We start from the raw sequence: 288,358 nt of genomic DNA, 5'->3' as shown, positions 1-288,358 counted from the left end.
TGCTTAGAAGTGCTTTATATATATATATATATATATACATACATACATATATATATAAATATATATATAGGTTCTAGCTTCCCTCTATAAATATATATATAGGTTCTATATATATATATATATAAATATAATATTATACAATATTATTATATTATTTTTATAATATATAATTATATAATATAATAATATATAGTACATATTATATATATTATATAATATGTATATTATGATATATATATAATATATATATATTGGTTCCAGCTTACCTCTATAAACTTCTAGGAAATAAGAAAGTAAAGAAAAGAAAAAATAAGAAAAAGGTGGAAAAAAAAAATAGCAAGACAGATTATCAACGCATTATCATAGGGTAAACACGTGAAAAAAGTAACTGTGCTTCAACAGTGCCTAAATATCACCATATTCCAACATACTAAATTGTGTCAAAAGACTGAGGACTTCAAAAGAACTTTCAAAAGAACAAAGTATTCCAGCATTTATTAAGTTCTTCTGTAGCCAAAACATTTTACATAGAACAAGTGAAAGAAACAACTGTAAGAGAACAGAAACAAAAGAGAAAAAGGCCTATGGCTTTCCACACTACTTTCTCAGCCACTCACTACAGAGGTAACAGAAAAAGCGTCTTGAATTTCACTTTGGGTTTTCCTTTATCAGGTTTTCCATATTTTTTATTAGAATATTTGGTTGAACTTTTTGCTCCTTGTACTTCTCATCTCATTCCAGCACTTGAGAAAACAAAAACAGAAAAAACAACACCACTGCACCAAACAACAAACAGCCAAGACAACAAGATGCCTCTTTCCTGCAGCAAGAGTATTTAGCTCTCCTAATTTCCTCCTACACCTCCTACACTACCACACACTTCTTCACTCTTGCTTAAAATTCTCTGAACAGAATCTTTAGTTTTGTTACAGTGTCTTCCATTTCTGAAGCTGCCAGTGGCAGTCATTGTCAACATAAGTCATGCAGCTTAGCTTTTGAGAGCATGTCTTTTAAACAGCTGGCTGTATCCTGCTGTTACCACTTTTGTGTTGGCCACATTGGTTTCCTCATCTGGAATTTCTTGCTGCTAGTCTTTCTCTGTCCAGTGTTACCATAATATTGTTTAACAACAAGAAACACTGAAATTTTTGCTACTCACATGGATTTATAAATTCAGCTTCTACCTATGGATACTAACTTTTTTTTTCATTATTATAAGGAGTACAATTGACAATCTTCATCAGCAACAAAAGCATCTATGTGTCTTGACATAAGCAGCACTCTGTAGTATGAGCTGTAGTATGAGCTTTTTAGTGTACACTGATAGATTTCAGTGGGCAATGTGGCATCTTCTCTCTGCATTGTTTCTGGTGAAATAGTTTTATCTGATTGTGTTGCTATGTCAAACCGCACATTCGAAAGTGCAATATCTAAATACTGCAATATCATGACACTTCTTCAATATCATGACACCTGTTCCTTTGGTTGCTATAAATATTCCTAAATAATTTTTACTTGAAAAATTGTGCTTCCTGGCATCCTTTTCAACATGCTATTTTTTAATTTTGTTTACTTTGCCATTTATGAATCAGCCTGCAGCTTTTAAGGACTTTTACACACTGTATATGTATAAATTATATGCATGAACACTTTAGATAGTTCCTGTGCTGTTTTACTTACAGATCCATCAGATGAAGACTTCGTAATTAAGCCATAGGCAGAATAACTTCTGATATATATTAACCACTAACCTACCAAAGAAGCATTACAAAATTCAAACTATATGCATTTGCTGTAAGACATAATTTAAAGGGAATTTAAGGTTATTTTTCATTTAAGAATTCAAACAGTAAGACACACATCTGCCCACAGGTTTTACATCATTAATGAACAACTGGACCTAGTGAGAAACTATTGGCTAAAATTTCCTACTCTTTAAACAACATTTGAAAGTCATCATAGACATATTACTACATATGAAAATGTAAACACTTCAGTGCAAACATGTATAAATATATTCTGACTGTATTGCCAGGTCACCAGACAGCCCCAGATATTCAGATTTTATAGGCAGACTGCATCCTACTAATAGATGGTCTTTCTGGCTGAGATATAAGACTTTTGAATATATTCTTTAACAGATAGCAAAGAAGTTTATCATTTAAAGATGATGCACACTTCCAAGCAAACCTGCGCCTGAAGTGACACCTGGTCTCATACCCATCTGTGAGAAAATGCATCTTCATGTTTAGAATTAAAAGAACAAAACACAATGCAGATCTCTGACTTCAAAATGCAACTATCAGCCAGTGGCTTTGTTGGCAGTAAGGTGGGGAAAAAAAGAAAAAAGAAAAAGAAATGAAGGTAGTGCTGTTATACGCATTATGCAAAATAATAAAATAATATGCATAAAAGAACTTGATGTGCATAATAGATTATATTACCTATATCAAATTACACATGTAGCTAAATTTTTCAGAAGGGTGACGTATAATTTTTTATGCGTTCTAGAGCTGTGTTAATAATACATTTAGCATTTGAAATTCAGATGGCTATAGTTACAAAGCTGCTGACTCATAATGCTTGAAAATGCAAAAGCAAGTAGGATGTTAACTTGATATACAACTTACTGAAGCTTTATAATTTCTATAAATTATTAACTCTGTGCTACTTACATGTGTTTGTACAGAAATTCCCATATATTTAAACAAGTAATATTACTTGCATTTAACCCACTTTCATATTTTTTAATTTAATTTTTGATGCTTCATCAAAACATCATCTTCTCTTATATTACTCCCAAATTATTTGCAGGAAAAAACAAAACAAACAAACAAAAAAAAACACCATCAAAACCAAAAACCAACTATCATTGTGTTTGCACTGCAGGTAGACAAGAGTATAATCCAGGACCCAGTTTAATGAGGCTCAGCTATCCCTAATGTAAGGCCCAATTCCACAAAGCACAGACGTATTACTTTGCCTCATCTTCAAAGTAAAAAAGACTGCTGAATTAACAGAAAAAATATGCAAGCTAAAGACTCACAGGATTTTTTTTTAATTTTTTTTTTTTTTTAGTAAGTTGAAATAAAGAACAGAAACTTCTGAGTTGGTAGCAGTTTATAATTCAAATCTAGAAAGAAAACGGACAAAAGGCATAAAACTTCTTGAGGGAAAATAAAATGAATTCCAACATAATAGCTTAGAAATGTCAAGACACATTCCAACAAAAACCACAGGCTGACACCTTTCTTTTTCACTGATAGAGCAATTCCTAAGAGATTCCATCAGGTAAGGTTAAATATTATATTTACCAACCAGAACATTAGTGTCAACTATTTGCTTATTGTGCTAAACAACAAACTGCATTTTCCTATGCAGTCAAAATCATCTATAAATTATGACCACTTCTTAACCATTTCCTGATGTTTCCCCTCCTAACAAAATCAGACAGAAAATTCTGAGTCCCAAATGGAACACTATCAACACCTGGTGCTCCAATATTCCAGAGGATTTTGATTGCCTACTCGATTTCTCGTTCTTGATAAGCAACTCTATTTTATAGAAAATAACTGCCTTTATCTTTAGTCATTTCACCATTATTACTCTTACTGCACCACCCCTTCAACCTTCCTGTAATCACACCCTGGCTAACTATTTTGGATTCTCGGTTTATTTACTGTTTCACACATTCATACCTCTACCTCTCTAGTTCCTCGGGGACTATGACTCCAGTTAGCATCCTAGTGTTTTATTCTCTTCTCAAAAAAATAGAAACTGAATGCATAAAATCTGTTTAATTTTGTATCACATTATTAGTTATTAGGTATTGCATAGAAACTAAACAGAAATATCAGTGTAGGAAAGAGACTCAGATTTGTGCAATATATTACCTATTGAGAAAGACAGGTTTTTATGCATCTGAACCTCATTCCCCATAGACTAACCACAGCAGTATTTTCACCTAAAGAGCAACCTTGCCACCTTGATGGGGAAAAAATAATAATAAAAATGTGGCAGAGCAGGAGAGGGTTGCTGTTTTACACGGTACAGATTCCGCCCAGCCCTTTGGTTGGTTTTTGTTTTTGAAAAAGCAGATCCAGAAATCTCTAGAGTAGCACATAAAATTCCACTCTAAAAAAAGACCCACAGAAACAAAAAATAAAATAAAATAAAATAAATAAATAAATAAAACACACCACAATAGTGTTTTTAGACAGGAAGAATTTGGAAATGGAGAATACAGGAACTGACCACAGAGTAAAATACTATTATCTACTTTACAGGTCAAGCACCTGAGTGGTACAAGTCACAGTCAGCCTCAAATCTCCAATAAACTGGATGGTAGGGCTCAGAAACTGATCTTGAACTAGCAAGCTAATTCATTTCTTATTACTACTATTAATAGAATTTGCTGGTAAATGATTTCCAAACATTTTCTTCTCCTATGAACTCCAACACAGATGAAAACAATAAGAAACAATGTGCCAGAAGACATGACTACATTCAAAGCTAAAGAGAGAGACTTGTATGATTTTGTGAGCTTGAACACACCGGTCCTACCATACTGGCCCAATTCCATATCCTTCAGGCCTTTCAGAAATTGGTTTGGGAGACAGCCTGACTCATCAGCATCTGGCAGCTTGCAGCTCCCACCCAAAATCTGAATGTTTACCAGCCCAGGCTCTTACTTCCCACAACAAACTGGATCTAAGCTATAACTTTGAGGGTTCTACCATGTCTGTTTCTGTCAAGCAGCTGTTAGCTTCCTGTACACAGTGGACATTCTAATTACACATGATATAGGTATGTCTGGCTATGTGGTCAAGGTTAGTTAATCTATTTAATGCAGTGGTAATATTATCTAAACAGAGAATTACTTATTCCATAAATTTGTACAGTCATTTGCACGGCATTTTCTTGTGAACAATTCTTAAAACCATTCAGTTGAACATAATGCATTGTTTGATAATGCATTGTCATCACGTGCTGCGGCATATTCATTTTAGCAGCATTCCTCGATATACAAAGGGAACATTAGAACAGAACACCTGGAGCTAAACCTCTATCCTTTCAGCTGTCCACAAGACAACTTTTTACAGTTAGCCTGCTCCTGGAAGAAAGGAGACTTTTCTCTAACAACTAAAAGGTGGCCAGGAGCACAGGTTTACCTCGGTTCAAATTCATGTTCCAACAAAACATAAATACATAGCAAAAGTAACTTCAATTTCTCTAGTCCCTGATACTTGGGCTTCACTTACAAGATGTTTCCTTTACTAGAGGGTGGACAAAATGCATTCTTTCCTATGTCTGCCTGTTGATAAATCTTATTACTCGCTATAAATCTGATATTAATTCTATAAATAATTTTAAAATGTTAACAAAGAAGGTACCCTGAAACAAAAATATAATGAAAGCAAACAAGCAAGGAAAGGATAATTGGATTTATCTCAGGCTACGCTAATCTCTAAACTATAAACACTGTCTGGTTACACATGAATACTGCTAATTTGCATGTAGGTAGGAGCACTGGCAGGAAGCACTACCACATTACATCACAACACCTAACACTAAATGCTCTTTTGGTCTTCCAGGATTTCAGTTGACTTGCATATTTAGATACGTAAAACTATACTTCTAGAACTATAAATCAGAGGAGATTGCTTCCAATACAGTTTTAAAAAAAATCAAATGTGAGTATTTGATCAAGTGTTTCTAGTAAGCAGATGCTATCTAGAAGTGATATATGCAATAGCTGTTTATGCCTTGCTTGGCGAAAACAATCATTGAGATATTGGTATTCAGACAGTAAAGTGCTTGTCAAGATCAAAATGCTAATCATTGCTTGCTGAGAAATTGAGTTCTTCCCAGCTGTACTGAAAGCAACACGCAGCTAGAAGCAGCTGCAGTATGTTATTAGTATCTAGTGTCCCAGCTGAAGTAGGATTCCTACACAAGGTTGTCAAGGAATGGTTGCTTGTGTACCCCAGAAAATTCACAGAGCATGTGACTACAATGTGTGTACTAAACATTTAAAAGAAAAGTGAAATTTGTATCAGAAGGTTCATACTATATAAACAAGAACACACTTTCTAGCAGTGAAACAAAATGAGGGCTCATCTACAGTTCTCAATAATGCTGCTTCTTTTGTACAAAGGATTTGGACACAGAGTCCAGAGTAAGTAAAAAAATGTCATTCAATCACATTGGTATACTATAATATTAATTATTATCTTATTAATATACTGTAAGTTATATGTCCCCGCATACACCATGTTTATTTTTCCTATTAATGCAAACGCCATTAAAAAAACACTGAAGAAATCTTTTTTATCTTGTTTATGTATTCTGAAAAAGAGAAAAGTTTAAGGATTAAATGAACTAGGATACAAAAAAAAAAAAAAGAAAAGTCAAACATGGAAACAGCCAGTCTTTCAGGTTTGTCAGCCTACAGCCAAATTCATGTGCAAGAAACCTTTCATCAACTCCACTGTTCTTAATGGGGTTTCACAGGAGCACCAGAATCTACTCATATGGACTGGATTTCAGAATCAGACTAGATCATCAGTACATACTGCAAACAAAAACAATTATGAGCACTCATTCATCTACCATGCACACTGCAATTAGAGCTGTGGGTTTACTTTTTTTTTTTAACTGTTATATAATTATAGACTGGCCTCTAATTACATTGCATTATTCTGTCCTAATCCTGGCAACCCATCAGCAACTAACTGCATGTTACTAAACCATAATAAAAATATTTTTATTAAAAAAAAAAAAAAAAGTCCAAGCCTTTATAAGATATGACTTTGCAGTGAATACAAAAATAATCAAATACACAATCTCATTTTACAACTGGACAGACAAACCAATTATATTACCTCCACAATCCCTTACTTCTCTCACAAGCTCAGCAGCTGGCTGTGAGAAGTGCAGGGATTACGTCTACTCATTAGCTAACCAGAGGAAACATCTAACCATAAATGCAATCTTCACAAAATGCATAATCCTGTTTCGAGAAGCAGTTTAAAAAAAGACAGAAAGAGTTGTAATGTTGCAAGTGTCGACTATTACTATTAATAGCAAAAATATCAACCTCTACCTGACTTATGATAAAATTAATGAATACGAAGAGAATTGTTATCATGTATTTGTCAAAAACAAGTTATTGTGTTTTTAGACAGGCATTACAAACACATAATTAGGGTAAACAGGAATACGCATGATGGCTGGTACTACTGCTACAGTATTCCTGTCTGTTTTTTCTCACTTTCTCATTTAAAACATTAAGTGTCATGGCTTTTGTAGTATTTCCAGGAACACAACATTCACCTCCTTGATTGTTAAATACCAGTTTTAATATACCAGACTGCAGTTTTAAATAGTGGAAAAGACTGATTTAAGCTGCTGTGTTATGTGAGCTGACAGACTTTATAAGAAGCTTACTAATTCCTGACAAAACAAATAACTTCCAAGGCTGCATTTTATTAAAAGATTTTAGAAGGATTGAAAACACATTGAAAATACATAGATCAATACTAGATCCAGTTTCACATTTTTTTTGTGTCTTAAACAGTAACTGTAAACAACATAATTCAGAAATTACAAGAATATGTATTAAGTGCACAAAAATTAAAAAACTGATTTTAATCAGAAACAGAACTCAATAACTTTTAGGTTGGGAACTGTTGTATTTCGTGTAAGTTTGTCCACTACTTATCTCCTTTAACTTGTTAAAAGAAAGAGGAAATTGAAATATGGGAACACTGTAGGATGTAGGTTGGTGATAACTTATTACCTCATTGATAGGATAGGTCTCTAAATTAGGACTCTTAAGAACTCAGTTTTGGAATGAATTGGAAGCAGGACCTGAAACATAAGTTCCAGTGAACCTAGTTCTTGTAGCATTTCTCTGTCGCCATGATTTACTGTCTTTTTACATCATGTCCCATTGATCTAAATACTTCACACTTGCACTGAAATTAAAGGCAAACCTGCATATAAAAGCCTATGTATTAGGATCTTAAAGTCATTAAAACTTAATCAGAATTATAACGTGAATTCCGTTCATTAAAGCTGTATGCATATGAATGCTTTAATACAAAACATCCAATCATGGATTTTGGAAAAAAGTTTCAAAGTTCCTATTGCAGTGGAGAATCTTTTCCTGCACTTCTCACATGAAATTCCACTAGATGAAGTCACTACATGAATTCTAGCAATACATACAAATTAGATGCTTTACATTTACTCTACTGAATTTATCTGACTGAACTATTTCTATAGAATTTGATTTTTCAAGTGGTTCTCAAAATGAAACAATAAATCATACTGTCCTCAGTAGACTCCAGATATCACAGAATCATATGCATTCACAGAATCATAGGGGTTAGATGTTTATAAGAATTGATAACATCCCTCAGTCTTCTCTCTCCAGACTAAACAGTCCTGAGTCTCTCAGCGTTACCTCATACAAGAGATGCTCCAGGTCCCTGATCATCTTTGTAGTCCTCCATTGGACTCTATCCAGTACTACTTTATCTTTCTTGAACCAGAAAACCCAGAACTCCAGATGCCCTCACTGGGGCAAAGTAGAGAGGGAGGACAACCTCCCTTGACCTGCTGGCCATGTTCTTTTTAATGCACCCTGCAATACCACTGGCCTTCCTGGCCACAAAGGCAAACTGCTGCCTCATGGTCACCTGCTGTCCAACAGGATATCTAGGTCCTGCAGACAGCTCCTTTCCAGCAGGTCAGGCCCCCTACTACACACAAAATGCATGTCTACTTATTCTGATTTAAATCAAGACAATTCTAATTTAAATTCTGATGAGAATATTAAATACATTTTCAGAATCAGTGTCATATTTTCTTGAGTGCTTCCCTTAAAATTCAAAGACAAAAAATGATGTGCTGTTCTGTTAACAAGCAGTTTTTCAAATAATCACATCCCAAGCACCTTTCTGAGATAGCAGCAGCAGCAGCAGAAGTGCTCTCAGCTACTACAAAATTTATAACTCATTCTATGAAGGTGAAATCAATTGTTTTTCATCTCCTGTTTATATAAAAAGATTCATTTGTTTTTCCATTAATTTTAAGTTAGCACAGTCATTTTACTGTTTTAGAGCAGTGAAACACTTAGGACAAAACTAATCAGCAATGCTAACAAAGGGGTATTAAATTAAATGAATAACTTTTCACACTGCATACTATTGAAAGCCACTTAGGGTGTCAAAGATACATTAACTTCTTGCAACTTTAAGTGAACATCAGAGCTGTAGACTTCATAAGGTCTCTTATTGAGTATCACAGTCATCCTCTGTTCAGTAAGGCAATTGAGATGTGCAACACTGGATTTATTGCTAGGTAATAGAATGTGTTTGCAACTATCATCTTGAAATTAAAGACAAAATCCATCCCAGTACCCTAACCACTTGTGTTTAGGATAGGCAAATATAGTGCTCAAAAGGTTAAATATAACCCTTAGACAGCTGACAAAATTAATGCTGAAACACCAGCAAAAACAAGTTGAGTCTTTTCAGCAACCCTTCCCCACCCCTCTTTTATGTTTTAAAAAAAAACATCATTTATGTATGATTGACTCAGATTATGTGAATAATTTCCAAAAAAACAAAAGGAAATAAGATTTCATTAAGTAAAACTGGAAAAGGATCAGCAGAGACAGATGAACCACAAGCAACCTTTTCTTTAGTAATAGAAGAAATTCTTGGACGCATCTATTTCCCAGATTTAAACCCCCATGTTCTGAAAGTTTCAAGTGTATATAAAATATCTTTAGGCATATTGAAAAAGTGAGTGTAAGGCTATCATCAGCCAGTGACCCCCAAAGACTGAAAAACAACCTCTATCAAAGAATAGGCATTCTATACACACACTTCCCACTTCACAAATATGCCTTTACAGCTCACTCACAGAAAATTACTTTCAAAAACAGAGTTGTAGCTATACAAAAATGTGGCAATGTTAGTAATTTTCTGAATTCAGAAATCTGCAATTTAAACAGATCTGTAATAAGACATTATTTGCCTTTGTAGCAGGGTTAGAAATTCAAGAAAACCTAAACAACTTTCTGAAATTATAATATATGAAGACTTCTCCAGAAGTAATGTCTCATTTATTTCCATGAAGAAGTACAACAGGAACAAAGATCACAATACCACTTGTTCATAGAGCAAAACTATTTTTCAACACAATCACCACCATCAGCTCTGCATTTTCACCAGCAAAGAACAAGAGCCTGCATGCCATAGTCAAAAGTCTGCCAGCAGAAGAACCTACCACCACCACTGCTGAAACTCAGCACCCACTCTTTGCTGTGCTCACATCTACTGTTTGCTCTCTGTAAAGGTTCAGCATGTGTCAGTGAATGTCAGTGGGTGTCATTTTTTTCCATGACGAGGAATTCAATGCCACAGTTATGCTTTATATACACTTCCCTGACAGGTGCCATTTTGTCAGACTGCCCTCTGCAGCCTTCTGTCACACAGCAACAAAACGTAGTGAAAAATCAGCGTTAATATTCATCCTCTACTGCCATATTACCAACATCTGCCTCTGATGTTGGGCTGATGCAGTTAAATTGGAGGCATTACTTCCATAACAGCCCTTGCATTATTTTTACCCATAAAAAAGGTGTTTTTCCTATTTGCTGCTCTCTTAATTTATAGCAATTTCACATGGGAAATCAATTTCATAGGCCCATTTCAATCTCTTTTTTACTGTTTTTAAATCAAGAGAAGGCATTTTAAAGTGAATAGCCATCATGAAATGCCACCAGATAAGTTTATTATTCAAATGTTTTGTGTGTTTAAAGAACAGATGTAAAAAAAACAAAAAAAAAAGATGCAGCTAGCTTCCAAAAAATCAACTGAGAAGTATGCAAATCTCATTACATACAGTGCTGTTTTGTTACACTGGAACTTTGCAAGAAAATTAAAAAAAAAATAACCTGTGAAACAGTTACTGAAAAATATATTTCTCAGAAACCCATCTTTTCTATTCCAAGATAACATAAGAAGCAGAGTAGCCACATAAACATCATGCTTTAAACTAGTAAATTATAATTGATTTTATGCACACAAACATTCCTATTACAGAAAAAGTAACTTAAAAGTCATATTTTGTGCAACGTGCCCTGAGTCTCATAATTCTTTATTTTTCTCCCTTTCCTCCCCCCCCCCCCCCCCCCCCTTTCCCTCATATTGTTGTTATATCTTCTTCTGTTTGTTATGCGATATAAGGAAGAAGTACTATTAGAGATATATTCATAGTTGCATTATATGTGTGCAAGCATATCACTCATTTGCCTAAGATGAGGTTTTTTCCAAGTGACACAGCAAGCTACAGTACCTCTGTTGGATGTGTTGCATTTAACTTGCATAATCACATAAATACATGAATATTCAAATAATGAGACTAGTAACACTTCTGAAGTTTTAAACATCCAGCAGTGTTTCAAGACAATTCAGTAGTGACACAGACCAACAGTATCAGTGTTATGAACATACTGCTAATAGAACAAAACAGGATTATTTTGCTCGTTCTCTTCCCATCAGACAAATACATACACAAGCATACACGTAATCCTTGCAACATTGTCTAGCTTCACTATCAGCTTATATAGCTCTCTCTGAATCTCAGTCATTATCTAGTATCAAAGCAACTGACAGATCCATCTAACAATGTTGTGTTCATTGCTACACTCCTGAAGTATTTTTTCATATTCCTAAACTAAAAGATAAATGAAAGCGTTATTTCCCCAAATTCAGATCCATTAGTGTTTTATTTTAAAGATAAATACTGGATCCCCTAACAGTACAACTGTGCTTCAATCAATTCAATTCTGAAGAAGGTCTTTATAATGTATGTAGTAGCATTTTAGCAATAATATTGATCTCACACTATTAAGATATGCAACATTTCTATAACCCATTATCTTCCTGCATATTAACTCTCGCTAGCAAAAAGGGCACTTTCTCTGTTAACTTTTGATAGATATCAATGCAAAAAAGTAACACTACCTGCTATGGTGCCTGCCTGACTGCATGATAATGTCAATCAATAAAGAAAACCACTTTCTTACACAAAGCAAGATGATTGCAAATTCAAATATTGAATATATATAGAAAGTATTCTAATGCTCATTAGTATTTTCCTGAGAGAAATTCATTTTCTAACACCCATTTCATGGATATAAGTAGCAACATCAAACCACTACCTCTGACGTTTTATAAAGGAACTGTGACTGGATGACACCAGAATGCATTTATAACATTAAGAGACAGCCAACATGTACAGCGGGTCATCACAAACACTACTGAATCATAAAAGAAAGACCTGTCAAGTTTCAGATAAGGCTGGCACTTGATGATTATAATTTATTTATTAAGTGTTCGTGTTGAACCATTATGGAAATCCTTTCTTCTTCCTTCATCATCCATTCAACTCAAGAGAACATTACCCGCTTGTTCTAAACCATCTAGCAAAGGAAAATACATTTTCAGAACAGTAAACAATAATGGATGTCAATATGAGAATACCAGATAAGGAGAATTCAGAGCTAGAACTGAAAGTAACGCTATTTTCACCAGTAATTTCAAGATTATTAGGGATAATATAACTTGTGAATAATCATATTTAGGTGAACAAGAAAAATATGTCAGTGCAAAGTACTGACAATGCACGACCATTAGAAATATCAGTGTCACAGACTTAGTTCATCTTGTATACACGATTTTCCACTGAAATTCTAAGATCTCTTGTGAAGATTCAGAAGCACATCTACTTCATTTCCCAGACAAAATCAGAAGAGATAGGCTGGAAATCATTTGAGAATAGCCAACATGGTTTTCTTATATCATGGAATTCTGCCTTGCCAACCCAAATGCATTCTTCAAGAACAGTCTTTCTTGTTCACGCCTGCTGCTGAAACTGGGGCCTGTGTGTGCATTTATCTAACCATTTCAAAAGCCCCAGTAAATTCATCTCCACTCATATCAGCTTATCTGGGTATTTAACTGATGCTCAAATAATCCAACTGTGAAACAAAAAACTCTGTGAGCCTAGAAGCATTTCTAGCAGTACATTTTCAATAAAAACAGTCTGGGAAGTCTGGAGCTTTACTACATGGAACTTCATAAAGTTCAAGAGTGAAACTATTTCCTACATGAGAATAGCTATCAAACAAAATTAGTACAGTCTTAGAAATAAGGCATCAACCTCCACAATAAGGATTTTTTGAGAACTGCATCAAATTCTCTTAAGTGAAGAAACAGTACATATAACCTCAACAGAAACAAACAGGGCCATCAAAACCCCACACTGCTGGATACTTTGCCCACAGTCTCTACATCTTTACCTTCCAGACAGAAAATCCAGTTCTTCTCAAGTATGTTGGAAGTTTGGCTACCACTAAAAACAATAACATGCATCTGAAGCCAAATATTACACAACAGAGGCAGGGTACATAAATTCAAACACCTGAGTCTCAAGTCCACCACAGAACACAGATCTTATTTAACTTCACCCTGGATATGAATTTTTTTTCTATAAAACCAAGGCAAATTGAGCAATAACTCTGCACTTGCATTAAGCTTAGAGATCTGCTATTTATATTTCAGCCTACAGGAAAAGCTTATGTGCTTTAAAACTCATCTAAAGTTTTCCAACCCTAACATTTGCCCCTTTAAGTTATTATAAGCCCTGGTCTTGTCTACTTCCTTAAGACCATCATGCCAATAGCAAAGCTCCATCCTATAAACCTATGTAGGTCTTGAAAAATTATTTTAAAATTCATTCACTGAAAGAACTCACTTGAAACTCAGTTATCAGATCACTAACAGGAACTATAAGGAATATCACATTGTTCCCTTTTTTATCCGTTACAAAGATAAGGAAATTTCCTATGCAGTATTTTAGAAATTTGTAATAGTTTAGCTGTCTTTCCACTATCAAAAGTGAAATACTCATATGAAATAAGATAACTGGTGTGTGAATACTGCACACTCATTCAGCAGTCATAGCAGAGGGAATATTAACTTTCTGTGCATTTTACCACACATTTCTTTTTTCTTTTTTTTTTATACTAGTATCTGAACTATGGATATAAACAGGTATACTTTGTTTTTATTCCCAAGAAAGCATTGTCATATATAAGAAACTTTCAGCACTTCTTTTAATGAGAAAAATAATGTCAAATCTTTATTCCCAGGCTCTAATTAGACTCTACTGTAATAAGTATGCTCTATAACACAGATTACTAAGGTACCTGGAGAGAATGCTCTGCACTGAATATATTTGGGCAGCACTTTACAATATACTCTTTATACATGAAACATTTGAAACAAATGTTTTTCTCACTGTTCATCTGAAGAGGTCCCTATTCAATTTCCTTTTTTGCCAGTACAGTAGCACTTTGTGTAAATGTTAAGCTAATGAGGCTTAAAATCTGAGATTAACTAATCACAAAACCAAATGCTTATATGTCAGTAAGTGAGCCTAACAAAGAACTCTAAATATGGCCATAACTTGATAAAGTTTTAATCTGTATTCTACTTTTATTTTAATGAAAAAGTTACATGATACACAAGTTACAGAGAGTTGACAGAACGCAAACCTCCAAACAAATACTGAAAATCAAACATACTACAAAACACTGGCATGGCAATTTAGCAGTTGGACTCCCATTAACTTTGTGGAAGCATAAGGGAAAAATTCTGCATGCTGCTTTTGAAATGTAGGAGTGGGTGTACCCATATTTACAACAGAGCTGGAAATGTTTTAGATGTCAAGGCATACCCCCCACCCCTTTCCCTCTCCATTCTCTTTCATGTTCTTCGAGCCTCAAGAAATAGTTGAAACAGTATTTAAAAAAAAAACCAAAAAAAAAAAAAAAACCAAAAAAAAAAAACACTACAAATGTATTTAGAACTCAGCCTCTTTCTCTGCCCTATATAATAAATACTATGGAAGTTTTAAGGTATTCTGTTGTTTTTTCTTTCCCCCTCCTGTTCTCAGTAACAAGCAGAATCCAAATCACAGAGGATGACTGGAAATTCTTAAAGGACTGTTGCTATGAGACACCCAGGCAAACTCTGCCAGTACTGGAGGTATGGATTGTTTGGATAAACACAAAGAACTGATGTTATAATTTGGCTTCAAATACATGAAAAACACAAGTTTTCCATGTTGTCTATCAGTGTTCTACCGCACAAAATAGCACAAAAGGATAGGATGATCCTCATCTTTAAAACACCTTAAAGTAAAATTTGAACTCTGTATCCAAGATGGTAATTATGATGTTATCAAAACTACCACCTTCTCCTTTGATTTTCTACCAGCAAGTATTCAATTTACATTTCCCAGGATACTTGCCATAGCTGGAGCTGTCTCATACACTGTTTTGAAAAATGAGCAGGTTTATTTAAATTCTAGAGCTTGTTTAAAAATTCCTAAAAATAATCATTTAAATTGCCAATGCCTTAATAGATAATAATCGATTTTTTGCTCTTCAAGAAAAAGACAGCTGCCTTAGTAATAAAAAAAAAAAAAAACAAAAAAAAAACTACAAATTACACTAATTTGGTCAAACAAAATATAACCACTAAATGCAAACTTCCTCTTGTTTACAAGTGTGGAAGAATTTTCCTGTTATCCCTATCCATTGTTTGCAAGTATAAGTACCTTAATTACAAAAACACAGTAATGGAAGTGCTGATTAAAGAACTGAAAGAGATGGGTAGATGTACTTTGCAACATGACACAAGGTTATTAAAAAAATATATTTTGTGTTAAGACTGGTCTGCAAAAAAGTACTAATATTTCCACTAACACCGTGAAGATTGGGATTTTTATCTTTTTATTATCCTACTCTGAAAATGAAAAGTGTTTTAACACTTTAGGATCAGTAGTACCAATCAGTTACTGGGAACACCTAAAGTTGATCAACTGACTTCATCACTGAAGGTCCAGGGCCTACCTGCAACCTATTATTTCTTCACTGGTAGCCTTAGGGAGACACTGAGCAGCCATGTTCTTTTCTGAATGTCACACAGTCTGTCTACACAAAAATGCAACTCTAAGTGACTCTCCCGTTTACCTTAGCTCCTATGCCATTCATCAGCAAGTCAAGCTGTAATTAGACGTGGCAATTAAACTGCTCAATGACCACATCAATTGATCACAATGCACTTTTAGATGACAATTTTGTTTTGCAAACGAAAGTGTTATACGTATTGTAGACACTCAATGTATCGATCACTTCTTATATATTGAACGCAAAGGTGGATGTGCTCGAAAAAAAATTCTGAATAAAAATAACGTGGAAAAAAAGAATTAAAGTTAAACAGAATAGCTGTTCCATTCCAACTACCAAATAAATAAATACAATCCAGTGATTCCTTTACAGAGATTTCTATAATCATTATGCTGCAGCGCAATCATCTGTAAGAACAAACTTGTCAGAAATCTATTGAACAAAGTTGAAAGGAAGAACCTGCCTCCATAATCCAAGCTGCATTAGGTCTGTGCTGAGTCCCAAAGGGGATAATTAGGTTTGGAAGTCTAATCATTCACTATAATAGAGCAGCCTTTGTTCTCATCAAGCGGGACTTGTTTCAGCTCATCATCTGAGAAATGGAAATATTTGATGTCAATAGTCAATTGACCTAAAGAAAATATTTTCCACTTCAGAAACTTTAGTTCTTGAAAACAAATAGCTTCCCTCCTCTTCCCATGCACCAAATACAGATATTTGCAAGGAACATTTAAAAATGACTCCAAATCTCAGTGATTTCAGTGCATTGCATAACCAATTAGAAAACACAGGTATAGATCACACTGCTCCTGATTATGTAATATGTAAACATAATATGACTGGATTTGCTGTAAAACTTCATTTGAAATCTGTGCAAATCGCAAACCGTGTGCTGTTCTCAGGAATAAAAAACTAACAACAGTAAAAACATTCCTGCCACCTCCCTGACTACATTAGCCTGATCAGGCTTAGTTGGAAAGCCAATTTAAAGCAGGAGAACTTTAATTAAATGCAAGATTTTCCTCTAGGTGCAGACTTTCATACTTCTGTAGCGGAATATCTACTGAGCAGAAACATAAGCATACACACTGTGTAAGACATTTGTAACAAACTTGAAGCAAGTAACTTTCTACACAAATTATCTGTACCCTAGCATTAAGGCTACTATGTCCCAAGGACTTCACTTTGCAACATGTTCAAAACAGTTATGGTAAGTTTAGAAGCCAGTTGAGTATTTGTTCTTCAAGGACAGACTAAAGACATGAACTGGACTGCAGTAGCCAGAAATACTACTCAAGCTATACTAAAAACTGAAGTTTCTATATACTCCATGAACAACAGACATGTAAGGAAAAAGAAGAAATCAGTTGCTTGCAGAATCCTTTCACAGTACCAGCAGGGCCAAGAGTTTCTAAAAATACTGTGAAGTGTTTTTTTGTTTTTTTTTTTTTTTGTTTTTGTTTTTTAATTTAATTGCGCGAGCTTTTACAGTTGTGATTGCTGTTCCCTAATTGAATCAAACTCTTTCTAATTTATCTGACCCACAAAAATCAATGGCAAAAGAAAAAAAAAATGAGCTGGAAGTAACTGTTGCTTAAAGGTGTTTCTCAGTTCTGTAAGCAAGATCTCCACTGCTGTGAGAAATATACTGTAGATTGACTTTATGGGAATTGCTTGAAAGCAATGCATTCTTTAAAGCACAATTTTCCACGCCATTTTATAAATGAGAACACATATATCCACCTAAGTAGTTTCTTTCTCTCACGAACTGAAAATTTAAACACAAATAAAAGGCATGTTTGGAATTCATTATCCCCTAGATTTCCACACTTCCAATATACCAACAGATTTTATTCTGAATACCAAAAATAAGGGTTCCCATACACAATGTGTAGAAGATACACTCAACAAAGAGCAAGAAAGTAATCACCTGAAGTTCTGGAAGGTTCCCCCCCCCCCCCCCCCCCCCCACCTTCTTATTCTTAATAGTACTAGTTACTATTCAACACTGGTACATGATATGTCACACTAATAAAAGAGCTTTGCTGCCCTTCTTTGGGCCTGCTCCAGCATCTCAGTGCCCTTTCTGTTTCTGTCCAAAACTGAACACAGTACACAAGGTGAGGCCTCACCAATGCCAAGTACAGGGGCAGGATTACTTCCCTAGTTCTGCTCACCACACCACTCCTGATACAAACCAGGATGCTATTGGCCTTCTTGGCCACCTGGGCACACTGCTGGCTTGTATTCAGCCAATATTCATGTATATGCGTATATATATTCATATAGGAAACTGGCTTACGTCCTCTTTTTATTGCATCACCTTTCTCAATTTGATGAAATTTTTATTGCATCACCTTGCCATAACACACTGCCTCTTCAGTGTCCTCCATGTTCCCAAACAATGTCAGTCACAGAGTTACTAGGCAAAATCAAAAGAAACCTCATTCACAGCTGATATACTAAGATTAGTTTGCTTGACTGAATTCCAACTTGAATTCTGAAAAGAAGCCATACTGCAGAAAGCAAATCAAACCTGTGTTTCTCAGATTAGAACACTTCCTTAACAACACAATAATAACCAATGTTTTCTTATAAACCATCTTCAACACTTGGTTAGGTACTCTTCCTCTGCTGACTTTCTCAATGACAAAGGTAGGCACGAAATATAAAAGCAAGCATATACCATTCAAACTATCAATCCTGCATACAATATATTTTTTCCACTGCTAGGAATCTGAACTCTAGAATGTGTTCACACAACATGCAATTTGTAATTTTATGGACTCAAATCCATTTTTAAGCTGCACCAGGCCAAACTGTGCTGTATCTGTTAGCAAATACTAGACTTTCATATCAGTTAAACACATCAGCACATCTACCCAACAAGAAACAATGAAAACACTTCTCAAACATACCATCCAAGAGCATTCATCATCAAAACAATGGTATCATAAAAATAAACATTTTCCAATCAGATCTGAAAACAAGTAATACGGCCTACCAAATGCCCTCAGGTGAAAATAAAAATCTAATGCACTTTTCACAGTTTTTTTAATTTACACCTTTTCAACATTGATTTCACAGCCTTAATCTACCAGAAAATGTATTTAAAAATATTGATTACTATAATGTACAATTACATCTATTTAAGCAGTTAAGATACCAGCACCTAAAAATAACAAAGTATTTATTTTCAAAAAATGATAGGGAATACAGCGTCCACTTTTAGGTCTTTTAGCAAGTATCATATTTAACAAAACATCAAGTTAAAAAGCAGTCTCAGGCTGCTGTGAATTTTATCTTTTTACATGACTATTTTAAGCAGGAGATACACAAAAGCATGTTTGTTGTTGTTGTTGTTTATTTCTTCATAACTGATTAGCTTAAATGACAAGAATGCAAAATATCCAAATTCCAAGTTTACCCGAACTGTCAGATTTCTTTTGCCATCAACTCCACAAAGACCAAGGAGTTCACAAACTACTAGAACCGTTTTAAAAGCAATGTGTAGAAGACAGAAATAAGATGCATTTCCCTACCTTCTGCATTCCTCCATCACTTCACGATGCCGATTCCATGACTTCCTCAGCTGCAGCAAGCTCTGCCCACTAAATAGTGCATGGGAAGTCCCTCTTGCACTGGCACATTTCTGGCTGGTTCTTCCCACCTGCACAGCTAGGCTCCAGTGGCACACTTCTCACCAAGGTTCCTTGCTTTCAGAATGCATGCTCAGAGAACCTTCAGCAAACAGTCTTCCCAGGAGAAAGAATGCAGCCTAACACAAGGCAAAAGAAAAAATATTCCTCTCACAAACTTCCACTTTTTTAGTATACTTTTTTCTTGTAATATAGTTCTGAAAATGCAGTATTGGTCCTTTGCCTCCAACATCTAACAAGAACTGTGTTGGGAAGGACACAGAAGAAATGGAAACACACAAATGAAAAGCAAGGAACGAGCTGCTAATCTCCTCAGGAAAATGTTTTCATTTTCAAATGGTCAAGTGGTAAGGTTTTGTACTGCATCATTTGGCTTCATTTTCAGATGCATATAAGTTGTGAGCACTAGCAAACATATGAAAGAATGCCATGTAAGACTCACATTTAGAAGCTCATTCCAGCTTCTCCCTTTCTGAAAGGAGGGCAGAAGGCTATTAAACAAAATCTCAACGTTGTTGTTGTTTTTCCTTTTCTAAATGTACACATTCTACTTCATCTATTTAGTCCCAATTTATTCCTTTCTTTGAGAAGGGGTATAGCATATGAAAGGCCACTCTTCAAAATGGTCATTTACCATGACACAGGTCCTAAGTTAGTGTCATTTGCATTTTTCCATAGTGAAAGAGTATTTAGATCCACTTTTAATGGAAAATGTGGCAAGGCTGATGAAAATTGAAATTCTGATGCGAACCCAAGTACAGTTTACTAGTAAAACATACTACATATGCATACATGCATACACTGATGAAGCCATCTTATAAGTTTTCCACAAACCTAATTTCAATCAAAAAGCATTACTAAAATCAACTCAACATTTCATGTTCTTGAGCCTACAAGAAAAGGAACCTTGCTTTGGTACTTCTCTAAAACACAGATTTTGATCTACTTTTTTTTAAATACAGAATAACTTATTAAATCAAAACAAACAAACAAACCTAAAAAGCTGTACTGAAGCATTACTTTCTTTCCCTACAATAAATGATAGGTCTGAGCCACTATGTAAATATCATCTATTAAATATGAAGCAGGTATAGATAGAATAATTAATATATGGGACATGTATCTCCAGGGAAAAAGGAAAGAATTTTATCAGAAGTCAGAGATGAAACCAAAACTCTAATTCTCTTAAAAGGGGGGAGGCCTCGGCTCCCTAACATAAAAAATGAATATACTGGGAGTTACCCAGTATTGAAATATTTAATGTTGTTGAACTAAAATGAGAAAAAATCTTCTTTAAAGCATTCTGTTTTTTATAATCATTTCTACATTTATACTCTTTTAAAAAGGAAGAGATATTCAATATTTTAATAAACAGGAAATATATTTTAATAGATAACAAAGAGTCTGTGATTCAATAACTTCTTAAAAACAAGGTTTAAGAGTAGCAAATTCTTTTAAGAGTAATAAAAATAAGAGTTGCCATGGATATGAAACAAGAATACATTCCTTCCTACTCCCTTGAGCAAAAGTACTACTATTTTACACTGCATTCAAAAGTGTTTCAAAATGAAAAACAGGATTCAATGTGTATTAATAGTGTAATTACTCTTTAAATTTTCATTAGCAGGCAAAAATCCAAATCTCTTGGTCCCACCTCTCAGTGATTATTTAAATTAAAGTCCCCAATGAAGCTAATAGGCTACATTTATGAACAGACAGGAGTCCTTTTTCTCCATTAGTGGGTGATCTGCACTGCAAGATGTTTTTTGGCCAAATCCAATAGTCCTTAAGTTTACTGAATTATTACCAAAACAAGAAACAGCCTGTTATATTTATACGAGAGGATGGAGCAAAAAAGAATTAGAAAACAGGCTGCAGGGAGTTATCAAAACCTATCTGAATATGGAAGCTATTGATTTACCTTTTTGCTGTGACCCCTCAATCTATGGTTTCATCTGTTTACTCAGCTTTAAATTAAATCAACAGCACAGCATGGAAAATGAGTCATTACAAGTGGTATACCTCATATATATATATTTATATATATATATATATTTATATATATATATATATAAAAAAAAAAGGACCAGAGGCTACACACCTGGTGGAATCAGCTATGGAAATCATGGTCCGGGCAGAATTTTAAACACAAAACTATTTTCTGGAGAGAGACCTTCTCAATGCAGGTGAGCTGCTTGCACAGCACAGGTTGAAGATTGCCAGCACTGTGCAATAGTTTTTAGAGAAGTTTACCACCACTACCATGTAACAGCAGCTGGGACAGCAATTCCCACCTTTTCCTCAGGCAAGCTTCACAGCATCCATCTCCTTGCAGCACTGGATTCCCAAAGGAGTAAGCCAACACATTTACTGAAAAGAAACACAGGATTCACGAGAATGAGAAAAAAGAAGGCAGATGAAACAGCACGATTACACTGCGGCTGGAAGAGCAGGGGACTAAACACTGAAAGCACCAGCACCTGCTGCCCATCAACTGCTAAAGTTTCCAGAACGTTCTGGGTTGCAAGACAGACTAAAAGCCTCTCATATACTCATAGTGCCCACTGTGTTCAGCCAATCCCATTCAGGCTGGGGGAAGCTATTTTTTCTCATTGGCTCATTCAAACACCCTTCAGCACAGCCTGCTCCCACCCTGTCATTAATGAGGGGCTGAGGATGGTCTGTCTCTTCTCAGTAGATAGAATAGAAGGTGTGGCAGCAAGTGGAAAATGACGTTAGTATGTAAAGGTTGCAGAATGCTTGGGATATAAGCTACCTGGTGATGCATCTGCAAGCAAAACAAGGCAAAGCATGGAGATTTGCTTAGCAACTTTCTGTTAGCCCATCACCCACTGCTTGGGAAAGCTGTGCAGGTGCTGAGCACAGCTGACAAGAACAAGTTTTACTTCTCCTCCTTTGGCTTGTCTTTGTGGTGTTCTGGAGACAGTTTTTAAGTTGGGAAAATTCATGGAAATATTGAGATTCATCCATCAGTATCTTCTAGATAAAGAAGGAGAAAGCACTAAGTAAACATGTATAAGATGGTCTGTACTTTCAAAGAAGATCGCCTTGTGTCCTTCAGCACAGGGAGAAGCAAGAACTGCTTCAGTAGGTGTCTGAAGCAAGAGCTGCTTCAGTAGGTGCCTGACAAGCCCCCTGTCCTGCTTCACCTCCTGCTCTTCTCCCCACATTCAGAGAAACATCCAACCTGCAAACCTATTAAGTTCCATAAGTGAAATTTACCAGTGTCAGAACAAAACTGAAATTGTTTCTGACAGAGAAGAACATCAGAAAGCTTGAATGATGGGTGGAATGATAGGTAGCTGGTTTTGGTTTGGATTTTTTTTTTTCCCCTGAAACTGATTTTATCCTGTAGAAGGAGCTGAGAACAATGATGAATGACCAGGTCCCTTAAAGACAGAACTGTGGCTTGAATCTGTGAGGGGAAAAAGTCTGGTAGAAGGATAAATAGAGAAGCTAGAGAAAAATCTGCAGTTGTTAGGCTTAAAGCATGGATAATTTGAGAGGAATATAGCTGCTTGGCATTCAGGTGAAGCTTAGAAGGATTTCCAAGGCATTGGTCTCAGTTTTATACTTGCTTATTAGAAATAAGCTCAATAGACTGCAGAGAGGAAGAGGCAGAGCAGCTGCCCAACTGCTTTCTTTTTCTTTTGCTTTTGCTTTTTCTCTTTCTCTTTCTCTTTTTTTTTTCTTTTTCTTTTTTTTTTTTTCTTTTTCTTTTTCTTTCCCTTTCTCTTCCTCTTCCTCTTTTTTTCTTTTCCTTTTCTTTTCTTTTCTTTTCTTTTCTTTTCTTTTCTTTTCTTTTCTTTTCTTTTCTTTTCTTTTCTTTTCTTTTCTTTTCTTTTCTTTTTCTTTTCTGGAAATGCAACACCATTGACAAATTATAAGGTACAGCTTTGGAATTTATGGAACATGGAATTAGAGAAGTTTCAAACCTCAAACAAAATATATGATTTTTGTCAAAATGCCAATGCAAGAGAGATTTCTTCTAATGAAGGGTTTGGTGAGGCAATGTGCTGTTCAAGGATGAGGAGATGGTCAGGCTGCTTCCTGGTGTCCACTCAGTTCTCAGAGGACCAGAGGTATTCGCTTCTTCTAGTTAAGTCAGCTGTCAGGCAAATATGAAATCTGATTTCCACAATTCTGCAATCATACAGCTCCTTGGAGCTCACTTTGCTCTATTGTTTCATATTTATATGCTGGTGGCAACCTGGTTCTAAGCCAGAAAATGGCTCACTGTAGAGCTGTAAGAAGGGGCTCTGTTTCACAGGTAGACTTTTCCAGAAAATTAACAGAGCTTAAGCAATACTAATAGATAGGTAATTGTGTAGTTACAATAGAATCAGCTAATTAAAGTAATGCCAAATGGGAAATATCCACTGTTCTGTTTTGGCAGGCAACGGAGAAAAAATTATCCACTGCTTTCATGTATCCCTGGGCCATTTATATCTATAACTCCAGACCTTTTCTCTGTCTGAGTGAAGGATTAAAATCTTTTATGAAAACAATGTTAACAGAAGAAAAACAAATAGAAAATCTTGGTTTTGAGATGGCAGTTAAGTTCTGAAATTGCAGTCTGGAAAATGGTGTCCTCCCACCATGGTCAAATTTGATCTTACAGCTCCTCAGCACATTCTAGTTCATGGCAAAGCCAAAATTTCTTTTCAACAAACAATGAAATCAGAAACAAAATTAGAATAATTTAGGTGCTTTTTTTTGGTATTAGCCTTCTAAAGCAAGTATGAGGGAGCAAATGAGATTCTTTCCCATCTTTAACCTCAGTATCAATCATGTACAGAATTGGGGCTACACAATATATTGAGGGTTACTGAAGATGCAGAAAAATAAATTTATCCTATCCTTTCACTAGTGAGAGAATTCAGAGAAAAACAGAAATTGTTTGGCTTGGAAAAACTCTGAACTCTGGGCTGCGTATTTCACTTGTGGTGGTGTGAAAGACAAGGCAAGGACATAATAGAGGAGAGAAAAAATATCAGGAAATGTTGAGTAAGTTCACTAATTTTTATGAAATGTTGCAGAATCCTCCATGTGTATTGTCATGCATTTTTGTTATAGAACAAATATGAAGTATGTTTCTTCATTGCTTTTATGAAGGGGAAAAGGAGTGATCACTGCCTCTGTTGACCTGGAATGTCTTTGGCAGCAGCAGTCTTTAGAGGTAGTACGATGAATTTTTTTAAAGAATCTTTCACTGGATGCAGAAGGTATAGAGATAGTTTTGGAGAAATACTGGAAATCCATTTTCTCCAACTTTTCAGAGGTAGCCAGACAAGCCATTAGTAAAACTAATGTAAGGCATAATCATACAATAGCAAAAATGACTGCATGACTTAATGCATCTCTTCCATTTTTCTGTCTCCCACAATTCTTTTGATAATCTTATCATTGTGTAACCATCACAAGCAGCATCACCAGAAGTAATGGTTAGCTATTCTCAGACCACTTTTAAATTATTCACAGCAGCTATGTTTCCATTTCTCTGACTCATTCTTTTAGAAATAACGGGAAGTAGAAAACATGGAAATGGAAGAGTTATGACATTACATTTTTAGATGAAGAGAGAGCTAAAAATTATCTAATCTATTATTTCTTTTCTCAGCAATGCAAGAAACATTATCATCTTACTGAAAAGTTACCCACTGAAGCATTAAAAAAACACCAAATTTGTTCCATTTGCACCAGCAGGTTTTCTGATAATCTTTACCAGAAAAAGGAATGAAGATGCTTTCTAATATGAAAACAAGACCTTTTATCAGCTTTTGTTTTGTTATTTATTTTTTTTTTTTCATATAAGTTCAACTCTTCAGAAAGAGCAGCTGCAAAAGAACAGTCTTTCCAGGTACCTTTCAGTGAGTCATATACAGGGAGAATGTCTCTGAGTGTCCGAAAAAGAAACAAGTGAAAACTTCAGTACTACTTTCTCCTAAAAAATAAAAATAAAATAACAGTAAGAATCAGAGGCTACCAAATGAAAAAAAAAAAAAAAAAAAGAAAAAAGAAAAAAAAAGAAAGAAAGAAAAAAAAGAAAAAAAAAGAAAAAAAACCCGCTAAATTAATAGATTATCATTTCAATGCATTTTTCTCAATCACACATCTCAAAGGTCAGACTTTTTAATTCTTATTTTAGGGAGAGGACTAGGGCACAAGGAGAAAGGTATCTTAGCAAAGAGCTCCTTGTGAAGAAGCAGAATTGAGGCCTGAGCCCCAAAAGCATATGCACCATTTCATACTGCTATCTAGAAACTGGCTGAGCTTAAGAAGATACGTTTTCAGCAGCATATATCTTTGTCTCCATTAATTTTAATTTTAAATGGAACTTTAACAAATAGAAAAACTAATATTTCCAGAAGGTGGAAGAGAGAAAAGACAACAAATGTATAAAGGGGATGGGCTGCAGCACGCCTGCTGTAAGAGTATATTTTGAATGATGTCCTCCAAAGGTTGTTTAAATTGGCTTCAGGGCTGCTGGCCTATATAGAAATATAGATTAAAAAATAAATAAATAAAAGGCTCTAAAAGGATGATCTGTCTGAAGATCTCTATGGTAATAAACCATTGGACAGAGTGTCTTACACAATCTTTCAAAAGCAATTCAAAATGGCTTGGATGCAAGCCAGCTGGACTGGAAGTTGGCTGAGGAACTGCAAACAAATGGTGATGTTACACAGTAATGTATCAAGTTGTCCATTCAGACACCAGAAAGAGCAGCGTTCTGTCAGGTCTTATTTAAAGTATTGCTCTGCTCTGGAAAGTGACAAGATAAAATGGCACCTTCTTTCTCAGCAACTCTGATCTGTGTATGTATCCAGTCATATCTAGTTAGTGACAAAAATTTATTCCTATTACTCCTGCAGAGCCAAAATAATTTAGAGTTGACTAAAAGGTGTTACTGCCAGTACCTCATTGAAATAGTCTGCTAGGTTCCAATCAGTTATAGTTGTACAGTAGGTGATAGAGTAGACAACAGGGCCCTAATTCAGTGACTCTTTATTAATAGTAATAATGCTTGAGATGGCAAAAGAAAATCCACCTTTGTGAATCTCATAACACAGCCTGAGTTTTCCATTCTGTCAGCTAGATTCCTCATCTGGAGAGTAATACAATCTGTAAAGACTCATCAAGTTGCAATAACAACCACTTAAATGCATCATCCACCACGTCAGTGTGCTAAGGTCTGCTGTTCGGCCTCAATAAACGTTCATCAAACATTGATGAATGTCAGTGGGTACAAAATTTTTCTGCATGGAGGAACTGAATTCCATACCTTTGCTTAATCCATACTTTCATGTCAGATGCCATTTTGTTGGACCATCCCTCTACTGCCATCTGTCACATGGCAACAAAATTTAAGGGAATATTTGTGAGGAGGTTCAGCTTCTACTGACCTACCTCCAACGCTGCCTCTGATGCCATGGACCAACATTATAAAATAGAGACATTGCACATCCTATATTGTAACTGGATAGCCCTATTCTTAGCTAGGGTGGTAGTCAGTGTCTTGGAAACAGTATAAAATTCAGTAGGTGGTATTGATCTGACCTAAAATAAACTAAGCTAAATTATAAAAGCCTAAGGTAAACACACACAGTATACTACAACATTAAAGGTTGTAGCCTATCTCTTATAATGGATTTCTTGTGGTTCCTAAGTAAGCTTCAAGTATTGACTGTTTGTAATAGAATCTAGCACAAATTAGGGAGTCTCAGCAGACTCAAAATTCTAAGATACTCTGCATTTTCAAAAAGTATGCAGGAAACTTCTTTACAGGAGATTTAAATAAAAGCAAGAAACAAGAAATTAGGGAATGCTTTCTGGGAAATTTCACCATAATTATGCTTTACTTTCACTAATAAGCAGAGGACTGACTTGCCCAGTTCTAAGAGATACCCTCCCACTTCATACAAGAATACTGTTTCTAGCAAATATATAGGAAATTAAATTGTTTCCCCTCTGCTACAACTTCTGTGAAGTTCTTTGCAAAATCACTTGGCATAAGGACTTGTTTCCATTTGGAAAACCATATTTTCCAGGAGAAGGCATTAAGGATCACTTCTCTGCTAAGGCCAACATTAAGAGAATATGCTGTATGTCCTTAATTTGCCCTTATGCTCCCAAAATGTGAAATAAACAGTTTCTACAGTAGCCAAAGAATTAAAAAACAAAAACTGAACACTGAAACCAGAAGCAAATGTTCTCTACTTACTCATATGAAATCTTAGCTGTACAACTAAACTGTTCCCCTGTCCTCAGGATACTTTCATAAAATTTTCTATTGCAGTTCCTTACATGGAAGACTCTATTTGAATAAAGACATTATTTCACCTTACAGAGATGAAGTACTGCTAACTTTTATGTTTTTTTCTTCTCTTACATACTTCTTCAAACTTTGGAAATGATTCCATTTTTTATTTTGACCTGTGAAAGGAGGCTGAGACCTAAAAGCTACTAAAATGCTACATTATAATACTCAGAAGTTTTACATATAAGACTCAGAAGTTTAATTAACGCTATTATTTCTCCCAATAGACCTTGATTCTCTTATGTTCTTACACAAATCTCAGTATGACTGCTGCACTCTTTAAAGGTACTCTTCTGCTTAGAATAACCATACATTTAAATTTGCATTTTAAGTAGTGTGACATGCTTCTGTCACTTCGACATTAGTACTGAAATCAAGATCTTCTTTCAGGAACCCAAAAGAAATTGTCATCTTCCACTAAAGAGCACCAATTATCTCGATTACAACTGAACCTCAGTAAACCTCACCTTATTGTCTTCACTTTGTTACTTGCCAGTGCCCATAGGAGAACAGCATGATATACTATTTTTTTCTCAAAAGATCAATAAATGTTACCAGATAAACAGATCAAATGGCTAAAAAAACTGCCATTTTATAACTACCTATCAGGTGAAATCAAAGGTGGGAACACTTCACAGTGATGTTTTAAATATCTCTACAAATATGTACTTCCACTGCTCAATTTTTTTCATTGTTAAACGCTTTTTTTTTCCTAATGTCTGATTTAAATATTTCCTTTTATGCAGTAATTTCACGCTATTGCTCCTTATTATGCCATTTTCAGCCTCTACCAATAACACAACAGGGATTCTTACTGCTCAATTATTTGTAGACAGTTATGTCCCTAACATAGCCCCCTCTTTGACTCCTTTTCTTTTGGTTCCGCATATCAAAGTGAGGTTCTTTCTGCAAAGTGTAAAGTATATATAATGAGATATGGTATTTATCATCCATCATTTGTTTTTGTACAAAAATGAAACAACATTTGCATGTCAAAAGCCTTTCTCCCACTTCTCCAACTGCTAGAACAGCAAACTCAGTCTGGGCTCTGAAAGTCAAGCTGTGTTCCTTCTGCTTCATACATCATCTTTCTAATAAAAGTTCTACAGTGAGACCCAGCTGCAATTCTGCTGATGACGCATGCAACAAAATATATACCAGCTCATAATACCATTGGCTCTACAGTCATAACAGAAGTAAAAACTAGATGTCATTCAGCGATTGTGAGTGACATGAATTAATCACCCGGGACCAAAAAGTGTTGTCAGTACCTTATGCCTAGTATCTAGCAGAAGTCTTTCCTTTAGACAATTTAATTTCTAGTGCTTAGTTCTGTGTACAAAATAATGGAGAGAAAATAGTTTTAAAACCTTTTCACTGGTTTAAAGGAGTGATTCATATTTTGCTGTTTTCTCCTGAGTTGGTTTCCAGCCTTTCAAAACTGTCATTAAATGTAGTGCCTTCTTTAATGTGGACTCTCTCTGCAGGATTTAAGGAATGCTCTTCTGACATACAATGGAAAAAACAAAGAGAATTTTAACAAGCAGCTTGTTTCACTTAATTCATCTGAGAGCTAACTAGAATTATAACTCACAGTACAGAACAGAGGTCTTTTTTTTAAGTTTTCTGCTAGGGTAAAGATTAACAGCAGCCATCCACAAGTAGTATTCAACCACTGGCAAAATGGTGATTCTCTTTGCTGCTGTAGGTACTAGAGGCCTTGTGTTGTTCACAAGTTTTCCCTCTTATAACAACGTTACAGCCTATCCATTACTTGAGAAACTGTCCTGAACACGATTAGGAACATTCTAACTTGTCTGATTCTGTAGGCTGTGCTATATGTTAGAAGGCATCAGAGAGGTATAGACCATATCCTTCTTACTATGAAAAGTTCATATCCTTCATGACTTCTTGCTAGTCTGTACTTAGTTTAACCTTTACATGGAAGCACAGCAGTAATCCCCCACAGTTCACGAGCCAATTACTATTCTCTTTCTCTGCCAAGACGTATGTGTCATGGTTTTGTAATTTTGTAATTTTGCTATCAGTATTCCACATCATAACATCATGTAAAGTATGGATACTTCTATTGAATGTGCAGTCCACAGAAGAAGACTACATATCCTAGAAAACAAAGGGATTTCTTTCTCCCTTAGAGCAAAGCTAGCTAGCTCTGACTTTTACAGAGCCTGCCAGCTATGAATCCACTCTTCATCCCAGTTGCTCTGTTTAAGGGATTGAAAGCAATTATGATCTTCTTAAAGTATTGGTCAACTATTAACACCATAATTTGGTGTTGTGGAATTGTGCAGGTATATAGCCTAATAAGGTGGATACTGATGGAGACACCTGCCTGGTACTTTTATGAGATGTGGTATGGTCAGAATTTTGGCACCTACATCCCAGATGGAATTGTGAATCTTACAAACACTGGCACCCCAGATGGGACTCGAACCCACAATCCCTGGCTTAGGAGTCCTGAATACTGATAGCAAAATTACAAAATTACAAAACCATGACAGTATGCAACATAAAGAGTTCAGAATGAACACAAAGAACAGTGAATAACTAAAGATGATATTATTTGGAGTAATTAGGATTCAAGTGTTGCTAAAGGAAATGTAAAACATTAGGATTGGATTGTTTCATTCATAAAGACAGTAGCAAAAAGTTAAAAGCAGAAAAGTGAGGGGAGCTGAGACACAGTGGAGCAATGACTTAGACTTATCAATGCAGTACATAATTTGAATAAAACAAAAACAATAGAAGTTGTATGAGAAGACTAGTTCTTACAAATGAAGTATCTGAAAAAATTAAGGCAGAAATATTACATCAGTGTGTGTAAAATAAACAGCCTCTCCGATGGTAGCTACAGTGCTTGTACACTTAAGTCACTCCAAAACAGCTTTGTTAGACATGGTAGGAATCTGGTCTATGTACTTTTAAGAACATAGCACATATGATGCCACAATGTATTTATTTATTTTATCAACATCTTGCTTGGGCTGACAGGTTATTTCAATAAATACTACTGTGTTCAAAGTGCAAAGATGAAATCCTTTCCTAAAGCTATATTCTCAGATTATTGTTTCTTAAATATTTTTAATAAAAACTATTAGTTAATGGAGACTGTAAGTGCACTACTGAGTTACTTTCTATTTGTGGTATTTTAAATTTGATTGAAAACAATTAGCAGAAGAGAGAGATGCCTGTGAGCATTCATTAAAATGAGGCTTGTGGATTGTGACTGCTGAATTTTCACTGTGCATCTGGAGCTGTTTACACTGATGGCACAGTTTTTCGTCATACTAAAAAAGGGACTGTTCACTATAAAGGTTAGACTGGCAAAAAACAAAATGTATTAAATCCTTCCAAAACTTCCCATTGAAAAAGTAGCAGCTTGTTACCCAGGGGATTTTCTCTATCAGATGATGATGGCTCATGGACAATATAATTTGCTGTTTAGTTTAACAGCTTGTAAATTCCTGTCCTATAAATAACATCCAGTTATAAAAATTGACTGTTAATGAGATGGCTGACCCTCGGGGTCATGATAGCAGAATCCCCCATTGTTTGCTTAAGGATATAATTTTCATTTCGTCTAACTACATTCAAACATAATGTGATAAGAAATGAAATAGATAGACAGATAGATAGATAGATGATAGATAGATAGATAGATAGATGTATATATAGACGTACTTCACTGGTATAACTATGTTATGGGTTTTTCTTTGAGAAAAATCTTTTAGCTTGGATTGAAATGCTACTGAGGCAATGAGCTGACTCACGTGGCTCTCAAATGGACTGTAGGAAGAAATATCCACACTGAATAGTATATTAAAGCAAACAAACAACAACAAACAAAGCAACACATGGAAAAAAATATGCTGTTTTAAAATAAAATAACTTTGTTCATTGTTCCATCTTTTGGGTACACATTTGAAAATTCAAGGTGATTTGAATGGGCAATTCACACCTTTTAGTTTTTAGCAAATTAACATATGCTAACAAATGACTAAAAATAGAAGTAATACTAAAAAAATTATCTGAGGAAAATTACAGGCTGTATGTAGGCAGATGATACCTCATTTTTATATTTATGCATATTCTGAACTTAATAAGAGCTGTGTGCTCTGCATGTCCCGTTTACATCTCTAAGGGTTCAACAACAGGGTATTCAGGAATTCAAGGTCTCCATGGCAATGATATGGGTTGAACATCTTTTTCCTCTGAATTAAAAAAAAAATAACTAAAAAAAAAAATTAAAACTGATGACTGTATTTTTATTCTACTTGGCCCTGGTTATCTCTGAGCACAGTCACAGCTCAGATTTCTTCTTGAGATTCTTCATCATATTTTCCCTTACATATATTTTTTCTTAGAAGTCAAGAGGTGATATTGTTATAAAGAAAAACTAAGACTGCTTGATAGAAAAAAAGGGTGAAAAAAAAAAGGTGAAGATTACAATAATTTTCAGAAAAGGTCTAGTTGTACTCTTGAATTTCATGTTCAAAAGTAATCAAATAATTAAATAATTTCAATTCCTTTTTTACTTTGGAGCCATTCAATGACAGGCAAGCATTATCACTTTTTTTTTTTTTTTTTTTTTTTCATTTTTTGTCTATTTTTCAGCAGAAGGGCTACTTTTTTTCCGCAGTTCTGTTTCTTACATTGTCATTTTCCTTAGAAATTGTATAGAGATGCCTTAAATATTTATAGCACTCCTGCATTAAATACAATTCCTAGACTGTTTTAGGAGTTTGCTTCTTACCTCACTGGTGTCTTGTGCAGCCTTTCACACTGGTGTCCTATTTAGCACTTTACAGTTCTGCTTCTGAGGACTTCTGCATATGGTTAGGTAGCTAGCACTGAAGCAATCATTAATATTTTCTATTAAAAAGGTTGGTTTTTAACTTTTCTTCTCAATTACCAAAAAAAGCCACAATCCAAAAACTACATCTTTAGCACTGCATGAACAAAAGTTTCACTATGACAACAGCCAGCATCAGTGCAAGAAAGATGTCATGCTGTCCATACAACAAAGCTAAAGCTAATGGGAACAGTTGTCATTGTCCAAATACTACCACTTGACACACCACTTAGTACACTTGGCCTTTATATGCAATTACCTTTCTGATACAAGAAGTAAAATAGTGGTTCTCTATCTATCTTCCTTTTCCTTCTCTTTAAGAAAAGAGCAGATCACAAGGAGATGAGAGGAACAACTAGAATGAGACTTGTATTTCTCAATAAATCTGCTGTAAAATGAATATTTTCAATTTCCTTGAGATTTGACCCATTTCACACTTTCACTGCCCTAGAAATAGGAAACAGGTCTGTTTTGTGGACTGAAACCTGGCATAAAGAACAAGAGGTATCACAGGCAAACACAGATGTTTTAGCCAAAAAAGTAAAATTTGTCACTCATTTCTGAATGCCATCTGACTTCCAAAATATTAAGTGCTTTGTATCAGAAGACCAAAAACCTTTAACTTTCAAAAAGTTTCCAAAACTTGTAATTTTTAATGAAACATTGCCAGTGGTTTCCATTCCTTTGCCATTTTGAACATAGCATATAAGTACTACTTCATTATGCCTGTTTGGAGTTATAAATGAACTACATTTAAACTGCTGCAGAAAGCAACTCATACTATATTCACACCATCAAGGAAAACACATTTCTATATTTGTGGCAGAAATTTCTGATAAAATGAAGAATTGTCTGCAAACAATACTTAAATATCTTCAGTAAAGAGCAATTGAAATCTTTGCATGACAAGAATTAATTGTTCAGTGTTCTTGGAGAAACCAACATAATCTGCAAGTTTTTGTGTTATAACTATTTGAATAATGCATATGAGGGATAACAAGGTACACTGAGGAAGAACTGGACACTGGATAAGTACTATATGGAGGCCTCATGATTTTCTTCAGTATCGAAAATTTACATGAAATTTTTTAGTCACCAGAATTTCCCTTCAGACTCCCAAATGGAAACAATGTCACTCACTCTGTCCAATGTGTATTTGAAGACTCTCCCATGTCTTAGTTATATCAGCTCCTTCCTAGCAAACATTGCGCTTCAGCAGTTTCACATGGCAGTACTTGAAGATAGGAGCATATGAATAGAAATACAATAGAAAATTTTTCCATGTGTCACAAATGGATGCCTCTAATTTCCTTGTGTAATGACAAATCAAATCAAGACAGGCAGATACATCTCAGCTCTGATGGCACATTGGCAGTATGCAGAAGAATCTTTGCAATAGCTTATCTCAGTGATCCCTTTCCTAAAAGATGTAGGTGCTGTTTTGGCTTATCATGGTTAAGCAGAAAGGCCATTGTTAGATGCTGATCATAACTATGTTATGGAAACGACGTGATCTTTTTACAGAGCCGTACTTCTCCTCCTTCTTAATGAAAAGTGTCTACTAGTTAAGTAATAATGGTCTCGGTCATTTGGGAGCAAAAGCTGTCCAGCTGTTAGCACTCTTTAGAGCAGAAACTGTTAGCTGCTTGTTCTCTGCTGGGGAGTATGTTGTTAGGTCAGAGCCTGCGTTTATTGATCAGACTGAGAAACCTAAAAAAGCACAGTAAAGACCTTGAGTGTTTTTACCAATAAGAAAATAAGTGTCTGTGGCTTGAATAATTCTTTTATTTGTAGGCTAGCAACACAGTGTAATACTTCATCTGAAAGAATTGTACAAATGATTTTATTGGACTAATGGGAGCCCCTGGTGAACAGATCTAATTACAAAACTGCCATGGAAACATCAGCACAGTTCCCAGTGATTGATAACTTCTGTTATTTCCAAAACACAAAGAACAGGAAGAAGGAAATATTTAGGTAAACAACTAAAGCATAAATATACAGGGAAATGTCATACCTTTAAAGAATGCAACTGTTCAAGGAGCTACTCTTCTCTCGTCCTTTTATCTATAATCATCACAAAAAGCAAAGTAAAAGTCATTTGCAGACATTCTCCCCAGGCCTTCTGTTTTTTCCTAAAACACTCAGGAATAGTACCTAGGACCTTTTATTACATGGGACAAATGAAAAAAGAAATATGATGAAAGCAAAATTGCTATCAAGGATAGCATTTGTTACACAGATGTTTCCAGGGATCAGTGTCCATATAGGGACAGGATTACACCAGCATAAATTGGAAAGTAGGATAGTAGGCAAGCTCACTGATGTCAGGTTTTTTTCCCATTGGCTTCAGCTGGCTTTGTATCACAAATATAATTCATTGATGTTATCGATGATTCATATTTGGGTAAGAAATCATTAAAAATCTGGAAGGATTATGGAATTTCCTGTCTAGATGGAGGTTTTTGCATCCACCCTCTCCAGGTCAGTTCTCAGGCTGGCACATTGTAACAAAACAGAAGACTAGCAAGGTTGCCGTGTATTTTGTATTTCAAAGATTTAAATGAAAATTTTCTTGCAGTTTTACAGAAAATGCGTTATTTGACAAGACACACTCTTCAATATTTTTTTTTTTTCTCCTCAACTAAGGCATCCTGTATTACCTGCTTGCAAATCAGCTGGGAACAAATGATAATGGTCATTTGTCCAATAACTCCATGTGTCAAAGCAGCTCAGTCAGTAGCATAACTCCTTGATGTTTATGTCAGTCAGCTTCAGAGCAGATGCTCAGCAGGGCTGAATTATCCAAGGATTCATCACATTCACAGTGCATGCAGTGCAGGGCTAAGCTGAATGTTGCTGTTGTTTAGAAGTCTTTCCTTCTCTATTCTCCATTCCCTCAGGAAATGGAATGCCTAACCCATAAGAAGTATATTTATTCTCTAGCTTGTGGGCAGCACATTCTGGATTCTGGGCATGCTCAATTCACTACTTATCTCTGTGTGCTTATATCTAGAATTACAAGTGTGTCATTGAAGTGTAAAACTTCTGAGCATAGGAATGGAAGCCTTTGCCACATGATCTCCAGAGATTGCTTCAGAGTGAATAAAAGACAAATTCAAACTAATGTGAAAAAGAAATAATTTTAAATAGAGCAACCTTTATCTTCATTTCATCTCATTGATGTGATGCAGAAAAGGCCTTTTATGATGCAAGGATGATTCTAAAATTTTTGAAGGCTTATTTCAAATGCATTCCAAATGCTTGCCCAAAGCACCTTTTTGGTATAAAGAGCAAGCCAGAGTCATTTTCTCATCCCTTGAGACATCCATCCCCATATGGACTATTTTTCCACACTGTTCCATCCTACTCAGGTGTACCAGAGTGCAGAGACATGCAAATTAATAATAATATAGAAAGAAATCAGAATTTTGAAGCAAAAAGGAAATTTTAGATTGATTCACTTAAAAAGCATTAGTAAGAAATCATACATCTGAACAGTGATCTGTCATTAACTAGTCAGTCTGTTGCACTGACATTATACTCAGCAGAAGGCTACTCTTCAGTAGAAGCTGCAGAACATTACAACAACATTAAAAGACTATATTCCTTTCATACGTCTAGTGTATTTTGCTGAGTAGATCAAGCTGACGTAATAAACAAGCAACAGATATAATGGTATTTGCCTAAGTAAAATACATCTACCTATCTGTCAGAGAGCAGGGTAAAGATTGGCAGGGAGAGAAGAATTGGCAAGGGAGGGTTTTTGTTTTTTTTTTTTTTCTTTATTTGTTTCTTGCCACTTCCCATTAATAAAAGATTTGGTATGTAATCCATTCTACAGGAATATCAACAAAGCACACACAGAAGCCAGAAATATTTTTTGAAAGAGTAGCATATAAAATAGGACAGCACAGAGTAAAAGGTAATGAGAAATTGACCATTGTTCTGAAGTATCTGCTTGGGAACTGTATAAATCCTCCTTATTGATCCATGTATTACAGTGACAATTCCTACTCAAAAATTCAAGTTATTTATAGTTCCATAACTTCTTTAAGCTTATTGCATATATTTTACTTTTTTCCCAAAGCAGGATCTGAAAACTCTTTCTTAAATCTCAAGAGGAATTAATCTTGCGGCGGACTAGATACATTGTTTCTTATCTTCTGCAGCTCTGATTCTGATGTCTTTATTCACACTTAGCTACGTGCTCAGTGTTACTTTAGAACAAAAATCATATTCAGGTCTCCCGATGAGACAGGACAACACTTTTTGATAAATCTGAACTCATTTAAGCTAATCTAAATAGACAGCACCAAGAATGCTTCCATGATTCACAGTCCTACTACCATGTACAGCCTGTCCTCATGCACTGATGTAAAGTCATTCCAGACTCATCAGGAAACCACTACATAGTTTGGACTTATTGGAACTTGTATCAACAGGGGAGCAAATCTACAGATGTATCTGAGAATCTTTTCCTTGGATATTTTCAGAATTTAACTACGTAAAATCATTCATTGTCAACCCAAAACTGGCTTAAACCTAGAAGAAAATTTCTGAATTCTCTCTCTTTTCAAGTGCCAATATTAACATCATCAGATCATTGCAGTTCTCCCTTGTATGAGTACAGATTAGTGTTGGCAGGGAAATACATCTTAAACAGCAGAAAAAAAAAAAAATCCCTTCAGGTTGCAACAGAAAAAAATAAAGCTGTATAAATATCAAATCAGAGATGAAATACCAAAACATCACAAAGAAATAGTTAAAGATGTTTGATTGTCTCTAGCCTTTAGGTGAGAGACAACCTGAAATACAAAACCTTGTTTGAAGCTTGGTTAGTTGACCAGATGTATTTCAGTGCTCAGACTTACTGCGATTGTGGTTCGTTTTAAACCAAGAAAATTACAAGTTGCTTGTTTTACAAATAAGAGCAGTGAATAAAAAAGCTTAAGCAGGTTCTAAATTTTTCTAATAGCTAACTACTTAGAATAGAAACATTCAGTGATCGTGTAAGCTAGACTTTTACTCCTGCTTATAAAGACAGAATGTCAACACATTAAGTGTTCATGCTTACAATTATTTTTCAGAATTTCTTTGTTATTCTCTCCTATATTTTGCATGCATACTCCCTCACACTTTAGTACATGTGGGACAAAGAAATTCTAGTATGTTACACTCTTTTATTCTGCTTTCTGCTCTGCTACTCATGCCAGAAATCACTACATTCCTAATCTGATTTGGGTTTTACTGCATATACACTAAAAACAATTATATTCAAACTCAGATTGCAACACAGTGATTTGATTAAAAGTGACACCTTATGTTTTAGATGTTCATTCACTTTTAACTCTTGTATATTTGAATTCTCACCAGCTGACTGGCACAATTTTGAACATTTTCAGCTTACACTGCACTACAGAATTTTAAAGCCACTGAGTAAAGGTATGGAAGTTACAGTGATATATGAGACTGCCAACACAACAGCAATAGCCTGCAAGTTTGAAGCCTATTCTCTACATTTATGTCCTCAGAGAAAATCACTGTAGTGTTGAGGGCTTAAGTGTTGTGGGTTTAAGTGTTAATTAAGTGGTATATAGGTCTCAGTCTGTTTCCTTGCACAGAGGAAGTTTTATGATTTAAGCCAGGTGAACTAGTCACAGCAGGGTTGAATTTTTGGGGGTGGTTTTATTGCTCTTTCCCAGTTGTATCCCTTTTTCATCATTAGCCCTCCAAAACTTCTAGAAACTTCATAGAATGTTTGACATGAATATCTAGAGCTATGAATATAAACCACATTGTATGTGTGCTGAAAGGTATTCTTAATTTGAATTTCAGCTTTGAAAAAATAATAATAATTTGTTATGCTCTTACCTGATTACCTGCATTGCACCACATCAAGATATGTTGTATTGTCTGGCTTGTGCCACAGGTTGTTTTTTCCTCATTTATTTATTGTACTTCACATTCCCTGTAAAAGCAATCAAAAGCAAATATCAAAACACAAATATATGCTTAGCACTTTTCAGGCTAAAATACTCACACTTTGGTGCAATGGGCACTTGATAGGACTACTCAATTTTTACCCTGTGTATGGTGACAATAATAAAAAGATGTAATGAAAAGATGATAGTTGTAAATACCCAAAAGGTTATTTACAGGAAAAACTCACCTGTATGGAAGCCTTCGGTCTGCTGGAAACCGCTGAGGTAATCACCACCAAGGAGCAATCTCCAAGAGATGCTGCCTTAGTGGTGGTCAGCCCTTAAATGAGAGGGAATGGAGTCAAGCTCTACCCCTTCTGGGAGCACAGCTAAATTACTCTCACCTGTGCTCCCACAGCTGACCCAACTCTTGCCTCAGCTGATTAATCAGAGGTTCAGGCTGTGATTACCAATTTCTCATACACCCTTGTTAGTAGTTACTTCCCAATTTCAGGATGCTAAGTAACAAAATGCTTACTATAGGACCCCAAACTTATAACTGATAGGATCCTAAGTTCACTTCCAGAAATTCTGATCAGCCTGCTGCTTTCTAGATTCATACATAAGCAGAAAATTAGGATCAGAAAACACATAACAGCATACTGGAGTACTACTTAATTTTCAGTTACTTAAGCAAAAATGCCAGCAGGTTACTGACAACTGCCACCACTCCAGTAAAATTCTTCTCATTTTGGAAAGATATCACAACCATCTGTGTCTTCCCAACATTTTTTCCTATATTTTGTAAACCTTTTTTCTCTGAAGTTTTCAAGGTTTTTACCTGTCGTGACTTCCAGCAGTCCAATGTAACCAAGCTATCCTTGAGGACTAAAGGTCTCACAATTTCTTGAAAACCAAATAGATATTAGGTGATCATTTTTTGTAATCCACATAAAAGGATCATTTGCAGCAATAATATGTGTTCCTTTAATATAAATAATGTTTCAGTGACTGGCAGTATCTGCATTAATTCCCACAAAATATTCCACAAATCACACTTAAAAATAAAATTCAGTAGTCAATTCTCAGTCTTTCATAAGGAAAGACACTAGATTTCAATTTGCAGAAGAGTTGTATGTATACTGGTGCCTACAATTAGGCTTGAATGATGTAGGAACATACATATATTACCTCCTGAGTAAAGAATAAGGAATTTATCTGTGTACTCTGTTCCACAATGCAAACATTTGGTTTAGCATTTATTTCCTGGGGCAAAGTTAGCCAGCAACTATGGATTTTGGTACATGTAACTTCTATAACTGGAATTCTTATGTGGTGTTCAAATTGAAACTGGATGGAATCATTCTGAAGATTTAGGAAAATATGTATTTTATTATTATTACTTTAATATCTTCTACTTTTCTTCTTTCCATTCTCAACTGGAAGTTAGTTTATGACAAAAAATATCCAGAACTTGTCCCATCATTTTGTGCTCATCTGACAATCACAATACATAAAGGGAAGTAAATTCTCCTAGTTAATAGATTCTCTTTGTGCCACATTAGGGTTGACAGAAAAAAAAAAAAAAAAAGAAAAAAAAAATCAACCAAAAAACCACTCACCTCAGTCTTTCTTGTATGATTAACTGAAAAAATATATTTGGAAACAGAAACTGTGAAAAAACATGAAAAGCAGTTATTAAGGCAATCACAAATTTGTAAAATACTGCTTTTCTTCCCTGTTATTAACACACTGCCTGAAAGGAAGGGTTCTGAACAGAATCTGAGTCAAGCAGCTCTGTAATGAGCTATCATGTGGAAAAGACGAGACAATGCTAAACATAATTAATGGCTAAACAAGACACAAGTGTTTATGAAGGTGGGACAGAGAGAAGTCAGTAATATAGTCTTCTGCTCTGATCAGATGTTGTACTGGTTCTATACCATTTAAAGGGTCTAAATAGAGACCCTTTATCATTGCTTTTATTTAAAGAAGAAATATTATGTACAATAAAATAAATTGCTGCTGTTTCATGTGAAACAAGGGTTGGAAAATATCTATTAAAACCCTACAGCATTTGATGATTCATACCTGGCCTTTTTCTGCAAGGATTAATTGTATCTCCTGCTCCGTGTTGCAATGACATTTTACCTAACAATACTCTGCCTTTATTTGGTATAACAGGTTATACTGTATTGCTACAGCTTGAAACAGTTAGACCTGAAATTGCAAAAATTGAAAAGAAGCCAGTGCTGACTAGAAGACTGTAAAAGCTGTGTTAATACAAAGACTAAAAGGCTATATCCACACCTTTGTAGACATCAGGATCTAGACTACCTTCATTGCTTTGGTTCTTCCCTGGCAGAAGCTTAGATAAACTCCTTCAGTTACCTACAAAATAAGCATTCACTTGATTGTTGCAACAAGAGCGGTCTGTGTGGAGGGGGTGGGGCATCAATACACATTGCCAAAATAATCTGTCATTTACCTTCAATTATTTTTCTACTTATTTGCATCACACAACTGAGACCTTTTGTACTCAGCTGTGGATTATACTTGTACATGTGACTGTGAGTCTAAAACTGTATATTTTTGTTCACGATAAAGCCATTTTATACTTTGACCACAGATTTAAGTAGTGATGCACTTCTTTGTAACACATAGCTAACTTATTTCCCAGAAACATCTAAGGGAACAATTACCTGTGCTGTCTGCCTTCTGTCTTCCTGCTTATTCCAGGTATCACAAGTCTGATACAGATTTGTGTATATATACCACAGTATATACACAGATTTGTGTATATATACCACATATACAGAAACACAGCTATGTGTTCATGAGCACCATGGAGTGAGTCTGCAAATGGATATATTCGCCAGAACAAATTTCATGAATGGGAATTTGAAATGCCAGTATCCAGGAAGAGCTGTTGTCAAACACACAGGAAAAGAACAGTTCTATTTTGTATATGCTGAAGAGGATCTTTCCCTGGATATATGTGGGGTGTTGACAATGCAGAAGAGGAACTTGGGGTTTTCATATTTATTAATATTAATTAATATTAATATTCACAAATATTTATTTTTATATTTTAAAATATTTATATTAGATATAGATTTAAAGTAGAGCATAATACTGCTCTCAACATATAAATGTTCTATTCATATAAGGAAACAGGTAGCCTCTACTCATCCATCCCATCTGCCTGTTATTATCACATGGATTTCATTCATGCAAGCCTCTGAAATACTGGAAGGAAAAGAAAGGGTATATTATAAATTATTACATATTCCCTCTGAAGGAAGGCTGAAATTTTCATTTTGTTCATTTCAATGGTTTAATTTTTGCAATGGGGGAGGTGGAAGGAGGGATAAGAGAAGAAAAAAGGAAAAATAGTTGTGTTGCAATGCTAATGAGCACATTTACAAGGCTCTGCCAGAAACTGTGTGCTTCAGCTTGCTTTTATTAGCCATTTTGAAAGATATCTTAGTTGCAGTTGCACAAAAAGCATTGTCAGTGCTTTTATATTTTCTCATTTAGAATGCTATGACATTATTTGGAGAAGGACTAGTTCTGCAGCACATAAGCCTGTATCAGTATTGTATAATACAGCAGCTAGACTCATTTTGCAGTGTGATTACAAAACCCATCACAGTGAATTATACTGCAAGTTAAATTGGTTTCCACCTTCTTCAAAGCCAGAATATTATCTTACACAAATAGTGTACAAATGTAGAAATAATACAAGTCCAACTTATCTGAATGATAGACTACAGAAAGCTTCTACTGCTCACTCCATCAATACTCTGTCTGCTGCTACTGACACCTGCTACATTCTGAAAACTCTAATAATGGTGAATGGTTCCACATTTTTTTCTTTATTAAGCTTCAATTTACCAGGGCAGTCTACCACTGCTAAAAACTCCCAACTCCAAAAATTAGTATTATTATTATTATTTTTTCAGTAACCTCTCATTTCTCTTGGCCAGAAAAAAGTGTGAGCAAGTGATGCTACTGCATATCCTTTCAATTAACTAAACACTGCCATCATTGGCTTTGGATTTTTCAGCATCATTTTAAACACTGAAGCAACTCTTTGGTATAAGTAAGCAAGACTATGCACTCTTAAGTTCTCCTATGCAAGCTTTTGTGTTGCTTACAATCATAGTGGGTTTTGTTGTTGTTTTGTAACTGTTTTGAAACTCCTTGTTTCAGGGAGTTTAAGCACCATTTAAAATGTGGTGCTTAAACTCCCTGAAGTAACAATACAGCCCCGTGACTGCATCTGCATTGCAAAATAAAAACAAAACTGTACAAAATAAAAACATACAAATAGACTAAGAGAAATTAAATATACTGTTGTGAAAGTGACTGCTCTGGCTTACCTGCTTGTTCCCAGTTACTGAATGCATCATCTGAAACCAGCTGAAAAGAAGAGCTATGTGGTCATATTGAACTTCCTAACATATTCGTGGTATCATAGCTCCAGAAAACTGAGGGGCAGGGAGAAGGAGAGAAGCAAACAGCTCAATTAAGACAGAGATTATATCCCAAGAAACAACAGACACAGTAGTTTCCTATAGCTGGATGGATCTTGGAAAAGCTTTGTAAAATTCATCTATCCATTTCTAGCATTTAATGACAATGCAAGCTGTTAAAATAGTAATAATTAAAAAAAAGAATCCATGCAAACATGTAGGTATATACAACTGCATGCATATAGTATAGTTGATTTAGTCTTCGCTATCAAAATCAGCAGGCTTATCTCTAGCTGTGCTGTAGAATTAAATGTATTTAGATCATACCATTTTGCAGACATTCTGTCTGATCTCCAGATTGAGAATTGTTACTGCTGTGCTGAGATACAGTTGATGGTATTTGGAGTTGCCATAGTGTTAAATGCTTCTTCTGTGATCAGCAACTGCTGATTTAAATGAAAATCTTCAGCCATTTTCTCTGCTGCATATTTTACAGTCATTTCAAATTCATCATAGACAAAAAGGTATAAATGATACCAGATAAAAAGTACATTATATCTAAATGAGCTTTCCATGATTTGTTTTCAAGGTCACAGCACACAAATAGCATCTGCTTTCAGCTGCTTTAAAGGACAGAACATGTTGAAGAACTTAAGTCATCTGAGTTATAATTAGTAAAAATATACATGTTCACTTCATAGCACTTCCATATTTAAATGCCTGAGCTGAATTTCTGGTCTGGACAATGTCCAGGCCAAAAATGCATAATCCCAGCTTTAATGTGTGGGATGATTTACTTTAGCAGTTCTGACAAATGAGTGTGAGACATAGCTAGGTGAAGGCAAGCCAGAATCAATGGGACTCTGAGGCGCTTGGCACTTGTAAAAGATTTTCAGAATTAAATTCTCAAATTTATCAGTATTAATAATTCTAATTTAATGCATTTTCCTTGTCACTTACAATGACTCAATTGCTAATTAAATGTTGTTGAAAAAGAAGAATTACCATTCTACATGCTTAAAAAGAATGTTACTAATATGTCTAAATCTAGATGTCAAACGTAGAGTGGTATGATTCTAATCCCCCTAAATACCACTGTTATCCAAAACAATTTTACACTGAATTAATTTCATTGTCAAAAAAAGGCACAAATATTGGACAACTGAATGATCCACAATTAAACTTCTACTATGTACTGCTCTAAAATTTATATTCAAATGACACTGAATTCGTTTGCAGAATGAGTCTTTCCCCTTTGGTGGGGTATCAATGACTCAAGAAAAATAGCATGTGGCTATTGGCAGAGCCCATAAATTCATTACATTTTTTCTCCCTTGTGCATTTTAGATATTCATGTTTAAAGCCTGTATAAATGCACAGTTTAAAGCTATGCCTACCAGAGTAACTACCATCTCTGTCTGACTGACAATGATGAGATTTCTGTCATGCTTTGCCTCTCCCACAGTGCCAGTGATGGGATTTTTTTCCTGAAAATCTTATTACTGGATGTGCTGTCAAGGTCTCAGATGGAACTTTCAATCAAAATGGCAATCAGAAGGTTATCCATTTGTGAGTTTTTCTACAAAGGATTTTTGCAAAACTCTACAGTGAGTACTATATAACACATAGTCAGAGCTACTAGTCCTAAATGATTATATGACTATAAACAATAACATGATCCAAATCTCACAGCATCTTCCAATGCTCCCAGGGTTGTTATGTAGTCTAGAAATTGGCTTGGTGCAAGGTTCAAATCAGACTTCTGCATTTATACTACTATACACAACTGCAGCAATTCTAAATACGTTGGAACCTCCTACAAGATAAGTAAGAATGTGTCTGGCTGTTGTTACAGTGTCTTACATAGCTATATGTGACTTCATTGAAATCTTGATAATTTCTATCTTTATATGATTTCACCATAGGGTTAATAGTATTACTGAAATTGCTTAAAGATTGTCAGATACAGAGCTTTTAAACAATATATAATTCAAGTGAACTGGATGCATCATTCAAATACAATTCATATAGAGATGGTGTTAGCATATAAGTTGTCTGCAAGCTGGAGTCATTAACTCCTGATATGCCAAAGCTGAAGCAAATTCTGTTTTGAAATATAGACAGTGTTGGGGATGATGCATTCAGATGTTTATCTTTGTGGAATAGATGTTTCTCAGGAACCTAAGGAGGAAATACTGTTTTTACTTGCACTATTTGAAAAAAAGAGAGAAGAAATGAAAGGGAAAGGGAAAGGAAAAGGAAAAGAAAAAGGCAAAAGGAAATGGAAATGAAAAGGGAAAAGGAAAGAGAAGAGAGAGAAGAGGAAAGGAGAGGAGAAAAAAGAAAAGAAGAAAAAACAAAAAAAGAAAAGAAAGGGAAAGGAAAGGAAAGAAAAGGAAAAGAGGTTATTTTTCAGCATGGTGCAGTAAATTAGACACACATAACTCCTGTGGTCACAGTCTGCTGCATATCTAATTTTCCAAACACTGTCAAAAATTGCTTCAAACATTCTCCTTTTTATTTTGACTGTATTCATCTAATAAATAAATGATTTCGGAGAAACTACATTCCTCCACAGACTATGAAGTTATTCAAGCAGATTCCTTTCTGCAGTGTACAGGTAAAACTGAAAGAAAAGCAATAACAAGAAAAGTATTTATAAAAATATATTTCACAAAGTAGGAAACAATACAGGAGTTTCTCTGAATACAATACATGGAGTAAATAAACAAACAATAATATAGCATCAAAACAAAGTAGAAAATTAAAATGATTTGCATGTAATACATAGTTTTATTATACAATTGCTACTTCTAAATGGCAAGTTTGCATTACAAATTGAGTATGCTTGCAACTTCTAGTGCTGTTCTTTCTCTGTGTGCAAGAGCCCTGGTGCATCACTATGAATATTATAGAAAAGAAATGCTAATAACATAAGCAGTAAAATTATGTACACACTGGTTCCTGCTCTAATACAGTGGAGAACTATAAGCATGTTTTTTTGTTTTTTTGTTTTTTTTACTGTACTGTGTAATGTGTGGATTTCTAAAAGTCTATAGTTTAAATATTCACATGAACCAGTTTACTTCCAGCTGTTTGTGCTTGTATTAAAAACACCAGGTATTAGATTTATGAAGAAGATACAAAACTGTCAAAAGGTTTTTTTTTGTCTGGGAAAGTTTTATTCCTGCCATCAATCTCTTAAAATTCTGCTACTGCAAATGAAGAGGTTACTGCTTTAACCTACAACAAATTGTCATTTTTCTTTTCAAAATGTACATGTATTAAACATTCATTATGTATAGAAAAAAATCTAAATGATATAATTTAGTTTTCTTTATAATATTAGTCTATAGATTATCAATCTTCATAAATAAAAGCAGTAATGGACCCCAGTAAAATATTCATTTCAAAGATTAAACAAATAAATCTGATCTTTAGCAATAAAATCAGTAATTCTTTCATATACGTAAGTCCATCCCCCTTCACTGTTTTTTCTTTCCCTTCAGAAGTACAGGATTGACCCTTCTTTTAGAAAAAAGATCCTTTTGTAAAGCAAGGTTTTGGACCCCTGCATCTGAATCTTTGCACGTGAGTAGGATTTATTACCCATAACTGGAATGGATTAAGAACATGTGAATATTTTAAGGCTTGACACAATATTTAACGATGATATTCAGTCTGTGGTTACGTGGCCAACAATTACTGTATGTACAACGTATGGTCACTGCACAGTAGAAGCCAGTAAGGATAGACAATGCTATTTCTATTCAGCATTGCTAAGAAGACCAAGATATTGCTTTTAACATTTCTGTGTTGGGATCTTTGTTGGCAATGCAGAACGAACCATTAGCTTTACATATACTGGCAGGAGCTACTGTTCAACAGCAAAATCCCTGCAAGTCCATTTCCTAAGAAAGCACCAATTCATTCTTTTCAATTCACTGAAGATAATTAAAGATCTAAATCTCCATCTTCAGAGTGGTCAAGTGAATATCAAATATCCAAAGACTTCTAGACACTCCACATACTTTACTTCACACTCCACAAGACTTAACCTCCTAACATATACTTTTTTATTTGGTTCAACATTACAATGTAGTTGATTTTATAGATGACTGGCGCTAAACTTGCCTCTAAAACAAAAAGCCACATTAGTTTTAACTAACAGCAGTGGCCCTAGAATATTACATGATCGTTAATTCAACAGTGAAAAAGAATGTAATCCACTGTCAAGTTTCTTTGTCACTTTCTCCAACTGAGTAAAGTTCTCCAAGTCTTTTAAAGCGAGGACCCCATTCACTGAGGTAGTCAAAATTCTGATCTGAGTCTGATGCAGAGGACTCCAATGAACTAAGGGAACCAGCAGCTGAACCTCTTCCTTCATAGCCATAAATCTGGATAGAGTCATATGGTGGTGCTGTGGGATCATTATCAGCTTCATGAAGCCTTACATTAATAAATTCATCAACATCGACACCATTAGGAACAGGCGCAAGACCCTGCCTGGGCATAAATTGAAGATCAGGTTTAATATCCTTACGAGGCAAAAATCCATTAATTCCATCTGGATTTTGCAACGTTGCAATGTCAAAAGCTTCTGTATCTTCTTCTCCACCTCCTTCATCATCATAGCGAATAATATTTTCTCTAACATCTTCATCATCTTTGATGATTAAAGGCTCATTCTTATGTCTTCTTAGTGTTACAAACAGCACCACAATGACTGCAAAGAAACATCATGAGCCAATTAGGTAAAAAAAAATTAAAACAAGACATGTTAGATGTACTTAAGGATGATAATAGGTTGCTTTTTGTGAAAATAAAGGTAATAAGGACAGAAAAAAGATGAAAGACCTATAAATTCAACCCCACTCAAGTGATGAAAATTTGATCAGAACCTCAGGTTGGTCCTGTTTTTTATTATCAGTCCAGATTTATATTTGATGCTCAATTTCTTACAAGCAATAAGATATTACTTAGAATGAAGTTTTCCAGATTTGGAGGTGCTTTTCTGAAAACAGAGCCCTAATGATGGAAGGAAATTGGCCTTTATTACATAATTGAAAAGAGAATAAAACAGCAAGAGAGAATGAAAGAGCTTAGGTACATCAGTTCCAGAATCACGGACAGATGCATAAAAAGCTCTAAATTGGTTATACTTGCTGTTTTGTAGTTTAATATTAAAATCTCAGTTACTAATGTAAGTCTCTGTTATAAACTGATGCTGCAAAGTACAGAAACAGGCTTTCATTGTTCTACCTCAGACGTTTTATTTCATTAAAATACACAGTGCTTCTTATCTCTTGTAATATCTCTTCTGCCATTACAATCCAGAGTAAACTCATACAAACCACACAGATACAACAAAACTATTTTCCATTTGGTGCAGTATACACTCTGTTCAACTCTTTATTTCTGTGAACTGGTTTTTGGTTTCATAATTTTTTAATGCATTTTATATGTGGCACTCCTTCAATCAGTGACTTTCTTTTGTATGCCTTTCTTCAGTCTTTAGTACAGAAGAGATATAGTTCTAAAACATCCTTCAGTACTGCTGCAGATTCCATTAGATTCTATGTCCTTATATGCGACGTCTCTGCTTACTTACAGCTGCCTATGAATCAGAAAAAATTTGAACATCAGACTGTGAAATGAATACTTACCTAGTAGCAAAATGATGCATGCTAATATTGCAATTAGGGCTCCCATGCTGAGTCCAATAGGAAGTACGTATGCTTCAACATTACAGGATTGGACAATGCCATCACTGCTACAACCACAGACTCTAATGGTAAGAGTGCTAGTACTGCTCATGGGAGGATTTCCACTATCGCTTATTATGATTGGCAGTAGGTACACTTCTTGTTTCTGCCGACTGAATCCATTATGCTTTGCCAAAATGCTGAGAGTATTATCTGAAAGAGGGAAAATTTGCATTGTTTCACTGCATAACATAACAGCTAGAGCCACCGATTTTTTATTTTTTTTAACACATTCATCAAAACCTCTATGCAAACAAATATGTATTTTACAATACTGATCAAATCATCAGCATGTGATTGAGTGGCCATTCCCCTTCCTGTCTGACTTGCCATGACCCAAATGAATGACTAGAACACACGCACTGTTGTGTCAAGAGTAATGAATCTAATGGCAACCCCTCACTTTTCTCTCTGTGCACACCCTTACTGATGTCTTTTCACCATTATTCATCACTATTTTTTAAGTAACTCAGTCACATGTATGCTTGTTTTTACTTAGATGTGCTTGTCTTCTTTTTTCATAATGGTTTAACACCATTTTGGAAAAGTACTAAGTTGAAGTTTTTACATGGCGCCAACAGAGACATGTATAGACACTTAAGTTCAGCCTTAGAGTTAAATACAGCAATGACTGCAGATGTGTTGGTATTAAGACTCAGTCCATTTACTGGCAAATGCAGACAGAAAAGGCAAATGCCTTTTCTATGTGTATCAGGTGGAACATTTGATATACTTATTATGCATGTGTTTTTGTCCTCTTTCTCCCACACAGTGAAATTTCTCATACTCAGTTCCCAGTTTCATTCAAACATGGCATATCTGATACTTTAAATGCTATTTTAAATTATTATCATTATAAATTTTAAATTAAAAAATGCAATTGATTGCTCCACTAATTTATTCCAAGAAATTTGATTTTGCTTAGAGTAATCATATAGATTACATCATATGTAGTTGTAAGGATCTAAACTGGTCTTTCCACATATGGGTAGTTTGTAAATAATACCCCTGGGTCTGTACATGAGATCTTCTAGTCCTTTTAGGTAATTAGAGATTCTAGCAATTTAACAGTATATTCCTTTCAAATACAAATTGTCACGTATGTGTCAGCATACTCAGTTATAAACTCCATCAGTGAGCATGTCAAATATGCAAGCCACTGACTTATTTACATTTCCTGAGTTTGAATCAAAAAATAAGGTAGCTGAAGTACATGACAACTTGTGGTTGTATGTACATATAGTGACTGTAAGAGAGCTTGGTGTCTACTTTGATCTTGGTACTGGTCAGATACTCACTTGGAAACATGTAATAGTTTAGAGATGTTTAATTTGCACTGACTATGATCACCAAGAACATTTCTGACAGCCCATGGTATTTGTGCAGCATATATCACTACCACAACATAAAAGACACAAGTATGTTCCAAAGAACTGGCCGTCCATGAAGTACAAAAGAAAGATGCAAAGAAAGAAGTGGAAAACATTCACAAAACTAATACTGTATAGATATTTTTAACATTCAAGCCTCTCCCCCCCCTCCAACAACAATAACAACAAAATTAAATGCAGTATTTTATCTTTGATTTCTTTCAGATATATATTAGTAAGGAATAAAGGCAGTTAGAGAACATGATTACTAAATATTATTGAGGTTTGGACCTGTATTAAGTTGGAACTATATTAGTGGAAAGCTATTAATGTATTGCTGGCATAAAACCAAAGATGAAGAAAACCTATGTGATATTTAAGAACATGGGGGAGCTGATTCTCATGAAGGAACACAGGAGGCTTGCTTTCTCATTCAGTGACTATGAAAATGAACTTTAAACAATCTTAATCTGAAGTTCATGGTCTTTGATTTAGTAGTCTTCCTGTCTCCTTTCCTTGTTGGAAGAACCTACCAATCAAATTTATACAACCTAGAGAACTTCTTCCTACAACTTTACATCACAGGTTTTCAGTGGTTTCAGAGATCTCCATACCATTTAGTATACATAACATGCGAAGATCTACCTATAAATGAACTACTTGTAATGAGGTATTCATACGAAAACTTCAGAATTCCTTTGCAGAACAAAAAGAATTTTTAAGATTTTTCTTTCCAGGAATCCAGAGTTTTTATCAATTCGAGTTAGAAACAGTCACATCACAACTGATAGCACCCTGGGGCTAAATAAATAGACCAGTCCTTTCTTGTGCTCTTTTTAAAGTTAAAGGAAGCATATGTTTCTACTACAGATAAATTTCAGAGAATGAGCTCTTAAGGATTCTGACAACTCAAATAGGATGCAGCTCCTTGATGATAGCCCATTATTTTATCTGCCTCCATGAAAGTGGAAAAGGCAAGTATGTTTCAAGTCAACAACTAGCACAGTTGTTGACTTTAAAATTAAGAAAAACCTGCCCTTCTTCTTGTTGGCTGAATGCATCAATGATTTAAAGTTAAACTGCTCTCAGTGTCATTCTTGCTATCTAACTGCTGTGCAAGGAACATTACATTACATTAGCAAAAAAACCCCAAAAACAAAAACAAAAACAAAAAACAAAACAAAAACCATTAAAACAACCAAACAAAACAAAACAAACAAAAAAAAACATACAACAGCAAAACCCCAGAAACCCTAAAAGAAAACAGGTAGCTGTTTTCCTGAATATCAATGCACATAGATCTACCACAATAAGTGACCAGTGTGTTCTTCTTATGTGATAGCATTCCTTTCCTCCTCAGCACTCATGTCTCATTTTCAAACAGTGAAAAATAAATTTATCTGTCCACTTGACTCTCCTGAAAAATTAAAAATATCTCAGCATGAGTTGCATCCTTAATCCTTTCACTTTAACCTTTTAAGAGAAAAAAATGGTGAGGCTCAGTTTACAATTCTCTGTGAGAAATCCCACTCAGAATACTGTCACATCTGTAGCCATTTATTCAGAACTCCAAAGACTTACAGTTACATTACACAGGGACTTTGTGTTCTGGAAATCCATATCAATATAGCTTCTTCCTTCCTATGAGCCTGGTACAGTTCTTATCTGTCTAAGCTGGAGGACTGGATTGATATGCTGAACACAAGCATCTTTGCCCTTTACAGACAAGTGGAAGAGGTATGGCACCTTGTTTAGAGAGAAATGATAAAAAACCCTACTCTTGTTGATGACAACTTTACCTTCTGAATCACTCACTGCTATTCAGCTTGGTTCAGAAAAACCTCCTAAGCCAGAGAAAAAAAAAAAAAAAAGGAGAAAAAAAATATAAATAAATAAAAAATAAGGGTTATTATAAGTGACAAAAACAACAGGATGGAAGTGGGATGGAGAAAACAAAGTGCTTATTTCTGCCAACCAGTTAAGCTATGCTGTGTATTACAAACTACCTAGCACCAGTAATGGTTATCAATTCTGGTTCAGAAGAAATAAGATAAAAATAAGGAAGATATCTGGGACATTTATGCCCATCATTTATGTTTAAAACTTGTTTTAATGGCTGAACAGTTAGTATCATATAGTAATATATCAAGAGAAGGAGAAACTGCTATGTTAGGCAATTTCTTTTGCCCAGGGAGGAAATAAGGAATAGCAGTATGAAGGAGCCAATAGGAAAAGAAAAAAGAAACAAAACAAAAACAACCAACCAAAAAAAAAGCAAAAATAACCAAATAATTTTGCCAATGATTTTGTTTAGCAACAAATGATTTCCCCTTCTCTGCTGTCTCCTAAGACGAAATATCCCTTCATGCTGCTGGAAATAGGACTCATGAGTGAAGAACAATGACTCTCCAATTGACTTTTTAGTTGGTTCTCAGAACTTGCAAATAAATTCTAGCAGCTGATTAGCAATAAACTCAATTTATCTGATTTGCTTTCTACTCTCTGTGGACATTCTCCTTGCCCATAGCTGAGAAAACAGCAGGAATCTCCTCCAGGAATAACCTCCAGCACTGCTGCATGAATTAACTTGGCAGCAGGTTCTCAGCAGGAGAGGGGACGATCACTTTCCACTCATCTTTCCAATTAACCTGCTGATCCTTCATTGTAGCACTGTTCAGGTTACTTATTTATTCATGTTACTTTTAACAAAGCAGGGAAAATTACACATAGGCAAAAAACCTCAACCCTCTCTATTAATAAAGCTCTGAAGTAACCTGCCACAGGTAGAGAGAGACATTAAGTCCTTACTGACAGTCAGGCATATTCAGAAATTTCCTTGACATTCTCAGTATCAAAGCAAGCCTCCCTAACTGCTCTACTCTTCTCTAAGGAAAAGAACTGAAGATTGAAATGACAGAGTCCTATTAAATTCCATTTCATTGATCATGCTCCAAATACACAGGATGGACTAGTATCTATATTCCATCTTGCAAACCTAAAGGATAGTGCAAGTTAAGTGATCTTAATAATTTTCTTAACTCTTCACATATCTTTCCATCAGCATGAGGTCACATACAACACATCTCTAAAAATACATAATCACAGCTTTGATCTACAGCTCATTTTAATCACATTATTTAAACTTAAAATCAAATCAGTCATTTAGATAACTCTCAGTTTCCAAAATTTACCATTAATAAAAAAGAGATGACTGGGACACCACAATATCTGTGGATCTTACTGTAAGCTATGTCTCCAGATAATGGTTTTGATATAATAATTCACTCTACTAATTTCACTGTTCCCTTTATTTTACGCAGACATTTGTGTAACATCTGAAATATTTTGTTGTGTTTTGCTGATTTCTGAATATCTGAATCATTTTCCATAGTGTAAAACAGAGAAACATTTAGGAGGTAGAATTGTTTTTTATCAAGGAATACTTTGACCAAAAAGGAAGGAATAAAAACTTATGAGCAACTAGAGAGCGAAACTGCCAGGCACTGTTATTTATTCCGGTTGTATAATAAAGTAAGTAACTGCATAGAGTAACTAGCTGCACCTTACAGCTTTCCCCAGATCTTGGTTTAAAACCAAGTTCAATGACTACAATTCAGTTTTCTCTAGATCTGCCTACAAGCAGATTTGTGAAACAACCATTAAATAGACTGCTGTGGCAATATCTCTGTCACAGCTGAAACAAAGCGTGACAGTATGGTAAGTCTTCAGAAAATGCCCAGTGTGATTTCTAGATAATAGTGGTTTCAATAAGCATAACTGCGGCCATGCTTAAAAGAGGGCCATGTGCTTAATGCAGATTTCCAACTGTTCTCGAGAAGCCCTGATCTCTTTTGAGGTTTTTGGATGAAATATTTTGAAAGCAAATGTAGTAATTTTAATACAAAGCAACTCATGTGTTTTTCAGACATGAGTGACTGTAATGGCATTGACACCAAGCCTGTTGTAAAAAGTAACAGTCAGGACTCAACTTTTTCATCTCCCACTTTGCACAGGACACAAATGTTGCAAGTTTAAGTCCAATAAGAAATGGTAGAACAAGAAAAAAAAGACAACAGAAGCAGTCACATTATATACAAGTGTTTTCTCTGCACACACAACTACAATTCTTTAATTTCCTTATGATCTCTGTAATATTTTTGAGTGGACTCAAATTAATAATTATATAATAATTATGCATTGTAATGGACCTTATACCTACACAGAGAAATTTTACTTTCTCTCTACTTTTTATAATTTTCTCAGAAAGATCAATTCATTAATGGTATTAAGGACTTTGTGGCAGAAGTCTTCACTGCATATATTACTTACATGAAGAAAGAAAGTCATAATTAGAAACTTTACAGCTACATGCTCCAGAAGCAAACATATGTGTTTCTTTATGTTTATTAGATTTTCAAAACTACTTTCTGAAGTCATTATCTTAAGGGGGTTCTGTGTACATTTTTAGTCTAAAAACAGAGGGTGATTTGGCAAAAATAGAAGAGCAGAAAGGATATCCTTATTATGATACTTCCTGCTTCCTCTAATGAAAAAAAGCAGCTCATTCATTTACTTTCTCAGTTCATAAATGACATCCATTCTCATAGAAAAACTCGAAATAACAGAGAGATTAACTTATTGTCATAAAGGCTTCACCAGATACTCCTGAAGTACATGCAGAGAAACCAGAACTTACCTAATTCTATGAAATGTTTTTTATTTAATATTTATCAGTCAACTGCAAATGCACCAGCAAAGAACATTCAGCTCTTTGCATAACTATTAACTCATTTACACACCTCCTGTAGTACTTATTACACATTACTGCAGACCTCACAATGCTAAACACAGATTTTCAAAAGATCTGTATAATATTGGTATTTCTGTTTTTCTTTAAAATAAAGACCTAAAGACAAAGAAATAGAGGCATATAAGGAGGATTGCAGTTCCCATTTTAGAGACTGGGAACTAATAATTGTTGTCCAAAGACACAGATGTCTCTCAAAAAGACTATAAACTTCCTATGAGCTGTAGCTTAATCATTACTCTTTTGCATATTTTATTAATAATGCATAACTTTCTATGAAAGAATTTACAAATAAAACACATTTAGACTAAAATGGAAGAAACAAAACCAATGAATGTAATGCCAACGACTCACTGATCACACTCTCCATGTGATTTCTTTCCATAAATCGTCCAGAATTTGTCTTTATTCTGGCAATAACAAGAGAAGTGTCAAAGAATATTCAGTACCTGCTGATCTAGCACAAAAACAGAGGAGGCAACACAAAGCATCAGTTGTATATCATGGAGAAAAGAAAGCTCTGGGGAAACTGTAGTGTGGCCTTTGTATACATACACTGCACTTGTGAGAAAGAAACTGAAAGGCTTGTAGTAACTGGAGAAGAGGCAATGGCTTTCAGCTGTTCAGTGTAGATTTGCTATCAGCAGGAAATTCTTCACGATGTAAGTGGATAGGCACTGGAACAGGTTTCCTAGAACAGTTGTGGATGCCCCATCATTGTAAGACTCAGGCTGGATAGGGCTTTGAGTATCTTGATCTAGTGAAAGATGTGCTCCTGGACTGGACTAGATTATCTTTAAGGCTTCCCTTCAATCCAAACCATTCTATGATCTATATCCATAATGTTCCTGTGCTGAAAACTGATCTGTATTTTTCATACCATGCTAGAGTATAGGTTGGAAACATCAGTAACTTGCTTCTAAAATAATGCTGCTAATGTGTTTTGAAAGATACAGCTGTGCTAATGGAAGAGAGGACTTATTTTGTTCTGCATTTGATTATAAATGTGCTAAAATAATACCTTTTTAAAAGGGAGTGATTCTAAGTTTGCTTCTTACAAGGTTACCAGTCTTTAGTAGGTGAAGAAAACATCATTAGTATAACAATTTGTTTCCTGATTCAACACAGTATATATTGTATATATGGCGAATATATTCACAAAACACACTGCTTTGAGAACTTATGTTCACAACTGTTGTGTGTAATTTTACATATGTGCTACAGCATCTGCCTACAGCATCAGGAACCTGTGATGCCTTCCAAAAACTAGATTTATGACTGCTATCATGTTTGATTGCAGATTTCATTTTCAAAAGTAAAAAGCTCTAGTGCTAATCAAACTCTCTTGGCTGCACCAGACTGATATGTAATGATAATTCATAAACATGCCTATGACACTATCAAACATCTTAATGAACTTCTATTTTTCTAGATACCTAGGCTTTCTATACGCACTAATAAGAGCACAAGAAAAGAAAGTATTCCATGGGAAAAATATATTGATGAGGTAAAGAATAAATATATATGTATATATATATTATTTTGTATTTGGATCTTTTCTTTACCAATTGAGTGAAGTAATGATAGCTGAATCTACTAGCAAATAAAGCAACTGAGCACATCTCCTTTGCAGAAATAAAAAGTGCTGCTGAGATTTTAGAATCATGAGCAAAATAATATTTAATCATGTAAAAGTATACATCGTTATATTAAGATTTCTTGAAAGGGGAATAATCATGTTTAAAGTAATGTCATGCAGAACGTGTAGTAAATAAATTCTAGACAGAATTAAAACACAAACACAAAACCAGACATATAATAGCAAAGGAATGGCATAAGCATTTTCCCCTACCTTCTTCCTTTGAAAAATGTGAACTTTAGATAATGGTCTGTATAATTTCTAGTTCTATTCCTTTGGAAAAGTCTGAACTTTAGATAATTGTCTCTTAAGTATTCTAAAACTTTCCTTTGACCTTTAGTACATCAGAGCTATAATCAAACATTTCTATATGGTCACTTGCAGTCTAACAGCAACTACTGTATTTTTTGTACTTTGTTTTTTTTAACCCACTGAAGGAAGGAAAATCCCAGTTGCTGATATAATCATGTTGAGGCATGCATGGTGTGAAATAATATTAGTTTTATTATTAACAGTGAAGAGAAATCATTAGGATAAAATACCTTTTTTCCCTCTCTCTCTTATAATTTACAGGTAATAATGGTAACTCAGAAAAGGAAACCTTGGGCTCTGGGTCTGTTCAAGCTATACAGTTACCAGAGTTCTCACTGAACTTTACTCAACAGCCCTGATTTCAATCTCATCCACTTGGATTTTATGCCTATTTATCCGTTCCAAATTTCATTTTGCCAGTTATGATTGACACTTCCATCATCTGAAGAAAATTCAGGCCAGTGAAGATGCAAGATATGATAAAACAGCACTGGCTTTTGCCTCTCATTTTTTCTGTTCTATACTCAACAAGTAAGACACAAACTTGTTTACTAATAATCACATTGCTTTGACATGCTTTACTTTATTCGGATCACATCACTACATGGCATGTGCATTGAATGTTACATCTGTAAAGTATAAGAATTAATGCAGGTTGCCAAGCTCCTGTTTAGAAAGAGAGATGAAATGGCTGTCATATGTGCTTAGCATTAAAAATACATTATTAAAACAGCAATTTGCATAGACTGATGGATCATTTTTGAAATCTACATATTCCAGTTAATTCTATTATCTCGTTATTTTAGCTAAAAAGTTTCAGAAAGTAATACTGTTTACTGGGATGCTTTGATAGAATAATGGCAATATTTTCCATTTAAACCAAGAAATTTCCTTTATTATTTTACCAGACTCCACTAGGATACTTAGAAGATAAATAGAGCCAAAACATTCCTAGGATTTCCTATCTGTATTTCTCTTCAGAGATAATAGATTCTTATTCTTTCTATAACTGCATACTTACAAGTGCAATCTAGGAGGTGAAAGAAACTAATGAAAGACAGATATTTAAGTGCCTAAGGTCACCAAGATTTACATTTTCACACATTACGTTGACTTGGAGATCCATTATGTGCAATGATAATTCTCAAGGAGATTCAGTGAAATTTACACTACTTTTTGTAGCTGACGGAAGAGTTCCAAAAATCCTATGCTCCTCATCTTCCTCAGTTCTCACTTCAGTTATTCAATTCCTGCATCTGACAAAGTTCAGAGTTTTCCAGAAAATTAATGCAATCATAGATATTAAAAGTGAATTCCTTTCTAGAATTCAAACTATGAATACAACGTTAAAAAGAAAACAATGTAAGTAGGAATATCTCTGGTTTTAAAATGTAACATGTTTTTGGCATTTAAGTGAATTAATTTCCCAATAAATAAATTAACATGCACTTTCCTTGTGCCATAATGATTGTCTTTTCTATCCCTATGCTGTGGAACATGCATATGCATACCACAAGAGTTTAAACCAATTCACTGGTTGAGCATTTAACACTCCTCTAAAACTGAATCCAGAATCACATCTATCAACCTAGAGCTTTGTCACTAGATATAGACATATCTATATTCAGGCCATACTAATGTATTTCCATTATGACGTGGGGTTTTTTGTGTGTTTTATTATTACTGTTTTTATTATTAATTTTTTAAAGTAATGTTTCCTTTTAAAAAGCAACCATAGGTTTGTTGGGAAAAAAAGAAAAACTCAAAAAACCCCCATCAAACAAACATAACCAGCATTTACAGGAATGCTGCCTACTGGTACCGGTGTAATAAAGGTCTTGTCAGCATCTCCATTACAAAATGCCAACATTCTCATGTTTATAACTCTGACATAACAGATTGCTATGAGAAGAAATCTAGAATGTGTGCTCTCTGCCAAAGAACACTGAAAGTTAAATACAACTTATATAGGCTGAAGTACTTCAAATCAAAGGCCCTACAGTTTCTGTATACACAGAACTCCTTTTAACTTAGCTGAGAAAAATTTCTGTGAGAGGACTGAAAGAAGTGCTATAATATGTTTTTGTAAATGTCATCAAGAGTTACATTAACTTTCTGTAATTTGAAAGACTTAAATGCTACAGTAGAAGATTGCCCCTGGGCACACAGGCAGACTGATAATGACTTTTTGAAGACAGTCTTGTATGCAGATTACATATAACAATAACAATTTTTTATCATCAGAACATTAATAGCAGTAATTTCTACTCCTGTCTTACACCTAAAGCATCCACAATATCTTATTATGCGCACACCTCTCAATGAGGACAAGTCTCCTATGGTGAAGATTAATGTTCAGTTGAAATGCTGGACATGGTAAAATACATCTAGATAACGAATTTCAGTTAAGTGGAAAAAAAAATATTCCTGCATGTAGAGTGGAATATATGGTATTAAGTTTCCAAACAAAGCATTCCAGTAGCTCTCAGGAACACATCTGTACCTTGCAAGCATTATGTACAGAAAAGTTGACATAGCCAGAAAGTCTAAGCTAGTATACAGTCTAAGTCTAAGCTAGGTCCACAGGAACATATGGGCACAACTTAAAATTTCAGGACCTATACCTACTGTAAGACCCTAAATATACATACATGCTGTAAACACTGTGACACCATAGCTAGGAAAGAAGAAGGAGCCAGAGGAAAAATGCCAGTATTCAAATTCTACATCACAGCCATAGAGTTACTACAAACTCAGTGCTTATATTGGTAAATATTATAGATCTGCACACTAATTTATATCATTAGTCCATAAGATCTAGAATTTCCATAGAAACAGAGTGTTCAAGCAGGGCATCTACAGCAGGAGCATGTCCACATGCCTTTCAGTATCTCCAATGATGGAGATTCTGCAAATAGTAAAGACTGTCAGTCACAGCTGAAATATGCATGCAACAAAACAGAAAGAAAACGTGTTAAATCATTTTCTTCATATGAATCTGAGGATTTATAAGGGAAAACTGTGTAATATATCTCCATGCAAAGAGAGAAACTTGTATATCACAGCAAAATTGTTTCCTGTTGTCTTCTAATTCATGATGAAGAATCTGTCAGAGCACAAATGAAGAGCTGCAGTAAAAATATGAAGCAGGGTCATGTAACAGCATCACAAGAAACTGGGCAATTCTACTGCAAAAAAGAATACATCTTAATATACCAAAACCACTTATGATCACGAAAGAAGATTGCTGCAGAGCAAACAGAGAGCAGAAAAAACAACAGATACTTTGAGAAAGATACATTTCCTTACTGTGAAAAAAAAATAAAGAAGAAAAAAGATCAAGAAAAATGAAATAAAATCTAGAAGAAGCCAAGTTCTTTATACAAAGTTTTGAAGCAAGTGGTTCTGGTAGACAGATTGTCCTTGAACTCTACAAAGTTTTTAGCAAATACATCTGTGTGTTAGACGAGCACAAAACAAAGAAAATATGTTATAAGACATTATTTTTCCACTTAAAAATAGAAAATGGTTGCACAAAGACAGAAACTGTGGGATAGATAAAGACAATGTTAAAGGTGACATATGGCATAGAACTGAGTTTAATCTACCTTCCTCTGAATTTAGTATCCCAGGTTTTCAGTCTGGACTCCACCATTTCCCTGCTTGAGCTATTAGATCACTTCTACATGTTCTCAAACTGGGAGATTCAGAAGGAAAAAAAAAAAAAAAAAAAAAGGAAAAAAAGGAAAAAAAAATGAAACTCTCATTCCTTAGTGATCTGTAGGGAGCAGCTAATAGGCGCTATTTATGTCGTATGTGAGCATCAGAAAAGCATTTTAAAAGAACACCTGTATTGTAATCACGGCAGAGTGACAAACACAGAGATGATATAACTAGGAGAACAGCCTACAGAGTACAAACACAGTACATGCATCAATGTTCTGTGATTATTATTAATGTTCATGACTGCAATGCATAACACCATTCATAACTACACATAATGCTTTATTTCTCATTATAGAATCAAATGTATGAAAAAGTTACAAGTTGTAACAGTTATCCCACAACACAACCCTCAACGTACAGCAAAAGTGAAGTTTATTTACCTGAGCCCACAATCAAAGGTTAGATGAAGCTAAGTGATCTGACTTCCCTATCTTAATATGGGCAGACAGCTATCACTGCCCAGCTGATTCATGTTAGTCTGGCTACATATCCATTTATGCTACCTTCTAAGGTTCCCATTAGCTCTTCCACTCCAACTCAAGCAAGCAGAAGTCTGGAGCTTCTCTTGAAGTTCTCCTATTTATCTCTCCCTAATAAGCTGCCTTATTACCTCACTTCAAACAAGGGCCCATCTTCAATCCCTGTAATCGGCGCTGATTATCAAGTATGCACACCGTATCACTTTAGCTACTCTCTCTCCCTAAACTGGAGAACTTTTTTTCTTTTTTCCATTTACTTTCTGTATTTGGTACAGACTGTAAGATCTTGGCAATCAGGAACATCAAATCCCCTGCCCCCTTTCTACTAGAATACACCTTAATTAGATAGAATTAAATGAAGACCAACAATGTGACTCATTTTAGAACAAGACCATTTCCAGAAATTTAAAAATCGTAAGTTGATGGAAAAATATTGTAAGTGGTACAAAAAGAAAAAAGAGAAACAAACAGAAGAACCTAAAGAACCAAAGGGCGCTTTGTCTCCCTTATTCCTTAAAGCTTGGCTTGTGAAACACTGTCCAAAATGATTAAAAATTGATATGTCACTGCTATATTTTCTCTTGCTGGAGAAATACAGCCCTTTGCTAAAGAGTCATCTTTAAGGGTGAGAGGGTGAAATGAAAGGGTATGGAATAAATGTGACATAAATACCAGACAACCTCAAGAGAATGCACAGACACAGAGTTCAAATAATGATAAACAAAATAGTCACCTCCTATGAAGAATGACTATAATTCCAATAATTCCTTCCTTCCCATATACTATTTGCCTAATCGGTTCAATATGGGATGCAAACTGGAACATAGTCTTATTTCTTTTAATTCACATGAAACTGTTTTGCAGTAGTTTATCCAGACAATCCTTTAGGCTAAGTGTGAAAAATGAGTAACTTTTATCTTAATGGAAGAACCATGTGCAAATATTCTGCATGCTTTGTATTTTCTGTGTGCTGGGATTATTAAAAATCAGTTTTATAAAATGAGAATTTCACTAATTAGTGGAAATCTATAATAGTTAATAGGTGATGTTTTTTTTTCTCCTGTTGTTTTAATTTTTAGCCATTTTACATTCTTGCTGTAATGGAAGAGTGGGTGCTTTTTTAATCTTTACTATAGCTGAAACTTTCTAATTAATCAACAGGATAAACATTCAATTAAAGTAAATAATAAATTAATTGCATTTTCTCCCAAACAGCATGTATTAGAGCACGACAGAACAAAGTAGACCATAATGAGCAACCAATAAAATTATGAGGTGCAAAATCAGGAAGAATACGGTTTTATACTAATACTACCCATAAGCTACTTAGGCAGAAACTGCATGTATTCAAAACAAAACAAAACAGAACATATCAGTGAACTGAAAGCTAAGGAGGACTGTTAAGACAACAAGGTCATATTGTTAAGATGGTGAACATATTAAGATATTAAGATGGTGAAAGGGTAGGTTGATGTCCTACCAGAAACTTCAGCTCTAGGACATCATTTCTCCTACACAGCAAATTAAACCTATTTGAACTGCAGAAGGTGTTTCCTGAAAAAATGTGGAAGAATGAGATCTATCTACAAAGCAGAAGTACTGCTTTGGCAGAAGACAGTTGATTAAAATTGTATAAACTTCTCTCCAAATATTCTATACACAACTAATAATAAAACAAAAATAAAACACAACCAAGAAAAAACAGAAGGAATGGTGGAGGGGATTGCTTCTGCATAGTCTGAGTGCTAAATAACACAATTCATTTTGGAGATTTTAAATACTTTCTTCAACAGATCATGTGATTTATTTTGGTGAGAAAGATATTTCTGTTCTATAAGAACCTTATATTCTCAATGCAAACTGTCAGGTAGCAGAAGAAATACTTATATCACTCAGAGAAGCAGTAACCCTACCCAACTTGGCAAATGACGGCACTGAACAATTATGCAGACTTCTCACTCTCACTTGATTAAGACCTATGCATTCATGAAAATTGATCTGCCTGCCCATATAGGACAACAATTTGGTTAATTCTCCTAACATTAAAGCAACATGTATGTTAGAACATTTTTGAATGTGATGAGATAATACTAAGCTTACAAATCTGCATATATAATCATAGAACACTTCTGAAATGCAAAGAGCTATGTATCTGCTGTAGAGATTGGAAACAATCTGTCCAAACAGATATTACCACATTACAAAGACGGAACTTGTTTTCCAGCTTCTACATACACAGATTTTGTTCTGTTTTGTTTGCTTGTTAATAAATGAATAAATAAATTTAATATTTGTAATAAAGCAATGAATTGAGAAGCAAGAAGGAAGAGAAAGAAAATTCCATTTTGATATGCAAAATTATTTCATAAAATAGATGTGTTTGGTGCCATATTTAACTAGAGATTGGTGATATTCAAAGTTGATGTAGATAAAGGGTAAATACAGCTATGAAATACCTTTAAAGTCCTAGACTGCAACTGGACATGGTTGTTTTTTGGTTTCAAGGAGTTACGTTTTACAGGAGTCTTTGCAAATTCTAGAGAGATGGTACTGTGAATCTTGCTATTGCCTTGATGACTCTTAGAAGTTTTGTAGTCAGTAAGGACAAGGCCTTTCTTTCTGCTAAGTATTGCAGTCTAGAGACACTCTATCATCACTATTATTTCCTCCATTATCTTGCTGAAATTGTCATCCTGAAGATTTGATTTGTTCTTATCTCTATTATTTCTTTCATCCATGTTCTACATAATCATTACTAAAATAGTTTTATTTTTGTGCTTTTGCTTTCATAATCTTTTATCACTTACTTGCTTTTTTTTTTTTTTTTCTTTTTCAAGTAATGTCAGCATTGCTTACTCATCTTTACTTTTGTTGTGAAATTAAAAAAATAAATAAACTCAAAAAAGATAAATATGTGACACCTGGGCATGATGAAACTCCTACATCAGGAAAATTCACAGCTGCCCAATCCATCTCCTCACCATGAGTAAGCCCTGTCGTACATATCGTGCACAACACTGACCTTGGATCTTTATCATTCAGATTACATCTGGTTCCTAATTAGTTTGATTTAAAAAATGAAACATAATTGATGCCTTTGCAGCATTATGCTGGTAGCAGCACAAATAATAAAATACAAATAAGAGAAGTCTCATCAGTGGTGTATATGTAACGGTAAGCGGCATCTATACACTATTGTCTTGTGTTCCATCACTCACATTTTCTGTTGCTTGAGCTGGGTCATGTTTACACAAATGTACCAAAAAAAATCTACCTAATTGTGATTGATTCATAGGATCAAAAATGCTTTTTCGGCAAGGATATGATGCTGTGGAAACAAGTCTTATTTTTCACCTCTTCTCTAGTTCTAGAAAAGTTTACATTTGTGAGGGTTGGAAAGAAGCTGTCATCACAGAGATAAACTAAAACAGCGCTGAAAAGTTAAACAGCATTAGGAACAGAACTGCTCCAAGAGAAAAGCATTGCCAGCAACAATACTGTGAAAGTACAGATGTACTGGGGAACACAGAAGAGCTGAGGAAGAGCCTAAAGATGCCTAAAAGTGGACAATTGGCTTACCAGATGGCCCCCTCCTTGCTGGTTCATTCATCAGGTTGGCCTTTCCAGTCGAATGAAGACTTGGTGGATCACTTCTGGCTTAGGGCGGAGGAGAGAGGGAATCTGTCTGTCTGGAGCCCTGCATCCTGAATACAGGAGAGGAGTGAATAAGGTTTCAGATGGACAGAATAGGCAGAATGGTCAAAGCGTGGAGGAAGCTGGTAGCTGAGTTAGCCTTTGAGGAGCTGACTCTATTTTTCTAACATGCACATTCAGCTAGAGTAGCTATGTGCACCAAGAAGAGTTCATCTCTTTTTTAGCATATCAAAGTGGTGAAAAGCACGTAACCATTGTAAGAAGGTGTAAATCACCTGGATAAGGCTAAAAAGTATGTTTGCAGAGGAACTGCACTTAGTCTTCACCTGCTCTATGCTTCTAATTAGATGGGAGTCCAGAAAGAGCAGTGATCTGCATGCAAGAAGAAAGATGGGAAAGACAGCAGAAGCAGGTGTCAGTGAAGGAAGTGGCACAAAAAGAACTGGAGTAGAAAAATGCTGGTTTCTCATCCACATTAATGGAATCTCCACTTCAGAAAATAACATCACATCCTTCTATGCCAGCAAAGTTGTTTCAAATAGCACTCAATAGATATTCAACATCAAGGGAAAACAGAAAATCAGAGAACAACAGAACACAGTCAATAGTGATGATAGTAAAGATAGAAAGGGAAAAGGAAGCAGAAAGCTATTAGCTATGAAAGATATATACTGAGAATATTTTCACTGGTATTCTTAGAGTAGATGGGACTAATAGTGCCCCACCATGGAAAACATCACCTTGCTAGGACTGCAGAATGGTATAGTTGAAAGGCGTTGAATACATTACTTCAACAGGAATATGAAATCATACAATGGTAATGGAAATGCATTCACTGTCTGGGAAGACAGATCTTCGGAGTGCTGCTGGAATGCACTGGGGTCCCGTAGTAATATTATAATTAACTCAAAATTCTGCCAGTCTTCTAGCATTTTAGAAAACTTTAAAGACTTCTAGAACTGAAATTCACCTGGTATCACTTATCACTTTATCATTAGCATAAAGGGTTCAATCTTTTTCAGTCATTAGACTCAGTCTACTTCTTTACGAGTTGACATTACAACTTAGAATTCAATCAGATTCATAAATAAGAAAATTAATTACTTTTCCTACAAAGAATGCTTTAATATATTTTCTGATCCAAAGCAGTTTCAATCTGGCCAATTGTCTAAGAATGAAGGAATCTAAAGTTTAGAAATATGGAACTGCATTTCCTCTGTTGCAAAACAAATTACTTCAGGGACCCAAATCTTACCATCTAAGGTAGAACCACCTGCTCTAGAACTATTTGCACTGGCTGAATATCACTTCATGAACACTAATGGATAGGAAGCTAGACTCTGTCCATTCCTGTCAAGCCAGGATCTCTCTGTGCCTGCTCCAGCTGTGAAGAAGGCAAAGTAGCACAGTGTTTTCTTAGTATTTCACAGCTGGATTGCAATTATTACTTGCTTTCCAGCATACAGACCAAGAAAGACATTTTTCTTTGAATGGTGCTTGAATCCAGGAGTGTAATCTAACCAGTAGGTCATCCATAGAATGTGGTAGTTGGGGCCAATAAGTCACATTTTTATTTTTTAATCATAAAGTTAATTACGTATCCAAAATGTATATAAGAGCTTTAGGACATGCAATTTCACATCAGAGTATTCTGAGTTGACAGAATTAAAATGTTTCACGGAGCTTCACCATCTATTATATTGTTTGTTTTGGTAAAACTGAGACCTTCATACTCAGCAAAACATCAACATCATCCTTATACTTTCATCTTCTAAATCCTGTAATATACCATCTATAATAAAACAAAGTACTTATAAAATCTTTCAATCAAGTTAAAATGAAGTATTCTAATAATCTGATATTAATCAATGCATTATTAACTATATAATTCCTAAACATAGAAATAATCTCTTATCCTCAGTTTTTACAGATGTTAAAGTTTGCTATTTACACTGCTCTCGTTTTAATAGCATGCTGAGGAAAAGATTGATAGTATGATATTTATAATACCATTTTTCACACTGTGAGCAATTCCTGGAAGAAACAACCTGTGTCTGTGGATGGCAGACCCTGGCACAGAAATACCAGATTATAGAGCAGGTTGTACTTGTGGTTTGCTAATACATAGGCATAATTTATTTTTAACTCTACTACTTTTCCAGTGAATGTACATGGCTACGCAAGTGTTCCTTGTGATTTCCATTGACAAAACTACGTCTGTCAAGTGAGAGGTTAATCAATACTGTATCTCAAATTATGCAACACATATATATATATATACATACATACATATATATATATATAGCTGCAGTCTTGTAAATGCTCTTCCATGCCATTAATATTGATAGAAAAATACATATAGGATCTAAGAAACATCAGTAATTATTAATTTTACTTTTCAATAAAACAACTATCAAGAACATAATTTGGTACATTTTAGAGTCATACTTTGAAAGTCCAGATATTTATGTATAAATAATGATTATGATAATTATTCACATCAGAAATGTGCTTTCCCTGGAGTACTGCCATCATGAAACATCCTCTGGCATGGATGGCAGCTGGGCCACAAAGTTTCCTGAAGCTCATGAAAAACTGCATGATACTGTAAAAAAACAAAGAGGATTTACAGCTAATATCCAAGGGACCATATGGGTGCTGTTATTCTAGATGCTCGCTGTACATCCATCAAGAAATGATGGGTTTAATGATGTCCTTGCTAAAGCAATTTGTACCAGAGGTCAGTGGGTTAACTTTGAAATTGGGCAAAGTGGAAGGAGGGCAATGAAATAGTGGTGCCACCTCTTAGCTCTGAGGTACATATTTGGAAAGAAAAGTCAATCAAAACCACAGAAGGCACTTTAGCTCAAGCTGAGACAACAGCAGAGAGACTTACGAAGAAATGCCAAAGGCTGGGAAAGAAACCCGTTTTAATATGAGTTACTCTCGTGGGAACAAAAGATCTGCCCTCTAGGTATGCATTTGACAGATGTTGCTAAAAATATTTTCAGGAAAAGATGTGGAAAAATTCTAGGTTTTATTATATTAGAAACACAGTGATATAGAAGTAGCTTCAAAAATTAAGCAAGTTTTATTTAATTATTATTATTTAGAATATCAAAAAAGAATGGTTGCATGTATTATGTTCTCTGGCTATTTCTAAGTAGTTTAGAAACATTTTTTTTATCAGTAGTGAAGAGGTGATGAGAAATAGCAAGTTTTGAATAAGATGTGCAATATTATGGAAACACATGCGAGTCAGTTAGTGGCTGAAATTATTATAATACTGGGCTGTTTCCTTTTATGTGAATGACATTTTGCCTACTACTATCAGGACGCCACAGATCAAATGACAGATCAGACTTGCTGGATGGTAAGCACAAAAGAAATGGACATTTAAACATGAATATTCTTGGAGTTATTATCCTATAGACTAAGCATGGCTGAGAATAAAGTTCAATACAGAGAATCAACAGAACAATTCATCATTGAAGTATATATAATGCTTCAATAATAATAATAATAATAATAATAATAAGCCAAACTAACAACCTCTTGTTTGTACTCCCCAAAATCAAATCAGCCAAAATTCAGATCTCAAATCTGCAGACAGACATTGAATATACTGGTTAGAGGACAGGCTGATTACTTACAAGGCTACTGAAGTTTTGCAGGAATACAAACGTGTCATTAAGATGATTCTTTAACTATAAGGGTAAGGTCTGCTCATGTTCCAAAAAACCCAGTGATTTCTGCTGCCATATGAGTTTTAGGTACATAATACCACATTTATACAGTAGTGATGCACCATTACTTCTGTCAGAAGAGCTGTGCATCAAAGGCACTGTAGAACATTTGATTCAGAGTTTATTCCATTAGGAAACAAAATTTGGCATGAGAAAAATGGAAATGCAATGGAAACACCTTTTGGGAAAAAACTTGAAGTCACTTTATGGCAAAGATGTATTTGCTAGCTTTTGAAAATAAAAATTGCATTGGCAGCATATCAAAATGTTTACATCTGTGGAAAAGCTTTTAGCACAAAATCCTGTTTTCACTTGAACAAAATAAAGAAACCATAAGAACAGTAGGAAGTGAATGCTGACAATAGGTACTGCTGTGAGCATATTGTTTGGAATGCAGGAGACAACCCATCTACTGGCATTAGGTTTTAGGTTATGCTTCATGAAGACCACTCACCTAAAAAAAAACCAATGTCCACAAATACTAATTCCATTTCCAGAGGTCTCATTGCAATCTTCTGATGCCATGACCATGCAAAATACTTAACAGTCATCTAAATTCCCATCAGGTTTATTTTTTTTTTCTGTTGTTCATTGCACTCCTACAGCTTTTTAGAAGAGTTAATTACTTTCAGCTATGGATTCAATGAAACACTGCTACAGTATATCAATTATGTCTAAACATCAGATATTTTAACTTGAAGCTTGGGGTTCTTGCTGGTTTGAATTTTGTCAGAAGCACTACACAAAGCACTTCCTCTCATTTTTCCCACTTTTGCTTCTACACACAGGCCCAGCCCAAAAACAAGTGAAAAGTGAATGATCATTGAGCATACAGTCAAGGCTTTGATATGGCATAGACTCACAGGTTTAGTCACTTGCATCAGCACAGAAAGTATTACATGATTTCTCCTGTTCCATTAATTTCTTACATTTTTTACCACAATTTTATTATTTCTCTCCTGATGGGATTGAATTTTATGCATCTGACAAGCTAAATGAGCATCTTTCCTTTCGTACCAGTTTGAGTCAGTAAGTAGGATCAATTGATTCCATATTAGTAGCTGCCTATTTGGGCAGGGCACAAAACCTAAGAAAAACTATTCTGTAACATACATTCGAGCTGGAAAAAGAACAGGAAGAACAGATCAGGAACAATGAGAAATAAACACTGCTGAGAGATGATCTACAGACATTTGATGAGATGTATGATGACAGTTAAACTTACATTTTTACATTACTTACTTCGGAAAGGCACTACAGCCTCTATGGTTCTTTTAGGACATCCTGTCTATACAGAAGAGATTGTAAATATGCAAGTTTAACAGTGGAAACAAAGAAAGTATGCCAGTATATCAATTAAAGGAACAGATTCTACCACGATCATGGGGTAATTTCTATAAAACAGCTTCATTTAAGATGTGTTGTTTTTTTTCCCCACTACATTTTATTTTTGTTTCTGATCAAGATACACCATTTTGTCAGCCACATAAACATATTTGTTAATGACAAAGTAATTTATCAGAATATTTGTAGCATAATTGGGCAGCACAGTTAATTACTGAAGTATCTTGTGAATTTGCCTTGGGGCAATCTGGAAAGTTTTAACAACAGAATTATCCCACAGGCAACAAAGTAAAGGAATTAATCGTTGTGCTTATGGCCCAAATAGCAGAATAAAATTCCAAAATATATTTCTCTTAAATATTCTTTTGTATGAGGGATGGAAATAGAGCATTAGTCTTCTTCCCACAGAAGAAGCCAGATCGCATAGTTTGCATACTAATACCATCAGATAAATAATTTCATTATTTCATGAAGTACAGAAGTAATTGCCAAATGCCACAGAACAACAACAACAACAACAACAACAAAACAAAAACACAAAGTAAGAATCCAAAAGGTTAATACCATTTCAGAAAAGCTCTTCAGGGGTGTTTTTGTTTACCTCTGCTCTGGAGAGAATTTTGTAGGAAGGCAAAATATGAAAAACAATTTAAATACATTTAAAAAATCATTAATGCTGGCAAATAAAAGATTGAGTTTCTGTATTAGGTTTCCTGAGATAATGGAATTGATTTGTGAGATCCATAAGAAGATAGCATTTCTTCAGCAGCCATCACGGTAGTCTCTACTGCCTTGAAGGAATCCACTGGGAAGCCAAGAACACGGGAGGAAGGCAAAGTGTGATGTCATAACAAGATGTGAATAAATTTGCCCACCAGCATGAGGAAATGTTTTCCAGTTCCAAACCTAAGCAGTTTGTGCACTGATCTAATCCTCAGAAAGACAGTTCTCCAGAAATAGGAACAGGTTTTGTTCTAGGTATTTCCTTACATAGTAAACTGGCTTCTGGACAGCCCATATGTACATTAGTGTGAATACGGAGAATTTTGACTCGTCAGTTCAGTTTCTTTTTCTTTTTCTTTTCTTTCTTTCTTTTTTTTTTTTTTTTTTTCAAGGAACAATAGACTTTTTCAATACAAATAATTGCTCATGCTTAACTGGCAGATATATGCAATACAAAAACATGGCCAAGTTTAGTGGCATAACTAAATAATTTACTAGAGATTTATTATATTTAAATGACAAGAAACCTCAGTTCAACCAAATTATACTCTGATTTGGCTTTGACAGGAATACTTGATTCTTGTGGGAGATCATATTCTAGCATCAGCCATGGACTGCATCACTTGCTGAGCACTCTTAATAGAAAAGGATGGTATGTGTAGTGGAAATTTTATTCATGAAAACTGAAACATTAAATCAGAAAAGCCTCGACAATTGGAATTTTACATTCAGGAGATTTTAGCTGGTTGTTTCAAAATGATGTATATATTTAACTGATAAAAATGCATTAATACATATCAGTGCAAAACTGAGTAGTGGTGTTGCAATAAAGCTGGACATATTTTTGTAGAATGCTGTACAGAAAGGTTCCTCACTCCTACTCAGGTCAGGTGTGCTGTGACGAGAAGTAAGAGTGAGTCTTAAATGTGTAACAGATTGGAAGGACAAAACTAATTAGTCATGTGAGCTAAGTATTTAAACATGATGAGAAATGCTAAGACCTTTGTTGACTTTGTGCAAAGCAAGCCACCTAACATTCAGGATGCTTAATTCAATTTATGTCACACTACCGATGATTATGAAATGGATTTTGAAGAGATTTTTTTAATCGTCTTCTGTAAATGCAGAAAACATTGAGACTTATTTCCCACATGAAGTACAGATATAAGTAGAGATACAATTAGTGAATGCTGTAAGAGAAAACTTCTAATGAAAGGAAAAAAAAAATAAAAAATCATCTCTATATATTTAAACATTTTTAAGAATTTAGGTTTTTACAGTAGCATTTAAAAATGGTGCCATCATTCTTCTTCATTGGAATAGCTAGAATAATAAAACTGAAAGCAATAGTTTCTTTTTATCTGACATTTCATACATTTCTCTTATACCTGTGCACATATGCTGCATAAATACGTCTTATTATAACAAGGATTTCCTTCATTGTCATTGCAAATAAGAAAAATAAGAGATTGACCTTAACTAAAACTCCCAAATGGGTAACATTTATTTTAAAACAAAACAAAAATCCAAAATGGAAAACCTTTTTTGAATATCCACTTAAGTACAAGGACTTAAAGCACTGTTTGTAACGTTCTTGTGATAATTCCCAGCTTTTTCTCATATGACCTTTAAGTTTGTGTGTGTCAAAAAAAAAAAAAAAAAAAAAAAAAAAAGGATCAGTCTAAAGCTGCTGTTTAACAATATTAAATGGGTATTTTTTCCATTGTGCATGAAATTTCACTTCTGTAGTACTACAAAATGGTATCACGCCCTTTCAGAAGAGCTCTAAAGCACAGTGATAGAAAGTGCCCTTCTGGGCTTTGATGACTTAGCAAATTCCTCTTTCTAGTAAAAAGGCTCAACTGAAATAGTCTGGAAGCCTTAATGCAGACAAAGAACAGGCTTAAAAGGTGTTCCTTTTGTGGGATAAAAAAGACATTTCAATTTATTCTCTCATTTACATCCCTGTATGACCATTTGATGATATTTATCAACAGTTTCAGATTTTAGAGTTTATCTCTGGAATCTCAACTTACTAGAAATACAGACAATACATTAAAACCTTATTTAAAGCAATGAGCCATTTGCTGGATCTAAATTTGGTATTCATTAAGCTTTCTTTATGTCTACTAAAGATACCAGGAGTGGTGTAAAAGGTGTACATAGGGTACCATTACATGGATTTTCTACATTGATATTGCCCAAGGAACAAACTGGTAAAGAAACTGGAAGTCAGTAACACAATTCAAAACAGTTATTCAGGTATATATTAGATATATTTTATATTTACCTTCATTTTTCTTGATAGTAAAATTTGGATTGTTGACCATTTCAGGAAGAAGACTATACAAGAAATAATGCCCATTTTTAGGATCATCTTTGTCAACAGCACTGACAATCTGAATTACCTATAACAGAAAATAGTCTTATAAATTCACACTCAATAAACACATGGTATTGTAAAGAACACTGCATTGTATAGGACACATTCTTGCTTCTTTACATGCCAGACTAAAACTGCAAATTTATAAGCTTGCTAATACGTTAAAGGCATTAGATTAAACATTTGGAAAATGTAGACTAGATCTAGCCCATTATATTGCTTCCAGAAAGAGGAGGTAGAGAATAAGGAGAGATGGGAACTTTCAAGGGGGCGAAAAAACTGGTGAAGTTTAGGCAAGTAATAAATTATTATTCATTAAATAAAAAGAGAGTGTTTCAGAAACACCATATTTGGATTTTTGAAGAAAACTGGATTTTTTCCCTTAATTTTAATAAAACCCGAAGTACTCCTATACTAGGAATGCAGGTGGGTTTCTTTTTTATTATTACTATTATTGAAATATCATCATCAGGAAATGATTTCCAGCATAATGTGGGACACTAAAGTTAGAAAAAGAACAAGTCTGGATAGGCTGAATACCTTTGAATAACTCTGTGTGAAGCACCTTGTATGATTTATATGATCAACGACAGCACCTGCAGCGTGTGTACCTCAACTATGTACACGATCGCTGACATTGTTTACTTCCAGCACTACTCAGAATGATACTGCAGTTGATCATCTTCAAATCATACAAAGCTGTATGGAAAAAGAAAAGATAAAAAAACATTTTAATATAATCAGTAAAGTTTCTTGATGTATATGTATATATATTAATATACAGTGTAATTGCTTTTCATTCCATGCAGTTTTCTACTGGAGTAGAAACAAAGAAATGAATCTATACCCAGTGTTCAGACATGAATTTCAGTGGTGGTTAGTTCATGCTAGATGGGGTTTATTAGACATTTAATGAGAATTATTGAACTTTGCCATGTTTGTTGAGTTTAACACTATTTTTATCTTGAGTATTTATTTCTGTAACAACTGAAACCATTTACCAATAATTTCTTGGACAATTAATTTCAAATTATGAAACAGTACAGATTTCACTTTTAACGATTAGAACAAAACAAGGTAAACAAGTTAACATACTTTAGATCTTCAAAGCTTCACTAAAAATTCTAATAATTTATATTTTATACTGGCTTTACTGCAAGAGGAATTATGACTATCCACATGTATGTTACATATTAGATAGCACTCAGTATTACACACACTTTGTCTTCTGTATTCAAGTTTCAAAGAATTAACAAAATCTTACTAGACAACCACAAGGAGCAGCATCAAAACATAAATATTTAATATTATGTATGTAGAAATGTTTGAGCAGATTCTGATATAGGGAGCAGTGAATTCCTTCCTTTCCAAGTCACACATTCTGGAAAGGGAAGACTTATGATCAAAGAAGTACAGTTGATGGTTTTATATTTATATTTAGGGTTCAAATACCATTTTTTGTTTTGTTTTGTTTTGTTAACTCTATCTGCCAAGACTGAACCTTTGGTTGCCATGATTGCAAATGCATGTATTAGAAGACACTAGGAAGAAATAAAAGACCAAGCTTTTGGTTAACGAAGCAGATCTACAATTTAAAAGCTGCATAATGAATCCTAAAGAGCTAGGATTTCACCTAGAGTGTGATTAAATGTAAATGGCTGAAAAACTATATGCAGACATGTCCATTCCTGTTACAGGTGTGGAACATTTTCAACTTGCTCCTTGCAGATACATATGTCTCTGAAATAGCTACATGTGTCTGTCTCCACATCAAGACTAGGTACCACAAATTCTGCATCTTAGGTAAGTTGAATTTGGAATGAAATTTCAAACAAAGAGTTTTTACGCATTTGTGTGTTAGAACTGTTCACATTTTCAAACGATGTTAGGATGTGGCTGCATCAAGGAAAAAGGAAAATGGCATTGTGAAGTGCACCGTTTTCCAATGGTTTTGCAACTTAAACTCCACTGGGTACATGCTTGTTGATTCTGTCTTGCATTATTCTAGACTTGAAAATTTGAAGAAATAGAATCTGATTAAATACATATATATGTATGTATGTCTCTCTCTCTCTCTCTATATATATATATTGATACAGGAAAAACAGATCTCTCAATCTTTCCAATCAATCCCCTCATTTATTCTCTGAAAATGCACATAACATCATATGCAAAAGACAAGCTTAGTGAAATACTACAGTTGTTGGGTTACATGCACACATGAAGGAATTAAGAGTTAGTGTTCCCATAGCAACCTTATAGCAACCTTCTTTGTGTGTTTGCATTAACATGAGGGTTTAAAATAAAGAAGGAAAAAAAAAAAAAGGAAAAAGCATAACTCCATAAACATGAGTAAAGTCCAGTAACACTCATGACTACATTCCATTATGTTGATGAGCATGATTTACTGGTCAGTGCTGTGTAATCATTTAATGAAATATTATTTAAGTAATACTCCAACTCTGGACTTGTAGTTCATAACATGGTACAGGATTTTCCTGGTCTGTTCTGCCTTTTTATTACTAAGATGAGTTCTTTTTCACCATGTGATAGCATGTAGAACAAACGTGTATTCCAAATAATGAAAATGATCAATAATAATAACAAACACGAGAACAGACTTTTGTATTGCTTATCACTAAGCACCGAACTAGATGTTTGTATCTCTTTAGCTGTTCAATCTTGAAATATCTGAAATTATCCCATATAAAATTTCAACTTTGATGTTGTATTAAAAATTCATGTATATATTTGATTCTGTACATATACTTACTGGGAAAACAGCAAATGAGCATATTTTGCTCAACAAGCAACTCAGGATTGAAATTAATAGTTAAATGATCCCCAAGGACATCTCAGCAATATAGTCTGCAAAGCTATGTTGTACTTCTACAAAGACACAGTAAAATAATACGTATAAAAAGATTACCTGTATAATAATAATGAATGATGTGGAAGGATAAATAGAAAAACAAAGTTATCACCGGTGCTATGAACGTATCATAAGTATCCATGTGCGATTATAATAAATGGTTCTGCCTAAAAGTCCTTCCCTGTGATGCAATGCAACAGATTGACCTAGAATATTTCCTAATAATTAGTACACTATTAACAGCTTTTGCTAGAATTTTTCCTCCAACTCTGAAAACACTTCTGAAATGACAGTATTGTACATGATTGTTTTTTAATTCCTTTGCAGGTCCATAATACTATGAGCAGTAGACTCATCATAGAATTTTACTTTACCTTGCACCTAGAGCCAACCATATACAAGGATCTACAATGATCTATCTGAAGATGTCCAACATTAGAAAAAGCCAATCTAATAAAATAGATTAGAAGAAGTAAATGAAATTGACAGAGTCTGAGAGAGCATTGTATTCTGTTTTATACTGCTTTAGTTTACAAACAAGGTTACACTCTGGTACATCACTGCCTATGCAATTGAAATTCTTGTAACTTAGTTTTAAGGAAACAGCATTTTACTGTGGACCTGAGAACAGTGTGGGAGGAACCAGCAAAACCATGAATGTTCTGGCTTTAGTTAGTGACTTGTGTGAAAAAAGTCATAAAGGAGAAAATTTGAGCTGCTTTATTGCTAAATTAGAAGTACTGTAACATTATGTTCAAGTGCTTTTTCTCTAAAACCATCAGAAAACATGACAACTTTCCTTTGTGTGCAAAAACATGCAAGGAACACAGGAGAATGGAAAAACACACCTCCTCCCCCACTTCCACTTTGCCCCTTATCATCTCCTACTGGCTATACTACTGTTGCAGGTAGGGTAAAACAAAGTATACGCATCTGGTAATGTTATACATCAACAGTTTTTAATACAATCTGTCACATCAACAGCAGCTGCACTTGCCACTTGCAATTATATCAGAACCCAAAATAGAACACTTAAACTGAACTGGATGGTTTAGTCAACACATGTAGGGGTTGCAAGTAGGGTTTCATAGAAGATCTGGATATAATTTGTTTATGTTGATTCAAATACAATTTAAACGTATATTCAATTTTATAAATGTAAATATACTGAAATATCAAAACTTGATCGTGTCTTTTCTGTACATGTAATATTTCAGTTTAAACTCTGGAGAACTATCCAAATTAGGCTTTTGCTCCTGTGTGAAATGGTATTCCTTCACAGACTGTGTAGCTGAGACGTACTTTGTTTTTGGAATTCTACATTTTGACTGATTAATAAGATTTATTCCAGAATTTGAATATAGAATACTAAGCAGAAGAAAAACCAACACAGACACTAAACTCTTTTCAGGAGCAAATAAATTTTACATGATGAATTCAGAACTGAACCTTGATTACTCTGGACTGGTGCACACTTAGTATTACCAGAACTTTGTTTAAAGCATTAAATTGCAGATTTTGTGTCACCTCATCCATGCTGTCGGTCAAATAATGAAAATCCACACAAGAATTCATGTTCAACAGACATCTGCCATCAGAACAAGAGTGTAAGAAGTGATGGTAAGCTGAAGATAACATATTGCTTAACACAAGTTGTCCATAAGTGCTTAAACAAAAGCCAATTTAGCAGCTTACTCCCAATCATCTTTTGTTAGTCAAATAAAAAAGCTGGTTTTATTACAAAGTGAAAATGTTGGGAAGGTTTTTAAAGTCTTTTAAGTCATCTTAAAGCTAATAAATATATTCAGAATACACTATGCAGCTCATCTTTCTGAATGCAAGAAAGCTTAAAGATTAAAATAATAATGAACAATGTACTAATAGCAATTCAGGATAGAGTACAAAACATAACTACTCAGCCTCTGAAATCCACCTGAGCTAAACAGAAATCCACTCTGAGCTAGAGGAACTTCAGTACCAACAGTAACATAACTGTTTCCTGAGAAACGTCTGCCCATAAGGGCACAGTCCAATAATCTTTCAGAGATTAGAGAGAATTCTTATTTCTTAAGTGACACATGTTTGACACCTTTTTATTAAACAAAAAGGGCTGCTAGAAAGTTATATGAACAGTAACAAGCCAGCTTTGGTAGAGAGGTAGGTTGTCATATACTACTATAGAGTTGTCATTTAGTACTAGTAAAAAAATCATTTCTAACTCTATTGTCAGGTAACCTACTTTGGAAAATAGTGAATTCAATGCCTAACACCCACATAAGACACAGGAATAGTTGGATTAACAAGTCTAGTGTCATGCTGTCAGCTGCTGTTTATTTAAATAAAATGTCACAAGCCAGAAATAAATTAGAAAGTTTCAAAACAGTGAATTGCTGTAATATGCTGTGTTTCTCAAGATGGACAAAAGGTAAATTTCTATTATGCTGCTTTACTTTCTAAAAATCTAAACACTTTGATGGATCTTTAACTTGCAGTTTATTTGGCACATGATAACTTCTTCCTTAACTCTGTACATTTGTCTTCAAAATAATTGTCTTCTAAGAAATCCGCTTGTATTTCTTTGAAAAAGGCTACACAGGTTAAACCTCACTTTTGAAGTCTTCTATGTGCATTTCACCTCAAAGGGTGTTGTATACATTTCTCTGCTAGTACTCTAATTTCATCCAATTATGAAGGAAATAACCTGTTTAATCAGTTTTCTTTTTCTCCTCTGAGACATAAGGAAAATCTCTAACTCAAGTTCTCCAAAACTCTGTCCCTGTTCAGATACTTTAAACTCCGTTACAAATCACTTGACTTTCCATCAAGCTCTGTTTGGCTTTCTTGATTTCTCTTTTCTTCCCAGTTATCTTAGAAAAAAATGAGTAAGAATTAGATAGACAGAGATTATAACTTAGATATAGGCAGGGGGGAATGATTTGATTGTTTTAAGCTTTACTCCTAAATTATATATGGGACAAGCAGCAATCTAGTTCATTCCTTGAGATTGAGGCTGGATTACACTTTTAGCTATTAAAGTACATGAACTTACGAAGTGATGAGCTCCACCAAAGATACTGGAAACAGGGGAAGCTTACAGACACTCAGTATTTTTTCTGGATATTGTCTCAAGATACCAACCTTTACCTTAAAATCTATACTTGAAAAATATATATGTTTATATATAAAGAGATGTACCAAAGAATACAATTATAGATATATCTTAAAGGAATGTTAACAGTTAGCATGAACAAATAGGCACATATTTTTGGATTAAAGATAAAATGACAGGGAGAAACTGCACCCCCTTCTAACACTCTAAATTATACAACATAAAAAACACAGAGATATTTACTTGTCCAGGCTTCCCATTCTCACATAAAAAGGCTTCATGCTCTGATGCAAACTCAGGAGCGTTGTCATTTACATCAAGAACTTTGATAGTAACAGGCACCCGGGACACTTGACTGTGGTTCCCTAAGAAAAGAAATCATAGCATAAAAGGTAAGTATATTTCACTTGGGTTTTATATATAAATTCTTAACTAGAAACCATATTCTTCTTGTCCTTTCTTAATTGAGTTGTCTTATCTGTAATGGATCATAGCGTTGGAGCATGAGATAAAGAAGGATGGCCAGTATTTTGTGGCTGAAAAGAATAAATACATCCCTACTGCAAACAGCATTTGTTGGAGATTATCTCCATGAAGACCTTTCTTGGACTAAATTGGTAAGATTTTTCTTTGATGAAGTTTGTATCGCTTTATTGATAAAGTCCATTATACATGGAAAAGGGAAGGCCGTAAACAACATAGATTTATTTCTTTGTTTATCTTTTACAGAGCACAGAAGGCTTTACTCTATTAGTTGTTCTAACTGCACATCTATTATTTCTTTATTATAAATACTATTAATGTGCAAACATGCAGGAAGAAAGGAATTGCAGATTGACATAGGTAAAACTAGATTGCACTTTGGATAAGGAAATATTTTGATTCATCTACAGCTATCCAAGAAAATGACCTGGGAACTTTTTTCTTCACCAAAGTAAAGTCTCATAATTTGTAGTGTAAAGCTACTTTGCATAAAGAAGTTTATCATTGCAGAGTAGAATAATCTTATTAAGCTGTAAGGAAAGAAAAGCTAAAGCAACAGTTCACATTCTACTTTGAAGAAATTTCACAGTCACACTCTAGTGTCTTTCTTCCAGTTCAACATAATCATTTTAAGGGATTATTAATAAATATTTTAGATTTTATGAGTTTTTGTCAAAAAGCAAATACACGAACTCCTTTTAAACTGAGGTGATCCAAAGACTCAAAAAATGTTCAATAGGACATGCATACATTTACAAGCAATCCAATCCTACTTTCAAAATCCATCTCTTACTGAATATTGTTTTACAAACACAATATCTTGGTTGTATCATCAACAATTCTAATAATTGCATACTGCAAATTAAACTGTAGGTTAGACTTGTTATTTAACTATGTGCTTTTGCCTGAATTCTTACCTCAGGCAAGAAAGCTCCCACATTAAGTCAGTCTGTTTATGTATGTGCAGTTGTGACAACTTAGCAATCCATTTGGGTTCTAGTGCAGAAATGGCTTAAGAAAAGACAGCATTAATTTGAGGGGGCAAGACAAAAGTTGATATTAATTTACAATCAGTATAACTATAACAATAAGTGTTAAAAAACAGAAGTAGGTTAGGCTATGCCAGTGGGCTGGAGGCTGGTGATGTGACTTGTAGCAGCTCTACAATTTGTAGAGATGACTAAAGGAAAGACCACAGCATACATTGTGTATTTTCTGTGGTTTTGATTCAAGTTATTTTTACTGTAGCCTAACCATATCCTACCACTTGCATCCTTTTCTTCCATGTATGTTAAAAACAGACATCATTTTGAGGCTTCACCCATAAATCTAAATTTGTGTAAATTTCAGTCTCCCTATTAGCATTTATTTTAAATAATATAAAACTCTCTAGCTCTATATATTTTCTAGATAGATGGAAATACTCGAATTCTATCCATATTGGATAGGCAAGATTATAAGACATCAAACTTAAAGTGCTTTCCAGTCAAAGGACTCTAAAGTTTCAATTTAGAAAGAGATGTGTCACAGAAGAAAAAGAAATCCCTATCAAAACTCTTTAAGGGTAATATTTATGTCAGTTTCACATGATATGATTTTCCTTATTAACAGGTGAAGTGAGTGTTTATGCAACTGAATAAACATTAATATGCAAATCAAGAAACTTAAAATATAAAACACTTTAAAAAATCTTGATAAAAATACAGACAATGAATCTCCAGCTTATCAGAATTCTCAGCACTAGTGTCATATTTAGACACTAAAGATTTGCTTTTATCTAAATTAATGAAATGATGGCAGTTCAAATTTTAAAGACATTACAGAGAAATGTAATTAATTAGATAAGCTTCTAAAGAAATTATTCATGTCTCTTGTGACTGCCCCCAAAATGTTTGTCTTTCATCAGAAATACAAACATTAAATTTACAGATATTATAATTAGAAACTTGATGAGAATTCATTTAAAAAATTAATTTACTAAACACAAGTGAGACCCAGCTGGTTTGGAAATCTCTGAACAAGGGGATAACCATTACCTATTAGGGTTCTGGTGATTATTATGAAGTTTATTGTTAAGAAAAAGAGGGAAATTTTACCTACTGCCTGTACTGACCACAGCACTGAATACTTAGTATTATTTTGTCATTGCAATATTTTCAATAATTATTCACTTCATGCTAAATGAAAATTAATTAGTAATTAAATAAGAATCACAGTAAAGAAAAATCACTTTAAGTACATGTGTTATGGCAAGTAATGGCCAAGCACTGACAAGATGAAATGGTTTCACCTGCCTTTTTTCAAACTGAAAATGTCTTCAAAATTTGAAGCAGTAAAACACTTTGAGAGCTCACTAAGAATTTCAACCACTTCCACTGAAGCAGACTGATGCATTAGTTTCACAAAAACAAGGTCAAATATCCCTCTAGTTTTATGGTTTTGTTGCTCTCTTTTCTTTATGTTTTAATAAAATATACACAGAAATAAAATATACATCCACTGTACTGCAGATCAAGACAATTCCTCTTCACTCAGTGAGGCTCAGGCAAGCAAAAAGGTTGGAAACCTGTAATCTAAAGCATATACCTACGTATCCCCAGCAGTGAATGAAGAAAGGCAATGCTAGATTCTTGCCTCCATATACAGCTTGTCTTCACACCGATCAGGATTCAATGCTCAGAAAATATTCTTATTTGTGAATGGAGAGTCAGTTCTATTCTAAAGTAACAACAAAATTAAATTTCAACTAGTTTCTAAAATCTAATATCTTGTTTATTTTTTCCATTGAGCCACAAAATCATCAGAATTTAGAATTAGACAAAATCTTTCATTTTTCAGGCAGACTGTAAAACTGGTTACTGAAGTTGCAAAGAGTATAAAGTTAAAGACATTATCTCTTAACAACCTAACTGAATTTGTAAAGACTTCATTAGCTGTATATATGGCAATGCACAGCTCAGAGACCCTTATTTGGTCTTGCAGTACACGCAAATCACTGGGAGTGTCACCTCAGAAGCAAAAGCTTGGTTAGAAAGTTTAGATCATTGTGGTGAAATATCTAAAGATATTAAGCATATCTATACTTGATAGTCACTGGTCTTAAAAAGCAGTGCTCATTAAGAAACAGAATTATTGTCTGCCAAAATAATGTAAGTTCATCATTTATTTAACAAAAGGAAATCCAGTTTGATCCACTTTTCCCTCATTTAATTAAAGCACCCAAAATCACATCAAGGTTCTCTTTAAAAAGTCATAAACCGTCTTGCATTTTAACTAAAATTAAGTACCTGTATAAAAGTAGACTCTTGCATAATAACACTTCTTTATTAGTATTATTATCATCATATGGCTTGGAAATGGTTATTTCATGCTTCTCTGATTCAGTGAAATTTCTGCTCTAATAATATTTTAAATTAGAAGTCCTCATTCTAACAGAGAAATCAAAACAAAATCTGCATCACCAACTTAATAAAAACAACAGCACTTGTTTTATATCTCTCATACTTCAAACTTATTATGTTGTATTTTAACTGTTCTATTCCCCAAGCCTTTATCAAAATTTTATTCAATGGCATTAGTGAGACAACACAAATGCAGGACAAATTTATCTTTGTTTTTAAGTTGTTGGTTTCTTTATGCAGTCCTTTATCTCTGTAATAGAACAGCTTCTAACAATTCTTTTGCCATATAAAACTGACAAGTCTTACTTCAAGTATCCCGAGAAGCAGAGATGATACTGTGTAACAGAAATTTTATTTGTGTTGGTGTTTAACTGTAGAAATCACCTACTGCAGGAAAACCTGTGCTCATTTGTCTGAAGTGTTGCGTAATGATCTGATTCAAAAGAGACCAACTGCCTGAAACAGACTCTGAAACTCTCAGGAAAAAAACAACACTAATTGGCATCATTTCTTTTAAAAAGAATGGACACCATAAGCTCTTTCTCAATTAGGATAAAATGCAACCACCAAACCATAAAACAAACAAACAAATGGGTCTCCACGTAGATTTCAAACTGCTCACAAAATTCTTAACTTTTTAAAGAATGAGAATATACTGAGAGTTGTTGAATATCCATATAGGTATACATCGTATCAATGCATAGTAGAATGGATTCTGTTAATGGAGCTGAGACAAGAAACAAGCTCTTCTTCAGAAGTAATCTTCAATTTATATTTATTTCAGCACACTGGGACATACTAGAGGAGTACAGATTGTGGTGAAATGCTGCCTGTACAAGTGTGTAGGAGGGAGGGAGAAGGAAGAAGATGTGAAACATATTTATCAGACTTGTTCCGTAAGTTATTCTTCAGAAGAAAAATAACCATGGTGTTCAAAAGTTTTTTCACCTTTCAATAGATCCCTCAGTTTATTTCTTATGGTCTCCAAAAGAAAAAAAAAAAAAGAATAAATCAAGAATCAAGAGCAAAGCTCTATTAAAATTCTGCTTCTATTTCATCACTGATAAACTGCTGGAAGTTTAACCAAGGATTTGCTCAACATCTTTGTCTCCTTCCTTTTTATTTTCTATTTTTTATTTTTATTTATTTATTTATTTATTTTCACTTTTCTACCTCTTTGCTGGGTAAAATAGTCAGAAAATGCTTTTTTTTTTTTTCATAGCTATGAACAAATCAAGAATGGCCATCCAGCTAACATGTGAGAAGTGCATTTTGACTGCATATCCTGGAAAGGAGAACAAGGAGAAAGGGAAACTGAGGACAGAGCACATTTTCAAGTAAATTACTTCAAAGCTGAATATATGGTTAAAAGGTTTCCAGAGTTCAATAACTCCATCTGTAAAGAGTGACTAAGATAGGCCACCTACCTACTTTAATCAATACGTAAATGTATGGCTTGGGATAAAAGGCCATATTACACTTAAGGCTTGACTCTAGCACAAAAATGAAGAGTAAAATCTCTGTGATAGATGCAAAAGCCATGACAGAAATTGATATATATAGAAATTCATATTCTTCAGGCCTGGTTCAGACAAAGTCTTCACTTCCATTTTCTGTGGGGCTTTTTTTTTTTTTTCTTTTTTTCTTTCCCCTGCATATAAGACAAAAATTATTTAATATAGCCCATAACAAACAGAACATTTGAAGCAGTTACCACGAATTTGCAGAAAAATGAAACATGTCTGCAAAAAGACCAAACAGATCATTTTCTTATCTGTGACATTCACCTAACCTGGTACAGAGTTCTTTACTTGCTATTGCAGTAGGCAAGTAATTCAAACTGGCTGCATTTGTATTTGCTTTTCCCTTTCACTTCAAGGCCTGATTCCACTTCTGCTGATGTTAATCAGCTCTCTTCTACTCTGGAAGCTCAATCCAGTCCTCGCGGTTAATTACATTTCCTTACACTACATTACATTACCTATTTCCTACATTTTAAATAATATAAGATTTCAAATTTAAATACAATTTAAATTAAAACCACGACCTCATCTGGGTACTCTGTTAATATCAAAAATTTATAAAACAGTATCCTCTGTATCAAACAATGCTTTTTAAAATATTAGTATATTATTTTTGTATAGACACAATATGTATTGATGGAATCAGTTAGCTCCCATTTTGCATAACTGAAGGTAGGCTATAATTTGATATTCAAATGCAACCTCTTTGTTCTTTTTCATACCATTAAGCTGTGCAGTTTTTCAGCAGCCTAACACATAGTTACTCCATAATTACCTCTGACCTTCGGTAAATTGAAAGATCCATTTGCAAAACTGGGAGATGTTTGTAATTTTTTGTAGAAGTATTATATTTTGGTTGGTGAGTATGAATGACATTGTTTTCTTTGAGAGTACAGAGACAGATTAAAAAAAAAAAAAAAGCCTTGGGAAAGGAGAACTAACTTAGAATGGCAAAACTACACTCAAATGTAGTTTACAGCTGTGAAGAGGGTCTCTTCTACCCTAGCTGTAAGAGGAAGTAAAAAAAAACATTGTTTTGTTTAAATTTAGTCAAGCAAATTAAGAGAGGAAAAGTTATCTGCTGCTTCAGTGTGACAAAGAGGCCATAGTAAGTGAGCTGTAACTTCATCCCTAAAAGAGCTGAAGTAAACACCTGGTACAAAACTAAATCATATCCACCTAAGAGCTGGAGGGAAATGCCAAGCTTATGCAATTCTCCAACAAATCCAACAACCCAGAAATTCAAATTTCATGTCATCACAAATCACACTGAATGGTGAGCTCCCTTAAATCACAACATTTGTGTTTTGAAAAATCCAGTGAAAAATCGCCTCTATTTTTTCTCAGACTTTGTAATGAAAGTGCTAGCAGACAAAGTGGAGAGTAGATGTAACATGAGTCCTAATTACATGTAATCTACATACTGCATAACAGAGTGATTAGAATGCATTGGAGAAGCACTAGGAGAGAAGGGCAGTTAATAAATTAAGGGGAACAAAGGGATGGGGTAAGGCTTGAAAAGAGATTTAGAAGGGGCATCCTAACCAGGACCTGTAGCCCCTTTTCAATATTTGAGTAGCAATTACAGGTACTTGTCTTTTGTCAGAAGCTCTGCTTGCAAACAGCATGTCCTTAGAGACTGTTCTTCTGCATACCTAATTTTGACCACAGTGAGCTTTATACTCACCATGACACATAATCAAGATATATATGACACATCAATATGAGTAAACAAATACATAATTCAAAATAAATTATTAGTATAGCTGCTTGAGTGGGTTGTATTGGAAGCTGCTACAGTCGCATCAGGTATATGACAATGAAAACAATGCTGCTTTATTCACAGAACCTAAATAAATCCTTAGGGAAAAAAAGTGCACACTGCCAACATCCTTCCACCCACACATCTCTCCAGAAACCATGCAGAAACAACTGTTGGCAGAAAACAACCTCCATTTCTCATACAGTATTGCACTGTCGAGAATTGTTTTTTCTGATGAGGATGCAAGTCAGGCAGTAGTTTGCAATTATGCCACTTTCACTAAATTAACTGTGTTACGTCTCTAAGTGGTGAACTATTAGGAGTACAGAAACTAAATACAGTCTAAGTCATAACAACTATTAACAGTGGACTTGCAAGCCATAAAGAAAGGCAAGGTGGAAATGTTTGAAGTTATACCTTTTTTTTTCTTCAAAAGCAATGTAAATAAAAGAAAAATCAAGTTTATTTAACATTATAACTTCGGGAATAAGCAACAGCAAAACTAACCACAACTGTGATCTCTGGATGCGTCTGCAACTTCATAGAACAATTTTACAGTCCCGTTATTGTAAAAGAAGGCAGATCCCACTATAAGCTTCTGAAAAGTTTTTTTCCTTCATCTTTTTGGCAGCTACCAGTAAGGACAAAAGAAGCAGACAACAGGAAACCACACCTTTCCGTTACCTTTATTATGTAAACTTCCAATAGCAACAGCACAATGGAAAGACTGCTAGATCTTCCCTTCTTATGTATAACCATACCACAAACTAATTAAGGTTTCAGAACTTCTGAGGTGGTGTAATGAGTAAATTGTTGCTAGGAAGTTCTAAGTTTTCATTTCTAAATATCACATTGAGAACATGTGCAGAAAATATGGTTCTACTGAGTAACAGAATAAGATCAGTCTCAAAAAAAAACAGCAAACAGGCTGGAAGCAAACTGAAGAAGAGTTGAAGACAAAACAAACGTAGAGAGGCATGATTTGCTTGATTCCAAGTTAATCAAGAGAGCTGCACTAGCATAGAAGAGTCAGGAATCTGGCCCACACTCTACAGCAATTACATTGTTAATATGCTAATGCATCGTGCATATTAAAATGTTATAAAATATTGACTCAGAAATGCAAGGTCTTATTGTCAATTATAATTAGCTTTGAAATTTTATAATGACTAGCAGCAATAATAATAACAATAAGCAGACTGATTGAGGATGTTTGGAATATCTGAGGATTTTTATTTTAAATGATTTCATTATTAAAGCATAATAATTTATAGTTTAAATGAAAGCCCTCTCTTTCTTACTCTTAGACAAAACATCAAAATGCTTTAATAAAACTTTTTATCAAACACGTCTTTATTACAGAAGTATTTAAATTTTATCATTTTCAGAGCCAGTATTTATTTCTCAGCAGTCCTATTTCACTGATTTTATGTTTCCTTCATGGATAAAACTTCACTAGATGTGCTGATATTAATTCAGGTTCAGAATAAAACAATTTTTACTTGCACACCAATGGCAAAAATATCTCACTAACATATCAGTAGGCATCTTTACAAATCCTGTTTTTCAGCCCAGCAACACCATCATTGCCACCCAGCAGCCTCACAAGGAGCTCAAATCATGCTTCCCTGACCCTTTATTCTAGAAAAAAAGTGCTCTCAAAGAAGATTGACTAAACCAAGACCTACTTTAAAACCTCTACTCTGACTTGCTCTCATACTTCATACAGTCATACAGGGAAAAAACAGTAGATTTTAGATACAGTCACATTCTGCTTGGAAGTAATAAATCAATTCCTATCAAACTAGAACAATACTGCACATGATTTTAAAAAGGAATAATACTTGCTAGAAACAAGATATCTAGCCCTGAAAACAAAAAGAAGCGAGACTGTTGATTTCTCTATCCTTCTTATGTTTATTGCCTCCTCATTTTTTTTTTTTGTCCTTTTAATTACTCAGATGCTTTCTTTTTGCAGCTGCATTACATTCTTATCTCTGAAATCAGAGGTTGCAGCCTTTTATTTTGTTCCTCGTACCTGAATTTTAATTCTACATCTTAAATCAATGAGTCTACTCTATATACAGATTGTTTCATTAGTGCCCTCCTTTCCTATTTATATTCCTTCATAATATGGCCACTCCCATACTATTATCCATGTGGATCCTATCTACTGCCATTCATGAGCTATGAAAAACACTGATGGGAAAGCTTGCTTTGTGTCTTAATGCACTTTAATAGCAGAGAGCAGCAAATTACACATCATGCCATTCCTCCACTGACTAATTCTCTGCAACCCAATGGAACCTGTGGAGTTCTGTGTAGTCCTCTATTTACATGCCAGTGAATAAAAACCACCATACTAGACTCTGTTAGTGCAAAAACAATGAATCATCTAGTTCGAATTCCAATAAGTGAAAAAAAAAAAGAAGAAAAAGGTGAAGTGAAAAAGGTTAATATTCCTTGCTCAGAGACTGGTGAGGCTGTGGCACAGGCTGCCCAGAGAAGTTGTAGATGACATCACTGGAGGACCTCAAAGCCAGGTTAGGTGGGACCCTGAGCAGCCTGGTCTGGTGGCTGACATCCAGTCCAAGGCAGGGAGATTGGAACCAGTTGATCTTTAAGGTCTCTTCCAACCTAATCTGCTGTATAATTCTACACAATTCCTGAGATTCACCTGTTTATATCTCCATAATGGCTTATTTCCGTAGCTTTCTAAAACTTACTGAAATTTACTCAGTTCTAAATTAGAGTTAATTATATAATACATGAAAGTAACTCCTTAAAATGTTAGACTTACTGCTAAAAATGCCTATAGTCATTTTTACAATAAAAGGCTAAATAAAATAAATGAAAGCATGAGCAAAGGTATTCATGGCACTTAAATACATCATAGCTGAAGGCTTATTCTAAAGAGTAATTATGTCTCTTTTTCTTTTTAATTATTGCTTTTGTATTTTTTTTAGGTAATATACAATGTAGATAACTTTATTAGAGCATGTGCTGGGCGATGATTCAATTATTGCATTTATATTCTTGGTAAACCATAAAAAGTCTTCTTGGCTTTATGCCCTTTCCCATTACGTGATAAAATTGCCTCATACTTCTTCATTTCAAAAGAATGCAGTTGGTATATGGGTAATTACCTTTGTGAAATAGAACCCACAGCTTTGTCCTTGAGATTCCTATTCTCCATGCTTAGAAACTATTTAATATGGTCAAATTACCATTTCCATTTCAAGATTTTGTCTATATTTTCACCCTCTGCTTTGATTAAAAATTCACCAAATTTCCACTAGTCGTGGCAGTTCTGGTACTTTGCCAAACACTTTGGTGGAAGGAGATGGACTTACAAGCCAGTGGTATGCTTTTCTTTTGGGAAGCGTAGCTGAATAGCAAGGTTTTCTTGATAAAAACAGTCAATCAACATCAAAATAATAGCTCCCCGACTACATTGTCTGGAGTGTAAGGAAAACAGAAATTCAATTAAAAACCCTCATTCATAGATTACAACTTGGCTAAAAGCATTGCTTTAGGCTAACAAATATCTTCTCCCATGCAGTTCTGCATTCGGCTTGGAATTCCCCTGGTGACTGATTTGTTGCATGTCTGTGCATGTGTGAGAAAAGCGAAATTCTGGAAGAGCCTTTGTGTAACCTGATGAAACAGCTCAAATGGATGTGCATTTCATCCCTCTATCTCCTGCTATATAATGAAAAGGATGGAGTCTATACTAATTATAAAAGAACCTGTCCATGCTTGAATATGTTCACAGTGGTGTATCTCATAAACTGTTACATAGATTTGGTCTGAATGCAATTGAAGAAATCTGGAACTGCAAATTGTCAGAAGAAGGCTGGGAAGGAAACACCAGTCTCGAACAGTCCAGTCAGTGCTACACCAGAAAGCTTGGGAAATTTGGAGGTATCATCATTTAGATCTCTTTAAAGTTTGTGAGCTATGATTTCTGCCATTTGTTGGTGTGCTTTTCACAAACCCCACAGACTACAAACAAGAATACTTTTAGAAGATTCTTCTTGTTAAACCTGTGATATTATTCAATAAATTTCCACTGCGTAGTACTTGAGAAAAGGATTACTTCACTTTTAAAAGGGAATCTCAGGTAAACATTATTAATAATGGATGTATTCTGGCACACTTAAAAAAAAAGAAAAAAAAAGAAGAATTCAGTAGAATCCCATATCAAGCAGATCTCGGATATAGTTCAAGAGGGATGAAAATGCAAATATCAGGTTATTCATATTTAAGTTGGAGGAATATTAATGCAGTTGTATTCTGTTACTAATACGCATCTCTCTTGCCTAAGTTAGCTCTTCTGGGATAAGTCTTGGCTTTAGTTTCAAACTACATTACTTCTCCACTTATTGTTGCTTTTGATATATCAATTAACCAGAAATCACTGAAGTATAGGGCATTTCCTTACTATTAATGAGTAACACAGTGAGGACACTGAGGAAATATCTGCAGTGTAGCTGTTAATGGAAATGGGAATCCATGGACCTGGAGGCATAAAGTCGACAGAGTATAACTACTATATGCTTAGTGCATGTATGAGAATTTGATACCTTGAATGATCTGAAAGAACTCCATTCAGAGTCTGCACAAACTGTAGCAAAAAATGTTCTAATAAATAAATCATGTCTATTTGATTTTCCTTTAGTAGCTGAGAACCATTGACAACACGTAACTCCATAAGTACTGCAAAACCTATACAAGAACCTGAGAGAATACTGAGAAGGTTAGCTCAGCTTGAACTCTGCTCTGCTTCACTGCCCAGCAAAATTGCCAACCAGTTAATGCAAGCAACACAAGCATGTCAATGTGAACAGTAGTTACAGCTATAATTGTACCTCATAGAAACTAAAAAGTGCATTTATGTTTTCTGATGAATGGGCTTACATCTGACTACACAGATCCTCACTTTACTAGACTTTCCTGACTGTCAGAAATTCCATGTCAAAAAAGTACCAAATAACAAGAATGTGATATGCCTTTGTACACATACATACATTTAGAGAGAGAAAAAACAAACAAACAAACAAAAACCCACCAAAAAACAAACAAACAAAAAACAACAACAACAACAAAAGAAATGTCTGTAAGTTAATCATTCATACTTATTGCACTGCAATTCAGACTCTCAGAGCATACTTGTGAATGCCCACAGATTTGTTCTCTGTTTGGGACTTAGCTCCAAAGGGCCCAAACATAAAAAGAAGCAGATTCAGCCTTGACTTACAAAGCAAGGCTTTATCCATTCATTGTTCTCTCAAGCATCCAGCTAAGAAAACCTCAAAACTATGGCAAACAACTGTAAGCTCCTTAGCCTTTAGTCATATAAGTCTCAACCATATAACAACAACAAAGGAAAATCTCATTCATTCAGTATTTAAAATCCAGTCAGTGACAGAAAACAAAGTTCACCTCTCACATCCACAGACCAAAAAGTATGTTCTGAGGGAGAGTCATTTTGCAAATGAGTCTGCTTCACAGAGGCTGTGATCTCTTAGACACTCACACTCCAGTTCAGCAGAGTAAACTTGGCTGCATGTGAACGTAGAAAGAATATTTAAGAATCAATTCAGAGGTTTAATAATTTCCAGAATCTCTCTTGCCATAAGCATTAGTTTGTGGATTTCTTCAGTAAATTCTAAGCTGTATTTCAGAGTGATTTTTCAAAGACATCAAGGGGCTTTTAACATTTCTTACCAATCCTTGTGGTACAATTCATCAGTACAATGGCATCACTACGTAAGCATTAACTTTCATTAAATATGGAGATCAGTGAAGAGTGGTGCCCCTCAGGGTTGAGTACTGTGGCCAGTGCTCTTTAATATCATCATCAATGATATCATCAGGGGGTGAAGTACAAAAAAAAAAACCAACCATGGCCAGTAGGTCAAGGGAGGTGCTCCTGTCCTCTGCTTTGCACTCATGTGACCTCACCTGGAGTACTGTGTCCAGCTGTGTTGTCCTCAGGAGACACATGGATCTGCTGGAGTACATCCAGAGGAAGGCCACAAAAATGATCCAAGGGCTGGAACACCTTTACAAGGGCAGACTGAAAGAGCTAAGGCTATTCAGCATAGAGAAAGCTCTGGGGAAACCTGATAGTGGCCTTTCATTATATAAATGAAGGCTATAAGAAAGAAGGGGATAGACTATTTAGCAGGGACTGTTGTAATAGGACATAGGGAAATGGTTTCAACCTAAAACAGGGGAGTTTTATACTGGTTATAAGGAAAAGATTAGTATGAGGGTAATGAGGCACTGGCAAAGGTTGCCCAGACAGATGATGGATGCACAAGGTCAGGCTGGATGGGGCACCGAGCACCTGATGGAGCTGTAGTGTCCCTGTTTATTGCAGGGGAATTGGACTAGATGACATTTAAAGGTCCCTTCATACTCAAATGATTCTATGATTCTATACAATGAAAGCAATTAGAAACCACTTCACAGAGGCTAGGAGTCTTTCAGTGATTGGAAAGTGAAAGCAGGGAAATGCCACCCTCCAAAATGTATCACTTTGAATAGGTCTCAGAATATGAAGGTAATACTATAAGTGACTCCAAGAGCACAAATATATTTGAATTAGAGCTAGAATGTTCCTGTGAGTAGGAAACATTCTTCTTGTAAATGAAAATAAACTAAATCACTTTTTAGTCTGCTAAGTACTTACATTGAAAAGTCCCAATTAGCTCATGCTTTCATGTTTCTGCTCCTAGTTTTGCTAGACAAGGAAGGTTTAGCTTACCTTCTGAGCACTCAGAAAGATTAAAATCAAGTAGCATGTAAAATTATCTGAATCTGAATCTCTCCATCCTCAAGCTAAGTGAAAATACAGAAGTTATCTCAGTCAACTCAGTCCAATCTTACCCAGAAAGATTCCAATTCAGGACAGTGGTTGAGGGTTGATACAAAAGAATAACTCTGTAATGGTGACAGCAGAAAACTTCAAGGATCTTTCTTCCACTTAAGGCAGAAATAAAGGTGCAGGCAATGTACCAGCAGAAAGTTCCGAAAAAGTGATTTAAGTTGTGGCAAAACTTGGTGTCTATGAAAGTATTGATAAATCAGGATGTATTCCACCGTGTTGGCAATCATGATGAAGAAATATATCACTACTTATGATTGGTAAGCAGCTGTGATGGCAGTGAAATGGCCCAATCATTGCCCATATAAATACAGGTGAGCCCTGAACTGAATCTGGACAGCAGCTTGGTTAGGAAGAGAAAATGTTCCTGTATGAATGATAGCAATATATTTATTTTTATGGAAGAGGTAAGCAGTACATTAATGTTACACTCAGTAAAAGCACAGAGATTGCACAGTTTGCATTTTCATTTTCTGCTTGTATCTGCCTTAAACTGATTTCTGCTATTTTATAACAGAGATCTTGCTTATTACTGTGTTGTAAAAAAACATGAAAATGACCATTTTACCCTGCTTGACAATTGTATGAACATATTTAGTTTCTGCATTAGTAGTATATAATATCATCTCTTAAAGAAGCAGTCATAGCAGGCTATGAAATTCAGCTCTTGTTTTATGTAAATGTCAGATAATCATGTTAGGAATATCAAAACAAAACCAATACAACAATAAAAACCTAATTCAATCAATCCAGTCACAAGAAGGAACTTGAACGTTAAGCACTAGATTGGCATTATTATTTTCATGGTCAGTCTGAAAAGAAGCAATTTTACAACACTGATAGGGGCTGAGGCCCCCACAAAGTTTAATGATAAGGCTGATTTCTTACATAATTCTTAAATACAATCACATTTTTAAAATTTGAAGGAGGAACAGGCAGAATTGATTCTGATCTGGCTTAGAAAAGTGGAATTCTGTTAGCTTTGTTCTGATACACACATATATAAGGCAGGTCAAAGAAGAGAACTGGATTAGTTTCTTGAAAAATTCTTTTCATTTTTTCCTTCTTAGACTCCCAGAAGCAAATAAAATGTAGAATTACTTCACTTTACATCTTTTGATGTCTCAAAAGATTTGAATCACAGACCAATAATTCTCTTGATGCTATTGGTACGTCCTACAATCTGACATTGCTCAAGTCTTGAGAAAATTGGTATGGAGATTTTTCTACCTTTCTCGTTTAAAACCAGCTGAATTATTAAGTGGCTTGATATCAACTTGGCAATTGTTAAACTGCTAGTTGTAAAACACTGGAGCTTTCTTTCTTTATGCTATTAGATTTACTGCCTTGCCTTGGCTTTCCTGCCAGTCTTGTCACAAATTTATCAAGGTAGTGCTTACATTTAATAGTAATTATTGGGGCACTGTTTGTAATATTGCACTAATTAGCAATGAAATGCACAGATTATTAAGGTAGAACACAGTTTACAGAGGTTATAAATGGAGAGCTTCTTTTATATTCAGACATATCTTTCTCATATATGCATGCATTTCAGTTATCCCTCACTGATTCCTAATATGTTTGTATTTAAAAGCAAGTACCAGAGAAAAGTATTGGAAAATTAATCATCCAGTATGGGCCAAGTAACCACCTTTTATTCTGCTATTCATTCACACATGCATAGGTACAGCACTGTGATACTGAGCACCAAAAGTTTTGGATAATAACACTATATACTCAAAAAACTATACTCTGTTTGAAAAGAAAGCATCAAAATCATCTTGTTTTCTATATGCAAGAATTAGCACCAGAGTTCATCAAGCTCTAAAGACAAATTTCTTACAACAATGTGTCAAGTGTGCATGTACTTATGGGAATTATGCATTTATATATATTGATTGCTGAATAGATACTTAAGCAGAAATATTTTCTTATTTATGTTTCAGATAGATGAAAGACCTACTTCCAGAATCTGTTTTTTGCTGCACTATGACTGCCAAAATTATAGTCTAAAATATAGAACTAATATTAATAATAAATTATGTTGGCTCATCAGATCCAGCCAACAGCACAAATTAATCAAGAACTCTTCTTGAATAGAAATCTAGGACCCACATTCTGTGGCAGGGTGACCTGGCTTGGGCATACTCACTAGTCTCAACATTGTGTGTTCTTGTCTATGACTGTGTATGAGTAAATTTATTCATAGGCATCAAAGAGAGCTACTTTCATTCACTATTACCCACGTGCTTAGTCATTCACTGTATTGAAACAAAATATTTTCAGTGTAAAGAATCTCTGGGTTGAGTCTACTCTCTTCTTCCACAGTAGCAAACCTTTATTTCTTCTGTCTTCTAATAACTCACTGTGATGTGTTTTCCTCACTTACCCTATAAAACCTCTACAAATGTCATCATGTATCTCTTCAAACTCTATGTGGTTTTTCATTGAAACAGCAGTTTGGAAGAGTAAAAGAAATGGAACTTCAGCAAAAATTAAGTTTTCTTAAAAAAAAAAAAGAAAAAAAGAATTGCACTTAAAAATTCAGTGTTTCATTTTTTAGTGTTGTATATTGTTCCCACTACACACATTATTAGAAGTAATGGGAATAAAACCAACAGAACTTCAGAATACACAAATACTTACTAGTCTCAGTAGCTACAATGGTTATATTGTGCCACGTATTTGTTTCTCTGTCGAGTGGTGTTGCCAAAGTTATTTTTCCATCTTCTGCATTAATGTTGAACTGTCTCTCAAGGTCAGTATGACGATCAATGGAAAACCTGCAAAACAGACATCCCTGTAATCTACTTAATGAAGTTAATGAATCCATACAATCACAATACATTTTATGGAGCCCCCTGAGATCTGCAGTTTTATAGCCAAATGGATAGAGAAGTTCAAGAGAATAATAATTTATAAGACAATATGACAAACTTAGACTAAAAAAAATTATTAATTATTGCCCAAGGAGTGATTAGCTGTATAGAACCAGTATGCAGGTCATAAAATCCCCTCAGGTTCAATAGGTAACATCTTTGAAATACAGTGTTGATCAAGAGTTAATTACATAATCCATCACATTTATTAGACGGTTTCCATGGCATTTCACAGTAACTCCCGATAATTTCAAGTGTAATGCATTAAGCACACAAAAATGGTGGACTTCATGGTTACTTTTGAAAAGTTTGAATAATATTATTTTAATAATAAACTTCAGATTAATGATGTGAGAACTATTCACCATAGCAATTATTTGGTTACAAATCAAGTGGGTCCATGGGCAGAAATCAGTTAGTAAATCACTGCTCATCTGTAAAACACTTCAAATACTGAAGGAATGATTGTTTTATAGATTGGCATCTCTGATTTTTAAGAAAACAAGTTTGATCTGACAGGTAGTCAGAGTTTGTATGTAAATTCCCAGGTAAATTATGCAGCTGAAAAAGGGCCGAATAATGTTACATTGAGATGTCTTTCCAATGCACTTGGTTAAATACAACTCACTTTCAAAAATTAGTTTGAAGTTATAGTGTAAGTGTTTAAAGATTGTGCTTATTAGCAAGGCTAGCACTACCACACTGGTAAGGTGTGATAGGACTTAAGAATGAAACCCTCATCTAACTAGGAAGTGTGATTTGCAACACACTGAAGTTTTCTGCTTTTAAACTCTCAGAAGAACAAATTTTACTCATAAAATTTAAGTGTTTTATTAAAAAAAAAGTATGATAAAAATATGAAGTCTAATTTGAAGTGTATGTGCCTAAAGCTGGGCACACACAGATTTGGACATTTGAGTAAACTGATTTTCTAGTCAACTTCACATATTCAGTACTCAACAGTTTAATACAAACTGTGCCATTCTCAGCAGTTCTGAAAATGAGGTCACTTCTGTGGAGGAATAAACTGCAGGTGCCTATCCTTAGGCAAACTTACTCGAAGACATATCTTAACCTTACTTTAATGTCTCATTAGGTCCCATTTGAGTATTACAAGTGAAAACTGTGATACTAGTAAAGTTAGTACAAAATATCATACAGAATTATATGTTCAAACTTACAAGTCTAAAATTTCATTCAAGAAAATTAGACAAATACATCATTTGAGATAATTATTTTTAAGTTCTCATTACTTAAACTTAATCTTTTAGTTCTTGCAGTTTATGTAAGGCTGCAGGAATGACTATCACAACAGCTCTGGTACCAAACTTTTATGAAATTCTTCCATTCCATAAATGAAAAAAAACTTGAAGTGTTTATATGAGATTTAGTTGACCTGGGCTTGACGTAAATTCCATTGGGATAAGACACATTTTTTCTCCAAGAATCAATGCCTTTTTAAACTTTCATTTACAGTCTTCCTGCAGTACATTTTCTGAGGTTACAAGAAGTGTGAGCAGAAGATCTGCGAGTTTGTTATATTGCACATCCCAACAGTATTTATTCACATTGTAAAAAACAGCACTCAAATAGAAACTTTTGTAACATCAGTTACTCAGGTTTACGAGACCACAAATGGGTAAAACCCTCTCCTGATTTCAATTTGATAAACATTCTGTACAAAATAAAATAAAATTAAAAATCTGCCAAGTCATAAATGTGGGAAAACTAATAATACATTTGCAGTTTCCTTTCCATGCTTATTGTACTATAACTCTTTTTAATGGAAGTGTATTGTCAGATCCATAAGCTAAACATAAAATGTACATTTCTCTAAAAATGAGAGAATATCCTGGGAAATAATATCTGCTTTCAAATTGCCATAAAACCAGCACAAGTTATTGAGAAGTTTCAGTTAGATTATGGATCCGGTGTGGCAATTATAGGAACAACTCCAAAGTGGTTTAACTTAAAGTGATTCGTAGTCCTTCTGCATTATTAATACTGCTGTTATGACTTAGTTTGGTCTATTCTTTATTTGCACAAATGTAAATAGGAAAAGAAACTATTTTTTGCTGCACATACTGAGATTCAAATCAGAAGTCTGATACCCTATCAGTGTTTAATCACAACTGTTAGTTAATGACAGGCAGACAGGACATGCTACTTAGTGACAGATAAATGGCTGCACCGTTAGGGAGGCAGAAATATTGAATCCATGTTTTTAAGGACTGCTGTGAATTAAGAAAATGATCCACTACTGCCAAAGATGAAATCTCTTCCAATATGAATGGGGAAAACCTGCCACTGTGAAGCTTATCTCTCCACAGAGAAAGACACTGAAAGGCAGTGATTTATAGGAGGGCAGAGACAGTATAGGAAGAAAGATTATTACTCATGCTTTATGCTATGCACTTGGATCAAGCTTTATCCAAGATAATTTACTGCAGATAAAAAGACCATGGTTGTAAAATAACAACAGAAACATGAAATAAGCACTTCTGGAATCAGTAGATCTGTATGCTAATAGATGATAAACTTCCAAGCGTTATTACACAATAAGCCAGAATTTACCACCCTTACTAAACAACAGCAAAGCTCTGCAAGTAGCTCAGCTGAATTCACTGTGTCCCTTTCCCAAGAGAGATGCTGGTAGTTCTATATTTGGTAAGAGGTGATCCTGGAGCACACAACACCACATGCTTCTGAAATGCATATGCTGGAATAAGTCTACTAACCAATTATTAACCACATTTGTACACCTTTTTTTTTTCCTCCAAATCTACTTTAAATATGATGCTTTGGTGTTTGGTTTCATAATGCATTTAGCAGTACTCTGCATAGAAGTAAAATATGGTTTGGTTACAGTCACATCACTGTTTAACCAAACCGTAAGGGCAAACTTGGGAGGGCAAACTTTATCATGGAAATGAGACACTGGTTTGATGAAACTGGAATAATATATTTTGTTCAAGTTAGGTCAAAAAAGGGAAATACCACAAACTGAAGATGTAAAAGTCATATGATTTCTGATTTCCTCTAACAAAACCAGAGAAGAGTTTAGTCGAATGAATACTGGATATGGTTTTACAGTCTTACATCTGCAAGGAAAAAACTCAGTATTGTTAGCGTAGAAACTAGGAGGTTATTTAAAATAAACACATTGAAAATCCGACCTATCAGACCTCTTACCTCTTATTTCTTAATTACATTGCATTCCTACTGTTTGATAAAGTTATTTGTGAAGAAAGAAGTATTTTAGTGATTTTGAAAATGATACAAACTGATAAGTCTAACTTCATGAGGCGATAAAATCCTATACAAGTATTTTATAGAACAAAAACAGAGGGAGAACAGCGTCATAAATACAGTGTATAGAAAAATATACTTAATATTCTGCCGGCAGTTTTTTCTGTGAGAACTTTAGAGCAGCACTACCTTATAGGACTGGAAGACACATCAGGGTCATGGGCTGTCACTTGGCCAATCACAGAGTTAATAGCAGCATTTTCATGCACTTCCAGTAGGTATGTAGGTGATGAAAAGACTGGTGGCTCATCAGCATCCTCTACTACAATTTTTACTGTTGCTGTATCCTTGAAAGGTCCTCCACTGATGAAGCGAGGATCAATATGAATGTTGGCTGCTTCTACCTTCAGAGTATAGGATTTTTTGGTCTCAAAGTCCAGAGGCTGTTAAGAATGACAAAGATAAATGTCTTTTACTAATGGCCACAGAGAAAGAGCAAATTAATATAATGCTGATGGATGAAAGTTATGTGCATTTAAGCACATTCAGTGAGTTTGTATGCAAGCACTTCCCACTCCCAGAAATTCAACCTGCAAATTTTCTTGGCATATATTGATATATGTTTATTAACCAGCCTCAAAGGAAACAAGAGACTGTTTTCTTGCTTTTCACAATAAATTTACCACAATACTCTCTTTCATGAATGATACAACTACAATTACATTCCAGATAAATAGAGCAAATTTGTTGGTGGTGATGTGACTTGCATAATAATTGTGCCTTTAATCAGTGCTTTGTTAGTTGGAGATAAGAAAATAGGGTATACAGGATATAATCTCAGTGAGGAATAAATATTTAATTATTTCCAGAACTACACGAGAAATGCAAATATCTAGCAGTTATTTGTTGGACATGATGAAATTATGCATCAAATGGAAAAGCTAATCATATAAGAATGTATTTCAGTATTATTGCACTTCAGATAACTCCACATTTCTGTTTACAGGGGTAAATGAGGCAGACATCTCTCAGGAATTTCTTCCAACTGTAGCAATTCCTATTTCTTTATCTTACATTTTTTTCAAAGGCAGAAACATAGAACTGATTACTTTGTTCTACCAATATACCTGCCATGTCACCACTGTTTTTACTATTTTACAGCTACATATTAAAACACAGAGGATGAAAACACAGTGGATTTAAAGAAACGAGATACCAAATAAAAACCAAATCTGCAACAGTCCTGAATTATAGAAGTTTTCATTATAGGAGATTCAAGTTGGTATCTTGAAGCACACCAGTATATTCAGTATATAATTCTCTTGTGCCTCACAATGATTCAAGTTTCAAAGATGCAAATTGCCAAGCACTGGAAAGATATTAAGATTTGCATTACAATGTCCCAGGGATAGAAAGAAAAAGACATAGAAACTCTGAATCTGCAATGCAAATATCAGCAAGAACACAAATAGGAATAGCAAATCTCTTTCTGTCGAAGCATTAAATATGTGTACTTTTGAATTTTGTTGATTTTTATTTTATTTTTTTCCAGGTATGAATCAAGGTCTAATGGGATTTGCTTTTTCTCAGAACCTCTAGTAAACATGAGAAAACCATGCTTCTTCAGTAGGTCTTAAATTAGCAAGCTTTAATACTTATGAATTGTGATTTATAAATCAGCATATTCACAATTTGCCAATCATAGCTCTTGTATCATTTCTTTAATTGCATTTCACGTGCGCCTAAATGCATGTAGCCATTCTTAATCAGGCTATCATATTGAAAATTTAGTCTGAATTGTCTAAAACCCACAAATTTGTGCTGGAGAAATTCTATTGGTGAATAGTACCCTACATATATCACCTGCTGCAGTAGAACCAAAATGATAATTGCTGTCAAAACGAATATATGAAACAACATTATCTGAGAGACTCTGCATAAAATAAAGTCTGGGGAACTGGAGCAAAAGGTTAATTGCTTTAGTTTACAAAGGAGGCCACAACATACAATAAATCACAATAAGGAAGATCAGGGATGTATATCATGATTTACTCTTTTGAAAATAGATCTAAATTTAGATAGATATACACCATTTTATTATTCTTGTAGGGTGCTAACCTCCTCACTGAGAAACAGAAAACATAAAATTCTGACAGCTCTTCTGTCTGACCTCTTTAATCACAGATAAAACTTTAATATTCATTAGTGGTACTCATTGGATTCCTCTTTTTTTTTTTTTTTTTTTTCATTGGAATGTCATGTTTTCTTTTTCACTTGTTTTTATTTATTTAAAACAAGGAATCATTTACAGTCCTTTACACTACATGTTTTAAACCCTCCATACCAGCATTATGAGTTATACTCAAATCGTTCCTTAGAACACAGCATGAGTAACTGCCCTCCTCTCCAACACCAGAAAATAAGAAAAATCAATCCTGCAATTACTGTATCATTGACTTTACTGGCCACACTGTGTTCTAGATTTGCTGCATCCCACAGTATTTATGTATACAATTGCATGCCCCTTTGGTTCTGTACACATAAATACCACATCTCAAGTACATCAAGACTGTGTAAGCACAGAAAAAAAAGACAGAGATGTAGTTTTTCCTTGGGCCGAAATTTGACAGTTCTCATTTTAAACTTGATAAAGTTCACTGAAATCACTATTCCTTGAGCAAATAGAGTTCAACAAGATAAAAGTTGGAAGACTGAGCCTATTATACATCAGGCAATTTAAATAATTAGGTACAATACTTTTTTTTTTTCCCTCTAAGCAGTATTTGACCAGCAATACAGGAAGTGAAATGAGTGAGAGAAGCATTTGATGAGTACTCATCAAATTTTAGGATTTTAGGAAAATCTACATCGCCAACAAAGCAAATTCTGATCTACTCTTCCCTTTAAGAATCCAGGAAGAAAAACAGTATCATTAAAGCACATGAAGCAGTGTCTGGACTCAGGAAGCCTGAAGCAGATTAAGTCATGCCCAGAACAAAAAATGCTGCCATGGAAATCTTCCCAACTGCCACCTATATGGCAGCTCTGATGGACATTGCTTATACAGCTGTACTTTTATCAGTGTGGTTTGACATCTCATTCATACATAAAAGAATGCTTGGAAATCCAGCATGTTCACACAGTCTTAGAATAAGGTTTTATATAAGAGATCCAGTTTACCTTTCTCACTCTAATAACGCCGTCCTGAGTTTGGGCATCTGTAGTGATTTCAAATATATCCATTCCATCTCCTTCAATAATATCATATGATGATTTAGCATTTTCTCCAATATCCAGGTCATTTGCTTTCACCCTTCCTATGGGTTCACCAAGAGCAACATCTTCCATGACTGAGAAGTGATACAGACCTTAAGAATAAGAGGAAAAGACTAAACATTACATCTGATCGCAGTATCTCTTGTGTGCTCTTCATTTGTTTATACTTCCCCAATACAAACTCCTGAGATGTGCAAATGATACAAATCATATTTACAGGAGTTATTTACTGAAAGCAGCAAAACGTGTTTCTTTCATAGGAATATTCAGTTTACTGCACATGAATGTTCTTTTCATTATAGTTGCATTCCGCCTCCTGCTTGCTCACTCACATAAATATTCAGCTAAATTCAACACCACAAATATGTCATATGTCATCTATTGCTGAACTTGCCTTTTTATTTACAGACTTGCCCCTATGTTTTTGATGGAATTCAAATCAAACTTTGGCCTTTATACTGTTATAGAAACAGTAATTTCTCATTCTGTTCATTACTGCATTTACTATTTGTAGATTCTGACTAAAACACGATAGAAAGGGTTATTCAAGTCCTCAGCAATTTTATTTCTTTGTACCACATTCTCTAACCAATCTGACTTAAAATGTTTCAAAAAATGTGTTTCAAAATTCTAATATCTCATTTTAGGTAAGCTATTTACTAAAGGAAAAATCTAAATACTACTACACCTCTCAGCTCTTGATACTCAAGAAGAAGATACATTTGCATGTTTTACATTAACAAACTTTTACAGAATGCCTTTAAAAAAAAAATGGTAATTTATTCTCATTGATGTGATGGTTAATATACAATCTGACCAACTGCAGCAATTTTTAGTAGCTTAATTAGTCAAAAAGAACTGAAGTTGACAACGTAAGACTGTTCAGAACAATATTGATGCACTTTGAAGCTGGACTTGTTTCTCTTTTTGTCACAGAAGTTCTACAAAATCCTGTAATTTGCAACTGTAAGTTTTCTAGAGCCAAAATTTTTCCAGTGCTTTTGATGAAACTATTTGTGTGTGGGCTGATTACTGCGGCAACAGTGGAAAGTAAAAAGAAACAATGAGGAACGCACAAATAAATATGTGAGCTTTATCTGTAGCCTTTCCTAAGGTGATTTCATTTAAGTTTCTAAGCTAAGTTACTGGAGATGATTTGGAGACCGTCAAAATTGCTCCAAACAGTCACAACGGCTCACCAACAGTAAGCTGGTAAAGCAGCCCTAGTACAGAATGCACCTTCACAGACAAAATTATGTATTGTAATTTATACTGCTGCCCATGATTTGTGGCTTAACTCTCCAGACAGGAGGCTGCATTTTTGGTTGATATATTTTTTCTCATATTTATTAACATAGCCTACAAACTACTGTAAAACTATTATTATGATGATGCAGGTGACTATTTTACATAAATTGCTCTCAAGTATTATGAAATGTTATGTCAAGATATCATAGTTCAGAGCTGACCAAAAATACACATTATGCATATCAGAAAAGCTTTGATTTTCACAGCAGCGCACAGTTCTTCTCAGCATAATCCATGGTAAACTGCCAGGTTAAAAACTTCAACGACTTTTAAAATGCCTCGAAAGTGATTTTAGAGAGATCATAGAAGTATTGAAAGTTCATCTTTTTCATTTCTAAAACCCAGGAGTCTAACACTCTTTGAAATCTAACTATAAATATACTTTTCTGTCCTGCCTGGAAACAATAAACCTACAAAACACACTGCTTTCTGAGTTCATTACAATTTATTGTGAAAGCAGCATGTATTACGTCTTATGAATTTCTATTTCATTCTGGTTAGACTCTGTTGTAAGTTTAATGCTTTCTTATTTTCCTTTCCAGCCAAATGTAAACTGTGCTTTAACAGAGTAAAAAATGTTACAGACTTGATCAGCTCTTCTGTAAGGTTAGAGTCATGACTAATCTGTAACATTTGGCAGCATGCTTGGAATACTCAGTTTTAAAAGGCAGAATTTGTCATAGGATCTAGTTATAATATTTACTAGAGCATGCTCTCATTAAATGCATTATGTACATATTATAAAGCTATAGTACACACAATTTTATTTTATTTTTTCTAATGAAGTTGTACAATCACCAGACAAAGCTGTTATTCCTAGATGACAGTTTGAATTCTTTGCTGCAACCCACTTAGTACAACTGCTTCGAAGACAGCAATTCAGTCTTTGTTGAAGGAAATCTAATCTACATTTTCCACGCAGAAAATATATTTCAGGGATTTGAGATGCAGCTTTCCTCATCCTACCCAGCCAACATTTCACTGTATCCAAACTACAGGAGAACAGATATGAGTAAACTGCGCAGGGAAAATACAGTTTCATCTCTATATGCATTCAATCCTGTGCTTCCTGTTGAGCCCTTCAGCAAATGTACCAATTAGCATCACTTCTGTTGCTGACTTTCTGATCAGCTTTTTTCAAACCGGCTGGCAAAGGCTTTTTGACACAGAAGATGTTGATACAAGTACAAAAGCCAAGCAATTTGGCAGAAGTATATCCATAGTCACAGTTAGAGCTACTGTACATCACAGGTGTAAAAATGTATCCCTCTGCTTTCTGGTGATATGGTTCAACCCAGAATCTCATCTGCAGATATGTATGTTATTAGGGGATCTGTCATCACGTGTTGAAAAACACTACTCCATGAGTGCAAGTTGTGCATTCTCATCAGAATAAAAAAATACATGTATTCCTTTTTCTATACGGAGAAAACCATTTACTCTGCATAGAGTGGTTATCTGTTAAAAAGCACGTCAATGAGGTTTTTTTTTGTTTTTTTTCCCCCAAATAGCTTTTACCTTTGCTTATTTATTTTATAATCCTTCTCTGTATATATTTTAATGTGCTTTTTATGGGGTTAATATTTATTACATGCTGAATAATGAGACAAGCCCATTTCTCTCTTTGTGTCTTCAGAACACCACAAAAGCAGACTTTACTTGATGTATTTATGGAAAGGAAATAATTTTACATATGGTGCATAAGTACCTTGTTAGAAAAATTATACAGAGTTGAGACATGAACACTCTCCTAACCCAATACAGTGTATGAATATCATACAAGTTATTTCAGAACAAACTGGATAACAAGGTAAGTTTCTGATATTGTATTAGATTGTACCTGTTCCAAACAAAATCGATCCAGTCATTATGCACTTTCCTTTTTTCTTTTTGTCTTCATCTTTGAAACAGACTACAAAGCTTGTAGAGAATCTCACCAGGATGCCAAATCATTTTAACCTAGCCCAGCATGATATCTATTGGAACCACAGTAGTAAATATGGATTTTGAATTAAAGATCAACAATTATCTAGACTCAGGCTTATTTTGTTTTCTTCACTGTTACCTAATTAGTCAAATCTTTCATTCTTTTTATCAGTTACATATGTCTTTTACTGGTAGTGTCCTTTGTCTGCATGAGGTGGAAGCTCTTATAAAAGCAACTAAAACTGCACTGAAAGGAAAAAATGCCATAAAAAAACAAAAAACAAAACAAAACAAAACAAAAAAACCCTAACAAACAAACAAACAAACAAAAAACAACAACAACAAAAAACCCAAGCCCTTTTGTATGTATATGTGAGAGATAACAAGGAAGACAGAGGGCTGTGTACACTGTAATGGGCATAATCCCCTCCTTCCTAAAGCTTCCTAAGTCAGATAAAGTACTATTAACCTTTCTCTGGTACCAGCTGCATATTTTTAAATTACATTACAAACCCACACAATATGATGATTAAAAAAATCTAGATTAAAAACAATTACAAAAAGTGCTATATAACATTCAGAGAATAGATATATGTAATGGCACTTACTCTGTGCAAACTTAGGAGGATTGTCATTAACATCAGTGAGTGTAATCGTCACCGTTGTAGTTCCAGAAAGTCCACCCATATGTCCTCCCATGTCCTTTGCTTGGATAACCACAAAGTATTCTTCTTTGGCTTCTCTGTCCATGTTGGGAAGAGCTGTTTTAATTATAGCTAGAATAAGGACAGGGGAAGAAGACCGTCAGCTACAGATCCAAATTCAGTATTGCTGGTAATTTTATGTATATAGGTAAATTTTGGTATAAAAACACTAAAGGTCCAGTTAAGTTGTCTTTTAGTTCCAAGGACAAAGAAGAAATCCAGGTTTTTTAAAGCAGTATGTTAGTGTTTGCTTACCTTGATTTAATTCATAAGGCAAGGGAACTGCAGTCAAAACTGAGAATTATTCATACTTGTGATACTTCCTTCTCTTGATAAACCCTTTGGTTCCTTTCCTATCCCCCACAGAAATCAATCATTTTCCCATAGAATTAAAAAATTAGGAATGATAATGATGCACCCTGCAAATAACTTCACTGTTTCAAATAGGATGAGTGTGTTAACACAGACTATCAAAGTTCAGTCTACATTATTTTTTTTCCTTAAGAGACCTGAAACATTACTTCAGTTAGTTTTGTATTAAGCCTATTAGATGTTTTTTCCATTTTAGGCAGACAGTTCTCATGTTTTTATTTCATGTTTTAAAAATCTAACCCTGTAACTTACATAGTAAAGCCAGGTCTACAAAGGAAAAAAGATGCCACATTTACTGTTCTTCATTCTACTCTTAGAGTCAAATTAACAATTTGAAACAATAAAGTGATATTTTTTTTCTGTGTTTTAATTTGTCATTTGATGTATAAAACACCATACCCCTTGTCTACAGTATGAAAAACAAAAGGATTAAAATACCTTAAAAAGTATCTACATCAGAATTCCAGCATTCCATCTAAAGAATAAAACTTGGAATTTTTTTTCAATGAAGATACTAACATAATCTGTAATTTCAATATGCCTATCTACTGTCTTAGCCATAAATTATTTACTAGAGGCTTAATCAATGGTAAATTGAAGTTCCAGTTTCAGACATAATACCAAGATAAATGTGTTCTTTTAATTACCATAATTGGAGATTAATGTTTTTAAACATTGAATATATCCAAATTGCACAGGTTGGTTATTACTGCTGAACTTTCTGTGTTCAGTATCTACAAAATTGATGTCAGCAAAAGCAAAGTTGCAGCAGTATCTCTTATCAGGCAACACAACAAACACAAAAAGGGTCCATTCTCACCTACATTAGATACATGACCAAGACAACCAAGACAAAGACAGATTATGATTGTTATAGATAGAGGATATCAGTGATAACAATTGTGTTCTTTCTTTCTTTCTTTCTTTCTTTCTTTCTTTCTTTCTTTCTTTCTTTCTTTCTTTCTTTCTTTCTTTCTTTCTTTCTTTCTTTCTTTCTTTCTTTCTTTCTTTCTTTCTTTCTTTCTTTCTTTCTTTCTTTCTTTCTTTCTTTCTTTCTTTCTTTCTTTCTTTCTTTCTTTCTTTCTTTCTTTCTTTCTTTCTTTCTTTCTTTTTCTTTCTTCACCCATTCTTAGGCTGGGTGCACAAGACATACTGAAACTTTCGCTCTGTTTTTATAAAACAATTCCACTCACTAAGGACTAATAGGCATACAGCACACAAAGCATTAACTTTGTCATGGTCAACACACTCAATGAACATTCAACCTGTTCTACTTCAGTTCAACCCAGAAGCATATTGAGAACAAAAACTTAATCATTTTCAGCATGCTATGGCGGATAGCAATATGTGTCAAAAAGGATGCAGTTTAAAGGGGAGATAAGAGAATTAATTAAAAAATAACATAAGGCATGTAGACGATGTTGGAAAATTGTATTTAGAAAAGTTATCAATGGCTTACTGTCAAAATGGATAGATGGATGAACTGGTTCAGAGGGTTTGATCTGCTTCTAGCATCATTCAATATTTTTTTAATTATGGGCGACAGGAAAAACGTATCAAGCCTTTCAGATGACACAAAGTTGGGATTAGTTGTGATCACTGGAAGAACAGGATTAGAGTTCAAAATAATTCTGACAGATGGGCTAGTCCAAAAAAGCAGGGTGCAACTCAGTTTGGCAAGTAAGAAGTATTTCGTGTGGGTGAAACAATTAACTCCACAATTACAATAAAGCAGATGACTCATGAGAAAGAAAAGAATGTGGTGTCACAAAGAGCTGAATATATGAGTCAACTGCATTATGTTGTAAAAAATGTTCAAACCTTTTCTGATGGTGTATCATCTAGTATGTAATATGCAAGAACTGTGGAACAATCCTTTCAGTCCACTTATATTGGTAGCCTACAGCTGGAACAGCACATTGAGTTTTGCGTATTTCTCTTCTGTATTGTGACTGATAAGGAGTGTCCAAGTCTATGAGAAAAAAATCTTGTCTGCATCATTTGGGGAATGATGAACATAGACTCTGCAGCCAAATATGTAAAAATTACTGAAAGCTACTCTCTTATCCCACCAAGGATAAGAGGGAAAATTATGGACCTAAAAAGTAAATGAAAAAACAGGTTTAAACTGAAGCACGTGAGATTTTACTGAAACATTAGGAAAACACTTTCTACCAGAGAAGTACAGATAGAAAAGGCTGCTTGTCAAATGTATAGTATTTCCATCGCTGAAGATCATTTAAGAACTTGCCAGACAAGTATGTGTTGTGAATGAGAAGGGGCAGATCTGATCATCTGGGGGCAAGGGTGATCACTGCAAACTCCTTGAGGTCTCTCTTAATTTGCTTAAGATAAAGCTCCGTCTCTGTGTGCTCTAAAATATTTTACACACTTTAAGCCTCCAAAAAATTTAAATGGACATGTAGTCCAAAGAATGACCATTTGGCTACAAAACCCCTAGCTAAACTGGAAACATAAGGAAATGGGATGGAAAATAAATCAGGAAGTACTATATTTGACCTGGACACACACCAGAACTGGGCATACAAGAATATAATGAGATGTAACAAGGCCAAGTGCAAGGTGTTGCCCTTGGGTCAAGGAAATCCCAGAAATGAATAAAGACTGGGAAAATAACTCCTTGAACAGGAGCCCTGCAAAGAAGAGATTGAGGGTCCTGATAAATGAAAAGCTGGACATGAGCCAGAAATGTGTTTTCACAGCCCACAAGGCCTGCAATATCCTGGGTAGCATCAACAGAGGGGTGGCTAGCAGGGAGAGGGAGTTGATTGTCTCCCTCTACTATGCTTTTATGAGGCCTCATCTGGAGTACCACATTCAAGTCAGAGGCTTCCAGGACAGGAAAAACATGGAGCTGTTGGATGGGGTCCGGAGGAGGGTCATAAAGATGACTGAAGGGCTAGAGCACCTCTCCTATGAAGATAAGTTGAGGCAGTTTGGCTTATTTAGATTGGAGAAGAATCCAGGGAGATCCCTGCCCATGGCAGGTGGGTCTAACTAGATTATGGTTCCTTCCAACTTAAATCTTAAGCCATTCTATGATTCCAAGCTATTTCTTCAAATAATGAGAATCTCCTCAATATTATAAGTTCTTTTTTTTTTTTTTTTTTTTTTTTTTTTTTTTTTTTTGCTGACTTGCTTTTCCTAAACAGCTATTGGTGTCACACTGCTCAATAGCAAATAAAACAGCTGCAGAATGGGATTTACTTTTACAGTGATCCTAAATACACATACTGAGCAATTCACACAATCTGCCTCACAACTTGAATCAGTTAAAATGCTCCCCTGTGGACTACTTTCAAGAAACTATTTGGAAGAATATACACCGTCTCACACTGAAAAAGATCAGGGGAAAAGAAGCAATGCTACAAAGGCCATGGCTGACGAAGAGGAAGAGATGCAAGAACAACAGGAAAAGGGATCTGTTTTCCACTTTTCAATTTTCTCTTTTTCTTTTCTTTTTTTTCTTTTTTTTTTTTTTTTTTTAATTTTAAGAATCTGTTAGTAATAGCACTATAAAAGTGCTCATAATAATAATTGAGAACATGGAATAAATCCAAGCAAGCACTATGCAAAATTGGAATATGACCCTGAAAGGTGTTCTTAAGAATGTCATTCGCCTCATGTGTTTTGATGAAGACTTCCTGCTATTTCAACTAGCATGCTTTGGAGCTTCCCCTTCTTCATTTTGGAAGAGATAAGTAATTGGTTTGATCTTCCTTCCATACAAAAAACTTCATGGAGTTTCTTTTTAAATACAACAGCCATTTAGAACCAAAACTTCTGCAAAATCAATCTTGTGATTTCTTCAGAGAGCAACAAGATGTATTCTTTGCTCTCCCCTGAAACACACTGACTTCAGATATTTTAGCAACCCATAATAAAGCCCACTTTGAGACCTCTGGAAAACCTGTACTATAATTCCTAAGAAATTAATAGATCAGTACTAAGTTTCTTGAAATTTGAAGAAATTCAAGTCCTTTGAGGAATACTTCTACTACTTTAAAATTCAATTTACCCTTCAAATAAATCATAATCTTTTAAATAAAAATTATCATCAAATATTCATGTTTCTTACTAAGTTTTAATGCCTCTAGGACTTTTAGTCTAGGAAGACAAAAAGAATATCTGTATTCACTACATAAGTTGGTTAACTTTATAGAAGAACTATCAATTACAGGGTATCTGAACTATCTTCAGATGCAGATGTACTTAAAATCAAAGCCATTACCCACAGTAAGAATAGTGACTAGGTGAGGAATTGAAAGCTATGTTACACAATTCCACGTGGAGTGACTCTGTGACATTTTAAAAATTATTTTAAGAGAGAAGCTAACAGTGTGCATAATTTATTAAAATGTTTACTTTTTAAAATTGTATGGGGAAGGTGGCACCATCTGTCTCTCTTCTAAACAAAAAGATGAAGGTCGAATATTGTGCTATTAAGTCTGTAGCTTCTTATGTAACCTACAAACTATTTTATCTTCTTTTTCAGTTCACATTACCTCCATTTATGCTTTTTTTTTTTTCTATTTTTACCTTCTTTTTGAAGTAGACCTTGCAAGCTTGCCATCGTAAATAAATGAACACTACCTTTCTTTCAGTAGATATGGTATTGTTCAAGAATATCACAATCAGATAGAACCTACTATAGTACTGCCATTTCCATTTCAGATGAACTTGGATCTGAGTTTTTCAGTAAGGAAAAAATGCTTTAATCTCTTACTAGAGACATACAATTTCTTTTTCCCTGGGAACAGGTTTCCATTGGCATAGTAAAAGAGTCACCCTGTCACCAACTGGGAATGAATGCAGTAAACAACTATATAGCACAGCACTTACAAACTTGCTTTTTTAGGATTTCATTTTTCATTATTTTCTAATAAGTCTCCTAGTCAGAAAGTAGCTTTTGCTTCTTTTTCAGATGTTTTCCAAATCTGGCTGTGTAGCTCAATTCCACTCTCTCTTTCAGTCTTTTAAAGCATAACATTATTTATATATAAATCCCCTGTTTCTCTACTCAGCATGAGGAAAATTGTCATACTAATTATCTCACTAACTTTCTAAAGTGATGGAGGTATTACTCTGAAATGAAATGTAAGACATAGATGTGGTATCTTTTTTTTTTTTTTTTTTTTCTTTTTTTTTTCCTACTACTATTATTAGATATACTCTAGGAGCTGAAATCACTTTTTTCAAATGTCAGTCTGTCTTGATCTTAAGTCACTCATCTTTGCCAACCACAGCCTGTCAAAACTGTTTTCAGATCACTCCAGAATTATGTTATATTTTCCTTATTAATCAGAAAAGACAGCTTTTCCCACTGCTGAAGGACCCAGTCCTACATACCTTACTCATAATGGTTGAGCTTTGCAAGTAAAAAGCAAGAACTGTAGGGCTGACCCTTGAGTCTGCTGCACCAGCACTTTGTCCCTACAATTCCCTCTCTAATGGGCTGTCACCAAGACAACTCTCAGAATCATCAACAGTTCTCTGTGCAAACACCCTGACACAACTCCAAATGCTGCACAGCTTATTCAGCAGGTAATGATAAGAAAAGGCTCCTACTAGTTTGCAAATATACTCTGAATTCACTGTTTGCAGTATTGCACCTAAATGCATTAAGTGCTATACAGACAGAGCTAAAGGTGCTGTAACCAACTGCCAGTGATCAAATACAAACTGCAGAAATACAGCTCGTGCTGGAGGTGATCCTGCTACACTGGAAACAACACTGCTATCACAGCTGCATAAATCTATTTTCCATATGCTAATGCACACATCTGCCTTCATGCCCAGGAAACCAGTTCATACACCTAACTGGCTAAGACAGAACAACATCTACCCATCCCAGCTTGTACTTCCACAACTTATTCAGTTAAAAGATTAGTCATTGGCAGGGATATCACAGCTGCTATGGTTAATGTAGAAAACGGGAGTTCAATCCAGGCTGTGACTAATGTTGAGCAAGTTCTATCTCTCCACCAATCCCACCAGAGTTTAAATCTAAACTATTTGGAAACCAAACTATTTAGAAGTCTGTTGAACATGCATTAGCTCTGTTCCTAAAATAATCATTACTTCATTTTACAGTTGAATGTTATTTCCTGTATCAGAACTATTTTTCCATCTCTCCGTAATCTCAAAGTGCTACATTGTCATTTTATGATGACTAACTACAGAAACCAGTCCTCGTGCCTCTCTTTTCCTATCACCTCTCAAATATTTGTAGAGTGATTTCATATCCTCCTTTAACCAACTTTTATCCAGTTTATACAAATTAAGTACAATCAATCTTGTATTCTAAGTCATGTTACTTCATCCCTCTTACCTAAGCTATACTGCTTTGAACTTTCTTCAGCATCTCAGTATTATGATGGTGTGCCTTACCAGCACTACATGCGGTACTGTGAGAGCAGCTTGTACTACTATTGATACTAACATTAATAAAATGGACATAAAGAACTAGATAGAAAAGACAGCATATAATATCACAAAAACACCTGAAGCCCCAAATTTACTCTCATTACCTTACTTACCTTCAGTCTGCTGAATGGTATTTCAAGGTCTTGATACAGGAAGATAATAAAGACTGAGAATAAAAACAGAATATTCAGACCTGTCTCCAGCTGAATGCCATTTTCAGTCCTCCTTGGCCTATTCTCTTATATTCTGAATTTCAGAACCATGAGGAATCTCACATGAAACACTGTGGTCTAGACAGGGCCATACACTAACTCACTACAAGTACTGTTGAATACCTTTGTTGGTGACAAGAGGTAATGGCTTTAATTGTACCAAGGGAGGACCAAGTTGGATATTAAGAACAAAAAATTCTCAAAAGGCTGCTGAAATATTGGCAGAGCTGCCCAGGGAAGTGGCAGAGTGACTGTCCCTGAAGATTTTCAAGAAAAATGTAGATGTGGCACTGAGGAACATGAATTAGCTGGTATGGTGGGTGGTTGGACTAGGTGACCCTGTGGTCTTTTCCAACCTTAATAATTCCATGATTTTACGATTTAAAATCTGTTCTTTTTCATATGTTGTTGGGCTTTATCCTTGAATAATACATTTCATCTTCCAGCACATTTTGTGTAAGTTGTGTTGTTCATGTATTTCATGTATGTGCAGGAGTGACATTATTTGAGTAAGTTCGTGTGAAATGTAAATAAGTGAGACACATCTGAAAATATATTTTTTCTACCACTCCTGTATTGTAGAACAGTGTCAATTCATATTACGTTCCATTATGGTAATCTTATTTTACAGTTGACAGTCACGATTTAATACATTTGAAAAACCTTAGAAGTGAGAAGTATACTTCAGCTACTGCTAGGAAGCCCCTCTCTCAGCATTTTGACTGTCAGTATTTTGATTACAAGAGAATACACACAACCAGCATAATAATACACAGTAGTCAGCAAACCTGACATCAGTTAGTCAGATGAAACAATAATGACTATATTTTAGTTCACTGCAAGTTCTGTTATTCATATGATATCACCACACTGCAAGCATAGCCTTTCATAGAAAATCTGAATCTTTGTAATGTATTATTTATGTTTGCTCTCTAACCAATGGTCATATTATAATTCACCTATGATAAGGGTAAAAATATTCTGAACAAGCCATTAAAAAAGCATTTACCCTAAGCCATATTCAGAGTACTGAGTGAAAAATAACTTCTGAATTACCTTCTTTCATGTGCCTATAACTCATACCAAAGAATTTGCAAACTAGAACTGCAGCGGTATATGTATTTTTCATCTAAGGTAATGAAAAATTATTGTTTTATGGGTCACTTATCAGTACTTCTTTCTGCACACCCAGTATTATAGAATTGTTTCCATATGGAGGTTGAGAGCACTGTTAGAATTTCAACCAAGAATTGACTCACACAGGGACTAAACCTAGTTAATGTCAAGTTAGTGAGAAAAAAAAAGAAAGCAGAAGTTCCAAACTGCTTCCTCCCTTGGATTTAACCTTTACCCTTTCTACTGCAGGCATGAAGGACACCATAGTCATCTCATTATATTTACCCAACTAACCTACCTAAATTTTCTGGTCTTTCACTGTAGTGCGTAAGCATCTTGTCACATGGAAACTTTAGCTGGGTTATAATGCACTTTCTTGGCCTATTTACTAGGAGAAAAAATATTAGTTGTGGTGGTACACATTGCTAGTGTTAGATGAATATGAGGAAACAACTGAATACCTATATACTTTCTGTTTCTTCTGGAAATCAAATTTTAGTTAAAAAGCACCTTCTGCCGTGTCTGTCCATGGTAACAGCAACACTGTCCAAATTGTATAGCTGCTAAACAAGTGCATGTATTTTATGCACCACCATCTCTAAAAGATGAACTATTTGGTGCCACAAGACCCTGTAAAGTTGTAGGTATCTTAGTATGATACTACTACTATCATTTTGAGACTGCATGTAACAAATCACAAACTCTGTCTGGTATCTAATAAACATTACTATACCCTCGCTCTAAAATTCATGTATTACCAAGCAATGAACTGTGTAGTTATATTCTTCTGAAATCAATACTTCTCTTCAGACAAACCACGGATATAGGTCTGCCTTTTAAAGCAATCTTTTTTATCATGCACAGTACATGTTTGCAGCATCTACAGGACTACCTGCATCTGGTTTGCTTACATTTTAATGTATGTTTGTTGCTCATATATTCTAGACAACAAATGGGTGCTGGAGGGCTATCCCTATTTTGGCATTTTACAGGGCTAACAGATTTCTAATCCTCCAAATGTATGAAGATACATCACATATTTTGAAAAAATTTAAACATTATGAATTGTGAACAACAAATAAAACCTTTGAATCTGACAGAAACAGCTGCATGCTCTTCAGTTAAACAAACTATCCTGTGCATAGCTGGAAGAGTAGTACTGTAGTCTGTAGTTGTATTACAGATGAAGACTGCTACATGTAGATGGCAAAGAAAGAGAAGATGGTCTCAGTGCATAAGCTCATCCAGTTGTAATGACTTATAGAAGAACACAATCAAATCTCTACGAAAACCTAAAAAAATGGGGAATCAGGAACCATTTATTCATTCCAAAACAGCTCCATTTTATGGAGCCACATACCCAGAGACTGTGGCAAAGCCACTGTTCAATTCTTTATGATTACATTCCCTTTGGAAAATAACATGTTATTTTCATGGTAACTGAACTGCTACTGAAAGGAATATTTATAACTGGAAATGAAGGTAGGAGGAGGAATTTAATGCTAGTGAAACAGGAGAAAAATCATGATTTTCAGGTTCACCAAAAAGCTTTGAGTTTTCTCTGGCTTTCATGATAATGGAAATGACTTTCCTGTGTAATGAATGGTTGTTTCATTAGATTAAGCATAAGTTTTTAATGCAGTGCAAATAATAAATGAGAATCAAATTAAACAATTTTTTTAGGTCTGGGAAACTTTCAGGCTATTTCATGTGAAAGGATTGAAAAATGTTTTAAGTAGTTGGAGAATATATGCCATTTCAGCTGATGTGAAGGGGTAAAGCAATAACAGTAAGTACTTCATGAACTTTCAATGGTAGAAACTGTGAAAGAGCCTACAGTTAATCCTCCTGTAATTAATACAAGCCATTACTGCAGACACTAATCTGTAGTAGAAAATAAAACAAAATCATGTATTTTGACATTTGATGTCAGGGATCTTTGAGTAGTTGTATTTCCACATGACATTTGACAAGTCAGTCAGTATGAACCAAGGGGCTTCACTGGTAACAACCTCTTGAACACTTACCTTTGAAATAAGCTAATGTTTCTTCACAGCACTGTGCTGAGCTTGTTTTTTTGCAGAACTCTTTACATTCAGCATAAAACCAAACAATGAATTATGTTCCTGAGACTGTTTTCAGACTCAGGACAGTTTTCCTTCAGCCAGAAGAAAATAATTTAATGGATGAATCCAACTTATTGAACTACACTACCTACCTCAAGTCCTTGCAAGCTAGGGCATTTCTGGGATAGCAAAAAGACTTTTCCCACAAAGTCTCAATAAAAAATATTAAAGAATTCCAGATCTTAAAGAGTGCTCCTGTTCAAAAAACTGTGCACATTTGATCTATCAAGATATCCTTTAATAATTTATCCTAGTATTTATTTCGCAACCCTGTTAATCTGCACAAGTACAAGAATGTTTACTTCTGCTTTACTTTATGGCTGTATATTCAGATGATTTTTCTGTATGCCATAAAGTGAGTTATGGTTTTCTTCTCTACAGGAGACCACAGCTGCTTTACTCTGAGTGATTAAAAGCAGCATCAAGTAACAGATGAAAGAATATAACAAATAATATCAAATAGCTTTAAAAGAACACTTTTCAGATATAACTATGTTAATTCTTTTTAAGTGTGACATATGTACAGCAAACAAGAGGGAATGGATTTATTAGCACCTATTTCAGATGAGTCACTCAAGACTTTAAAATCACAGAGAAATAAAGTCATGCCTGCTAAATGTGTGCTAATAAAACTTCATATACTCGGTATCACGTTCTTCAGATCCAGCCAGTCAAGAAAGACAAATATTTTTAACAAGAATACGCAACACATTCACCCATGCTAAACAGTACTTTCTTTAGCTGGAAATACTACAGTCTCTTTTTGAAAATCACATTGTGTTCAATAAATTCCTCAGGCCAAGTCTTCAGAACCTAATCAGTAATAGGATACACAGCAGTTGCACTACCTTCAGTTTTGCTTCAGTAATTTTAATATCTTTAATATCAATTTCTTTATCACTAATACAGATTTTTCTTTGTCTTTTCACACGATCAGACTCTGATAGGACAAGTGTGAGACATCTTGTCACTTAGTAATGCTGATCATGTGCACTATATGTAACATGTAAGAAGTACAGTCATTTGAGTGAACATAACCCAGGGATTCACATTCAGTTGCCTACCTGTATGTGGTTCAATGGAAAAGTAAGGCTGTCCTTCCAGAATGCTATAAACCAGTTTAGCGCTGTTTCCATAAACTGGATCATCTGCATCTGTAGCTGTTACTTTAGTAACAAAGGTGCCTAAATAGAAAGAATATATATGATTAACATTTACAGTCTTCCTAGATATGTGCACAATTTATTCTAAAATAATGCATTTATTTGAAACTATAAAGAAATATGTGAGGTACGCAAAGATTAAAAATAAATAAAATCCACAATTATAACCTAAAAAATAAATTCTCTGAATTCAAATGAAACTTTTTCCTTCTTGATGATATATGCCAGCAGACTGAATTTCTGTGTAAAGGAAAAACCTTTCTAGAACCTGTATCATTTAAGGTTTCTTTGTAGAATGAATTTAAAGCTACCTGATAGATCCATATAGGCTTCAAAGATTATACCAAAGGGATATGAAATACAAGGTTAATAATACAGTATAATATGTTGCATTTAAGATTTGATAAATCACATTTGAAAGAACCGTGCCAAGTTACGGTGACTGCAAAGAAAAGCAATAATGAAAAGGATTCTTTTTTCTTCTCTTGGCTTGCAGCCATAGCAATGGTTTGATGTGGCCACAGTGACAGTGTGAGGACAACATTTATTGTTTCTGCAATGAGTTCCTGCCACTGAGGGGTCCATTGCCCAGCCGGAGTCATAAATTCCATTCTCCATCCACAAATAAGGAAGAAAAATTTAAAGAAATTCCCCTCTTTAGTTTTAGGCAACACAGCATATTTGATTTACGTAATTAGCAAAACTGAATAAAGCTCAGTAGGTTCTGTTAAGCTTGGTGTAGAAAGCTTCTTTTTTTTCTTTTTAATAATGAGTTAGAAGGACAATGATGACATTAATTAGATCAGCAATAAAGACAGTATCTACAGTGGACAAGAGTAGGAAAGATCTTAAAGGCAGAATGACAGTTCTCACGCATTTAAAAAGGAAAATACTTAAGGCATCCACCAAAATACTTTCTAGATTTGGCCACACTGTTCATACATTGGAAGTTCTGCAGAGCCTGAAGTTGTGGAAGGTTTGCTGTGTGACATAATTCACAGGAGAGAGAATATGGTTAGAAGAGTGGAAGAAACATAGCTCATTAAAGAGGGCACAAGGAAAGGACTTTATCCTCAAGCTGATAGTTTGGCTGTATGGAATTAACAGTGGAAATTCGTTCTCTGACCAAAAACAAATTACAAACACACAATGCCTGCAACAAATACGGTACCTACAGACTACAGATGATGAATGAAATACAGGAGAAGAAAAACAGTGATAGGGAAGCAACCATGGGGTGCACTCAGAGGCCATCGTGCAGGCGATGGAAAATGAATGAAATAGGTGACCACGGAAAAGAGGTGTGTATAAAGCCTGAATTTGGACGTTGTAGGACAAGAGGAACAAAAGGATCCTCTGTGTCTTGACCACGGTAGTCTCAAAGCATGAAAAGCTACTAGAATTGTCTCACATACTTAAACTGTGTTGGCTCACCTTCAATAAATCATATTCCAACTGAAAATTTGCTACTCTGTAGTTCCTACAGAAAGCAATCTCTTATCAGTCTGTGTCTTCACATATGCAGAATTCAGTCTATAGCCTTAATACCCCTGCAAGGCATGCCCCGCAGATCAGAGCTGTTGTCCTGCATGTAATACTGATTATGATTGTGGAAGTCCATGCTCCAGCACTGAATGAAAACAGAAGGTGATGCACCAGGCTTTTGTGGGAGTGGCAGCTATTATGAATTTTTGGTTTTGTAACCTACTAAGGCTGCAGATGTTCATGAAGAACATCATACAATGGGACAAGGATGACATAGGATAAGGCATATTCACAGAACAACAAACACTTGTGTTAGTGTATTTTATCTAGTGGCTGCTCTATTTAGTTTCCATGATATTCTATTCTATACACAAAGGAAAATAAAGAACAGAAATAGTTGACTTCTTTGAGATTGTGTTTGATTTGCTTAGCTGGCTTTCATTTCAAAGGACTTTAGAAATAATTACATTGCTTGTTTAGAAAGATTTGATATATAATGTCTTTTCTTTTCTTATTTCACTAGAGAATTCCGTAAGACTTTTTGAGATATTTATTTCAAGATTTGGAAACTTAAATGGGTATGCTGATTCTTTGATAAATGCATCCTTTATCCCAAGTGTTCATTAGACATTAAAGTTGAATATGTCTTAATAAAACAAGCAATCAGCGTCTAGCAGCTTTTCCAATTCTTCCACTCTTAAGTTTTTTTTTCCTTGTGACAGAAAATAATTTAATCCCTTATCAGAGCACCAAACTAATCCAAAATTTATACATATATAAAAAAATAGGTAAAACTCAGTATCCCCATTCACTGTTTACTGTATACATAAGAGGAGGCAAAAAATAGCATACCCTTCTTTTTCTTTTCCAGCTAACTTCAAGTGTGACCATAAACTTGCTTAATAAAACTAATGAAGGTTAGAAAAAATAAAATATTCTCCCAGCTCCTAAAACCATCTTCTTAGACTACCAGTCTCTGCCACTCCATTTCCTACCATCTTATATAGTTCTGAGGTCTCTGAAGTCCAAGTTGTTTGCTCCCAACAATCTCATTGATAAAATCTGTTTATAAAAGCAATCATGAAACAAAAATAAAAGTCATTATATCCACTACCGAAATTAGATGGTTTAAATTTAATATATGTTAAATCTTATCACCTTGCATTAGATTTCTTTTTTGTTTGTTTGTTTTATGCTATTACTCAAGTCTTGTGCAGGTGTGAAACATGCCACATGAGTACATTCACACTGCTAGCAGTAAGTACACAAAGGAGCAAACTAGGTTCTCTTTGCAGCTGCAAAGGATGTTGCTACACAGTGCAGTTCTGGTCCCACTGCAAGATTCTCCGGGTCCAGAATAGCAACTTATGCCACTGAGTGACAGAGCCTTTATCAGCTAAGCATGAACAGAGGATCTGGAGAACTAATAAAATTCTGAGGGTGCAAAATAACACACACACACACACACAAAAAAAAAAGGAACTCAGTCACCATAGCTATTATTTAAGCAATCTCCGTAATGCAGCAGAACAGCAGAACTCTCAGTGCCTTGGACTACAGACTGCAGCTTTGGATTATCAATATTTAAGTAGCATTTTACAGCCCTACAGACACTGTAGTTAGAAACTACATGTACAGAAATATTCTTACATGCATAATGTATTTAAAGTTTTAAAGATAAAAGTTTTGCATTCAAAAAGAAGTAAGAATCCATTTCTGGAGTCAATGCTCTTTAAAAAGCAATGTTCTTGGTTCTACTCACCAAATAAAAAGCTAAGGTTTCTGTTTAATTTCGACTACATTTGGCTTGTGTTTTCTTCTTCATCAATGCTACAACAAACTCATTTAGCTACAGACTATAAATTTGAAATGGTGCCATTTTTCCAAGAAAGCTGCTATTATAGTCCAAGTCACTGTTGCCCTAATTACAATAATACAGCAGTTTTATATAATCTAGCCCAACAACTTGATCACTTTTTTTTTTTAATATACTTAACATTGCCTTATGTAATACAAAACATTTGTTTTTGTTTTTGGGTTTTTTTTTGGATGCAAATAAATGACGCAAATTTTAAGATACTTAGTTAAAAACTTTCTGCATTTTTTTCTGAGGTACACTTTTGCAATGCTAATGACCCTGTGATTAAATACGGACTGCAAGGAGTTTAATCAGATTTTAATTAATGAGCACTTCTAATGTGATTTAGCCATAAACCATTGCTGGATGTTTTACCCTGTTAGTGTCAGGTTTCATAGCTTCTCTTTGCAACAGGCTAGCAATCAGAGACACGATTAAAAATAAAGGCATTTTTATATGGTTAGGTAAGAAAATCTGTGTTTGCTGGAAAACTAAGATTAAAAGCCTTCATAAAAGTAAGATGTGTGCTCAGCCAGCGCTCTTCTGTTGTTTTGTACGTGTTTTTATGTGCAAGTCAGGATACAGATTCTGCACATTAGTCAGAAAGAAAAATGCATATGCTGCCACACGGAGTAGGGCAGCAAAGATTTTTTGGTGTGGAGTGAAATAAGCGCACTGAAAAGAAATCAAACTTGCATGTTTAGAGGATGTAACACACAGCCAGTGCCAAAAATTTACATGAATCCATATTCAATGAAGCAACCATTTTGCTGAAAGACTGCAATGGCTGGTAAAACTGAAAAATGTGGCCATGATGCAAGTTAGTAGGACTATGTTTACTCATTTTCCATGGTACTTCTGTTTTCCTTGCTTCTCTGACGTCCTTTTTGGTCTGCTCCACTCCTTTCTCCCTTTTCCAGACCTTGATAGGCTGAAATCTTTATTTCATTCAAGAGATCTGATTACAAATCTGACAGGGCATTAAGAGTGTATTTGCATGAAAAAGAGCTACCATTATTTAACAACTGCTTTGTTTTTCTAAGAGGATCGTTGTGCTTCAGAATCTCCAGGCAGATTTTGAGTTTGGCTGATAGTAGCCATGCAATCATCAATGGTCAAAGCAAAGCATTGTTTGTATTCAGCAGGTCAGATAAGCATTCTTTCCAAAATGAAGCCTTTTCTTCACTGTCCTTCTTAGCTATAATCTCACAGGTAGCATGACAGTTGTTGTCATGGTAACTATTTTTTATTGAATAAAACTGCAATAATCTCATAAAAACCTGTATAACTTCTTGACATGTAAATTATTACTGCCTCAAAGCTGAAGAAAGTTATTCTTTTTTTTTTGTTTTTTTTTTTAATCATCACTGATTTTTTTTTAAATATAAAACCATAGTTTTAAGCTTTATTGTCCTATGTTATTCTATAGGAGGCCATTTCTTAAACACAAAACCTATGAATTAGAATTTTCACTAGCCAAATAAACAGTTTACATATGGTATAGAAATCTGCATAATGCATTTCAGCACTTCTTAACATATGCAAAATACACACATAATATTATGACTGATATTTTAAATTGCATATCTTGGTGTGCATGCAGATATATATGCATATTTGAAGTGTAAACTACGTAAACATAGATATATGCAGGTAAATTGTATGAGTGCTTAAGGGCTCTTTGGTGTGTTATTTCCCTCCTACATTCATTCTTTCCTTCAATTAATTTTTCTTATTATTAAGAGCTGTTTCATTTCAAAGCTCCAGAAGCCCAACACATGCATCGGATCTCACAGTGCAAGCCCTCTCCCAAAGATTCTGTGAACTGAGTACCAGGAAAGGCTAATGAGACAGCTGAAGAGAAACAAAGAGATGACAAGAAGATGCAAATCACCCAGGGAAGCAATGCTGCCAGCACTGCTGCTTGACCTACCTGCTTTCAGGTTGCACATAGAGCTGCTGATATGTTTTTCAAGTGTCCAGTGGAAACTTTGCAGTCTGGAGACTTTAATACAGGTGGAGGAGGGTACTCTCAGAGGTGGTAGGAGTAGAGTGATGGGCCAGAACAGCCCACAAAAAAAAAAAAAAAGAAAAAAAAAGAAAAAAAAAAAAAGACAACATATGCTTGTTGTGCTAGAAAAAAACTGAAGCAAGGATCTGTTCTATTCTATCTATAGTAAAATCCTGTACACAGCCACCCTTAGAGAGAAATGAGAAGTAAAGTTTGTGTACTTTCCAGATGCAGTGGTAGTATGTGGGTGATGAGGACCACATAAATACATAGATAGATACAAGCATTCACTTAATCTTCTGCAAAGAGAAAAACAACAGCAAAATCTTCCCTACAATGAGATATTGTACAAGGAGGAATAACTCCCCAAGGGAAATAACAGAATCCTCCTCACTCCTCACTGAAAAGTTCACTTTATTGTGCAGGATGCTAGATAATGTGTTCTAAGGGAAAACCCTAGAAAGACAGGAAAATTAACTAATAGGGTAATTTGTCTTTCCTGGCTATAATTTATTTGACTCTAAGTAGTGAAATACCGTGATGCTGTCAAGATCTTGTTTATGATGATTAAGGAAAGGAAGGAGGAAAAGAGAATTATTCATACAACTCAGTTTAGGCTCAACTGGATAAATTAGACATCTGGTTGTACTTGCCTTATGCGCTATCCAAGGGAGGGAGAAAGAATTTATCTCTGTTCCTTGGTTGATCAGAGATAAACCAAAATTATACTGCTCAGAGAACACAAATGGCTAAGTTTGAGTTGTATGTCTACTCTTTTGTATGCATACACTCAAAACAGATCATGCCAGTTCATAATATCCCCCAGAACTTTATTCAAGTATGCCATCACACCAACATGCAAGTGCAAATATTGCAAGAGTTCTGATTTCATTTACATTATATTCCATATATATATATACCTATGTGAATTTATATACTAATATAGACACTGTATATAATTTCTGAAGTGAACTGTATTTGATATATTTAATATCAGAATAATATTGAATATTAAATATTAATATTAATATTAATATATTTAAAATTAACATAAAAATTTCAAGTAACAAAGAACTGTTTGTTTGTTTGTTTTGAGATTTGAGAAATCAGTCACATCACAGACCTACCAGAAGTAATAGATACTGCCCAAAAGAAAGGAGAGTTTAAGAAAAGAGAAGAGAGTTTAAAACAGAAGTTTGAATATATCCACAGTCTCGATTAAAGAACAGACCTGGAAGCAAACAGGATCAGCTTGGTCAGTAGCCAAAATAATCACTATGACAAACTATGAAATAACATGCAGGAGAATGCAATAAACTGTTTCCACCAGGAAAACTTTCATGTGTGTAGAAACGAAGACAGTATGAGATCCTTAATGAGGAGAGGAATCCAACTTGTTTGCTTCCTCTAGTTTGCTTACAAAGCTAATGAAATGTTTTTAAAATGTTAATCTGCAGCACATGTGTATGCCCAGATCACTGAAAAACTGAATACCCTACAACATGTTAGAAACTTTTTAGATTGCTCATATACCATGTTAAGGATATTCTATCATGTAAGGCAAATTATGAAAATACACTGTATGTAAATATGTAAGTGTAAAGGTATGAAAGGTGATTGCTATGCATAGGAGAACAATGCCTTCGGTACATCCCACAGACAATGAGGCAAACTGGCAGCCTTCAGCACTTTGCAGCTGTATAATGAGGACTGTAGGAAGCATGACTGTGAAATCTAATAAGCTGCATATTTTACAATGTTTTTGTGCATAGATTAATTGTTTTGAGAGCTCTGATGTTGCCTTTTTAACACTACCTTCTGGGAAATAAAAATGTTTTACACTGAAAATACATATTTAGATCTAAAGATAAAGATAATTCTTGGGCAATTATCCTTACTGATGTTACTTACTGCTTGGATTTACCTCACATGAATCTAATAAAAAAGGACATTTTATTCTCAGTTTTAGGATTGACAGTTTGTTCCTGTTGCAACTTATGAAATGGTGCCATTAGAGAGCCTGCAGGTATTCCTTTATAAATTCCCCTGGGTGATTCTAAGGATTAGAATAAAGTTTGTAACACCACAAACAGTACAAGTGTAAAATACATTCTATATTCAACTTTAAGAGCTATGTTTTCTTTTCAGTATATATTTATTATCCGTTTAGATATCATCTTCACTATGGAATATTAATTGAGATTTGCAAAAGATGTGAGAAACAGTTGTTCTTCTGTTCAGGACTCTTGGAAAGACTGCTTGTTTCTAATCAATTGACTATTTTATCAGCATTCAGTCTGTGTGAAGTCCCCAGGTGAAGACAGTAAAATTGGACAATCACTGTACACTTTATTTCCAAGCAGGCAAAATATGCCATAAGGCTTGCTGATTTCAATGGAAGTTTCAGGTTATGCTCAAGTGTATTATATAAAAAAATAACATAAAATAAATAAATGAAAAAGCATTCCTGTCTATTTACAGCAGAAATACTTTCATTTATATCTTTCTGTTGTGGAAATAGCAAGCAGCTTGTATAATCCTGCAGCTTTTTGATGATGTGCTTGTTTTGTTTGGTAGAGTGCAGCATAAAATGCCAGCAACAATAATCCAGGTTGCATCAGCACTGTCTGAACTACTGGCCCTACATGTCACTGTGGAGCAAGCACATGGCAGCAGAGACCATTTGGGCCTCAGGGAAAGGGTGCAGTTGAATCAGCTGCCCTGCAATATTCTACTGGGCAATTCATGAGAAAGCCATATTGACATCAGATCCACAGGCAATCGCTTATCTGTATTCAAGAAGAAACATTAAGTACTGCAGATTCAGCAACTAAACAAAGAAAGAAGTACCAATTTGGGGAAGGGGTGACAGAAAAAAATGGACTCTAAATTGGATCTGAATTCGATTTGCCCAAATGTCAAGAGTGTCCATAAAAAAAGATGCCTAACACAGGTCATCTGAATTAGGAGTGCAATAGGAGTATTGGTTTTCAGCGTTGTAAGGCTAAATCTTTTATGTTAACAGAATTATTTAAGTTATCTTAAAAAGAGTTTCTATGAGAATATTACCATATCAAATTTAATTTTCTGACAGAACTTCCTATATATATATATATATTTTCCATAAAGATTTGGAATTTGGAAAAAACTGTTGTAAACAAGGGATTTAAAGTTGTAACCAAAAGAGAATGTATCAGAAATGTGAGTCAAGTTTTGCATAGTCACAGAACAGAAATACGAGCATGCAGAAATGAAAGCCACCACAAGAATGGAATTTCAGATGCAGAACACCAAGAACAAACTGTGACTGTGTGAATACAAGAATCTTCTGGAAAAAAAAAAAAAAAAAAAAGATTCTTGTAGATTATAGAGAACTGGAGAGGGATTTACCCAAGACTGCCAAAATTCTCTCTTCTCTGTCACCATATGATGAATGTTCAGCTATGTCTGTCTGTCTTTCCTCATCCTGTGTAACCAGAGCACTAAAGGAAGATATATTCCCCTACAGGGAACTCCAGAAGGAGCTATGACATTGATGTGATTCAAATGGCTTTTCTCTGATGAGTTGATGGAACGACAGAGGCAAGTTCTGTCAAAGAAACCAATGCACATTTATAGCTCCATACTTTGCATCGGTAATTTAAGGGCTTATTTCTAAATACAAGATTGTCTTCAGAACATGAACATTCGGGAACTTACTGCCATCGGGATGAAGGATTTTGAACAATCCTGTTGATTTTAGCAGTCTTGTATGAAGTCAGTGAAAGAGTTTGGTGTGCTGAGGACTACATAGGTTGGTAAAATTGAAAGGTAATATTACAAATCCCCAAAGAGAAATATCAGAGCTCCATATGTAGTCCTTAAGCTCATACTGGTAATTTAAAAACAATAAAAAGATAATGGCATATTCAATCAGATCTCACGAGAAATGGAGAACACACAAACAAAAGTAAATACTTGGAAATAAGTTTTTATAAGCCTCAATAACTAGTCAAACTGGGGAGAAGGCAGCCTTGGTACTGAATATATCCTAACCAATTTCCTAAGGTTATTTGTGACTGTGCCTTTGCAATTGTCTCAGCCACACAGAACACACAGAAAATTTTAAACACATGCACACTCCCTAAAGAAATCTCTAATGTAAAATGCTCTTCAGGAACACAGCTCGTGAAGCTGATTATGCACAAGAGGAACAAGCACAGGAACAAGACTACAGGAGGATATACATTTTCCAACAGCTGTTACATTGTTGCCATATTTAACAACATCTGCTGCTTTCTTCCTTAGCTTTTGCACACCCTTTTGCATTTACCCTTTGGGCTAATTTGTAGTTGACCCCAGTAATACAGTCCTTTTACTCTACAATTTTGTGACAAACTATCATTGATTTAACAGTCATGCTCAGTGCCTTAAAAATCAATGAATACATAGGGGGGAAAAACGAACACAGCAAGACTGTGGTGGATCTCGATAATGTTTCAGGTCAGATTTTTATCACAACTTTCTGATTTACAAGTTACCTTATCACTATTCATACCAGACGTTGCATGTTGATATCATATTCAACAGATTCTGTCCTTTTGCAAGCATTTAGTAAGAGAAATAACATGTTTGGGAGAATGGAAAAGAAAAACTATGCTATGTGCTTGTGCTTCTATTGTGCAAAGCAGTCCAAAATAACAGTTCTGCTGTTGAAAAAAAAATAATAAAAAATGATTGAATGATTTCTTCTATACAGCAGTGTAATCAAGGGCAAACTTTGGTCCAAAGGAAAACATTGCTAAGTAGATGTGCTCATTCCAAAACTGGAAATTGATATCCTGACTCAACCAAAACTCTGAACTCTTCCTAATAAAGACATCCTCCCAGGGTGGACAGTTTTCATGGAAACACTTAAGGATAGAGATATTATTCCAGCTTTTTCACTGTTTTAATATTTTCAAGTGTTAAAGGTGCATATCCGGTGCACTGGCACACAATGCCCCTCTATGTACGTTATTACCTTTTATTTATTTTTTTTTTCTGACAGGGAAATTCTTAATATTTGGAAATTTTAAAAGTTTTCCTGTTTATCTTAACTCAGGCAACCCAGACATAATTCTTTCTGCTTATGGCTTTGGTTCTTTTTCCATCTGTGCCCTTTCTGATTTCTGTAACACGTTTGTCACTCTACTTCTGCCTTCCCATCATTTAACATGACACCAGCTGTCTAAATATTCTCATCTTCACCAAGAACAAAATCAAGAAATTTCACTTCTCATTCCTCTATTCTCTCTTCCTCATTTCATTATAAATTCCTGAGGAAAAAAAGATCCTGAAGGTATCCTGTTGGGAGACAATATCTGTTTTTGCTCTCATCTCACCTCTGCAGTATGTTTTCAGGGACTTCATGAATCCACAGGAGGACAACACAGAAACTGAACATACTGATTTTTGCTGTTATTTGCTTTTTCTGTTTTCTTCTATTCTTTAAATAGGCTACAGGACTGGTTCGACTTACCCTTGTGAATCTTATCTTTTAAGATTGCTCACTTATTTACATAATATGCAAATGTTACAGGATTCCTCCTCCTAGAAGCTTAGCTGAATCAGTTTCTAAAGGGTTTTTAACTGGGTTTCATTCCCTGTGTGTCCTTTCATTTCTGGAAGTGATTAAACAAGATTTGTTGACAAATTATTTCCTGTTTGTGAAATGCAATACTGCTACAATACAGTGATTCTGGCTTTTGGCCTTTAATTCCTTAAGAAATATCAGAATTAAAATATCAAAACGCTCAATTTCAACAGAGAACATATTCCCCAAATACATCATTAGCCATCACAAGTAAATTCATCATTTTGGAACTGGGATGCAGATTTAAAATACTGGATTACTAAGAAGTTACTTAAAATATTAATATTAATAATAATAATAATAATGTATATATACGTGGATGTAATAAGGGAATAATCAGTTTTCTTCTCAAAATGTTTTTGGGAATGTGCTCTTCTTGCTCTTTAAAGAGAGAAATAAGTTATTTCAAAATAACTCTGAATACAGTGATGATACACATCATTCAGAAGGTGTGTGGGTGTGTATTCTGCGAAGACAGCTGAAAAGTGAGCATCATTCCTACTGGAGATAACACAGTGTGATATTAATCGTCTTTGCACAAAGCAGTGGGAACAAGACATGCAAATTCATTTCTTTTGTCTTAGTAGGGAAGCAAGATTTTCCAGATATCACTAACAGATGCTGTAAGAAAACAGGAGGCTGGATCATGGACATATCAGTGTGACAACCTTATATGTAGGAATACAAATACACATACACATATCACATTAGAAGATCTGCACTATATCATGGTTTTCACATCCCTCTCTTTAGTATATCATTCATGTACTAGATATCCATGCTAAAATATCACTGACGCATTCATCTATTCTAGCAAGGAATATAAGACAGCAGCTGCTACATCACAGAGAACACACCTAATAGAAAAAGCGCATTTTGTTGGAAGCTCAACATTGTGTAACAGAATAATGAATTTCTTGTTTGTTCATTAGTATTTTTTTTTTCCATAGAGGTCCAAAAATAAAATGACTTGTACTGCATCCTCATTACATAAATACTGTATATATAGCAAGTGATTTCCACTTCTATTTCAGATAAGTCAGTACTGTTATAGCATTTTGAGGGAAGAGAGGTTTAGCAGAACTTTGTTATACCCTGAATAAGAACAGTGCCTAGTAATGACTGTGTTGTAGAAATGTCAAGGCTGAAATTGGCAGTGGGTGGAGATCTCCTTAAGGGGAATTAAGTAAGTGGATAATGGAGTGAAATATTGTGGTAAAAAAAGCATAAAAAATTCCTTGAATTCTGAAAGGAGACATTACTCATAAGCAATCACAAATTAATCTGAAGAGGACTAACAAAACATAACAAAAGTTGAAATAATTTATAGAGCACCATTTAGTACAACTTCTGATAGTTCTGTCTGTGAGTTAAAGGAAGAAGGCAGAAGAGAATATTAATAGCAAAACTGGTAAAGATTTAACCTTCTCATCTTCAATTTTCTAGCCTTGAAATTTGCTTCCATCAGCAAATAAGAGACAGATCTGACTGCACAGATTTTACAGTCATTCTTGACTCCAGTAATGCACACATTCTCCAAGTTTTGATGTGACAGTTCAGAATTTGTGTTATTTTTTCTATGAACAAGCTGAATATTTTCTGTTTGAATTCACTGAGGCAGCTTGAAACTCTGGGAATATCATGCAAAGAACATAGAAGGATCAGGCACAAACATGCAAAATTAGCATCATTTCAGTAATAGAAGAAATCATAAGAGCAGAAGTAAAACAGAAAGATTAAATCTGGGAAAACTTGATAATAAAAGATTGCAGAGGAAATGACTAATGCTTGGTCTCAACATTTAGCAAAGCATGTTAGCTCAGGGAATAGTGAATGGGGATGACTTTTGGAGGGTTTAAAGACAGGATTTATCTTGGCAGTTCCCCACAACATGTCAGGAAACAGGAAAAATACAGTTATTCACTGAACTACTTCTGAAACTCTGTACTTTCATATTTGTGCATATTTCTATGCTGGCTGGAAAACTTGGTCCAAAACCAGTTCACATTAACAACACCAGCAGTGGCAGCAAGTTGTGATAGATGACCTCAGAGGTCTTACTCTTCATGTGCCATCTCTTGAATTAATGTTTTAATTTCTCGCTTTCTTTGCACCACCTTTTAAAACTGATGTTAACAAATTTATTACATTTTAATTCAACGGATCTTCTGTTGAGTTTCCTGACAACTTTTTTTTTCTTTTTTTTTTTTTAGCTCACCTTCCTGATAGTGAATATTCCTTGGAGAAGGGTCTTGTCTTTGCTAGCCATTATAAAATATTGCTCACATGTACACATATAAATTATTTTTATTATAGCCTTTGTGATCAGAAACCATCTTTCTGTGTCTGCATTTATTTTGTTTTCTTCCTAAAATACCAGACAAATTATTTCCATTTAGGACTAACAGTCTTAAGCTTGGCAAAAATATCTTCTGAAAGCAAGACCACATTCTGTTTGAGGTGCTGTGCAATTAAAAGTGACTTCAGAAATTAGTACTGTTTTGGTAAAACTATTGATATGCATACTTGAAAAACCACATACCAGTTTTGCTGCAAGGAATTTAACGCAACCAGGATACAAAAATTTGAAGGAGATATATAGATAAACATATGAAACCTCCACTATCAGTCTACTCAGCACACCATGCTTTCATTTGAAAATGACCTGGTACAACTGTACACGAGAAAGAGGATAATTCTGACTCCCCATATTGCTCCTCTTCTGAACCATGGTAACACCGAGATGTGTTTTCAAAACTCCAATTGGTTGCCATTTTGTTTTCTAAACTGACTTTGCAGTTCTTCAATTAATGCTCTTTCACAGATGTATCTAAATATCTGAAAAGCATATTACCCTCAACCAAATATTAAAAAATATTAGCAGTCTCTTAAAAATTCATGGTCAGATTTTGATGTGTATTTTTATATTGCCCTGAAATTGACTCTCCTGGTTGATTTACTTGCCTTTTACTTTTGTAATGGCTAAAGTTGATCTGCACTGGATATATGTACATACCAGCAGGGACTGAGAACCTGAGTACAAAAATATGTAACTGTGCAAAAAAAAAAACAAACAAACAAAAACAAAACAAACCAAAACAACAACAACAACAAACAAACAAAAAAAACAACAACTAAAATATTAACTCATTAGGAAATAGATGCACGCTAATCCAACAACATGAATAAATGTAAGTAAAATGTACTAAGAAGATTATTTCCTGCTCCTTTTTCTCTCTCCACAATGCCTTCACAGGCTTAACTTCCCTCTTCAACTTTTTCCATAGTAGTCTTTATTTTTCCCTTCCATTTTCCCAGCAAATCATCAGATAATTGGTTAAGTCCACTCTAGAGTCCAACCATAAATTCCCAGACACAGCATCTTTCAACTCAATATTTTTGGATGATTGCAATTGCACTTACAGGAAAATAAGTATTTATCAACATACTGCAAGTTCTAAATCTGTGTATGGAAATACACAGATAATTAAACATCAACAAAATATCAATGGGATTAAAATGCCATGTTAGAACAAATGTTGATAAATCGTTCTCAATAACAATACTCTAACCACAACATCATAAGGGGAATATAAATTCAGACCATTAAAGTACTGTTGGACAAAGAAAGACACATTAGTACATCTGTTAGGCATTTTTCTTACTACTAAGGGATTCCACTATTGTGCTACAGATGAAAGCTTTGGCCAAGAAGAAATTTAAAAACACCTAAATTAATGCTATCAACATAATAAATATCTTATTCATAAAAAAACTATGATATACTAGCATATTTTAATTGTGAGGAATCAAAATGGATTAATATTTAGACATACATACCAACAACAGACATCTCTGGAACTGTGGCATGATAAGGACCATCAACAAACTCCGGGGCATTGTCATTGATGTCTTGAACCTTTATAATGAATTCTGAAGGAGGCTCCAGAGGTTTGTTTGTGTCCCTGTCGACTGCTTGAGCTGTTAAAGTGTACTCAGCTTTTTCCTCGCGGTCAAGCCTTTTCATTGCATGAATGTCTCCAGTCTTGTCATTGATCACAAAGATAGTTCCAGCACCATCTCCTGACAAGATATACTTGATTTTGCTGCTGCCAGGATCCAAGTCTGTATGCAACTAAAAGGAAAAATAAGCATTTTAGAGATAGAAATTACATCTAGGTTTTGTGGTTTTTTTTTTATTATTTTATTTATTTTTTTACCCATACATTTTCTCAAGCTATTCTTTTGTATCTTAGCTCCAATGATCCACATCTCAGCTTGAATATACAAGGAGAGTAGGGATTTGTATGCATACTAATCAAATGTGAATGCAATCATAGGCATAATTAGACTTTCTATTTAAAAACCAGCTGTTATATATATATTTTAAATCCCCGTTCTAAAATTTAAATGTCTTCAGAATTATAATCCACTAAAATGAACAAGCACAAAATGTCCTCAATCTATTAGATCAAAGGGTGAATGAAGGATTAACAATAATATGTATTCTAAACTAGTTGCCTACTTTAAGGTATTGCTTTCGTCTTGTTTTCAGGGGACTTAAAATGGCTGAACACTGGCATCTATGCAAATATTTTAACGGACAGCATTCCAGAATTTTAGAACTGTATCACAAGACAGTTGTTAGCTTATCTCAGAGGATTCTACTGTTTCCTCTGAAATACTTTTAAAGTGGGTTTCCAGAAATATATATATATTAAAAAACAAAACAAAACCAAAAAAAAACCAAAAACCCTTGCATGCATTTTCTTTGCTGTCTCCATTAGAAGAAATAATACCATTACTGAGCTTTTCAAGAAACAACCCAAGACAGCATAAGAAAAGCAGGTATTTTCTTTTTGTTTGTTTGTTTGTTTGTTTGTTTTTGTTTTTTTGTTGCTGCTGTTAATTACAAACCTAAGTTGAGGAACACCGAAGAAAAGACTTCCATTGAATTTCTGTAACTTCAAGGCCAAGGCCTAAATTTCATATTATCTCCAATAATTTTGAATTTGTAAAGGCAAGTGCACTAAATGGTAGACTAAATGATTTCATGTAAATACATTAAAACATATAAAAATAATTTAAATACACATTAATAATGGTTTAAGTGCCATTTACTGTTCAATCTAACACACCTAACAGGAAAAATATGAACAAGTCAATAATATAGCATTACAAATGTACACTGTTTTATCGTTACTTATATCTACCTCACAAAAACTATTCTAAAGTAAACACATAAAACCTTTTTAGGATGGTTGCAACATGACTTAGAACTACCACCACTAGACTTGTTCCTGTTTGCCTATTTTTGTGCAGACAGCTCAACAGAAGTTGTTTCTGGTTATGTACTTTACTATTAAATGGAAAACGCTGGTTCCTGTGACCTGGAAGTGTTGTCACTTCGTATAAGAACTAGCATGCAGATACTAAAATTGGTGTGAAAATAAGACTTGTAGACTTGCCTACAGCCAAGCAACAAGTAGATTCTATGTCATACCACAAGCAGGCTCTGCAGATAGTTGCTCACACACAGTCATATCTGAAAAGCACCAAGAGGCTTATACAACTCATTAAAAGCACATTCCAAAAAGAAACCTCAAATTTTTTGCAAGGGACACAGCAGAGAAGGGCAGACAAGTCTGATTTTCCAGCTGATCTGATATATACATACAAGATCATGGGCCACTGATGTACTGCTTTGCAATAATAGCAGATCTCCCTTTCTAAAACTGTAGCTTCATCTTTAATTTGCTGGGCAATGTGTTATTAGCACACCAGTATTTAAAAAAATAAAATAAACAATTAAGCAGTTTAATTGCCTGTGAATTTGAATGACTCAGTCCAGTTCACTCTTCCTACCACCCACATGAATGTACACACAAACGTTACATTATGTGACAGCTGAGTCCTCTGCTGTTTTTTCTCCCATACTGTAGTTGCAATCAATTTTTACTTGACAACAATCAACACAATCAAAGTTACGTTAACCAAAGTTAACATCACTCTCCTGTAGATTGGTACTGTAGTTCTTTCTGCTAAGAGAGATACATTTATTAAAAAAAGTCTTAAAGGTTATTGTTCTTATGTGAGGGCTTACACTCAATCTAGGTAACATAAACATTTACTTCCAGGGTTCCAGAACCTTTCATGATCAATCCAGAATCTCTTTGTGTTTTAAACAGATTGTTTATACTTTAAACATCTGTCTGATCCCTGAATAAAATCTAAATGTTATTAATATTGCATATGAGGGTTTTGGCAGAATATTCTTAGCTGAATTACAATGATGTAATGTCACAACATTGTCAGGACACACACAGTTCAGTAAAGCAATTGGGTACACCTCCAGTTTACCCAAGTATATAAAGTGTTACATTGAAAAACTGAATTCCTAAGGCAGCACTGACTGGATAAAATAGATATTACACATCAATATTTGAGAATACACAAGGATCCTGCAATTTACTATCTGCTTGTAAGTAGGAGAGGCTGTCAGTATAATCTCCAGTGTAAGCTTTACTCTTATTATTCAACAGAAGTTATGGTTCATAGACCAGTTCTAGGATAAATGAATGGAAAGCAATAAAACCTCTGCAGCACTAGCAAGATACTAGTTGTTAAAATGGGAAAAAAAAAAAAAAAAAAAAAAAAAGAAAAAAGAAAAAAAAAAGTATATGATTAGTATTTACTGCTTCTGCCAGTAAGTTAAAGTCCTTTACTTGAGGACATTTCATAATATTAAAGTTGAAACTGAGTCTGATCAGTGGAAAAATCAGTTTTTTACCCAAAGATTAATAGTGGGAGAAAAGTTTCAGATCATACACATGGCACTTACTGAAAGCACATGTACTTATGGTATGTATCAGGGCTGATACATTAAAAGATCTTTGTTATGTTTTGAAGGTCTTACACCTTACTAACAAAATATTCTAATAAACAACCTCTAGTAAAGCCATATTTTCAAAACCATTTCATTATTTAGATTTGACATTAAAACATTGTTGTCTTTGTCTAAAGTTACAATTTCACCTCAGTTCTGTGATTGGATAAAAGCATAATATAAAAGCAGAAGGCATGATATATTTTAACAAGAAACATTTCCAATTGTCTACCCATTGGGAATGATAATTTACAGGCATTTTCAAGCTTCAGCAAACTGTGTTCATGCAAAGGTTAAAGATCATTAAACACATAATTATATGAGGTTAAGGTGAATGATACAGAGACATAATGAATATGATAAATGAATATCAGTTTCTGTAGATAAAGCCTCACAAATGTGGTAAATGTGAAACTGCTTTTCCACACTCTAGCTTTATTTGTTGCGCTTGTGCTTGAAAGTTGACCTGTTCTTTAGAGCAATACTGAGAAATTAACAAGAATTTCTATGTAAAATAAAAGGAGAAATCCATATCTAATCCCTGTGTTTCACTACTCACTAGAATCCCAAAACCAAGAGAAAACTACATTTTTATACGGCGTGTGCCCCGGTGGTGCAAGTGGTAGGAATGCTGCATTGCAACACCGGAGGCCCTGGGTTCGAATCCCCCTGCGGCGCAAGTGGTAGAAGTACCGCTCTGCTACACAGGAGGCTCGAATCCCGGAGTGTTGGACTCGATGATCTCTAAGGTCCCTTCCAATCCGCACGAGGTTGTTATTCTGTGTTATAGCACAGATAATGAAGTCAGTATTAGTGGCAACAGCACACCCAGTGTACTACCACAAAACTAATATTATTGTATTAGTCACTAACATTAAATGCATATCTGCAAGTATTGCCAACATGTTATTGAAATATATAATCTGTCTTTATAGTCTCCCATGTACATACATTAAAAACATGCATAATCACAATCAATGCAAGAGAACTGCAGAGATGAAACTTACTCAAGAGAGCCTTTATAATCTTTAGACTACTCTGCAACAAAGCAAAATTACAAAAACACCTTGAGAATATTACTCATATTAAATCCTCTTTTTCTACAGGTAATCATTTTATTTTCAGCCACATTTTCTTAAGAAAGACTTTGTTCAAAACTAGGCACACAATCAAGAATGCACAGACCAAAACTGCAGAAGCTTCAAGCAAGGTTCATGAAGATATTTCACAGTTCTGGACACACGATGAGATCTGAGTGCCTTCTGCAGATGGAAACTGTCTCACCTGCTCTTTGTCAGTTACCTGGCAAATCAACAGTAGCTACCTGGCAAAACAACAGCTTGCTCAGCACAGTGAATGTCATGTTCCAGCCATGTGCTCACCATCAGCAATGTACATAACACACATGGGTCTGGTCTGTATCCAGAATGAGCAGGACATGGTTGACTGGCCTTTGTGGTAGGATTGGGCAGCTGGAGAAGTGATGCACAGCTTGATACAGACTTGCCTGTACAGAGACAAGTATCACCATCAAGGGGGATACTTGTAACCCCAGCTTTCTGATATTAATAGAAAAGTTCAAATATATAAAAAATCCACACAAAGAGGAGAAATCTACATGCTATAAAAATAAATGTTTTTAACTAAGAAAAAAGAAGGCAGCACTATGTAGTCAAGTTTTTATTTGAGTTTGTTAGAAAGTAATTAATTTATCTTCATACAATTACAAGGGAATTATTTCTTCCTTGTTTCAAGAGAAAAAAGCATGATCAAATGATGTTGAGCAACATGATTGAATCTTGACCCTGGTCTTTCCTGGTTAGAGCACCTCCTGTCCTTTCCATACATCTGTTATGTATGATCCACTTCATCAGACTGAATTAATCATTTTTAATAAATATTTTCACTCAACATCTTGGTGGGAAAAAGACAGTTACTCTTGCTTTTACGAAAGACAAAAAAACAGGAAGAAACAAAGCCACCTTCAGTCTCACAAGAAATCATATCAGGAAAAAAAAGCATCGAGACCATAGAAATGCCCAAGTCATTCCTAAAGAGCCCTCCATATTTATCTCCACTTCAACACAGTACTAATTCTTAATTAAAATAGTTGTGTAGTACTGGTGCTGTTTAACAAAAGAATCCTGACAGGGAAACTCCCTAAGAGGGAGGAAACTGTGCCCTCAGACACAGTCTTCCCGAGTCAAATATTTTTCTTCGGTGGTTGTGATAGCAACAAAGACAAAATAATCTGTTTCTACTCTTTGCTATCTTCATTCCAGTGCATGGTCTCAGATTGAATTTTCAGTATTTATTACATACCTTGTTTCTTCTGAATCCTTATGTTAAGCCAGATGATAACTAAGGCTTTCTGTTTCCTTTGCTCTGGCCTTGGTCCTTTCCATTTGGGGATACCATCTGTCTCCCCTTCTGTCCTGAGAACACAGCCACCACACATGACCTGTGTCCCACTACAGCTTGGACTGTTGCCTTTCCTTGCTGCTTTCTGCTGCAATTTAATGCCCAAATGTCCCGTGTCAAGTGGCCTTATATGCTTGGCACCTTTTTGTAGTTGGATTTTTGCCTACAGTTCATGTAACTATTTCTGAACCCAGGCTGCTGTTTATTTCTTGCGTTCTCCAGTAGAGACCCCTCCAGTAAACAGGTCTTGACTTTTTAGCCCAACTATTTTTGATAGGTGTAAACATACAATGATATTATGTTACACTGCCAAATAGGAATATTGCATGTAATTTTAGTCATGCAAAACAGTTTCTCTTCTGCATCTTTATGAGGAAAAATATCTCTGTCATTTGCTACTCTTGGAGATCAAGCACTTTCATTAACAATTTCAATACTTCAGGCATTATAATTAATAGAACTTCCTATGGTTGACGCTCTTTTCCTGCCTCACTGACATAGCAGTAAAACCATTTCTTCCCTTTTCCAGCTTGCCAGCCTGGACTGAAGTTCTTACAAGTCCTGCTGCAGTTTCTGCTGCCTGTAAGATTGTGCGAGGTCTCCAAACAAGACTTCAGAAAGCTGTTTCATTTTGGTTGCTAATTCCTATTGCCAGCACAGCCCATCTTGGGTCTCTTTTCTCCATGCAGACAAAAAATGAGGAAGGCTGTAAAAATAAGTCTGTGGGAATTTCCCATTCAAAGTGATAGCCAGAGGTTGGGCAGTTCCTATACATCAAATCCTTCTCTTTTGTTCCTTTAATCATCATCCTCTTATTCACACTGTTCTAAGCTTTTATTCCATGTTGTTTGAGCTGTATTTTTCCTTTCCTCTTTAAAAGCTTATTATACCTTGCTAGGCTTCATTCTCAGGCAGAGTATGTTGCACTTGAGCACTAAGACCTCTTTGTGTTTTTCAAATGATTTTCTCAAGTGAATGTTAGAACGATATCTTATAATACACACTGCTAGGATTGCAGAAGACGAATAAAAAAGTTAATCACTACATACTTGCAGCAATAATTTGAAGACTGCTTACAAAATCCATCACACTAGACAAGCTATATCCTAGATCAGTGAAAGCAGAACAAACTACTGTAGGACAGTTTGGTCAAAGGTGAATAGATATTTCTATTTATTTGGGCATATTTAAGTTGTCGTAATTTTATAATCTTTCAAGGCTCTGATTTCAGCTGCTTTGACTGCACTGCCTTTTGAACATGCTCAGCACACAATGATTAGCAGGATCCCTGTGATAATATGTTTAACCTGTCTTCCTTTTTAATGCAAAAATTTCAAATTCATGCAGAATACATTATGTTATTTAATAACATTATTTAAAAAAAAACTGAAAAGCATTAAAATATCATTTTGAAGGTTATTTTTCAAACTTAAGAAGACTGCTTAGAATACTTCAGCATCTGAACATAAGGAAGTAAGTACTCTGTCGAAAACCACATGATGTGTAAAGCTGGCAGTGCAAATAGAAAGCTCTTTTCTAGCAATTGGCTGTCAAACATCCACAGAGCAGAAATACAAACATAGCTATGCAGCCAGCTTTGAGCTAAAATTGAAAACTGTTGAGAAGGTAACAGAGTGAAATGACGAGAACTGAAAAATTAAATTGTGAGTACCTACATATTGATTCTTACAAATTATCTGCTTCCATGTGATAACATAACTTACCTTTTCCGTGCACTTACACTAACCTGTGACCTGTGGACTCGGGTAAAGTATAAGCTTTTTCTCAACAAACAAACAAACAAATAAATAAATCAGGTTATTTGGAGTGTGAAAATAAGCACTACTAGGAAATGCTACAAAGCAAGTTTCGTAAAAGATGTCAAAGCAAATGATAGTTCCTCAGAGATGCTATGTTTCTAGTTACTATCATCAGAGCATTGTTTACAAGAATTAACAGATATAATGTGGATAATTGGATTATTTCTCCACATTCTCTCACAGATGGACATTCATTAGAGATATCTCATGCAGAATTATATGTTATTCAGAAGAATGTGTTTGAAAGCAGTTACTATGTTTTCATGTATTTTCACAAACAATTATCACATCACTTGTGTTGCCTCCAAAGTTTCATAATATAATTTCTCCTGTGTTTCCACCAAGTCATGCATTCTTGTGAATATCTTACAATCTGACTTATTAACATTATCTGTCTCATGCAAACAATTTGCAACACCATTAAATTATAAATATTCTATAAACCAATAGCGACAGACCACAGCTTCTGCCTACATTACTGTTTTTTTTTTTTAAAGGAAGAATTGACCAAAGTGCGGAGAATAGAAAACATTCCTCTCAATAGGCAGAGATAATCAGCTGTAGTCATTGCATCAGGCTTTTATATTTTGTAATATATCTCTACCAACTTCTAGTGAGTCCTGCAGTCCCTTTTCTGAGTACATGTGGAGACTGAAGTATTGGTAACATTTATCACTTTTTGGCACATCAGATAACCTCAATTGTTTACAACAAGTGAAAAAATAGCAGTGCTAGCATTGTAAGTGTGGGTGGTTTTTGGAGTATTCGTGTCATTTGCTGTAAACATACTAAACTGCCTGTAATTCACTGAGGTCCTGTGAATTACCAAAAAAGAAATGCTGGCTCATGATGAATACAGATAAATTGTACCAGTATCACAAAATCTGTACACGTGTAACATATGTTAACCACAAAACAGCCCAAATCCATACAGGCTCAGCAGTGGTTTAGACTAGACCTTCATCCAAATTGTCTATGCTCACAGTGAAGACTACAGTGGGAGGCTGCAGAAGACATCTGTACTAGTTTAATGAACTCACTGTTGGATTTCTCTACCCACACAAGCTTGATAGTGCTCATATCACTCTGTGGGCACAGAACAGCCAAAAAACATATGGTTGTCTACCTACTCAGCTGTCCTTTGCATTTCTCCAACAGGGCATTCTATCAAAGGATAGGTCACCAGCTACCCTGTGCTAATATCTTTAGGTATGAATGGTGGATTAGATGCACAATACGCAGTTAACTGAAGTTAACCAGCAGAGGAACATATTATGATTTCTCAGGACCTCTTTTCAGCTGATGAATGGATTCCCCCACACTCAAAGAGCTGATTACAGACATCCACATGGAGAACACAACACCTGAAAAAGGGTGAGCAAAGGAGAGAAACAGCAGAATAAGGCAGATCCTTGAAGATCTCCAAGGACTCTGCAGAGGTGCTTATTGTAATGAAGAAGACACACACAAAAGTCCTTCAAAAACCTGAGAAGGAGGTATAATATTGAGAACTGAGGTTTATAAATGAACCAAATGATAACCTAGATACAAGAATGACACAAAATCCTGCTATCTTATGTACATTCCTTGCTATTCAACTGAAGGAACTTTACTAAACTGAGAGAAAAACCAAATGACATCTAGTTCATATTATAATTCCATAATTCATAGTTCAATTACAATCAAGAGTTTACCACAAGCCTACTTTTTAATACTTTTCTGATAACTAATATATCAGGTATAACTGACTTTAATATAATCTAGATAAATAATAAGATTAACAATTATCTGACTGTCAGACAATAAAGCATTGAAAATAGCAAGATCCTGAAGCAAGGTAAAATATTTGAGATTATTTATCGAGTCAGTAAAGCTGCCTTTTCACATTTACCCAGGATAGGAAATAGAATATTTTGTTTGCCTTTGGAGATGAGATCATTGGGCATGTAAATGAACACCGATGACAAAGTTAACTGGTAAGATAATCTTCCGTTCTACATTCTTCAGCAAAATATTAGAAGTATAGATGTACCATTGCTCAGTTCTTTTACAGATATTCTGACACTAAAACTGATACAGGTAACCAGCATGTCTTGCCATAGAAAATCGTTTTTTTTTTTTGTTTGGTTTTTTTTGTTTTTTTTTTAAACAGGCTGAGATCCTGGGCAATTAAAATATCAACCACAGCATGATTAAGCCAAACCTTTTCCTCTTCCCCATACTGAAACTTTGAAACCACACTAAGTATCTCATTACAAACCACAACTGGTTTCTTTGTTTGTATACTCCTATCAGGTACGCTACAGTCCCCTGTCTCAGTGGTGTCAGCTTCACTGATAGGTGGCTTTTCCCAGAAAAAGTTAGAAGCCCACAGGAAGGGAAGCATCTCCAATGTGGCACATATCTGCATTTGATTGTACAGCATCATATCAGCAATGAGGCAAAACAGGAAAACTCCAAAGATTCTCCACGTTCCTTTTCTTTTTCATAATGTGCTATGAGAAAGTATGATGCTGTGGTAGAATACGACCAAACACTATTTCAAGATAAATAAAAATATGAATATAACTGTTCTTTTAACCAGCACAAAATGCAAGGAATCTCAACCTGACAAAGAGAGAACAGAAAAAAAGAGAACAGTACTTTCAGGGGAATGCAACACTTACATTTCCTGTAATAGAATAGGAACTTATAGGAAAAGCAGAGTCCCAGAGAGAGCTATAAGCTCTGCTTTTGCTTCATATATTATTGATATACAAGTTTAAGAATCAGTTTCAAAAGTCGGAAAGAATCCAGCACAGCTGAAAAATTCTTATGTTTGTCTACTGTTATGAATACACAGATCATGAACAGTCCCTTACAAACAAGCTGCATTTGCAGAGACTTCAGTATGCATAAGTACTGCTAGAAATCAGCATTTAAAGATTAGTTCCACTTCTTTACCTGGGAACACCACAAATTTCTTAAAATTAACCTGTTACTTTAAAAGTCTTTGTACTCTTTTTGCTAGCATGGCCAGGCTCCACTCAATCCAACGCTAACAGTTTAGATGAATACTGTGTTAATTTTAATCTGAACAGTATATGCAAGATAATGAAAGATAGTGGAGAAGTTGTATATATATGGATGAAATTCAATATAATTTAAATAATTAAATGACTAATGAAGTTGTGTGGATTAGGTGGTAGATGATAAAGAGAAAATCTGAAAAATTTGCAAGAAACTTCTACCTAAAGCATGCTATATTGTCACATGAAAAAAAAATCCTCATATTTCAACATTTTTCTATCTGTTGATAAGGACATGGGTAAACATAACAGCCAAACCAGTTTGGACAGTGAAAAATGAAACAAAATGTAAGACAGAAATTAATCTACAGTAGACAAATGTGAAAGAAAAGAAGAGACTGAAATTTGCAAATGCCCAGCGTAAGGTTCATAAAAACCACATATCAGAAAGTTATATGACATTTAACAATTCAAATCTTACCTCAGAGAATAAAGCTGAACATCCAGACATCAGTTTACTGATTAGAAGATGGCTGTTTTTTTCATTATAGTAGCCTCGAAAATACATACAGTGGGGAGGAAGATGTCCCCAACAACCTCTATGTGCTTGTGATAACATTCATTTTATTCATTCTTCATTCTCTAGCTAAATATTTTCCCTTCCTTTTCCTGTTCTTACCTACATACAAAGGAAGGGCTGGGTGAAAAAGCAGAATAAATGAGATTTGACAGTAACTGCATTTTTAAGCCTGTGTGGAGAAATACTGGAGAATCAGACCGTCCCCATCAAAAAGGTAGGAGGTTGCTTGATGCAAAGAAGCTCATGCAAGAAATCTGAATGAGGACATTAGCATACGCTCCTAAAAGGTGAGCTACAAGATGTTTGCAAAGATAACACAGATTTCTACATTTTCACTCGTTGTAGATGGGAGCTAATGAATGGATGCAGAATATGAGATCAATAGAAAGCCTCAGAGAGCATATTTTTTGCTGCTGTTGCTTTTCGGTTTTGTTTTCTTTCCATAAGTGCTGTCTGATTTGGATCACACAGTACTCAATAGCAAGTGTGCCTCTTGATAAGAATACTTACAAACCTTATCTATTCTGCCCAGCATCTTAGTGCCAAGCTCATTTCTTCTCACTCCCCATGGCTAATGCTCTCTTCTGGCCTGATACTCTTCTAGAGAATGTTAGACCAAGCAAAGAATCATCATCAGACGGGCCATGTCTTTCAGCCCCAGGAAGAAATGCTGGGAATGGTCATGCATCCAGCAATTCACTTGGAGCTTTCCACAGAACAATGAAGGCCTTTCATTTGTCTTCCCCAGTCAAGATAATATTATTGGCATCTTAGTATTGATGCATGGAGAGCATGCAAGTTACTTCACCACCTTGGGATATTACCACATTAATTAAATTGGCATTGCCACACCCTTGTTAAGCAGAACATAGTTTAACTTCTCACTCTACCAGTGGTGAAACACAGTCACAGAAATTAAGAACTCCAGAGCAAAACAAGTATCTGAAAGTCCAAAATTCTGCCTGTATTTTTTGGACAGGAGTTAAGGTTCAGTGACACTCAGCCACTTAACCTGCGATTACTGCAAAGTTAATTCAGTAAACAAATACAGGATGAAGAAAAGTGATTCATTTTTTTCTGAATCTTTCCTAACCCAAATGCTTTCAAGTTATTCAGCATTCAACATTAAGACCTGCACAGGCATTGATTGTGTTTTTAAAAAAATATTTACATTTTAATATGCTAATAATACATAAAGCAAATGTTACCTTTTGAATTCATTCAACTCAATACCATATTAAGAGTTATGTTTGGATATAACTAATATTTTATGCCATTTCCAAAACATTTTTTGATACTCTCTAAACTAGCTTTTCTTCCCAGCTTTTCAAAATTAAGCATAAAATGTTACTTATGTTAGAAGAAATAGTCACATTCTAGGAGAATTTAATACTTACTTTAAAAGCAAAATCTTTCCTGCTGCCTACACAAAACCTACAATTTAATCATTTATTCCAACAGATATAAAGCAATTTCATTCATTTTACTTAGCGTAACTGAATTATTTTTCTTATTAGTATAAGCTTTATTTGGCTGTTTCAGTGTTTAGTGCTATGACTCATTCTGTAGATATTAGGAGAACTTTATGTCATGTCTTTAACAGCTACACAAACACAATTAAAGCATACTTACGGTGATTATATTTCAGCATGCAGATCACCATATATTTTGCTCTTAGGTTTACATTCCTTATTGTTCACATAATTACAATGAAGAAATAATGCAAATGAGCCGGCTGGAGACAATTATTGGACTTTCTTTTTAACTTTGTAACATTATAAACAAGAATTGACATTCCACTCAGGGGTGGACAGCAAGCAACTATTCTATTGAATGCTTGAAACACTTCAAATTAACAAAATCTAAGCAACTGTTGTAATCATTCATCTACTACATACTGATATCTCTAAAATCAGAGCTTAGATTGCACTTTAGAAATTTACACAGATCAAGATAACTCTGATTAGTATATCTTAACCAACTGAATTAAGTATCTTGCTTCTGTGATAAAGGACTTCACATCTACAACTTGACAGCTGTCTGTACAATCTGAATAAGTAATCAGAGCAGGATGAATTAAGACTGGAGTAAAATCCACATTTATATTACCTGCTGAGAGTGCTCATTAACTTGTGTAGGCTTTAGAAAGACCTTTGAATTATTTAAGTGTCCTTTTGTAGTATACAAGGAAAGTGACTGAACTTTCCCAGTGGTTGATAAACACCCCTATACTATATTCTCCTGAATTAGTTTTCTCTCATTCCCATTGTCAGAATTCCCTTCTGTACCAACATCAGGGGCCATGCTAGGCAAATGATATCTTAGACAGGAGCACCACTGGCTCCATCGGAGTGATCTGTGAGGCAGTACAGGCACTTCCCTCAGCTGGATCTTTTTCTTCCACTCTAATCAGCAAAGGCTGAGAATCCATTTTGATGCATAGGGAACCGAACTGCAATTTTCTTCAGGAATGGAAAAATATTATTTTCAAAATGTACTCTCATCTTATATGGCAAAGTTATGAGGAAAGCCAAATTTTGGTAAATATCAAGTACTAGAAGAGAGCATCGCACTGTTAACCTGAAGCAAAAGGTTAGCGTGTGCCTGAAAGGTGATGAATTGAGTTTTGGAAAGCAAAAAGATAGGGTCAGACATGATCTCTTTTTAGTTCTTCAAAGGTATCTTCCTAAACTTTTCTTCCAGCTTACCTTGCACAGATCTGAGCTTGGCCCAAGTATTTTGGAAAAGCTCAGATACATGAAAACAACCCTGTGCACAGCACATCCTGTCATTAGTTGGAAAACATTTTGCAAGCAAGTGGACTGGGCTGAGTTTGCTCTTGCTATTGGAAGTCTCCAGTTCTAATTTCTGAGTTTGTTTTGAAGCAACACATTTGTGAAGCAGGCCATATTTTTGCCCTTTCAATAGTGCAATCAAAAACAGGATACCAGCTCAACTCTGAACATGAAATCACTTCTAGCCAAATTGCAAACTATCAAAAACAGGGATAAAACAACAACAAAAGATCCAAAGTTTTTGGATCATCATTTAAAATGTAGAAAATGTGCATATTTTATTTATGGTATGTGGTAGTAAATCTTTGTCTCTGCCTATGCTGAACAGAAATTCAATTTTATAGTTATTCCAACATTCTAAGAACATTTACAAATTCTCTGTGCTGACAGAGTTTCTCTCTGATGCTGAATTTTGATTTATATTTTGGTACTTTATTTAAAGCAGAGGATTAGGGAGGAACATAAAGAATATTTATATCCGTAGAATAAAAAAAGCATTTTTTGCAAAAACTATAATTAAACTTGAAGGACTTTGACATGGCAGTTATTTTTAATGTTTCATTGCATTGTAAAAGTGGAAAGGAATTTTTACTCAATTCATCTATAGAATCATTCAAGTTCTGTAGTGTTTGAGTTTGAATTAAGTTAGGATTATCTTTGAAATACCCAGAAGTTTAACTGTTCACCCAAGCAGTGTCTGTGCTTGGTTGAAGCCTTTAAGATCAAAAGCTGAGAATGGTAAGATGAAACCAGCCCCATCCCATTCAGTCCTATCACACAACAGTTCTCAGATATTCTTGCACATTTAAAAACAGTATTACTGTAGGGTAGTCAAGAGTAAGATTGCAGGAGTAATGAAATCTCTGTCCAAAAAAAAACAAAAACAAAAACCAACCAACCAACCAACCAAACAAAAACAAACAAACAAACAAAAAAAAAACAACAGCAAAACCCAACAAAAAAACAAAACAAGCAACCAAAAAAAAAAAACCAAAAAAAAAAACCAACCGAGTATTTCTCAGTATTTCTCAGTTCCTTGTCCCCTAGAATTGTTGATGCCACAATAAATTCATCATTGTGAAATAAAAATCCCAATTTTGCTATGATATTCATTAGAATTTTCCCATAGAAAGTGGAAAGTCCTTCACAATTACCAGCACAAAAGTAACGTGAAAAGAGAAACAATGGGGGTGAAGCAAAGGTGTGTCACTGAATTTCTCCATGTGAAAAAAAATGGCACTCATTGACATCCATCAGCACTTGCTGAATGTTTATGGAGACCAAGCAGTGGATGTTAGTATGGAACACAGTCTGTTGCTCATCACTGGTGAAAAAGAACAGCTAATAGCTACACTAAAATATACTGTTTTGTAGTTGAGAACTTGTTCTACTAAAAACAGCTACTGTGTTCTTTATATCTGTTGTGGATTCCATGGAAGCAAACAGGAGGCATTACTTCTGGAGCGACCTATGCACATTTGACTAAGATCAAAAAATTTGGCTGGCTTACACTGTACAAAAAGAAAAACAGCGGCATTACCCTGCACTAAGTTTTCCCTAAACTAGGAATTGAGATGAAATACAGGATGTCGGCTACCCTAGGTTACAGCATAATTTGTACACTTTCCTGGAAAAAAAATAGATTGCTGGTCCCCCTGCCCTGAATTTGATGATGACTGGAATGAAATACACTGGTCAAACACTTCGTTTTTAATAGCTAAAACGTGCTCTGTGCATGATACCACAAAAGAAGTGGAACAGGAAATGCTAGATCTATCCCACCTGAGGATTCTCAAATACCAGGGCAATCAGGACAGAAATGAATCTACACCATCATGGTCGCCCACAGTGACCAAACCTATTGAGTAAATGTCTTTCAGCAATCTGTCTGGCATAACCCAGTTCAACTTCATCTTTCTCTCCCCGTGGACACAAATGAACAATATAAATTTTAGATACAATTGGCCCTGCTGTGCCCTTACCAAAGTCAATGCAACTTCACAATGCCAAAAAGCTTTGTGACATCTTTTAATTAAAACAAATAAACAATGAGATTAAAATGTAAATTAAAGCAAAACAAAGAACCAAAACAAAAAAAAAAAACAAAACAACCCACAACAACAACCCAACATTCAGGTAATTCTGTCTTGTTTGAACTTTTTCTATGCAGCCACTAAAAGCACACAGGTAATTTAGTTTTTCAAACTGATCTTGCAAATAGATTAGTTGTTCATGTAAAATTGTTAAGCAATTCATTTCAGCAAAAAGCCATTTTGGGATACAGTTATGGGAAGAGGTCACATATGCAAAACTAGGCTTTGCCCAATTGATTTCTAATTATAAAATCAGAGGCTCTAGAGTATGTGGTTAATAGTCCTTCCCTTTAGCCTGAAAAAATAAACTTACAGCATGAGCTCACACGCAAACACTCATACATATGAAATGCTTCTCATTGTTTTAGCAAGAAAGTATGTGTCCTGGCACTATTTAGCTCAGAATAAATCAGACAGTGCATTAAGTCTACAATGCCTCTGATGGCCAGCTGTGATACAGATAATTGTTCCTTATACTAAAGCTCCAATAATGTCCATTTTGGGGGGATGGGGAGGAAACCATGGGCAAATTCTATAAGAGTTTAGAGTTTAAATGCTAATATTGTATAATTATATAATTTTATGTTTTCCCATGTAAAAAGACAGTGATTAAGAATTTGACATATTTAATTAATTCTTCCTTCAGCACCAAGTACAAACTGTTTGGACATCTGAGTCTTGTCTCATTTCATCTTTGCATGAAATCGAACAACTCTTGGGCTGAAAGAAAGCCAAAAATGCACAATTCTACTTATTAACAATGCTCAGCATAAGGATGTTATCTGATAGAGTGCGTTCTGCATCTTCATCATGGAATAAAGTTAGAATTAGTTAATATACCATGTGCAAGAGCATACAGTAGCTACCCTCAGTGCACATGCATTAATTACGTATTACAAACTGATGATTTCTTCTGAGTTTATAATCTTTAAAATTACTAAAATAGTAATGCATTCACAAGCACTGTATATCTTTTTCTTTGGGAACTGAAATTTTGTCTGGTGTTGCGTGAGAACTCAAGTAATAAATTACTACTTCTCATGACAAGATGAGGGGAATTGAAGTCTATGCAGCTTGTCACCTCCATCACTTATATTTAGAAATGAATGTGCCTATTGCTTTGGCTGCTAGAATTTGTATCATGTAATATTTGCTAAACCTTAGTCTTCACTGTTTTTTGTCTTAAGGATGTTGAAAAAAATAATCACAAGAAACTGCTTTCAAAACATAATAATATTTTCTTCACAAATCATTACTTTCAGGTCAGAGCTGGATTTTCCACTGCATTATTCCTCTTACGCATCTATGAGAGTTACAAAGCAGAGATGACATTTTTTGAAGGAACAGGTCTTTCTTTACTCTGCTCCAGCCCTCTTGTCACCCATTCAAAGTCACACAAATTAATCTGGAAAGCAGTGCCATCGAGTTCACTTTCATTTATCCAAGTATCAGGTTTTTAATCACGTAGTACTAGTAGACCAGCTTGCAAGCCAGCAGTCAGATATTGTGGTGGCATCACCCACAGATGTTTCACAGAAAGTGAGACACAGGGAGTTGTCAACATACTGTGAATCAATTTATTCATTCTCACTATCTCTCCAGTCAATTTCATCCTTCAAGGTGCAAATTAGAAATACAGATGTATTTTCTGAAAAGCTTTCCAGATTCAGTTTTTCAAAAGCAAGTTAAGAACCTGTTGGCTCTCATCCAGCATAGTATCTGTTTAACACTGGAGGAATACTTCCCTGGGAAGCACATCCTCAACTTTGAAGTGAACATTATGAACATGTACTTATATCAGTACGCCTCTAAAGACTCAAGTCCTAGAACTTCCTACCCAAAAGTCAACATCTGACAAAATGTCTTCTGACTTTCACAGACTTCTACAAGCAAGGGAAAAGCATAAAACTCTAAGAGTATGTCACTGTCCTTAACTACATGCTTAAATTTGTCAGTACTGAGGAACAGAATCTGGAGGACAGCAATATTTCAAAACTGCTGCAAGGATGAGAAGGAACTAAGTATTGTTTAAGCTAAATAGAAGAGTAGAATATCTTGCACATTTATCCAAGACAAATTCCATCTGCAATTTCATGGAATTAAAGGACAAAGAAAACTGGATGGTAAGTCAATCAACTTTATAATAATAAAGTCATTACAGGTCTGTGATGTATTGAACAGTAACATCTGTGGCATATGCTCTAAGCACTGAGTGGAACTATCTGCTTTTAATTAGTTGGTATTTCAGTGAGAACTCTTGTACATGAGTCAACAGATAAATAAGACAACAATAAATATCTACCAGGTTTCTCACTACCCTAAAATTGTAACATTTTATTCTAACATTTTGGAATGATATAAATAATGGTGATATTTAGCTTGACTGCAAGAAATTCCCAGAGAAGTTGTGGATGCCCCATCCCTGAAGGCATTCAAGGCTAGTCTGGATGGAGTCCTGGGCAGTCTGATCTAGAGCGTGGCAACCCTATCACATGGAAGGCATTGGAACTGGAATGCACTACCCAAGCCATTCTATGAAATAAGATTGAATCTGCTTGCCTATTCATGCCTCACCTTGTCCAAAACATATGCAGTACAAAGAACAGGTGACTAATCCCAATAGGATACACTTCTATTCTGAGTTGTTAGCTGAAACATGGGTTTAATCTTTAAAATATATTTCAGAAGATAAAAGTAGAAGACTGAGGTTGGAAGAAGCAATAAAAATATTTCATTCACAAAATACTACCCCATTTTATTCAGCCAAGATCGCCTGGAGCATTTCATTCCAGCGCAGAGATACTGCTAAAATTTTTATTTATATGCATTCTTTCTTTTCAAACTTTCAAAAAATTCAGTCTGAAACAATATTACTCTGGATTCTAGAATATGATTGTAGCTGAGAAGGTATGATTTTCTATCAGCCAGAATGGCAGCACTGTCTCCTCATTTTCACATCCTTCACTTTCATATACAAAGACCCATACATACATGAATATAAATACCAGAGAATTCATGTTAATCTAGACACGCAAAAAGCGTATAGAACTGCAGACATACAGAACTCATACACATATGCAGCTTCAAGTTTATATCTTTAATGCTACCAGTTAAAGCTTGACTTGATCTTGCGAATAGCCAGAGGACAGTGACTCAGTCAAGGTTAGCATCATCCACATCCAACCACAGAAGGAAAACGAAGCATGCACATTTTGTCCACAGCACAAGAACAAAGTCTATTCTGACCAAGGCACTTTCAAGTGTATGAAGAATACACGCTACAAAGGCTTTAGGCTTCTCTATGAATGACAGCTTCCTTTTGAGCTACAGAAAAACTTGTAATGGACTTTTCTGTCTCAAGGGGAACTTTTAAAGCCTAAACAGAATTTCAATTATATTTTTCAGCTAGTATGAAATTGTTGCTCTAACACTAACTGCAGATGCTCAGATTAGATTTAAGCCACATTTTTAGAACAAAGAAGTAAAAAAAACAAAAAACAAACAACAAAAAACCATCAGCTTTTTTTAAGCTCTTATCCAAATTTAAACTGCAGTGTATGCAGCTGGTTGACTTACTGCTAATATGGTACTTTTCAGAGCTTTTAACACACTTAAATGGCTGTTTGCTCAAGGCATATGGTTTGAATTAGCTGGGCAGTGCATAGTACAGCTGGCAAACTGGATATCAAAACCTGGCAATAAGCCTTAGAATTATGTGTCACTATGTGTCAATTTTTCCTGAATTTTCTGTCAATTTTTACTGTTTCTGTGTAAATTTGAAGTTACTTCACATTCTACTACCATACATGCCATCACTACTTCCTCTGTTACAACAACTGGATGTAGCAGCCCCATGCTGTGAAGGGATGATGTTAACTGCAAAGGCTTTTTTTTTTTTTTTTTTTTGCCAGGGAAAAAAAAATTACGAAAGCTTTCATTAAATGATCTCAGTATTTTCAAAATGGGCAAGGATCATTTTTTTCTGGTACAAAGATTTGGAAACAGTGACAGGTGCTGTTCCAAGAACACATTCATTTCAAATCAAGCAAAAAATTGGAATTCTTTGGCAGTATGTCCCGTTCTCACTATTGCTTCCCATAACTTAAGTCAAATGCTTTTAGCCTCAGCTGTGACATTCAGAAAGGTCTAACAAAAATCTCCAGCAGTATCTGAATATAATTTTTGTATTATTTAATAAATTAAGCATCATTTTTAGACTCTCAGCATAATGAGCTCTCATTGGCACCAAGAAGATTCATAAATTCACACTGCTGAGAATTGTTTTCATCAGAAATGGGCCAGCCTCCCATGGTGTCCATCCTGCAGTTGAGAACTGCAATATATTCTGGCTGTGTCTGCAAGTCACAAGTGTTCAGTTATTATCACTGAGTTTGCATTAGTGCTGCTTGAAAAGCCAATCTAGATACCGACAATGACACTATCATCTTAGGGCACATACAACCACGTATTTCTGAGCATATATTCTGACATTTTTAGGGAAAGTATCACACTTCTGTGCTTCATATACTCAAGGTAAAGAATTAAGATAAGTACTAGGAGAAATAGAGAAGCAGAATGTTTGCTGCCAGAAACCACACAGCTACATGAAAAAACTGTATTTGTTATAATGCACAAGCTTTACAGAACTCAAATAGCTTTTTAAGAACAATGCCCTTCTCAAGCAAAATAAATAAAATAGCACATAGCCTCTTTTCATCTCAATTATGAATGCCCTAAATTTAAAAAGAATCTAGCTTTAGAAATTTCTTTTTCCAACAGTAAAAAAATCTCATTAATTTGTGAGACTCATTAACATCTGAAATAGCACTGATTATCTGGACAACTTTGAAAAATACATTTCAGTAAGTAACAAAAAATTTTAAGTCTTCCTTTTTGAGATTTCCACAATCCCTTCTTCCTGTTGATTAACCAGTACAAACGAGAATACTGTAGTGCAAGAGGTCAACTCACTGTACTAAGACAAACTGAAAGCAAGTGGTAAGAAGAGTTTTTATCTGTTTACTTAAGTCTCTCAAACTTCAGAATCCTTATCAGCATAAAGGAATACAAAGAGAAGTCAGTCTGAAGAAAAAAGGTTGTGCATTCTTATAGAAGTACAGCCATTAAGTTCATGAACCTTTTGAAGATGATCAAGTGAATAATGAATACAATGCACAGAAAGACTCTTCAATATTATATATATATAAATCCTACCATAATAGAAATGTCAAATATATTGAACTGAAGTTTGTGAAAGTTCATTTCAGCAAGAGTGAAGCATGATAAAACTGGAGAGATATATAGCACAATTTCTCTATCAGCAAACGATACAGTACAAGCCTGTACAAGTTGATGGGGAAACTCTTGAGAAAGATGGCATGGCATATGTTCTGGCAAGTGTATGCCACACCTCCAACTTCACTGCTGTGGCATTTAGAGGTGCACTCTAAATTTTTCATTATTCTTAAACTGTATTTTTAAAAATGAATGCATTATCAAGTCCTACAGCTTGACAAATTGTACCAATATGCATTCCCTCACCTGAAAGGACTGATTTACAGGTACAATCTTAAGTATATATAAGCTTAGCAAGCAACTGAAACACTGAGTAATATTAAAAGCAACTATATGCAAAATGGAATGAAGTATGGTTTAAGGAACATGGAGAGCAAAGTAGGGAATGTCAGAGGTCACATAACCTACAAAGAAGTGCCAGAAGAGGATTAGAGAATTTTATTTCTTAAGAGGCTCACAGGTCAATTACCTACAGGGTCCATTTCAGGTCCAACATTAACACGGACATGAGCGGACAGCTTCTTAGATTCATAAAGAGGCTTAGATATCTATCCACAGCTTTAGGCAACTGTATCTCTAGACTTGAAACAACTAAGTGCCTTTTCTCAGGTTTGTATAAAAGCTGACAGTCCTCCGTTTTCACGGGTTTCAGCCTTACACATCACTTATGATATAAAAATAGACACCCTCTCACAGAAGCCCAGCTGACAGGATCCTGCAGCCGACTTTCAGAGAGCACAAGAAACATACTGCCAATTTCCTCATCCCACATTTTACTCACACTATTAGGCAGGTATTTCAAAATGTTCTGCCCCTAAGATCAGAACAGCAAACAGCATTTTTTACCCCTTTTAATTCCCTTCCTCACAGTTATACCATTTCTTCTTTTACTTAATTTTTACTATGTTCATTGATACTGAATTTTTTGTGAAAGGGGAAGAACTTTAATAATGACCCACATCAATCTATCAAGACTCCCTGAATCATGGCCTCCTCTCTCCTGCTGGAAGAGCACCAGCCTGAGCAAAGAGCCTCAAGGCCCCATCTTGGATCTGTGCTAGAGGTTCTTTCTACCTAAGCTGAAGTTCCAGGCATAGCCAAGTGGTCTGAGTTTGACCTATCAGTGAATATATACATATCCAACAAGTTATCATATCTATTAGCCAAGTTATCTCATCTCCACTGACTTTTACTGAAGTTAAAATCATAACTTTTGTATTGAGACGATTTTTTTTTTCCCCTCCAGCCATATTTACATCAGATTTAAAAAGAAAACTGTTGAATATTCCATGGCCAAGAATATCCCTTTAATTAATATCTTAATGACCAACATAAGCTGAACACTGCATTTAAAGATGCAGCAAACACCAAGCCAAACTTTAGAACAGAAAAATAAGAACTTTCATTGTGAAGGACCTAGCAGCTCCTTTAAAGCACACACTGTAAAAATGGCAGCTGCTTTGCTGCGTTAGACACCACCAGAGCCCTAGAAAAATGTTTACAGCTAGAGAGTTGTGTCATCTTCTCCTAGGTTTTGTAATTAGAAGGGTCCTGAAATGAGTGAAAATAGAAATGAGAATGTTCAGCTCAGCAAAAATAGTCTGGAACTTTTTGCTGTATTTCTACCATATACTAGCCTTGAAACTGTCCCATTTAACAGATCTCTTTCCCTGAAACCATTCCTTAGCTTTGTATCTATATGGCTTTCACTGTCTCTCACTTCGGTGTGATTTATGTCAGAAGACAGAGAACATATTAACTGTTCCACAGTGTACTCCAACAAAGATGATTCTAAAGAAATCCAATTTCTTTCCTTTTTTTCCCCTAAACAATTACCTTGTTCTTGCTAATAAAACAAAAATCTGCATCAAGATGTGGTTTTGAGTCCTATGTGGGAATAAACCAACAACAAAGAATTATTAAAAAAGGGAGTAAAACTCCTGCTATAAGCCAATGCTGATTATGCTGGTCAGATCTATACACACACACATGCATACACTTAGACTAATATATATATATTGCCTTGCAATTCTGTATTAATCAAATAGAATACCCTGTAGAAGAAATACAGTACTAAGTAGCTCAATATAGCACTTCTGTTCCAGTTGCCTTGTACAAGCTTATTTGAGTTTTAATTGAGAGATGAAATTCTCTCTTTTAATGCTTATGCCTGCTTGAAGGTTACCTTTTAGTCCCGTGGAGATAAAGGAAAATGTGCCAACATTTGAGAGATTTGATTACCTGTATAAAATTATGCTTGCTCATTTTTCCTAGGCAAGATACTCTTGGGTAAAGTTATATTAAAGAGAGAATAGAAAGTGTCCATACAAAGAAAATATTTTCCAATTATGCTTCTCAAGATGCAGAAAACATTACTTGTGATGGAGGATTATGAATGAGATAATTACAAAAGCCTAATGTACCTAAATCCACAATAAACAAAACAAAACAAAAACATTAATAAGTGGTTATTGACTGTTCTTCCTCCTCTTCATAATAAAAGACCAGGACAGTACCAAGGACAAATCTTTCTACAATCTTAGTGTCACACATTATATACAAGAAGACATTTTCTACTTACATTAATAGCTACAAATGAAACCACATCAACTTTTATTTGACATCCAAAAAACCCTATGCCTTTCAAAACAAGCTTAATAAGAAATTTTCATATTAAGAGACAATTGAAAATAATGATTTAGAAATATGAAGAATAAATGTTTCCCCATTTAAACTACTTAATTTCACTCATTTCTAATGAGCAATGTGCACTTCTGAAAGAATCCTTTCTAATGTTGGATAGGTAAGGTACATAATGATATAAATTGTAATTTCTTGAAAGTATTTCATTAAAGTACGTCTCCTAACCTCTTTTTGCTTCTTCTAAGAAATAATTATTATTTCTGAGGAGCACTAGTGAGGAACATCTGAGCTCCCACATGCAGTATTTCATCACAGATGTCACCAATTGGGAAGATTTTTAAAAGGATTTCAAGCAGTGGCAGCTCTTTTCCTGATGCACAGCAGAATGTGGTGCACCATACAAAATTACCTTTGGTGCACTTCTTTTGCAATTTCAGCTCCCAGTACTGCTGCATTAAGTGTGAAGGCACAGTCACAACAGAAAAGGTTAGCAGTATTTCTAAAAGAATGACAAAGGGTATGAAAATTGCAGGGGTCAGAGTACGTGGACAGGAAGCTGAACGCTATTGCTTTCTTATGCTTACCCTTAGGGAAGAGCAATAGTTTCAATAACAAAGAGCATTCTCTACTGTTTATTATTGGCCATTTTTAACAGGAAATCTTTTAGTGCTGTCTCAGATATACATACCAACCCATGCATATGTACACCCGTTTTCATCTCAGTGTAATTGTTCTGGCTTTCCCCCCCCCCCCCCCCCCAACTCCCTGCCTCCACCAGACACTGCACAAACTGTATAAAAGGTTTTGCAGTAAGTGCATTAAGACAGATGTACTGCCTAGTGACATTCCTAACCAAATCTGGAATTAATTTGGTCTATTAGATCTGAAAGAACACAATGTATCTGGAAGGTTGGATTTTCCCTCACCCCTCCCAAGATATTTTTTTTATATCAATTATAAGCAGTACTGTAAGGCATACAGCTTCACAAAGCAGAAATTCAAGCCCCATTACATAATGTATCACATATGGCATAAAAAGTACATAAAAAGGACAAGATACTTATAAAGTAAGTGGCTGAGAAAAGAATAGATTAAGGTTTAACTATTGCGGGGTTTTTGGTCTTCCTGAGAATTCTCAAACGACGCTGAGAGATTTCTTTTGATAGGGCCTCATGGGGACAATGAAAGATACCAATTCCCTAAGAGTACACCAAGGTTATAGCACTGGGAAGGTTATGAAGAGAAAAGACTCCAGGGGTTGGTTACTTTGTCCCACAGCAGTCTCAACTCTCCCGTGTTACACAGATCCTCAGAGCCCTACATACTGCACAGACTACCAGCAGAACTGATATTTATATTCTTTCAGACTTCCAACCTGCCTCAGCTAAAGGGACATCAGAGGTTTCCTCTCTCAAAGACACTTCTTTGAGGCTTACAAAAAAATGAAGCCAGACTGGCTTGCTTTAGGCTTAGGCAAACATATCTAATGTCTCTCAATTTTTCTGCATTTTGCAGAATTTACAGATGTGCTTCTAACTGTTCATATGAGATGTCTGTGAACAGCATTATTATTTTTTCACCTCATAGTATGAAACAATAGCATGTTCAAATGTCTGCAGTGAGCCATCTGCCTCAGAATAGACCTCTCATCCTGTTAGCAGAGTAACAACTTGCTTTGCTTCTGTCAGACTTTTTTCCACGATTAATTGTTCATTATGGTGTTTCTGCTTCACCCATTTGATTTAGATTGAAATATTCACTAACAAAGTGTATTCCTAAAAATCCCAAGATTTACTTATACATACATACTGCCCAATTCCTAGCATTTGCTCCCTTATCTGTAATTTGTAGTAACAAGCAGGTGGTCTTCTGGAGAGGCAGAATTTAGTTCAATTACAAAATGATTACTTAATGGGATGATCGATACTGTTGCTTTCTACACAGAGCAAGAAGCCTAATTCTGTCTAACCCTTCAGAGTTTTAGTCATTTTCTTTCTTTACTTCAAGGCAATGACAGTGAATTTAACATACAATGTAGTTTTAAAAAAATAATAATAATAAAAAATTAAATATATATAAAAAAGGGAATTTAAATATATAATGTAAATTTTTCTCAGACTGCATAGTATACATCTCTTCCAGAATGTCCCACACACTTTAGAAGTAATTACGTGGCTTCTCAGCCTTCCCAATGATATTCACCCTTTGCACTCGGTAACAATATCACTAGCTTGTAGGAGACATCCAGATCTAAGGGAACAGCAGAGGATCAGAAAGCTTGTCCCACAGTAAGGCCACGGAATTAAGATACAGTTGCAGACATTCAAAATCACTTCTCTGCTCACAATCTTCTGCATGTATGTTTTCCTCCTCAGTTGCAATCTGCATATCCTATTCACTGCAGCAACAGCTCTGAGGCAGGAATTGGCTCCTACCCAACAAAATGGAGAAAAACTGTGGCTAAGGTTTTGTAATACAAATGCAGCATAAACAGCTTTCACACTTACTGACACAGTGCACTGTTACTCGTGTGCTGTAGTTCACTATATAAAAATACCTCCACAAATTCTTTTAGAGCATGTATGATGTTTCCAAAACTCACTAACGAATCAAGTCCATGTTGAAATTCGTTTAAAGAATACATGGGTCCTAAATTTCAATTCTGTTTGTAAATCTTTTTCTGACAGGTAAATTCCTGGTATATGTGTTTAATCACTTGTGTACTGTTGTTCAGTTGTATGAAAATTCAATAAAGAGTAATAGTCTGTGTGTATCTCTGAATCAGCACCTGCTCTTAGTTTACCAAATATTCCATCAATTATGTGGGTGAATTAATCAAGACCCATTAATTAGCAGAAATAACCTAATAATTTGAAATATTGTATTGGCATTAAGCCTTGTTTCAGATGATTTCATGTGGAGGAAGAAATACAAACATTTTACCTCTTGTCATTGTGACAAGACAACAATAAGACTTGGAAAGTGTGCCAGCAGCTGACTTTAAATGCTTCAGACTACACAGTAATTAGAAAAAAAAAAAAAAGAAAAAAAAAAGAAAAGAAAAGAAAAAGAAAAATTAATAGTAATTATGTTGGTAATTATATATAGAAAAGTTTTTGTGTAAAAATATGGTAGATCCTCATTAAGCTGTTGGAGCTGAATAATATCACAGCTAGGCATTCTGCATCGTGCTATGACACACAGGATCATGTTGAATGATTACTTTGTAGACTATCCAAATTAAGAAAAAAATGAATTTCATTTTCCATTCAATTCAATTTTCTGATTTCTTAAATTTGAATGTACAACATGCACAGCTCTTAATAATGTTTGGTGACCTCAGAAAAAAATGTGACAAAAGAGCTATGGTTTGGTTCTTCACTCCTTCCCTCAGAAAGCTTCCCTAATCTTGGTTCTTCACACCTTGATGCTTCCCATCAGTTCTACATATAATAAAATCTACCTTTCCTTCCTTGGTGACTATATCTCCATTCCATGTAAGTCATTCTTTCAATGAGTATAAAAGAAAATGAGATAAGGTGGTTTCTGGATTTAAGCCAGCAGATGACTAGGGTTCTCTGAACTGCTAAGAAATAAAATACATTTTTGGATTCTATCTGTAACTGAGCTCCTTGCCTCCAGTGATTGTCTCTGAGTGAGTCTTTTATTTTGTACATTCCGTCTCATTGAGGCGATCTAAGAGCAATGCACAGCACATCAAGTTGAAACGCAAACCCTCTGCTTGGCTTCTATTCACCAGAGGCTGAGTGTGTAAGTTACTGAGCTCAGACCCTGAAACAAGAAAAGGGATTCCTTGTGTTGCTCCTAATGATTCCTCCACTTAATTCAGGAGTGGTACAGTCTCCAGGGAAAACTGCACATACTTTTTTGTGTAGCTGCTGGCATGAGTGCTGTAAAATAAAGGCTTTGAAAGAAATTATGGAAGGGGAATCTTTACACTAATAGAGTTTCCTCAGGAAAAAGGAACGCTTTATTTCATACTGCATCACCACAGGTGTTCCTCAAGGATCACCAAGAGGCTATTCAGATACATAAATATTTGCAGAAATATCTTCAAGAAAATGGTCTACATTTATTTTCAATGCCAAATGCTCTACACGTTACTTTTAAATAATAGTTACCTTTATATATTACCTTAAATACTTATTGCAGCAAATTATCTCTGCAATTAAGCTGATTGCTTCACATCCACATTAGGCCACACAGCATTGGCAGCTCTGACTTTGTCCAAATAAAATACCCTCAGCTGGAAGTCCTGGTTGTACAGTGTGTGCTATTCCCTCTTATTTCTTCTCTCACTTTAGAAAAAAAAAAACAAAAAACTTTTAAAACTAAACTTTCAAGAAAAAAAAAATTGCAAACTCTTTCCTGGTATTTTCACTCACAAACAATATTTTCTTGTGATGACTGTGAATGTGTATTTATTACAAACTAAACAGAGAGAGCAGACCATCACCTAAAAGACCAACCATTTCTATGTAATTCAGCTTATGAGATACTATGCAGTTAGATTCCACAGATCTGTCTGGAAGCCTACAAACACTAAATTAATTAGACACAAAGTATTTCTCCATACTGATCAAAAGGCAACGTGTCCAGTCACTTATGGAAAGTTATTCCTATTTGATAGCTTTCCAGTGGCTTATAGGAAATCTGTTTGCCCAGTTGAGAAAAGACAAACTTTTATCAGACACAAAACCTCAATTGGCACTAATTGGCAGTTAAATTTACAGCTAGAATGGAAGCATCCTGAAAGGACCAGGGGTGGGACCTATAGGTAGAAACTGAAAACCATTTGCAAAACCAATGTTGGAAAGATCAAACAATCATAGGGCATCTGCACAATATCACGTGGAAAGCTCTGCTTAGTTTTTCATGCTGTCACTTCAGCATTTTGCCTACATGCTTGGAAAACATTTCAATTCATAGAGAGAAAGATAAGATGTTTAGATCAATACATTGAGTGAAAGTTAACAAGCTTCTAATTCTTCACAAGCAAAAGCAATTCTCACTCTTATTTCTTTAATTATTTTTTTTCCCTCAGAAGATTAGAAATCTTTGTGACATCAGAACAATATAAGAAGGTTAGTGATGATAACATTGAAGTAACATCAGGAGACCCAAATGTGTAAGTATTATTACATAGATTATACATATATCATTCTTATCTTCATTGTTTAAAATGAAAACAAAACCAATACAACCCTTTAAAAGCTATTCTATAATTATTGTTTTTGAAGTCTAAAATTCAAGATGTGAATCACAACACAGAGATGTTCTCACTTTATTAGAGAAAAATACAGATGGCTCAGAAGGTGCCTGGTGTTCTGCAGGTGAACACTTTACTGAGCAAGATTCATAAGCAATCTGATGTTAATAAAAAACCTCAGACACTTCTACATACTGATATTTGCCACTTTCTTACACTACTGTTCTACCAGCAAAAAGCAGAAACATAGGAGTCATCTGATGAAAACCCTCTTTGAAACTCTTGCCAGTTCAGTTGCATTAGCAGATACGCAAGTGTACTAAGCTGCAATTCTACTTAAATTGTGCTTATAAATCTCAAGATTGGAGATCGGGGAGCATGAAAGTGTTCAGCCTTAGTCAGTGGTACTCCCTGAAACATACTGAAATGAGATTTATGGTTCAAACTATTTGTCCTCGTTAAAATTTATTAATGTTTTATAAGAAAATTCTCAAAGCTTGCACCTAGTAAAAAAGAAACAAAAGAAATTTGTGCATACTTAAGAATACATACATATTTAATAAAAAATACTGCATTCACCATGCTTACATAAAATGCTGTATACTACATTTATTGGCTTTGTAGTAATATTTGATTATTACATGCTTTTCTTTGAGCTACTTATACTCCTGCTGACTAAGCTGACTTAGAGCATGGAAACAGGAGGGTTCTGTGAAGTATATGGTCATCTCTACGCACAAAAAAAAAAAAAAAGGCAGGAAGAATTTGTATTTTCCATAAAGCATACTGCAGAAAATTAAATGACACATTTTGACTTCTGGGAGTTTATTAAACATAAATAGGCAAATTAGTGTATAATTACAGTTGCAAAACAACAAAAATCTAGGGCTTAGAAAGCAATGTTGACTTTGCAACATTTCAGATATTTAATATTTTATAGCATACACTTGAATCATAGCTAGTAAATATACAAGTGTAAATTAAAATACAACCTTTATGGCGTTCTGATGCCTACTGTTTTAAGTGTGAGAACTTACAAAGTCCATTAACTTAGAACAATATAATACACCATGAAAACTACACTAGAGTTTTACTACATCTATATTTCACGATTCCTTCCAGTCAGGGAAACAGCACATAATTTATCCCGAATGTAATGAGATCCTTAGTTACATATATTTCTATTTTGCATCTTGAATACTGCAACATTTTCAGGCAGTCATTATAATCTCAAACTCTATGTAGGAATCAAAAGAAAAAACATATGGAAGGAATTTGTTTAATTAAAACGTTATTTACTTTGCATTTATGTATCGTTTGGACTGCAACAGAACAATTTAAAATTTTTAAAAAATAAAATTTTTACCATTTACTTGTTAAGAGATATAATGTATGTTGGCAATGAATTCAAAGATTGCATAAAACATTTATAATGTAGAACTTACAGCTTGAAGCTATTTATAAGTGCTCTCTGCATTTCCAGGTTTGACTTTTACAGTAGCACAGCCTGAAGCACTTAACTGTAAAAACATCATGCCTCTCTACTGCTCCTCCTACAGGAAAATTACTTCTGTAAAGGCCTGAACCTAAGCCCCATATATCAAGGGAAAAAGCTTCATTGCTCTGACTGGAAGGAGTTGCCTAGCTCCCTGATTCTACAAACAATAAAGAAAAAAAGTTTTTCATTTAAGAGAGTGAAAAAACACATATTATTTACATCAGAAGGAAGGAAGAAAAGCTCCCTGGTCACAGATTAAAAACAACTACGTGAAACACCACTGCAGGGAAGAGCTGACCAGGCCACATTCTTTCTGCATCTCACTAATTTCTGGTTTGTTTCTATCCCTCCACAGAGTTTTCTAAGTAACTTCTCAGGAGCTAACACAGCCTTGTTGCCAACCACACGCTGCAGATGCTGCACAGCAGCTGTGCTTGTGACAGAGGTGCTGGCCTCACCTGATGAGGTCATTTTATGAATCTCTCATAACAGTTAGCATGCAAAATATGCAAAATATTACCCTGAGACTAGAAATAGGTAAATGAAAAGTTCTCTGGAATGTTCTAGGAGAAGCGATACCACGGAAACAGCACTAATCTGACTGACAGGCTGTGTTTTTCCATGTATGGATTTAACTGCTAATTTGTTTAGTGCTGCTGATGATTTAGGGATGATTTCTGTCACCTTCATTCCCTTCTATGTTCTACTCTGTGCACTGTACTTACAAAGCACAACTGTTAACTCATTCACTGTCCTGGAATTTTTGCTTGAAAACATCTATTAAATTGGGCTCTATCCCATTTAAAACATGACAAAAAACCCTCATGTATCATAAAAAGAAGGAGCTAAAATGATATTCCCCAAACCTACTTTCCTAAAGCTTCTTAATGATATTATCTATCTCATTGTGAATTCGGTGGCTGCCTCCAGTGAAGGAACAGGAGCATTTGCTACACCACAGATTTCATAGCACATCTGCTATGGTGCTGTAAATGCATGCAGAGGAGACTGAGAAAATGCAGCAGTGTATATCAAGTAAAAGTTCTTCCTAACTAATCAAGTCCACAGGGACAGCATGCAGTGTCACAAAACATATCACTCCACAGCTGAATGAGGTTGTCAGCCACTGGGAGGCCTGCAAAGTGCTGACAGCAATGTGCAGTATGTGGAGTCTTCTAAAGGAGATCGAATAGCTTTAGAAAGTTCTTACCTGTTTCTACGGAAGGAGCACAAAAAGAAAGAGAAGTAAAAAGGATATTTGTGAATCTACCTTCCTACGCTGTAGTGCTGTGAATAAAACCAAACTCATCTGAGTATGTCACAGGAACATGAAAAAGGTTACTTTGTAGGTGTCTCAAAAACGCACGTATACTTTTCTTCATGAATAGATCAAAACAATATGGAATTTATTATGATACCATCTGTCAAAATGCAATGCAATATTAATACAGACAAAAAAAGGAAACAAGAAACCTCAGATTCTGAAATCACAGAGGAAGCATGGATTTGTATGCCATATATTATTATTTTTTTTAAGCAGATGTGAGAACTCAAGTAGAGCTGCCTAAGTTTAAGTTTGACCGTACTCAAACTAATGGTGAAAAGTGATGTTAAAAACCGATAAGAAGTACAAGAACAAAAGCAAAAGATTTTTTCCCACCCTTTCCTTGTCACTGTTGGAAACTACCACACTTTACAGAAGAATACACATAAAATCCTCCTATTAGTCTCACTGCAGATTATTTCATTTACTAGAGCAAATACATTGGGAACACATTTATTAACACATATTCATGCAGAATAGAAACTAATAAGCAACTTTGAGTATTCTGGGTATACTGCAACACATTTTAAAGAGGTGTCTTTGCATCTTGAAGCCGCTTTTCCTGGAAAACACAAGCAGCCTTAGGAGAGATACTACTTCTCCCTCTAAGTGGGCACTGAAGGTGTATTTGAAAGCATATATCAAATTTATACTTGTGCATACACTATTTCTGTTAGCCCAAACACTTATTTTTGTGTTTATATAACTAGATCAGCTAATTATCTGCTCATTCCAATTATATGTGACTATGAAAACTACTATCTACACCCCTTAAGAGTGAGGAAGGAGACAAAATGTGCAACCCAAACCTACATAGTGAGCTTTGCTTTAACAACATTCTCTTTGAAGTACTGAACTATCAAGAAACATATTTATTTGGAGTACTAAGAACATGTTAAAAATAACATACAAGCAGCACTGCCTCTGTAATGGCACAGAACCACATCTATACCCAGATGCTGCTTCTTGTGCTCCAGATGATCCAAATATGGACGTCTGCTTTAGCTGGCATTGCTTTTTTAACTGCTTGCTGTTGTGTGTATATACTTTCTGCATTTACCTGGATAGAGTGACAAGCTCAGGCAAGATTTACAAAATTATTTTAAGCTATTTTCTGGAGTAAGCCATGGATTTCTTCCTTGTGAGATTCACTTTTTGCTCTTTTTCATCTAAATCATGCAGTGTTTTAATTAGACAGCAGTCTCAACAAATAGATTCTCACAGCATTTCAGAGCATCCAATTCTATTTGAAATGCCAGCAGAAGATGGGATAATGTCTTCATCAGTCTGGCTTAATTTAACCCCCCTGCTTCTGTTCACTGATGACTTGAACAACTCAGGACATTATATTCATTAAAAACAAAAAAAAAAACAAATGAAACAACCAACTCCTCCCCGGCCAAAACAAACAGAACAAAACCTTATACTGTAGAAATCTCAGGACTTGGATACATTCTGAAAATCAAACTGCCACAAAGTACAAACTTGGGATTCCCCACAGCCAGAGAAAAGCAACTAAAAATCATTTTAAAAAAGATGATAAAACATTGTTTTATATTTTATAAAATATATTTTATAAATATAACATTATAAAAAAAAATATGCTGGAGAAAATAAGAAATAATTTTAAGATCTGTAATAAGCATGTCACTGTCCCTCTGAAACTGAGTGACCAACTATAGAAATACAAATGAAAACAGATATACAATACCTGATCTACACATAAACATAGCACTCAAAAGGCACTGAAGTTCATTATTCTGTCTGACCCTACATTTAGACTAAGGAATGGCTGCATTAGGAAAAATTCAGGAACACACATGATATGTAGTTTCTTCAACAACTGCTATAGCAATTGATACTCCCTACATTATACTTTCTACACACTGTTCATTTTTCCAAAATTATCACGAGATTATTGACATCCACCATTTCTGTTTGCTAGTTTGTTTTACACCATTTTAGTGTTTGGGAAACACGGTGATGATGTATTTAGTTATTTAAAAGGAACTGAAATTTAGCAATAAACACACATGGTATTTTTAATTGCTCACTATAGGCCAGATGAAGTTAGAAGCAGATAATACTTTCCTAACAGTAATTCTAAGGTAATTCACTCCTTATGAATGCAGATAGAACATGATCACATTTAAGAGAAAGTGCAGGTCTGATTCACAGAACAGGGGTAATACACATTGATACCAATAAGCTAATGCATGACAATAATCAATAGTTTAAGACAACAGTCAAACAAGAACGTAAGGAAAAGCATAATGTTCCTTCTGGTCTTTTCATCTTACTAACCTTGAAACTAAATTATGAAATCTGTGACTACAATAATAAATAAGCATGTATAGCAGGACTTCTCTGTAAACTAGAACCCTGTGATTTTGATTCTTTGTTTTGCTGAAATTCTAGCAAAGCTGGAGGCAGAAAATGACTGTAAGTGAAGTAAGCTTTTCAAATTAATGAACAGAAAATTTTATAATTATATACCACATAAAACTTGAATTCCTTAGCAGAGAGATATGACAGCAGACCTTCACATGCTATACGCTTATATTCAGAGAAGAAAAAAAGAAAAACAAAAAAATCTTGCCTTACCCGGCCAACTAGTATTGGTTCAGGTCCAGAAAATTCTTCTAATACAAACATTTGATTCCAAACCCAGCCTCTCTTGGAACGGTTCAAAACTCTTTGTTCTTCGGTTAGCCTTTTTAGTCCTGTACTGGATCCACTTGGAAGTACTTGAGATTGATTCATTGGAGCCATATAAATGGAAGGAAGTACAGTAATCCATAATATTATTAATGGAGTCCATGTATCCATAAGCATTTCCGTTAGTCTTTCTGGCATTGTACCATAAGCTACGCAAATCACCACAGAAATGAAATTATTATTTTGCTTTCCTCCAGACTGTAGCAATCCAATTCATCATGCAGTACAGAACATTTACTTACAGCTCCTCCATGTGTTTACAGCACAGTCAACATAAAAATAGCTTAGATTATAAAAAAATGATCCATTGAGTTTTCCAGTCATTAAGGATTTCTGTCAGGGGAAGAAAAAACAAATGTCAAATTAATGACTTAGGAGCTTAGGAAAATGTTTTAAAACTCTTACTTACTTTTACATCACAAGTAAAACTTGCTAGGATTTAAATTTGAAATATGCAATGCTAGAGTGCATTAAACAGGTTAAAAAGATAATGAAGTGACTGTGTGAATTCCTCCATTGCCTGAAATAGCCAAAGAAGACTCAGGTGAGTACTTGCAAACACTCAGGAATGCATTTTACTTGCAGTTTGTCTTGGCACCTGAAGCTGTTCCAGGCCCCCTTACTACACTATAGTTTTTTTATACATACAGCCAAATTACAAACACTTAATGTGTCAAGTAACAAAAAAATGAATAAAATGATGTCCTTGCATGCAGACTTATCCTCTTTTCCTCCACAAGAAAAGAAGATTTACTTCCGGTAAATGTATAAAGCTCTGGTAGTATGTTCTATGTTCATATCAGTAACCTGCAGCAGCACAACAGCTCAGCAAACCTTCACAATTCAAGAGAGGAACAAAGCTGGAAACTCCACTGTGAAATCCATGATTCCCAAACCAGATCTCTACCAAAGCCCCAGTAAGCTCATTTACACACATCTGCAGTCCAGGATCTTCAGTATCTCTCTCACTTTCAGACAAAATACACACTCAGATTTTATTTCAAAGACATTCTCCATCACAGGCACTTGGGAGCATTTTGTCTCCCTTTCTCCACATACCCCTCCACATATTAGAAGTCCACATCAGGTTTCAACTCAGTCTAAATATTCCCTGAAATGGACAAGCAAGTTAACATAGCAGGGCTTGCTAATGCCACGCTGATAGGCAAAATGTGAAATGCAGCCATAGATCACTTAGCAAGATAAATGCAGTGTTGCACAGGGAGAAGGGCTACATTACAGCTACTCTAATGAGAGTGGAGTTTTGTAAAAAGATTCCTGATACATTTTCATTGACTGATTCATATCCAAGCAATCTCAAGAGAAACCACTGTTTACAAGGTAGGTAAGACTATGTATTCACAAGCTTACACTATACCTTAGGCTGTTTTTTCCTTTAAAATGAGTTTCTAGTGGATTTTTGTAGGACTACAAAGACATTGGGGGGGGGGGGGGGGAAGGGGTGTTGTTATTTTTGACAGTGCGTGTTACAGTTTCTATTTTTTTGGATTCAGGCAAACTCAAGGAGGAAAACATCTGAAAATGTGAATAATGTCAATATATGTTAGCTGTTTTTTAAAAAGCAAACAAAGCAAGAAGATAGTTTTTTAAACTTGAGTAATTGCCAAAGCAGCTGTGAAATCTACTGCATGAAAATCTGAAACTGTGACAAACTTGTCTTGTTAAAAAAGGGGAGAAGAGCTGTTATCAAACTAAAACTCAATATCTCAAGTGCCATGGAAGAACAGTAACCTAATAGCGCAGCACTTCAACAACGCATCCAGAATGAGGTGAATAGTCATTACACAAGTAACCATGTAGGTTTGAAACATCTCACTGCTAACTGAGATGGAGAGAAAGGAAATGGAGAGTGTGCTTTTGCGAGGAAATTTTGGGGAAAATGTGAGAGAAGAAAGACTTCCCATCTTTCAGGCTTCTTCAAACCCCAGAGGGGAGCACAAGGAACAAGCGTCAAATCACTCAGCAGAAAGGATCTACCAAGACACTCTCTGGGCTAGGGAACTGAAGGAAGGCTACTGCTGCCACTTTCTGCCATGTTTCCTGGGGCAGTGGTAGAAAGTATCAGAAGAGAGAAGCAGACAAACTTGCAATGGCAACATTAAATACTTTGTTTGTGTGGAGCTCTTGTGCACTTGAGTGGCCTTGCACATGCACACACGTACCAAGAATGTGACAAACCATTTTTTTTTCAGTGGAGCAAGAATTGAAACACAGGAGAAATAGAATCTCAGTATAACAGAGCAACGGCTGTCATCTTCAACCAGTACACAAAATTAAATTCAAAGCTAGGGAGATGAACAGAAATCACAACTTAATAGCCTTTCTATAGCTAAGTATTTTTGGTGTTTATATCCAAAGCCATCCTTAAGCCAGAAATGGAGGCCCACCAGAAACAGACAGAATGTTACTCTGTAGTTCCAGAAAGCCTTATAATGGACCAAAGTGGGTCACTTTCTTACTTAGCAATAGTTGAAACTGCTGTAGATTTTCTTTGTATTCACAAGACCAAATAATAATAAATTAAAGCACCTTTTTCATATTCAAAAGGCTTTTTGAAAACATTTCCTAATTAATCTGCACAGGCTGTCTTTTCTAAAAGAGATGAAACAAATGAGATAAAACACTATGATGCTCACAGAAACATTTCTGTTTGAAGCAAGAACAGGATATTTGCTTTTCAAGCTGCCTCTCTCAATCTCTGGCAAGCATTAAGTTCACCTCAGCACACCCCTCCTCATTCCCCCCCCAGACTTCCTGTTACTCTTCACTTACTTCAGTCACATTTAGGTCATAGCCAATAGCTCTAATCCATCAGACTGAACCATCCTCATAGTAGTTCCCTATTTAGCAATACCTTAAGGTACTGAATCAAAAGCACAAGGGAAACACCAATAATGCACACACAATCTCACTAAACCTCACTAAGTGATACAATCCAGCACAGAATACTGTTACGCAAGCATGTAAATACAAGTGATCATGGAACAGGAAGAAATTCTCAGGTACCAACAGGAAAGTAGGCAATTGCTAGGAAGTTCAGGGTAAATGAAATAATGTGATGGCGCTTTTGCATGCATCTGTGTACTGCAGGGGACTATAACCACAATTCAGCAGTAGAGCTGGGTACGTACCTCTACAATTGAACCTAGACTGTTGGAGCCCTTAGAGATTAATTTGAGAAAGAGATTTATTTGGAATTCACTGCTCTGTCAGTCATGGCATTTACTTGGTGCAGTGCATGAAGACTGTACCATCCTCAAATGTCTTTAACAAATTTGGAAATGATTTTTCTTCTCCATTAAATACTTATTCCTGCATTTTCATATAGGTTATTACAAGAAGCAATAAGTACCGAGTAGTTCAGTTATAATCCGCTGGATTAGATGTGTAGGAGCAAGTGATACGGTTTCTGAATCAGGCTACTGTAACATTCTAAATAGCCACTTGTAAAAGGAGATTTTGCAGTCAGGGAAAGCTAACAGGAGTATTTTCCCTTCTGCTATTACACCAGGGTCTAGAGAAGCAATGACTGCTGGAATGACAGCAAAGTTACTGCAGTAAGGCCAAAGCTGCCTTGTGCTAAGCAAACAGAAGAGGACCAGCATCAGACAACAGTTAAATCAGTCTTCCCATCCTCATAAAATTCTGTTGCTTTTGATAAAAGCATAATTTTCACTTTGAATTTCCAGGTATTCAAATGCCTCTGGGCTGTTTTCTTTAATAAAACTTAATCATTCTTTTAAGTGGTTTCCCAGCATAGTGCATGATATGTAGAACCAGAGACACAACACTAATCCTCCAAAACTGGATACAAAACAGCCTTCATCAACCATGCATCTCTAACAAGGGAAAGTGCTATATGAAACTTAAAGACTGCATCAAAAAGATGAAAGAAAATGTTAACACCATGTTAGATAGCAAAGTCAGAGAACTGTCTCATTTCAAAAACATAAGACGGTATTTGTGAACTTGGTTCTCCACGCATAACGTAGGTGGAAACAAGGATAAAGCTAAGCAGTTTGTTTTCCACTTACTCTGTGCTGATGAACTAATTTCTAGGAAAATATTATTCTGTTGCAGGAAAATGTATGTTGGAGCACAATTCATGCCTAATACTGTACAAGTTTTACAAAAGAACAAACCAAAAAGTGACTACCAAGTTTATACGCTAACACTGCAACTCTACCCTACTGACTTCTGAAATAACATAAGACACACTGTGACCTCTTTACAAACTAAAATCTATGTAGATTTTATGTATGTAGTTGCATAAGTTATTTGCCTTTACAAAGTCAGAATCAAGTATGACAGTAGGCAGTTATAACAGATATTCAGAACGATGACAGTTCTCATTTCGTGTAATGCAGAGTGGGAAATTATATGGTTGCTGGTGTATTTGTAACAGCTAATTTTAGAATATGTGAAACAAGTAATTTCATTATGGTGCTTTTAAAATCATCCTGTGGCATTACAAAGTGGACACTGGAATGCAGTAAATGTTAAAAAGATGAATAAAGTTGTAGAAGTGACTTAATATATGAACTGCTCGCTGAAAAAGAAGCAGAGCAAGATCACAAAAAGCTTTAAAAAATCAATTTATTTTTAGATTTCAAACCACAGAATATCTGTCTTGTCATGTAAACCACTTTATCACAAGGCTAATGCATTGATTTACAGCACGATCCTAGCATAGAAGATTTTACAGCCACTCCTGTATTTCTTCACGTAAAAGACAGGGGATTATTTCATGATTTGCAACCAAGACTTTTCTTTCTTTAACTTAGAATTTACCTGATTAATCATTCTGACTGTAAGTAACAGCTAAGTCACTCAACCTCACTGTTTTATTAGGGTAGGTTTTGACAATTGCTAAGTAGCTGTTACAAACTTTACAACAACCGTATCTTTTAAGCAGTAGTTTAAATACAGAAATTACAAAAGAGATGCCAGACAAAAGTTGCTTAAAACAACTTTCTTGTAGAGTTTACAGAATCTTTTAGATTATGGGCATTAAATGACTCCTTTAAAGTTCATTCAGAAGATTAGTATCAAACTACCACAAAATCATGAGGTAAATGGTACATAAATTCAATGGAGTTTTAACGGAAATGTTTTAGATCTCTTTACCCATTATATTTACCTTTGCTGCGTATTCAGTATGAGCTAATCTGCATCACAACAGAAGCAGCATCCCCTAACTGATGAGAGGTGTCATTTACCGATCACCGTGAGAGCTCCAGTTAGCACTGTGCTCCTGGACAGAAGGCAGACAGCCTTTACATTTTGCATGCTTCCTTTAGAGCCTTGAAATTCCATCTGACCTACACAGGCTTTTATGTCCAAAAGAATGAATTTAATTTCTAACAAAAATAAGGATTGCTATTCCTGCAAAATAATTCAAGCTGTGGGTAATGGCTTTCATAAAGGATAAGAGAATAAAATAAGAAGGTTAATAATACGCCCTTGACAAAAATGTACATTGTGTGACTCCCTTTGTTTGAAATTCATTAAGTATTCATTTTCACAGGTTTCACACACGTTGTGACCAGGTATTGCATTTCCCCTCTCAGTAGGGTTGCAAGCTTGGGATGTTCAGAGGCTGTACACAGGCATAGATAGTTTATACTTTTTAGCATTTCCATTCTTAGCATCCAAGCGATCTTTTCCCCCTCCTCCTTTTCTTATCATTTCTCTCCTTTCCATGTTTCTGTTCCCACAAAAGCTAAGGTCTTGTAGGATTAATAATTCCTACTCATAAGAGAACTTCAAAGAACATTTTAACTTGTCATTAAAGCAGAACAAAACCCAAGTCTATCAGAATAGATTAAAATGCCATAACCAACAAATCATCTTTGTCCCCTAACTTTGCAACATACCCACCCTGTTTCTAGCACATACCCACTACATTGTACCTGATTTTGATTTTAAGCAGCAACCATCTCATATTTCTCTTGCAAAAGAACAAAATTATTTCTCATTTGTTTCTATAAACATTACTCCCATGCAAAATAAAATAAAATATTAAAAAATGGTTCTCTATCTCACTGTGAAGCAGAGGTAGACTGAGACAGACACCAGACATGCTACCACGGTAGTAGCTAAGGTTGTGCTTGTGGTGCCTAGGGCATATGCCCTGACTAGACCTTTGTGCTGCTAGCATAACTACACGTAGAGTCACTCCCTAACCCAGTTCTGTCAAAATGATCTCGTTAACTTAAACACTTTTAATAGGAAAGTATCTTATAAACCAAATTATTTTGACAGAGCTGGGTTAGGCCATTGCTCATACTATTCTTCCACCAACAGCAATTTTGATTTAAGAGGCTCTTTCAGAGACTCCCCAACCCACCAGTTGTTTGGTTCCAGTCATTCTTTGCCATTCTCAATTTCTTCTTCAATGCAGTTCATTGTCCTCTCAGTTGTGCTATTTGCCTGACAACATCAGAAGCCAGATCAGTGAAATGATGAGTGTGAAAAAAAAAATTACAACAAAGCCGCATTTCAACAAGTCTTTAAGTTTATAACCCAGATCGTTGCCCGGATCTAGTTTACAGCCTGGCTGCACAAGCAGTTGCATCAGCACAACTGAAAAGCCCATAAACTACAGGACAATGACAAAGTTTTGAAAACAGCTGTGCTGCCTAAGAGTACATGAAGCTTGCGCTTGCCTATGTACTTTAGAGAGCAGTGAGACAAACAGTTGAATCAACAAAACTGAGTACAAGGAAACTTCTGGAAAAGGGCACAAGAAGCTAGGGATAGAGAAACTACTTAGAACTCTGACAGATTCCTGCGATAGGACTCCTAGGCAGTCTGACACAGGCAGATTTAAGGACAGAAATCTCTCCCAGTGACTTCCCACAGCCAGATGTGCTGTTCTGTTGGCCTCCATCAGGAGGGGAGCTCCTGGTGGCTCTGCCTGCAAGCAGCACACATGCACAGCCAAGAAAGGCTGTAAGCGGCAGAAAGCCAGCCACCAGCCTCTGGGCCATGCATGTTCCAGGCATGGCCCCAACTCATAATTATACTTTGTAGCTGCTCTAAATTTCACTGGCTTATAGTGATTTTAAGGGACTGTTATGTCACCTGCAGTTAAATGTAACACACAAAAGCATTAGTCACACATCCTTTCCCTGGGTCAAGCACCTGAAATTTCAAAGGAAGGAAAACGAGATGGGAAATATTATTCTAACTCCATCCTACAGTTCAGGGTGACGTACACTTGAACTGTATTTTGTGTTGTTAGAAATCTGCACGTAAGAATCCTGTCAATTGGTGCAAATCAAATATCCAAGTTTATTTTTAAGTATTGTGTGGCAGTTGGCTTATGGTCACTCAGAGAACCAAATGCAGTTGTCCAAAGAACTACTTATTTCAGCAACAATGGTAACAGACCTCACTGCTGTCTTTCTTTTGGTCTTAGAGGCTGTCTTACACACAGAGGGATTCACTGTGCAAAGACATACCACCTAATTTTCTAAGCTTAGTCATGCATTGTTGCTCTTTACAATTTAAGACATTTGAACACTTCTTTGGGTTATTAGGTGAGTTTTTATTCTTCTGTCAAATGTTAAGGCAATGTTCTAAGCAGCGCTTGTCAGTCCCAAGGCTACACATACACAACTATATACAAGCAAGTGCAGAAATGCAATGAAATTTATTAGCTTATTACTAGTGATTACTTGAGTTTTAGGGGTACATTTCAGAAACAGAGAGAAGGAAGTTCTTAGTTTCCTTACTTTTCTCCCTTAATAAGAAAACACCACAACCAGTGTTCAGGAGAGGAAGCTACACTGTTTGACTAAGGAGAGAACAGTATGTACATCATATTGAAGTGTATCTCCTTCAGCCAATTAATAATTTTGTAACTCATCACGCATTATTGTTTGATTACTTAACATGACAGTTCATCATAGCTAAATCTCATTTATATTGTTTGGCAAACATTTACTTTTGGGAAATTCCCCTTTTTATTAAAGAGTGCTTAACTTTTATTGGAATCAACAGACTTTGTTATCAGGGATATTTTTCTTATGCTTTGATAGAACCAGTAGGGGCCATCCTTAAAACTGCCAAGGCTCTGATACTTTGGATATACACCTCCCAGTCTTTGCAGAATTGTTCACTACTTTATAGGATCAGAATGCATTTAAATTAAAATAACAAAGCAAAACACACCCCCTGAGCTGCTGCAGTTCTACTTTCCTAGTACATTTTTTTTTTTTTTTATTACTTGCATTGTGTAGAGCTCAGGAATTCCAGTCATGAATCCAACTGTGCAATACAGCGTGCAGATAGAGGACAAAGGGGCACTAAGTGCTTCACAGAGTTTGCAATTGAAGTAATATGACTAGTTTGATTGCTTTTCTGCATCAATGATATGAGTTTCTGTAATGCTTCGGGTGGATGTGTCTCTTTGTCCATTTTTTTAAATGGCAGATGCTACCAAAAGAACAGTTATTAAAATGACAATATAGCTATTTTAGGACTACTGTAGAACAAAAGGTACTTGTGAACTAGAAGAAAAGAGAAAGGAAAAGACTTCTTTTCAGGTGTATGGGAGTAGATGCCCTACTGATCTGCGTCAGAACATCAGTTCACCTCACACCATCATGCTGAGAAGCTCACAGTGCTTGCTCAAAATAGGGAGAGAAGAAAGTCAAAATCTGTTTGAACAGCTAATGTGGTCCAGAAAGTTCAACGTACCAAAAATAGTCATATCTGCATTGTTTTCATTCTGTAGTAAGATGAAGAAACAAAGACACTTTCATCTCTACCCTTTAATAAAGAGATTTTCCTTGACTAAAATATAACTGAGTTACGTATAGATTTAATAGTTTCAGCTCATGCCAAACTCATCTCTCAAACAAATGCTCATTTTTATGAGGGTGTATTACATAATTTGAAGACCTATAACATTTTAGAAGTAGTGAGGGAGAAAAAAGGCAAGTTGTGCAAAACATGAAGACAGCTCATAAAAAGGCAAACAGATCGGCCTGTGACTGAGAATTAGGTGTTAACCATGCTCTGCCTAGGGCATCGTTTATCATGAGAGTTTCAGCAGCTGGGATGTGCTTATCCTGTACTTGCTGAAAAATGTTTAAATATTAATGGAGGACATAAATATCTTGCTTTCTAAGCTTCCTTTCCGGTTTATATATATATATATATATATATATATATATATATATATATATATATATAAGCTTTCATTTTCACTGGTTTACTTTAAAGAATGCCAGATATTCTCTACATAATTAAGTAAAATACAGTAATTAAGGAAGAGCTCGCAAGTTTTCCTGACAAGTAATTTGATCAAACTAAAAATATAAAACCATGACTGCTCCTCATGATTTAGTGAAGCTATATAAACTTGGCAGCCATGTACGCAAATGTGTGCATAGGAAAAAAAAAAAAAAAAAAAAGTTAAAAAAGGAAGAGTGTGAATGTAACTGGACTTTTCTAACTACATACAGCACTGCTGCACAAAGCCTGCTCTAATCTTTTGATGAAACACATGAAGTACAATGCAAAGGTTTTTAATTTTGCATCAACTACAATGAATTGTATGGGAAGAAGGTTCAGTTTTTTATGGTCTTGTCTGTCTTAAATCTGACATTTAGAGAATCATAAAAGTTATAGTCTGTATCATGCAGACCTCAATAAAAATTTCAGTGGCCTTAAGAAGATCTGATGTTTTGTTCTCAAAATGCAATTGTAGTCGCTACATTTCATCCATAAGATGGGTTCACACCTGAAATGCTAGCTCAGTTGCAAAGCACTAATAACAAACATCATTACCTCAATGCATACAGTCCATTTGCATTAGCATTTAGGGACTTCAATGATTTTAAACATATATATGATTACTGAAGTTACATTTGTATATAATAATAAAGACATGTATATGATTACAATAATCAGTGACTGCAAAGGAAGTGTATTTAAATAGTTATCTGCATAGCTAAGCATTGTTTCCTAAGATACTTCAAGTGAACATATAATACATTAGAATGCTGAAGCTGTGAACTAGCGACTGCAAAGACTGACTGCTTTTGGGATACTCTGAAGTCCCACAGTCAGTTGCAAAGACCTGAGCAAGATACACTGAGAAACAAACATCCTTCTGAGCTGCTCTATAACTTAGGCACCACAGGGTTCAGCAGACACTTCTCATGGATGATTTTGCTTCTTCGGATCTAAGATTGGTTCACATTACTAATTTGAAGTCCAAGCCAAAGCGCTGATCATCCTCAATTTCAAACAATTTTCATAAGACATATCATGCCCAACACCTTGGAGAATTGATTCTACATGAATTATCGTTGCAACTCATGATATAGGTTGCTCTCATTGCTGCAAAGCAGAAATCACTCTGGTGCCTGAAGTCAAGCACTTTAAATTCGATCTATTGATACTAAATTGGTTCAGAAGTTATATTTCCATTTCTGCTTGCATGTAATACTTCAGTTCCCAATGTTTTTTGGGAAGAAAAATTTATTTATATAGCCAAAATGCCACTGTGCTGCATTTTGTGCCATCATTTACTTAGCAGAAAAAACAAGAAACATGCTGAGCAGATTCCAGAACAAAAGGAATATGGGGTATATCTGAGGGGGGTCAAAAGATGTATATATCAGTTGAAATCTTAGACTGAATTGGACTTGACTTTGTTCTATTTCTATCTACTGCTCAAACAGTTATGTTCAGACAGCTATGAAGTAAGCTACCTTTTCTATGGCAACAACACTAAGAAAAATGTTGAGTTTCATCATCTAATTTAATCCTATTGATGTGATTTTATGGTAGCGATGATGCTTAAAGCATTCCAATCTCAAAATGCTATATCATTTCCCTCCCACTGAAAGAATTCTGTTTGCATTATTTTAAACTCATAGTTGAAAGACGCTTCTATGATTTTCAGGAATGCACATGTAACTCAGGTGTATACTGTAAACATATATTTGTCATTATTAATAACTCAAAGGTCAGATTCTAATGACATCATCAAGGAAAACACAAAAGGAATGCTGCTTAGATATACATCATCTTAATGATTATTTGATATGTGATGAAAATAGCTGTTTATACTACGTGGCATTGCTAGCAGCTTTCTGTTACAGAAAGCATTCATAATCATCACTTGGAAATGTGCAACACCAAGAGATTACAGAATGCATTCACTTCTCTTTCCTATTCAGAATTTTTTTCCCCTTGAAAGTCTCTCAACTTTTGAATATGAAATTATCTGTATCAAGGGTCAAGTGGGTAGGTTCCAGGCCCCTCATTTCAGTAAGTGGCTGAAAAAGTCCCAGCTAAATTCTGTAGAGCACTTAGGTCTGCCAAAATGAGTATTTTCAAAGACAGAATCTGCAACTACATTTGAAGAAACAGTAAAATGCAGGGAGTACTTTAAGGAGTAATAGACTTAAATATATACCTACATTTGGATGTGCTTTTAACTGCAGTAGTTCTACATAATGAAGAAAGGATTTAAATGTATTTTTTTCCGAGCAAAGAAGGTATCAGTATACACTAATACACTAATAGTGATACAAATGTCCAGATATCAGCTAAGGGATTAATTTTTATTTTTTTTTTTTTTTAAAGGTGCAATATTATCAGAAAGCTGTTAAAGAAAACAGTTGATAAAGAAAGTCAGTTTAAACCTGATTGTGGGACTACTTATTTACAACTCTGGTTCGTACTTCAGTAGCAGATGCTGGTGCGAGCAAGTGAGGTATACAGAAAAATCACGAAGTGACTGCCTAAGGTGGACTTCATCTCCCATACAGATAAAGACTCCCTTTTTAATGAAAGGTATAAAATGACTGAATGTCCTACACAGAGGTACCTATCAAAACAGATAGATGTATTTGTTAAGCAGAGACACATTTATATTGATTTATTTTTTTTCAATATTGCAAATAAAAGTTACTCTCTTGGCTGGAGGTCTGCTCATTTTTAATACTTGCTCACCTGCAAACTCTAAGAACCAACTTTCATGAAATACTTGATTTCTGGATATACAGTAGACCATCAGCTTACAAATTTCCTTGCAGCCAGGATACAAGTTTAACAGTGGGGGAGTGCTAATAAACAGCAAGCCTAAGAGATAGCAGAAGGATGTGCCCAATGTGTACGCAGTGAGGTATTAGAATAAGGTTGAGTGGATGAAAACCTTAGACTAGAATACTATATAATAATCAGTTCCCATCCTAGGGTTTTCTTGTCACAAATATTCAGACAATTAGGCTGGAAGGTGATGCTACAGGGAGCTTTTGGTTTTTGATGTTATTATATTTTATGGGTGTGAAATCTGATAATTTCACAAGTTCATAAAAAACTAACTTCTAGCTGCTCAATCATTTCATTTAAGGCAGATAAAATGCACACTGGTGCAATCTTTCCATCTTCCAAATGCATTTATTTATTTATATTTACTGAGAAGCCTATTATGAAGTCACCTCTTGTTCCCACCAGTCTGGTATTGAACGTAGATGAGGTATACCACTCATACACAAGTACTGCATACTTCTCTTCATCCTTATTGCACAGAAACTCTCCAAGAATTTACAAGAGAGAAAGAGTGAAGTTTAGAAAATCCTTTATCTACAGTGGTAGTTATCAGCTCTATTCTTTGATTGAAACTGAAGGGAGCAGCTGTTAGCTTCCCTTTTATTAAGCACTAATGTGGTAGAATCAAAACAATAAACAGTTAATGCTATTTGATTTCTTATGCTGCCCCCCAAAAAACATCTGGCGGCAATACTCAGAGACAAATAACTAGACATCTAAGCGATCAATTGGCTGTCTAAAAGCATCAGGTTTTATGAAAACTGTATGAATATTTATTCCTGCATTCAGAAGAAAGAAAGACAGAACCATTTGCATGAAATTGAGTGTGTGTGTTTCTGCCTGTCTGAAAGAGAGCAAGAGGGAGAGAGAAGTGAGTGCATGGAGTTTGATACCTGTTGGCAACACAAGCAGCTCTGTGCAATGCCGTTATGTGCCAGGTTGGATAGATTCCACTCTATTTAGTCTGGTACTAAATGTAAACTGTTTGAATTGAGACAGATTCCAAGCACGACTGAACAGCAATGAACCACAAAGGAATTCCTGCCTATGTTAAGTGGTGTCACCTTCATGGCGGTAGGCACAGTCTGAATAAGGATCTGAATTAATCTCTTCTATAATATCCACTGAGAAACTGCCATCAGTTTTCTATGCTGAAGCTTTGCAGCACTATACCCTGATCCAGCAACTACCCAGGTTTGCCAGACAAGCACTGCACACAGGTCTGATGCTGTCTAGCAGGGATACTGTCTGACAGATCCGCTTCCCCAATTGGGATGCTGCCACCCAGCAGATACTGTAGCCAAACGGAATCTAAGGATGCATTACTCCTCTGCCTTGCTCAAAGAGAAGATGAAGCATTTAGTGGAACTGTCAGTTTCAGGGGTCGACAGATGCCTGCATCTCTTCTCTGGGAGCCTTGGCAGTGATGTAACTAACGAGATGCAGGAGCTAAGGGGCTTTCTCCCTCTCCGAAGTTTCAGCTGGCTGCATTACCTGTTTAGTCAACCAAAGAACGGGAAGGAAAACAACTTGTGGAACAGAGATGACTCTTGGCTAGTTAGAGTTAAAGATTCATTCTCCTCTCAGCTTTTAGGAGGCAAAGCAGTGTTTCTGAGACTGTTTCCTTTCCAAAAGTGGGAAAGGAAGGTGTCATAACGTTTCTGTTTATTTATTTATTTGAAAGGTGCAAAGCTTTGGTTGGGGATAGTGACAATAAATCATGGGGATTTCCCCCCTTTTGACTCTTTGAACCTCCTCCTTCCTCATTTACATATCTAGCTAGTGGGTGATTTCTATTCTCAGCACGAAAACTGCAATTTCAATGCATGAATGCAACCCTGCATCTATTCAACACAGTGAAATAGCCCAAAGATTTATGGTACTAAATAAGAAACCAAGGAGAAGAAACAGGTTCTGTAGCCTTAAAAGCAAACCTCTACGATGCAAAGTCTTCTACATCCCTCATAAGAAAAAAAAAAAAAAAAGGAAAAAAAAAGAAAGAAAAAAAAGAAAAAAAGAAAAAGAGGAGAAATAGCCACATCACCATTCCTCCTCCCAAAGGGGAAAAAAGATAACAGAACAAATCCCAGCTAGCAATCCTATGACATTTTCATGATTCCAAAGATCAGAGTTAATGAGTCACTCCCGCTCAGCCCAGGATCGCACCTACTAAGGAGGAAGGCACTCGCACAGCGCACCTTGCAGGGACACAGACAGGTACCAAGTCAAAAAGAAATCTATGGAGAGACAGCCCTCCGCCAGCCAGACATAAATAATACTAATAAAATGAATACTCACTCTTTCAAGGACCAAGGAAACAGCCTGCTGGCAGCCTCTTCACACGCGGATTGAAAGGGTGAGGTAAAACAACCATTCGCCAGTCCCTGTGAACAGGCAGGATTCTCCCGATTTTCTTCTCATGCTTTTTGATGCTGGAGGAGATGCCGGTTATTTCGCTTCTCGGGTTTCTGTGCCCGCATGCTCAAGTGCAGTTATTAATTTCTCCCTTTGCACAAGCCAGCGGCAGCAGCACGTCTCCGTGAAAGCAGGGATATTCCACATAAATCCACTAATTCCGGGTCTGAGCGCTCCAACGTGCCTGCCTGCCAAATGTAACTGTGAAGTGATGTGGAAAAGTGAGCTGGGAGCCTCCCCTGACAGCTCTTATTGGGCTGATCTCGGAGGCAGGTCTAGCGCTTGGAAATTCATGTAAGCAGTTTTGGGCGGTTTTTTGTTTTGTTGCCTTTTTTTTTTTTTTCTCCCCCCCTCCCCTTCTCCTTCTCACCCCCCCTTTTTTTTTCCCAGCCTTTCAGGCGGTAAGCGCACAACTTTTCCACACACCGCCGAGCCCCGCGTTGCTCGGGAGCGCGCTCACCGCGCACCCGGGCATCTCCCTTAGGCAGGGTGGGAGGGCGGGCGGCAGGCGGCACCCGGCGGCTGGGAAGCGAGGGATGCTCGCCGAAGCCACCGGGGAGGAGCCCGCCGGGACCGGTGCGACCGAGCAGCGAGACGGAACTGGGACTTGCGCGAAGCGCCTGGAGGGAAGACCAGCCGGGGTAAACGGCGAGGGGGCAGCGGGCGGAAAGAAGCGTCCCGGCGCTGGGGTGATTCCCCGGGATGTGAGGCGGAGGGGAAAGGACGCCGGGAGAGAGCTACGGAAAGGCGAGAAGCAGGGGGAGCAGCAGGGTGGGACGGGAGGCAGTTGTTCATCTCCGCCACAGAGCCTGCGGGAGACAGGCGGACGCGCTGGGGACGGGGAGGGCATTATTTAAACACCTTCTCCAAACAAACCCCAGAGAACTGCAGGCATTTCAATTCTCTCCTTTACTGCTTTTCAAGCCAAGGGTGGCAGTGAAATGTTACAGCAGGAGCCTGAAGCTGCATGGAAGCAGAACGCAGCCAACACGTCTCCTAACAGAAGGAGCTGAAGGGCAACCCCAACACAGACAGGTGGTCACCATCACCCCATTTCCACTTTCTGTGATGGACAGGTCCGACAGTGTGCGCTGTAAAGAGGTTAGGGGACAGCAAGCATGTTCAGTGCCAGGTGTCTGCCAAGAGCTGAAGGTGGCAACAGGCAGAGCTGAGGAACCACACCAGGCAGCAGCACTAACACCTGTACCCACCTTCTTTTGAAGCTAAGGAGTCCTTTCCTGCTTTATGGTGCATCCACGAGCTATTAGCAGATGAAGTTCTGTTTTATATAATCATTACATACATCACGACTCTACTGTTAACACCACCCCTTCTTTTCCTCCCACTTTTCATGTTTACAAATAGAGAAAGGGTCAGTAGTGTGCAGAAGGAGAAGGAACAGACATCGTCAAGTATAAACTGACTTAAATGGCTCAGCACTCAATACCATCATGATAGTAGAAGTACACTCACCTCGCTCAGCACTTTACACCTTTTCCTGACCAGCTGCATTTTGTTGTGTTTAAGGCAAGCACTGACTGTGGTTTTGCCTTACTCAAGCTGGTTTGTTGTTCAACTGCAGGTAAATTATCATCTTCAACTTATTCACCTGAAAATCCTTTAACATGTGAAGATGCACCAAGGCCTACAGAAAGTGGACCTTAACATTCTTCTATATAGTAAGAACGCGGTATAATTCAGTTTCATTACATTTAGTCTTATTTTTAATGCTGATACTACATGTGCTTTCACATGAGACTAAACAGCAGAAGCACCTGCCTTCAGAGGTCCTTTATGTGCTTTTTAAAAAATAATCTTATATTCCCTAGTAAGTTATTGCAGATAATGGGTGCATTCTTGTACAAGTGCTCATTCTGCAAAGTCTCAACACAAGAAAATATACATGGAATTTGACATTTTCCAAGAACAACAGAAAGATACCTAAAGATTTCTTCCCTCAGCCCAAGAATTTGCTTTCCAAGCTCTGAACCTGGGATGATTCCTTGGAGAAGCATGGATACAAAATATACAGTACTTGACAAAGCAGGCACGGGGCTTTGAGGGAAATACGTATCATTTTGCAGTGTAATAGATAACATCAGAAACGTGGCTTCCCTTTTCCTGGGGTTCCACTTAAACAAAGGGTATTTTTTCTCTTCTGTCTTTTCAGGAATGGAACAACACAAAGAAAATACTGATGGTATCACAAAGAAAGATGAGGATGCTTTACTCTTGTTTTACTCCTTAGAATTAATGAGTTTGCAAAGATTTTTGTTTTTTAAATAAAGTTTCACTAAAAGTAGTTGCACACCATGTTTTCATTCCCATTGAAAAACACTCCATGAAAGCAACCAATAAAATTCTAATTAATGAGAATAAGTTACATTTCTTGTGTGTCTCTGTTAAGCAAGCTGTATAGTTGTCTAGTGGTAAAGGTTGTGCCTCCGAGCATAAACTAAAGTTTAGATTTTGTTCTGATTTCATTTTTTGACTTGTGCTGCTTGTTCTGTTTAACCTTTCTCGCAATTGGGATGACTGGGGAAATGCAATGCTCTTTCATCCTCAGGTGTACAGGAAGGTGGTCAATGTCTCGTTAAAATGGATTATGTCAGCCATGGATGCACCTACTAGAAAGCCTTTAAGATGATGCATAAGTCTGACAGGAGAAGTATGTGAATTCATCATAAATTCAAAATAATCTTAGAATAAAATATTTACAGCTTTCTGCATCCTATCCAAATTTAATGACTTAACGCATGTCTATCAGAATGATATATATATACACATGTAATATCATAGAGCACTGATGATTATGCCGGCTAAAAATTGTTTCCTCAAATACCTTAAACAAATAATCTTCCTTATAATACATATTTATCTCTTAAATGGCTGTTTCATTCTGCAAGCAGAAAGCATCTATGACTCCAATTGGAACAGATGAAGATTTTTAGTTAAAATGCAGAGAAGAAATTAGCTGCAAAATGTACGTGACTGAATACAACCTGGGTCAAACTGGAATTCAGTCTTTAAAATTACACATATTTGTATATAATTTTTGAGCAATTGTGACTGGTAAGGACAAAAAATAACCTCTGCTTGAAAGAGAATTTGGAAATTTTCTTCCATCTTAAGAAGGATTACAGGCTTAGTGTGCCTTCTCATTCACATACAGACAATGCCTGTTTACTGTCTAAAAATATTTGGAACATAATGAAATGACAAGTATATTTTCACTCTTTCCTGTTTTCGCAGAAACAGTTGTGACTGTACTATTTAGATCCTCAGCACTGCAAAGCAGCATACTAAACTGTTTTCTGGAGACAGCTCAGACCCTACTGCTTAAAAATATTCAAGAAAAATGGCTTGAAATGAGCTTTTAAAGGGGTGACTCAGTCACAAGACAGCCTTACAAGGGCTGCTGCTGCTGATACAGATGTTTATCATCATCTGTGTAACAATGAGAAAGTCAGGAACCTGAAGGGAGTGGGGAAGGGACTGAAGAGAAGCATGCTTGGAAAATGAATCATTGTGGTAATTCCTCATACTCAAGTCACCCAGTAATGTGCTACTTCCCTCAAAGTATCAGTAGCTGCGTTCAGTTTTTAATACCCTCTTTAGGGCCTGATCCAAAATAACCTGAAATTAATCAGTCTGTTGTGAATTAAGATAAATTATAAGTTTACAGCAAGCAACTTTTGCTTACAGGGATTTTCATGCTACTTCAAAGTAATAATACTAACATAAAATTAATAACTGATTTGAACCTTCTGAAGTGGGGTTATATAATAGGCATACCCTATAATTGTTTCATTAAAACTTTAGATCAATCCGATGCATACAATATCCAAATGCTCTGTCTAGTTTGTAGTTTTTCCTTCTGTTATTTGAGGGATTATTTCTCAATTTAATTTGCTTCAAAAAGCTAGAATTCACACCCCATAGAAATAGAAAACTCATAGAAAGAAATGAGTCCAGAGAACTTCTGAGTAAGATATGCACTTATCAGTTCACCATGCCAATACAGATATGTAATTACCTCTAGAATATTGGTTCTTATCACTCTCATGCCACTTTTAAAGCCTGCTTGTATACAGCTACCACAAATTGGTTGTTGTGACAAATAAAGATCTCCTGTGTTTCTGAAGCCACTGAAGACATAGAAGTTCCACTAGATAAGGTTTACAATTGATGCTATAAAATTAAAACAAAGGGAGTTGTATAAATGGCTTAGAAGAGAAGACAAATGCTTTGGGGTAGGTTTTCTGTTCTTCTGTTTTTTGCAGTATGTTGTTTTCTACTGATAGTGATTCATGGTTTCATTTTAACTAAGAAGCAGAATCTTGCATGAGGAAATTGCCTTCCATTGCCTTTACGGAAGTTAAAAATCATTGAAATATCCAACAGTAAAATAAAAAGCTTGAAAAGCCCCACAGAAGAAGGAACAGATCATTTATCAGCAACACCCACACATGTGGTAAAAATTAATCACATAAAAATTTCTACTTGCCAGTCTAGTCTTCTGTCAAACATATAATCCAAGTCCTTTCCCTTGTTACACACTTCATGAAATAAATGCATTGATGGTGAATATGGTCAGATGAATTATATCCATGCAAATTCTATTTCCAGACCATGGGCTGGGGAAGAGAAACAAAGGAAACAAAGGTTTAACCCAACAGCAGCAGTGGGGCTTTCATGTCCTTAACACAACAGCTGTAATACTTCTACCATCCCCAAATTACTCCACTTAGTAAAATAAAACACAACTAGTTCTGAGACCCCCTTCGTTGTCTAGAGGTTTTAAAATAGAAATCCCTAACTACTGATTTGCGTGCCATACACACCAATGATATTATGGAGCGCACCAAAGCAACAACGCATTATCTAGTTCAATTATTCCTTGGGTACTATTTGCAATTCTTTTCATTAGTTGCTATCAAGTTGAATATTAGAAGAAAAACAAAAACAAAACCAAACATCTTTATCTATCAAATACTAAGAGAAAGACAAAACAAAATTGATATCAAGAAGGACAATGCAATTTTAATGGCTAGTCTTTGCTTTCACTTTTCAGTATGCTTTGCCAATACAGGTAACTGAATCTGTTTCGATAGCTCTGGAAACATTTTTTGCTCTACCTCAAGTGCCCTCTAGTGTGCACTAACTAAGCAGGTTACACTTATTCCTTTTTTTTCCCACTCCTTCCTCTCTTTGCTTACCAAATAATTGTGTGACACTGCTTTGTTTTCTCTAGAGGAAAGAAATTAAATGTTCACTTCATTAATTGTGTGAACGTAGATGAATTATCTCCTTTATGCAAATCAAATCACTGCCTTTACTGTTATTTTTTTATTCTTGTAGGTATTATATAAAAACAGCTCAATAATTCTTTTGTCCATCGTGCAAGTGTTGTTGATATACAAACTACTTTCAATGCTATCAGAATCAAAACAGGAAATTAACATATTCATCAGCAAAATGTGACCCTACAGCAAGATTTAATACAAATCCCCCACTTATGCATCCATACTTCTGCCCCCCCCCCCCCCCCCCCCCAATGCCAATAATCCTTGCTCTAAAAGTTATTTTTAGCTTTTCTTGGCAAACAAATTATCCGCTAAAAATATATCTGCTAATTTGTGAGAAACTGAAGTACTTCTTTATAGATGCATATATCCAATTTTTCACTGGCAAATGTCTGAATAAGGCAAGAATGAGAGAACTTTAGGTCACCGTTTTACAGCATAAGTAATTCTACATCAATCCAAACAAAAATTGCTGAAATGTGTAACAAGTTCTGTGTGTTCTCATCTCTTCCTAACAGTGTCATTGCTCTGCCCTTCTGCTACACTGATGCACTTGGTGGAAATGTTGCAGTTCCCTGGCTGGACAAACTGTGTCACGCCTGTCAGCGACAGAAGTTCTGTACAGTGCTGCTTTCTCGCTGCAGGAGGCAACGTGTGCAGCCAAGCAGTTTTAGCTGTGTAACTGCCACATCAGCAGGACAGGGGAGAAGGATGCCTGACAACTAAACGAAGACAAGAAGGACAGTAGGAGAGAGGATGTTAAGAGGACTTGAGAGAAAGTATAAAAGTGCCCACTAAGGTAATTTCACTTATCTAATTGCATTTCTAAGTAGCTCCCCTGTATTAAAAAACAACAACACATCCCCACTTAATACATGAGGTATCCTCTTTTCCCTGCTGTACAAGTTAATTCTGGGGGAAACCACTGAAATAAGAAGTACTTTCTTTCTGACTTCACTGTGGTCTGAATTCAGTGCCAACTATTCACTTTCAAGGAGGATTTACCATAAAATTCCATGATAATAGCAAGTTTAAGCTCTCTAAATAAAACAGACTTTTAATGGACTTCTGAGAGCTGATGTAAAGAGGACTGGTGGATCCCAGGAGAAACAAAATGGTTGCATGTATTAAAGATATGCTACCAGGTGAGAGAACTGAATCTTTTCAGAGTACTGAAATCAGTAGGGCTTAATATAGTCAGAGTTATCATCCCTGTGTGTGAGCTAGGGCTGTGGTTTGCAAGTGAGGGACTGAGAAATGCAAACAGGATTGTTTCCTGTTCAAACGCTCAGACTCTTCCTTGCTTAGCATGTTGCCTCTTTTGAATGTCTTCTTTTTGCAAATTCCCTATGGAATGCATGAGGAACAGTTAACTGCTAGCGCTGTTTTGGCACACCTATGAAACTAATACAATAGAAAGCTAAACAACACAGCACACCAGTCTGCTTGGCACACTTATTGGCCTGTTTTAATTTACCTTATGGCCAGCACTGAAACCAGGCATGATGGTCGTAATGAAAACAAATACAATTATTCCTTGAACAAGACCAGTAAAGTCACTTTCAGAATTTGGAACAAGAAAAGACCTAATGTATCTCTTAGTACAGACTAGGTGGGTCTTGAGAGTGGTTTAAGAAAATGAACTGCATTCATTTCCATCAGATTTGGATAAAGTTAACAGAGATTTCATTCAGCAATGCAGAAATACATAGATCACCAGTTAGTACAGCAGCAGCATGTGCCTTCTATGGCTACTACTTCTAAAACTTAACAAAAGGGGACAGCAGAAACAAAAACAACAGTCACTGGCAAGAATACGTCCTTGCTGTAAATTGGATAGGTTTTTAAAAATTGACAGCACTTTCCCTTCTGTTCTGAATAGGAGATCTTCAGGTTTAGACCAACTCATCACAAAGACATGAGTCCACATGAAGGTAACAAGTGGTAGCAGCTGTATGAAATTAAAGGCAGGTGTGGTTTAGCACAAAGCAGAAATAAAAGAACAAAAATAAGTAGCATGACAAGTGCTGTAGAAACTCCCAGATAGGAAGTTTTGTGTACACAGTCAGCCCAAATCTCATCACAACACAAGCTAAAATTTCACTGCTAGTCCAAACCATATAGGTCTTTTCATTTTGAATGCAGGGAGATTATAAGTATGTGCTTCTGAGAGCAGTACTTCAGATGTTTGCTTTGTTTCTTTACAGAGTTGTGAAGGTAAGTCAGCACATTGCCCATAAAGTGATTTTTATTTTTTATTTTTTTTAATGACTACTGACATCATAATTTGGCAAATTGATTTTAAAAAGATTAAGTAGCAATGCTGTGGTAAAATAAAATCTCCATTTCCCCTAAAAATATTTCCTGATGCATATGCAACAAATATCACTAATGAAGGAGAAAATAAATCATTTAAATCCCCAGGACTTAATGCTGAAGTGCTTTTCTTTTTCAGTAAGTAGCTAGAAAAGCAGAAGAGCACACAGACAAAGAATCATTTTACTGAAAAGAACTAGTTTTAATTCCAATAATTTAGGGAATCCGGTAAATACCTCCTGTATAAGTATTCTACAGTCATTTTAGATCATTGGTATTTAGTTGTAATAGTACAATCAAACAAGTAAGAATATTTCTAGTACTTCAGCCTCAGAATGTCTCCCACAGGAAGCAACATGAAAATAATTCAGCAGTACTTCCTTTATTTGTTGATCCTTAGCTTCTTTGCAGGCCACTTTAAATAAAGGAGATGATAGCAAAAGGCAGTGGTTTTCATGAATTACTCAAGTCAAATAAGGCAGTTGTGGCACAACTAAGAAATAGCAGGGGCTAAAACACTGTTTTGTTAATTCCACTAATTCTAGCTTAATACTGGAGTAACACTGTTAAAAAGCGACCCATATTTTTATTTAAATTAAAACCTCTAATATTCATCTAATATTTATAAGAATATATAACAAATAATTCTGGCAAACATTGCATAATAAAGATGAAAAGGAAATTAACCTTGTGAATTTTTAAGCTGAAGAATAAAGACCATTACATTAATAAGACTTAATTATATCATAAAATATTTAAAATTATGTCCTCTAATAAATGTTGTTTTTATTTAACATATTTCTTTTTTATCTATTACTTTAGTAAAATGCCTTTAAGATAGGAACAAAAGCCAGCAGATTTCTTTTTTATATCTATACAATTACAGAAGAAAGGAGCCACATGTCTCCAAGTTAAGTTCAGCTTTCAGGACAGAACAACCTATACTTCCATAAGCCACAACTCCTGGCCTGGATGGGCTCGTGAGGGGCTGCATCTTCAAGCTTCCCTCTTCTCTCTTTTACTGCCTTATTTTTATAAGACTAGCTTGGCTCTATCCACAAGAACAACTTAAAATACATGTAAAGCTCATCACTAAGTTTCTAGCCTTCCATATAATGACACAAAAATGGTATAGAGGACAGCATTCAAAAATCAACTTCTGTTCTGCATGGATAAGTTCTCCCTTATTATTGCAGACAAATAGCAGGTGTAAAAGTAACAGTAGGAAATAAGGAAGCCTTCAGTAAAGTTAACATCTTGAAAGATACAGAAAGGGTCATTCTGTTTGCAGAAAATGGAAGGCACAAAGCTTTGCAAGGAATACAGCTGTATCCTTGTGCTTGTGTCACAAGTTCTTTTCTTTAAATTAGTTTATCTCAGCTTATTTCCTCTAGAAATTACTACTGTTCTTTAAAGACAAAACATAAGAAGTTGCAGTGAAAATCAAACCAAACACGAGGCAATTATTCAGCTCACACCAGACAAGCCAAAAGTCCTGGAAGAATTTTTTTCTCCAGTACACCTCCATAACTTTTGATGTCTTCCTATAATTACAGTATTTTGATATAGCATTTCTCTCTTGAGCACACTGTTATTTGTGCCTTGTCTATAGTGCATATTCAGGTAGCCTGCATGCCTCAGCTTTCAACTGAAAACCTATGCACAATATGTATTTGCAGAAACACTGATTAAAATCAACTACAAACACTAACACATCAAATCTACCTTAACAGCATTACAGATATATCACAATAAGGCTACAATGTTGTGGTCTTTTAGTGGAAATTTTCTCCACTGACAATTGCACAAATATGAGACCCTATCTATGAAGCTGCTTTGCTTTTTTTTCCAGCTAAGTCATTCTTTTCTGTTTAGAGTAATACTTTTTCTGATTTCATCCCTACAAATTCTGTTTATTTTTGTAATATTCTTTTGACTTGTCTTCTGTAGATTATGTGTTTTGTTGCTACAATTGTCTTCCCACAGTTCCTCACCATTTCCCACTCACATATCTGTCAGCATCCATACTGTAATTACAGAAACGTTATTTGCTGGTAGACAGATGCATAGGGTTGCTGGCAGGAGTACTGCCATTATTCAGTGCAAATTATGTACAGAATATTAAAGAATCATAGGAATCAAATTTTACTAAAAGAGTATTCTGCCAGTTACCAAAACAAATACTGAACTAAGACTGGTTCTTGTTTGCACATTGGACAACTGTCATCTAAACCAAGGTAACATTTATTTAAATCTGGCAGCTCCGAGTGCACTGGAGATACAAAGTCTTTTAATTAACATGCACGGTACTGCAATATAAACAGATGTAGACATCTTTCAGTACGTATAGCTGCGTGTCACATCACATTGTTACAGTTGTTTTGTTCCTTTCAATGAACAAGTGAAAAATGGGGTTAAAAAGCAAACAGGCACTGAGCCTTCACTTCAGTATCTTCCTGAAAATAAGGCATGACATTACTTGGAATAGCTAAAAAAAATGAGCAGTTTCTCTTTTTGAGCAGCACCGTGTTATTCTATTTTAGTTAACTAAGACCCAAGAAACAGAAGTAATAATAAGTAGGCTTCCATTAGAGATACTATTTATTTTTTTCAAGAGTTATTTAGCTTTGCTTTAAAGTTTTCGCAAATAAGTCGCCTGTTTCCAACTGTCTAAAGAATCAACAGCTTACACAGTACTTAAGATTAAAAATGTTCACCTGTAGAACAAACAGGGAATACAGCATCTACTTTGGGTAAAATGGATCACTGCTGAAATACAAGGTATAGAAGTCTTCCTTAACATCCATACAGTTAAGCCAACACTGAGAAACTCCTGGCAAGTGCTTATCATCACACCACTAAAATTTCACCTGGGAACGTGTTTCAACTATGCACAACAATGAGTAAAAGGCTCCACTGCCATATTTAGCTTCTACATTGGTTAAGCTGCCAGTACAGAAAAGAATGATGGAAACATTGCATCAAAGATGCTTTCCCATGGTAATTCTGCCTTTCCCTTAGACATCAGCTATAGTGGAAGATTGTCAGCAGCATGCCCCATGCTTTTTCCTCCCAAACACTAGCCGTGTATCTGCCATAACACAAAAGCACATATAGGGGCATGAGCACACAAATGCACGTATAGACTGCTTATACTGCAGAGGCTTACAAGTGCTCAGTATATTGTAAGGTTCACTTCTGAAAAGCCAGCAAATGCTGTCACTGAATAAGATAGGATTTACCACTTGCTTTTTATAGTTCAGCCCAGACATGTTTAGATGAGTGTATGGTTTTCACATAAAGCTTTCTGTTAAAGTGCCTTCAGACAGACTTTTAGTCTCCACACCACAGTTCACTGCACACCCTCACTGAGTTGTCTCATATATAATTTAAATGTTTAATGCAAAGTAAAGCTAATGTTAATACATATTTTTGAAGACTGACAGTATAATGCTTTGTTTCCTAAAGGAATAACTAGAGTGATCCATAAGCAAATATAAACTCAAGTAACACTGAACGGATATAAATTATGCTCATCCTTGAGAAATCTAAGAGCACAATATTCTTGTCCTTCTTAGTTAGGCAAAGTGCAATTTGCTGTGGTTTTCTTTTAGATGAGGTATTAAAGACTGCTCTGCACTCTGTACTGTATTAGTATGAATGACACTTTTGGAACTGTGATGTCTGATAAACATTGTGCACTGCTGACTGATGGCTCTTTCTAGCCTAGAATGATACTTTGACTTAGTTGGTTTGTGTGAGCTCAGAGTAGAGGCTAAGTATTTAGAAGCTGAGGATACTAAAATAGTATAAATATAACATCATTCAAATTGATAGTAATATCCTCTCAACCCATCCTAAATATTCTTTTAGAGTTTTCCCTTGAAAGAAATTACTGGATATCATCCTAGCATGGTTCAGGACATTCTTTACTGCTATCCATTCTCCAAGCCAAGGGATGACAATCGCCATAAGCAGGATGAAGGACAGCAGAGTCATCCTCCTTGAACATGAACAATCTCTTGTTTCCTTGCTGCATGAGCCCCAAATTCTTTTAAAAACCACTCAGAAGCAGCAGTTGTGCTAACTGTATGATTAATACCTGCTCAATCTGGTGGTATCTTCCATATGCAATAATGAAAATGACTGTGACAGCAACACTGATGAAATGATTTAGAAATGGGTAAAAAGATAAACTTAGAAGATTAATCTTTGGCAGTCTTTCTTAAACTGTGTTATTGTCTACTGTATATAGTAAATACACATTAAATAAAAGAGAACTTTCTAACTAATTTCACATTTTCTTGTCAATTTGTTTTACAATAATAGTAATACTGAAAATAATTGTGCACCAGAGCAGGCTGATGTTCTGCTACAAGATTTTAGCTGCAGCATCTTATGTGTAGCAGTAGTTATACACACAGCAGGTCAGAGACAACGGAAAGAACTCACTGTGGGTGGGGCTAGGAAATAAGGTGGTTCTTAGAAACTGAAAGCTATGAACAACTCGGCAGCTCAGTGATCAACACAAATGCTAGTAGAGCACTCTTTACATAACCACTTTTGCACTAGCACTGAACATTAGACCTGGCAGTCTCAGCACAGAGAAGGACTCCAGGCTGTGGTAGTTGAACTCATTCTCAGGAGCAGCCTCCTGAGGTCAGGTTTGAGAAATTCTGGCAGGTTAACATGGGAAGCAATTGGTGCTGCTGCCCACACTGAACCTGCTCTATAAATACACAAATTCATTCTCTGGGCTTGTCCATCTGTCACCAAGAAAAAAAAAAAAAAAAAGAAAAAAAAAAAGAGAGAGAGAGAGAAAGGAAAATTAAAAGGTTATGATATTATCTTATCCAAAAATAGGATTTCAGTCATTCCAGATGAAGGCTGTGCTTGGATGTTTTTACTCAGGCTCTGAAGCCTGCTGATATCTCCCTATTGTCACCAGTACTGAGCTTCCTTCTGGCACTGCTAAAAGGTCACAGAGCATTAAGGCATGGGGGGATAACTTTATTTAAGAGAACATTAGGAACAAAATATTCAGAACTGATGTGATGGAGAGAAACATTTTGTTTTGTTTCTATTTGCAGTTGTTGACAACATTAGAACTTTCATGCCTTTCATTATTTAGCTTTGTCTCAAGTCTGTAAAAGACCACAGGTCAGTTCCTAAAAAGAGATGCTGCTGACTGAACCAGCCAGGTGGCCTACATCAGTCACATTTCTGAGGAAATACAGAAAACAAGATGCAAGACCAAAAAAATCCCACTTGTGGAAAATAATCAAAGCAAAAATTAAGTACTGAGCATTACCTGAAGAACAAAGAGAAATTATACAACACTGCTAACCATTTTACTTAATGGTACTGATATAAATTGGAAGAAAATCCTCTGGTATGAAAGCAAAATAAGACCACAACAGCTCTCAGGGAAAAGCAAGGGATAATAACATTAAGTCTGATGCTGGAATGCCACACGGTAGCCTACAAGCACAGAGCACTCAGCACTTCTGAGGGTCAAGCCTTTGGCACTTCAGCATTTGTGATTCAGTTTGTAGATTAGGATTGATCTCCCCCATCTTTGCTTAAAAGAGAAAAAAAAAACAAAAAGAAAAACCAAACCCATAACCTTGAAATTGTCATCCAAACCTGGAGTTCAGCCAAAATATTAGTGGAGACAATCCTTTGAGAAGCAGAACAAAACAACCCCAGAGGTCAGTACAGATGCAAATAGAGACAGCAGATTTTGATATAACAAAGACCTCGGCAATTTAATTTTTATTCAAAAACTAAAGGCATAGTTATTATTTTCCCTGAAATACAGAATTGCATCTGTCTCTACTTTACAAACAGATACTCACAGAATACCTTAATATTCTTTCAGAACTGGAAATAGGCAAAGTCATATTTGACAGCAGTGTGGTTATAGAAAACAATACTCTTATTCTATGGCAATATGATAATATTTTACCACCCATCTTTGTTTTGGGGAGCAGGAGTTGGAAGCAGCTTTAAAGCTGCATAGAGAAAGCAAGACATTTGAAGTCAGGAATAGCACCTGTCAGCTCTCGAGAAGAAACAGTATAAGTGGTTAAACATTTATGCTCTACTGCAAAGCAGATAAGCTTGGGCTGATTGGGTGTTACTTTTGCACCTGTGCTTTAGGTGAGGCAACATGCGAAGCTCAAGTGAGTGAAGATGTTGCTGGACTCCCTTCCTCAAAAGCAAGAAACTTGATTTCAAAGTCACTGCAACAGAGGAGATCAAAGACCACAGAATGATACTTCAAATGTTCATGCTTAAGCACAGCTCGTGACAATGTATTCATTTCATATTATTGATTCCTTTGCAACAGGGCAGCTGCAACAAGCAAGTGCTCAAATATACAGTAAACTCCTCCAAAGACCCACTGGTTAACTAGATCTCAAGTTCTATGCATTGCAACTGCAGACATGCAGAACTTCAGACTAAAGCAAAGAATACCACCTAGAAATGACACAATAGTATATATTAGATATATATAATAGCTACAGAGAACATGGATCAGGAGGCTCTCAAAGATTCAGCCCAGGGAAAAGCACCTTAAAAATAGGAATAAACAGATAGAAGCAAATGTTTTGATGGAAAATGTGAGCAATTTGACTGTAATTTGTCAGTAACTATAGTGGTTATATAATACACCTACCAGGACTGTATTTTATTATCTAATATTTATCACTCTTGATGGTCAAAGGCATTCATACTTCAAAAGCATTTCAACAGGTGCCCCTAACTGTGTGACATCTGGATACTGTCATCACACTAACAAGAGAGAGCTTTTGCCACCAGGCTCTGCTCCGGCAGATGTGTTTTTTACTGCCACTGTTCATTTCCTTCCCTGTTAAAATGCAAAGCATTAGCCTTTAACTTACAAATAGATAGAACCTGCTCTTTTCTGCCTCTACACCACAATCCTTACATGTAGTTCATCCAACCCAAAAAATGCTGAACATGTTTTTCCTGCTACAATAGTGGGTCAGATTCTCAAGTAGCAAATTAAAGTCCATGGAAGTGTTGATTGGTAGTGTTTGTTGAGCATCCTCTTTTCTGTACAGCTGCAGACAGAACAAGCTGCTCTGAGCTAAGGTAGAGTCAAACTGGCCTAAACTTACTCTATTTCATAGAAAACTTTCTTTGAAAAAGAACAACAATGTGTAAGTAAAAGCTCTTTGAAAACTTCTTGTTTTTGGAATCCTACATGTAACATATTAAAATTTATACGTTAAGTCCCAGAGAGTATCAATTTCATCCAGCTGCTCCAAAAGGGAGTAGGGCAGCATGCCCTGGGGACCTCAGGTCCCTTTGCCAGTTGACTTTTCTACTTTGTCTAATCAGTCCTGTGCCACTGACTTCATCATTTCATCTCCAGAATAATCAAGCGCTGAGCAAGATCCCTGACCTCAGCTCCATGCTGCCTCATGGACAGCTGCCTGCAGAACACAGACAACAAGAAGGGTGCCGTGCCCACAGCTAGGAATTAGGATGCTCACTGTGGTTCAGTGAGTCCTGCTGAATGCAGTATGGTTTTGTAAGATTGCCTGTTTGCTACAAAGCTTTTTCTTGATGAAACCAGGATTTTTATTTATTTATTTTGAAAGATACCTATCTTTGGGTTGTTTCTTTCTTTGTTTTGCTTTTGTTCCATTTCTGTGTTTTTTTTTTTAAAGCAAAACAGTTTTTAAACAAACTTATTCTCTGCAAAGAAAAAAAAAAATAAATAAAGGTACACGCTGAACCTTAATGGGTATGAAAAATATACATAGCCAAACAGCAATCTAGGTTACACTTGTACTATGTGCTATGCTTTATTATTAGCTGGCAGAAAAAGACAAGAGAAAAAGAGCCTATGATCTACTCACAAAATCCACCAGAGATCTCAACAACCGAGCAAATAAGGAACAAGACTGTTATGAAGTCAGAACAAAATATAGCAGAATGCTCAAAATACTGCAGTTTGTATACTGCTCAAGTATGTTCACAGCTTTGACAATAAATTATATGAACTCTGAAATATACCACAAAACTAGGAAAACTCCTGTTTTATTTAATGTATTCATACGTATCTGTCAGGTTAGACAAACTATGCTGATAAGGATTATAAATTCTTTTCTCTAAGGGTTTTCTCTTATTAAATTATATAAGGCATTTAACAATTCTGTACAATTCTGTAGAAATTAAAACCTACGATTATCACTTGTCTAACGGCATCAATGTTGAAAAATTAAAGGCTTTGAATAATGGCCAGCACACATTTTCAGCCATATTTCAAACTTTTAGAAAATAATCCATTTTCCAGAGACCATCTGACAAGTTCACAATTTTTGATCAAGCCTTACATTATATGTCATCTGTATTATTTTGTTCATCTCATACCCATCAATTTTGTTCATCAAAACCCAGGACTGTTTAAAATGTGGAAGTTTGGAACATTATGCGGGTCATTTATGGAAATCAAAAACATGATTTGGTGTTAATATACATAAAAATGACTAAAAATTATGTACTGCAAATCCAGATCAGTTTGGGGCTTTTAAAACACCATTGTATAATACAAAACATTTTTCACAGTAAGGGACAGAAAAATTCATGCGGAAATAAAAAATGCAATTACAAAATGGAAATCTAGCTTAGTTGAAGCTATGTAGTATGTTAATGCTATTCTCATCACAGTAGGATACTGGTAAATAAGAATTATAGCTACGAATGTTAATTTTTAAAAGCAAAACCTGGCCCTTGCACTTCAAACACACACCAACTCCTATGTGCTTGAGTTCTGGTAAAGTTTACTGCAGCGCTATATAGCACCATCACATAAGGGTGGGCTTTTCCTTTTTAAAATGACTCAAGTTAAGAGCACTCAGTACATTAACCAAAAATAAACAGCCACACTACAGAAAGCTGTCTTCATTATTTGGGAATAACTGAAAGGAGATACCTGTAAAGCAATCACAGTTATTGTGTGCCCTCCACAGTGAGCCAAAACCTGATTATACTTTTGAGTTTGGAAGAAAGATCACTGCTGAGCGTTCAGTAAGTTAAGGATGACAGCTAATCTTTGTTTGAAGAAATCTGTACTTTCAGGCAAGTGTGTGTTTGGCTTTTATAGCACAAATATAACTTTTATATTCAAAAACCAGATGCATCCATGCTAGATGTAGGTGTATATCTCAAATGTAAGTCTGTCCTAACTTTTAGTGCAACATTTGTTACTGCCAATGGCCCAATTTCCCCCACTCTGTGATCCAGTTCACTATAGACAAGAGGTAGAACAGAAGCCTACATACAAACAAAATGGATCATTAGGACACAGGCTTATCTACATGACAAGGTTTACATAGATTGGCAACATATTCCTATTTACTGTGCTGTTTTTTGCTACCACTTACTGCTACTATTTTTGTAGAAAATTTTGCAGAGATTTAATAAAATAACTGAAGTGCAATGATGATGGTTCAACAGCGTACCTGCACAAACTGAGCTCAAGATTTGGGCCCCACAATTAGCTCAAAGTTCTGCCTTTCTGAACATTTCCTAAATCCAATAAAGTCAAACCTGTGCACAAGTCAGAACAGCATATATGATACCAAGAATCATCAGCTAACAATCATTCTCTTTTCAAAAAACACAGCCAAGTTGTCGCCCTGATTTTCTCATTTTTGTCTTATAGGAGCAGAGGGATGACAAAAATCAATTACATCAGCCAATTCAGGGTGGGCTTTTTTTTATTCTACATTATTTCTTCCATACCACTGCAGTGCATCAATCTCCTACTGCTCTTCATTCTTTCTGTGTTATCTGTACTATCTTGACTACAGCTGTTCTTTCGCATCATATTCACAAATAGGACTGCCATAAAGAAAACGATTTTTGTCAAATAGGTTAAAAACTCTTAACTACTTGAAATGCAACTAAGAAATTGCAAACAGTATGCTACACCAGTGCAGGACTAGCACAGCAGGGCCACAGAAAACCCAAGGAGCCTTAAGGCTCAGGCACCACAAAGAATTACCCAGTTTCCCCTCAGAAAATCAGAAACAACTGGACGTAAATTCCTCAGCTTCTGTCTACTGGATTGCAGCATCATTCCCAAACCTGCAAACAACTGACTGCACCTCACTTAACCCAGGACCCAAGGGCTAGCATCATAATGACAAACAAACAGCTGAGTGCTGCAACTGGATTAGAGCTACACATGGCCACATCCAAGCAAAACCGACACTTAGGCCTTGGCTGTTTAAATAAAATACCTCTCACTTTATAGGTTTGCACTAAGAGTTTAGCCCACACTACCTTTATCCCCACAGGGGCTCCGCTGCAGCAGACACAGGCTGTAATGGGATTGCCAGGGAAGTGGAGGCTTCTGTAATACTGCTGCTGTTTAAGTGCTGTCAAAGCAACACCAGGACTTGTCAGAGGCTCACAAGCATTGGCCACCAGAAGGTAATGCACAGCATCTTAGCAACACGTGCAGGCAATACCGGTGTCATGATTTCCAGGGTATCATGATGATTAATCGCACTTAATGACAAACTTGTTGGAATGATACAACACTGCTTCCACATTCAATTTCTTACCAAGCAGTAAACTGAGTTGGTCTTGTCCCATCAGAATTGGAAGCCTGCAAAGGATGCCCAGAGCTGCTTCACTAGGGAAGCAGTGTGCTTCCCTAGTCTGACACAATGAGAACACACAGCTGGAACCACAATGCTGCTGCTGTGTACTGCCACTCCCAGTGCCATTTTTTTTTTCTCTCTAACAAGCAAGCAGGTTGCCATGTTGGACAGGCACTTTTCCCCTTCCTCCCTGGTATCACAATTTACCAAAAAGTCAGGAGGTTAAATACAAACAAGACTGTAAAAGGGTCTGCTATCTTGTTATTGTCAAAATCAATGGGTTTGCCATTAATATCATTGTGAATGAAGCTGGCACACTGAAATATCTTCTACTGAAAATACTTCTCCTCAATCACACCTGATGTAGTGATTCAATTTTGCTAACCCTTGCATATCGTATGCATCCTGCATCCTCTTTTACACATAGCAATACTATCTCACAGACAAAGTTACAGGAAATTGTTGCCATATAGCAGACCACCATGGAAAGCATAACAAAACTCTGCCAAGGGACCGTGCAGTGTGGTTCAACAATTTCTGCTGCTTACTTTGCCTGACTTGAATTATTTTCCTGTTTCTTGACAAATACTAACTCTGACTCTCTAAGGCTCAGAAGTGATGTGTAGAAGATAAACCACCTATCTTGAAATAGCTACTGGAGTTAGTTTTATCTTACTCCTTAAAGTAACCAAGAATGTGATATTCAGTACCAAAGTATACTTTGAAGCATGTTCTTATGACTTACTGATAAAGCACCTTCAGATAAGATAACACATGTTTTACTTAGGAAGATTCAAAGTGCATTCCTTCCAACAGTATACAAAGAACAACATCCAGCAGAAGTGAATAAAAATAGATATTTAGATAAAAATCAAAGAATCAAGACAAACATCTTCTTGGATGTATTGCTGCAGATGAGTGTTTGAAAATAATTCTATAGTTTTAACAACATCTGTGTTACACAAAAAAACATTCCTCAATATGGTTGGAATCCTTCTCAGTGCAAAGGGTCTAAGGACACAGGAGAGCAACAAAACACCATTCTTTCAGCCTCCTCTAAATTAGATACACTGGATTTTTGGATTTATAAACTGAGACATTACTATTTCTTAGTAAAAACTGCAGTTTATTTTGAATTCACTACTGCTGGTAATACTGCTTTGAACCACAGAATATGCAAGATCTACCTCCTTAAAAATAAAAGATATGGAAGGCGGAAGGAAAATGTAAATAATGAAACTATTGCTGTGTTTTTCATCTTCTTTTGTAGAAGGAAAATGCATCAACAAAAAATAATCCTGCAGTCTGCTGCACTGGCTCTTTTATCTATTTTTGTTTAGGTTTTGTTGAAATCAACACCTTCTATCAGGGTATGAAATCCTGTTTCATTTGTTTGCTCATTAAGAACAAGAAAGTGCATAAACCAGAAGAGCTTGATGTACAGATGAAGCTGTCAAGAGCAATAGAAATTCTAACAGAGTAGTTTCTCAAATGCGATAATTACTATTTATTTCATAGCCTTACACATGACATCCCATTATTAAAGTAACTCCCACTTCAGCTTTTATTATTAACCACACTTTTCAATCTCTTATCGACCCCAAGCAAAACTGTATTTTTCTGCAAGCAAAAACAGAAAGCAAACACTCAACATTTACTTTATTAGGAATTATTCTCAGCACTATTTCTACATTTTAAAAGTTACCTCATTTGAAAATACCAATGGCGTCCATTAAAGATTGCAATTGTCCTTTAGAATTGAGTTGATAAATCATTATATTGTAGGGAAAACCAACAGGACTTTCAAAAGCATTTGGAGCTAGTCCAGCTGGCTCCAGTTCCATATAAATTAATGGAGGATTTAACACCACCTTTAATGTCAGCAGTAGTTAGAAGGAAAGAGCCATGCAGCCTCTTCATACAGAATTATGTGCCTTTACAATAGATTGTTATGAAGGTATGCTACCGTGCTCCTAAAAACTCTATGCCTGGCACAGTCAGGTCAAACTAGTTACAATCAGAAGCACAGGAAGCAGTTTCTTGCCAATAGCTGATACAATTGGATTGCAATCTGTCATATGCCCCTGGTCAGTATTTTTTGGTTCTCTCTAGCTATTTATCATTAGTACTTTATCCTCCTTAAATAAATGTTTTTTCTATGTGACTTGTCATAGTTCTGGTCAAAGACAATGTTCTCCTGCATGAAGTTTACTATTGCACATAAAAGTAGCACAGGGGTATTGCCCCCAAAACACTATAAACTCACAGGCAGCCAAACTACTTGAAAATGCTAGAAGTAACCATGACTCTTATGCTTATGAAAACAGACCTCTCACGTGGTCATACGACAAGGAACCAGGGTTAAAAATAAAACGAAAAATAAATTCAAAATCCCAATGAGCACAATAAAAAGGTGAAGCTCTTGTAGAAAGAGAAGAAATAGGAATCTGATGCTTTGGGTGAGAAGAACTTCCCTTGAAGAAAAAAAAAAAACAAACAAGCCCAAAAACCATGGACTGAATACACTGAGATTCTTTGGAGATTTTAAGACAGCACATACACACATACCACACAACTAATACACTACAGCGTTCAGTTAATGCCAGCAACAGGAGAGTTGGACCCCCTTCAACCACTGATGTTTGTAAGATGACTTTGTTCATTTCCTTCTATTTATGGATTTCTCTGCTTTACTTGTTTTGATATGCTTTATTCTAGTCAACTGCTGCATTTTTCAGTAATTGAAAGTCATAGTAGAATTTTAACAATGTTAATTTTTGGTGAAATAACACTTTTTTGGTCTGAATTATAGTAATTACATTCAATGCACTCCTTTATTGCAGCCTATCATCCAGATGGCTCTGCGGAAGAAATGGAAAAGCTAATATAATACACAAAGACGAAAATTACCAGTAGATCTGATATTGTTTAAGTACTGAAGATTTTTTCCCCCATAGAGATAAAATGCAGTATCCTGAAAACGAGCACCCATGTTTTCTGATGCAGAAAAAAAAAGCAGGGATTTTTAAACCTTTAAGAAGCACCTTTGATGTTTAGGCTTTTGTATTCCTTTGATCAGAGATTAGGTACTAAAAATGCAGAAAAAAAGGATCACTTACTGATACACAATGATCTTCAAGAACTACAGTGGAAACTGTGCCTGACCCTCCCCCAAAAACACGCACCCTAAATACATAATTTATTGGCCACCCCAGCTGGAATGGAACTCAATTTTAAGCATGAATAAGTAGAAGACTAATCTATAATTTCACCTAAAATATTTCCTAAATGATCTTTTTTATTTAACTGAAGGGAATATGATAAACAGGTCTCAAATGAGCATTGGCATGCTCTACTATGAATTTCATTATACCAGTGAATTCTAATGTTTTGGGAGAGGTGTCACTTAGAACTTAATTAATATTCATCACAAAATGGTAACTGTAACAAAACTCAGAATAGGATATAACACCTGTCTCTCACTGCTCCAGAATAGGAAAAGCAACAGAGAAACATCAAAAAATACCACTTCCCATCTTAATTCTGCATTTCCCAAGCTTTTAGATTTTGTTTAGCTTTTAAAAGCAAAACATCTCAACGCAAAGTCATCATAGTGAAAGAAATGATAGTCATTACAAGAACATAAAAATGGGATGCAACTTCCTAAGACTCCATTTAAAAGGAATATTGAATTAACACATCATTACTACATCAGTCATCACATGTTTTTCCTGTTAAACAGTAGTTTTCTCTATATAGAGCAGTCATTATAGAACATCTGCGGTATACACCTCATGTATAAACATATCAAGAAATTCTAAAATTCACTGATTGATGGCTAGATTATATTTATTTTTTATAAATCTTCTTTCATATTGTTTTCCTGTATGCATTCAAATACATGTACGTATGTATCTCTGAGCTGTTTGTATAATAGGGCTGCATCAGAAGGTACGTGAGCAAGCAGAACAAATCTGAAGTTGTTCCGCCAAAGGTTGGACTTCACAATTCTTTCCATGTCATTTTTTTTCCAAAGCAAGAAGAGCTGTATCATTTTCTTACCTCATCACTAGATTACATTAGATTTAAAACTGGTGAAGTATCAGTTTCTTGAATAAAAGCTGCTAAAGAAGTGCAAATAATTTCTATTTAAAAAATAATGTTGAGCTCAGAGTTGTACTCCAGAAATCTCAGTGCTCTTGTGGCAATCTTAATGAACACGGAAGACTAAGAATTTGGATGTATATATGCCATTGAAAGTGAAGTTTGCAATTCTGCCTTAGTGAGTGCCAGAGGTGTTTTAAAAAGAACAGTCAGTTTTTGTAATCAACCACACGCAGAATCCTGAATCACATTGATGACAACAGCACTAACATTTTCTACAGTCATCGCCGTCCAAGCTCTCCTATAATACCATATCATTCTCAATGTACTCCTCACTTTTACTGGCATAAAATAAAGTGTCAGACCATTTGGGAAAATGTGTGTAAGGAAGGGCCAAAAATGAAAGAATTTAAACATTCAGTAAATAAATAAATAAATAAATAAAAAGCCCAGAGCACCTCCAGCCCCCATTCTCCACTCTAGTATGAAGACACGAAAGCTGAATTGTAAGCCATTAGCTCTGCAGATCCAGCTGTGGCAAGAGGAATGACAAATTGAGAGGTAGTAATACAGGCTGCTACTCCTGTTTATTTTTTCTCCCATACTTCCGAATTCACTCTGAGTTATTTGAACACTGTGACACGTTCAACTGTTTCCAGTATATATGGACAAAAGTTATTGACGATTATTCAATTTGACAACTCCACCAGCAAAACAGCTGAAAACAAATGGACTCTAAAACCAAAATCCCTTCTCATTAAGTGAGATGTATCCTTCTTCAATAGAAACAAGAAAGCAGGCAGCATCAGGCAGCCACGAAGCAGTGCAGAGTCCATATTATACATGTTATCCTTACAAGGCCATTCACCTTGCTACACTGCTTTTACTGTTACCTGGAAGAAAAAACAAAAAAAACAAAAAAAACAAAAAGCAAACTAAAACTTTTAAGAATTTTCAATTATGCAGGAGACCAAATTCATCTTCTTTGTGACATTTTAAGGAAAAAAAAACCACTTAATCCACCTTTATTACGATGGCTGCAATATTTTGCTAATTATGTTATTTTGTCAGTGGATCTCATCCAGTCTGAGCTGAGGGATGCTGCCCCCACATCATCTTGCTAGCTTGATATCCAACTTCATACAGCATGACAAGGTAACATTTTTGTGAACAAGCCTAGTGTCTGTGATCTGCTTTCGTATGAAATTAGTTTCTTCCCAAATGCCTGTTATTCCAGTTGTTAAATTACTTTAAGTCATGCTCCAAGGCATGTATAGTACACTACAATCAAACAGGAACAACACTTTGCATATCATTAAATGCCAAATTCTTTTTCCTACTCTGGAAGCAGAACTACAGCCAGAAATGTGTGCTTCCTATGCTCCTTTGCAATTCCAATTGCCAAGTGAACATAGGCTGCCAAGTGTCAGCAATGTGTTAATATTGTTGTTATTCTCTAGGAGAGAAGTATATAATGCTATTTTCTCCAAAGGCCTTATTGATACCAAGGATTGGCACTACAATTTGTATAATTATTGCAATGCCCACAGGACTTCGTGTCATCAAATATTTATCCAACACAGAATAGTTGACAAGTTATTTTAAAGGCCTTGCTGGACCTTTGTCCAGAAACAAAAGCAATCAGATCACACATCAAATTCCAAGCACAGTTTGGTGCTGCTACAGGATGTTTGAGCCATATTTGGTCTCAGAATAATCTCAAAATCTGTTAACACTACCTCTCTCTTTATGAAGGGATCTCAGCTTTTATTTCTCTCCTCTCCTAAGGACCTGTCTATCTTTAAATAATCAGTGCCCTTCACTCACTTCACATGACCTGTCTTCCAATTTCCATTGGTTGCTTGGTTTTTTGTAGGATAGAGCACTAAAGCAATATGCTAGAAAACATGGTACCTAATGCCAAGCTGTCCAGCTGATATCTGGTAACAGCATTGCATTCAGTGACATTGAAGCAATATGTGTTATGAAAAATACTGATTCATTTTGATGTACACACCACAAAGCACTACTACATTGGAAAAATATCAATGTATTTTGTCCAAAATCATGTCATTAAAGGTCAGATGCAAGTCTCCCAGGGTTTTGGTTGTTTGATTTTTGTTTGAGGACACAAGGTAATGCCTTTACCATTGCCAAGGCTTCAAATACAAAGAATATAGAACAAAACTTTATAAAGGGTTAAAAAAAATAAAAATAAAAATCAGTCACACACCTTTTCAGAATAGCAGTTCAATGATATCTTGGCCTCTGAACTGCCTGCTCCAGAACTGACTGCCCCAAGCTTACTGTAAGGGCTTGAATTTACCAACACAAGTGTGGGATCCAGCATCTAGGACCTATGAAGCTTTTGGGCCTCAGGGTCACTGTTCAATCCAGCAATAAATGTGAGTGAAAAGGAAGACTCCTCCTACAAGCTATTCAGCTGTTATTAGTACTCTTAGGATTAGCCTTGATTTACCTTTGAACTTCCCCATATTTGTTAGTTTTGAGGAAACAAACGTACAGAACCTTAACAGAAAATCTCAAGTTTCAAACTACAGTATGTTTACTATTCAGTATTGGATGTCAAGTCACTACAAAATCAAAAGCCTGGATTAACTAACTAAATTATAATGAATACAAGCTGTCTTGACAAGTAACAGTATTTAACTAAGAACACTAAACAACACAGTGATAATGCTCTTGAAAACCAGTCCTTTCGACTTCTCAGATTGTAAAAGAATAGGCCTATGTGCTACCTCAGAGTAGTTCATATTAACTGTTAGAAATACTTACTTCTTGAAGTTACTGTTGAACTACAAAGTTCTTAATGCTTCCTAAGTCCTTATATATGCAAATGTAATCGCTCTGTCACAGAGCAGCTCAGTGAACTATACAGAGTCGTTGATCTTTCTTTTGCTACATTCCTGCCTTTCTTTGGAGACTTCTGCACATCCTTCCCTCCAGCTCAGGGAGGTCAGCTGCTCTATCAGCAATAAAAAGAGTACAGCAGAGCCAAAGCTGACACCAGTCTGCCATACTCCTTCACAATTTAAATTAGCTCATAAAAGGAAAAGTGGCACTTACTTTTTTAGATGAAACTAATGACTTCAGATTAAGACATCTGATGTAATAATTTTAGAATGACTGATATTTTTAAATAAAAACCCCCCAAAATACCAATGATGTTGGTATTTTTACCCTCAAACTGAAAAGCAAGATGACAATCACAAAAACAGCCATAGTTCAGAAACAACAACAAAAACATAAATTACTTGAAGACTGCATGAATTCTTTCACTTTTTAAATGAATGTACTGTTTCATCTACATCTCAACTGCAACTGACACTGAGAAAATTTATTGTTAGGACTTTCTGGCATAGAGAGCAACTGAGACAATCAGAATTCAGCCACAAATTACTTAAACATGCAGCTCATGTGAATAAACATACATGTGGCAAAGTACAGCACAACAGCACCATTCTGTTCACTTCTAATTCAGACCTGAAAAGAACTTTGGAATTGTCTGAACAGACAATATGCAGAAGACCATTACCAGGACCTAGTAACACTTTGCTGGACACAAGAACAACTTACCAAGATACAACACAGCTACAATTTTAATATCAAGACTGAAGGAGAAACAGTATAACCACGGGTAACATTAGCAATGCTTTGCAAGATGATCAGAAACTCTTATTTCCATTCCTCAGTGTCTTTTACTTAAAGTCCTCTATCAAAATGAGTACATGTAATATTATTGCTGCAAGTATCAATATTGTTCTGAAAACCTCACTCCATTCTGCATCTAGAAGATTTATTTTTATTTATTTTTACAAATACATAACATTTACTGCCTGGTATTTTAAACCTTTTTCCTTCAAATCATAGCCTACTTTTAACTGGAATTGTGAAACTGGAAACATGTAATGGAAGCAATATTATATTCTCAGAAAGAAGTAAAGACAACATGACAATGTAGGTGGTGCATGACCCTTCTTCTGCTAAGTGGGTTCCTATAAGAGGAAGTCAGGCCTTCAAGTATTTCCTTTCAAATTAAAGATACATGAAAGTCACTTTGGAATTTGCACAGCTAATGTTAATTTTTTCAGCTCTAGCAAGATGAAATAAAACTATGTTCTCAAGCAGAGAACACGGCCCAAGATTTTACCATACTGAAATACAGTCTTGTGTCAGAAAACTCAGATGATTGATGTCTATTTTAGGTAAACATGTGAACTTATTACCACATAACAACTCATATATATTCTCCCACTAATATACTTTAGTAACAGCAACTACTATTTTCTAACTGTTCTCTTATTAGAGTGTGTTAACCAAACTTGCATCACAGTAATCGCAGATGACTTTACTATCATTAATGTTACTAAACATCACAATGAAAGCAGTCTGCAGAGACATTAAAATAAAATCACTTTTCAAAAGAAAGACTCAACAATTCATCCTCAAGACACTGAAATGCTCATTAATGACAACTGGCTTCTAGTTGAGTGTTTCTCTTAGCTTTAAATTAGAGAAGATACTACATGTTGGGCTAAAGCACATCAATCAGTCAGTATGGCTTTGGAAGAGGAAATAAAAAAATAAAAAACAACGATCAGGGGCTGGCAAGCAATTCAGTTCAATAAAAAGCTACTGAAAAAACACACCCTTCCACCCTGGAGATGAGAATTACACCAAACACTTCATGTCACATGGAAGCAAATAGAGAAAAAAACAAATTCAGAATAGCCAAAGTGACTTCTGAGTCAACACCAGCAATTACTGTAGTTTTGTATGAAGTCTCTTCCCACTGATCACAGTTTTGGTTTCCTCTTACTGCATCCCTACTTGCATGCCAAAATCACGCTGTTATTACATGATGCCTTATTTTTCATCTGATCTGACTTTAGCAGGTTTTTTTGTTTGTTTTTGTTTTGTTTCTGTTTTTATCCCTGGAAGGGGGATGTCTTACAGATGCAGTACAGTACCTGACCAAAACAGGAATGACATATCCTTTGTCTTGTCTTGAATACAGGTCTGATGTAAATAGTTCCTACCGTTTCTGTTTTAAAAGGAAATCTGTCTTAGTAGCCCCCATCATAGGTATGGCTATTTTTAAGCTCCCCTAATTCTGATAGATATTTTGAATGAACTAGGCAAACAAGACAATAACCTTCTTTCTCAGGTCTCTGTGAAGTGGACTAAGCCCTTCTCAGATCCTGCTTGCTTGCAATTACGGCATGTCCTTTGCACTGGAAGGATCTTTCTACCCTCCAAGCAAAACTGTGCCCTCTTTGTGGCACTGCACAGAACTGAAACACAGCCAACTCAAGGCTTCCTGGAGGGTTAGGCTTAAAACAAAACAAATAAACAGAAACAACCACAACTTTTTCTACCTAGAACTCCACAGGTAGGGGAAAAAAACAAAACCATTTTCACCCATCTATTCTACCTAAAATTAACAGTTGTGGGTAGAGGGTGAAAAGGCAAGTTTAACAGCATTTTAGAGAAGAAAGGAGAAATCAGGGATTGAAACAATCTTTCCCATTCTTAATCAGTTGACTTCTCTCCTGATATTCCCCCCCACTCTCACCCGGGGATCACAAAATCTTCTCTGACCCTTCCAATCTGCCCTTACACTACAAGTGTGCACCTTCAAGCCTTTCTTCAGCCTCTACAAAAGAAACAGCTTTTATTCCCCATTTCCTCCACACCGTGTATCCTTTCCAGCCCCTAAAATAATAAAAAGGATGGAGTAAGATCTACAACCTCTCCTCCTTTTCAGACTCTTTACCTCATGAAGAAAGATGTACAACTACAGCAGCAGTCCCATTAGATTGATTTGTAACTTTAGTAAAGGATGTGCTGAAGCTTGAAGGAGTAGTAAGAGTTCTAACAGTTGTAAGTGCTAGAAGAGCTGAGCTGGAAGCAGCCAATTCCAATCTCCTAAAATATCAAATTAATTTGCCCTTCCATCCTACAGTCTAACTTTACTTATGCCTTGAGCCTGTGCAGGATAACTCCTAGCTTCACTTGTTCCATACAAACCAATGACATTTCTTGAGGCTCTACTAGTTCCTAATGATGTGGAATATGATGTGTGACCACTGAATGTAGTTAAGAAATATGCAAAAGAAAATGGCTAACATGGAAAGAAAATCCTGTTTTTGCATACTATTAGACTAATCATGCAAAAAGGTTTATCTGCTGTAGTTATTAAACAAGTTGGTCTATGATGCATTGCTACGACATTCGCACATGGTGCTGCACAATTTCTTTAAAGTTGTGTTGAAAAAGATACATTTAGCTAATGAAATTAATGAGGTTTGACACTTCCTTGAAATACAGGTTTTCAGCACAAATTTGCTTCATTATCACAGCTCTGTAAGCCTTGTAACACATAATGGTCACTGATCCTATCCAGAACAGTGAAACATGGCGAAAGTTTAATTGTACATGCACCTACATTTTAAAGCAAATAAGGTAGTCTCAGAGGCTATTAATATAACAGATGTCTTTTATAATTAAAGGGATAATGTCCAAAGATTAGCTGGATTAGATTAACTATTTTAATTAAAATCTGTAAATTACTGTTGAATTCATCATAACATTGGAACTCAATGAAAATTACATGCTTAATTTTGCAACAGTGCAGCACCTACACTGTTTTCCAATGTTTGCATCATATACAGAACCCCAACTTGCATGTCAAAATGCTTACTACAAGTGTTCCTCATTTACCTAACCTGTATGGTACTCTAAGAGCCAAGCAACTCTCACGCACTAGAACACAGACTTGATTTATTCTAAAGCAGAATACTTTTAATGTCCTGCAAAGATATTCACATAAAATGCCATTTTAGCAGGTTCATAAAAGTATATTCAAATAAAATACTGTATTAGCACTGGAAAACACTTTCCATGGACACTAGTTTTATGAATGGATAAAGAGGAACAGAAGGACTCAATAACTTTTCCTGAATGCATTGCAGCATAAATTCAAACCCCTTCCAGGAAGCCTATCCAAAAGCGTATTACAATTGCTCAATTTATTACAGGTTTACAAGATCTTTGGATAGTACAAAGTGACTCTGGCAAGTAGTTAACAAAACTAATTATAAAACCACATTTTTCACTTCAACAGAGACAGAATTAAGCTCAGCTGTTCTCTTTTTATATGGAATTTAATAAGAACACACATTTTTTGTCTATCTTGTCAATTTTAAATTATTCAAAGCAGCCATATGTGACATCAGACTTCATTTCTGCAATTTGCTCTATGCTGCTAATATATCAATTCTTCCAGTCTTCGGGCCATTCAAAGACTGATAAAGGTCAGTCAAACCCAATAGCTTAACAGAAAACATGCACATAGCTTTTTGAGAACTGACGTAATAATCCCTGAACGGCCAATAACAGTTTTATTAACAGGAGCTAACCCCTCAGGAAGTAGTAAATACCCATGTTTTTGTACTATTAGTCAGGATAAGTGACAAGAAAGCCTTTAAAGCAGCAGCAAAGTATATACGTAAATGTGGAACCTAGAGATGAAGATATTTTTCTTTGCCAACGAGTGAACCCCCAAGGTAAGAAGGTAAATTTAAAAGCAGGAAACAAAGACACATTCAGCATGCCATGCCACATACTACAAGTTTATCCTATTTACAGCCAGTGGACAAATGAGGGAGTACTTTAGGCAGCATTTCCCTTCCACTCACACTTACTATTATACTAGGTACATACACTGCAGTTAAAAGAGCACAAACTAAAATGGGCCTTGAGCTGATGGAAAGGTCAACTATAATGGCTTTCAGGATATGTGCTACACAGTTCCCAGGTATCTTTCTTTTATAGCTTCATTAGGAAACCATCCCTTACCAGGCTGAATCCATTTGAACTACTGTTATGCAATTTTTATGTGGCAGGCATCTTCTGAACTTCAGGAGTACTTTTTATGACTTACGCGTTAATCCATCATGAGTCAGCAGACAAAGTTGGATTCTGTTTACTCAGCAGGAAAATCACTCTAGTTTGTCTACTACAGGCTGTGCAAATGAAATTCTCATATTAGCTCAAGTAATTGGTGTAATACTGATTTGAAGCTTCGGACAAACTGATGTGCATTTACATCACCTTCCCTTTCTACATTAAAATTACTGTTCCTACAAAGATAGGCAGAGCAAGGCTTAGAGTGTCAAAGCTTGCTGACATACAATTCATTTCAAAACACTGGAGTTTATTACATGACTTTCACCTCCACAGCACAAAATACCTCCTATTGAGGCAAAAGCTGAAGCTGAGATATACCACAGCGATGAACATATATCTAAACGCAGTGTCTGAAGTGTTATTGATTTTTATAGCCATTCAGAATATGTTCAACAGAACTGCTGTTCTTACTGTTTTGGACCAGCTCTGTTGACTCTATTTACAAGAGTTTTTGCATTTCAAAAAAGTATTTAGTGGGAAATGAGAAGGAATCCATCAGAAAACAGTGTACATTAAAACAGCTGCAACAAGAAAGGAGTGCAAATAAGTACTGGCAATGCTGGAACTACCTTTCAACTACCAAACATTTCAAGTTTGGTCCAGTCAAAAATTCTTGGAAATACCTAGAAAATTCTTATAAGCATTTTTATCTGTTTCCTACTCAGGCTTTTCCCCCACAATCTAGTTACACCTTTCCCAATTAACAGTAACTTGAGATAAATTAAAACTGATAGAAACCCTTGTATGTTACATTTGCTTCTGTTTCAACAGTGTTGTATAATTAGCACTTAAAATTTACTTAATACATTGTACTGTACAAAAACAAATAAGGATCCTTATAAATCTAACCTGAAAAAATACAATATTGTCTATTCAAACGCTAAATACATTCAATGCATGTGTATTTTGTTGGCTTTCTTAGGACTCAACTGTGTTCTTCTCATGCTGGGATAATGATTCTTCTGAATTGCTATCTGCAATAAATTTCTTGTGAAATGGTTTGGTTTCCTCTTTCTTCCCCTCTTTCATTTTCTGCTCTGAATAGAGAACCCTATAGTGATATAGAGATTGCAAAGAAAAACAATTCAGAGAACACAAATCACTACGGAGTCTGGAAGAGGATAAAACTGACAGGTTCAGGGATTACAAATGCACCAACCGGTCATTTCAGTTGTATTCACACCAAGCCTTGTTTCAAACTTCATTTCAAAAGTTTGTCAGGAACATCATTAGCTTTTGTAGTTTTTAGTTTGGTTTAATTTTATTTATTTATTTATTTATTTTTGCTTTTTAACTTCTCCTTGGGTCTGAACCTGGCTGCTATGCCCTATTAAGGCTTTTTCTCACAAGCACACCTGCCATTCTACAAGAAGCTCACTCCACTCTCCTGTACAATGGCTCTATGGTTTATTATTTATTTAGTTTTGAGGAAAAGCCACTGCACCATCACCACCTGGAAGCTATTATTGTCTTCCTTCCAAGTAGGACTATTTTCTTTACTCTTGAGCAGTTAACACCTCAACATCATCATAAAGACAGGTTTTCCTTACAATTCTGTTTTGCTGTGTAAAAGTCATCTCAAAAAATGCAAGGTATGGCACAGATCTACTCTGGAGGAATATATCATAAGCCTTCTAAAACTTTCTCTCTCTCACACACACACAGTTAAGTGACAACATGATAAAAAAGATATTCAGTAGGCACAGAAACTAACTTGGTAAATCTCCTGTGGAGTCAAGTAAGTGCAATGATCTGATTTAAAAGTGAGATTAAATTAAATAATGATACACCGAAGACCACACAGAAAAAAAGCAGCCCAAGAATTCTGTTTTGTTGTCCTTGCCACCCCACCAAAATGAGTTACAAAGTATTTGACAATTGTCACTGGGCCTACAGACTTACAGAGAGCTGTTTCATTTATGCCCATATTTCTTTCAAGATAAGTTCTGTTCAAGTCAACTTTGTTGAAACAACACTGCCTTAACTGCAAGGGGACATATGTAAGATCTGTGTAAAACAGTTTTCCCTTCACTCTTTTATTTTTCCTTTTTCTTTTTCTTTATTCCAATAACAAGCTATTGAACCCTGATGAACTAGTGATCATACAAATCCTGCAGTTTAAAGTTTAAAAGGATTTAAGTATGGTGTACCACACCCTTAACAGACAAGTTACATTTCAAAGGTCAACAAAAGAGTTACACTCATTTACACCACAATTTGGCTCTTTTTATCTGAGAGCATCTGATTTCAATATACAGAATGTCCATGCTCTGAATGCAGCTAGCTGATGAAAGCTATCACCTGCATCAGTTAATTAAAACTAATTTTGATTCACCAGACTAACCTCAGATGGGTCAATTCAATCGGCACTTCAGTTTTGAATGCAGATATTTACTTTTTATCTCTCACCTTAACTACTGTTTGACACAAATGCAGAGCAGAGTACAGTGACAAGACTGCAACACAGATGTATTTCCCTGTAACAATTCAAATTGTGAGAAGGGGAAACCACTCCCCACCTAACAGTGCAGTGTTTTCTTTCAAATGTTCACATTTTTTCCTAACAGCAATTAAAAAAACATACAATTTAACTAACATATGCCAATTATTTCTAAAAGTATACTTAAGTCTTATGGTCCCTTAAATCTCAGTAACACTTAAGACTTCACATCCTTTCTTTGCTTAACACAGAGATCATCATCAATACTATCATCCATCCCTTCAAACTACCTTACTTTTGCTTCTTTCTCCTTCTATGGCAGCCAAGTTTCTAAGGTGTAAGAAAGTCGCTGCTGAATTTTTAAGTCTCATTTTCTGCTTTCCCAATATAGTTAACAGCATCTCATTAGGTGACATTAAATATGTTACAGGGAACTGCTACTATAGAGAACAAGTTATCCCAACAGTATGAATCACCTTTTTTCTCCCCTAAAATGCTCAGCTAATAAACACCGTTCTGCTTTGTTCACATAATTTTGTATTTAACAGTACTTTATTGTTTCTGATAAAAGGCAAAAGGTTTGACCACTAATTATTTCTCATTTTCAAACTAGGTAACCAGACTTGTTTCATATTATTTTATTAATGCAGCTCTTCTCTCAATCAATACAAATATCAATTAATAACTATTAGAATATAACAAAATACACTGGAATATCTCAATTTATATTGCTTCACAGTAACATTTTTTTATACAGAAGATCTAGGTAAGGAAAGATGATGAAATTGATCAAAATAATCTCCAAAAATAGATAGATTCAGATGCACTGTTTGCAAACATGCAAAAGAATCAATGTAATGATTAAATTTACTTCTATGAATCTTCCTCATAAGTACCATTTTTACCACACCTTAAGTAATTCTTTTGGAGGACAAAACCCATGATTTTATTTATTTATTTATTTTAAATTGAAACTGTAGGAAAACAACAAAAACCAATTTCAAGAACTCCAGGATCTCAGCCTCGGAAGGGGTGATCAGTGAAAGTGCTGCAGTACAGTTTTGGAACAAGATATCTAAGCACACCTTTTCCCTGCCTGTGAGATTTATAAAGCTTAAAATTACTTATGCATTAAAATTCAAATTGACTGTTGTTTTCTCCTATTCATGGCATGCACAGGGAGAAATAATTTCCTGAGCACACAATTCACTTTAGTCCATAATATAGTTCTAAACTCATAATGGAGGAAAAATAAGTGATCTCTGTATAAGCTCAATGGTTCTGAGAATACATTAAGAATCATCCAACGATAGGAACATTCATTTACTGTGAAGTTTTTTCTGCTTTTTCTCCTAACAAGCAGTTAATTATAAGCACAATATTCTAAGGCAGATCAACTAATTAGGCAACTGAAAAAACTAAGCTTTAGCAAGGCTGAGTTATAAAGTGAAATGACTGAAATTAATCTCATCTTACTTCCTTGAAAGATGAGCAGAACCTGATTGGTTATTTGATGGCACCGTTTAACAGTGGGGTGATTCTATCTCACTGCCTCCTCCTCCAAAACCAAACAGAAAAGTATAATCCTGCATACTCCATAGATCACACAAAGTATTCAACACATCAGAGCATGCTTCACATTCCATAGTACTATTTACTCACACTTGATTTAGCATATTGCTTGTTTTTTTCCACAAGATCTCTCATCATTTGGCTCTTTACCTTGTTTTTGCTTGTGATCCTGCTGAGCTGAAGAATCAATACCTGTGTAACCTGATGTTTAATTAAACAAGCTGAACCCATATATTTTTTAAAGTTTATATTTATATATGCACATAAAATAAAAGGTATAATCATCCACTTATCCATGAGCCTTATTCACTCATCTGAAGTGAATGGAAAGACTTCTGGATTCCTTGAACTTTGAAATAGATCCTAGAAGCAAAAACTACCACAGATCCATACAGTCAAGCAGAAAAGAAATCAATGTTCTTCTTTTGTCCCTTGGTCGGTCCTGCCCTGATTGTACCAGAAGGAAAAATCAATTGTTATAGAAACAGATGCTCCAATTTATTCAATGAATGTTGTGGAAAATTATTCATACCAAATTTTAGATTAAGTGTTAGTTCAAATTAAAAATGAGCAAAGAACAGAGAGATTTTCAGTGTGCGTGTGTGTGTGTGCACATAAAAATAAAAGATAATCAAATTTGACAATTGCAGTTTTAGAAGAGGCAGAACATAAAGCACAGAGAGTGACAAGACTAGCATGAAAGGCAAGCATAGATTTCCAAATATTCATTCAGAATATTAGCAAGAAGCTGTGCAATCAGACTGGAAGACTGAGCAGAAGGCAAGGAGTGCATAGGTCACAGTTACCTTCAAGATCAAGAAGTCCTGTAAGCAGCACAGCCAAAACACATTCAGATAGCATAAGAGCAATGACAGTTGAAAGAACTGTAGTATCGCTCCAAGGATACTGGGGCAGGTAATCTTACCACCACTTCATAGTGTACAAGCCCACAAAAGGGACTTCCATCAGTACATTTTCCCCTCAGTCTACAGTCCTATAGGTTACAAGATAGAAGAGTATTCCTTAAGCATTAGACAAGAAAATGAGTGGTGTCAAAGAAGAAAAAAGCTTCCACAGTCTCCTTTTCTTCTGGCAGTGGCTGCTGTCACACAGCACTCAGCAGCTAGAACCTTCCTTCAGCTTTGCTCTGCTACTGCATTTCAGACCTACTCCAAAGGCTGAGCTATCAAGGCTGCTGAAAGTGAAATAGTAACAAATACAAAAATCTGAACTCAAGCCTTTTGTATGGTTGAGAAATAAACCACCTATGTGGTGTCAGTATACAGAAGAGTCAAACAATAGGTGATTTTCAGCATGACAAGTTTTGACTTGGACAAAAACAACTCAGGTTTAGGATGATGCATCAAGTATCTGCAAAGAAATCCAGTGGTGAGGTGCAGCTTCACATGGCATCCTCAAACCAGGATCTTCTATACAGTGCTCAAAAATTCCTGTTGCTCAAATCTGCCTCTCAAGACACATTCTACAACTCTAAGGAAATAGGGGGTTTTTCGTTTTTTTTTTTTTCTTTCTTTTTTTTTTTTTTTTTCCCAAGGTACACAGCTTAAAAGGGCAAATAAAAAACGTTGTTTCCATTAAGATCTACGTAAGTTTTTTATTATCGTGAATATTATTAACTGGAGATATGTATTGAAGAGCCTTTAATTATAAGCATATAATTTTCATAAAGAACTCATATCTTCCAAGTAATTACAGGGAGCTCTAAAGTATATTATTGTATTATTAAATTAAAAAAAAATAAATTAAAAAATCCACTAGTAGAAAGATCAGAAATTAAATATAGAAACATCTAGTATTCAAAGACATAGTCAGCATAGACAGAAGTGAAATAAGCTAAATTATTCAGATTTAAAATACCAGAAACCAATTTTCACACAGAAAAATTATATGCATCAATAGCATGCTGCTGCAGTTTTCTACATCAGATGTAGTTACTAGCAAACTATTCAGCTCTCATTTATATGAATAAAGTAGTAAACCCAGCTTATCCTGGAGAGTAGCCAGAATATAACTTTTTTTCCTCCTCTTCAGGGAAAATATTTCCAAAAAGATCCTACTCCCAGTAAGATGAGGAAAATGAACTGCATCAAACAGTGAGAGCACAGCACAACAATCAATATTATCTAACCTCTACTCTTCAGATTTTCAACTGTCCAATGTGTGTCCTCTTTTTTTTAAGCTGAAAACCCAGAATCTCTAAAACTGTCCAAATGCACTGAGACAGAGTACATATGCCCTACCCTAGATGGATTAAATAGACCTGTAAAGTCTCCCCTATTAAAATAGCAGCAAGCCATGTTAAAACATTTTATCGAAGTCTTCATTCAGCCCACAAGAGATAAATCTGGCTGTGTAATGACCACTGTGGACTTTGACTCCCTTAAGTCATGCTTCTTCATTTACCTTAGTCTACACTGCCCCATAAATCGTACTACCTAGTCATAAACCAGTGCAGTTTTCATTCTGCTCTCAAAGTCAGCAAGGCTTACCCTGAATTAATGATGAGCCTTAATGAGATGGAAAAAAGCACAGATTAAAAAGGATCTAATACTTAAAACTGCATTTTGAGGCTGAGCTGCATATAGAATTTAAGGTAGTTGTTACTCCTTTTACAGTAGAGCCTGAGGATTATCACAGAATCACTGAGGTTGGATAAGACCACTAAGATCACCTAGTCCCTATGAAGTTGGAGTATACATATATTTTTATAGATGACTGACACCAGTGGGTTTTGTCCTGATATTGTAATTTGTCTTTTTATTATCTCTTAGCTTTCCTGTAGAGGAAGGCAAGACTTCTATGAAATAAAACAGATCATTTTCTTCTCTTCATGACAGCAACATACATGAATACATGTATTGTATTTTGTCTTTGTACACTGAGGTAAAAACTCCACCTTAAAGTGCCCAAGAGCTTATTCAGTCTTTACATACCATCATACCTCTGAAGAAATAGCAACTACATTCTTATCAAGATGAAAAATAATTTATTAGTAGCCTTTACTCTGCAATTATAAAGGGTGTTAAATTTTACAAGGCTGCAACACCTTAGGAAGAGCATGAAACATCTATCCACCCTCCCAGTGACTAGCTGCCTTTGGTGGCACCTCACTGGGGAAACACACATGCCAGTTGGCCTGTAAGAAAAAGAAGCATGCTGGTTTCAGACTCTTAGCCCAAGTGCATTTTTATTCTGGCTAATACAAGATGTCATCAGGGTGGATTAAAGAGAAGGAAAGAGAAAAAGCAAGAGAGAAGGTAAATTAATTCCTTCGTAGCAGAAAGCCAACTTTCAGTCAGCTTTTCCCTGGATGTTTGTATCTGCATGCCTACTGAGGATTCCAGCAGAAGTAAGTCTATTAATTTTCCATGTACTTGTTGACGAAAAAGCTATCAGGATTATGGGTTGAATATTTCTAGTGTAGGGAAAGTAAGGGATGCAATTAATCTCTGTGAACTAAAATATACCTCTTTTCATTAATCTTTTATTGTAAATGAGCAAAGTAATTGAACCAGTACCACACTGTCAGAATAAATGCAGTGCCAGTGGGATATGCATGAGAGAGCACATACTGATTGAGTATTAAATATCTAACGGCAATAATTTATGGTTCATTACCTCTTTTTGGAGTTCCTTAGTTGCAGAGTGCTTGAATTTTAAGTAGACAGACTTTCAACAGAAACTGCTTTCAAATGCTGAACATAGCAAATGTGCAAAACCCTCAATCTACTTCATTTTAAGAGTTTTGTACTTAGTTCTGCCAACCTCTGCAATGTCAGAAGCATGCAAGCTATTTGCAACTTGGATTAATGCAATTAAAAATGCAGCAATGAATATTCCAAAGATCAAAATCTATTTTCATTTTACACGTAAATAGGAAGTCATATGTGTGCAAACCTCGCATAAAAATGTTATGTTTTCATGTGTGAATGCTTCAGAAAGACTGCATTCTGGATACAAGAGCAAAAGCATGGCTACTGAGATGCCAGTGTTACATTGTAGAGTTTTAGTTATGCAAGAGTAACTACCAGGATTGTTCAAGGAGAAAATGTTAGGCATCCACTTGCATAAGTTTATGTATAATCTGCGATCCCTTTATTATTACTTGATTATTCCTGATAGCATCAGTTTTACAGATAACTGTAGCAATGTGAAGAGCTCGTAAGAATTTGGCCTCTTGCCTCCCTGACTCTTTTCAGCCTCCCAGCAAAAGTGCAGGCAGAGGGAAGATGTCACTTTGTCAAATAGGTACACCATGACCTTCCTCACTAGCAGACCAGCTGACATATCCAGACTGTCCTGCTCTGACAGACTCTTTCAAGGATCAGACAGACTCTTTCAAGGATCAAAAAAATCAAATTGGGTAAATGCCTCTTTTTTTTTTTTAAAAAAAATGTTTTGTTTTTTTTTTTTGTTTTGTTTTGTTTTCAGTATCTCCTTGATACTGACTTTATGCAAGAGTGATTAAATCAGGGGCAAAACAGACACCAGTCTGCCCAGATTCACAAGGTTTAATTCTCTTTCTGAATTTTACTCTGTTGCCTATTGGAATCGGTCCTGGAACTCACAGAGCACTGGGGACCCTGGAGCTGGGTGAATTCTGCTCATCTGCTGAAAATTAAACTGTCCTATTCAGACATTGCTCACTTGGCAAGAGACCGCTCTCTGTTTACTGTTTATTGATTTTTGTTAACTGGGACTATAGAGGAGAAGCATTTCAGTTTCAAAGTCGTCCCAGAGGACACTGGCAGGTTACAATCATTTATACTGTAAAAAAGCATCATGTTAATTGACTCTATATTTACATATTATGAATGCATATTTTAATCTGTTTTACATGAATAAGTCCTCCACAATGAAGATTTCATTTCCTTTTTTAAAACAACATAACTACTTGCTTTATTTGAAGAGACAAATCTCTTCTAAATTGTTTTGACCTTTCCCAGTGTCCTTTCTCAAAGTGGAAGTTGTATCTGCCTTCTTGCTTCACGAATTTCTTATCTCTAAAGCAAAGGCACGAACTCAACTTCAAACTGAAACCATTCCATTGTGCTCCTTCTGGTTTGGCGAGTCACCCTATCTGACTTTACTCAAAACAGCCAAATTCTTGACTACCTCAATGAAATTATTTTTAGTCATAATAGATGAAAAACAGAGAACAGACCAGCTGCAGCAACACTAGAAGATGTCTCTGGTTAAAACCAGGAAGACAAGGAGACATTTTAGGCTAACAAATACAAAGGTCGGGACATTAATCTTGTCTAGAGCAGAAATGACTGAACATGGCACTCCTGCATCTCAGCAGAAGTTTGTCTGGCTGCTGAATGACCTGCTGCTGCCACTTAGTATTTCCCCTCAACCTTGGCAAAGTTTTACTCTCTCCCTGTGCAAATCTGAATTTGAAAGCAGCTGCATTAAGATGAAATACCTTCTTATCCAGCCCTAATTTCATCACCATGAGACCAAGTCTCAGTCAACAAAAATGTGATTCCTCTGTAAAATAGCATCCGTTTATTCCACACAGTCCCTGGCCTCAAGGCTTAATTTTTAGGTGCTGCAAGTTTTTAGTAGAAGTCATCTCCAATACTTTGCTATACCTTACAAATGAAAGTTCACAGAACTCCATCGACACATTTAGACCATGAGTTTACATCAGCATATAGGGCTGTTATTCTTTCTTAATTTTTGCTTTGGGGTATATACAAAAATGTTTAGTTACAGAAACTAATATCCAACATTAAAAAAAATAATAATAATCCATCAGAAAAATCCTTTGCTCTACCTTTCGATCCTATCTGTCAGCTATGCTCCATTTTATTTTTCCTCTGCAATTAAAGCAATATTAAAAACCAAATGAGCTAGACTCTGAACAGAGCAAGACAAAGGCATCCTCAGAGTATCTGATATCCCTTGCATGGTATCCATGCATTTTCATACAGTAATAGCTAACACAGAAAATTCCCACCAGCAAAGATAAATGCTTTTTGTCCTAAGGCTCCTGGTGAAATCCTAGCACAGAAGCATTTTACATTTCTGTTTGTCAAGAACTGCATTTAGAGCACTGAAATGAAACAATTAAGCACATTCAGAGATGTGAACACTACAGCCTTATAAGTTACTGTTCCATTACTTCTTTCTCACATCACTCTACTATTCCTCTAACAAATATGTGTACTCTAGGGGCTTATCTGTTACTGTTCTATATCTTTACAGCACCTCTGAAGCAATCTTCTATTGTGTTCTGAATTACACCCTGAAGAAATCATTCTCCCTGCCACTGAGATAGACCAATTCATTTCATGACTAGAAATCTTTATTAATGCCTTTTCTATAGTATCTAAAGATGCAGGTCCTCCCATATCAATGCTAGTATTCACCAAGACAGCAGAACATGCAAAGTTCATAGCAATTTTTATTCTAATAAGCAACTACCTGATGCTCAGTGGTCAATACAGGAACGTAGTAATGCACATTAAATTATGAACTTAAATGTAGGCAAACAAAAGTGACAAGCAAATGCAATAGAACATTATATATTTTTCCTCTAAAAGCCATTCTAACATCCTAGCAGTATCAGAATGGAATAGTAGCAGAGTGCATATGAAATTTAATTTTGAATGATATTGAAAGGTCAGTACAGAATTGCTCAGCTCATATTTTTGTGAAGATAACATGTGTGAACTAGTTATTTCCTCCCTTTAACATATAATGACCTTGTCCATTGACTTAATGAGAAAATTATACATGCTGCACTCAGATTTAACAAACTCTTCAGAATTAAAGATATACCAAAGGAAGGAGGGGAAAAAAAAAAAGAAAAAATATAAGCAGTACAAGACTGAAATCTCACACTTACATTCTGACCATCTGGTGGAAGAAAGCCCAGAGATGCCAACACAGTGACCCAGAGAGCCTATATTATGACACCTGCTGGAGCAGAGATGGGGGGAAATATTTGTGTAATACATTCTTCTAGCACAGGTGCACTGACCTTATTAATGCGATATAAGATTAACAATGCATACGGTTAAAGTGACAAGTCACATGCGTGCTGCTGGTAGCAAGGAATGGAAAAAGACTATATCTGAAACAGGGAAATGTCATTACAGTTTGAGAAGACTTCTCTAATGTTTATTACACGTAAATTGCTTAACATATGCTAATGCCATCCATCTGACTTTTAAAGGTTCCAGCAGTGTTCCATACCACATAAAGAAACAATCATTTTATAATTTTAAAGCATTTAAACTTCTGATTAAAATGAGCAATTAACTGATTTCCTCAATTTCATTAACAAAAATGTAGACCCAGTACTATAATAGGATGCTCTCAAATGCTTAAAACCGGAAGAGAGAGAACAATAACTCCTAATTCTCTTTCTAGCTCTGATGTAGACACTGTATAACTCTGCTTCTTTTATTCTTTATGCCTTTAGCCATCTGCAAATTGCCAGCATTCAAAAGATTTGAAATTTGTATGATTAGCATCCCAAGGCCCTGTAAGAGAGAACTAAATAATACAGCAAAGTAATGATCTGCTCCTGCTTTCCATTGCGTCCTAGTCACAGCTGAAGAAATCAGTTTTGAGATACAGAAGCTTAAATAGATTGATAATTTCTCACATATCCCCTTTCCTGCTGAGATAAATCAGCAGTTTGGACATACTTGTAAGAACTGCTCCCAGATTCAAGAGACAGAAGACTAATTAACAAGCCCTCACTAAAGGGTATGTTTCAAAGATGTGTCTCTTTTGTTTTATTTTGGATATGACCAGGCTCTCATTTACTTGCCATGTACCAAAAAATGTCTTAATGTGGTAAAGATATACTCTGTATTACACAGCCCTGGGTCAAGGGACATCCGCACTCGAGTGGCATAAGTTACAGCCTCCATAAGTTATCCCAAAACACAGCTGTATCAGGAACAGGGAGATACAAAACGTGGGAGCACAACATCACAACAACACTGCACTGGTCACAAACAACATGCTGCTGAACAGGCACAGGCTGCTTCGAGCCACAATTAATTGAAGAAAACATTAGAACAAAATGGGTTTTACCCTCTTTTTCCCACTTCTCTCAGCTTATTTCTCTGATTACCTGCATGTTTTAAATTTGATTAGCACATTGAAACATCAGATCAGAAAGGGTCTTCTGCAGAACAGAATTCCACAAGGGTACCCAAGGGGAATCCATTAGGGGCACTAATGGCTGATACATTTTTGAAAAAATCAACTCAAAATTGTGTATAATGAATTTTAGATTCAATTAAATGTACATGTTACATTTGAAGCCTGAGTAAAACAACTGGCTTGATTTCACTGGTAAAAGTTGAAAATACTAAGTAAAAGGTACTGAGGCTTTTTTATGTTTGTTCTTGTAATATTACCTTCTGCTTGTCAGAGCAAGTTATTCCAAAGAATATGAAAGTTTTCCAAATACAAGTGCTGTATTCAATGAAACAAAACAAAACCAGAGGAAAAAAGTAGTCATGCCGACATCCCTGTGGGTATCAACCTCATTCAAACTTGTCATTTGAGTGAGAGTAACAAGGACCAAAGCTCTGCACTCTGGTTTTAGGGGTCCAGAGATGAGCGTCTTGCTGGTGATCTATCTTAAAAGTAACCACAGCGTGGCAGTGTAGCATTCCAACAGCAAATGTGCATTTATTTCCTCAGTGCCAGATGACAGAAAATGGAAAAAAAGAAATAGAAAAGCACATATGGGGGATGTCAGGTCCTCTAAAACAACTATTTTGTTCTACAGCTCTGTTTCCATCAGACTGCATTAATGCTCATCTTAGACATGGCCAGGCTCACATTCTAGACTCTCCTGGGGTCTCATTTGGTATGAATGCTTGTAAAAGAAAAGGTGCTATGGAGTGCTAGGTTACTGACAAAAGCTATTAGGGTACAGAGCTGGGACTGTGGAAAGGGAGTAAAGGAGGTTTTTCTTTAGCTCTGAAAAAAATCATCATCCAACATCTAATATGCAGTGAAAGACTTCACTTTTGACGAATTTATACTTTCTAGCAGAAACAAAGAAACAAAACAGTTTCACCTTCAACACCAACAAGTGACATGTAACATTTCTGGCCTGCTTTCATGCATATTTCAGGATCATGGCAGAACACTTCACAAGCGGGCCTTGAATTCTGAAGCAAACCTGCACTTGAAGGTCACGTGATAAACAAATCACTTAACATTTACAGAATAATTCAGCTAGTTAATACTGTAAAAGTCAGAAGCACCATATTTATCAGAAATTTGTTTTTATGAGAAGGTTTACATGGGTTTTATCAACCGGTATGTAACCAAGCTTTCCAGAAGTTCTGTTTCCCCATCTCAAAATAACGAGGTCAGAAAAGCTACAGTAGTTGATAGTTTGTCTGAAAGTTGCATGACTTCACATTAAGCCAAGTCGGGGCCTGATGGCAGCAGTGCTTCATGAATCTCATGGCTTTCAGTTGAAGTACTGATCAAGTCTGGTCCTACTGCATATTTACAATTAAAGTTTCAAGGTGATGTGCTATGGCATAACATTAAGCATAGATTTCATTTGCCCTTCATTATTAATCAGCCTTACAGTCAAAAATCCATTAACATGAACCGCATAATAAAAATCAACAATTTTAAATGAATTCCCATATGAACAAAACATTTCAAGTGCTTCACAGACCTCTTTCACCAAATCTAGTTCAGTAGCACTCTGCCTCTGAAGTCTTCATAATGCTTTTTATCTTTTGAAAGGAAACATTTTCCTCAGACTTTGATATCATCCTTATCGCCCTACATCAGTTTCAAATGTATTCCTTTTCTGCATTACATGTCCTCTAGCATCTCTTTTACCATTTTTTACATTTAGCAAACCAAAAAAAAAAAAACCAAACAAACCACAACAAAATCTGTCCTCTGGATCTCCCCCTTTGTATTGACTCAGAAAGAGATGCATTGCTCTAAACTAAATTGCCAGAATCAGATCTTGATCTTCCTCTGTTTGATGGGCTGGTAAGTACACTAAGTGAAAATTCATAGATAAAATGCATGAACTCCAATTAACAGTTGGTTTGCTCTACATAGCAACACTTGGTAATATAGGCCCTTGAGCACCCCCCACTGATGTACTGAATTATAACAACATACCTTCAACAATGAAATTTGTTTTTTCCTCCTCTTTTTTCACTGCCCTCTTGTTTTCATTTTCTGAAGCAAATTCCATCTGGTATGCACATGTAACATTGTACTCACTTTAAAAACAATGTTACCTTCCAAAGAAGGAAACGAAGTCATTCTATTAATAAAGACCTTCTCACCAATTGTGACTGGAACCTCAATATTTCACATTTAACTACTTTTCATGGTTGGGAACAGCATGATTGCTTATATTCTACACAGTAGAGGTGACTTTGTCATGCTAAAAATCTGTGCTTTTTGATGTTAACTAACTTCCTGTGAAATCCTGTGGATGCAAGATAAGAAGGCTTTTACCTGAGAGCAGTGAAAGCTGATAAGGGAGGTGTTTGATTAAGCTCAACTAAGATTATGAGAAAGTTATTGATGCCTTATCTCAAAAGGACTATACAGTTATACAGCTATCTCAAAAAGAAGCCCTCCTTTTTCTCAGCTTCAGACAAAGCCAGAATCTAACCATTTTTAATCCAATCCAATCACAGAATGCAGACACCATTCACTTAATTCAGCTGAAGTTGTAACATTCCTATGGAAGACTAGACACAACATTTATGACAAAATCTAGAACACAACATACGGAATTCTCAAGCATTACATTTTAGACAAAGATGTCTTCACATTTTTAGCACTTCCCTACCTTATACTTAGTGAACTTTTTCACTTTAGGATTCCTAAGATGCAAATGGTATCCTATCTCAATCATTTGCAAGGAGATCATTAATATTCCACATGGTACATTGTTAGGACATCAGCAGTGGAAAAATTTGCAGTCCAACAACACACAACCTTCTTAGATGTCCCTTTGCAAAGCAAGTAGCTACGCTCCCCCTGTTGCTTCATTAAAGTTCAAAAGTCTCCTGTTGCCTGCACAGCATAAGCCATATCTTTAGACAGAATCCTGTTTAGTGAAAATACCGGCACTGTTCTGAAAATGGAGCAGAACTAGAGACCCTTGACATCTCTGCTGTACAACCCAAATAATCCTTTTGTTTGTTTGTTTTTCTCCTCTGCAGCCCACAACACCCTTAAAATGAATCTGAAAAATGATTTGCACACCTTCTGGGCTCAGCATTCCTTTCCTGCCACTTCCTCCAGCTCCCTGCTCAAAGTATCTGCTTCTTGCAGCATCCATAACATACACAACACTCATTTCTCAGAACCATACTTATCCACTAAGCAGTTCTGGACTGCAATTTTTAGTTTCAGGATCCATAGTATGTGTTGTGGTTGCCCACACTTCCAAGGAACACGATGCTGAAGTGACGTGAGACTGGGACAGCTACTGAGCTTGCTGATCTCCCTCTCCTTTTGTAAACTGCCTCACACACTGCTTTAAATACACAGACTTGGTCAAGTAACTGTAATTATCAAAATGCGTGAAACTGTAAATATAACTGGCAATTTATCATCATCCTTCCATTTTCATATTGCTTTATTTTTTCTCCTTTTGAGTTGCAACACTGCAGATTTGAGTTACAGTGTTTACTCTTTATACTGTTCTTGCTTAAAGCAATAATCCATGAGGTGTCCCAGTGAAATTACTAAACTCCCACCCAAACACATACTTATTTTTTTCATCCTAAATCCAACAACATTAGCTGCTAACATAGGTTTAGCATTAGTCTTCCACACTGTTCACTTTTATGCTTACAAAGTGTATGTTAGAAGCGTTCTTTCATTCACATTATAGCAATTTGAATATTTTCAAGATCATAATGACCAAAGTGAAAAAACAAATATAATCTCTGGAAGTTTTGCAGATAAGTAGACTAAACATATAAGTAGTGCTGTGCTTATCTAGCACAAATGTGTATGTTCCTCAAATAAAAAAGAAAGTATTGATTTGCAGCTGTTAGAAGATCTGTTTCCTCTAAGCACAACTGGCTTAAAGCACTTTATGCAGTATACTATTGTTGATCATCAAATACAGCATATTCCTACATCAGCAGTGTAGGAGGTAAGATTATTCCTCTGAGAATTACTGTATTCACGAGGCAAGAGATAAAAATCTTCACAAAATAGACAAGTTACTGTTAAAATGAAATAAAATAATGCACCAGAGGCTTCCATACCTAATAATGCTTGTTTTTCATCTCCAAGACTTGTCTCCTGCCGTATGGGATAAAACAGTGTTTCACTCCCATTATTTTTAATTTATCAAAATTTTGGTGAACTCTTCTTATAACTTACTTTTGCAGACCTAAAAAACAGCCTGCTGAATTTGTAGAGCTGTACCACAGACTGATTTTCTGAGCTTATACAGTATAAAGCTTATACAGAATGGTATTAAAATAGTGTAAGAATGCCGCCAGAGACTTCAGAACTGTTTAACCAATAAATTCTCTTTATGCTTAATTTCTCCATTCACTTTTTCCCTCATACTGGAAAGAAGCTGAGTCATTTCACATGCAAACAGAAACCATTGCAGTTAGCATGAAGAAACTACTTCAGACCATATAAAGGCAACCAGGGGAGCCTTGAGATAGAATGGAAGGCAAATTGACCAAACATTGATTTATAACAACAGCCAGCCAAAGAAGGCAGAAATGTGAAAACAGTAGGAGCAGAGTGTGAAACAAAAACCTGAACTGTCAGGGTACTGAAGGAAGAACCAGCCGCTTTTCTCAGTGACATAAATTGAAGTAGAAGTCACAAGGCAGAGATATAAGCAGTTCTATTGCAACAAGACGTAAATAACCTGGACAACTTCAAAAGAGTTGTTCTGTAGAGCTGAAAGCAACCACTGGTTGCTGGATGGGTAAATCACATCCACTCTCACAAGGTAACAGGCTTCAGAGAACAAAAACTATGTAGAAGAGTGGGAATATTCTCTCTTACTAAAAATACTACATAAATACTAAAATATCTAGATTACTGAGTAGCTGTTACAGGCGCTGCTCTTTCAGGGTACACTGAAGTACTACATAAACATTGGCTAAACAGAAAGAGAACTAACAGTAATCAGTTATATGTAGTTTGCTCCGCAATTAATGCCTGCTATTTATTTCTATGAAATCTACAACTGATACAAGAAGCACAATAGCACTACTTGATAGAACAAATTCTCAACTACAAATCCTATTTTTCAATGTAGCCACCACCATTAACTATGTCTTTGACAGCCATGAGTAAGAGCCTGTATGCCATGCCTGTAAAAATCCTCACCAGTGATGTGATCCCCTGTTGCTGTCACCACTGCTAAAACACAGCACCCACTGCCTCACTTTACTCACATCCACTGTTTGGTCTCCATAAACATTCAGTAATTGATGAGGATCAACGGCTGCCATTTTTTTTTCCTGCATGGAGTAATACAACGACACACCTTGCTTCATCCATACTTCCATAACATTTGAAAACAGTGAAAGAAAAAGATGCATGACCATTTTGTCCACTTCCTATAAGCAGCCCCTTTCACTATGAAACTAAGTGGAAAGTGATCTACTGAATTTTCCTTGTTCTCAGGAACAAGGGTCTTACTGTATTTCAGTGCACCTCCCAGGAACTAAAAATAACTCCACCTACTTCTGAGACAGTTTTGCAGTTTCTTATAGTCCTTGTTTTCTTGACTGCTTCAATTTTGCTATCAGATGTGTTTTGGCAGGTAGATCCATTTACAACTTTGACAATAGTTTGTGTTGTTTTGTTCTGTTCGTCTTTCTCAAACATGTTGAAAGATTTGCCTTTAAGAAAGGTCTGACGACAGCATAAATTGGTGATCTTACACTAACACTCAAAAGAGAAGACAGGCTAGGATAACATGTTTCAACCTGAAATTCTGCACAGGAAAAAGAAATACAGAAATCAGCAAAACCCGAAGCTTTTTTGTACCTCTTCATCACCATTCCACCACCTTTTATGTTTTATCTGAATCGACTGGGAAACAAGAATACAAGATTAAACTAGACTTAACAGACTTAATAGACTTACTTTCTCTAAGAGAAAGAAAATAAAATATTGCTGATTGATAATCAGTTTCAGTGTCCATACATGCACACAGTCTGAGTAACCAAATGGATATTTTCTGCTAGATCAGATGGGAAACACTGCAATATGATTACATTTATTGAATTATTGTACATAGTATACCATATTCTGAGTTCTTACAGTTTCAGATAGCAAGAACAAGCCAGATTATCGTGCTTTACAAACCAGAAACTTCTCATCAACAGATAGGAGAAGAAAGGAGACATTTTGGCTCAATGTCTTAGATATTTTGTTATTAGTTTTTAAACATCTCAGAAGAGTCATTGCTCTTAAAAAAGTTTTAAGTACATGATGCCATAAGTCTTTCTGACTTAGCACTTTCCCTCCTGTATGTTTTTAAATAGAACAACTGCCAAATATTCTAGTTTGCATTAGGTTATCATTAAAAAAAGTCACCTTGGGAAAGTCAAATTATATCAGGATAAAAAAGAAAATCATTATTTCCCTTCACATGCATACCACTGACTTGTAAACCCATAAAGCCATTGAAAAAAATTAAGAGAAATACAGTCACTTCTGAAGGCTTTTTGCATCAGTAACCTGCCTAAAAGCACCAAGAATCCAGGCGACAGAAAAATGACTGTGAAAATAACTAATGTTAAGAACACTAGGACAGCCAAAACAGTTAACCTGTCACCTATCAGCAAAATTAAAAATAAATTCACATGTGCAGTAGATGTTGTCGTCACTTCTCTGCCATTCTAAAAAAGGATGAATCTTCCTACCCCCCGTGACTGCAATTAAAATTAAATTCTCATTTTTGAACCAGGCTATCAGTCAAGCAGCTCACGTTTAGATATCTAAACTTTGGAAAGAGTATTTTAAACAAAGTTGTTTGTTTGTTTTTTAAATTTGCAACTGAAATTATCACAGCTGCTCATCTTGTCTGATGCCCTGGAAAGGGCATCCTAAGCCTCTGCATCATTAACTCCTTCAATAGTGCAGTCATGGCTAACACGCTCATACTCCCTACTGTTTCCTTCTTCCATGAACTTATAATTGCTAAATAGTCACACATCTTCAGAAACAGCTGTCAGGGTACCTCAGCAGATTGCATTTGGGGTCTCTAAGTTAGAAAACCTATCTCTGAATTCCCTTAGTGTAAAGAACTAACTTTAGCAGCAGGAATCCTACTTTCACAGCAAGCAGTCTAACGAATACGATATTACATTGAGTATGGTATTACATAAAAGATGAGATTGCTATAATTTAAGACAGAAAATGATGTTCAGTTCTTTCAGATGTCTTTCAGGCATTCACTCATAGGAGAAAGCTACTTAAACTGCCATCAGTTTAATCTAGGCTCCAGAAGACAGTGTTCAGATGCACAACTCTCTTAGGCTAGCTATTAGCCCCTTCTATAGTGTAACATACGTACAACCCACCAGAAGCAATCAGCATCCCCCATGCACAATGGAGGAAGCAAGGCTCCCAGCCAGAACCCGTTTCCTTCCCTTAGGGCAGCCCTTGTCCCAATGCTGCTGGCATGCCCCATTCCTAGGCTGCTCAATACCAGCATGGCATCAAGCTCTTACCAACAAATGATTGCCTGAGCCACAGCTTGCACAGTGCTCCGATAACTAAAAAGCCCAAAGTAACATGAAGGTCTCAATCCTCTTGTCATGCACATTATATATAGCTCAATTTTGCCTTTTTACTATTTCCAATAACAAGCAGAAAAAAATAAATAAAAAATACAAGTACACATACATTGCAAATCCTCATATATATCAGGAACTGAATTCTGTTGCTTTAATTAAATAAATCATTAAAGAAATTTTAGGAGAAAGAAAGAAAACTATTATTTTGTTTTGTTTTGATTTTTTCCTTCTTTTCTTTACCATATCAACATGCAAAAAATTCTAATAAAGGTTAAAATTCATCACAGAGATAAAACATTTTAGCAACACTAACAATAACAGCAAAACTACATCCTTCAAAGTTCTAATTCTAGCTTCCAACACAGGAACATGAATAAATCAAGCAATTTTATTAAAGTCAATTGGAGAAAAATAAAAATAGAAGCATATTTAGCACCTTCCCAATCAGCCTGTTATTAAGATTAGATCGCTAGAGAAGTAGATCCATTATCTTTTCTTTATATGTGTCATTTTCTAAAGGAGCATAGCCATTTAGCACTTGCTCTACTTGGTCTTTCATCAGAGACCACAGATGTATTCTGAGAGTTCAGGAGGAGCTCAACTGCAGAATATTTGCACTATCAAAATCCATTTTTGACACAAGTGTGCAGAAATAAATGTGACTTCAATGAAATTCCCTCTTATTACTTTTTCTAGGTGAAAAACTCCGTTTAAGTCAATACGTATCAGCAACAGATTTTGAATTCAATAATCTAAACCTAATGAAGATTAATTTACTGTTCTCCTAAATGGCCTTTCTGGATGCAAGGCCTGCTTTCAGTGAAAGCCAATTGCCAGGATTGTGTCACAAATTAGACTTCTGAGAAGTAAGCAGCAAGTTTGTTAATTACTGGGATTAATTTAATGCGCTTACTCTCATTAAGGTTTATGAGCCATGCTGTCTATAGGAATGTGTTAAAGTCCACAACAGCAACACAAAAGTACTGTGAGGCAATTAAGGCCACTGATGAGTTTTGTAACTGAGGAAGGGAATAGCAACTCACGTGTTCTGTGGAAAACAGCATTATTACACAAAATTAAAGGCAAATAACTGAAACAATTAAATGAAATGGATTTTAGTTCCAATAATTTTGCAATAAATTATTTTCTGAAAAAAAAGGAAAGTATGCACTTCAACAGCAAGGCACAACCCCTTCAGCAGGCACCTGTGTAACAAAATGCTCCCATGATTGATCTACTTACCACCAAAATCTAGTTGCTGTTCTGTCATTTGAATAACAAAACAAAGTCAGCATTCATACAAAAATGCTACTAAGGGAATAACATTGAATTAAATACAGCAAGAAGATGCCTTCTTTAGTGCTTCTTCTAGCACTAAATTTAAAAATTCGCACGTTTTGAAGTCAAACTTAGCAGTGCTACTTACAAAACAAAATGGATGCTTACAAAAGTATCAGATTTACACCACCAAAGAGCAAAACAAACACAGACCAAAATTACTAGAGCTACATGAGGCTAGAAGGCCACTGTTTCTGTATTTAGTCCACCACATAATCTTCAAAACCCCCAAGCACTTTCAATTTGACTTATCTAAGAACAGAGAAACTTCCAGCTTCCCAGTATGATTTCAGAAAGCTTCCAGGAGAAATAACTCCCTCCTAACACCTCAGGAAGCATCATCTTTAACATATCACTGCTTGAAAAACAAATAACAGCTACTTTGGACATACCTCTGCTTTGAAGGCAGTCTGAAGTTGTCTAGCATTTCCACATGTTGTCTGGAGCTGAACTTAACCTCCCTACTTCTGCTTTCATCCATCATAACAGCAAAATAGCTGTAAATTTCCTCCTCGCACAGTTTTATAGGTTTGAGTGCAGCTCCATTAACCTACTTCATCGAAGCCTAGCCTCAGCTGAGGTACGTTACTGATTAATACACTTGGGTTTGTGAGGGGGGTTGCTATGTGTGAGCTTTGTGTGGAGGGGCTGGTTTTCATGGTCACATCTTGAGGTTTGACACAACCCTCCTGCTGAGCAGGTGGTACTTCTGTGAAAATGTTCTTATGAGAGCAAAATGCTTCCAATGTAGGGACAAGAGTGGGAGCAATGAACCAGTGAGTGCAGAGGTTAGTGAAAAAAATAACAAAGTGTTGCAGCTGGTCTGTGGAAAAAGCCAGAGTGGAGCTGCAGTGCTCCATGGAGTACCCCATAATAACATGGCTAATTAGTACTTGCAATAGCAATTTCTGTGTGGAAATTAAGTACAGGCCACAAAAATTAAGTACTCTGTCAAAAGCTGTTCTGCATTCTTTACAAAGTTTTCAGATATTGCTTTTTCCTTCTAGGGACTGTATTCTAGATGAAAGTAAAAAAAGGTACTTTCCCCAACTTCCCCCTCTAAATACTTAAGGCTTGCTATTAATGTTTGTGTACATAATGTTTGATATTCTATTAGCTAAGACATAACAGACTCTATATTTATCTTGCACCAGTTTTGAGAGCTTAAGATATGAGGCCTACTGATGGTGATTAGGTCAAACACAGTAGGAAGAAAGTAGCAGGAAGTGTTTTTTAATATGAATACAAGAAAATGAGTGGGTGGCGGAGGATAAATCTTTAAAATGACTTCCCTTAGGGAAGAAATAAATATATTGCAACAGTTTACTGTTTTTCTAGCATATGGTATAGATAAATGTCTGATGCTGTTAGCAGCCTTCTATAGGGAATTAGTGGAATTTAACTATCTCCAGCTTTGATCAGTACGCAAATACACAGATATTAAATACTGACAAGGAAAAAAATGGACAAGTGCTACGTTTGATCTCATTTAAATACATCACTTCATGAAGTTAAATAATTTCAAATGAAAAGTTTTTTCCAGTTTTACACATAAATAATAATTAGCTACTTCAAATACATTTGAAGAGCTTATCTTCTCCCTTTACCATAAATTATTCTATAGCTGCATTGGACTCCAGTAGGACTTTTTAAAAAACCTCAAACTAATTTGTTTGCTGTTTTGAGGTACTGCTGGGTATGTGGGTAGAACCGATGTAGATGTATGCAAAAGAAGAGAATATTTTTTTATATTCAAGTAACCATGGGGCCTCACAATGTAGAGCTCTACCCCAGACAATTTACACAGTAAGTTCTGATTTTGCACTGGCTCGAAGAAAACATCACATTAGACTACTACGCAGGCTGGAATAGGCCATTTGATTTAAAGATTTAATATCATAATAGCTATGAAAAGAGAAAGCTGGAAAACAAAAGTCTGTCAGAGGACTGTCATTTTTAAAATATATAATTTTGCTTCACACTGTATAACTTTTGTATGAGGAATAGGCACGCTCCGAGTCCATCCACTCAGCTACAAGTATACTTATCCCCTGTACAAAAATCCCTGCCACAAATAAAATATTCTCCTAATTTTTAATGAGTCATTCCAGTTCTGCTAATCACCTCAGCAGAGGTTTAGCATGGTGCTTTATTTGTACTTGTCTACTACCACTCTGGAATTTGGGTGTATTTCAAGCAATTGATGACAGAAATTCTCCTTTCTGAGAATAATCTTTGCAGCGTGCGCATTTGTGCGTGATTAAATATTTATCTAAATTCTGTCAGAATTGAAACAAAGGGCTTTAGAAATAAAGCTTTGATGGGTTTCTACAAAGTTGCGTGCTGCATTTCCTCTTTTCTTAGCAGATGTCACACTACCTTGTAGGAATTTCTACATCATGATTAATGCTATGATTTTTTTCTGTGAGGAAGAAATCCTCTTGTTTGTTGTTGCTTCAAAATAATTACAACATAAAATAAAATCATACGATATGATGCTTGTTTGTTTGCATATGATAGATGGTTGTTCTCATCTTCACAAAAAACTGTTGTGCATGTTAAATACAATATAAGGGTCTAATCAAAAAGAAGGCACTTTCAGTACTGCTAGTATAATTATAATTCTAAAAGTTCTAAGATTCACATCCTCTCCTAGAATAATAAGTGCTTAAAAGTATAGAATAATGATTTCTAAGGAGTGTGCATACAACTCTTTCATGGTACTTAAGGATTTTTGTCTATTTGATGAACATTACTTCCACTGAAAATGTGAACAAAACCTTCACGGTATAAAGTCCTCAATGTATTCTAAAATCCGTCCCAGGAAGAGTGGGGAAAAAATGATGACTATGGAGAGAAAATGCAGTTAGGCTGACAGAAAACAGTACTGCAGGAACATTTAATAATAAGATTTAGATAAGGAGCTTCAGTAAAATGACTGGGCATAAAGCTGACAAATCCTAGTTTTTAAAACAGGTTATATGGAAGTGGATGAAACAGCTCTCAATTTACTTGTATACTGACATCTAGCTAGAACATTTTATTTATTTATGGAGGTTTTAGTAACACAGCCATTTAAAGCAGCAAAATGGCTCTTTGCAAAAGCTGCCTACTCAACTGATATGTTAACTGCTGGCTGTTGGAAGTATGAAGAAAAATACATAGAATCTCAAGACGAGGTTTGAGAAACTGAATTAATCTTTAAATAGTTTTTTGTTCCTTTTTTTTTTTTTTTTTTTTTTTTCAGGACCATCTCTGTAGGAAAACAGGTAACAGATACAGGAAATAAATATCACAATATATATTTTTATATATGAAGTACTGAGAAAGGATTTTGGGGTGCTTCCACTCAAATGTTAAGTAGAAAAAAACCTGGAAAATTCAAAAGGTTATCACTGTAATAATTCTGATATGTCATTTTTCCTGTAATAAATAATGCATTTTCTTTAGGAAATGAAAAATCTGCAGCTTGTTCTGAGATATCTACTTTCCCTTCACACTAACATTTGCAAAGCTAACACAGTATTTTGTTTATGTTGTTCCTAGTCTCCTGAAGCCTTGATACTGTGAATCTTCCCTAGTCTCCTCTAGGGTGGCCTAGCATGTAAAGCACCTTTAAAACCCTCTTTGCATCTGTTAGTTCTTTGCTGCTTGTTATCATTCTCTTCCAAAAGCATGACCTCATGCAGGAAGAACTTCTGATACCTACTGAAATACAAGAATAGAGTAGCACTCCAACAGTGTTTTTGCTCAGGGCAAACTCACCACCAACTTTGTGCCATGAATAACAATCCTGCATTTATGATGAACAAGTTATGACAGATAACACAGCAGTCATATTAATCTGCCAACCCAATAGTCAAAGCAATCTTGACTCATTGGCCTATCTGAATTTACTGTATGACCTCAAAAAATGGATTTTAAAGTTGATAATCTAAAGTGTAACCATGACTGTGACCAGACTACTCCTGTTTTTATTACCTCCAGAGATAATACAAATGTGCTCTGAAAATACTGTAAATGCGAAAAATATAAAGGTAAAATTCAATAAAAAAAATAAGGGAAAAGGCAGCTGAAATCTACTGTAACAGGAATACAAGAATATACATTGGTCCTCATTGCTTCAGCACTGTTCACCTGCACTGAACACAGAGCTGGACAGAATACCACCATCACCCAACTTAATTCATCTTCCCAGAGATGATAATCACAACCGTTAAAAAAAATACATGATATTATCAGATCTGCTGCCCGTTTACACCTCCTGATTAGTAATATTTCTCATGCAGCTTTACTTCAATGTGACTATCACTGCTGCTATTGCATTACTGCTACAACTGAAGTATTCCATTCAGTTTGGGCATCAGATAGCCAACACAGAAAAGTAATTACTGTAGACCATAATTTCCTGGATGGCCATCAGTAAACTCAATTGTAAAATGCTCACGAAATTTTTTTATTTTATTTTTTCACTTTCTTTCAAAAATGGTCTCATCTTTCCTAAACCTCTGACTGCATCATTAAAAAAGTAACCACACAGTACCTCAAAGATTCTCATTAAAAGCTAGTATGAAAACTGCAGGAAACATGTTTCTTATTCACTCTCTAGCTGACCATTTTTTTCAGTTGAATAGTATCCTTGCAGAACTCTTTCCAGTTTGTTTGACAACGAACATCAGAGAAAGCTTAATCCTGTAGAAGGTAGGTTCCTTACTCTTCTCAATGACTGCTATGTCCCTTTGTCCTTTATGAAGTATTTGAGAATGTATATAACCACAGTTTTTGTTCTGCCCAGTTTTTACAGTACATTTATTTTCAATGAGCTAGTACCAATATAAATTTCTATTGCAGTTTCAGTCACTTTTACCTGGCAGTTTTCTAATGTCAAATATTCAAGTCTATACATACTGAGTTTCAACATAATTGTCTGATGTGGGATCCTTGTCCTCCTGAACTTCTCTACACACAATTATACACTTTCTCCTTTTCTCTGGATAGTACGACAATGCTTAATTTATACCTACTAATTCAAATCCAAGACAATAAACTTGAGTTAACTGACTTTCTTTAATATTGAATTTCTTAAGCCAAATTCTCCTGAGAAAAAGCTTTCTGCTTTTCAAGTCTATTTCTGTTTCACCCTAGAAAAAGAATAAGCCTATTCTTAAATCAGTCCTCAGATAAGTTCTGACACATTTTACCCATCACTGATCAAGCACTTCATCTAATTAGCTCTCTAATGAACTACTCAATTGCAAAGTTACAGGTATGCTGCATCTTTTCTCTAAACTCTCCAATAGGAAATCTTTTAAAAATACAGCACACAAGTAAAAAAAAAATCATCTTTCTTTTCTTTCCCACTATCTACTGGGATGGAAGCCTACAAATATGTATTGTTCCAGGTTTAGTTGACTTTCTCGCCTCTTAAACAAACTTCTGGCAATTATCAAGTATCTGGCTGTATGTCTTAACAGTCTGTCTACAAAAAACAGGGCAGATTTTAGCCAATGAATAGAAGTTATAAATTGGATTACAGTAGGTAACATACCAGGGCAATGAAATGTTATGACCGATCTTTCAAGGCTAGCATTTTATGTACTTTGTGTACAGCTCTGCAAAGGATTTGATTCTTCAGCTTCTTCAGTAATCACTTCTTTTTGTTGTGACTTTATATCAATCCATTAGTCCAGCTACAACAAAGCCTGGAGATAAGATGTCTGAACTCAGCATTCCACTGGAAGCCCATCAAACTGCAGAGCACTAGTAAACTTCAACATTTCATGTAAATCATGTTTCACAAAATACATGTTGGTTAACATTCATCAGCTTGCCAATGAGTTCTGATGGGTTGCTAACATGCATGCAAGGAACCAGCTAAACTATGCTCTGCAAACCTGACTTGATTGGTCTGCCAAATAATATTATCCATCTAGTTTTGCTGACTTTTGTGTGCATATTGTGCAACACAAAAAAGTCTTCTGTGGAACAGAAGTTACATACAGTTACAGACAGTTACAGACAAACAACTTCTGTAATAAAATGAGTGCATAAATAGTGATCGTCATCCGTTGCTATGAAATTTGAAGAACATTAATGATTTCTGAGGAGGCTATTTTAAACATTCTAAGCATAAATTCCAGTATGACTTCTTTGTCCTTTTAAAATGCATTTTTAGAGTGTTAATAAAAAAACAAAAACAAATAAACAAAAAGACCCAACAAAACTCTGGCCAAAATATCACAGTGTAGGGATATAATTTGGATGATTAATACCATGGAACAGTGCAAAAAAGGCAGCTATAAAGCATACGACATGCTTAACAAGAAGCCAGAGGCAAGCTTTGAGCACAAATCCCCTAATCCTATTGATCCTGCTTCTGAAAAAAGTGAAGCTTTTCTATGACTCAGAAGGGTGACAATATACAGTAAGTGCACACAGCAGGCAATGTATGCTTCAGGAAACTTAATCGTATAACCTTCTTCATTACTTGAAAAATCACTTCTGTCAATACTCAAGCCACATCCTCACTGACTGCTGCTGTTTAAGATGCTGTCAGTCTTCCGTATGATTTTGTGAACCAAATAAATTCCAAGTCATTTAAGGCATTATTATCTCTGCTGATTACATTACCCTGTTCAGGATTAGCAGAAATGGGAAAATAAAACTTCAGTTCTGGCAGCTTCTCAGTCTCCCATCATTAAAATATAAGGTTAGAACATAGAACTGGAGAATGAGTATTTAAACATATCCCTATAAATGTACTTGTAGCATTTAATCTGTAATACATTTGTATTATAAATCAAATAAAAAGGTTTTCTTTAAATAGATATAATTATCTTTAAAAGCACATATTTCATTCATACAGATCATATGATATGTTTGTACAACCTGTTTGGTTAATTGTTCTGCAGATTATATCAATTTTATTCACATTTCTCAGAAGAATGTAAATTCATCTCCCTAAGTTATTAGCCACGTCAGAGATTCCTGTTGCTTTACATGGTTTGATATATCACTTAAACAAAAAAAGTAATTTTAAAAATTACTGTTCATTCTGATTTGATTAAAAGCACGTTTAAAAACTCCACCAGTAGTGAGAAGAATTTTATTAAAAGCTTTTTTCAACTAGTATAATGCTGCTAAGTTGTTTGGTGTTTGGTTTTTTTTTGTTTTTTGTTTTTTCCAGAACTTTGGCAAGACAAAATACTTATCAAAATGGAGACTGAAATTACTGCATTAATGGTAATTACTAAATGACTGTTTCAGAAAATAAGATTTTTAGTTTATAGAAATAAACTAGAGAAAAGATTGTAAATACATTTTCTGACCCTTGAATAAGAAGGAACGATTATCTTATGTAGTCGCAGCAGCAAAGAAGAATAAAAAATGATTTTGATAATCACAAAATATGCGTACTTGTCCTTTTATGGATCTCAGCCTATTATGAGTACTTTAAAAAAAAAAAAAAAAAGTGATAATAAGATAGTTGTTCTGTTGCTCTGCCAGGTAAATTGCAACTATTTGAATATCCAGCAAAAAAAAACCAAAAAACAGACCACCTGGGCCACTATTTATTCCCACTTACTGTTCTAGGAAGAATCGTTAAAGGCAAGGAGAAGATAAGGAGAAGAAAAATAGGAGGTAATGGTTTATCTGTTTCTTGACCCAACACATGTCAACAAGTGGTAAGCAGCAATATAAAGTATACATAAATCAACAGTGCAAAAGTTATTAATGGCTTTGTCACTTGTGACAAATTTATTAAATTTCACTATTGAATTAAAATTATTTATTTTGAATTAAATTTAACTTCAATTTAAGTAGATATAAAAAAATTAAAAATATCTTCCTGGTACAGTGGAAAGAATCAAATTCTGTTCAAGGAATAGCAAAGAAACCACAGTCTAGAAAAGGCAGACATTCTGTGCATGGTTTTTACATAGAGAGAAATTGATAGACCTTGAATCAGATCTTTAAGGTGAAGGTCATAAGAATTTGGAAGGAGAACCAGACTACAGTAACATCACTGTGTTTTTTCCAGAAGATTATCAATGGAAAAAATCAAGCAGAAAACCTTGTATGAAAGCTTCTTATTCTTGTGAGCAGGCATTATGTCATTCTGCACTGGAAGATCTGATTTCCAATATTCAGATAAATAAATACAGAATTCAATTAGTTATTTCAGCCTTTCCTGAAATAACTTGCAGCTTGCTTCCACAAATTTCATATAGATTCAACATTCACCTGTGTAGCTGGCAAGAAAAAAACAAACGTGTTAATACTCGACAGACAAATATAAAATGTCAAAAGTCATGAGATCAGGAATGTTCAACAGCACAAGAAAGATCACCATCTTGTAGATACTTTTCCCATCCTCTTAATTTTGCATGAGAATAAAGGATGTAGAAATTTCTTCCTGCATTTACATATTTTCCTATTTCTCTTACTATAACAGTGATGATTAGTTAAGCATGTAAAATTGGGTTACAATGCCCTTGAGGAACTGAGGACCTTCTTTCACCATTGCCACACTTCCTCCTCCAGAGTGGAACATAGCAGCTGTGTATATGACAGAAGACATCACATAAAATAATTGCTGGAGAGATTCTGGGTAAGTAGGCAACCCCTAGAGCTGGTGAGTAATTTGAAAGAAATAATTACATAGGCAAATTTAACCTATTTTCAAGCTTAGTACTTTTCACTATTTTACAAAAATTCACCAATCTTTTCAGGTTATACCAGAAGATACACTGTAAATTGACATTTTTACAAAACATTTAAGTTTAGAGTTGGACACTTAATGGGCATCCTAGTAATGTCTGAGTGCAAGGATGCTTCCTGAGATCTAATAAAAAAGCTTACTAAAAATAGTCACACATTTGCTTTGAAATTTAAATGAAAACTCACCACTTTATTATTGCACAGTTCAGTCACTAATTAATTACAACAATCACTTGACTTGGTAACTACACCAAGGTTAACAGTCAGGCTCTTAGAAGAAGAGATCAATGGAAACTCCAGGGCCTTCAAGTGGCTATTTAATATCCTGTTGGAAAGGCAGCACCTTCATTGCTCTCTGGCTCTCATGCCAGTGTAAGGCACTGTTCAGAAAGAAAAGGAAAAAAAAAAACAAACAAAAAAAACCCAACACTTTCTGTCCTCCAGAGAAACTCGTTGTGTACTGGAGCTCTGCATGATAAGAGCTTGGAGCTGAGGTAAGCCAGGAAAAGCTGACTGGGTCAGAAAGACTAAGTCTTTTGTAAACAAACTTTATCGGGGGAGAAAAAAGTTTCTATAACCACTTATAAGTGATTGGTACTGCTCTTTATTGAAGCTGAGTTTGGTTTCTAACTAGATGGTAATTACCTGTATCGTCATTGAAATGGTTTGAAGAACATTATTCAGTGAATCCTACTGACTAGAACTGAAACAACCGTACTAGGGAAAGGGAACAAAATAGGAAAGCAGCCAAAATGCATGGATTTAGGGTTTATTTTATTTGCCCCTCTATTTCATCTTAAAAAGATCATTCCCTTACTTAATCTCTCAAAACTAAGCTTCACCCCAAGTGGAATTTCCAAAGGCTTCATAAACCTCTGAAAAATGGGGTTTATAACAGGAATGTTGACAGCTGGCCCTTAACAGTAGCAGAGCTACCCACCACTACTGTAATACAGCAGTCTATAACTACTCTAATTGTAATGAAAAGTTACTGTAATGTGGCTCCCTATCTATAACAGGCCTCACCATTCTTCTTCTTTATGGGCCTCATTATAGTAAGGAAAATGCATGCACCCCTAGAGAAAGCTGGTAGTAGATCTAAGTACTTATAAGCTTTATTTGGTTTTCTTTCTTTCACATTGGTACCGGAATATAAAGTTAGGAGATCTAATGTGCTTACTGTAACGAGAAACATTATCAACATTCCTAAGAAAATGAAGACTTAAATGCATTACAAAATTCTAACATAAGTTAATTTATATTGCTTTTTATCTTGAAGGATTCCTAGGTGTTTTAATGAATAGTGTCCCTGGGTAATTTTGCTTATCCCAAAAAATCAAAGCTGCCTGTGGGATGGACAAAGCATCTTTTCTCCATCCACAATACTGTAACTCTCCCACGGAGGAGGAGGGAAACAGAAAACAGCTTCTCAATTGAACATAGATCTTTACATAGAATATACTTCTAAAATTAACTACCAAGTGGGAGGCAAAACAGTTTTGCATCAAATGGTCTCCAGATAATTTCCATGCATACATCAAATAATTCTTTATAGTGAGCCAACTGGGTATTTTTCTTTTATTAGAAAACAGAATTCCTAGTGTTTATTCTACCATTCTTTGTATGGAACAGCTGTACAATCACACGATGCCACTGCTCTAGCTGTGCAGTTGCACTTGCTGCTTTTTTGTAAATAAAAAGCAAAAGCAAAATGATGCAAAGTTATTTTGCATAATTTAAAATGAAAAGATGTTTCTACATTACTGTTTCCCATATATTTTAGTACACCTTTCTTTCAGTGTTAGAAAGTTTCAGTATTAGAGAGTTTTGACTTCATGTTTGTGTTCATGAACACGATGTATTTATGTGTGTGTCAAAGAAAGAGAGAATTTTTGCACATAAACTGTCATTTCAAGGTCAGATTGTGAAATGCAATTGGTATTAATGACAGTAAACAACAGAGGTGGATAAATATGGGTTGCTTTTAGCAGATGAGCAGCTTCATCCACTGCTTAGTATTTTTTAGAATTGACAAAATTTTTTGATGTGTGGTAGAAAACCAGCAAAGACAGAGCAAAGTCAAACCTATAATCAGAATGTACTATGATTAAAAAAAGAATAAATCATATGGATATAGAAGATTATGACCATCTGTGTACTTTTGACTTACAGGGTACCCCTACTCTTGTTTAAGGTCCCAAAGATCTGGTCCCCAACATATCTGCCAGGAATATATCCCATTTCAACCTTGTGGAGTAACTTCCATCGAAGAAAACAGGCAGATCTATAAAGGATTGATCAACATTAATATCTAGTAGAAAAAGGAAATTACTAGGAAATTGAGCATTCCAATTGTCTACACTACATCACCTAGCAAAAATCACCTTCATGAAGTAAAACTTTCTTAAATGTGAATTATCTGATATCAAATCTATAAGTGGTCTGGCCTGTTAAATTGTGACTGTTCTTGGACAATACTCAAACATTCATGGTAATTACCAGTATAATTCAATCACAGTGAGCTGTAAGCATAACACTAATTCTATACGAAAGAAACAATGTTCTGCTCCAGTCTATTTCACATTTTGAAGTGAATACAGCAAATTATTTACAGTGGGTGGATTTACACATCCAGTGGGTGACCAGAACTTTTAATCTTTTATAAAATCACATAGCCATGTGACACACGTAAGGTCACTTACATAATTAGGATGACTCATCTAGCAACGTTTGGCAGATCAGCATTTTGAATGGAAGATCCGACTTTTTTGCTTGAAAAGGAGACTGCAAATTTAGACTCTGATCTTCAACCACTGAAATTTTTGAGAACTTTCATATACATCCTCTCCCTACTTGAAGAATCAAATAATCAATATTTGCTTTGCTTCTTCATTAGGGAAAATATCAGTGGCCAGCTAAAAGTATTAAGGATTTAAGACTACATAATGTCAACAGGGCATATCAATGGCACAGTCATATAGATTATCTAAGCAGAACGTATGATGCAGCTGAATCAGGAGGCTTATATTGGAAACCATGCTCTAATAAAGCACTCCTAATGAGCAACAATTAATACAATGTAAGGTACACATTTTTTGAAGAGGTCAAAAAAACATGAATTATTTGTTCCAGTTCTTAGCAGGAGAATTACTTCCCATTCATTTTTGAACAGCAGGAGTGAGAAACTTACTTAAATTACTGAATATCTGGTAAGAAGGTCCACATAAAATACTGTTGCTTTTAAATAAAATCATGCAAAACTATTTTTAGATCTTGAATACTTTACATTTATTAATAAATATTTTATGAAGTTCTACCACAGATGCTATTTAAACATATGATAAGCCTGAATAATTAGTCTACAGCACATATCACGAATAGAACAGATTAGTTAGAAAAAGAAGGAAAAATGCCAGCTTGCCAAAGAGACAAAATGAGGATCTGAGATGAGGCACTGAAATGACATTAACCTTGACAAACCTTTACTGCCTAAAACTGATTGTCAACACAGGATCCTTCATTGCATTACTCTTACTCCTGTTCTTACAGTTCATCTTAGTCTGAATGAAATTTTAATGCACTTTAAAAAAAAAAAAAAACACATTAATAATTACATGAAAGAAAGGTGTTAGAATTAAATATAAATTCTTCACATAGTAATTTTCTCTTCATATTACTCTCCCCTCTGCAGTGGCTTTATTCCATTAAAGCAGGACTTGTCCATAACTGTCAGGCTACGTACAACAATTTCAGGAACAGTTTTTTGGGTCACTCAGCTTTGACCATCTTGGATCTTGTTTTTATGTGAGTGCTGGGTATCTGACAGGCTGACATGATTACTGCTGTGTTTTCTTCTGCTTTTTTTTAAGCTTATCTGCAAGACACACTGGCTTTGAGACCCTGCCTTGCTAACATCAGCTTGACAAAAACCATCCTGTTAGTGACTGATTACCCTCCCTGCCAAGCTGCAATGATCAATGAGTGGATGGACTTGTCAGACAGTTCTTTAGACATCTCCGTGGCAGACTGTGTGGCAAGTCTAACCATGGAAAGGTAAACATTTAGGAATGTACTTCTGTTCTAATGTGCTTGTGTGGTCCTTTATTGCTCCAGAGCCAGTGACTTCAGCCTGGACAGAGAAATGTCCTCAGACCTTTGTATTTTAGCATGCAGAGCTGCAAGCTAGATATGCTTAATATATTCCATTATAAGTGCCTGCACAACTGTAGTACCACAAAAGCTACGGGTCTTGCCAGAAGCTAATAAAAAGAAAGACATGGAAGAATGGGACAAAGGACATGTTAATTTTAGTACTAGTGAAGAAATCAAGCAGTGAGAGAATCTGATTGGACTTTGTGTGGAATAGTAAAGTCTTAAAAACTGAAGGAACTGAAAAAACTAGTACAAGAAATCGGGCATATTATTAGAAAACATAAGATTTTCTCTGTAAGGATAACTTTGACAGTATGTGACTTTCTTTTATGAACAAAGTGGAAAAGCTATTAGCAAATATACAAGCAATTTAAAAACAGAAAGGAAAACAAAAGTCACAACCTTGTGTCTGCAAGTAGCCCTATTAAATTTTTTAACCATTTTTAATATATGGATAAGAAAATTTGCCTTTCTTTCTTGCATTATTCTGCTGGAAAAATCTCATACTAAGGACAACCACAAAACCTTAGGCATCACTTAAGTCCTTCTTCAGCCCTAAAAATAAGACATGAGTAGTCATTTCACTGGTCCTCCACACAGACATTCATTTCATCAGGGTATTTTTTTTCTTTTTTTTTTCCTAATCTTGAATGAAAGGAAAAGAATTAGTATTTAACGTGAACAAATAAAGACTGAGCAAACACTGTAAACAAATCTGCTCTTGTTTTTCTCTCAGAAGTCCCTAAATACATCACGGATTTACTCTTTAAAGCATCTTGATTATACATTTCAAAATAAGCATTTAGTTTGTGCCCTGCTAGACTTGTTTTGATTTTAGTTTTGATATTTTGTGCTTAGATGTGATTACTCAGTATCTGTGGCCTGAGTAGGGAATACTGATTGAAAGAGAGTGAAAATTAAGCTTGATGAAGTAATATGAAATAGTCAACCTCAAATTTCAAAATGAAATTAAGACCTCTTGTTTTGGATTATTTTTATTTTGGTTATATTTTGAAAATGTTTTTTTTAACACCTAGTCTTTCTGTTCTTACTATGACATTCCTAAAAGTGGTTTATATTTGTCAACCTGGAACACATAAAGAGCAGCCCTAGCTGAGAAGGCAGGGTGAGCAAGCCTGCAATATGGTCAAAATTAGGCTGCTCTGGAACTATCTTGAGAACACTTCACTTGAAATGCCAAGGGTAAAAATTCAGGATCTAGTAAAAAGGTCTGAAGCAGGCTTCAACAAAGCTGTCCTCTGATCCCTGTGCTGAAGATATGTTTGTCCTTTGGGTGCACGCTCTTTCCCAGGCATTTTGAACAGAAAACTGAGGAGGTTGATGCAATCAAGCTGTGGATATGCCTTTAAATGTTCACCCGTGGGAAATGGAGGTGCCTAGATCATAACCAATTGATATCCTCTGGAATTCTGAAGTTCCTACCATGATTATGAGCACTGGGTAAAACTGTGTGTCCCATCATTGGCTCTGGCTGTATTACATTCACAATACAATTACAATAAAGTTACAGATGAATGGAGCAATAGATTTATAAACTCAGAAACTACCTAAATTGTAATAGCTGCAATGGACTCCTCAATGTTAGACTGCTTTTGACATGATTTATGAGTTTGGCAGGCCCATCAAATCCTGGATTGGGATGGAAGCTTGCAGAGAGGAATCTGGTATGCTGTTCCTGTGAGAGGAGACTCAGATCTAAAAACAATTACATGATACAGAACAATGCCTGTGTATTTTACGTGGGTTGAAATAAAATAGTGGTTCCACAGTTATACACACTCATTCTGTTAAGGCTACTCCAGGTTCAGTTTTTTCTCCTTCATTTTAAAAAGATCCAAATTCCACTACAAAGTACAGATGCTTCTATCACCTATCAGGACTGAATTATACCTTGTAGAAGCCTCACAGCTTTAAAGAATACAAGATTTATCCATCTTTTATTGTAAGATTTTTGCTTTCCCCTGGGCTTATTAATTTTTTCACTGCTACTGTAATGTATTCTATCTATTTCTAATAAGTAACATTAACAAAAGGCCTTCACTGCAAATGTATATGCACACATTTATTTCCTTGGCTCATTGTCACATCTATTTTTAGCTTCCTGATGAATTTAGCTTTTTCATAAAATGCACAGGGAAATAAAAGACCAGAAAATCCACAGTACTTTAGACAGAGGTAAAGCAAAGAGTAAATAGATTCATTGCTTTCCTCAAAAGAAATGTATTGTGCAGCTCCTGAGGAATACAATATTGAGATGAAAATGAGGCTGCAATGGAAATGGAATGAGAAATAGGTATTTGCTTCTGGGTGAGCACAACAAACCTATCAGCTACATAGTTAAAGAGCAGCAGCCCCATCACACCAATTCCTGATGACTAAATAAACTACAGGTAGAAAGACAAGGGAATAAGACAGAAGGAAAGAAGGGAAATGAAGCTGCCAAATGAAAGAGAAGTGTTTCTGCAAAGGTCAGTAAAGGATAAGATTAGTTTGGAGTAAGCCAATACTACAGTGTAATTTGCAGTATTTTCGAAAGCTACAGAATAAGCATTCCTTGCTATTGCTAATACAGGCTTTGAGCCATGACTATCTACGTAAACAGAGTAGGCATTAAAAGTTCATAGGGCTTGATATTGCCTGTAAAGAGGGAGCCCCTACAGAATTTTATTTTATTACTAACCTTTATTAGTCTTGTAGCCAATGTTGATTAAAGTGTTGTGGCATATCTGTCAGCATGCATGAATGCATAGAGATTATTAGCATCTGCATTTAAAAGTCTAAGAGCCAAGAGGTAGAGTCACAAGCCTGGAATACTAATTCCTATTTTATTCAATGTAAATAGTCAAAGGGATGGATAATAGCATATTTCCCTCCTTTTATTGGCATGTTTATCTATCCTTTTGCTCTTCTCTCACAGAATGTAACGAAGACAACAGAAAATAACACAACATATGAGATATCTGTGCATGGTTTATGTAAATTTCACTGCAGAACATCCCAATTTGGATGGTCAAATATCATAATTTCTAGCCTTTCTGGGCTGATGTCTCTGCTTAAGCTACTCTCAGAGAGATTTGGATTAAACATTCATGGAAAATATGGATTGTGAAAAGGCAGCACATCCTACAGTTTTACTGAAGTATTTGGTGACTGTGTAGGCACAGCTACTAAACAGTTAATTTTTTTTTGCACTGAGAATATCCAACCTTCACAATTCAAACTGAGCTGCACAAACACTTCCTTGATTCACACTCAGTTCCATTTAGGGAATGATGACTTAAATTGTCAGTTTTAATACTAGCTTGTGACATCCAAAAATTTTTTTGTTCCACAGTTAAGTTACAGCAAAATGTCTGTTTTAGTCAACATTGAAATTAACAGTAACTATTAATTCAAACCAAATGGAAATAAAGAAGGTAGCAATCTGGTTCAAAGCAGAAGCCCAGTTGGAAATGACTAAATGTTGGTGAATAGTATCATTTGTTATTTGTGATGCTCCATTCAGTGGTGTGGTTCATAAAATCCAGGGACAAGTAAATCAAAATTAGACAGTGCTCTACTGCTGATTTAAGGAAACACTCTGGGCACAGTTCAGATTACACAACTTTCTTGATATACACCAGAGCTGTTTTCACCTCTGTAGAAAAATAAAACCTTATGACATGGTAACATTTCTGTCTGGCGCAGAAATAAAACCAGAGAGTAATAAACCACTGCTGAGCATTAATTTAAATGAACAAAGACATGGCTTCTACCCAAGACGATCCAGTTACTCAACTGTGAATCACAGTTGTAACTACAGATCACCAATGATGGTTTTGCACAGGATATCTCTTTTTTGTTGTTGTTGTTGTTGTTGTTTTAAGAAAACACTTTTAATGAAGATGAACATGACAGTACAGCGTAGGGTCTCAAAGTTTTAAATAAACATATTCTCTACATTTCCCTTTCAAAATATCATAGAGAAAAAGTAACGGAATAACTGCAACACTGTGAACTGCAAATATATGTAGTTTAACCTTAATCAGTTAAATAAAATTAATCAAGACAATGCACCATGTTAGCAAATTTATAAATTAAAATTTGAATAATTATTATGGAAAACGTTTCTGAAGTTAATTAAGAAGGAAGAATGTAGTCTACAAAACTCCGTGTGTCTCACTATTCTATTTCTGACAGTCCTCTGTAATTTCACGTTGACTGACAACTTTCTTCATTTTAACATCTATATGAATAAACATTCTTTCATCTTGAAAATGTAAGCCTTGGTAATTTAACATCCTTTTCTTCTTTATCACTTAATGATTTTTATGTCTGTCCATAATATTTTAGGAAACTTGTAATTACAATTCAAAGTTACATTTTAATGTGTTTCTGTAGACAGTTAAATATTTTTTGTTATATCTATTCTAATACTCCCTAAAGACAGTAGATGAAATGCTCCTATTCTAGGCATACTATTATTATAATCATATGATGTCTAATCAGTACATGGTATCACCCAGTGATGTTTGGATCCAGCCATTAAAAATGTTTGTAGATCTAAGCCTGACAGCCAACCAATACTCACAGTAGCACCTAGAGATGTTGATCTCACTTCCTAAGCCTTTAACTTTCTAAGATGTCAAAGGAATTAATATCATGAATCACTACTGTTTCTTTCCTGAAGAAAAAAAAGTAGTTGAATTAAATTTCCCTAGTGTTCCCCAATCCTCTGCAGCATTGCTATTATGCTCTATAATATGGATTACTGTGCTTCTTCCGCACACTTTAAAAAGAGCTATCTGTATTATGGTTTTTCATTTCCTTTACACACCAGCATTTAGACACCTCCTTGTCAGCTCATCAGGAAACTTACTGTAAAGTTCAGATTTATAGTTTCTGTATTCATATTCTTAATATAGGAAGTCCTGAATATCTCCGTAAATTTCATTTGAATATCTGACTAATGTGTTTTATTACAAAATATGAAGTCATTGCTTTCATGATTTAGCTTATTTATCAGCTGTGCTTTATATTTCTATTTAATACCAACTGCTTTTATTCTTCTGTTTTACTTCCTTAAGAGCAGTGTCTTAACGACCTTGCCACATGCTTGCATCTGATCAACTAAGAGTTTGAAGTGCAAATTTAGATCTGAGATTAACAATTTCTCAGATAGGCAGGCTTTTTTTGTACAGCTGGTCAATGCTGCATCCATAAATGTACTGGATTTAAACTGTACAAGAGCTATGACTCAACATGAAGATGAATACCAAATGAGAAGTACAAATGTTTCTTAATTAATATAAAAGTTGTTTAGTTAATGCACGTTGTTTCATCAGTTTGGCAACTATATGAGTTTGGATACAGTAATTATGAGTTTAGATGAAGTGCTGATGTAGCATGGCCTGCAAAATCAAGCTTCCAAGATATTTTTCTTAGTGCAAACACTCATATTAGTCTATTGGCTTTGACAGAAAAATGTATTTGAATTCTTTAAAATGCAAATATGAATGGCAAAGATTACTTCTCTTTTCCTCTGTATGCCAGCTAAAAGAAGTTTTATCTTCAAGTTTTGGGCTCATCTATCCATTTCTGGTTAACTCAGATCTTCTGGCAAAGCCTGCTTACAAGCCTCCAAAAAATATGTTTAGTATATTGAGAAGCAGAAGTTTTATTGGCTTAAAAAAAGAGAGGAGATACACTCCTTTTGAATTTTTACTTTAAAGTATCTGTAGAAATAAAAAATCTAACTGGATTAAGTCAGCTTACATCAATAACTAACACTTTCAGATAGTTTTAGAATAAATTTTAAAACTCTAGATGTTTCATTAAATCTTTAACATGAAATTCCTACCTGCATGTCAAATCAGTGAATCTCATGCAGTATGTTTCTGTTGAAACTTTACCTGAATTAACAGTCTCTGGCATGTAATCAGTGAATAAGGCTACTATGTGTTCAATTTCAATGATAGTATATCTTTTGGTTCGATCTTTCATCTAACCTAAGTGATGTGAGTAATGTCAGTACACACCAAAGAGCAGAAGGATTTCAGCGTTCATGTCAGAGACCTGTACCTGTGCACAAGAAAGAAGAAACCCTTTTAAGTGTTTTTGTGTAAGCCACTGCACTATCTAACTACTTGAAACTAACATTTGTTCTTTAAATATATTGAGTTTAATGTGTACACCTAAAGGAATAATCAGCAAAAATACAGTTATATTCAATGGCTACATTAAGAAGAGTCAAAAATTGGAAGTTACTTTGTTACATATAATATCAGTAATGTAAAATGCAGAAGAAAGCAAGCCTGTTTTAAATGGGGATCAAATTTATCAATCCACATTTGGTCCAGAACTGAACAAAAACAACTGAGGATACTCTACTTTGATGCTGGCTGACTACCAATGCTTGCTCATTTTACTCAGTTATTATTCTTATCATTATTGTTCAAGTTTAAGTTGTATCTGTGTGTGAAAATCAGGTAAGAACTATGGACATTGAACTGTTAGGTCTGTCCTTCTGGAAGCCTGGTGTGATCCATACTGCACATGATGTTATGATGTAGAATACTGACAGCAACATTACAAAACCATGACACCCGGGAAAATGTGCTGCACTTTGCTGAATTTTCTTATCGCAACACACACAGATGGAGAATCTGTAAGAATTCCATGCTATTCTTTTAGAAACTTCATTTCCAAATACTTCATGAATATAGGAGAAAGTGTTTTTCTTCAGTTTGTTTGGATTCTAAATTGTGTGAGGAGTATTTAAACTCCAGCATCTATGTTCTTTGTACACCTGCACAGTGCAATTCCTTGAGCCCTACAGTTAGCTCCTCTATTCTTGGAGGGTAGAATGTAAATTCACTTATCTATAGATAAATGTAAATTGGATCATATATTAAAAATGGATTAAAAATAGAAATATAATTATACTAGCACATCCTTGAAGATGATTGCTACTGTTCACTTTAAAAACACATGACAACATAATGTGTACTTTATTTAGCTGTTGTGAGAACAGTTTTAGTTTTAAGAGACCTAATGAGAACACATATTACATAGGTTTTATCTCAGAGTATTTAAAATGTATATTAGACTTTATCTATTTACTTTTTTATTTTGGATATTTGACTTGACTCAAATACAAAGAGATCCATCTAAACCTTAAGCAGACACTAAAATTAGTTTTTGTTGCCACCACGCCAACAAGTATAAGATGAGGCAAACCTTACTGATGTAGTTCTTACATAGCAGTTGGAACAGTAGCTTCATTTTTTTCCATCATCTCCATTTCTTAATATTATCTATCATATTTTTTATGATAGATTCATATTCATAAGCTTGTAATGCTGCATTTATTAACACCAATGTTAATCTGTCATCACATTGCCCCAGTTTTCATGGTTAAGACCGCTTGTTGTGCTTTCCTGAACAAGATGAATCTGAATAGATTGATTCCCATTCAGTTCCTTTTCCCCATAATACAGAAGGCATTGGTTCAAACTGGAACTTAACTTTAGTATAAAATCTTCTTTCTGTGAAAAATGAAGAGGCCGTTTCTTTCCACAGTTTTTTTGTTGTTTGTTTGCTTGTTTTTTTCTAAGCTGTTATTGACTGGTGAAAATGCTGTCTTATACTAACCTCATAGCTTTTCGGTAACTTCTGTGATGCTGTCAGTGGGCTCTAAGGAGTTTAAAAGGTCAGGTGGTTCTCCTTTACACACTGTTTTACAGACATCTTCAGTTGATGGAATTCAAGTATTAACAATAGTAAATAACTATTTGCTGAAAGCAGAACACTTCAGACCCACTTTTCTGGTTTTATAACTAATTCAAAAAAATTGAAGCTATTTGTTGAGCAAAGCTATTAAGTTCGTTGTTCTCCTAACTTTGGATCACCTTTTACTTATATTTAGAAAATATACTTAGAGAATATTACTGCTACATTTCCATCAGAATGTTAGACTTAAAGCACTACATTTCTAAATAAGAACAGCTGTTGCCTCTCTCTCCAGGTCCTTAAGCTGACAGGCTTTCTCTGAAATTAGTTTATCCCAATATAAATCAGCAAGTTAACAGAATACATTTTAGTATAGAGCCATCATGCATCACATAAGCTATAGAACAAACAATGTTTTCCAACCACAGAGTTTCAATCCAATGTTTAATCATTTGAATGAAGGAAAAGTACACATTACGGGTACTTTCTGATTTTCATGAAGCTTTTTTCACTCCTTAATTCCACAAGACTATGTCCTACCACCTGACCTAGATGGGTAAGAAGAATGAGGCCTGCTTCTCAACAAATGGATGAACACTGCTAGCTTTGTTTCTCCTTTTGTTTCTGTACAGCCTTTGATTTTTTTGTTTTTCTTTTCATTGATTTGCTCCATATCTCAATGCACAAGCTTTTTTTTTTTTGTTCTTGTTTTTTCTTTTTTTCCAAATATTTTTTCTCTTCCTGTCCTTCTGAGGAGGGGCCATGAGGAGCCGCGCAGTGCTGCTTAGCTCTCTGTCAGTTGTTAAACAAGCACCAGAAGTCAATTTTATACACTCTCTAACAACTGAACATGTACATCTGATGACTTCTCATCACTCCATGTAGCACTGAGGACTCCATACGTCTCTGCAGTCAATAAGTAGCTGGAAAAACTATTTATGCTGAGTACTTCAACATCATCAAGTGGTCGCTATGCATTTGATTACAACCTACCATTGCTTGCAGGCTCCTTACTACTACTCCAACTGTTCAAGAAGCAAATGTCTGTGCTGAATCATACAGCGGTTGGCGAGGTGGTATGTGAAAGAATTTCTGCTTTTTGAAAACAGAGAAAACTTTAACCCTAACATGCAGCTTTTCATTAATGGAATTATATTAAAAAAGCTTTTCAGATAACTTTAATGCCAGCACGTCTGAACTCTTGACTGTCTTTGAAACCTTAACTTTCTTCTAACATATTGAACAGGGAGGGCTGTGTTTTCTAGATTAGAACAAGTACTTCTAAAAACACTCAATCTTTCATGTTTCTAGGAGAGACACTTGCAAAACTTTGATGACTGTTTTTACTTTGCACATCCCAGATTTCAAGTTAGCACAGTATAACACAGAAAGGTAAGGCTCACTTATCTGCTAATTTAGGAGGATCTAAACAGCTGTGAACTGCATAACCTTTTGGACATGATATATGTCAGCAGGGACACACACACACACAAAACCCACTGAGATGCCTTTCGAAGCCGGCAGAAAAGTTAAGCCAGTCTAGCTTTCATACCTACTTTTCAACAAATACAAATATTTTAGATCACCAAGTATTAAGTCTAGAACTGGAATTGGACTATAAAAATATTAATACCCATATCTCTTGTACCAACAATTAATTTTTTTTTTTCCTGGAAAATCCCACTCTGAACACAAATGGATTAATATCTATAATGGAATGCCCTTGTTCTAAAAACTTTAATATGGAAAGTACTAAGCTAAGCCATAGCCTACTTACAAATACATGTTATAATGATAGAGCTTTGGTTGTAGATGTACACTTAAAAAAAATCTGTTTAATGCATTGTTTCACAGTACACAGCTGGTGATTTCATATCCAGTAAATACACTTGCCCTATTTCTAAAAATGGCATGTTGATGGACTACTGTACACATTATGTAAATAAATACTGCAGCACACTTCTCCACTGAAAGATGGCTTGGTATCATGCTTATGAATAACCATCATATTTATCCCTCCAGCCTTATACTGACAACTTACATGCTTATCTTCATAACCACTAAGAGAATTAAAAGACATTTTTTGGCACACTAATTTTTTATTTCCCATCCTCTAATACAGATGACTTGGACTATTTCGTTTTGTTTTAAGATCTGCAGCTGAAAACATGAAGTGAGAATTTGCCTAGAAGAAATGGATGAGAACAGAGCCAATTAAGTACTGCTGTTGGTACAGTGCATATATTTAAGTGAGTTTGTGCAGAGATTTAGAGGAAACAGTGGTTAAAAAAAAAAATCCTGATGGATTTAGTGTATAAATTCATCTTGAAACCCTAAGTAATGAAATACAATCACAAACTAGAAAGTAATAACATATCCACAGATAATATATAAAAACCTAGGAACAGATTCTAACATTGATCAGTTATTTCTGGATAATTTGTTGTTCCATCAATAGTTATGAAACATGGTGAGAATTGATCAAATACTGTGCAATATGAGGCTATCTTGGTAAATATATATACACAGATCCATTTTTAATTTTAGAGATACTGTAATCTCTTTTTATGTCAGTATACAATATGCTGATGGAAGGTTGCAAGAAAAAAATGCAATTAGGATTACTTGTTCATACAATTTTCCTCACTTAGATGAATTGATTTTCCTACTTATTTGATTTGTGACTTTCGAGTTCTCTGTGGTTTGTTCAAAAATGTAATCTCCAAAATTCACTGAAAATAATGGAAAGGAGCAAAACTTTTCCCAGCATAGTTCTGATAAATAACAAAATTGCTTTTCCTTCTTGTATTCTTCTAACTCATCTAAAAATATTCCATAGCCTTGTTTCAATGTTCTCTTAAATGAATCTTCAAACACAGGGACTGGGATTCCAATCCAGGTAATCTGCAGGTTTTCCATGTATTGGGTTATTACAAACAATGTATCTGAGTGTTACAGGAAGAGTCATAAAGACAGAAGTTCTTATTAATATTGATCCTTCAGCATCATTTCCAAATAATTCTATTTAAGAATTACCAGCACGTATTTCAAGGAGATAACTTAAGGCTGAAGGAAAAGGAATGTTAAAAGCTGAGGAAGAACCAAGACAAAGAAGAAGGGCACTAAACTTTTCAAGACAGGTTTGGAACATCTGAGGTAAATAAAAGAGAAACCAAACAAGATCAATAATACAACACAGCTATCCAGAGTTTTAGACTTGTACAGGTGATTTGTTGGTACTTCCAGTTAATCACAGTGAAAAATAAAAAGAGAAAGCATGGTTAAAAGCAACTGTTCTGAGAATTATTAACTCTGGGGAGATAAAGTAAAAACAAATTTTCTGAGGGAATGCTGGCAGCCTGCTGCTGACAAAGGGATATTTTTTTTAATGTGGATTTGTGTAATGCTAATATACAAGCCTTCATTTACCAACAGAAACTTCAGAACAAATACTCTGACATATACTTTAATGTGTTCTTACACATAATACCTATCAAGTCTCTTCAGCGACTGCTTGGGAAAAGAACTTTGAAGATTTTATGTACATATTGTTTTCAGTCAATGGTGAGAGCCATGAGGAAGAACATTCCAGAGAAATAAGACCTCAGGTACAGTTATTACACAATATATCAGCTGTGCAGAAGAGTACACTGAAGTAACTTTTAAAGTAAGCTTATATATTATAAAGTAAAAGAATGAGATAAAAAAGAACACAAGTTTATCTGTTACTGCTCAGTGGATGAAAGACCACTTGGATTTGGACACAGAGAATTCAAGAAATTTTCCGGTATATGCAAGCTCTCTGGTAGGTACCTATCTGTATTTACAAGTGAGCCTGGAATTATATTTCAATTAGCTTAATTTCCTGGTACAGTTTTTGGCAATGTTAAGAGCAACCTACAGAGGGTGGGAAAAGGAGGAATAAATCCATAAAAAGTTTATTTTGAACCCAGTTTGACAGGTATGGCAGTTCTCCAATGGTTTTTGTAGGTTTCTTCTTTTTTGTGACTGACTTTCATATAAGTGAATTTCTCTAGAAAAAATCTGAATTCACACTAATATAATAAATTGATTGTAAAAATTTCCAAAGCAATCCTGAAGTCTTAGAAAAACCAATTGCATTTATTACTGAGCAATGAGCACTAGTTTTGAGAGTTCACAAGATTCCTAGCAATCATTACTCCTAAAGCGGTAATTTGAAACTGGAGGTTAAAATAACTAAAATGAAGGAAAATGTTGTTTATCTTTGAAAAATAATAGACTAAAATTATTTTGTCCCATGCAAGGTGCTAGCACTTTTTATGAAATCTTCAAAATGACTAAAACTGAAGCCAATGGTGTCAATTACATACAAAATTCTGATCAGACTACATTAACTACAATTGAATCCTTGTTAATGTCTGGTCATTGCTATCAGGAACCAAACAAGGTGCAAAGACAACTGCCTGTCTTCCAAGACAGCCCTGATGTTGTATTGTGTAATAACACTGTGTGCTTTGATAATACTTTTGTTAAAAAAAAAAAAGAAAAAAAGAAAGAAAAAAGAAAGAAAGATGGAAAAAATAAATGAAGAATAACACCCCCTCAAAAAATTGTAAGAAGTCTTGCTGAGGGTCCACACTTAATCTCAGGCCTCTGCCCTGGTCCTTAACTGAGTTACAATGGCAGCATGTCTGTGCCTGGCCATGCATGTTGCTGATGCTGCTGCTCACCTGCTGATCTAACTGCAGATCTACCTCACTGCAACAGACACATTTGGCAATCACTAGGCTGTTAGCTGACCTTGGTAGCAGACCTGCCATGCTCTTCTATGTTGGTTACTATGAGACTGAGCCTCTTGGTGGTGATCTCTGCATGACAGCAGCTCCCAGCTCACCCGCCCTTGCAGAGCTGCCCTCTCATTTGCTGCCTCCCTGACACTGAGCCAGGGAATTGATTCTCTGTTAAAAGCTATCTGTGGTAGACCCATACTCTCTACAATTGGACACTATCTCACAGGGATTAGTACTAAACATTGCACTCGTCTGCAGCTTCCCAAAAAAATGAGAACTGGAGAGAAAATTAGTTTCTATTCATTGCTGTTTGAGGGATTGCAGAGATGTTTACTGTTACTGTTAGTTTTACCTGAGACCTTGGTGCCATGCAAGTGTTGCTCTTACAGCTGGGAGACCAATTTGTTCTGGAACAAGCAATAGCAAGTTCTTACCCTCACTTCAGTTTATGGGAAAGATCATCTTGGGCAAATAGTCTGGATATCATATAAATACTGAAACTGTTGAGCACAGACATGAATTCTGAGCTTCTCTGGAGAGCATGGGAGCTCTCTGATGTCTCTCTTCTTGGAGAACAGCATTTGGGCTGCAAAGAAACAACATGTACAACCATATGATCAGCTCTGAGTGCGTGTGTGTATGTTCATATGTGCATGCTTATGCTGGAAGTGTGGAAGAGTGAGAATAAGTAAGAGTTAAATATCTGAATTGCTACAAGTAGATCTTCCAATAGCACTTAGCTCTTCCAGAATCTGAGAAACAATAAAATGAGGAAAACTGAAAACAAAAAAAATCACCAGAAGAACACTGGCTGCGTATAAAAGCATTAGCAAGCTGAAGTGAATCTGCAGTCTTTCCTCATGCTGCTAAGTTCAGTTAATAACTGTTATGCTTGGAAGAGTCCTTATCACCTTCTACTGATCATTATGTGGTACTGAAACTGCCAAATTTCTGAAATCAGACAATCCCTCCCTCAAATCAGTGTGCTATGCTCAGAATGCCAATAGTGTTCTTATTTACACAATATGCACAGCAAGTTATTTGCAGGTTCCAAACACAAATTAATCAGCCCTAATGGTACCTCTCTTCAGTAATCTTCTTATATTTTAAATACCTACTAGTTACATAGTACGTAAGCCACAAGCTTACACAGGTCTCTAATCTGAAAACAGTCTATTACATAAAGGGAGAAAGAAGATAGAAGGCTACGTTGATAAGAGGAAAAAGGCAATTATGTTACGATGCATTTTCATCATTCCTAACATCTGATTGTTATAATAAAATGACAATATATGTCCCCCTCTCGTTTTAATGAATGTTTGATAATACTGGTTTCTACAACCAGTATTCTAATTTTCAGCAGTGGTTTCTGTTCTTGGAAATAGATATTTTAAAACATAGGAACATAACTGCTATTTGGGAATAAACAGTTGCCCAAAATGTTTGTAAGAAATTTCTTACACAACTGTCAACATATCTCACTTTTACTTGAAGCAGATAATGCTTTAACCTGCATTTAGAACTCCCTCACAAAAGGCAGACAGCACTAACTACAAATGTTGTCCATCCAGGCACACAACAACTTGCTCTTATTCACATGGATTCACAACTAGATAAAACAATCCAAACAAGAGTTCTCCCTCATTAAAAGTAGAGGAAATAATCAAGAAACAAAACTTTAGTGCTAGTTTTGAAATACTTGCTTCATAAAGCTAGATACAATCTACTGGCACTGCTTCAGGAAATCCGGCATCTCTACTGGGGTAAGAGTTGTCTGAAACTGTAATAGTTGGTAGAGATGGAGCACAGCAAGTCATTTCCCTTCCTTTTATCAAGTCTTTTCTATGAATGAGTGCAAGATTTAAAAATACGCTGCCTTAATTTTACTCTGATAAAGCCAGAACACAAGACAATACTTCTACCTTAGAAAAATAGAGCTGAAATGTTCAAGTATATATATACACAGACAGAGGTAGATACGTACATAATTATTGATTACAAAAACTGTCAAGTGACTACTTCAGATCATTCAAATATTAACTTTTTTTTGGTAGACTTAAGTCATTAAAATGTGTGCTTTCCATCCAGTCACATGCTGACACAGGAATAGGCCTTAGTTTGCTGAAGCTGACCTTGCTAAAATGCAACGCGTATGTATGTGGAATACAAAGTGCAGATTTCTTTCAGCTGTAAAGCTTGTATACTGGGCAGAAATTCAGTCTGGGCCCTTCTCTGGTTATTTTTTACCTTCACCTTGTGGCCTCGAAGCAAGTAGCAAACCCACATTAACACAATAGGCAAGAAACAGCCATGGTGGCTAATGCAGCCGTTGTTAGGTCATGTTTGTAATTCCTTTCTCTTGGACTTCCATCATTTATTAAGCAATATCCAGAGAGATCCAGTGAGTTCTTACATAGCTAGTGCAATTAATATATTCAAAGAAAAAGATTATCTCATTTAACTGAAAAAGAAACCTTTCTGCAAGTTAATTTACTGATACATAAATTATGTCTTTGCATTCTACTTGCTGTTTTCAAGCAGGTATAAATAAAAACTGACCTAACTTACACTAACATCCAAATTTATACACTATCGTGACATCTCAGTGTTGATGGAAATTAATTTGGAATACAGTTTGTTACTTTGTAAAGCACTATAGACAGTGCATCTCTCTGCAGCAGGATAAGTGAGGAGAAAGCTGGCTACGTACCTGTGGACTGGAAAACATTCTTGGAAAATTTAAAAGGCCGTTCTGAGACATCTTCGGATATTGGTCAACAAGAGGAAATTTAATTCAGATGTTCCATATACGTGTCAAGATCTAAGAAGCTCTCTGGATCACAGCAGCAGCAATGAACAAATACACTGTCATCAGTCAAATTCATCCCACAGGGCGTGGATTCAGAAAAATCACAGATCTCTATAGCTATTTTACATTTCATTTTTAGTGGTCTAATTTTTCAGAAATGTTTTGATTTGCCACTGGATTTCTCTTTCTCACCTAGAAATACTCAGTACTAAGTTTGGAAAGAAAAGGTCTGCAAAATCTTTAAACTGCAGCATTTGCATTTGTCCAACACTGCAGTTTTGACAGGTCTCAGTAGGTATAGCATGGCATATTGAGCTTAAAAAATCTGCAAACACTTCTGTCTGCATTAACTACTGGGACTTTTTATTGTCTACATACAACAATGAAGTCATAAAGTTTCGCTGAGATACCCAGCACAGTCAACATACTGTGACTTTAAACAAACTGGTAAAGCTCTACTTCAGGTGCCAGGGATCCAGTAAGTGTCACAAGTTTCCAGTTTTCACTCAATCACAGATTCTGTAGTACTTTGGTAGACTTTGGTAGAATTACCAAAGTAGTTCTACTTATTCTGTCATTTCATCAAAGATATTATATAATACAGATACAAAATCACTTTTTTCTGCAGAGCAATACAGAAAAAGCTTTGCACTCAAACTCCTCCCATTTCTTCAGACAGTAATGACAGAATATAAGGTGCACAGAAAGAAAATAAAGTGCCTGTACCAAACTGTGGTTATGAGTAGCCCAAATTAATTAACAAAACAGATATAGGAAAAAAATATAGGCTATCCTGATCGAGGAGACAAAACCAAATCCTTATTAAGGGTAGACTGAAGAGATGTAAGTGTCTGCCTTAATGTTATTATGCTTAGTGTATAAAGAAATTAAGAAATCTGATTTAACTTTTAGTAAGATTAATCGACTAAACAGAATGCAGAATGAGCTTCTCAGAGGAATTTCTTCATAAAACGCAGTAGCATAGCACTGGAAAGGGATGGAACCAAGAAACTGCCGTTTTACACAGGTGGGCAGTTACTAATGACCAGTATAGGTTTTAGAAAGGAAATAGAATGTCTCATTATCACTAATACCACCCCATGAACTCTGTTTCCGAATTAAAAAACAAACAAACAAAATTTCTTTAATCTATAAATTAACACTTTGGGAATTTTGTTTTCACAAAAACAATTGTAAGGTTTTGTATTCAATGAGGAAAAGCAATGGCAAAATTTCAACAGCATGCACTAAACTGAAATATTCTCTGATCTGCTTTACTGGAAGGCAGTTCTCTGAACAGCTCCAGAGGAGAGGAGGTCATTTGGAATCAAACGAGATCATGATGAGATATTTTGGAAGAGAAACCTAATTAAGGGTACTAAGATAAGTTACTTGATTTCTGAGGTTTTGAAGCTTTATGTTTGAAGAAAACCCTTGTTCTGCGTCCTGGCATTACTTCTTTGGGCACTATTTTACAACATTAACAGGACAAGAAGGGAAAAGAAAAGCTACCTGAATTAAATTAGTACAGCCAATTATGTCTCTTCTTGGAGTAAAAATAATGAAATGGATGGAAAAAAGTACTGTGTTCTGCTAATGCTTTATTAACAGGCTTATGTCCTCTCTTAATTACCAGAATCAGTCACAAAAAAATATTGTATTTATTTCTCCCAGAACTCTGAAAAAAAAGTGAAGAAATAATAATAGCTCCTGTAGCTGGCCAGCAGTGGAAGAGTAACTCCCTGCAAGGTTTCATCTTTATTATAGACCCTTGTTTTTTTCTTTCTTTTTTTTCTTCTCTTTTTTTTTTTTTTTTTTTTTTTTAGAACTCTTTCAGAGTTACTTTAACATTTCAGTGATAAATTAAAGGCCATAATTATTGCTTTCCATTATGTTCCTAAGATCAGGACTTTATGTGTACCACTTCAAAAGAATACTGAACTCTGTTGGGTATTCCTATGTATTTGTTGCACCCTTCTACCGAGGCAGTAATTGTACCTGCTGTTTCTTTGTGGCTATGACCTTTCAGTTATCCAAAATTAGTCTAGATAAGGCTATGCCTCTGGCACAAACATTGCTTTGGCTAACTCTTTTGAAAAGGGCAGTGCCAAGGCAAGACACAGCCTTGACAAACTTGAATGAAGACACAGACAAAATAAACTTTTCTAGTTAGGTGAGATCTGACTAATGAATAACCTAATTAGGGGAAATTGTAGGAGAAACAGTTATGCTGATTAGTGATTTGGACACTGTGAATATAGGGGGAATTCTTCAATTGTAGATAAAGAAAAAATACATAATGTGATAGCCATTTTAAATATTATTGGCTTTAATTCACAGTATCACTGCTAACCAGTAATAACTCAATAAATGTCAATAAAGTTTCATGTTTGTTTTTCATTTTAGAGTCAGGACTCTTTGTGTTCAGTTCTCCCCACTAGAAGGGGTCTGTGCTTATCGCTAGCAGTTGTCATATCTAAACTTTTTCCCCTCTTAACAGTTTTAGCAGAGTTTATTCATGTGATATTTTACCCTAACAGTTTCAATTTTATTTAACCTATTTATCTGCTCTATTTTGATTTCACAGTTTCTTATCCAGAGAGAAAACTAATCAGAATAAAAACCAAAATCTTTTATTTCCCCAAAACAGTCATTCCACAAGTGCTGCCTTTCTGGATTTCTTTTTATTGTCAGAAGAGAAATTAGTGCAGAAACACATTTAGGTGAAATACTGTCGAGGTGCTCTTGATACCAGGCTGGTTTACCTGAGGCCAAAGAGAGGAACTTTGCAACTCAATAATGCATGCATATCTTTGATTATTTCAGCACCTCGAATACATATCTGTAGCTGTACTTTTCCTTAAACAATTATTTTTACACCTCATAACATTTTTAAGTTTATTTCACTGGTTCTAATTTAAACTGGTAGGTGGGAGTTGTCCTATGTAGACAATTGTGGATGTGAGAAATTAAGGAGATAAAATTTGTATTTTGAAAAGGTAGAATGCAAAAACAATAGAGAAGTTTGGTTTATGAACACTCTATACACATAGAAAGCAATCAAGGGGGATGAAAAATATGTGCAAAAGATAAAAGACATTTTTAAAAGGTTTTTTTTTTTTTTAATACAAAGCTTATGTCATAAAGGGAACAGCAAACCTCTGGATTTCTGCAGTAGACAACTCATAAAACACTTCATAGAATGACAATAAAAATCCTCACTGAAGAAACATACCTTCCGTTTATCTGAATTACTGCAGAGAAATACTCCTCCCTTTAGCTAAAAAGCCACAGCTCTCTTCACTTCCCTTCATACATTATATGCTCCAGCCCCTTAAGTGTCCACATGGCTCTCCACTGGACTTGCTCTTATTCATATAGACTCACAACTAGATAAAACAATCCAAGAAAAAGTTCTCCCTCTATAAAAGTACAGGAAATAAGTTATTTTATAGCAAAAATTCAAATTTCCTCTCAAGAAACAAACTTTTTGTACTAGTTTTGAAATATCAAGTCTTTTGTATGATATCAAGTCTTTTGTATGAATGAGTGCAAGATTTAAAAACATGATGCCTTAATTGTACTCTGATGAAGCCAAAACACAAGACAGTACTTCTACCTTAGAAGAATAGAGTTGGAATGTGCAAGTATATATGCACAGACAGAGGTAGATATGTATATAATTATTGATTACAAAAACTGTCAAGTGACTACTTCTGATCATTCAAAAAAAAACAAACTATTTTTTCTTTAGTCTGAAGTTCTTAAAATATGCATTAGTGCAATTGCTAGGAAATGGAGCATGTCTGTATGTTCAAAATGGTGCTCATACATTAAACATGACATAGGAGGGACTGTATTTTTCATATAGCAATAATGATGAAAGGTTAGGTCTTTTGTTGTATTCCTTCTGAAATATATAATTTGATACAAGTTATATTGTCTGTGAAAAGAATTCCTACTGCAACTCTAATGTGTTTTTTTAGTATCAAAAACATAAAAGCACACCAGAACACATCGTGTGCAAACCATGGCATTAAACAGATTAGAAAACTAAATGTCATACTGTAGCTTGACCATGTTTTTTTTTGCAGTTAATTTACAAGAAAGACAGAAGAGCTCTGCAGGAAACACTTTCTCCAAATATACACCCTGCAGCTAAAATACTTCGTACACCTTTTTGTTCATACAGGGGGAAGGGATAGGGAAGTGGGGAGGGAATCCATCCAAAAAATATCTACCCCATTTTTCCTTCTCTCCCCACAAAAAAATTAACTGAAGTGATAAACATTAAGCTGATGTGGATTTTTATGACGAGAAAATGAATTCCATGTGAGACTGTGTATTGCAAGCTTCAAAAAATACCCCCAAAACTAACAAACAACAAAAAAAACCACAGCGATTTTAGTTATAAAATACTTTTATAATATACCATTCAACTGTATGCACTGCAGTTGTATTGAAATATTTGTAATGTCCTGAATATTTCAGTTACTAGTAAACTTTGTCCTGAATTGCTATTTAATTGTATTTTATTCCATGCCCTCCTGCGACACTGGGTTTTAGCAGATATCCTTGAGGAATAGGTCACTCTACAGTTTATTCTAGCCACAGTGACACTGTTATTGTTTTACTCACTAACAAACTGGCATTTTTAGTGGGTTTTTTTTTGCTACCAGACATGGAGAAATTAAATGGGACTCTGTACACTCTTGAAGAGACTTCAGTAAAAGACCATCAGTCTTCTTAATTAAAGCTTTTCATGTAAGCTCTGCCTGAAATCACATTAGCTGCCTTTTCAAGTTCTCACCTGATTCTAATTAAGCTCCCTGCAACATTAACCTGGCTTTTTCTTTATGATTCATCTCATTAATAAAAAAAAAAAAGGTAATGACTCAATATTTATGGTGGCCTCCTATTGGAGTTGGTGAAATTCTTGGACTGGGACCTTAAGGTAATTTTTCCTTGGAAATTAAGAGATCAACAGGATTAAGGAATTTCCTGATGAAAAGGAATAGTACTCTACAGTAATTAATTGTATAATCACAGTGCCCACTCCATTTTACTTTCTAACAACTAGTAGTAGTACAGTACTACAGTACTACAGTTACTACAACACAGTAATATTCAAAGTTGAGTGAAATCTACTCTCCTTTTGTTTAACATACAGAAATAGCAGAAAAAGTAAAAAGTTGAATTAAAACTTACTTTTTCTATCAGTAAACTTTGTTTCGGTCTAATGAACATGGCATTGGATTTAAAAAGAAAAGACTTTGTAAAAAGGATGTTGTAGTATTTTATTTTCAATGGTATAGAATATGTACTATGGTACATGTGAATATATACCACCCAAGTAGCTAGGATACAGATGACAGAATTTTTAGAAAGTTGTTAATGAATACCTTGGTTTATACCAGTTAATTAAGAATCTAATAAGAGCTCCCGATTACTAAGAAACAAGTCATTTTTCACTTGTGTTCAAATATTCATATTCTTACTGCTGCAGAAAGCATTCTAAAGAGGACAATACTTGCCAGAGAAGAAAACCTACTTCTGTAGCAGGTAATTTTACCAGAACAGCAACAACAAAGTCTCTCTGAGACATGAGACTTACGGCACAGATGAGAGTAGTGGAGATAATATTGGTTGAACATATTATTAGCAAATTTGAAACATTATTTCTCATCTGCATACTAAAACTGTTTGAGACTAAACTTCTGTCTGATCTGAGCTTCTTCTGTGGCATGATATACTCTAGCCAGCATTTCTCTTTTTTTGTTTTTCTTGATCCCTTTTGAATTTGATTATACTTCAGTTCTTTTTCACTGAACACGTTCTTTCAGTGTAAAGTGCTGAACAAGTTAAAAACACATTAGGAGATAAGTGAAAATTATTTCTCTTTCCTGTGATAAATTTTTCTCTCCTAGGGAGAAAGTATGATAAACATTTTTGTATTAAAGAGATAGTTAAAAGCAGCTACTGCTATTTCAAACTTTTTGTTCTAGTTCATGAACTATGATGTGAAAAATGATTGTGGTACTCACAAAAGAAGAAAATTTTGGATTTTCTTAAATACTGTGAATTCTGCTGGAACACATAGTATTGTGTATTAGCTGCTCCACTTGAACACAAATAATCACAGGTTGACAAACATATGTATCCAGTTATATCTAATACCTAAAACACTTATGTATAATTCCTCTATTATTTCCAAATATAAGCTCCCTAGGGACACTGAAGAATAATTTTGATCTTGTATGATTTATGGGATCTACTATTTCCTTCATGTTCATATACACAGAACTCAGAATTTTAATGATGAAATCTGCAATTCCAAACACAGTTCAAAAAGTTGGTATTTTGCTTACAAAACAGCTCATTTACAACAGATAGTGTTGACATTAAAATTGCATATAGGTATGTACTTTATGTGCTTCTTAAAGTATGTGTTTGTATCTGAATATATATACATGCACAAAGAAGAGCCCCTGGGTACAAGTCCAGCAATAAAACTGCTATGATCCCTTGCTGGAAGCAGATGTTTATTTATTTGTTCTATGAAAACTATGTATTTAATGTGGCTATCTCTGCAAACCATAGTACTTGCAGTACCTCTGGGATAAGAGATTTTCTTACAAAAATAAATACGCAGTGATATGTGTAATTGTTGAAACATGTTCAAGGCAAGATTTGATATTCTTCTCTGAGGGGTGGCTTACGGCTGATGTAGCCTGCTCTGCCTCAGTGCAGCACAGCAAGGCAGTTTCTTCCAATTAGGACCAGGCAGGATGCCAGTGGGAAAGGGAAAATGCTATGAAGACTTCACTTGTCGCAAAAGTCTTACCACTATTCATCAGGTTGAGGGCTTTTTCAGTCTGCTGTGTATTTCGAAAACTACAAGCATGAAACTTAGGGAAGCAGGGGAATCCTCCATGTCTGCATGAAATCAGAGGTTCCCTTTCTCACAAATAGATGCTTGCAGCTTGCAGGATTTACCCTCTGCTATTTCCTACACGAAAGGACTCTGATTTGTAACGCCTCATTGTTTAGTATACATTTATATAATCTGTATACTATCTAAAGCAGGTTTCAGCTGACAATTTAATTAAAGCAAATGGGCAGAAGTGAGAGAGAAATCTGATTAACTCACTAAGGTTCCAGTCTGAGCAATTATCAGCCAACAACATCAAATTGCCATACTGCAGCTAGTATTCTGGAATCTCCAATTTAAGGGAATCCCTGTAGCTGCATCTGAAACTACAGCATTTGCTCTTCACTTAAAATACCCATTAGTTAATGCTTACAAAAGAAAAAAAAGGAAGAGCATTATGTAAATAACAAGCACCATTTTATTTGAATATAAGTGTTTTTTTAAGAATGTTCATGATTACCATACTGAAAACTGAGAGGACTATCAGCATAATGTCTTCTCTTACAGGAAACTGATCTTGTCTGCTAAACCAAAGTACTGTGGGCAATACTGGTTGGAATATTTTCGTGTTGAGTGCACTGGGAAAGATTATTTTAATTTTTGTCATATGGAAATCAATGCCTTTTTTTACCAACTTCAATACAAAGTAAATCATCTTTCATGTGGAATAAATTTCCAAATCCCTCTCCATAGCATAACTAAAATGTAGGTAACAATTAATGAAAGTAAGCTGATTCTGATCACTTATTCTTGTCTCATATTCCTGATCTATTTCTCTCATCCACTTCTTCCAAAGGAAAATTCATTGTTCTTGTGAAACAGATGTCAGCAACACTAAACAACCATAATTTCCAAAACTTACAACACACCTGAGTAATATTCCAAGGATAAACAAAAGAGCTAAACTAACATAATCAGTTTTGTGGCAATAATAGCTGCTTTACAAGCAGTTGAGATGACTGAGTTGTTTTTATGTTTTTGTTTTGTTTTGTTTTAATATATTATAATACTTTCAAGAAGTCTGTCACATGTTAAGCTTTGATCTGTCTTCTCTTTCCCCTCTACTCTGTCCTTTGCACTCAGTTTGGTCTCTTGCCTGAACCATACCTTGCCTGCAGTCATCTTATTCAGTGCATCTTTCAAGTCACTGCAATTCATTCAAAACCCAAAAGGAATGTATGTCTCAAGATTTCCTTTGAGAAGGAATCTAAGCCTGCAGTGCTGTTGTATATATAACGTGCTGTCCTACTTTGATAACCCAGCATTTCTGTATATCTTCAGTTCCAAGTCCATAGTGCCAAGAGTTGATCCAACCTATGCAATTGTCTATGAAATAGTAATTTTTCACATGATGCTTTTTATGATAAAGAAGTATAAAGTCTTCACTAATATATAGGGTAGGAACTTGAAATTTCAATGGTCTAACCCTGCTCCAAAGAAAAGCCAAAAAAATAGGTGGAGGAAAAAGGAACAGACATGCCTGGAAGACTGCAGAAGTCACGACTGAAGGCCACAGAACTTCTCATTTTCTTGAAAAACTGTGTCTTTATTTTGCCACTGCATTCAGATCAGCTCTCCTCAAATCTGGGGATCCTGTCAGTTTAAAAACCTATTGCTAAAGGAATTAAAACACCACATCCAAGGTAGAAATTTTGAAAACTTTCTATCACTTTTTTTTTTCCAAGCTTAGTGAAGCTTTAAAACCCATGTCAATAATTGTAAATATTTCTCCATCCAGCCCTGATCACTGACATAATATTTTAATTCTATAAAATGCATGTTCATTAAAATGAGAAATGATATAAAAAGTACGCTGTTCATTCTGCCCTTTTCAGTCAAGTCTTACTTTTTCTTAGCTTTTATCTTTATTTGCTTGGATTTCTGTTTAAAGGTTTTGGATTTTTTTTTTTTGTTTAAAGGTTTGGATTTCTGTTTAAAGGTTCATTTTGCATTACTTTAGTTATTAGTTAGCAAAATAAAATCATTGTATTTTACCATTCTGAATACTAAACCTGGAGGTTTACTGTAATTTCTGTGATATAGAGTGAGTCTATGAACACTGACATTTTTCAGGTTTTTCCAGGTAGTATCAGGAAGACCAATCAAATGACTATACACACACACACACAATTATAAAAAATCTTTAAACCATTGAATTGAAAATAACTCAGGATCATGTCACTCCATGTCCAGTTTGCTTGTTAGTGGTTTCTATCTGTTTATAATTATGGAAACTCATTTCTTTTTGGATATAATTTCTTTTCTGCATTCACAGAAGTACACTAAGGTATTTTTTTCTTTAAAGTGGAACAACAGAGGAAAGAGAAGAAAAACAATTCAATATCTGGAGTTTTCATGCAACCTGGTATACACAAAGAAGGAGACTTGGGTGGAGAAGAGTGAACTAAAAAATAATCAAAAGTAAAAAAGATCCATAGGTAAGATATAACACATCACTTAGGAGGAGAAAGAACAAGGAATGAATCTGCAAGTTTGAAAAACGAATACAGTACAGGTAGCAATGAAATGCAGATTGCAGTCCAGGGCAAGATTAAACAGGAACCTTTTAACTACAATGCATCAAAAATAAAAGGTCAGGGAATAAGAATGAAAAGAGTTGTAAAGGATGTCTTCCTGACACAGGTAATCTTGTAAAAGGGATGCATTAAGAGAAGAATAAAGAAAAGCCAAACATAAAAAAGAAAGCATTAAGAAGGCAGAGTGTTACAAAGATCAAATAGAAGAAAACAAGCATAGCCACCTGAACTGAGCTTAAGACTATTTTAATGTGGAAGGAAATAGAATATATTTGCTTCTATACTACATCACTAATAAAAATCAACAGCAACATTAACATACCTTTAAGATTTAAGCTGGGTCACTTTAAATTCCACACAATAAATATTAAAAATAGTTCTGGAAGAAAAACGGTAACTATCTTCAGTAAAGTACTGTCCACATATGTTCATATAAACTTATTTTTAAATATGAAGATTAATGAATAATGAACAGAAGCACTGAAGGGATAAAATTCTCTAATAAATGATATCCGTCAAAATGCAAGATATGACTGTGGTTAAATCTAGCTTTTTTGTTGCTGATTGTGACTTAATAAGAATCAGAGAGTCAATCCTCTTCCCACAGCTATGCCTAACTGCTACAAGAGATACTCGTGTCACATTGTTTGATAAGATACATATGCCACATTGATAAAGAATCAGAATCAAATACATCTCATAAATATTCAAGGCAAGTAACAGTCCTAAAATGCCTCTGAGAAAGTAGTATTTGAAGCCAGTTTATTAATAAGCAAACGCATCTCTCGGCCATTTAAGTTTTTAGTTTTAGTTTCCATAAACAGGGAAGCAAGCTTTGTGGAGAAACTCTTCTCAAGAATTCTTAATAAACTTTGAATTAAAGTAGAACAAGAAATCAAATGAATAAGATGAGATGCTGACAATCAGATCATGACTATGCAGTACTTTTCTTTTTCTGCATGAAAACCATGAAAATATTCAACAGATGGAGAGCTGTGTAAAAGTAAATGCAATGTTACTCCACCCACAGTGATGATTTTCTGCATTCATTGACTTTTTTCCATGTCATCTCATCAAACTAAAGGAAAAAGAGTCAGAAAGGATGTTCAGAGGCCAATGAATATAAAGAAGCCTTGATGACTGTAGTAGGACTTATCATAACTCTGAATGGAAAATGATCTTATCTGACAATTTTCATAGTGGTGTTTTATTACTGATTTCTAAAGCAGGAAAAATATGGAAAAAGTTCTTAGAATAGTCAATGACCATATACTCTTACAACAGTATTTTGGTGGTGGTGAAGAGATCCTCTCACACTGAAGATGTGGAGATATATTAAATACAATGTATGTTAAAAACAACTTGATTAATTACTAGCATCTTAATTGTACTCACCAACATCTAAGTCAGATCCATCCTAGACACAGACGTACTGACCTTACAGTTTCACACGTTTTCATGTGTTCATTTATGTATGTGCCCACTAAGAAAAAGTTATCTTACCTATTTATTCTCCTATAATTAAAACCAGTTATTTAAAGTAAAACTGTAAGAGATATCTGCAAGCATCTACTTAAACTGCAGCTAATTTCCAACTATACCGAGAAATACTTTCCAGGCAACTTTCCATCTTTCACCTAATCATGGGAACAGCTTGGAACCAAGTAATAGTTTATACTCTTCACTTTCTTTCACTAGCACTACCTATAGTAGTAAGGAAGATCATTTCCAGTAAATAAGTGTCAGTGATAACTGCTCAAAAAATTGTCCTGAAGTGGTTCCCCATAGCACTTGGATTATAGGACACAATAAAACAGGAGTCAATCATGATCCTTGATTTTATGATCTAAGTTCATGTGTATATGCTGATAAGAAATAGGTACCTACTACATTTATGGCTGTAAAAGAGCACGTAGCCCCCAGAAACATTATACCAGCAAAAGCAATTTCAGCCTGTTCAATCTCTGTTCTTAGAATAACGTCTTCTTCATCTACCATTCAGGAAATTAATATAAATGTAACAGTCTAGTCCAGTAGCCTATGGAAATGAGCACAAAAAGATGCTTATGCCTTTGTGGCATATCTTTAGCCTCAGTGTTTCCCTTTCTGGAATCAATAGACTCTCTGGATCACTTCTGTTTCACAGTCCTCTAAGAAGGAAAGTTAAACCCATTTCAAAGGGTGACAAAGGATCTTCTTTGTACAGAATATTATGCCATGAGCAAGCTTAAAAGAACAAAGTACGATGTGCATGTATAAATGTGTAATAATACATTTGGTAACTTCAGCAAGAAAATACATATCACTTGGGAACATAGTACATTCAACAGCTATTAAACAGCTCTTGAAAGTGAACATAAGAATACTCTGATTGCAGGTTAAACCCACAGAAAACAGCTCACAGGTAGAAAAATCTTCCATGAAAATTTGCATTTTCACTTCAGCTGCATTCATGAGACTCCATCCAAGATCAAGCTATTTTACACTAGTTTTAAAGCATTATGATACTTTTCTTACTTCTTAACTAACAATGCAGTTCATCACTTTTCTCTCCTGAAAAATCCACCCTTTCAGGGCAAGAGAGACAAGGAAGAACAAGAACTGTGTTTGTGTGAGCACATTAAGACCAGTCACCAGTGGTGAGTCCTAACACACACCGTTTCAAAGAAAAGAAGCTTTTCTCCTCATTTTTGGTAAAGTACACTAGAGAGTAACAACACTTCTTTTGAGTCCAGAATTGGACAGCTCTGCTATCTGGAACCTGTTTCATCATGTCAAAAACATTTTTGAATTTCTAGAAGATAACTCAGAAATGTGAACCATTCCATCTTCCCACTAAGTTGACCATCCTCCATTTTTGTTTGGAATGGGTAGTAAAGGACTTAGAAAACTGCAACTCTGAAGGTTTACAGAACTGTAATAAAAGATGAATATTTTATATTGGTTTAAATCACTTCTTAACGTAAATTCAGTCTTCATAAACTGTATCTCTTCTTGTTTTTTAAAGTATTTTCACTAAAATCCACAAATAAGGATGGATTTTTTTTTCTACATTTCTTTATTTTAACATGGATTTTTTTTTTTCAGTACCTGAAGCAATCCTATACAACACAACTGTCTGAATAGTACATGCAAATACTGTACTACAAAAAATGCTGTTCAACCTGATGAATATTATTTTACCTAAAAACCGTTTATTTCATGGTAAATACTTCTTCGCTTAATGTTTCTAGACTATTTCCCACTGCCCTGTTTCAAATGGGCAGCAGATAGTTAATGAGAAAACAAGCATAGTGTTACTAATTTTAATTAGCACCAGGCACACATTAAATATTGATCTACACTTGAAAGAAATTAGACCAAGCTGTACCAAGGTGTTTGGTTGGAGTATGGATAAGAATTCAGAGATTCAGGCTGACTGGAACCACCCCACTTGCACGCATTAAATAGCATGGCAGGTAAATACTGCATTGAAGATGGAAGCAGCTCTGATACAGATCAAATGAGGACATAATGGTAAGGGTTGAGCTTAAACAGAGCTCCAGTGCCTATGGGCAGAGGCCCCAGCTTCCTGTGGATCAAGGCCATTAAAGTCTACTTATGCACTCAGGACACATATATTAAATCCATATTTAAAGAAGAGAACTGTGATAAAAGCAAACTGTTTTCTGTAACAGTCTTGGTTGAGAAAAGTGTCCTCTCTTTGAAGAGAAGTGTGTGCAAACAGCATTTTGGGGGACAGCTTAAATTTGCATTTGATTAGATATATATACATGAATTAATATAGATTAATAAACTTTAAATCAAAAAGTACTTAGAAGAATCATATACATGTTTATTCATTATCTACGGTACTCTAACTCACACAATTCTCCCCATTTTGTGGCATGTTTCTGTAATGTCTTCTATGATTGCAATTAGATCAGCACCTACAGGAAATGTACACACTTAGAAATTGATTGAATCCACTATTAATAGTGAGAGCCCTTTGAATTCTGTACTAGATTGCAGAGGATCAGATGCCACACAAAATGTTATTAAAATTGAGAATTATTGCAAAAGGGTAAAAAAAACAACAACAAATAAGATTAATAGACCTTTGATGCATTATCTCACTTGGATGAATAAAAGAAATAACCATCAAAATACAAGGAACTATATCCATAAATCACCTTTACATTTGCATAAACAAAACGTATAGCAGCTGATAACCTTAAAAGGTTTACTTTCTATAAATTGCAGACAGTTGCTAGTTACTTTAAAGATCATACCTGAGAAGTTGACCTTATAAGTGCTCATTAAAATACAACTTCTCAGTTTTCCACTTCCTGTTTCATAGGTTTGAAGGGCTTGCCTGTCTGGCATGAAAGATTCTATTATTATTCTGATGTTGTATCATACAACTAATAGTTATTGGAAATCATTGACCATATGCTTCACAGAAGAACTCACCAGATTGCCTGACCCTTACTTGATCACTGAACTACCTAATGCCAGCACTATAAATTGTTGTTTCCAGGCACAGCTATGGATTGAAATCCATTCAATTCACTCAATCTATAACATTATTTTTATATCACCAATGAACTTGAGCAGTATAGGATTTCTCTTTTTGTTGTTTTGTTTTGTTTTTTTAATAACAGTTCTTAAATTTTATGTCTTATCCCTAGAGTTGTTGAAAATCAGTTTGCATTTAGTGGTTGGTGCCTCTGCCCAAGGCAGATGAACTGAAACAAAATGGTCTTGAAAGTTCTCTCCAACCCAAGCCATTCAAAGATTCTATGACTGTTGGCTATTTAAAAGGAAACAGGTCTTTCTAACAACTGTAATGGACCTTAAAATAACAAATATTTCACAGATCATACCTCCTAATCAATCTCTCCTCCTGTGAAAGGCAGGATATGATTCAATTTTCCTGAGGCACTAAGCTTCAAAAGAATGAATGGGACATGCACAGACCAATGGTCAGCTAAAGCAGTTACTAAAAGAATGCCTAAGCACAGCAAAAATATGATCAGACTAACAAAGAAAACAGTAAAGTACAGAAATGCCTCATATTCTCTCTCTCCTATGCTGTTCAGCACAGATATTTATGTGTATCAGGTTGACTGGGAGGCCTAAGATTCTCCTTTGCTTCTCATTGTCTACTGCCTTGATTATGAAGCACATACTTTCAGCAGGCAGGCTGAACATTCAGTGCTTACAATGAGAAGAGTTTTCTTGATCAAGAATACTTGTGCTCACTCTGCAGTAAAAGTCTATATTAGATAACAAGTATGAAACAAATTGCAAATTTATATGGTTCCAAATTCTTTTCTTTTTTTTTTTTTTTCTCTACATAAATTGACCAGGACCTCTAGCTTCTTCATTTTTTTTTGCATTTCTATTTCTTTATCCTGTCACTCAGTCCTATCTCCTAATTAATGTGAGATACCTTCTAGAAATAATAGCTTCATATTCAGTGTAGGAGTGCCATCTCTCCCACCACTGTCCCTATGACAATGACAGAATTAGTGAATTAAGCCTACAAAGAAGGTCATAAAACAAACTGTGTGTAACTAGCACAGCCTGAAGTCAAAACTTTTGTTATCTATAGTCTGGGAGCTGTATGTGTCACAGCAATGACTGTTAAGTGAAGCATTTTTGCATAACTGCTCTCTGCTCACTGTGAAGAGCCTGGAGAGAAGATACAGCAAATGGATTAGGTTCCTAATCAAAAGATGGGAATTCAAGAAGGCTTGTAGAAGGTATCAAGAATCACTGCACCATAACAGGAATAAAATGCATTTATTTAAGGTAATTATGTTGGGTTTTGTTGTTGTTGGCTTTTGTTTGTTTTTAATTCTGGTTCATTGTGACTTTGTTGCTCTTTACATTTCATCAGTATACTGTCGCTGACTTCAATGGCGTCTAACTAAAGACGTGGCCCTGCTTTACTTGATTTAAGAATCTGTGTAAAGCTTTGGTTTCATGCAATATGTTGTCTAACCTCTAGCTGAAGACCTGACTGGAAACAAGCAGATCTTACAAAGCAACATGTTAAGCTCTTTACCTTGAATATATAGTGCAAGTTTCTCAACTAACAAACTTTCTGAAGTTAGTTTTGATGAACTGAATACTGACTCTGAAGATTGCTTTTGAAATCATTATACAAGATCATTCTAAACTGTATGTATAAACAATTCAGAGCATCCTAATTCTTGTTCAGCTTAACAGGAAGCCAACTAAACCAGTTAGGTGAAAGATTATCCCACAGGTATTCTTTTATAAAATGATTCCTTGAACTACACCTCTCCCAGTATTATTCTGTTGTAATACAAGGCCATTTCTTACTTATTTTGCTTTAAAGACAGCCACTGTACTGAAGTCTGAATTTGCCTAACGTCTGTCAAACAAAATAGCAGTTTGCCAACCTGCATATTTAATGCAGTCAGAGGTAGCTGAGGTAGGGTATGCAAAATGAAGCTGACAGCTAAAAAGTGGCTGGACCATTAATACTGCTGTGCATACGAAGATGTGCTGTTTCATACTATGTGTAGATACGGCATTGCTCATGGACATGCTGTTTCAAATAGTTGGATTAACTAGCTTGCTAAAGTTTGATTAACATACATTATTGAGTCACAATGAAATATCCAAATTCTTAACCACTTAAAAATGACACTTGTTTTGGTGGACTTGTCATGATTTAATGGCCTGACCTGTATGACAAATAGTTAAGCAGCATCTCTGGGAAAGGGAAATAAAACACAGACCAAATCTCCATATGCCCTTGCAGTCGGCAAGAGCTTTTTAAAACACATAATAAAAGATGAAACTGAGAAGTCAATTAATTCATCAATCAAACACTGACTAACAATACATGATAGCATTTGCATTATCCTAATTCAGCTCTGTTTTCTCTGCGCACCATTACGGTATTATTACATAACTGTACTCTTTTTTTCTTTTCCACAGGACCCACATCTTATTCAATAAATTGCAAGTTATTCATAGGGCTTGTAATTCACATAATGGTCTCTAGTATACAGGTTAATGACAGAACTATGCTGAGCACAACAGTATTAATTTCCTTGAGACCATTTCCTTCTGACGAAGTTATAGCTCAGTATTTCTAAAGCTTTATTAACTGCTGCTTCACAGCTACCAGCAGTGGTATATTATAGAATTATCTCTCTTTAATGCTGAACACTGTATTACGATGACAGAAAAGCTAAATTTGCCAGAAGTTTTCAATAATTTTAATTGCCAACTTAAATATTCAGAATATGAGGTGCTCAAAGCACTTACCTTTTTTATAGCCACGAGTATATTCAAAGAACAGTTCCCATGATTTCGTTGCAGCTGTAAGCATTAAACTGCACTTCAGAAAATCCAGCTATTAGGAAAATAAAGGCACATATTCAGTTCTACTGAAAACTTTTATTTAAATGCCTGGTTTAAATTTATTTTTTGAGCATTTGCAGCATAAAGCAGAAGATCTGTGCCAGTCTATTGGGTGCCCATAGTAAGGTCTTGGTAGCTTCAGGCTTGGCCTGTGCTAAACTCAGGGACTCTGCAATCTCTGCAATGTACCCATTTCAGGACACAGCTGAGCTCTCTGGGAAAAAGCGAAGCCATTGAACAGCAGTGAGGAGTGGGGAAAACAGAATGTAAGGAACAATTAAGTGAACACCAGGGTCAAAGGACTGGAGGAGATATTCCAGGCATGGCAGCAGAAAGTGCCCTGCAGTCTACAATGCTATAAAATACCATAATTCCTCATCATTCTGGGGCACATAGACATGAAAAGGTAGGAAAAAGCATGATTCTGAACCAGAGAAAGAGGGGTGGGAAGACAATGTTTTCTTTCTCACAGTCCAGATATAATTTAATCTGAAATAAACAAAAGCTGGGTATGCCGTGCCTTGTATTTATTTTGACCCATTAGCTTTGTCATCTTATTTTGTCTCCCAGTCCTACTGAAGAGGGGTAGCTGGGTGTACAGCAGGGGTCAAACCACTGCAGCAAGAAACAGGGATTTAAACCAACTATCACAGCAGCCCTCAATTACTTCAATAGTGAAAACCAGTCTCATTCATCTCCTGCACTCTTCCATCTAATCGTCTACAAACATGATGGTATTTGATATACAAAATAGCATTTTGTCCACTACTTAGAGCTGACCAGTGTTTGTTCTGAATGGGGCTGTTATTCAATAAAAGACACTGTCTGCAAGAAAATTAACATAAATATGTAATTATGAATTCCCTGGCCACTGAATCCTAAGTCAGAGTCCTTCTAACTCTTCTTTCTCCCCTTGGAGCCCTGTGAGTATTAAAAAAACATTTCCACGATGGTAAGCATATCACTGACCATTTGGATACCATGAGATCAATTCCTATGGAAGCCTTGTATTCAGCTTCTGGAGCACAAAGCTAAAGAAACCAAGATGGAAAGATTCAGTGTATCTGAGACTGATGGCAAAGGATTTTATCCTGAAAGCATCAAGCAAACTTTAAAAGGTGCCACTACTTCCACTGCTGCATAATTCAATGCACTCAAGAAAAAGAAAAAAAAAAAAAGAAAGAAAAAAAAAAAGAAAAAAACACTAGTGGATTTTATGCCTTTAGCTGTGACACCACAAGAAACACAATCTTTATTTTTATTAGCCCAGTAAATGACAGATATAGACTACATGGAGCTATAAGGAACAGTGAACTTGGGCAGAATGCCTTTTCTGAGTGATGCTGTTCTCTTAGGAATGCTTTGATTGGAAATAAAGAAAGATGACCATATGCCATAGGAGATGCTGTCTAGTAAAAATAACCAATGTAACAAAGCCACCCTTAAAAGCAGATTAGCCTTTGTAACTCAGGCTCCACCCTGTCATACAAGATAATGCTTCTTTGAAGGCTATGTTCTTTGTTAACTGCTATGACACTGTTTAGGCGAAAACTAGTGAGCTCACAGTAATAGAATCTTTTGTTGAAAACAGTACTTTGATCTTTTCCCACTCCTGCTTTAAATTAATGATTTTTTTTTTCTTGAATAAAGAATTTACAACTACAGACAGGTATTTAAAAAATACTCAAGTTTGTGCTGAGCATGTTTTTATTCAGTATGAAAAATACAGAAAAGATTGAAAAAAATTATAGATACCCACAAACAGTAATGCTTTCACAGCTCCCTTACAAGCTTTCTCATCTTCTGTAAATCACAAGTGAGTAAATCTGTATTTTATAACTCAATTGTGAAAAACAAATGAAAATGAAAAAAAATGGTTTTACTGAAAAAAATATACATATAGGAGTATCCTGTTGTGTGTAGACACTGTGTCTTTTTCTCCTTGTAAACAAAGACAAAATTCATCTCCTAGTGCTTGCTTTATATGTCTGTTGTTCTTGAATGAAGGATTAAAAATCCAGGCAGTAAACTAATTAAACTGTCTCAGGAAAAAATAGTCATAAAAAAGTAAAATGCTTTTTGATATTTATGTTTGTGTTATATATTCTGAACATGCTCTTGGCGTATGTGCCAGTTATCAAGTGTAATCCTGGGAGGATAGATTGGTAAATGATTTCTACTCATTTGCACTTGTTTCAAAGGTGACTTCATCACTGCTATCTGAAAGACGCTCTGCCCCTCAGTAACAAATGATTACAGCTAAATGAATCCCAGAGGTTTGCCACTAATACAGAACAAAGGCATAAGAATGAGAGCTGTGGTTCAAGATCTATTTTTTATACTAGCATAATTTTTTGCTTCACTGATCTATCACTAAACAACAGCTGCTGGGGTAGAGACTTAGTGCACTGCAGGAATGTTACCAAATCCTTTAGTGACTGGTCACATGTGTTTGCCTCAGGCCTTCAAAAAAGTCAGATTTTTGAAGAAGGGCTGGCAGGTCCATGTCACCTATTTTCTGTAAAGGATTTGAGTGGAATGACAGCCTGCAGTAGGTCTGAATTTCTAATAGACTTATGTTGTGATTTACGCATATGAAGCTAACCTCTGTTGAAAGAGTAAGTGATGGAAGGATGAGGAAGGAAAAGAAAAATAAGTAAAACCGTATATATATGTACGTATATATCTTAAAAATCCAACTTTTGCTCTACTTGTACCATTGATGGTATTTTTATTATTTACTCATTCTTAATTACCACATTCCTTAGTTCTAATTTCCCACAATTGAAATAGCCTTCATATCATTTCCTGGGAAAAGCTGTCTAGACACAGTCCTGGGCAAGCAGCTCTAAGCGGACCTACTTCTGCTGGGTACTCAGACCAGATGACCTCTAAAGCCCCCTTCCAACATCAGCCATTCTACGATTCTTTGACTCCGGGAAGACACAAGCAGTCACTGAGGCCGCTTCAGTGTTGGCTGCAGCAAGCTATGGCCATTGGCTGTCATGTTATAGCTACCTATCCCATAGGGAGCCCTTGCTACCTTCTGAAACAGTTTCAGTTGAAGAGTGAAATGCAAATCAACAATCTAGTACACGGACACTGAAGACTTAAAAACCTCAACAGAGAGATGAGAGAATACCTGTTTGGGAACATCTGTAAATAAAGTGGTTTGGGAATGCTCAGGTCTTAATTTGACAAACAGGGGATACTGAGTTCAGAAACCAAATACTATGCATTGGGACTACTCACACAAGAAAAGGGTTTCATACAATTTCCTCAGTTACTTCTAAGAGTCAGAAAATGAACACCTTGATGCCCATTCTAATGAAGAAAATGTGAGCTGAAAGTACTTCTGTTTGGAAAGTGTTTCTGCAGAGCATTGCTCTAGGAAATTCACATAGCTGTCAGATCAAAAAAACTGACATGAAAAAAAAAAAAAAAAATCAGCGAAAGATACAGAAACAAATTGCTGCTGCCTATAAAGACCTCCAGTAGAAGTAGCACTGCAGATTTGGCAGTAGTTGCTATGGAGAACTGCAAGGAAACAAACCAGATTGAAACAACTGACTGAGGAAACACATAAATCTGACTGTATCTTACATGCGCTGATTCCTCCTCCTGGAGGATACAAAAGGATTTGGAGCCACATGAAAAACTGGGATAGGCAAAGTGATGAACTATCCCCGTGGAGAAAGGATGTCTGGCAGGCTGAGTGCTTCAATTTCCCTCTGTTCTAACAAATCCAGGTTGTGTTGCTCTGAGTGACAATGTGCACAGATGTGTGGCTGAAAATATCAGCAGTGTACGAAGAATTGTGAAGTACAAGTTGAAAGCTCAAATTATTTTGATGGTGAAGTTCACACTGTCACATGAAACATCCCCAATTTTTTCAGCAGCTTTTGACATATTATATGAAGCTTATCTTAAAAATCAGAATTTAGTATTGCTACTGCTCTGATGCACAAAAGCATATTAAAGCCAGAGAGTGCCAAGTCTATGCAACTGTGGCTCCCCAAATATGATTAAGATACAAAAAGTGAAAAAAAAAGATTGTTGGGATGCAGTCAGTGATTTTTTTTCCCCTTTTCCTTTTAAAATCCCAAAGCAGAGGTTGTAAGGTGTGGTTTATAACTGAACTTGCTTACCGCTCAGAAATAGAAGATACACATAAAATTTAACTCAAATATGGTACATATAAACATTAACTTATAATCTCAGAATCAATAAATGAATTAAAATTGGTATTTACAAACTTGGCTATTCATATCTCTACAACCCCAGCTTATCTAATTATCATACGAATGCTTCCTAGTCTCTACAGAACATCTGCAAGCCGTATAAAAACTAGTGACTGTGTCTCTGCAGTCGTAAGCTGTTAAAGCTCTTATGACCAATCATTAAGCTATCTCTTTTGAAAGTGGAAAGGGAGTAAAAAAGGAAAATAGATGACAGGCTTTAAAGAAAACCTTTCCCTCTGGCTAGGTTACTCCATCTCTCAGACACTGATGCATCTTACTCTTCATGACTTAATGCTGACTATCAAACAAAGTCCACGGGTCTTGTAAAACTGCCTGTTTTCATTTCTTATTCACAGAAGTGTAGCACCATCAGAAGAAATGGAGGGACATGAGAATCTCTGTACAGTAAGTAAGAAAAGCAAACTTTTTTCTTTCAACACTGTTATCACTTTGAAATATTTTTTTTTTCTTTCATTTGAACTCCAGTAAGTTCCATATAGAATTACAAACAAGGAAGGCCAAAAAAGGTTTGAAGCACAACTTGCTTAAGGCTTAAAAAAAAAGCACTAATAATAAAAGCTTTTTCAAACACATAGAAGCAGAAAGCCTGCCAGAGTTGGTAGATCTGACAGATGATCAAGGAGGGAAAATAGAACAATTAATGTTAAGACCACAACAGAAAATCTAAACAGTCTTTCCACTATGAAGGAGGCTAGGTTGATTTTTACATGAGGGCTATTCTTCAAAAGTGATGAGTTCTGGAACCACCCCAGTCTGACATGTCAGTGAAGGAAACAATAAAAAAAAGGCAGATAAAATGAGTAATCGGAAATTAACCGCACAAGACAATACTCACCTAACAGTTAAAAAGGAATTAAACACAAAATTCCTAAACTTCTAGGAGTCACGTGTCATCTATCTGCTAAATCACCTTCAGTAGCTGAGCAGAAGGTGGTAAATGCAACTTCCATTTTCCAATAGGATCCAGGAATGACACAGCCTTACTGAGTTCCTTAAAGGACAGAACAGGCAGGTACAGAAGGGTGATCTGGAGCATTCCTATTAAACTTTTTGATAAGTACTCATTCTAAAGGCTCCACAGGAACAATATGATAAATTATAAAGGTAAGTTCCTCTTAAGGACACCGATTTTTTAAAAGATGGAATAAAAACAATGAAAAGAAAACTTCTCATAATAAGAAAGGTACCAATGGATTAAAGAAGGATTTATGCTAAGGCAAATGTAGCTATCATACAGGATGCAGGAGAAGAACAGAATGGTGAGGTATAATGCTTAGGAAAATTAGATATAATCCTTATGCTGAAGAATTTCACAATACTCAGTGGGAAACAGAATTAAGTAATGTTAAATGCAAACTGAAAATAACAAGTATCTTGAAATTGATAGTATTCAGAACAGAATTGTTCAAAAAAGGTAAACAGAGTATTAAAATTGCTGAGATAGAACAGAACTTACAGTGTCACTACACAAACTAGTCACGAATCAACATTTCTGCCAATTCCATCTGAAGCGGATATATTTTCAAATGCTCCCCCCAAAAAAAAGGAATTCCGAGTCTGAAAAAATAGTTATCAAAACAATTTCAGGATGGTTACAAACTTTCTTTTTGACAGAAACTCATTAGCTTCCTCAGTGCTGAAATGTACACGTGTTTGCAAGTATAAGGAACCAAATACCATCCTGGATGCAAATGCTTACTCTCAAGTTACTTGAACTGCCATTAGTAAATGACATGCATGATGTAAGGAAAAATCTGTGAGGTTTCTCCACCATTTTCTTTAAGGCCAGTGTTATCTCTTTCTTTTTTATTTATTTATTACATCATCCTTCATTACTCCAAAAGAGGATTAGTATTTAGCAAACTTGTTTATTAACTTCTGAGTTATTTTGTGCCATTCCTTATAAAGTGTATTAATAACATGTCTTCAATTTACACGTTTTTGCTTAAGTTTGCTTCCTTTTTCCTATACCTAGACTGTATACAGAGAAATGTTAAAGATATTTCTTCAAATTACAGTTCTCTAGCTCTTTTGATTGCCCGCCGGGTTTCACTACAATCACTGGCAGCTGAGCATAAAATCATGCTGCTGAGTAAAATATGGTGGCTTCCTCATAAAAGAATTCTTGATTACATTTCTTTTACATATTTATTTATATTTTAGAGAGAAGATGAGGAGCAGAATGCCAGTCAGTGTGCTGCACTCAGATTGGCAGGTGATATCCCCATGCCATTGAGTAACACCTGTGCCTACACAATGTTTACAGCAAATCAAGCCTTCGATGAAAATTAATTACTCAACTCCAAGCTTGGAAAGGCCAAGTGACACTGATTGGGAAATCAGAGCAATAGCTGCAATGCTACCTGCTCCCTTCTCCAAAGGCACACTGCTTCCTCACTACTTGTTCAGTTTTAGGAGTATTAACTGTATTACACAGTAAGCCTCAGCTGCAAAGTTTCCAACTAATTCTAAATGCATCTGCTCAAATTGTCCTTGTTTTAGGCTGATACTAATAAAATAAGCCTTCCTGAAAATCTTTTTATGGCTCTATTAATCTGCAACACCAGTTCAGGGAGTGGGTAAGCTCAAATGCAAAAGCCATAGACACAGAAACAAAGGAAAGCCTTTGCATACCCTCAGAAGGCCTCAGGTAAGCAAGCATCTCCAGCAAGACACCCTCGTCTCCACTGCCAACCCTTAAATGAGGGCTGGGAAGAGGTGCATCCTGAATTCACCACCCATCAACAGTAACTCATTCCATAAACCCTAAGAAGAACAGTAACTCATTCCATAAACCCTAAGAAGTGCTTGCTTCCTAGGCGTAAAGGAATAAATATTAAAAGGAAGTTTTCCACTGCTGTGTAATCCAAGTCAATGGAGAAATACATATACATGAACTGTAAAGTGGGTGAAAGAACCAGACACTAATATAAACAAGTTAAATGTAGAAATTTCCAAAGCCTACCATGAGAGAGAAAGAAAAAGACAGCTTAAAACTGCCTTGTATGTGGCAAAATCCACATATCAGAACTTCATGGTACAACTGTTAAATACTGTTTTTTCAAATAATAGGGTTAAATGCTTTTAGACATTGATTTTTTTGAAGCAAATCATATTAAACTAGGACAGCAATTCACTTCTATCTTCCTCAAACTCAATACAAATTAGGTGACCTCTGCTGCCAGACATCTGAATATACATTCTTTATTTGAGAGGCACCTAATTTAGCTATGATCATATCACCAGCGTTTCAAATTACATTCCAAGTTCAGGAGCATTTCTTGAGCATCTATAAGATGATGTAAATAAAAAGCACACATATAAGAATCATCATACAATCATCAGATGAGAACATAAAAGAGCATACGAGGTAACCTCAGACGTTTCACAATTGGAGACAAATACCTCTGGTGGGTGTGCAGTAATAAGGGTCTCAGAAAAGACGTTTTCCTTTCATTCCAGAATATATGTTTTTAAAGCATTATTTTTTCATATTCTTAGTAAGTATACAGTAAAACAACACCCTCCACAGATACCAGCTTGCAAGCATTGTTGATGTTGATATGACTTTAGTCCTGACCTAGTTGTGACCATATCTAAACCACTTCAGTGAAGATCCCTTTCAATCGAGTGAATTTCTTTGTAGAGTAAAACTCTGTAGACCACAGTCTTGTTAAGAAGAAATTTTGGTTTCATTTTTAAATGAAATACATTTTTCTGAAGTGTAATGAAATATTGTTTTCAAAGTAAACAACAGCAGTTTAGATAGAGTGTGGTATTTTTAAACTCAGATTTCTAGGATCATTGTAATATTTCTGTTTTAATGTCTTGATAATCCATTTCATGTCATATAGTCAAAATTTTTGTAAAAATCTCCAGTCTTTGAAAGGCTTATCTTCTAGAAAGTTTGGAGGGGTTAAAGGAAGTTCTAAATTATCAGAAAAGAACAGAATATAGAAATACCATAATACATGCAGTACAAATGAAATCTTGACAGCTGCTATTCACAAATATTGCTGACATAGTTTACATTATATTAAAATCTAGAATTACTGCATTTTCATCAGTTTCTCATTTCACAGCTGGCATTTCATGTTGTCAGCATCCTGTGATTTACGAGGCTGTATGTAGTACAAAACTGTTGTTTTAAATGGCCAATTTCATAAGCATGTTTACTAATTGATATGCTGAGGGAAGTTAAAGTGTAAAAATACTGTGTGTTTCAAAGGTCAGACTGCTCTGCATAAGACAAAAGACAAAAATATAACAGCTTCAGTTGCATTAAACTTTTACGAATGCCACTTGAAAACAAACATTTCCATGGAAAATTGAAAAGAATGTCTTAATTTGTGATGCTGCTTTTGTAACATCAAGAAATGTAATGCAAAATACATTAAAAATTTTTATTGATACTCATTATTATATGATTTAGAAGCTGTTAAGCAGAAAGAGAACAGAGTCATAATAAAGCCCTGTTTACAAATAAGGCTAACATAGGATTAATTGTGATGTTTTCCAAAGGGCTATAAAGCAAACATAGAATAAAATGTAAATTCTCTATTCTAGCAATATTCTTCTTCTAATATAAGCAGAAATGATGGAAAACACAGCTTTCCTGGGAACTGAGTCAGTATTTCATACATTTCATTATGCTTTTCTATTCCAGTCTTCAGAAGGGATAAAGGATAAAACCTGTAGTCTTCCAGTTCCTGGTGACATAAAGTGTCATCTGTTCAAATGCACGCAAAGTCATCTGCATGTAAGTAATGTTCTACGTTCGGGTAGACCCACAGAATTGGGTGGATTTGACAAGTACAACAGCAAAGGAAAAAACACACTGCCCTTTCAAAAGCTGCCTATTCCTACTTATACATAGAAGCTACTATTTAGCATAATATGTTAACATGTTTAAATATATTATATACATAATACCAAGTTTAAAACTGTTCTTCCTTAAGGTTACAACTAATACCACACATAGGCAGAAAAATGTTCATTATCTTTGACTGAATAGGACATTATCAAATCCAGCATGTTAGCACCAAGTCTGAAAGCAAAATCTGTATAGTAATTTTAAAAGTTCTCTCCTTTTTGGTGTTAGATGGAGGCTGAATGCCAGCAGCCCCTGGCCTACATGAAAACTTATTTTAGTAACATTCCAGCAACCTGAAAATACTCATTCCAGAAGAGTATGAACCTGCAGAGTACCTGCAGAATATTCTCTGTTTTAGAAGAAGCTGACAGTTAGCGACATGTCACCTGCTTTTAACTAGGAGAAGTCCACATATCTTCTGCAGAAGACTAAGCACGGGATTTTCTGGTTGCTTTATGTATTTCAAGCACAAATTAACTGGAATATGCTGCTATTAGAGTTCCTAATTAGGGAAGAATAAACAGGTTCTCCTCAGCCATGACTACACAAGAGGCTTTTGTATTTTTATGAATTCTTTCAGAAGTCAGCATAGAGTTCTAATTAGAATGAATTATGAATTAAAGATCTAATCATTTTCTTAAAGATAGGTGTTTAGGGGGAGAGAGATCAACAAATTACTTGAAATACACCTTCTGTACTCAGATATTTTAACAGAATAAATATGGCTGTTACTCACGTTGTTGTTTTTTTTCCCAGGAATTTCTCAAGCTTCAT

General features: G+C 35.4%; 1 protein-coding gene and 1 long non-coding RNA gene across 7 annotated transcripts; one reads left to right on the top strand and one right to left on the bottom strand.

Annotated features, from left to right (window-relative positions):
• Positions 1–45,985: 45,985 nt before the first annotated feature.
• On the bottom strand, positions 45,986–182,700 carry CDH8 (cadherin 8). Of its 6 annotated transcripts, none has more exons than XR_014947791.1 (13): positions 181,780–182,700; positions 167,269–167,715; positions 132,912–133,206; positions 118,005–118,124; positions 106,572–106,739; positions 102,634–102,821; positions 99,643–99,896; positions 95,972–96,108; positions 79,505–79,626; positions 73,188–73,305; positions 65,010–65,134; positions 48,999–49,250; positions 45,986–48,058 (listed from the first exon to the last, which is right to left on the bottom strand). XR_014947791.1 is itself a non-coding variant. In XM_032447060.2 (12 exons), exons 2-12 carry the CDS (start codon positions 167,518–167,520, stop codon positions 47,565–47,567), a joined length of 2,400 nt encoding a protein of 799 aa, XP_032302951.2. In that variant the 5' UTR covers positions 167,521–167,715; positions 181,780–182,700; the 3' UTR covers positions 45,986–47,564. The 6 variants fall into 6 exon arrangements, 4 of the variants coding, with proteins under 4 accessions (XP_032302951.2, XP_032302958.1, XP_032302955.1 ...); XR_014947792.1 differs by lacking the exon at positions 65,010–65,134 and adding an exon at positions 70,073–70,118 and having other exon boundaries at positions 46,310–48,058; XM_032447060.2 differs by lacking the exon at positions 65,010–65,134.
• Positions 182,071–184,272, top strand: LOC116653967 (uncharacterized). Its single transcript, XR_004308654.2, has 4 exons — positions 182,071–182,190; positions 182,287–182,537; positions 183,479–183,575; positions 184,067–184,272. It is a non-coding gene; the product is annotated as an uncharacterized LOC116653967 (long non-coding RNA).
• The last annotated feature ends 104,086 nt before the right edge of the window (positions 184,273–288,358 follow it).

The sequence above is a fragment of the Coturnix japonica genome, chromosome 6 (genome assembly GCF_054131305.1).
Source record: "Coturnix japonica strain WE chromosome 6, WE-NBRP24, whole genome shotgun sequence".
Lineage (NCBI taxonomy): Eukaryota > Metazoa > Chordata > Aves > Galliformes > Phasianidae > Coturnix > Coturnix japonica.
This window is presented reverse-complemented; position numbering and strand designations above follow the sequence as displayed.

Coding starts and splice junctions, on each gene's coding strand:
- CDH8 (XM_032447060.2), bottom strand. CDS start 167,520: ATGCCAGAAAGACTAACGGAAATGCTTATGGATACATGGACTCCATTA. Junction 133,207..167,268: donor AACCAATACTAGTTGGCCGG/GTAAGGCAAGAT, acceptor TTTTCCTTTTAG/TTGCATACAGACTTGGATCC. Junction 79,627..95,971: donor CATTGTAGCTACTGAGACTA/GTAAGTATTTGT, acceptor TTCTTTTCTTAG/GGAACCACAGTCAAGTGTCC.